At 37.4% G+C, this 288,358-nt stretch overlaps 1 protein-coding gene and 1 long non-coding RNA gene across 5 annotated transcripts; one reads left to right on the top strand and one right to left on the bottom strand.

Annotated features, from left to right (window-relative positions):
* Positions 1-54,827: 54,827 nt before the first annotated feature.
* Positions 54,828-275,732, bottom strand: LOC119777306 (protocadherin-1-like). Of its 4 annotated transcripts, none has more exons than XM_038276130.1 (5): positions 275,096-275,732; positions 260,274-261,096; positions 254,020-256,200; positions 162,421-162,640; positions 54,828-57,886 (listed from the first exon to the last, which is right to left on the bottom strand). In XM_038276130.1, the coding sequence occupies exons 1-5, from the start codon at positions 275,131-275,133 to the stop codon at positions 57,462-57,464; spliced, it is 3,687 nt and encodes a 1,228-aa protein (XP_038132058.1). In that variant the 5' UTR covers positions 275,134-275,732; the 3' UTR covers positions 54,828-57,461. The 4 variants fall into 4 exon arrangements, with proteins under 4 accessions (XP_038132058.1, XP_038132059.1, XP_038132061.1 ...); XM_038276131.1 differs by lacking the exon at positions 275,096-275,732 and adding an exon at positions 268,098-268,223; XM_038276133.1 differs by having other exon boundaries at positions 57,702-57,886; positions 162,411-162,640; positions 275,096-275,731.
* Positions 273,372-275,558, top strand: LOC119777308. Its single transcript, XR_005279906.1, has 2 exons — positions 273,372-274,238; positions 274,331-275,558. It is a non-coding gene; the product is annotated as an uncharacterized LOC119777308 (long non-coding RNA).
* Positions 275,733-288,358: the final 12,626 nt, after the last annotated feature.

Below are 288,358 nucleotides of genomic sequence, written 5' to 3'. Positions count from 1 at the left end.
TAACTTTAGATCTCTCCTCTATTGGTCCAAAGATTATTAATTCAGTTTTGTTTTTATTCAGTTGAAGAAAATTATGGCACATCCAGGCATTGATTTCTTCTAAGCATTTCCTCAGTGCTTGTAGTGGTTCATAGTCACCTGGAGACATGGTTATGTAAAGCTGTAGAGCTTGTATGCTCCTCCGAGCGACAAACTCTGCATTGTGCATACTGAGGACATTTACAACCACGTATGTAATGCCCCACATGTTGACCACTTTTTTTTTTTTTTTGTAACAGAGTGGTCTCTTTGTGTGCATAGAGAAGATGCACACAAATACAGAACTTTATCAAACATCTCTGCCATCTGATGAGGCGTTTTGACTACCGAACTGGAGGGAAAAGTTGGCTTGGGCGGACCTGCATTCAGAAAGGCTGTTGATTGTGGAGGAACATGCTGATATGGCTGCTGATACAAGGGAATTGAAGCTGGAGAACAATCACGTGCGAAAGCAGCTTAGGGATAACGGACAACAAATGGTGTTGCATCAGCTGGCAATGCAACACTGGGTGATTGAGCATTAAGCTGAGGAAGAAAGGTGAAAACAGGGCCTGCAGGCCTGCAGACGAAGCAACAGCCCTGTTTGAAGAGAACAACGGCCTCCTAAGGCTTGCAACATGGTTATCTGTATAATCAAGTACTGTAAAATTGATTTTCTCTTCCCAAAACAATAAAAAAAATTACAAAATTTAAAATATATGGTGTCATCCAGTTAGTTATTGACATGAACACCCAGGCATTTGAAACTCTCCACAGTTTATATGTCCTTCCCCTGGATGTTCACGGGTGGAGTGAGGTGGGGAGTTCTCTCATGAAGTCATTCACCATGGCTTTGGTCTTACTGGTGTTAAGAAACAGCTGGTTCTTCTAAAGCTAGTCCAGAAAGCAGACAAACACAGTTAAAACTGCAGATTGAAAACAAGTGCAGTGATTCACAGCTGGAGGAAAATCTTATGTTTTACAGCTGCAGGTCAAACAGCTGCGGACACCAGCAAGGTATAGTAAAAAGGTTTGTGTGTGGGTGTGTGAGTGAGCTCAGGTGGTTAACAATTAAAGCACTTATTTACTCAGCCGAGCATCATCTGTTTACAAGTCTCAGTACTTTGCCGCAATAAAGTTACCACTCATTGTTTATCACTTACAGCTGACATACAGTATTCACACAGTTGGATTTACTTGCCTTAGGACACCAATACCACATTGGGGATCGTGAGTGTTAACATGTATTTTTGTTTTTATTTAGTTGGTTGATATTTTGTGTGCGTTATAAAAGGTCAAAATTATTTTTTTTGCAAAGATTCTGTCACATGCTGCAACTATTTTAACTTTCTTTACAGTCAGTGCAGGATTCTATAATTAAAATGATAAAGAACCACTCACCTCATCAACATAAGGAGACAGAAATGCAGAACTAAATAAATGGTAAAATGTTAAAACAGAAATAAATGTAGAAATAAATAAATAAAAGTAGAACTAAATTAATACATAATAACACAAGATACATAAATATATACATTTATATACATATTTATTTATAAATTCATATTTGTATTTATTGATCCTGGGTCCTCCCACAAGATCTGAGGCAATACCCAGGAGTAGGTGCCCAAACACAAAATCTTTGTTCATCTAGCAAATCTTGTGCCACTTGTGCCACAGAGTTACAGCCATGCACATGGGCCATCAATTGTTACATATAGCAACAACTTTTTTCTTTTCTAGATGAGGGAAGAGGGCAAACCATTTTCATTCATACCCTCCTACCTTCAATCAAGATGCCCTCCACTGCTTCGAGTGTGACTTCATAGGGGGTGACACTGGATAGTGAGGGTGTAGTGCACAGGGAGTGGTTGGGGATTGGGTATCTAAGTCACCGGAACAGGAGGATAAGCAGACACCCACCTATAACTTCCTTAAATTTCTGTTTTTTCCACATGGTCTGGTCTGATCTTGCCTTCTCCAAGCCATACAGAAGTCAGTTCCAACAGTTGTGACATCAGCCAATCAAAACCCTTTCCGTTCCTTCCTACTTTGTATTAAAATATATATATTTTAATCTCTTTTGAATCATAGTCCTCCTCATTTGTCTTTTGGTTGTTTACAACCTGCAGCCTCTTCATGTCAGCTATATGTAGCAATTATTAGTTAAAACACCCAAGAAAAGACGGGGACTTGTTTAACCTCTTACACCCTAAGGGGGTATAAATAAATTTCTGCCTGACAAAAACACACAAAAGTAAATAACTTATAGCCTCAAAGCTATTAGATTTAAGAAGAAACTTTTGGTACGTCTGTAAAGGTAAGATGTCACAGAATGGTTTTCTGGTGTCAGCACCATTGTAGCTTTGGCCCTGCCTGAAATATTAGGGACAAAATACAAAATATTTTGCATTTTTTGAACCTCGCCAAAATTTTCTTTGAAATAAACGTTGCAAAACACTACCAAAATATTATTTATAGCACAAAAAAGTAGTACAGACTTTAAAATCTAAAAGTTGTGTAAAAATATAAAAAATGTGGACTCAATCAGATGAATCATATTTATTTTAGAATGGTATTAGTGAGAAATTTCTTAGGCGGAGAGGCCATTTTGGCACATTTATCCATAAATGTCACCAAACTGTGCCAAATATGTTTTTTACATCAATACTGGGGGTTTGGTAAAATTACGAGGTCATGTAGCAGCTGGACCCGCCGGTGGGTCCGTAGGGTTCAAGGGGTTAACAAAACAATAGCCTAGGTAATTGGTCAACATCGCAACACTAGATGAGTGTTGTGTGTTTTCTTATCGGCTACCAGCCAACATGGTATGTAGATTGACAGTTTTACCCAGCATTGACTAAACTTAACCATATTTGGCATGTGAACGGCGACCAATTTTAAGCCCCGGTCCTCAATCTGTGCTTTACCTGTCAACAATTCAGGAGTCTTATAGGGTTATACTTCATCAAGCCAGGGCTTGATGAAGGATGAAATAGAAGTATATTGAAAGAACACCTGGATTCTAACAGAGATAAATGGGGGGAATGTTTAGGTTTTATTTCAGGGTTCTTTGGTTCATTCTACTGAATTTAAACAAGTAAAGACAATGGTTGGTTTTGTTAAAAGTATTAAACAAAGTAATTATTTCACTAATTATTGCTCTAGTTGTTCATTATTCATGACAGGAGGCAATACTGCAACATTATGATTCATATTTCCTCTCCCTCCTGGTGATTGTGGTTAGGGTTTGGGATGTAGAGGTTATTCATTCCAGCTGTGCTGTTTCCATAACAACCCTCCTGTATCCAGCTGTGTGTTCTCTCAGTGCGTACTAATACATCAGCCTTTCTTTCCTTCCTAGTAATGATCATGTTAATAAATCATGAGCTTTGTCTTTGGCACTCATGATACAGAGTTGTCAAAGTGCGGCAAGAGATAAATAAGCATAAACTTCAAAGTAGGAAAGAATAAATCGGCAGCAGGACATCAAAGGAGAGACACAGCGGGTAAAAATAATATATTTGTAAAAATAATAGCATAAAGGACACCACATAAAAGCAACTGTGTAAAAATAGCTTTAAAGCGATTGACCGAACCATGTATCCCCTTTCTCTTTTTTTTCTAATATTTTTCAGTGTCTCTTTAACCTCTTTCTTGTCTTTCTTTCAATGAAGTAAAGAAGTTTTGCTCTTGTTTTATTTATGCAAATGAGATTGCAGGGCAGGACGTGGCGCACTTCATTGTTGCATCACCCAATCATGGATCATAGAGGAAGCAGAAAAGTTTAATGAATAAATAGAACACTGAAAACAAGGTGAATATATGGAGTCATGTTTGTCTCCTTTCAATAAAAATGTAATTAAATTTCTTTAGGACATTTTATAAACATTTTCAGCAAATGTCTGAAAATATATTTCATTCCCTAACTGAGTGAGGAAGAAAACAAAAATATTTTAGTCTTATGATTAAAGTACATCTTCATTTAAAAAAAATTGAAGATTTTTTAATTTGTTTGTTCTTGCCAAAAATGAATGGGAGCATTGGAGATTTAATTTTATTTTTAAAGGTAAAGCTACAGCTTCTAAATCATTTATTTCTTGATACATTGAATAATTGGGAAATAAAAGATAAAAAAAAAAACAATTTAAAAGTGATAATGGGTCATATTTGAACTACTGAACTTAACAATATAAATGTTATGTGGGTAATCCCCAACATACTGACAAAGGGAAAAGGCTGGTTCAGGGAACATTTGAAGAGTATTGTATAAAGAGCATTGGCTCCAGTTAATCCAATTATAAGTTTCACTACTGATAAATTCCATGGTTATTCATTACATGATGGCAATATTGAACAGAATCATAAATAACAAGTACAAATAGCTTGTAGTAAAAATGACAGACATGTCAGCTTTCTTTTAAAAGGAACCCCACCTCTTTATGTCACATCAGCCTTTTTTCCTGTAATTCTGATGCAAGGTAGAACTTGGGTTAACCAGAGTATAAACAATTAATTAGCTTAAATGCATTCCTTATCTTTACATAATAATCATGCCATATGCTTTATCACAAAAGGCACAAGCTTCAAGTAGCTGTCTGTCACAAGAGTCTACATGCCAGGCTTGGATTTGAAATAATATAAAATCTGAAGAAGCATCAGAAGTTAAAGGCTCCAAGGCAATATGAATATGATAAGCAGATATGCACTAGTATCATGTGAAAAAAGAGGGTGGGAGCAGCAACAGCATTACAGTCTGAATAAAAATTAGACCTCAGTTATGGCAGGAGAAAACACCTCACTCTGTAAAGCAGCTCTCACAAACTGTAATGGTTCTTCGTATTGATCAAAAGCACATCCAGTCTAAGAACATTGATTTGCACTGGATGCATATCAGCTACTCCTCAGTAAAACCTAATGTGGCTTTTATGTATCAGTTTAAAACACAGCTGAATAAAGAGTGTTTGAGTTCATTGCAGCAGCAGGTAATTACAACTCCCTCATTGATAACAATTTTAATAGACTTCCAAAAAGCTATTTACATTAAGGGGGTGGCCCTCTCTCCATACTGGCTATTATGGAATATAAGTGTGGCAGGCTACATTAAAATCAATACATCCATTTAAAGAGCAGTATCATTAAGAGGCAGCTGTATATTAAGTCTGTGTGTTTGTGAAAGCTGAAGAAGACAGCATTCTGCAGCAGTATAGTGCTTACCTTCATCCAGCATCATTTACTGCATGACTGCCCTGCATGGCTGCCACCCCCCCCCCCCCACCCCCCCCCCCCCCAAACACACACACACACACCTACAGTCTACTTTCTTCTTAGCACCCTAGTAGTTCACTATAAACTTGCTTTACAGGTCTCTTAGACCCGACTCTCTAAAAGAGAGCACAGTTTGCTGTGGCGTCAGGGGAAAAATGCAGATTCCAGGGTATTTATGTAACTCTGAGAAACTTTCAGTTATCATTTAACTGCTCGGTGGTTCTAAAAGGGAAGACCCTAGGGCCAAACAGAGCCAAAATGTTAAGATATCGCTTCAAACTGAAGTCTGTCTTTGGACTCACAGATGCCTTTGCTCTCTTGGTGTCTCCTTTTTGAAAATTTTGGTCTTCCAAAAAACACATTTTCCAATGGTTGTTCATGTTTATTTTCTTAAGTCTCTCTTGGACACTATCCCCTTAACCAGACATTCGATAGTAGTGATTGGGATAGTTAGGAGGTTGTTAGGAATGGCAAAGAATCAGAAAAAGCTTTTGATTCAGAATCTCTCCATCTTAATATTTTTTTTAAAGTGTTTCAGGTTTATGTATGGGTGTGATATATGTATGGGTGTAATGTCTTGTATATGAATAGGGGTGATGATTTAAATCTTTAAGGAGTATACACTCACCGGCCACTTTATTAGGTACACCTGTCCAACTGCTCGTTAACACTTAATTTCTAAGCAGCCAATCACATGGCGGCAACTCAGTGCATTTAGGCATGTAGACATGGTCAAGACAATCTCCTGCAGTTCAAACCGAGCATCAGTATGGGGAAGAAAGATGATTTGAGTGATTTTGAACGTGGCATGATTGTTGGTGCCCGAAGGGCTGGTCTGAGTATTTCAGAAACTGCTGATCTACTGGGATTTTCACGCACAACCATCTCTAGGGTTTACAGAGAATGGTCCGAAAAGAAAAAACATCCAGTGAACGGCAGTTCTGTGGGCGGAAATGCCTTGTTGATGCCATTCTCGGCCAGACTGGTTCGAGCTGATAGAAGGGCAACAGTGACTCAAATAACCACCCGTTACAACCAAGGTGGGCAGAAGAGCATCTCTGAACGCAGAGTACGTCGAACTTTGAGGCAGATGGGCTACAGCAGCAGAAGACCACACCGGGTGCCACTCCTTTCAGCTAAGAACAGGAAACTGAGGCTACACTTTGCACAAGCTCATCGAAATTGGACAATAGAAGATTGGAAAAACGTTGCCTGGTCTGATGAGTCTCGATTTCTGCTGCAACATTCGGATGGTAGGCTCAGAATTTGGCGTTTACAACATGAAAGCATGGATCCATCCTGCCTTGTATCAACGGTTCAGGCTGGTGGTGGTGGTGTCATGGTGTGGGGAATATTTTCTTGGCACTCTTTGGGCCCCTTGGTACCAATTGAGCATCGTTGCAATGCCACAGCCTACCTGAGTATTGTTGCTGACCATGTCCATCCCTTTATGACCACAATGTACCCAACTTCTGATGGCTACTTTCAGCAGGATAATGCGCCATGTCATAAAGCTGGAATCATCTCAGACTGGTTTCTTGAACATGACAATGAGTTCACTGTACTCAAAAGGCATCCACAGTCACCAGATCTCAATCCAATAGAGCATCTTTGGGATGTGGTGGAACGGGAGATTCGCATCATGGATGTGCAGCCGACAAATCTGGGGCAACTGTGTGATGCCATCATGTCAATATGGACCAAACTCCCTGAGGAATGCTTCCAGCACCTTGTTGAATCTATGCCACGAAGAATTGAGGCAGTTCTGAAGGCAAAAGGGGGTCCAACCCGTTACTAGCATGGGGTACCTAATAAAGTAGCCGGTGAGTGTATATCATCACGTGAAGTTGCTCATTGCTTATATAGCACAGTGTACTTGTTTATGTTACCTATTTAGGACTGTATTTGTCATATTTACTAACCCCCTGAGGACCAACAGGCCTTATGGGACTGTTGGCTGGTCCTACTGCGGTGGACCCTCATTTTTTACCTGTGAGAAACAGTTTAGATGTGTAGTGTGAAATAAAGTTTTGTTAAGGTTAGGGTTAGGAATATACTGATAATGGCTAGGGTTATGATACATGTGTCAGGAGCTCAGGACATTGGACCAAAAATTTAAGCACTACTTATCTACTGATCAGATTCAGAAACAAGCGTTTATTAAAAATGTGCGGTTGCTCATCAGCTGGGGTGGGCTCACTGGATACTCTGGTAAAGTTCAGTCTAAACCCAGAAGAGTGAAGTCCAAAGGAATGGTTACTCCGTAGCTTGTAACAGAGTCGATTCCAGAGATCCCAGAGAGAAGAGGAGCAGCGACCAACAGCAGCCATAGCATGCATGGGAACAGAAGGATCCAGATGAATAATCCAAGCCGGGTTCAGAAGGCAGGTACAAGGTTGATAATTGGATAGAAAAAGGGTAGACCCACAGAGCAGACAAAGGTCAGGATCAGGCAGACTAAACACAACAGGGTACGCTAGAATTAAACTCTCACAAGGCTCAAACAATCTGGCGCTGATGGCAGGACAACAGACAGCATAAATAGGATCTGGAAACAGGCGGATCAGATGAACGGTAATGAGCAACTGGGCAGAGCAGACAGGTGAATGGAATGAGCAATTAAGCCAGTCTTCAGCGCCAAGATCATGACAAAAGGTCAGGTTTAGACAAAAATGCATCAACTAAAATGAATTTAAAGTCTTAATCTGGAAGGAGAGAGATACTTCTGAATGAGTGGTTGTGCGTCGTTTTTTTATTGGTTGAAAATTTTATTTATTTAAATGGTTTCTATACATTTATTTATTTCGGTCAAGTTTTATAAAGGAGCACCCTTTAAAAAATGTATTTCGAAAGTCTGATTATTATGTTTTTTTAAACTACAAATAAACTATTAAAAAAAAATCAGATATTGTTTACTTTTCACAAAAACAGGTTTTCCAACACTAAATATCACAGCTTTGAGGTATTTTCTTATGTAAAATAAAATACCTGAAGACTTTAATTGATAAACATACCTATTTCGAACTAACTTTTCTGAACACTAAATTAACCATCTTCAATATGTTTTTTTTTTTTATTTCCTTTTTTTTCTGTCATGTCTGTGGAGTCTAAATTTCAAAACACATTTTTATAAATTCTGTTAAAACTTGAATTTTCTGCAATCAGCTATGATCACAACTAATACACTGTCAGCCTCTCCGTCTTCATCTTGCATCAGGTATTCCATCTACTTTGACTTCTCACTCTCCTCTTTAACCTACATAAGGAAATTAAAATCCTATAATTATCTTCAATTAACAGAAAGAGGGACATGCAGTGATTAAGGAAATCAAGTTCAGGGACTATTTTCATTATCTGAGTCCTCCTCCCCACCCTTCTCCCCCTCCTCCCTGAGCTTCCCCTCTCTCATATTTCCCCCTTTCTTTAACATTCACCTTTAAGCTCACTGCACTAATTTTAATTAACTTTTGTTTTTTTTTCCATCTGAGTTACTTTAAAATTCATGTCCTGTTTGCATGTCAATGCTTGGTAATGGTGACCAGTGGTTTGGGAAATAAAGACAAGCTACCTCTTTATTCTAACAATGATTTGTTGACACATTTTAAAATTTCCAAAGTGCATAAAATAATTTATATACACTAAACTATGTGACTTCCATCATAGAGGAAAACAAAAATGGATCCTTATAGCAGTCATTCATCAGATAAACTTGAGCACCTTCAGGAACCTGTAAATAACTCGAGATTTTTGAAAGTAGTGGGAGAACCTCAGATAGAGTTTTACTTAATGATATTGATCTATTCCAAAATTTACAAAAAATTACAAAACAAATGCTAACATTAATGTTTATTTGTTGAGTTAGATCACATTATGTAGCTTATCTAGTGTAGTCACTGAAAGCCAATGTTAGCACGTGTCAGTCATAGTTAAGTTAAAGCCTTAGAAACCAGTCCATTTAACATCTGCCCAAGTCCAAGCAACCAAATTGCTGTCTGGTTACTATTGTCAGCCCTCTAGACAGCTTGAGACTGTCCTGCTCTAGTTGCTCTGGTAAGCAGATTTCCAATTTGGTAGCAGTATTTTTTCTATATATTTTTTTTTCATTTGAGTCAGATTAAGCCATGCTCTAACTGATGCCGTTGTTAGTATTTATTTCTCACAGCGATTCGCTGGTCCTATCATGTAGCTGGAATTTACCAACAAACCACAGTGAAAGCTAAAGAAAAACAAGTAGTTTCCTTTAGTATAAATAACATGTTTGAAACCAAGGTATACATAAAAATCTAATATGATTACCCTGATCCCCATCTGATCAAACATTCAGGAGGGGTTAGTCAATTTAAGAACATCTCCTTAGCAAGATGCATGAGAAAAAAGTCAACAATTAAAAATAAAGATGAACTTTACGCCTCAACTTGCAAATAATATGTCAAATAAAATAAAAAAGAAAACATTTCTGAAACAACAAGAAAGGCTCCCTTCAGATGTCATCAGACGCTTTTACAGCAACTTCAGGGCAGTGCTTCATGTCACTCTTGTGTGTGACCAATTATAAAGGGTGGTCAAAGTCATTAAAAAACTATACCCTCACTGTTTTGTTTCAGTTTGATAAAAACAATTGATTTCTACAAAAGGCAAGTGATATTCATGTCTAATTAACCATTCTTCTTTGTCTTGAACTTACATTGATGTGCCTATAGTGTTCTATTGCTAACGTGACCTTTTGGGGGACATTTACAAAGGTATGCCTGAAAAGAAATTTCTTGGCTGTCACAGTATTCATTGTGGAACATTGTGATTAAAGTATCCCGCTTCTGCCAATTGGATCCGTATTTTTTTAAACTGGATACAATTTGTAGAAGTTCCAAATATCCTTTAATTCAAATTAATAAAGTACCTTCTTGGAAGCTGAAGAGGATTATATATTTTTTCAACAAAACTGTCAGTCCCAAGTAGGGATGGGAATCGAAAACCGGTTCCTGTTCAGAACCGGTTCCGTATTTTCCGATTCTATGGCATCGTTTGGCAGCTCGCTGAACGATTCTTTTTTCGATTCCCGCAGCGCCGGCTCTGGGGAGCACGACTTACGTCACGTTTTTTACGTAAGTTACGCAAGTTGGAAGAACTATTCGAGGAGGAAGACAACGAGCTGCGGTCACTTTGTGAATCAAAGCCCCGTCTTTCCTTAGCCCAGAGGGTAGATCAGGAAATCCAGCTCTATAAAAGCTTGCCCTCCATCCCCTGCAGGGATAGCGCCACACTGTGGTGGTGGAACAAGCAAGATACGCTGCCCTTGCTATCTGGACTGGCCTAAAAACTACCTCTGTGTGCAGGCTTCCTCCATCCCATCTGAGAGGGTGTTCTCCACGGCTGGAGACACCAAAAGCCCTGAAAGATCCCGTATCCTTCCAGAAAAAGCAGATATGCTCATCTTTCTGCAAAAGAACTGTTAATTTTCCCTACTACTGTTTTATAATTAGTATTTTTTGTTATTTAAAATAGGTTATTATCCCATCATTTGTTATTAGACATTGTTGGTTATTAATTAAGTTTGTTCTTGTATTCATTTTTCATTTAAACACAGATGTTACTCCAGTTTCACATTTCCTGTGGACATCTTGATCTTGTTGATTTTGTAAGATTGTGCAATAGTTAAGTAAACAAAGTTGATGCTGATAATCAAACTGTTTGTTCTCCTTTTTTCCCCAAATTGGAATCAAAAAAAGAATCGATAAAGAATAGAATCGTTTCATAGAATCGAAAAGGGAATCGGAATCGTGAAAATCTTTTCAATTCCCAACCCTAGTCCCAAGATATGTCCTTAATAACAATGGAGGAATTGAGTGAGATTAGGGGGTCAGATTGGCCTTGACACAATCCAAAACTAAATCTGATAGGCAACCAAAATTTAAACCTAGATTTGGATAGCTCAATTAGAACATCAGACTTTAGGTCCAGGATTCAAGTCCCTGTCCAAGTGGTTTCAGGTAGTGGTAGGCTAGTCTACCGATCTTCAACACCAGGGCTCAGTGTCCTAAACATTTTAAATATGCCTCTGCTTCAACACACCTTATTCAAATAATCAGGTCATAGCAGAGTTTTAGAGAAGTTGACTGAATACTGAGGAGGTAATTTAGCCATGTTTTTTTTTTTTTTTTTTTTTTTTTTTTTCAACTCTTTATTTAGTCTTTTTCATAATACAAAAACAAAAGAAAAAACAAGAAGAAAAAAACAAAAAACAAGCTGGGGGGAGCATCCGTTGCCATATTTACCAAAGTTTTTTTTTTTTTTTTTTTTTTCCTCTTATGGTTTGGTTTTGGCCTTGAACATTGACCACTTCTGCCATTTTTTCTCAAAGTCACCTTCTTTAAGGCTCAGACGAAAAGTCAAATTTTCCATGGTGTATAGTTCATCTACAATATTCAGCCATTGTCCATGCCCAGGTGGGTCACGTTTCAACCAATTCCTTGTCAATGCCTTTTTGGCAGCAATCAGTAATATTTTGCAGAGGTAAATGTCTTTTTTTCCAATGACTTCATATGGCATAAGTCCTAGGTATACAAAGCTCGGATTTCGGGGTATAGATAAGCATAAAATTTCCTCTACTGTCTGAATGACACTGTTCCAGAATAGCTGCAGTTCAATGCATGACCAAAAGATATGGGAGTGATTGGGATCTACATGTCCACACCCTCTCCAGCATTTCTGTTGTTGCCTAAGTTGTTTTGATTTTATATATGGGGTGATAAAAAAACGAATTAGATTTTTCCATCCAAATTCTCGCCATCTTCTTGAGCTGGTTGAAGATTGTTGTGTTTTACACATGGAGGACCAGTCACTCCCAGTTAATGTAATGTTGAATTCTTGTTCCCACTTTTCTTTAACATAGAATGAATTTCTGCCATCGCATTTTTGGAGACTATTATACAACTTTGATACAATTTTTGAGGGAGTTCCACCATATGCACGTGTCAAGATTATAATCACCTCACTAATTCCTTCTGATAGGTCCCTGTTAACCTCTTTGTCGTAAAAGTGACGCAATTGTAGGTAGCGATATAGGTCTCTGTTTTCAAGATTGAATTCTTCTTTAACTTTTTCAAATGATTTAAATATTTTCCCTTCAGTGAGTGTACATATTGCCGTAATTCCCCTCTCCATCCACCTGATAAATGTATCATCTGACCCACTGGGGCCAAAACTGGGCATTTGAGATGGCCATATTAATAATTTACTATCACCTTCAATTTTGTTTTTCTTAACGACCTCATACCATGTTTTCAAAGTTTCGCCCAGAATAGTTCCCTCCTCTTTACTATCTGTTAAAATTTTACACCCCAATTTTGCAGGGGGTGGTATTTTACCAAGATTGAATTCGATTTGCTTCCACTTTGCGCTATATGTTGGAGAACACCAATAAACAACGTATCTCAGTTGGGCCGCCCAGTAGTATTTTTTAAGGTCAGGTAAAGCAAGTCCTCCTTTTTCCTTTTCTAACTGGAGTGTTCTGAGTCTTACCCTAGGTTTAATACCCGCCCAGATAAATCTAGATAAGACCTTATTCCATGTAGAAAATTGGGTTTCTGGGATCCTTATGGGGAGGGAGAGGAAGACATATAATAATCTAGGCAGCAAATTCATTTTTATCACCTCTATTCTTGTGCTAAAATCTAAGGCCAACATTGACCAACGTGTTACATCTTTCTGAATTTGATCACTTAGAATACCATAGTTTGACTCATATAGGTCTTTTAGATGTTGGGTGATATTCACACCTAAGTATTTTATTGATTTTGTCTCCCATTTAAGTTTATAATTACTCCTCATATTACTGCTAGGTGTATAATTCAGACATAGTACCTGTGTCTTTTTAATATTGAGTTTATATCCTGACATCTCACCAAAATTTTCCATAATGGAAAAAAGTTTAGGGATTATTATGTTTGGGTTCTTTAAGTAAGTGATAATATCGTCAGCAAACAGGCTTATTCTATGTTCCTCTGTTGCTATGTTGATCCCCTCCAAATGATCATTTTGTCTAATATCCTGAGCCAATGGCTCAATGAATAATGCAAAGAGGGAAGGACTAAGACAACAGCCTTGTCTTGTACCTCTTTTAAGGTTAAAGCTACCAGACAATGAGCCATTAATCCGCAACCTGGCTGTAGGATCCCCATAAAGAGCTTTAATACAGCTAATAATTTGATCATTGAAGCCAAATGTCTCCAGCACTTTATAAAGAAAAGGCCAGCTAACTCTATCAAACGCCTTCTCTGCATCAAGGCTAAGCAACACTGCACTGAGCTTTTTTTTGTGTATTTGATCTATGACATGCAGTGTGCGTCTGATATTATCTTGGGTTTGCCTGCCCTTTATGAATCCAGTTTGGTCTTCATTTATTAGCTCAGGGAGGATATGCTCCAACCTTTTAGAGATTATTGATGTGAATATCTTGTAATCTACATTTAGTATGGAGATGGGGCGATATGATTCGCATAGTGTTTTATCTTTGTCTTCTTTTGGTATCACTGATATCACTGCTTCTTTCCATGACGGGGGTACTTTGGCGTATTTGAGAGTCCAATTCAGAGATTCAAGTAGAGTGGGCGTAAGGTCCTCCTTGAAGACCCTGTACCACTCATTTGGAAAGCCATCGCTCCCTGGGCACTTATTATTTTTCAAATTACTAATGGCTTTATCCAGTTCTTCCTTTGTAATCGGAGTGGTCAAAGACTCATTTTGGACCTGTCCAATGGAGGGAAGATCCAAGGATAATAAATATTTTTTGATCATCACTTCATCTACAGGGTCTGGATTAGAGTATAGTGTCATATAGTATTTTTTGAAGCAGTTTTCTATTTCTTCAGGTTTAAAAGTCAAATCTTTACTCAGTGGGTCCCTAATCTTCGATATACAATTTTTTGTTTGTTGTATTTTCAGGCGTCTTGCTAGAATCTTTGTTGCTTTCGGACCTGATTCATAAGTGGTTTGTTTAGCATATCTAAGTTTCCTTTCTAATTCATCTGACAGTGTTGCATCTATTTGTTTTCTGACATCCTTAGATTGTTCTGTTAGCCTCATATTATTAGCTGTTTGTTGTTGTTTTTCTAACTTTTTCAGTTCTTCCTGTAGTTTTTCATATTTTAATCTCTTTGCCTTAGTTATGTATGCCATCCGTGAAATCAAGTTCCCTCTCATAGTGGCTTTAACTGTGTCCCATAATATTGTTGGGTCAACCTCACTATTTATATTATCTTTAATACAATTTCTAATTTCCCCTTTAATTTCATCCATAGTTGTTTTGTTATTCAAAATCCCAATATTCATTCTCCACAGTGTGTTTTTACGAGCACTATCTAAGTGTATAGTTAAATAAACCGCATTATGGTCAGAGACATCAGAGGTTCCTATTGTACATTCTATCACCCTATGTCTGTCCCCCGCTTTCATCAGGAAATAATCTATTCTAGAATGAATCTGATGTGTAGCTGAAAAATGGGTAAAGTCTTTCTCTGAAGGGTGGAGATTCCTCCAGACATCAAACAGGTTATATTCTCTCAGTAAAACATTGAGGCATTTTGACATAGGCAGTTTATGCTGTTTTTTGCTTGTTGTGTCTAAGGAGTAGTCCAAGACTGTATTCCAGTCTCCTGCATAGACTATTATACCCTCACTGAATCCGACAATTTTTTCAAAGAGCTGTATAATAAAAATTTTTTCACATTCCGGAGGTACATAAACACAAGCAAATGTGATTAATATGTTATCAAGTCTTCCCTTAACTAAAATGTATCTGCCTTCCTTATCTCCTTCTTTCTTAATTAGGTCAAAATTCAGCGTGTTTGACATTAGAATAGCCACTCCCCTTTTTCTGCTATTTTTACAGGAGCTGTAAAAACAGTTTGAATATCCAAACCTCCTTAGCTTATTATGTTCTTTATTAGACATATGCGTCTCCTGAAGCATTACAACCTCTGATTTATTCTTTTTTAATTTTCCCAACACCTTGCTTCTCTTAATTGGATTTCTTAGGCCATTTACATTCAAGGATGTGATCTTTAAATTACCTGGCTTTGGCATATAAAAACTTCTAATGAAACATTGGTCTCCCCCAGAAAAGTATGTACTTTCACAAACACAATGAAATAACATAAATAAACACAACAGAACAGTGACTCCCAAGAGTGGAAGAGATCTAACTCTTCCAGGTGGACCCAGTTGGAGGGTCGAGGGTATAGTCTCTCCTCTAGAGAGGGCCCAATACTAGAGATGGTAATCAATTTTAACAAAAGAAATAACACCATCCTATAAGTCCAACTTAATCAAGCTACGATTGCTATCTCTCCCCCTGATCAAAAAATGAGGTCAAATGATTAATTAGTTAACAGGCGAAGTCCGACAAGGAAAAAGCTACCTCACCAGAATGTAGTAAATTTACAAGAGAGCCTCAGCTGTTCTCCTCTGCGTCATCTCTCTGAAACCCCTTCAGTTTCTCCCTCGCTCTCTGCGCCGTAGAGTTACTCCTCTCCTGACGATCTGATCTCCGCTCCCATCCGAGAAGCTCCGACAGTGCGGCGTCCAGCGCATGTTCGCTGTCCCTCACCCGTGGCGGGTCCACTGAGATACCTCGTTTCTGTAGCTCTTTCCTTGCTGCTTCTGCGCTGCTGTAGGTCTTAACTCCAGTGTCCCAGTGGATCCTTATGCTTGTGAAAGGCGTCTGAAAACGCACTCCTTTCTCCTTTAAAGCTTTCTTAACAGCGTTGAATTCTTTGCGCTTCTTAACAATCTCGGTCGCGTAGTCATGATCAAAGTAGAGAAGACGGTTGGCGTGCATTATTTTCCCCTTTTTCCAAGCCTCCCTCAGTATCAGCTCCTTGGTCATAAATTCCTGAAAATTAATAATAATTGGCCGTGGCGGATCTTCGGGGCGAGGTTTCTGCGCCAAGGAGCGATGTGCCCGTTGGATTTTCAGATCCACCTCTTTCAGGAGTGGCAGTTCACGTTTAAGTAGGGTCGTAATGAACTGGGAAACCGAGCTTTCCTCTTCTCCCTCTGTCAATCCAAACATCCGGATATTGTTTCTTCTAGATCGGGACTCCAGGTCCGTCACTTTGGCTTGGAGGGCCTTCTGTTGTTTAACTGAGGCAGAGATCACGGCATTTACCTCTGATGCCCAGTCTTCCATGCGCCCCACACGAGTTTCCACTTCATTAATCCGGCCAGACAAGCTTTGAATGTCTTTTGTCAGGTTGTCAAGTTTGCCGTTGAGTTCTTGGCCCATAAGGTTGATTTCTTGACGTAGGGAACCGTTGTCCTTTGTCAGTTCAGACTTCAGGTCTTTAATCGCTGCCATTAGGTCACTTGAGTTCACGTCAGTCCCAAGCGTCGGGGCGTCCTCTGAGTTGATAGCGTTAGCTTTTGCCGAACTGCCTTTTTCTTGACTTTTTGGCATATTTTCTTTCCTCTTTTTGCCTCTTGTGAGTCTCTTCCCACTCATCAAACATATAAGCCACACAATTTTCAGTTAACGAGTTTTTGGTGGGGAAAAATAAATTTCTAATGGGGGAGCGATCGTAAGCGCGTCTGTCTAGTCCATGGGTGGTAGCCATGTTTTTTTTAAGTGTGGAAGCAGAAACATACAGTATCTACAAGGTGCTATCGGACCGTGAGGACCTTAATTGGATGTAGCTACATTTGTTCAAAGTATCAGTTTAACACCATGCACGCATTGCATTGCTTTGTGGTGCATTATACAGGATATATCTCAAAATTTAAGTTTAAAAACCAAAAATAACTTCCAATGCACTTACTTTTGGTACATCACAAAAGCTGACCATGTTTTGGCAGTTCTTGGCGCCAATTATATGTTTGATTGCCCAGAATGATTAAAATTCTTGCCAAAATATGAAATACCCTTCACATATTCTTAAATAGGTATTATTTTGAAAAGGCTTTGAGACGTTTAACAGATGAAAAGTAGTAAAGGTTTTTCCAATATTCTTTACATTGAAATCAATAGTTTTTTTGGCAATAGAATTAGGTATCATTCTTTTACAGATTTTTCTTGCAAGAACTTCATCTTAATTATCACACTGCATGTTATTGTGGCTGTAGAGAAACTCTCACATTGTGGTGGTGTATTTTAGCACATAGGAGCTTTCAGAAGACGGAGCTGAAAGAACTGCACCTGTCTGATCTGACCTTGTAAAAACCGCACCATGTCCAAGTGCAGGATAAGTTGGACCGCCAAGGGCAATGCCTGGAGGCTTGCAGCGAGAGGAAGACTCGGTCTCTACAGATTACACAAAGACACACACTACTGCCTCACGCTGTGTTCCATGTTCTGTAGAGAGTTCACAAAAAAATTCCAACCATTTAGAAAAACAAATATTTACACACACTGTCACAGCATCAGATAGCTATTTGAAGTAGATCATGCAATAAACATTTAAACTGGAAAGAAAATGTATTTACTTGCAGTGAGACTTTTGCTCTTTTCGCTCCATGCTTGTAAATATTTTCTGTTGTTTCGACCTAGATTATCAATGGAATATACAACAGATTAAACATATTGTCATATGCAGGGCAACCCATCCAAGAGGCCTGGAGTTGAAAGTTGCATAGCCCTAAGTAAGCAGGTATAAACTAAGACCTATCTGAACATAGCTGAAGGGTATAGACATACCTTCTTCTCTTGAATGATTGTTAAAGTAAAACTCCATCTAAACTAAATTCCTTGCTGATGAAGATTCTCAGTCATCCAGGTCATAGTCATTCCGTAAAAGTTCATCCATTGGACTTGGTTTCCAAGATTTGAAGATGTTTCGCCACCTCTCCAGGAAGCTTTCTCAATTCAGATGTATCCATTTGAATTGAGAAAGCTTCCTGGAGAGTTGGCGAAACGTCTTCAAATCTTGGAAACCAAGTCCAGTGGATATTTTTTGAACTTTTACGGAATAAATGTTCCTTTGGGATTAATAAAGTATGATTGAATTTAATTGCATCAAATTAATGTGTGGGTTTCTATGCCACCATAGAAGATATTATTCTAGTATGATTTCTACAGTATGTGGGTCATAACAGGCCAAAACAAGTTTACAGGGCAACTGCCCATGCTTAACACATCATACCTCAAAGCATTGAACTGAGAGGGTTGTTTTTCACCAATTACAAGGAAGCTGGTCAGACTTTATTGGCAAATGGAGCTGACATTTGCCAATACAATTTAGGCATTTCCAATAAAATTCCTAAAAAATATATAATATCATAACAGGATAGACGCGCTAGGATGAACTGTTTTTGAAGGGTTCCCAAGTTCCGCTTTGGATATAGAATTACAGGCTTTATCATTTTGGGGATTAGTAGAGACAAATGTTTGCTTTTCTGATTCAAAATGAATCAACCAAGGTGGTTTGAGCAACTGGGAGCCTACCTTTAAAGAGCTTTCTGGGTACCGCACAGGGTGGAGGCCTTGCGACAAACCCAAATGTTTAAATAATTTTGGGTCAACCTTGACCATATTTTTATTCTTTGTATTTTAAAAAGATCCCTAGTTTATAGTATGTCACAATAATTATGAAGAAGGCGACACTTACTGCCTGAGTTAGGATCAGTTTTAGATATTGGTCATTTTTTTCTATTCTAATTTTCAAAGTCAATGTTTAGAGGGATTTGGCGTTTTGCTTAGAGTCACAATATCACCTGACTGAGCTGGTGAAATAAATCACCTTTAAGCCAGTCCACTGCTCTGTTTGGGTGTAAAAGCCTCAGTTTGTTTATGATTTGCATGAAGTGGTACTATGGGCCTGTGTGTGCCGACGTCCTGCAGCCCAGACGGTTTGACTTCAGCGTTTAATCTCTTTAATCCTTTGCTCTCCCCTCTCGTAGCTGTGGTTCCATCTTATCATCCCGCCTCATGATGTTTGTTTCGAAATCTCCAGTTTTCTGTTTCTGATTACTGCGGACACATGTGAGCGCCGCATGGACTCCACTCCAACAAATCCTCTTTTCTGCTGCTATCATAGAGGCAGATCTGATCCAGCCATCTTCCATTTGTAAAAGGGCCACCGTTTGATTATATTCATTCAGGTTTGTTTTCCATCTAACTGATGAGGAAAAAAATGTAACAAAATGACTAAAGCTGATAAATCCAGATAATCTCTTGAGTCCACAGATCTTCAGCCTGAACCTGCTGTGTTCTGTAAAAAAATAGTCTTTCTAAAGTAATCTGTTTACTTAATCTTTTCTTTTATGGTTATTAAAAAAAAAGAATTCTATTCCCTATTTGACGTGACTTAATATTCCAGGTTTAAAGCGTGTTTAGCAATATGTTTTTAAATAGATTTTTTTTCCAATTCTTTTAATAGATGTGTTCTTTATCTATGTGTTAATAACATAAACACATCATATTGTATTTACCATTAGGCAAAAATTAACTGTAAGAATTGCAATTTTGAGTTAACCTGGGGGCCTTTATTTCAAATTTGCAGCACAGACTTAGAAAATGCCAAATGTGAAGCCAGAATGCAAAGGAGAATGGATATGTAAGGAGACATTCGTACAATGTTTGGTAGGAATTTGTTCTATTTTACTTAAGCTTAAAGTTATAATTCTTAGCAAAAGTGTTGCACAATTTTATTTAAGGACTTAATAAAATAATAAGTAATTCCTTGGCAGTAAAGGGAATTTTCTGGGTGGTTTGGAGTATTTATAAGATACTGTAAGATGTGTTTAAACTGTGGCTTAGCCAAACTACCATAGCTTTTCTAAACATGTCACAATTTAGAGAGACCATTGCAAATATCCTTCCCTGTTATGTAATTTGCACAAGCACTATTTAAATGTGAGCACAATCTATTGCAGTGACTCTGTTTGCACTGATCAAAATCTCCTCATCTGCACTTCTTTAATTTGAAGTTGCTTAGTTTATTTAAGCCAACACATGGCCTTTAGGTTTGTTTACCAAATCATTATGACCTTTTACAAAAGAAATTTGATCAGCATTTCTTATTGATTCAATAAGATAGTGATATTAACACATTTAAATGAATAATTGAATGGAAGAAGACTAGCCAATAAAGATGCCTTATAATGAATTGGGAAAAAGCTGCAAAATGTGTTATATTAAACACAATACATCCCTCAAAACTTTAGAGTAAGACTGACCTGACTTTACCCCGATGCTTCAAGCTGTTTGTGCTGATCCTGTGATACATATTATGTATCACAGGATACAAAAACGTGAGCTATTTCACTGTGCATGCTAAAAAATGTACAAACTGATCTATCAACAGCGTGCTAAAAGGATTTGATCTTTAAAACGTGCTAAATAGCGCCTCTTATCCATTTAGTACTTTTTCTGCTATGAATATGCAATTTGGGGCGTTTACACGCAAAAGTGCGTCTTGTGGGAGGAGAACATGTAAATATATTAATTTAGCACTCGCAAAGTGATTTATCAAACCTGAAAGCAATTTTGCTAACGGTATCTGACTCTATATTTAACACGTTTCAAAAGAAGGTGCAAATGGTCTGTATGCGTAATTGCGCACACATGGCAGCGGTTATTGTCGCAAGAAGGAGACATCGAAATGAAGCAAGGAGACACAGAGAACGCATTTTTTCACTCCGTGTGAATATTTTTGGAATGAACGAGGAAACGATCATCAAAACATTTTGTTTATCCAGCATTGCCATTTTGGAGCTGCAATTCCAGTGATTTGCTCCTCACAGAGCGTCAGCTGTACTTGTTCCTCAATGCTGGTCAGAGGCATCTCATCTACTGTGCCCCCTCCTCTTTTGTTCGCAGATGTTTTGTTATATGCCAGTTTTTCTTTGGTTCGCCTTCTAATATCCTGGTATCTTCTTTTTACTTCATCCGTTCGCAAGGTTTCACCAACAGCGTTTACTTTATTACAGATTTGTTCACATATAGCGTTCCTCTGTGTGACAGGCCCACTTCTTTGCTGTAGCTCACTTAAATGTTTGTTGGCTTCATCCACCAATACCTCCATTTCCATGGGGTCAAATTTCCTGTTGCGCCTTCTGCTGTCCAAACTCGCCATGCCGCAAACCACAAAACGCGCAAAACCATCATTTAAATAGGGCGTCTCCAACAGTTTTGCACCTGTCACCAGTTACGCAATCGCTCTTGTTAAATCACCCGCAAACCATGGTTCAGCCCCTCGCGCAAAATTCCAGTTTGCGAGCGCAAATTACTGCACGCAAAATTGGATCTTGATAAATCCGGCCCATAGTGTAATAATATAGTATCATATTTCATAAAATTGGACTATGTCAAGTCACAAAAAAAAGAATAAATGTTAATGTGTAGTTGGACATGAGAATTTTTTTATGACAATAATGTTAATTAAACCAATATACTGTATGTTGGTTAGGTATATGAGGGTGTCATGGTAATCTGTGAGTACAAAGGAGCAAAAGGGTCAACTGATAATCAGATGCTTCAATATTTGTAATACTAAAAACCTTAGTAAAAGTTTGTTGTTTTTTTCCCATGTAGCTGCTCAAAAAATATTTGAAAGTCAAGATAAATACATTCCAAAATTTACTCAGATCAATGTATTATTAATGTTAAAGTCTGAGCTTAATGAAATAACCAGAAAGTCCATTACAATAGAATGTTGTTACCAAACTGAAATGTCTTCACAGTGTGACTCCTTCGTTATAATCACATGAAGCTCCTTTTGTCGTATCTTTTGTTTTGGACCTGTGCATAGTGAACATGCATTGGGGCAATGATTGCACATTCCAGTATGTTAATAAAGAAATGACTGCTGATTTAGCTGAGAGGCTCAGTGTGTACTGTTTAAAGCCGCGTCTGAATATTCATCACAGTCACACTCAGCTGAAGATGAAACAGCCTCATTGTTCATCAGCGGCAGTGGCACACTGCCTCGTTCATGTTATGCACATATTAATGACCAGGACAATTCACTTCGAGTGATTCCTAATCTGTTGACAAGAAATCTCTGCAGGCAGTTCAGTCACTTTGATGAAGATGATGAAGCCGTTTTTATCTGTGAGTCCCATAAGAGGAGGAAAAAATGTAACATTTTCTATAACAAATCCATCCCTGAAAGGGAAGTAATCAGCAATCTATGCCGTAAAAGATCTTCAGAGATAAAAAAAAAAAAATATATTCATGCAACAATCATGTTGATATCAGAATCTCTCAAAGCGAAACAAAATAGTTTTAAAATGATCAAAGTTTAAATAATTACCATCATATTTTATAGGACCTGCATAGTTTCAAATTTTCCATAATGAAGGAGGATTACTGGAAATATTTGAAGAACACAGTTTAAGCGTAGAAAACTGTTTTCCAAAAGTCTAATACATTGGTTGGCTGCTTCATTTGTAAAACAGTATACTAAGTTAACATTATGTAAATAAAAGAAATATCCACACTCTTCTATATGCAGCTGTTAGTTTCAAAGGGAGATGACTATTTGGCCTTTTGTCATACCAATTTTGCAACACTTCATACCCCTACCAGTGACATTTTATTCTCAGTCGAGGATCCAACTTTGTAGTGCTTTTTATACAGTATGGGGGCGACAACATGGTCTCACAAAAGGGTTCTGAGTTCAAGACCCGAGAGAACCAGAACCTTTCTGTGTGGAGTTGCATGTTATCCATGTGTCTGTGTGGGGTATCTCCAGATTCTCCGGCTTCCTCCCACAGTCCGGAACCCTGCATGTTAGGTTGATTGGACATTCCAGATTGCCCTTAGGAGTAAGTGTGCATGGTTGTTCGTCTTTGCGTGTCTCTGTGTCCAGGTTGTACCCTGCCTCTCGATAATAGAATACTGGGATTGGCCTGAGTCCCCCATGTGACCCCATTATATGAGACGGTACAGCTGCACTGATGGGGTAAACTGCCAGAAAAAAAAAAAAAAGCTATAATATTAGTGTAAAACTGAGCATGGATCATGTATAGCAAAGATTTAAGGAGACGTTGAGATGTTTCTGTACATTTAGGGCTGCATGGTGTTTGAATGGACTTACTTTTTAAAAGCAGAGAAGACCTTTGCAATTTGTCCCCGCTGAGTTCTGGCAAAGCTCAAAAATCAAGATTATTTCACTCAAAATAATCGCTTTTTGTAGTATTCGTTCAAGCTTATGATCGGTCGTCTACCTGGAACCCACCCCTTTATACATTCACAGGTTCATGATTAGACAAAGGTGGTTGGAGTTATTGAGATGATAACCAGCTTTGTGGTACCACTGTTCCTGATTGCCATCGTTGTGGTTGTTTAAATAAGCTGGGAATAATACCACACTTTAGCTCGGTTCCTTGCAAAGGCCTGTGGACCCCAGACCTGCAGACCCTTTATTGTTTTCTTTGTATAATCTAGAATCTTGGCAGCCACAGGTATCCTGAGGGATTAGGAGCACACACAAACAGTGGTGGGAATGTATGTTTATACCTCTCCCAGTCAGTTCAGAGAAACTTCATTTACTGTTAAACAGGACACCATGGTCATAGGTCCGGATGGTGTAGGCACAACTGCCAAGCAGTTGGAGCTGACATCCCAGTGTAGGTTGTAATAAAAAGGACAAAGAGCAGCAGCGAGACCAAAGACAGGTCCCATCTTGCTCTGATAGCTGAGGCTACATCAGAAGAGTATATCCTCAATGTCTCCTTTCTTTTCTTTTCAAAGCAATATGTTTACAAAAAAATGTCTTATCAGTTATATCAATATTTTAAATGTCTGGTTTTAGAATGAACCATAGTTCAGCAATTTCATTTCCTAGACTTTGAATAACATTAGATGTCATGAACGCCAGAACAAACCAGACTGCAAAATTCCATTAGACAAACTCAGACTTCAATCTATGGAATCAAGTGTTCATTTCATAAATCTCTAAATCAAAAGAAAGAAAGATTTTTATTGGAATTCAAAAATCAGTGTGTCTGAAGGGAATATCTCAGTTAAGACAGTTGTTTGTTACTCCTTAAATTAATCAGTCTATTTTTTTTCTTGACACTTCAGATAAGTTTGTTTTGAGTTCTCCACATGCAGAAAGTCACTTGGGGGTGTGAGAAGCATAGGGGAAGCTGTGATCCAGATCCGACCATTTCCACAACTATTTTTATCGCTTGCTAATTAGCAAGAATTTAATTTGTGATCTGTCCTCCAGATGGACCACGGGGGGTTTAACACTACAACCTTAAAACTTCCTGGTTCTGTCTTTGTGCCTCCTTTATCCTGCTACAGCTGCATATCTGTAAAGTCTCCACCTGAATTACGACAAAGTGCTTAAATTCATTCTGGTTAATACTTTCGTGGCAGATGAAGTTGCACAGTTTGATCAGGCAGTAACTCAGCTTTTAATTATTTAAAGAAAGGTGAAAACTTTGCCTATGCTTCAATAAGTATTGTTTTAAATAATTTGTGTCCTTTTCAATACATAGCTTGCTAGCATTTTCCTCAGTTGAATATAATTGAAGAGATATATTTTGGACCAAAGAAAAAGCATTTAAAAGTTAGCAAATAGCTTCAGTTACTACAGCTAGAAACTAACAATCAGACTGGAAATCTGGGTCTTGTGAGGGACTCAAACCTGATCCTTGAAAGACACATAAAGACAGTGACAAAGTTGGCCTTCTATCACATAAAGAACATCTCCCAGAGTAAACAACTAATTACAGGACCTTGACAAATTAATTAATTGGTTAATTCTTAGCAATTGATTGCTGGAATGACACCTTCACAGGTCTGCTTAAAAATTTGATAAGACAACTGCTCCTGATCCGGAATGCTGCTGCACACATCCTCACTAAAACTAAGAAAGTGGAGCACATCACATCAGTTCTAAAGTCCTTATATACTGCTCTGAAAAAATGCAACCTACAATTTATATAGTAATCATTTAGATGTATATATTGTAATGGGCTCAGAAATCTAAAGGTTAATTGAATGGAAGAAGGACAATGTTAATTAATGTACAGAACATTTTGTTGTGTTCAGTGCCTCAATTAACATTTTTCTTATTGAGCCCATTACAATATTTACATGTAAATGATTACTTTACAAATTGCAGGTTAGGCAAATGTTGTTTTTTGGGGGTTTGCCCAGGAAAGATGAGGAGAATAAATTTTGAAATAATTTTGTTGGTTTTAGCACCAAAAATATATTACAGACTTCTCAGTGCATCGTCCACCCAGATCTCTGAGGTCCTCTTATTTCAATCTATTCTGCATAACTAGTTCCACAATCAAACAAGGAGAAGAAGCTGTAACTTCTTATGCTACGCTAATGTGGAATAAAATCCACTAAAAATGTAAAAGCCATTGAAAACCTAAGTTGCTTTTTACCATTAATAGCTTAACTTTGTAGTCCAACTTTCTTTAATTCTTTATCAATGATTTTATGATTCTATTTTTATAGTTATCTTGCTATTTTAATTATTAATTTTATCCTTTTAATTATTTACACTCATACATTATTGATTATGTTTATGCTGCTCCATTGTATTTTTATCTATATGTTCTTGTCATGTTTTTTTTTGTTTGTTTTTTTAAGTACAGCCTACTGAATTGTCTTACTAGTGAACTGTGTTATATAGAAATATAGTGCCCTGCCTGGTTGTAAATAGAAAAGAACATTTCATTAGTTTAAATATTTTTAATACATTATCCTGTAATTATATAGCCATGTAATTATATAAAAAAAAAATAAAAATAAAAGCAAACAAAACAAGAAAAAAATAAAATAAAAACAGGTTTGAGTGAAGGATTTACATATGTTGCTGATGATGGCACTATTGGTACAACATTTCAATGCAAACATCAGCTTGGGAAGAACCAAACAAATAGATAAAGGAACTAAATAAGGGTGTTAACGTGTCTCCAATATTTTCAACAGTACGTAAAAAATAAAAAAAAGACAGCACTTTACTGAGGCAATGCAAATTACTTTCCCTATTGAAGGAAGCAAATTTTTCCTGGTAGAAGTTTTACTTTTGCTTTGATCATAATTTGCTATTTTGGATTTCAGCTGAATAAAAACATAATTAAATACAGTAGAGCAGTAAGATGACCTAGGATTCTGAACTATGGTCAAAGAAAGATTCCTCCAAAGCAGTCTGGATGGATTAAGGAATCCAAAGGTTCACCAGTGACGTCAAACTCCAACAAGCATCTCTGAAAGTCAATGTCGTATCTCCTTCCAGGAGTTCAAGTTGCTGACTCCCTCCTGGCCTGCGGCAGTTTTATATTCTAACAAACTATTTAAATGAGCAATTTATTCTTTAATTTTGCAAAATGTAGATGGTTCAATCTTTTTTTATATAATTTTAGTTCACATAACACGGCCATTGAAAAGTTATAATCTCAATGGGAAAAAAAGCAAATCTTTCTTGGAACTGATGTCCAGTCTCCAACTTCAAGTCGCTAGCTCCCACATACTGAAAAGAAAACACAGTCTTAAGTATTTTCTTCTCTTTTTCCTTCCCAGTTAGAAGAGTCACAGGCTTCAGCTGAATTCCTTGCAGAGAATTCATCCAATAACTGTTGGAGGGGGAAAGATGAGAAATTAGTTTTCTGCTCTCCGCTGATATGAAACAATATGAGCTGCCGTGTTTGGTGTGTGTGTGTGGGGGGGTGAGGGTGTGTGTGTTTGTGTCTGTCATCCAGGGCTCTTCATCTCTCTGCTGCTTATCAAAGATTTCAATGTTCCCGAAATTCACAAAGTTTTAACACAACTTTGAACTTCTGCAACCAATAAACACTAATTGTTTCCGAAAAAAAGATGAATTAAAATAAGATGTGAATGCCCTGCTGTAAATCGGTCTAAATTAGGTTTTTCTACCAAAATTTTGTGAAAAAAGTGTTTAGTTTTGCTAATCTGTTAGACGTAAAAAATGCCCAGGGTATGGTAATAGGGGGTTTGTGAAAACTGTCTTATGACCTAAGAGTGGCCCATTATTTGGCTTAAATATTTTAATTGCATCCCTCCACTATTAGATTTTTAAAATGATTATAGATTTGTTTTTCAGGTCAGATAATTAAGTAAATTTACTCTAACAGAAATGGAAAAAAAAGCATGTCTTCATATTCCAAGATTAGATTTGGTAACTTATTTCAGAAGAGAATCCAATATTTTAGAATCTTAGTTGGTTATCATATAGACATGGCTGATTTAGAGCTGTCACCACACAGAAATGTCACTGAAATGTCAGCACAGATGTCACAACTAAGTGAGGAAACAAGATCCCCACTTAGATCCACACAACAAACATGACGTGAAATCTGTTTTGGAAAAATGACCTAAACTTTTTTTCAATTTCTATTTTAATTTTTGTTTTAAAATGTAATTTTTAATTTTTCCAAAATATAAACTGAAACTCAAATAGTTTTTAACTTTTTGACCTAAAATTAGAGAAAACTGTGTATTTTAAAGGGGTCATAGAATGCAAAACCGAGTTTACATTGTCATAGATTAATAACGGTAGTTCAGTGGGTGAAATGGACGTACAAAGAAGTTCAAACCCCATCGACACCTCCTTTCTCTGGAAAACTTACAATTCTAAACTTCCACCATAAAACAGGCAAATTCAAACGAAGCCTAGATTTGACATAAACTCGGGGATGTTGCCTTATTTGGTTCTGGCTCATACTTTTGTCACCCCCGAAACTGACATACAGACCATCCCACTGGTTCACTGGCCCAAGAGCACATGAATAGAAGTAGATGTAAGACGCCAGTTTGTCTTTTTAGCCTACTGTTGGGTTTACTTCTACAAGAATTTAAAAGCAGGCAGTTTCTCTATTGAAAATGAGCCAGAACCACGGGCGTAAATGCAGTGTTCCAGGCTGCATGGTGAAAGGGGAATATTTTTGCAATCCTCTCACGGAGCCGAAGACTCGACAGGCATGGATTATTTTTGTCTATCAGAAGATCCCTGCAAAGTTTGACACTCAGCTATTCATTTGCTTCAAGCATTTTACCAAAGACAGCTTTCAAAATCTTGGACAGTTCATAGCAGGATCTTCTTGTACTTAAATGAGGGGCTACTTTGACCATGAAGTCATCACAAGCGCAATCTGTAAGTATGATTATGTCGCTAAGCTGTTTATAGTAATGCTAGCATACTTTTTTTTTTTTCGAACCATTGGGCATGTGAACCAAGATATCAGCTATGGGGCTGAAATGGACCCGGTGACGATATGCGGGTAAGGCAGGCAGGGGGAAGCACGGGGCTGCCGTTGTCCAGGCTACCATCACTAGGTCGGGTTTGGTCACTCCATCCCACTGGCTCCCTGCCCCCGTCTGCCGGGGTTCCTGTACCAGCTCAATAGCCTACGGCTCGGTCCTGCTGCACTGTACTCGACCAAACGATTTTGAAATTCCCCCAGGATATTTTTTACGGTATTAAAAGTAGGACATGTAAGGGAAGAAGAGGACGTCTGGTCACCCTACCATATCAACAATTTGATGTTTCAGTGAGAGATTGCTCGTTGCTATGATGTGTCTTTGCTCAGCAGTTTCATTCATTGTAAACCAAGCAATCAGTGCACAGCTCATCTAAATATTAACTAGCACACCATAAAATAAAGAAAACCTGTAGTTTCATTCTGGGGCTCTTAACCAGGCTTGCATTATTTCAGCCCGACCACTGTTACACACCCTATTCAGAGACCTTAAGGACCAGCACCAAATACCATATGTAATCATTCTATGACCCCTTTAGAGAAAATTACCTGTTGTTCTAAGTAGCCAGGGCATGAATTTTAACCCAGGTTATTCTCATCACCCACTCCTTTTTGAATAATAGCATGGTGTGTTGGCTTTTGCACCTAATGCGAAAGTAACGGGAAAAAACACTCTAATAACGTCTGCTGGCAGAGGAGAGCAGAAGCAATAATGGTGAACACATCAAGACAAAATGCTAACATGAGTAGCAAAGAGAATGGTGTCTGATGGAGTAATATTACAACCATTTGGCTAAAAGCCACAGCACTCGTTACATTAGCTTCACACAGACTCAGAGCAAACAGTCTGAATTAGCAGAGAGTTGGAGAGGCAAAAATAGGGTTGCTGGATTGTTTTAGGTAGATTAGGGTCAATTAAGAATGAAGGTATAGCTGAGATATCTCACAACAAATGATCTGTATTGATCTTACCAAGAGTATGCAACAACTAGACTTTGAAGCAATGTTTAAAACACAGAAGAATGTCTGGTTGAAATAAACTGGACTTATGTCAAATGACATACTTCTCTAAGAAGTGCTTAATGTTATCACTTAATCACTTGATCTTCACAAAAGAAAGTACTTCCTCTATAGTGTTACAGGTTTATAAAAACAAAATGACATATTTTATCATATTTGTCTTATTTCACAACAAAATTTACAGCTTCACATGTTTGCATAATCAACTATGCACGCACAAAATATATGAATCCAGATAATATGCTCCTTTAAAATGTAATATCTGCTGTCTATTAACATTCCATTAGATTGCACTCACTGTACCATATCAAAAGGCATAAACCGTAAAAGTAATGCACACAATTATGAAGAAAAATTGACTGTACATTTATGTCTTTACCAAACATATATGGGCAATATGTTGTGTCATTTTAGATTGTGGAAGTAAGGATGTTAAATGTGTGTGACAATGATGGTTACATACCAGTGTTTAACTGACAGTTGTTGTGGGCGGACAGAGAAATTGAGTCTTGTGCAAAACATGTAGGCTAGGTTTTGGCCGCCTGATGCTAATCTTAGGCGCTCAAAGAAATAATTTAATGTATGTGGTCATGCTATAGCAAAAAGAAAATTTAAGAGAAAAGGGAGATGATCAAACCTAGCAAGCCTGAAGTTCAGCTGCAGGTTATCTGAGCTCACTTTCATGCTCAAAACTCTTGTGAAACACAGAGAACCTTTAATACAATCACAGCAATATTTAGCAGAAGGTTCAAAGGAAAGCTCCCCCTGGAACAAAGATTTAACATGCACAAAACTTCTTTAAAGAAATTATTATCAACCCCAGGCAGTTAAGGTTTACTAAAAGTATCAAATAAAACAAAAACTGCTTTAACTTGGTGTTTCCAGGCTAAAGGTAAACACTGAATTTCAGCCTTCATGGGTGGTTCTAGTGAGGAAGCAGTTTGTCTTGGCTACAAAGAAACAGAATCAACCACAATCAGTCAACCTAAAGGAAAATCAAAAATGGATAAAATATACAATGAACAAAATACAACCAAAATAATTTCAATTACTAACCTAAAAATATTCGAAAATTTTAACTAAAACATAATTTTTTCTAATAAATAGCATGAGAAAAGAAAATTACTGAATATAAATGTCTTATGCATGAGAAACTATTAGTATTATTTCACTTAAAACTTTATTTTCTCAAAAATCCAGTTCAAATGCACAATGCAAAAGCTCTCTGCCAATTTTATTTGCAGAGCTAAAGTGTCCCTTCAATAATCCACAAAATAGTTTACACCTGTAAAGTACTTTTAGTAGAGTCGTATTAAGATAATATATTTGCATAATGGAGATTAAATGTCTTGTCAGAAGATGTGGTTGATGATCCACACTATATGCTTCTCGTGGGGGTAGCAGCTTCAGTAAGGAGGCCCAGACGTCCCTCTTCCCAGCCACTTGGGCCAGCTCCTCCGGGGGAATCCCAAGGCACTCCCAGTCCAGCTGAGAAACCTAGTCCCTCCAGCATGTCCTGGGTGTCCCCCTGGGCCTCCTCTCGGTGGGACGTGCCTGGAACACCACACCAGAGAGACGTCCAGGAGGCATCCTAACCAGATGCCCCAGCCACATCAACTGGCTCCTCTGAATGTGGAGGAGCAGCGGCTCTACTCTGAGTCCTCCCGGATGACTGAGCTCCTCACCCTATTTCTAAAGGAGAGCCAAGACACACTAAGGAAACTCATTTCAGCTGCTTGTATTCGGGATCCCGTTCTTTCGGTCATGACCCAAAGCTCATGACCATAGATGAGAGTAGGAACGTAGATCGACCGGTAAATCGACAGCTTTGCTTTTTGGCTCAGCTTATGGTTCCCGAAAAAGAAAAAGAAAAATCCATAAACTCTGGCCAATCCACTTTGCCTGTCAAAAGTGGATTGCCTACTTGTTTGTCAATCAAACATTTTGTGTATGTGTCGCCATGACGTTATTTACATAGGTTCCAAGCATAACTCATACTTTAGCTAGAAGTCCACCATTACGCTGAAGCACAGAGAAGTACAGTATAGAGAAGAACAAAGAAGTATACCTACCTACGCTTGTTTGCTGCTAAAGCGTTTTTTTTTTTTTTTTTTTAGCCATTTGTTCACTCTCACTTGTGTAGACTAGGGCATCAGTGGCAGAAAAGAATCCTTACAAACTGCAAATATTTGTCGAAGCTAGGGTAATTTGCAAGTTAGCATTAGCTATAAAGAAACGTTTCTGATGGTAAAAAACTGACTTTATGTGGCTAGTTCTCATCATGTAAAATTTTTATTACGAATATGACTACTTTTTATCTGTAGACCCTTACAGACTAATGGAAAATAAACAATCCCAGATTGGATTTATAATATGGCCTTAGGAGCGACTCAAGGATAGGAAGTTGAAGCTTTATGTTACAAATTCTGCTTTAGGAGGCTGCTATATTCTTATTAATTGTGTATTGTTGCTCATAGTGTCCATAAAAAGAACTTGGCGGTTGAATTTTGAAGAATCCAAGCTTTCTAAGGATGTATCGGTAAAAGTTAAACAGGTGTTATTTTCAAACATACTGCTGTGTTAAATGTAAATACACAAAATGGAGCACTGGTGTTTTGCCATGAAAATCTGCCTGCCATTCTCAGCAGGCAGGTTTTCTCTGCATTTATCTGTCTACCAAAATTCTCAATTTTAGAGCATCCATGCATGAGAAATATGATAACATTAAGAATATGTTTTAAACTTCCCTTTTTGTTCATATTTCAATGTTTTCTCTCATCAGTGTGGAAGAGGGGAGGTAATTTTCGGCAGACAGGTATTTCTTTGCATAGCGTGTTTCAAGAGTAGAAAAATTTTGAAAAGGAGGGGGAACTCACGCATGCGCACAATTAAAAAATAAACAAACAGCCGTTGGACATATCTTCTGCTACAGAATCCTCTGTCATGGCTTTAACCTCCTGGATCCATCACAAAGACAAACTCACTACAATATTATTCTCTTTTAATTTCATAATGTATGACACCTGTGAAAATTCTTCTTTATCTCAATAAAAAACTGTACTTTTGGCTTTTTTTTTGAGCTTCTGAAATGACAAATATCTGATAGCACACTGGAGGAGATATGCAAGCTGATCAAAAGATTTGGCGAAGCGCTGACTCGTATCGCTCATCAAAAAAAGCTTAAGTGGTGATTGACCTCAACGGAAAACACAAGACTCGCTCTGGCTGACGTTGGTCATTCTTAATTCCCAGCTGGAATACAGAAACAGCCACTAACAGTGCAGGTAAACCTTAATTCCACTGACACCTGTGACACATGATCACATTAGACAGATTGTATTGATTAGGCAGAAGTTGCCACTCCTTTTTCTATTACTGGCTATAACTTGAGCTTTTTTTATTCTACCCCTATTCATCTCTGATCCTACCTACTCCTGTACAGGGAGATATAAACAACAATAATAATGTCTTCACAGTGTCAATCACTCTAGTGTACATGCTTCTAACGGCCTTGACCAGCACAGCACATAAAGGTGTTGAAGCTAAAGATTACTTTTGTACTGCAGAAGCTCTGCTGATGGCGGAGAAACAACATGACATGACAGGTAAACTACCAATTTCTCCAGTGGAATGTGCTCAAAATCAAAAAGGGCAGGTAAATGGGGAAGGAGCTTTGGACGAAGGCAGTCACCCAGTAGAAAGAGTGAGGGATCTATAATGTGTAAGTTTTTGGTAATTGTTCAGTTTGTTTAGGGAAAGAGAGGGAGTGTTTTTCAAGTTTGTTTTTTGAGGAACTTCTGAATCTTTAAGGCAGGCTCTCAGTTCAGGAAGAGCTGGTCTTTGCAGGTTCAGAAAGAAAAAAGCTTGTACAGAGCTACATTAATTTGCATCTCTAACTCTGCAGGTAAATAAATAAACTGTACTGAATTTAATAAAAAACTCAACTACTTGTAGGCTGAATATCACTTTAATATTATAATTACAAATAATTCCTTTTGTAGCAGCAGTCACATTTTGTTGTTAAAATAGAAATAATTAAAATAGCTAACAGATGCTGTGGGTTTTGAAGAGTTGTTAGTTTTATCTTTTTAAGTGTAATACTGTATCTGTGCATACCTAGGTGCTATGACCCAAGGCATGTTTATGTAATGATTGAATTTAAATCAAGACATTTTTCTTGTAGTTTATGAATTTGTATTTAAGATTAATATATTTTGTTATTTACATTTAAGTGTTGTAAAACCTAAGGTGTAACTAAACAATGTAAAAGCAGGACCCTGCCCTTGTACATATTTAAAAAATGCTACCAACATAGGCTGTTCTGATCTCAGTGATTAATAAATGTGATATGATTGAATTATCTAATTACCTAAAATAAAATACTATTGTTGTACTATTGTTCAGAACAAAAGGACCCAGTATTTGTGGCACAAATACAGTTAGGTTTAACAAAATGTTTGTTTAAGACGGAACTGCAGAGAACAACGTCTAAGGCCGGAATCTCTGCAGGGGGAGAACTCAGGTTTGTGACCATGTATATCTGATGGAGGACGATAATGAATGTGTGACTAGCTAACTTGGTCTTTCAGTGGGTGCCCAGAGGTTGAAATTGGTTGCAGCCGGTTGGCTGCCAACAAGACGGGGTGGGTGCCAGCCAGAGAGTCCCAGAACTCTCGTGGTTGGAGAGTTGGCAGGACACGAAAATCTAGCAGATGAAGGAAGGCAGGATAGGCCAGAGGGTGAAGCCAAAGCCGGTGTCTAGGACAAGCTTTGGAGTCAGAGCCCTGACATCAGAGGTCCAAAGAGGCACCGAAGGGAAATCCAGAATGGTGTCGGGAAGCAGTTCCAGGCTCGGTACACAGACAGGCAGAAATCAATCAGGTGTCCAAAGACAGGTCAGGCAAACAGATCAGAATAGGGACTTGCAGGCTCAGAGGTACAGAGGCAGAACAGGTCAGGATCACACATACAGAAACCCTCAGGAAAGCTAAGAACTGACCAGAGGCTCAAATAATCTAGCCCTGATGACTGGTTTGTAGAGTTGTGTCCACAGTTAGAAAAAAGTTTACTTTATTAGTATTTGATACTAACTTTGATGGCAACCAAAAGAAGAAGTGGACTGCTCAGCCATAGTTAATATAAAAATCATAATTTTTCAATTTTTGCACCACACACTATAACCATACAATAAAATGCCAGGATAAGTAGAAGTACATATAATAGAACATATTTGATAACCAAAGTGCTATTAGAATCATTATAACTGCTAGCTATAATACATTAATGGATTTCTAAAATGTACATTTAAGTACAAAACAAGTATTGTAAATATGCGGACTTGTTTACTGATGTTTGGCTGATGCCATCCCATGGGGATTAATGTGACTATTACTCTTACTCTCAGGAATCCAGGTGTGCCATAGATATGACCATGCCATTTGAAATCCCTTAAATCCCCTTCCTTTCCCATTCTAATGCCTGGAATTTCAGCACTCTACCAGATGTATGGTATGCATCTACTTTGATTTAGATTTGCCACAGAGGTCAATAAGTAATTAAACAACTGCTCCTTTTTCGGTGACCACTGGATGTCACTGTAATGAGCTTGGCAAAGGTTTTGCCAATTTTTTCAAAGAGTGCTGGTGCCTATCTTCAGAAGTCTATTGGTGAAAGGCAGTGTACACCCTGGACAGGTCTCCAGTTCATGACAGGGAAACAGATAGTCATGTAACAATCAATACACTCTCACATCTAAACTGTAAACTATTTAAAGCAAGTTAAATACACTAATTCACCTTAACAGTCATGGTTTAGGACTATGAGAGGAAGCCAGAGTACCCAGAGAGACCCCACACATGCACAGGGAGAAAATGTAAACTCCATGCAGAAATCAGGACCTCCTTACAGCAAGGCAACAGTGCTACCCACTGACTACCACTGACTGTCACTGTGCAGCCCTTGAACTTTGTTTTAGAGTGATGTAATATGACAAGAAGCATGACTATGATGTAGTATATTGACATCTTGTTTCTGAGTTTATGAGATAAAATGATCAGGTTCAAAATCATAATGTGCTTAAAGATATATTTTTTCATTGCATGAATTACTTTCATAGTAAATGAAAAGAGCAAGCAGATGGAAACCAGAAGTTGGAGCATATTTCAACAATTTGGACGGTATCATCACCCTCCCCCTCAATGCCCATGCCGTTCTCAGCTCTCTCCATCACTGTCGGCCCCAGGGCCGGCCACTCAGAAGCCTGCTGAGGAGAGAAAACAGAGGAACGACACAGCACTGGAAGGAGGTAAGAATGGATGGATGGATGAATGGATGAAGGTAGGAGGTGGTTCTCCTCAGGGCCTTTGGAGGAAGTGCTTGTATCAATCACTCGACGGGAGGAGGATGTTATTCTGATGGATGATTTTGTGCCGTAGAATTCGTTTCTCTCTCCACTGCAGCTCTTCTGACCTCACAGGGCTAATTTTCATTTTTTTTATATCAGCTTTTTTCCATAATTTTTTTTTCAATTCAAGACTTCTTTTTCAAATCTATCCCTCCAATCTGATGTTATTTTATAATGTTTGTTTGGATCTTAGATGGATGAACAATTTCTGAACATCATCACAACCTAAATTACGTCACTCAGTTGTAACTGTCAATCGTCTTTATCCTGACCTCCGCAAGAGAAAATGTGAGAGGTGTTTGCCCAAACTGACCTTCCAGTTGCAGCAGGTGGTTGGAAGGATGCTCATTATATGCTTGCATGTTGTGATATACACCTAACCTTGGAAGGTGAGGTGGAAGGAGGCGGTTGTTTCTGATGCTCTGTGCTATTATTATCAATGATGTATTATTTTGTTTTATAAAATGTTGAAAACATTTATCCTCCCCAACCCCTCTTGATTAAGGTTTTTCTATTCCAACAACATAAAATTCACAATAATAACCCATGGAGGCTGGCCAATAGAAGGCGCTAAGGTGCTGCTCCACCCATCCAATAACCTTGATTAAGGCATAAAAAACAAATACAAATTTGATTATAAAATTAAAATATTTTGAAATATATTAATATGTTTTTTTAGATGTGCAAGATGAATATTTAATATTAAATGACAATGAAAGCTGTTTCAGATTGGTGACGTATTTCCGTCCTGGGTCGCAAAAGGTTTTGGCCATTGACTCCTGGAAAAACTTGAACATGCGCAGTAGCTTCAATGTGAAAGGATAGGAGATTCCAGGGCGCAGGAGAGTTCCTAAAATCCCTTAAAGCCTGCTTACGAAGAGAAGCTGAAAGAGAAATCGTTTGGACCTGATCAGCCGAACATCAAAATTAATCAGCAGTCCAAAAGACAGATGGAGACGGTACACTCGGTTTTTTCCAGGACCTGGTTTAGCTACAGGGCTTAGCTAACTGCATGCAGCGGGGCTAACACTTTATTCTGCAGTCCCTGCCTCCTGTTTCAAACGTCAGGATCTGACCCAGCATGGATAAAGACAGGTGGGACTAATTTAAACACTTAAAAGAAAAGGCAAAGAACAATGAACAATCTGCAACTCACATAGAAAATATAATGTATAGTGTATTTTATTTTTAGCTGTTTGTTAATTTGCATAGTTACTTTTTATATTTTAAAAATAAATAAAGCTGACTGATAGCGTCTCCATTATTAAACTGCTATATTAATTTTTCTAGGTCTGTGACACCATATTGGACCATGCAAAACACAGATATGCATTCATAAAGCCTCAGAAGAGCAACATTTATGTATAAAAAGTAAACCAGCACATGAAATGATGTGTTTATAATGTTTTTTGTTTTAGGCATTCATATACGTATAACTTAGTATACGTTTGATTGGTTTTTGGTATACATCTATTTTAAATCTATAGCCCAACACTCTAAAATAGGCCTTCCCAGGGAGTCTGAAAAGTGGGATCCCCTTATAGTTGGAACAAACTTTTTACAATTTTTAAGTGTGCCAGAAAAAAAACCTTGTTAATAAAGAACTTGTGAAGAGCCAACATCTGCCTTAGTTTTTCTTTCTTTGACATATTACATCCCATGCATTTTCCAAACCCCAAAAGCAGTTGTTGAAAGATTATTTTATTTAAATATATATTCAACATTACATTTACAATAACAGGGAACTATTAACATCATGTTTTTACAGATTTACCGTCATGTTTGAGCACATGAAGGTGAGGAGGATGCATTATGATAATCTCTGAAGTGGACTACTGTAAAACTGGATGTCATCATTCTTCAGTTTTTAAAGACAAGACCAAATAGATTTCTAGTGCTGTATAGCCTTGAGTTACAATTATCTATTTTTAATCATTTGCACTGTACACACCTGCTCTGCTCAGGGGGATCTCTTTTTTTTTTCCTCAAAGCTTGCTCTCTGCTGTAGTGGATGTAGAATGTTTACCTGCAGTGAGCAGATGACTGTTTTAACAGTGCAGGGCTCACATTTTCACACCGCTTCCCTGACAAGTGTGTTTAAAAACACAATTTCTGATGCCATTTTGCTGATTAAACGTAAGGTCATCAGTATAATAACCTTCCAATTGTAAAAGTTTCAGCCTAACCAATGTCCGTGTTACATTGAGCTGTTGAGAAAGCCCCAATGTCAGTCAAAGGGGTCTATCCTTTTTTCAGTTATTTAAAGAATGTCCTGTGGAAATACTGCTCCAATCTGCTGCAAAGTGTATAAATGAAGTTCATAACAAAACCTTTTCCCTGTGTAAGATTTTCTGTCATTTCTTGAACTTTGACAGTTTCATTTTGAATACACCCCACATTACATCACTGTACCCTTATAAGAATGATGACATAGGCTTGCACGAGCAGCGGCTGAGTTTTCCCACTTCACCATGTCTTCTCATTTTTCCACATTCTCTGTTCATACATCACTTACCACCTTCCCACTTTCCTGACAGACTGCCTACTACCAATTACACAAAACTCTAGATGTCTTTTTGCAAACTGATAAATTGTCTACCCTAATACAGAACAGTGGATTCTCGCTCCCCACCTTCTTGCTCATCAATGGCACAGGTATGATCATCATAAATAAAAACTAAAGATTATCCTTATATCAGCGGTCGGATTGAAGAAAATTGAAACTTTTATCATTAGCTTGATTGGCTTCATGCTTTGAAATCTTTATTTAATTCCCTGGTTTGTATCTAATCATTTCCTCTTTTTACCTTCCTTAAATTTTTTTTCATAATTTCCTTCCTTTAATATCAGGTTTAAATTACGAGGTCAGGAAATGAGCTTAGAGTCTCCCTACTTGTTTATTTGGCAGAGGCTGCTTTCATTTACCAGATATCATATTACTTGGTGTGAGTTAGCTGATTGTTTGTTCCTCTCTCTACACCCTTACCCTGCAAAAATATAGAAAACATAGCTATGCCAATTTTTTGCAATAGGTGCAAGTGGTATCAATAACAACAATAATCAATAACAACACTATAGCCACAGCACATCAGTTATTAACAACTTTAGTCAAGATGTGTTGAAGGTCTGAATGAAACTTTTAAAACAATGTTTTAAATAAGTGTGTTGCATAAAAGGCTTGTTTTTTTTACTTACTTTTTTACATCTTTTGTATTCAGAGGCTCAATCCATATACATCAAATTATAGCTCCTAGGTCCTTTTACCCACTTTTATTTCTTCATCTTTCATGAAGTCAACAGTAAAAACACTACATTGTATAGCAAAGGAACTCTGGAATGCCGGACTGAATCAATACAGCCTTTATTCTTAAGGACTCCACATACTTGCGCAGACTGTGCACATATTGTGAGCTGCTAAGAGTCTGCATTCACTTCTCAGTCTTCATACTCCAGCGTACTAATTCCTGGGTTTGACAAAAGCATCATTGGAGGAGTTTGCCTTTAAGCTTTACAAAGACAATAGGAAGGAAGTCTAGTTGGGTGCCTTGTGTTGTTTCCTCTTTCACAGCACACCTGTCAGTGAGATGGAGAGTGTGGCTGAGGCCCTGTGGGTCCTTGGGACTGGCTGCTCTGAGCAGTGTCACTGCCAGCTATCGACTTGGGATCATTGTCAGCTTGGCGTCACATTTAAAACAGATTGGTATGAATACTCATTCCTGTTTCTTTCTCCCAAGCACTGTAGTGAAATACGTACAATACATGAAATACATGGTTGTTTTTAGGGTATTGTTAGTTTTCTTTAGTGTGCTTTAGATATTAATTGTATTCTCTAATTATGAATCTCCATGCAGAACAGTGAATATACCTAACTTTGGGGAATTAGCATTGGCAGCCCCATCCTTTATTGAGAGTTATACAAAGGGTATAGAATTTCAAGTCAGATTAACAAGCAGTATCAAATAACACCAGAATAAATGTCTTTACATTTGTCACCTGTTGCACTTACAAACACATTTGCCAGGAGATCTGGATGCTCACTAAGTACAGTAAGTAAGTCACTAAGCTGCCTCTTGAGAGTAGATTCCAAGTCTTCCTCTGTCCTTTTCATTTCTGGAGAGTTGTGGTTATCAACCTTTTTATATCCTACTGTATGAACAGTCACACCTTTTTGACATGAATAAGCATTGAGCAGGGTTTGAGGCTAAATAACAGAAAAGCATGTGGTTACGACTTAGTAGGTAATGTTGACCAACCCACTCTCTCCCTCTCCTCCCAAAAAGCTGTTATTATCTTTCAAGTACCTAAGTAGAGCAGAGACTTCCATATATATATTTTTTACAGTGTGATGTCAGAAATCACCCTAAATACTGATTATTTATATGCAGTACATAACTGCACCATCCAAAAAAGTACAAAAAACAAAACAGTTAGAGGGATGTACCAAATGGAAAACTCTCCTTTAAAAATCAATGATTGTGTAAAATTTTGTACATTGACAAGTGTCACACGGAAAAACAATGTTTTTTTTTTCAATTCTGTGAGTTGTGGTGTACCGATTTGTCCCATCATGAAAACGATTGTGGCATTTTGTGTATTTCTTCAGTGCCAGATTGGAACATTGGGCCTCATGGAGAAATGTTTGTACAAACCAGTTTGTTCAATGATCGTTTGTAGGAGTGATTTAGGAGAAAATGTCGGATTTACTATTTTCTCCTATATCAAAGCTTCTTGCAGGTATGAACAAATTGTAGGATTGCTCCAGACGTAGGAGTCTTGAACAATCAGTCAGCTGTTTTTTATGCGCTGTTTTAAAGAGTGCAATGAAGAGATGTCAGACATGGTCTGGAGATGTACAGTGCAGTGTATGTGATAAAAGGAGATTTTGCAGAAGGGTTTATCGTGTTGGTTGATGGTGAGTTGATGCTAAGCATTGTGTTGCTCCTCCTTTTCTTCATCAGTAGTTTTATTATTCTTTTTTTCCTGTAACAGTGCGCTATGATCACTCCTCTGAAACAGTTTATTAATGCCTAAATTTACTTAAAATGCCAAAATCTGCTGGCAAAACAAGTTTTCTTTTATTATAATTTAATATTATAATATGATATAACCTGCAGTTAGGACTATGTACATGAAAACAAATGCTCCTTGCGGTTTGCAGCTGTGGCAAACCGCAAGGAGGCGACCGGGCCATAGGCTGCTGTTGGATAACATTCCTAATCAAAGTGCTTTGCCGGGTTACTGGGTCTGAGCGGCTCCGACAGAAATAATATTTGGAGTCAGGATGGTCATCTGACCGGATGAAATGACAGCACAGACCATGTTTTCAGGTGGATTTTCTCACTTCAAAATAGATTCAAACGACTTCTTACCCACTGATCACAGCAAATATAGCTGCCATGCTAGAGGAAAAAAAAGGATAAGGGAGCTCCCCATCCACCCAACGTTTATCAGACCCACTTTTTCCACCGCACTGCCAAAGCAGGATAGGTAATGGTAGCCTGGACAATGGCGGCCCCACGCTTCCCCCCGCCTGCCTTACCAGTCCTCAGCCCCCCTCCTCCGGCTGAGGACGGGCGGCTCATGGCTCTCTGCTAAGGTCTGGTCCAGTCAGTGTCCTCCTTTTCAGAAACCTAAATCTGGTCACTCTAGCAAAGATAGTTCAGTCGCCTATCAGAAGTAAATTTCTACAATCATAAAAAATTAAGCAGAACGCGCGTTTTTGCTGCTCTTGGTGTTTTAGGTGTGAACGTAATATAACAGTGGCGAGCTTCCAGCCATGGCGTCCTGCACGAGTAATTGTAAAATTGTAATTGTAAAAATTGTAAAAAATCGATCAGGAAAGATCTCCTACTGCACCTTTAAGAAGGAATAAATATAATTTGCGAGCTTTGTTTATATTGTAATGTGCAAAAGAGAACAGCCAGATAAAGTGGAAGAAACTGTGGAATGAATTGAATGATGATTTCAGAGATGGGAAATACTGTAACGAAGTACAAATACTTCGTTACTGTACTCAAGTAGATTTTTCTGATATTTTTACTTTACTTTACTGCTTATTTTTATGGCGACTTTTTACTTCTACTCCTTACATTTTTACACAAATATCTGTACTTTCTACTCCTTACATTTAAAAAAATTGGCTGGTTACTTTAGTTTTGAATCATTTCAGTGGAGTTACCGTTATTATTTTTCACGTCATCAATACCAAATTCAATCTAATTGGATGGGAATCTACGTTGCATTTGACGCACCACTACAAGATGAATCGACAGATTCGGCGGTATTCATTCGCGGCAAATCATTGCAGCTTGGTGGCGGTGGCGTTAGCATAGTAGTATGGACGACGAGATGATTGAAAATGAACACAACGGAGATCTAGTCCTATTGGCAGACATCCATTTAAAATGTAGGCAACAGCATGAAAAAAGTGGTTTCTAATTTTACTTTTATACTTTAAGTAAATTTACAACCCAGTACTTTGTTACTTTTACTTGAGTAAAGAAGTTTAATCAGTACTTCCACTTTTACCAGGATATTTTTTAACACAAGTATCTGTACTTTTACTCAAGTACGGAAAGTGAGTACTTTTGCCATCTCTGGATGATTTTAAGTTATGTCCTTTCTTGGTGAATTTCAAAAGAGCTTTAAAATGTTAAATGATAAAATCCTATGTTGTTATGTAGCTTTAAATATTTATATATGTACTGTGAATAAGGTTGTAAAGGTTGTGAGTATAAAAAAGGGTGGGCAAGTATAAGCTTTGCTTCTGCCTATTCCTTTTTTTTGGTAAATTGTTGCTTCTTTTACTGTTTCGTGTGCTTAATTTTGGATAATTTACAAAAAATAATTTGAAGAGTTAAGAGAAAAGCAGTTGGGGAAGAAGAAAGTAAAAAAAAAATTAATATTCAAATTAGCCTTTTGAAGTTAAAGAAACAAGGGTAATGGATGGAGAACCTCCAATGATTTGTTTAAAGTGGATATAACATGAAAATGAAAACTATTCAGAAGGGGTTAGAAACAAGAAGAAATGTTAAGAGGAGAAGAAAATCATAAAGTCAAAGAAATATTAGTCAAAAAGCAAAAGCAAGAAAAGCGATGATGCAAATTGCAGAAGAGATGGATAAAGACTAGAAAGTAGGCAAACTGTGAAACCAAGCACTGATGAAAGATGGTACGCAAGATAGAAAAAATAAGGTAGATTTTATGCTTTACTACTAAACCAAACTTTGAATAACACATAAAATTTGGGGAAAACTAAAGAAGTTCTACCAGATAATTAAATTTATCTCGTAGAATTTCTTTAGTTTTCTTCTTTAAATAGAAGAGAATAAAAAGGAACCAATTGAGGAGGAAGGGAAAGGCAAAGGGACAGAGACATGAAAAAGACAAAATCCTGTTTAAAAAAAAGAGAAGACCAGACAAACAAATGTAGATGAGGAAATAGTGTGAAGTGATGAAACCTTTAGGGAAAAGAGGAGACATACAACATACTGCCACTGTATCATCTGCTTCAAAACAAGCTGAGATAATATTTTCATTTGTTGCTCCCACAAATAGTGTGTGGCAATGAATATAATCATTTTACCCTGAATTTCAATTTACTGCTGTAATACGATGCAACAGTGCTATAAGCAGAGTGTCATAAATGCTCCAGCCACTTGCAGGGGTTTGTTTCCATTTAAATTTAATTGGATGACGCCTTGCTTCAGGGAAGAGGCTAAAAATTCATGTGGTCACTTTCCTGAATTGAAACCCAATAAACTGAAAAGGCCTAAAAGTGATCATTTCTAAAGAGAAGCAGTAAACAAAATAGCAAGAAACCATTCTGTCTCTTTGCAGGACTCTTTAGTGGTTCTCCTTAGCAGGAAATGTATGCATAATAATAATGGGACTGATCAGAGTTCAACAAAAAAAATTGGTTATGCATTGAAACAATTCAGGCAGTGATTTCTTGGATTTTTTCAAAGCTTTTGTTTGACTCGTCCTTAGGGTTCAGAACACCAGGAAGTAAGTTACTGTTTCAATTTACCAACAAATATAAAGCCACCACCGCCATTTTAAAGCTGTGGTCTCTAACTCAGCACTGCTTGGATAAGTCACTGCCACTCAATAAGTAAGTCTAGAAGAGGGCTTATATGGAAACTAAACCACAAATTAGGCCTACTTCTCAACAACTAAATTTTATTAAAATAAGGTTCACTATGGTTATGTCTACTGTTACAACAATTAATCATTTTACTGCAGTTACAGTTTCCATCGTCTAAACCCTTTACATGTTTATCTACTGCATCAACCAATACCACTACTGGCATAAAAAGTGTGAATATGTGGGAGTTAGATTATCAACTGAAGTGTATCACCTTCCAAGCCTTTCACCCAACATGCATTTTTTCTTACACATATTGTGAAGGTAAATTTGCGTAATATTATTTAGCCCTAATAAAGAAAATATGCAAATAAGCCAGCATATCATCTAATGTCACCACTGTTTTTTGTTACGTAGAAACAGACAATGGTATCAGCTGAGATGTGAGAATCTTGGATAAAATCAGTAATAAATAATTTCTACACTCGACAAACACTCTTAGAATCACAAGGAGTTGAATCAGAAAGTAAAACAAACAAATACATAAATAAACAGGGGACTGCAAATCTCCATCTCATCTGTTCACCAGGTACCTTCTGCACAGATAATTAGCACCTTTGCTATAAATGGAATATACCCAGAAGTTTTGTCACAATCTCCCCAGGATTTGCTCAATCAGCAGCAGAAGTCGAGAATTATCACCTGCAATTGAAAACCTTAAACAGACTTTCCTGCCCTGGTATTTTTCCCCCAAGCAAAAGGGCTTTGTGCAGTAAAATTCTTATTCTGTTAAAGTTTTATTTACAAAACCACAGTATCTTAACAATCATTTAAGGATATGTTTTTAACATCTCAAATGTTTTTGACAGCTAAGAGACACTCATAAATGCAAATGATGCTCAATTAAAATACTTTTTGTTAAGCCTTGTTTTAGAAATATAACAGGTAAATTTGACTGGGCAAAAAAATCAGGCTACTGCCACCATATTTGATTCATGCCAGCAATTTTATCCACTGAACGGAACATTCTGTGTAATCTATATTTTCAGGGTAATATATACAGTATGTGCAGTTACCTGTTTGACCATGATTTGAGCTCTATTCACGCTTGTTGTACTAGCATACACTCTGTGTGCAAAGAATGAGAATAAAAGTCGTCTAAGTCTCTAAATTAAATTTAGTACAGCTTTCCAGACAGTAAATGAACATTTCCATTCGATAAAGTGCAGCAGTGATCAAATGTAAACAATGTGGGAGAAAAAACATGTTGCCAAAAACGCATTGATATGGAAATTCAGAGCATTAACACTAGAACTCCCAAGCCCGTTATTAAGACAGTTTTGAGACTTTAAAAGGAAATAACTTTAATTAAATTAATCATATGTTGGTCATGTTAACTGATTTTTCCTGTTTCGATATTTGGTTAATTTTCACGAAGTTGTTTTATTAAAATAAAATTGTGAAAAATAAATATGATTAATTTTACCTCAATCTCCCACAGCCGTCAATTCTTTCTTTGGTTGAAGTTTGGTAACTTTGCCTAGCGACCAACATTCTACCAAGAACTCTTTGGCTAATAGGGGAAAAAAATATGGAAACCTAACAGTAAAACAGGCTATACAAATGCTTTAAAGTATTGATGATAGCAACTTGGGTGGAGAGGGAGAGACAGATAAGGATGACTGGTCAGTAGGAAGCGGCTCAGATTCTGACAGTGAGTCCAAGGATGATCATCCACCCACTGGAAAACGCAGATGTATCAGTGACCAATCAGACAATAGTGAAACTTTTGTTCAAATTTTGGATAGCACTGCCAACACCTCAGCCGGTACACTCAGCGAACCAAAAGCCAAACCAGAGCCTGTAGTCTACTATAACTACTCACAGTGTGGATGTGTTGCATCAGGGTTGGGACGGGTTGAATGTTGGGGGGAGACTGGAGTTGATGTGTTCTTTAACCAGCTTTTCAAAGCACTTCATCATTATGGGAGTCAGTGCAACAGGCCAGTGCACTGCAAAAACAATCTAGAAATAAGTAAACATTTCTTAATTTTAGTGTATTTACCCTTAATTTGAGTATGTAAATAAGATGAATTGCCAGTGGAATTATTATTTTTTTACTCTTAAAATATGATAATTATATAATATACACTTGAAGTAATACAATGCAATTGTTCTTATTTTAAATGTAATTTGTCTTCTTCCATTGGCAAAGTGTCTCACTAACCTCCTTACTTCAAGAACAAATGCACTTATATTAAGAAAAATGACTTATCTAGATTTCGATTTTTTCCAGTGTAGTCATTAAATGAGCTAACGTGAGGCTTCTTTGGGACCAGAATGATAGTGGCAGCCTTAAAGCATGCTGGCACTATGGATTGGTCCAGCAAGGTGTTAAAAATGTCTGTGAGGACACCAGCCAGCTGACCTGCACACTCCTTGTACACCCACCCAGGTATGTTAGGCCTGGGGGCTTTCTTGGGTTGACTCTTATAGATCTATATATAGATCTATATAGATCTATATATATATATATATATATATATATATATATATATATATATATATATATATATATATATATATATATATATATATATATATATATATATATATATATGGACAAATAATGTTTTTGGAACAGTAAAACAAAACAAAAACATTGATAAGCACCATTGAGGCTTCCAATTTTCATTTGAGAGAAAAAAAAGAGAGCCACTCATTTTCTTTGTTTAACTGAATAGATTTTATTGTAAAGCTATAAGGAAGGAGTAATTACAAGATATTTCTTTGATTTGCTCAGCAAAAATAAAATACAACATTTTTTTATTCAAACATGCTGATCGTAAGATAACAAACACATCACCAAACATCTTCCAGAGAAAATCAAAAGACAGCAAAAACAATGAAACAGTTTTGGAAAATTAACTATGTCCAGGAGAAAATGAGAAAATAAGAAGCAGGGGTGAATGATCGGAGTAGGAGGAACAATCATCCTCCGCTCTTTGTCTGACTCCTCTTTTCTACAATACAACAGATCCTACTTTACTTAAGACGATATATTCCTACAGCTTTAGGATTCCTTCACGGATATAGTTTTTCATCATCATTTGCGAACCTACACTTGCATGTACATAAAACTGTACAAAAAACAAGGCATCACTAGCAGTATTTTTCTATATAAATATAACCAACCAACATATAGGCTAAAAACTTGGACTTCCTGTAAAGACAAAAGAGAGTGAGCAGCTTTTTCCTGCAGTTTTATGTTTTCAAGTCAAACAATAAAAACAGTAAACTTTTTTCACTATACTGTAAAATTTCCATGCTAGTCTATTACAACAAAATTCAGACTCTCTCCATCCCAAACATTCTATGAAGCAACTTTGTACCAGTGTCTAATTTTATAAAGCCTTTTAAATGTTTAATAATGACGTATAAACACAGGGGCCTCACCCTGAACTCCAAAACACCTGCTTAAAATGACAACTGTGTTGTTTTTTTCTCAAATTTGCAAATCTTTAGGAATAGTACCAAGTATACAAAGTGCCTTGCAAAAGTAGTCATATTTCTTGAACTTTACATATTTCCAACTGTTACAAATAAAAATCTTAGTTGATTTTAATGGGATTTTAATATGATTGACCAACACAATGCTGTACACAATTGTAGAGTGCAAGATAAAGGACGGATGGTTTTCTTTTTTTTTTTTTTGTTTTACAAATAAAAAACCGAAAGCAAGTAATATACCATATAAATGACTCCCCGTAATTCTGACAGATCTCTAGAAAAAATAACTGCAAGGGTGTAGTTATGTGTTATGGGTTATACAGTATGTCGGGTTAAAGCACGGTTAGGGTATGAACATCTCAGGCTTTAAATATCTCACAGAGCCTGTTCAGTCCATTATCTAAAAATGAAGAGTATGACACAATGGGCATTCATCTACTGTAAAGTCACAGCCCAGAAAAGAAGAGCATTATTTGTAGAATATAAACTCTAGAGGCACTGCAGAGACCCTCAGCGCAGGTGGCAAATCTGAAGAACAATTAAATAAGTCCATTTTTTTTCTGAAGAGTGACCAAATGAGAGAAAAAGATACATTTATAACCCATATTGGAGGCACAACAAGTATGGAGGAGATAGTGATGTGGCCATATTAGAACCAAAAGTTAGCCTATACCATATATCCACAATGCCAGAAAACTAGCAATACTGTTTTTTTTAGTGTGAATTGTGGTTGAGAAGGTATCATGCCATGCAGATGCTTTGATGCAGCGGGGACAGTAAGAATGTTTAGAGTTATTGGGAAAATAGATGGAGTTAAATTCTAAAAGAATAGCTGTAAGGGATAAGAAAATGTTCCTTTAAAAGTACATTTACCTAATTAATTATGTGGCAAGAATTAAAAAGCATGTTTACAGAATCTCCATTCAATCTGATATGACTGGGTATTATGCAAGAAGGAATGGTCAAAAATGAAAGTTTCTTAAAGTTTTTAGGGCTATATACTAGTAGCCTGGCAAGCCAGACAGACTTACATGGTGTAAGTCAGTCTGGTAATGGTCAAAATACTCTACGGTCTGAAATAGATTTGACTGAATACGGGAGGCAGGTCCTTAATTCAACAGTGCTTTTCTGTAACCATAACAATTGAGTATGGAGATTCCACTTGCCGATGTTTTAATTATTCACTTTATTGCCTCCTAAAGGAGCTGTTTATAAGGTTCAGATTTTAGCAGTTGGCTGTTGTAAAAGCTTCTTGCTTTACATCAGCAGCTACCTGGTTCTAAACTGTTTTTGCTGACTGTTAGTCCCACCTTTGAAATCAAGCTTTACTCTCTCCTTTTTTAGACTACCGTAATATGCCGTATATATATGATGTGAGTTAGTCTGTCTAGCCATCCTAATATACAAGGATGCACATAGGTGTGAATGCATCATAAGTTGGTTTTAAAAATGTTAAAATAAAAGCAGTAAATTCAAACTAATGTCGCAGAATGATTTTTGTAATTTCTCAGAAATGACATAAAAAATTATTGTTGGTTTAAAATGTAACCAAATTTTAAAGCTAATCTGATTAAATTTCATTAATTCATAGTTTATGGAATTTTCTAGATTGCAATAAGGATCATATTAAAAATTAATATTTTTTCTCATATTATCTTAAATCCAGGTCTTCACTTCTGTTACAATTTAAAAAAAAAAAATAAATAAATGTGGCATGTTAGGCAGGATAAGGGCTAGGGTGGGAGGTGGTGAAGTTCACATTTCTATATCAGTTTACAAACAGTAATGGCATAACTTTCAGACTTAATGTCTATATCTGAGTGGATTCCTTCTTCAATATTAAAACAACAGTGACAACAACAAAGCATTGACCTCATTGACAGTGACAACAACAAAGCTTTTCCATTTCCTCATTCCTAGAGACTTCAGCTTTGGTATAATACAACTGTAAACTGCTGAAAACTTTATTCCATGATTTATATTGTGTAGACTGGCATTTTGAGTAATCACCAGACATTTGCACTCAGGAAATCGAACTGCAGATTAAACCTCACCATGCTGTAGATCTGATTAGACCTCTAACAAAAGTTGCTTTGAAATCTTGAAAATACTTTATAAAAAAAAAGGGAAAAAAAGAAAAAGAAATTACATCTAATCCAATTTTCTTCACTTTTTTAAAAGGTTAAAATAAGATTCAATGGATAATGTTGAGCAGAGCAAGCAAATGGTTTTTGGAGGAAAAGCAGCCTTATTACTTATTAAAAAATGCATTTTAATTACCTAAAAAGAAACTTTAATCTGCATTAAAAAGTATGTTAAAGCCAAAAATGAATTAATGTCTGAGTTTGTAAATTAAAGGAAGGAGACGTTACATCTTAGGCTTAGTTAATGGAACCATAGATTGTGTAATATTTGATTAAAGGCACTTTCCACCTTCTTAAAAAGTCATTCGTAGAAAATGGAGGCCACTCACAGTGAGCATAAATAAAAGAGGGTGACTGTGGTGAGTCACAAATTCAAATGACAGTGCACAAACTTAAATGATGTTAAGTTTAGCAATTTGTCTTATTTTTTGATACTATAAAGAAATGTATATTGTTAATTTCATCATAACAATAAACCAATGAAATATAAGAATTTCTTTATGAATGTTTAGTGAGAAAAAGGAAAGACACCTATTAATAACTGGATATAGTTCGACAAAAATTAGCAAAGTTTTATTTCTCTTGCTGCTCCATTGTTGTTTGGTTGTTTTATCCCTAAAATTCCATACTCTTCATACAACACAAAATATGCATTTCCATGTTTTTTTTTTTGTTTTTTATATCAAACCCAGATGCTTCTGATTGAAAATGAGAAGGGTATCTCTCAATTGAAGGTTAAACAATGTGTTAAAATAACTTTTAATTTATCTTCTATTAAATGCCAAGGGGAGAATAAATTACATACATCTTTATAACCAATTAAAACATCTTGAGTTTAATTGCTGCTTTCTGGATGTTTTCACTAATATTTTTAACAGCCTGAACTCTTTGAGGTTGGAGATCCTCATTGCAGTGTCTCTTATCTTTATCTCCTTCCATCAACTCTCTATTAGATTTAAGCAATAACTCTATCTGGACAACACCAAAATGTGATTATACTGCATTCAGCTATTACAAAAGAAAAGGTGTTAAACAAAGAGTGTCTTGTAAAATTTTGATCATCTGATAGAAATGCCAGTGACCCTAAGTTTTTATTTGTACCTGAGTCTAAAAATAAAAATGTATGGTTCTGGATAACTTACCGGCTTGTTTTGTTAATAATGCTTTTATGAAAAAAAAGGCAGTTTTTCCCGAATAAGTAATAATTATAATCGTCTTTCAATTGACCTGTATACAGTTTACAATACTTTAGTTCATCTATGACTGTATCTGATCTCAACAATCCAAACCCTAATATTTTTGCAAAACTACATTTCTGAAGTTTTTGTAAATAGATCAAGTACTACATATTCTTTCAATAATTTATTTGTGTCTTAATCATCCATAATACAACTTCAAACATAAAGAAAAACTCTTCATGTTTACCTCTGGGTATTTGGAAAATAAGAAAGGCAGAATATATTATGCCAAAACTTAGGATTTTATAATAAAATTATTATTAAGACAACATATGAAAGGCCTTTAGAGACCGAATTATTCCACATTGTCACTCATTCGCAAAACATTTCTTGTCACATGGGCATTAATATTTACCAGATACACTTTAACATATTTTGTCTAATCTTTTGAATCTTTAATTTTAAGCAGTTTAATCTCCAAGAGGCATCTCCATATTCAAATGTCCAGATAATCCCACTGCTGCTTAACCTGTTGCTCTTTGCATCGCATTTCCAAGATATTTGTTAATTCTCATGAAAATACTCTCTTAACAAAAAAACGTTTTTCTAAAATTATGTAAATGTTCAGACATTTTCCAGGATTCCTTCTCAGCTTTCTAAAGCAATTTAGTTATGTTATTCATGTTTTGTTCTGTGTTAATATAACAGGATTTGCAGTGCAAACATTGAATTATACAATGATGACCCAAAATATGATACAATTGATCAAAATTGCTTACAAACAAACTAACTGTGACTAAAAACTGAAAACAAAATCAATTTCATGTTACCGTTATACTGTTATCTTAAGGAATTAATTCTTTCTTACAAAAATCTGTACAATACAATACCTAAACCTTTTTTTTTTTTTCTTTTTTTTTTTTTTCAGTTTTTCTGAAATTTTGGATAAGAAAAAAGGCAGAATTTTGATAAGAGCTTTTAAAGGAAAAATACTTTTAGAATATATTTTTACAATTAACTCATAATTGTTGCAACCAATCACCAATATAATTCAAACAGTAAGGAATTAAGAGTCAATTATTTTAAAGTCAGAGTAACATTTAGAATTCAGAAGAAAAAGGTTTTGATTCTCAAGGAAAGTTCTGATCAGTTATAGTTATTGAAATAAAACTGAAAAAGTGAAAAAGTTGTATTTTTATGTTGTGCAAAGAGCTTAAAAAAAATCTCCCATTCAGTATAAATTGGTGCACATTCCAAGTCCAACTGAGTATATTGCCAATAGAATATATGAATTTCAATACATAGGAAATGTCAGAAATATCAATTTCTGTCACTGCAAAGTGAATTTAAAAGCCAATGTTCATGCGGAGTGACTAACTCCCATTCTTCCTGCACACACATACACACTCCCACACAGACTGTCAGAGTGTGTGACAGAAGGTCTCCCGGGGGCTGATGGGTAGGTCAGGAGTCTGGAGACGGTGTGTGTGTGTGTGGGTGTGTGCGTGTGTGTGTTTGGGGGGGTGCCTAGGTTATCCTCCAAGGAGCAGGTAGTGTTTACTGACACTTTGGATCCTTTGAATGGTAACAGGAATGCAGTACCAGTAAAGAGTTTTGACGACCTCTGGATATAAAGTATATTTCTATTAATCTTTGGATTCAGTGGTTTTTCTAACCTTGTTTTCAACAACTGCATGCCTGCCAAATATATAAATAAAGCACTATAAAACAAACACTACTATAACTTGAATACATTGAGGGATGTTTTATTTATTTATTTTTTCCAAATTAGCTGAAAGTCTATTCAGTCCAAATAAGAGCAAATAGAAGTATTTTGAGCACATAATATTCTTTTATGTCACCTAACAGTAATCTCATTGGTTCCATCAAATGTAAATTTCACTTCCTTTTACTTTTTCTTCCACTTTCATTATTTTTAATCTTTTTTTAAAAGTTATGGAGAGTTCTACATATATTATGCTGCTGTGTTTTCATCATGAACCTAATTGCCTTTTACACTGACCACTCTTTTCTGTATAGTTGGGGTACTTTTTTCACATTTCCACATACTTTATTAAACTTCAAAATAAATAGGCGTCTGTAATGTTATCACTGGCTGAGCTGAAAGTATGAAGATTTACAGTCTCCAAAAGATATTGTGTGATGCCTTGCTTTAACTAGGCATTTTCAATTAGAGCAAGATTGTTTTTCTATGAAAATCGAATATGTTGTATCAGCTCATATTTGTTTTTTTTGTTTGTTTTTTATTGGTCTTCTCCTCTTAAATTCAAACTGATCTTGAAAGGGATGTTAATCTAGCAGGAAGATTTATTAATATTATTATTATTTTTTTTTTTTAAATGTCATTCAGACTTACTGAGTTTTTTATAGTAAGTAACAAATGACAGGAAAGAGGGAAAATTAATTATCTGGTTCGATTTGTAAGAAGCAAAAGCAAATATTTGAACTAAGTAAGCTTATTGGGAAGAGTAAATTATATGTTTGATATGTCTTTCTTAACAAAAAAGTCAACTAATGTCACAGTGAGTATGCCAATAAACACCACTGTAGTATCTGCTCTTGTGCTAAAACTAATGTTGCAGGGTTCAGTAAAGATTGCCATAGGTTACCAGAGGTTAGCTGTCTTCCTCTCGGGTTAATCTTTGCAAAAGGCTGAGGCTAAACTGAAGCTTTACTCCCACAGGACCTTTTACTGTATCTTTACATTACACTTAGCACAACACACAGGCCGATTGGGAGTGTGATCACGCAGTACAGCAGCCAGTGGACATTGCAGAGAAGGAAAGCAGAGAGTGGAGGTGGACCTCCATGTTAGGCCTGTAAATAATCAATAAGACTGTTGAGTTTAGGCGTTAAATCACCGCAGGAGCATGCAGCACTCAGGAACTCTAAATCTTTTTTGCAGGCAAGGCTGAGCGGCGGCTGAATGATTGCTGATGTATGTGTATCGTTCTGTGTGCACATTTACTGAACGGGCAGGTATGTCGAGAATAAATCAAACTTTATTCAGAGACTGAATCAGGTGAATAACTGCACAATAGCCCGCATGTCAGGCCTCAACACAAGCTGAAACAAATGCAAAACATACTACAAAGCAATCACCTGTCTAGTGTGGAACGGATGATTGTACATCGAGTATAAGAGAAAAGCAGTGTAAGACTTGCCACGAAGAAGTCTGCCTAATAAAACAATCATGAACCCTCCCTGACCAAGATGATGTTTTCTTACAATTACTCTTTGTTTTTGTTGCCTTAGGGTTTACTTTGCAATCAGCTAATCCAATCTTCAGAATTAAAGAAGAAAAAAAGTGAGAAACACTCTCATTCACCTGAGAAGAGCATTGATGTAACTATGTGAATGCAACTAACAGATATGTTTTACCTAAATGGTACAAATGCATATGCATTTTTTTTCCCATTTTACATCAGCTATAATGTTTTACCTTAATAGCCCAGTGGACCTGACCAAAACCCGTGCAAATTATATTCGGCCTTCATTTCTGTGCAGCGATTGCACAGCAAGATCCCCTTCCCCAGACCATCCACCAACCCTCCCCCCACATGCACCTAACAGGTTCATTAAACACGCTTGCCAAACAGGGAAAGAGTCCACGTCACACATAGGATGGGAAAGAGGTGGGAACTAATGAGCAGCAACAATGACCCAAGGGTTCTTCCTTCGAGTTAAAAAAAAACAGCAGGGAGACTCTCTAAAGTCAAACACACAGAAGTGAGAACAGATGCAGAAGTCGGTATCGACGGGAAACAGCTGCTTCAGAAACAAACACAACAGTCGCCCTAAACACCATATTTAAAATGTTTGAGCCACAGGAGGTTCACAACTGATGTTGATACAACCATCTGAGACCAGCTGGACTTTCTGATAAATGCTCAGTTCTTAGTTTGCATTAATCCAACTGGAACATGACCACATGACTTGATCATAATTGAAGTTTCACTAAAAATTGTTACGCCGTCATGTTTTCTTTTTTTTGTGCGTTTACCAGGTCTGCTAGCTAAATGAATAAACTTCTATGAACTTAGATAAAAATGTATACCAAAAGACCGTTTCTGCTTTTACTTTTAATTATAAGGGATGATAAAATGGCAAGGATTTTGGACAAAAAAACATTCTTTGCAGATCTGTTATTAGAAAGTGTGGTTCAACCACAAATGGTTCCAGTTTCATCTGAGAAATTGGAAATAATTTTCTCTATAAAGAGTCAGCCTATCTACTGAGAACAGCACAGAATTGGTAAATTATGCTCAGTGCTCAGTTTTGTTTTCTCATTAGGACATAATAAAAATAATCTATTTCTTATTTCAGAAATTATTTAAAGGTAATCTCATGTCCAAAACCACTCAACTGATTCCATATTATTTTTGATATTTAAAAAAAAAATGAAGCCAAAATTGGAAAGAAAAAAACTCTCCATAAAAAGTGTTTGAAAAACCACCAACTCATATTAATCATTTTTCTGTCCAACTTTTAGCAGTTTCTCAAATCTTTTTAAGTAATTCTGCAGAATATTCTACCATATTGCTTCATTGCTGGCATGTTCAATCTTCAGATCCTTTTTTTAGTTGTCAGACAGATGGCATCATATTGGACTTTGGAATACTTTTTTTGTATGGAGAGTGGCTTGATATATCTATATTCTAATTTTTAATTCAGAACTAATAGGCTTGAGCTTCAATCCTTTTGAAAAACTGGAATATTTTCAGTCAAGTTTTGTATGCTTAATATTGTATCTATTACTGTAGTACTTTGAAGACTGATATGAATTTATCAATTGTTAAAAAAAACTAATCCAAATATCTTAATTGCTTTTAATGACCAAAGACCAATATTTTTCGCTGTCTTTGTAGTGGGATACATTTCAGATTTTTATGAAATCCTCTAATGACCCTTCAGCTATTTACCAGGGACCACTGATGTTGTCTTTCTACATTAGCATGATGTCAACACACATGAACATTTCACTGCAGTAAAATGTCCAAACTAAGAATGTATTTATCTAAACTTTGCCTGTGTAAATTCTGTCATTGGGGTCATGGCAACCAGAAAACAGTCTTTAATCAGAAACAACCAGATTTTCGCTAAGTTTTTCACTGGGTAAGTTTCTACTGTACACTTGCATCCCAACAAGAGGACATACCATTGATGACCATTAAGTTCACAAATTGGACAAAGAAGACAGATGGTTTGAAATAGGAGTGAAGGAAGCCATCTTTGTTACAAGATATGTTTTTTTTTTTTTTCCCCAAAAGTATCTCAATAGCAGCAGCCGGCTGCTACTTTCCTGATGTAATACAACGTATAGCTGTATCGATTCTAAATTTGACTTAATTTTATTTTTTTAACACAATAAAATCTATGTAGAGTCTGTTTTGTGAACCTAAAACCCTAGAATTTAATAAAGGTATAATTAGTTTTTTCTGTTCTTTATTTCTGCCTGTTCTTCCTTAACATGAACAGTGTTTCATGATTCCAACATAACTTAAAATTTACAAACCCTTTTATTGTCACATCTTAAAATGAAATGGGAAGGTAGTTTATGTGTTTGTGTTTATAATGAACTGTCAACCATGTTCATCTTTACAAATATCATATCATGGTCAGCTACTAAGATAAAAATGAAGTTATAAACCTTGAAATTTGATTTCTTCTGATTGAATAAAACCTGAACTAAAATAGATGTACTTCGCCACATAAACGCAGACCCAGCATGTTGCCACACTGCAGGGATAAAAAAGAAGAAGAAACACACAAACAAAAAAGTCTTGTGGTAGTAACTCGGCACCGTCGGTGATGCTCAAGAGTCCAGATTCCAGCAGCGTGACGCTAAACGCTGTGATGTCATTCCCCCATGCGTGTAGAGACTTTTAGTCCATCAAAGGGACATTGTGTGAAGATCTGCAGACAGCACAACAGCCACAGATCCACACTGAGAGACACAGCAGTTTCATCTGTCCCTGTTTGTAATATTTACAGCTCTGTACACTAAAAAAAAGGATTTGTTCACAGCCAAAAAACTAAGATACAACTCCAGTGACTGAAAAAATGTCTTTTCCTTTAGCTGTTTCTGTTGATTGAATCAACTTGACTAAAAAAAATCTGATACGTACGGCCTGCAGAGTAGACAAAGATAAAGTAAAGCAAAAAAAAAAAGTTGAGGATAGATAAGATTACACAGTATACTTAAGTAAAATTTACAAGAAGGTCTTCCCAATCCCCCCCCATGATGTTTTTGTTCTTTTTCTGTTCCAACACAGCAAATAAGCTTAATGCCACGCACAATAATTCAACTCAGCTAAATAGTTTCCCATGAAATTATCACAACGTAGTTTACATTCCTTCCACAGCTGCTATAACTGAGTTTCCTTCTGTTCTTGTTTCTATTTTTACACTTGATTGGTTTTTAGAGGAGGGTAACAGCGGCGACGGCGGCAGCAGGAGAGGTGGGGGTCTAAAGCCTTGTTCGGTGATGCAGTTGACAAAAGGAAAAAAGGGTGAGTCGTACTGCAGCACAGCGAGTTGTAGGCACAGGGGGTGGCTGTGTGGAGGTGGGAGGCGAAGAGGTGAGCGGCATTGTGGATCATTGGGGCTTTAAAGTTGAGAGAGCTTGGCCCTCACAGGTAGATCTCCCTCTTGGAGGTCTGGCCAGTTGGGGTGGTTGTGGAGTTGTACTCCGCTGCCTGGCTCAGTGGTATCTCCTCCAGGCCATAGTCTTTACCAGACGAGTCTCCAGTCCCCGGATAGGCACTGCTGTAAGGGGTCATAAACCTCATGCTAGCCACCTTGGAGCTGCTGCCGGCGCTGCCACCCGTCCCGCGTTCCTCGGTCACCATTGGCTTCGGGCTGCCATTGGCCATGGGGTGCTCCTGTCCGTCCATTTCCTGGTAAGGCACAAAGGTGGAGAGCTTGGGTGCACTCTTGGAAACCTTGCGGTTAGGGGAAGGCTGACCAGGCATCCAGCAGGAATCAGAGTGGCCAAACTCTGTGCACTCATGCGTGCAGTTACCGGTCATTGCTACGTCCGGGAGGGGCCTGAGATCTGCAGAAAGACACAAAAGAAGAGTAGGATAAGCTACCATGAAAATGCCTACAAAATTACAGTGGTTGAATAAGATGGCTAATTTTCATATAACAGACAAAAATAAATTGCTCCCAGAAATATTAATGTAAACATTTTTAAATCTTTTCTCAAAAAAACTGTCATATAGATTCTGGTTTGCATTTATTTGAAAAAGCCCACGGCCAACATCTAATCTACCTAGTCCACATTTAAGTAACATATTATCAGTGTAAATCCAGCTGTTTATAAGAAGGCTTCTAAGTTTGTTTAAAAAATCTGTGAAAGAACAGCATCATCAAAAACAAGGCATGCAACAGAATAGCCAGAAAAAAAATTGTGAAGAAGTCCAACAGAGGGGGAAGTTATAGAACGATATATATTACACATCAATGCATCAACATTGACAGAATAAGTAAAACTGAAAACATAAGGAGACATGGATTATCACCTAAATAAAAAGGCAAAACAATGGAAGATGGAGAACTGAATACATCTACCAGTTGTAAATAAAAAGAAAAAATGCCAATGTCAAAGAAACAATTACTTCTACTTCACAACTGAGCACTACTTTGTGTTGGTTTATTACTAAATACAACTTATTATATTTACTAACAATATTTTGAAGTTGTCATCAAAAAGGGATGAAATGGGAAAAACTTCATAATTTAATCCATTATTCCTTCTAAAGTAAGGGCTAAAGGAATGAGGAAAATCTAATTCCAAAAAGCTTTCTCACGCTGCTTATCATATCTATTGAAAAGTGGAGATCAGAGGCTTTGATTATTATACGTCTTCAAATCTGCTTGCATTGATTAGGATAAAAATAATGCTGCTTTGCAATGAAACATGATGTTTGGCAATTAGAGAGCACATAGTTTAAACAAATAGTGAAACAACTCCTGGATAGAAGGATAGAAAACCCAAAATACTGGTAATTTTGTTAAACAGATGTTTCGTTTTTAAAGAACTCACAAAATCAGGTGTTTAATAGTATTGTCTGGATTTGTTTTATTATCTTTTTTATTACTCTTGTTATTTTGTGCAATGATTTTGAGTGATACTGTGAAATTTCAACTGTATGTGAATTGTGAGGAATTTTGGCCTTTCTTGTTTTGCATATAGAAATACCCAATAAAGGTTGCCTAATTCATTATAGAATTATAGGGACACGTCAAACTTCAATAAGGATGAGACTGCTAATGGAAACCTTATCCTTTTATCCACACTGAGCAACCATTTCAAGGAAATCAATTAGATCAGTGTTATTTTTCAAGTCATTAATAGCTCACAAAATGACAGGATTTGTCTTCTAATTTGCTGCTGGAAGTCAGAGACCTCATGAAACTGAGTGCAGAGCGTGAAACAGGATCAGCTGCCTTAAAGAAGGCAAACAACCTCAGGTTCATTAAGATGTAAATAATGTTCCTCAGGAAATTAATTAAACCAAAAATAACAGTGCAAACACAGATTATGATTTGATCTGTTTATAGGGTATTGTGGGTTTATAGTCTGAATTTTCCATTCGGTTTCAGAGCTTTTGTCCTCGTTTAGTAGTCCCTAAGGCAGACAAAGAGTGACAGACAGCAGGGGTAAGTTTGCATAAAAAAAAAATATCACAGCTCAGAAGAGAAAAAGGTCAGAGATGGAAGCAGAAATATCAATGCGTATGCAGAGAGTAACCTTTCTTCTGTGCGTGACATTAGATCATTCTTTGATACTGCGGGCTACAGTCTTGCATGCTGTGGGGAGAGGCAGAGAAGAGGCAGGAGCTGGTCCGCTCGGGGAATGGTGCTGATTTCTCAAAATGCCCTCCGCTTCATGCATAATTGACATTCATTGCCTGTATTTGGCAAAAGTAGCTACAGTCGGCTTTTCTGTCTGTTTCCCGGTTGATGCATCTGTTCTTATACAGGGTAGTGCTGAGTGGCCAAGGTCTCCCTCCTTACGTTTTCTTGCCTGCCGCTGGCTCGGATTTGGGCTTTTAAACACTTCCCATGCAAAAGCCAGACGCTTGCAAAAACTGTTATGTCATGTGCAAGCAGCTGCAGAGTTTAGAGCGCTTGATTATTAAGTGCTCAGACTCTGAATGTCGCGTCAGCATAAGCCACATGGAACACGTGCTTCCATGAAATCGGAACAAGATCTAAATGAGACCCACCAACAGGTGGGGAGCCACATCCTGCAGGAAAACTCTTGTTCTGTAACTTTTAAACCTCTTTTATTGGTTATCTTATGCTTATTTGACACATATTTTACTTTGTTACACACATTTTGAGAATCCCTTCTACACATGTTTCCAACATAAAATCAAACATATATTGATCGTCTTCCTCAGCTCCTCTGCTTTGTGTGAACAAAACTGTGCAGGTATTGATATAATAGAGGTGGAACACTTGCACTGGTCTGATCATCCCTTCATTGACTTCCTGTTCATGTTTAGATTCACATTTATAACTTTTTATTGCTTATCTAAACGTTCTACATCATTAACACCAAAGGTGATGGTTCTTTAACAGTCATACAACAGATGTATGTACTATAAAGATAGAAAAAGAATATAAATTAAGAACAAATTAGTCAAAAAATAAAACTTAAAAAAAGAAATTAGTTCACCTAATTTGCTTTTAATTTCTGATACCCAATTATACTTGTTATTTGTCTTTTCTAGGCAGTGCAAGCCTGCCTTGCTATATTTTCCTACTGCATAAATAGATTGAGGAAAACTAACATGGGTAGGAAAGCAGAGCCTGAATCTCTTGGTTTCCCTCACAGAGCAAATACTAGATCTTAACTATTTATAGAGTAATGAAGCAAAAATATACACTAAACAATGCAGTTTTTAAGAGAATTGTAAAAAGATAGAATAAGAAGATTAAGCAAAAGATGCAAATAGAGGAAGTGCAACTTAACTCTAAATTCACTGGTTCGAAATGTGACATTATCATAGCATTGATCCTTCAGCACAGGAGTATACTGATTCAATCTAAGACTGGTCCAGTAGTGGTTATGTTTTTCTTAATTAAACACAAGAGCTAAACGATCACAGCCTCAGATAATGCTGATTGCAAAGCTTGATGGTGGGAAAGGTTTTTTTTTTTTTAAGCGTGGGGTGGAGTCACTATGAGAGATCATTACTGGTCCTTATGTACTATAGCACATTTAGAGGACATTTCTGCATCAGCTGCAGTAGATTTTGGATACTGATTAAATTCCCCTAATTCAACTGCTATCAGCTTACTATTACACCTTTATCACATCAGAATTAAATGTAGAACTTCCCTAAATAAGCTTGAGCTACCTTAATGTCTGTTATTCTGCCTTTGTGGATAAGCAGCTATTAATTTTTTTTTACACTAAGAGACACTGAGAAATCCCCATCATCTGCATGATAAATATGGAAGTATGCCACAGTTGGACAAGCCTTCACTGAAACGGCCAAAAAAGAATTTCAACACGGCACAAAAATCAAAGCTGGCCCTATTTTATATGGTAGAGGTCACTTGGGATAGTGGAGATTATCTTTGACCCTCACCAAAGCTAAATGTTCAGAATATGACAGTGTTCCTCTGAGGATGTGACGCCTTTTATATTCATAGTCTCATCCCCCTAGGAACACTTCAAATATTTTTTGGCTCTGCAACCCCTGGAGCTCTGAAAGTAGTCAAATTATCTCAGGGTTGTTCCTGCCAACAAACTAGTGCTGAACGTTCCAAATCCATGCCTGGCAAATATTTTGGTCTCTATTCAGCATAAAATAAATATAGAATATTGGGACCTCACAGATTGGTGTGAGATTATGGGACATCAGGAACAAAATTTAGGTCTCAGTTACATTTATTTCTGCTCTAAATGTTGCCAGAAAAGACAAATCAACAGTCATTAACAACCGGGCACAACATTTTCAACATGGTCCAACTGATCTAACACAGCAGGTCCAGATATCCAAACGTTTAGAGAGAGCATATTCTTATAGCATACAGTTTACTAAATTGTCTCTATTGACTTTTTGTTGATTCCAGCAAACTTCACTCATAATATTACAAAGAGTGCTATTGAACTACACCTTTATTTTTGCGTAATTTGTCTCTCTATTGTGATTGTCTTTTGTTTAACTAAGATTGGGTCATGAAGTCTAAAACAGTCTAAAATAATCCCTGGAATTACCTCTTTACCTCAAAGATTTTTTTTTTTATTTTGCTATTACTTCCATCCTGAGATGGACATGTTAAAATGTCCTTAATAAGTAAAATGCTCAATCGCCAATAGCTGAAAGCCAACTGTAAACGTATTGCAACATAAAAGAATCTACCCAGAGCTCTGCAAAGATTAATCAGAGATTAAAAGATTGTATAGCAAAATGAAATCCCTTTACGTCAAATTGAGATTAGGGCTAAAACTATTACTCTTTTGATTAACCGATTAATAATCAGAGAACAAAAGGATCCTTAAAAAATATTTTTTTTATACAAAATCAAACCAGGTGAAACTAAAACATTCCCATTGAGGAGTTCTGGATAGAAAATACTGACAGATGAAAACTTTATCTTAAAAGCAAAAAATATTTATATTTTTTACAAGTTTGATATAATTGCTGCTCTAGTTGGGTTGCTCTGTCAACTAAAGTAAAATTTTAAATCCCTTATTCTCCAGTTAAAGATGAATCAAATATTAAATTAGTTAAATTATGATTATTTCAATAATAGATAAATCACAATTAATCCAATGAATAGCTTCAGCCCTGATCTTCAACAAGCTTTGCATTAACGATGATTTCATGAATCAGGACTTACCGCACAGCTGTGAGGTTAACCAATAGATCTCTTGTGTATTTTCCATATCCCACTGTGTTGTGGCGACAAAATGTTCTTTAGAGAGTTTAAGAAAATCCAATAACGAGAACTGAAGTTGTTACTGACACAGTTTATAAACCTCCAAAAGCTTTCTCCCACAACAGATTAGAGGTCAGAATGGTTTTGCTCTACACTGTACTCATTTGGGTCTGTAGGCGTGATGATGACAACCGTGATTAACAATCCAAAATCCCAGGGGCGACAAACATCACAAAACACTTATCAGCTCAAACGCCTCCTCTAAAGGCGGCTATACCGATCCAGCCATACCAGGACCGGCAGCTTTCTTCTTTACATGCTGAGATTTTTAAAAAGTTCTGGGGTTATCCCTGCAGGAGAAGACATGCTATCTGTCCTACTCTCTGCAGCATCCACAGTAAAACTCACCAGTGATCCTTTCAAAGGAGCAGAAAGCTAAATTCAGCTTTGCCACTATTACTAAGGCCTTTTCAAAACGAAGTACCCCTCTCGATTTTTTTTTTTTTTACCCACCTTATCTGTACTGCTGAGCTACAGTTAACCCCGAGGACCCTCACTCACCCCACTGGCCTCTCTCTCTCTCTATGCATAATACACTCCACTACCTTGGTCACCATTTTACGGTCAAACTAATTAGATTTCAGAGTCCCCGCTTGGGAAGATGTCAGTGGTATGAAATGGAAATAATTTCCAGATGAGTATCTGACATTTTACGCTGTCGACTAGAGTAAAGAGCCAAGGCGGATTGGCTCTCTTCCCCTCCTCCTTCTACTCTTTTTCCTCCTCTTTTCCGCTCCATCACTTTATTCACAGAGATATGCTAAATCCTCAAGCTTCCCTTTTCGCCGCTCAATCCATGGTGATAAATGGAAGTGAGTGTACACAAAAGAGAGGCTCTTTTTTTCTCAGCTTCTGCTTGAAGTGTTAATGTGTTTAATTACTTTAAAGCTGGGTTTTCTGCCTATATGCGTATGTGCACGAGAGTGTGCAAGTTTGTGTTACACCAAGTTCTACAGGAAAACCTTCAATTAAAGCCTTTTCTCTGTCTATGACAATAGCTTCAATTTATCTTACAGGAACAATAGAGGACTGAGAGGAGGTGTAGCTCCTCTGAACGCTCAAAGACGTGCAGGAGAAAGACGCTCTACAGCTTCCTCTGCTGCAATCAGTGCCTACACAACTTAGTTTCAGAAGAGATTCTGTGTCTTAGACTTATCTCCTCAGGCTATAACTTTCAATATAGGGGCAAAACTAAATCTACATTAGGTGGAGTTTTATACAGTTTGTTTTTAATAATGCAAGTTACATAACTGTCATTTATGTATATATATATATATATATATATATATATATATATATATATATATATATATATATATATATATATATATATATAATATGATAGATATTAATTGTTTGTTTATGACATGTTAGACTTTTTTGTTTACTTATTATTTATTGCTGAGTTACTGCTTAAATATTTATATTTTATAGCTATAACAGCACTTTATTTCAAAAAAACAAACAAAAGCTTAGGCCTGCAAATCATATTTTTCAACAAAAAAAATAAATAAATACTGCTTTCATTTCTTACTTCAGATTAACATTATGTTCCATTTACCTCACACCCGGGAAATCAGCTAGTTGCTGTCTTCAGTGACCTGGCTTCTTTCATATAATACAAAATGATAATATAATTTCTAAACACAAGCAATATGTTGTTTTTTTTTTTTAATCAGAGGTTGCTAGGGTTTATATTTATTGAGCTTTAAATTGAACAAAAGTAAAAATTAACAACTTGTTACTGCAGCCTGGACCAATTCTCTATTTGCCAGGCAAACATGCAGGATTCTATATTTGGGGTTGGTGAAAAATGTCTACCTTCCCTAGATGAGGTATTTTTAGTGAGTGTTTGTATTTTACACCTTAAAACCTTTCATTTCTGACCTCTGAGTTCCAAAGAAATATGATAAGTGCTTACATGATTGGCCTTCATGATATTAGCAAAATAGGAAATTCTAACACTAATACTAAGTAGTACAATAATGTTTATGTTTTATCAGTTTTTTTATCAGGAAGTTCCAGCTGCTCTTCCTGGGCTTAAGCATTGTACCCATAAAGCAAGTGTAGGTTACTTATATTAATTTCCAGTATGTAAATAATACAAACATGACTTTTGAGATGTAATGTCTGCTAAAATGCTTCATTCAAGCAAATGCTTCATTCAAGCAGGTCTTTGCAAATGTGTTACTGGCCACATGCATTTTGCAATAAAATTTGAAAGTATTTCTCTGCTGCATTTCTATATACTTTCAGTTGCATTATTAAGAACAAAAACTAAGCTAAGTGATAATTTAGTATGGGCATTTAGCCAGGTTTTTGGTCCCATCATTATCAGGTGGAAAGTTAATTTGTGTGCATATGTTTTATTTCAACGAAATGTGAGACTCTTAGTGTTGTTTTCCTGAAATTTTACATTGAGTCTTATAGATTTTGTCTTTGTCCATAAGCACTGCTGGTACTGATACACTAAGTACTTACCATATGCTACTGGTCAAGGTAGGTATGCAACCTTTCTATAGGGGACTCAAGAAGAAACAAAAGAAAAAGAGTCTGTTTATAATGTGTGATGCATATACATATATATTTGGTGCACGTAGCATGACGCTTGCTACAGTACAATGCATTGTAACCAAATTGTTATTCTTGTGTGGATCAGAGGAGACATGAACCATTCATTCATTGTAATTCTTATAAACATTATCAATGCAATGCATCAGCATAAACCCTCATGAAAATTAAGATCCCGGAAGAACCCAACCAGTGGCAAATCGGTTTCCTTAGCAGCAGTGTTAAGACCACTGGCTGACTGTGAAAAAAAGCCAGAACCTGCACCAGAAGCAGGACCCACCATCTCATGCGCCGCCCACAGACTGTCCTGATAGGTAGCATGAAAGCAACTTTTCTCATGCTACAAGCCCAGTGTTAGATTCAGATGAGAATACTCCTGTAAGGCATTACTCATAGTATTTTTATGAAACAACAATAAAGCTCCTTTTAAAGATGTTCTGTGGGTTTTTATGTAAGAGACAGACTGCTGTAAACCTGAATCTGTATTCAGTGTCACACGCGCTGGCTCAGTTCACTGATGCCTGAACAACACATACACCAGCTCCTGTCTTTGGTGTTCTTTCCCCCAGCAGGTCTGTGTGATCCTGTCGTATCAGTGTGTTCAGCACTTCATGTTCCCATAAAGATTTTACAATCATCTGAATAAAAAGCATTTCTAGAACCATCTCACAACCCTTCCTCAAAAAGCTGTGATGACAGCAGCGACAGAGCCCCCCCCTCCCCATCATAATGGACACATTAGCTGACGCTGTGACAATAGCTGAAATGTTTCTCTCTGTGTCATTGCCATGATATTCTGTGCAGAATTGTGTTATACCCTGAATCTTCATCCAGTGCTGTTGGCAGGTCAAAGCCTGCTGAAACTGGACCAACTAAATTAATATATGCATATATTAGGCAAAATATCAACTTGCATCTGTTTGATGCACTAAACTTTATATCTAAATATCCACTGTGTTGTCTGGTCATATCATGTTATTAGTATAAATCACTTTTTTGCTGAAAATATAATATGTGTGCCCTTTAAGCATCTCACTGGGTGCTTTTTTTCCTGATTGTATTTTAGCCAGATTTATTTGGACTTTTCTGCTTGATAGAAAAGCTCTCTTCTTTGATCAAAAATAAATGAGAATAATTTGGGGCCTAAAAAGACAAGCCAGCAAAACCTTTAGGGTTTTTACAGAAGATGCCAAGTGGACACATAAATAATACAATCGTAATTGGGCGGATTGTCTGTTTTATAAATAGCCCCCCCCCCCCCCAAAAAAAAAATAAAATATATATATATGTATATATGCCAGTTTGTTTTTTCACTTATTGACATTGCTTGTTAATGGATTCCTTTGTAATTGTAATTATGTTACCTCAATTCTGCCTTAGGCTTCTGTGTTTCTCTGTTTGTGTTCTTTATCCAGTGTTTAAAGTTTATTGCTGTGAATTTCTGGTGCTTATCAATAAATATTATTTACCTCTCGGTTTGCCTTTCAGTCCTAATTCCAAGGGAACATAACAGAAAATACTTTAAACCATGTTGTAGAACCACTTCATATCCAAGTATTCTATTCAAAGTTTATAGAATTAAGAATAGTTATTAGATTTTTTTTATTACATTTATGTGATTTAATTTCATATTGTTTTGCAATTTTTTTTACAGGTTTCTAAAAGTTCCTGATTATGTAAAGAAATATGACGCATTTACCTGAGTGTTATATTGTGAATAAAAAAGCCCACTCAAAGACTTTGCAGCTAGATTAATTAAAAGTCTATGAGATGCTGGTTTTACAAGGTAACACTGTGTTCTAGCTGCTTGTCAATGATGAAGAGAGATCTGTTTCTGGTCTGCCACCTGCAGCTTACACTTTCATGTTGAAAAAAAGTTTTTGACGTATCTCATCAAATCTGTTCCATTCCTTGTAGCGCATTTCAAACAGTAATTTACCATCTTTATATTTTAATTTTCCTAATAATAATTATAATAATAATAATTGAACTTTATTGATCTCAGATTGGAAAAATTCACCTCTGCATTTAACCCATCCCCTTGGGGAGCAGTGAGCTGCCATCATGGGGCATCTGGGGATCAGTGTGGGGTTAAGGGTATTGCTCAGAAACCCAGAGTGGCAGTCTGTGGGAGTGGAGCTCAAACCCAGTTCCTGAGGATTCCAAGCTCTATGCCCTAACCACTAGGCCGCCACTGCGTATCAAGTAATAATATATACTTGTTGTTTATGAAAACAGCTCATTTGTTTAGGCAGCTGTGCTATCCCCTGTGTTAAAATGAAGGGCAGGGGGCGGAATGGACTCAATAAAATATTATTATTCCCAGTTTTTAGTAAATATTAATGAAGACACATTACCAGGTTGTCAGCAAAGTACAGAAAATGACTTCAAATGATTGGCTTTTATGGTAAATCAAAATCATTCAATATGCATTACTGCTGGGAATCTTCCTATACAGACCAGAAAGAAAAGACCCAAAAAATTTGGAAGAAGCTCTTGAACCAACATGAACTGTAAGAACTGCGTGAACCGCTTTGGTGGAAAACTAGCTGTTAGCAGTACGCTCTCTTCTTGTAAATTTTTCCTGCTTAATAGACGTGTGGTTGGAGTTCTATAGTTGCATGAACCAAAAGCTGTCATTTCATTAATCTTTAAGATCTGATCCATTCCCATATGCTTGGTGCCCCTGTCCCCTTCCCTCCCCCCCCTCCCTCCTTGTGGTTCAGTATCTCTTCTCTTTCTGACCCCCCAGTATGGCTCCATGCGGAAACCTTGCCGGCTCTAATTAAACTTTGGGCAGATTAGAACTTTGCCTTGTCAGTCTTTATTCATGCTTAAACAAGTTATTACTTTTTGAGAAATTAAATTAGCCGGCAATTAATTAATCGACACAGAGCTGGGAATGAGGACGAAGAGCGAGGGAGGGAGGGGGGTGATGGAGTGGTGGCTGGGAGGTGAGGGGAGATGAAAGTGGAGGAAAAAAGACATAAAAAAAACTGGGGGGAATGGAGGGGCTATTGGCAGAAAATGAAGGAAAGGGAGACACAGATTTATCTCAGAGATGGAGGAAAAGAAAAAGGAGGATATTAGATATTTAAATGTCATCCGTTCTTTCACTAATTAGCAGGAGAGAGCAGCAAAGATGAAAATCTTTTTTTTTTGTTCAAACATTAACATTTGATGCTTTTAGAAGCCCACCCTCCCTCCCATGTTGCATGCAGAAAGGTTATTAGACAACCAATACCCCCTCACACTTGTTTTCCAAATCCAAAATTAATTCACCCCTGACTCCCTCTGAATACAGAAGAGAAAACAAACAGGCTTAAAAGGGAAAGAAAAGATGCTCTGTTTCTCTTTGCTTTTTTGGGTCATCTTTTTATTTGCCTCAGCTCTGCTGGGTTTTCTCTTTATGTCCTTCTCTGTGACATCGAATTATTGACTGACATGTTTAAAATGAACCCCCCGCCCTGCCTGTCAAGTATATCTCTCTGCTTCCTACAAGGTAGAAATCCATTTCCTGGTTCAAACCTGCTGTGCCGAACACTTTGAGCAACAGAACTTAGCTGCTAGACAACAGTCAGAACATAAAGAAAGCTCTTCACTTCCTTCTCTATACAGCTGCCTCAAATAATCTGATACATACGCTTTTTACTGATCCCTAAAAATAATCAGTAACTAAAACACACAGTAAAGTATAACTCCACCTCATTTAGGATCTTAATGGTTTCCTCCAGCTCACTTTTTTGTTACTTAGTAAAATGCAAGCTATAGTTCAAATATCAAGCTTTTTATAATCATATTGTAGCCACAATTAAATGTTGCTGAGACACCTGATTTAAAAAATGGAAAAAAAAATAATGAGCATTTCTTAGAGAGTTTCAAAAATGGAAATAAAGGTGAATGTGGCATGCACAGTAGTATGTCCATAAAGTGTTCCTTGTGTTTCATAAAAGCAGAATGACCTGGACCAGGTCTGCATAGTGGCATGGTGGGTAGCACTGCTGCCTTGCTGCAAGAAGATTCTGGGTATGATTCTTGGGCTGAGGTGTTTCTGCATTGAGTCTGCATGTTCTCCCTATGCATGAGTGGGTTTTCTCCAGGTACCCCAGCTTCCTCCCACAGTCCAAAAAATGACTGTTGGGTTAGATGGCTTCTCTAAATTCTTCTTAGGTGTGAGTGTGCGGTTAAATGGTTGTTTGTCCTGTTTGTCTCTGTATAGCTTCTTCCCATAACAAATCAGATTCTTTCTCAAGGTTTATTCATAACATTTTACTGTTTAACCAAAGTGTTTGTTTGTTTTGACTCTAACTACTTTCCATTGTTGTAAGTAAGGGGGAACGAACGCTGCCCAGATCAGAACAGGGCAGAATGCTGTGCCATTAGGGCTGTATGATGAACTGTTCTCTCTTTGAAAAGATATGAATAAATGTGCCAACTGAGTGAAATCCATCGATCTCCGTTTATTTAACTAGGGTGAATAGTTGAACACTTTTTCCCCACAACACCCTGCAATGAATAAGCGACCGGCCCAGGATGTACCCCATCTCTTGCCTATTGACAGCTGCAGACAGGACTCAGCACCCGTTGTGACCCCAGCAGTGATAAGCTTGTTGGGAAATGGATGGATGGATGGATGGATGGATGGATGGATGGATGGATAGATGGATGGATGGATGGATGGATGGATGGATGGATGGATGGATGGATGGATGGATTAGTTGGTTCTATTAGTTTTTGATTTAATGTTCAAAACGCAGGTAAGTCGGATCTGTTTGAATATGTCACGCCATTTTCTAAACTTGAGCAGCTTAAACTAAGTCCAGATCTGCTAGACGACATCCCACAATCCTCCTTGCCGTCCTCATAACCAGTACTAAACCTTCTTGTGCTAAGATCTCAGGAGAGGTCAGGGGATATATGAATACCCAGGAACTTCATGCTTTCCACACATGAACCACCTCCCCATTTAATCAGATAGGAGTATGCTTAGTCTTCCTGGACCTCATCTGGTCCATTATGGTATTTCTGGTGTTTAGTCTTAGGTTGTTACTACTCTAACAACAGCAACACTGTCAGATTGTGGACGTCTGGTTGGGTTTCAACCGTAGTGGGTCTCATAATTGTTAGCTATGAGACCCACCCACAGTAGTGTCCACAGCCAACATAGAAACCATGCATGTGAGGTAGATAACACAGTTGTGCATAAATAGAGTATTGTAATTGAACACCCTTCAAAATTACTATAAAAGCTTTTAATGCATGGCCTTACAGATGTTTTTAACTTGATTAGATATATGATTTCCTTGCAAAGTAATTCAACCCGTCTTAGATTTTCTCAATTTCTATGATGCAATAACAAACTGAAAGGTGTTTTGGAGGATTTGAACTTCCATGGCAATACAGATCATCAGCGTGGAATGTAAAAGGAAAATTATGCCAGATTTTCACTTCATGTTTATTTTACCCTAGAAAAAAGCTCAAGGTCAGTCAGAATGGATGTATTTGTCCACATGTGCTTATGCTCTGATGTAAATCATCCCAATGGAGGGTCTTCTGCAGCTTCTAATACCGCCTTTTTTTTATTTCGACTTGTATTTGCTTTATCACCTCCAACCACTTCAAGGTTCCCTTTGACTAAGCACATACCCATACCACCATACTGATAAAAGTATATGTTTCTATGCTTATTGTGTGCTCAAGGTTTTGTGTAGGTACCATTTTGTCTGTATGAGAACATCTTTACATTTGTTATCATGCTATTAACAATTACTTTCCTCTGGCCAATCTTCACATTAGCGTACTTGTGCATCTCAGAGATGATTTGTTAATAGATTTCATAGCATTTACCATTGACTTCTCAGCAGCCTCTGTGTAATCTATTTAAATCAATTCCATTCTGTTTATTTACATAGCGCCAATTCACAACACATGTCATCTCAAGGGAATTTACAGTTCACCAGACCATACAGTCAAATAGATTTAAAGTTTTCTATCTAAGGAAAACCAGTTGATTACATCCCTCACATACAATCCCTCACACTAAGCATGCTTGTAGTGACAGTGGAGAGGAAAAACTCCCTTTTAAAAGGAAGAAATCTCCAGCAGAACCAGGCTCAGTGTAAGCCTGGGGTTCAAGGAAATATACTTGCCTTACTGTTGTGTTAAACTTGTTCTATTACCAAATGAAGAATTGAGCATTAAAGCTTCATTAGCTTCATTTTAATGTATCTATAACTTTTATCCATGAGCCAACAAGTGTGTTGTTAGGCTTATATACTTCTGTGTGTTCACAAAAAAAAAAAAAAGTGTGAGTCCAACAGCTGGATTCTTATTGAAATCCAATTAAACACGGGGGAAGTTTCTTGTAAAAATAGATTACCTCTTAAGGCAACTAGTTGTATTACATTTTAGATGAGTCAAGGTATGGCAGTTCAAAAGCAAATGCATCGCCCACTATTCGGTTAATTATTTATATAAAGGTACTGAGTTATTTTTCCTTTGTAACGATAGGTTTAAATCTTTTGATAACTGCTCATAACAGTAAACTTAATTGTTTGTTATTTAGAAAATCTTCAATTAAAACCTAATTTAATCGAAGAAAAGCCCTGAACATTACATCTCTGTGGGGAATTTGGTAAGCAAAGCTGAATTAAAATCACGTTTTAAGCATTGTTATTTTTTTTTTTTTTTTTGTTAATTAACATACTTCCGAAATATCTCTGTTTGTAAATCGTGTTAAAACAATCTTTAGGGTGAGTTTTTTACAGAAGTAACCAGTGCCTTGATTTGCAGCACTTTGTGTTTTGAAAACGACGGCAGTAAAAGAAGAGAAAGCAAATGCAATGGAAAGCGCCCAGAGCTAAATCAAGTACAATAACACAGCAGCTTCTGCCGGCCATAAATATTTGACCACTTTACCCAGCTGAGAGCAAAAAGAGAGGGAGGATCTGTGAGTGAAGCAAAGAGAAAGGTCATTAAAGATGCAGCGGAACATGGTTTGTGTTTGCTTTGAATGCACAAACTGACCTGAATACCCAAACTTTGTCCAGGCCGCATTACATCTGCATCTGTTTAAAGGGAAAACCCCTGCTTGCCTTTCCTATGCTAAATGGGTCTCACTTTAATCATTTTATGCTGTAGGCTCTCTGCTGGAAACTAACTGTTTTAAAACTCTCATATCTGATTGGTTGAGGTTTTCTTTCTCTTATTTTCTAAGATAAACTACCGACCTTTCTCAAACTTGGACAAGATTTTTCTTTTCAAATATATCTTTATACATATAGACAGGCTACTCAAGCCAGAATTAAGTGAGTGCTGATGTTATTTTGTTTCATCTGAGCATAGATCTCTCTGTATCCAGGAAGACATGATGGGGTCGATAGGTTTTTCTTTTATGGATGAGAATAAAGGTGAAAACTACTGGAGGTAAAAATGTGCAAACAGAGCTGTTTTTCAGGGTTTGCAGAAGTTAAATAAGAATCATTATAAAAACATAAAGGATTCTGAAATCAATTTGGGAGGTTTGTATTGACACAATACCAAGGTAAAAAGATATGAACAATGACCTTTAAGAAGCAATTGTGACGGCACATCAATGCCAGAATGGTTTTAAGGCCATTTCAAACCAATGTGAATTCTTTTATTTCACTGTAGGAATGTTTTTTTTTACAAGTTAAAAATATTTAAGATAGTTTTAAATGCTCTATGATTTCTTGAACAAATGGCTATGAGACATAAAAGACTAAAGTGCAGTGTCTTTTGTAACCTACAACAGCATGATGAGTGGAAAAAAAACACCTTAAAAGCACTCAAGCTTTACTTGAGTGCTTTTAAGGTGTTTCACAGCCATGATTGACAATAACGTCCAAGCCATGCTAAAGGTTTTGGTAAATTTATGTAAGAAACATCCAACATATCTACAACAGAATAGTTACAGAAATCATATAACTGTTATGAAAATAAACTTTACTCTTTTCTGAAATCTCAGATGTGTCTGTTGGAAGATTTTATGGCTTTATGAAAATACAACTAACCATGTTCATTATAGAAAATTTAACATTTCGGAAATCATAAGTAAATATTGTCCTAACCACTACTATTCTAAACTGAAATCTGCTCTTTTTCTTTATAAAAAAAGGGTGCTATTTAAACAGATACAGTATATATTTTGATTCTGGATTGGTTTGTGCAAACTTCCTAACTAGATAAAAAAAAATCTACATTTTTGAGCTGTTCTATAATTTAAAAAATAAAAACATAATCAATAAATCACTGTTATCTTTGCATTCAACATGTTAAATAACTACATAATCAGAAATAATTACATAATAAGTACTAATCCACATCTAATCAGATAGAAATGCATGATTATTTAGCTTAAAATTCATCAAACATCCATCTGTAGAGAGAGCTCTCGTTGTGAACCTGTGAAATGCGATCATATCTGATGGGAATGATGCACAAAACAGTAATAAGCCCACAATTGTTTAAAAGAAAACCACTTTTATGTTCCTGCCGAGACTAAGAGACGTGACTCTCGTGTGAATCAGCTGTCAAACTGGACTTCCAGAGCTGTCAGCGCTGTTTCCCATGCATCAAACGACTCCTTATGTTGTAGGTTTAAAGTGTTCTTGTTTACGCCTGTCTCTTGAAGTTAACTCACACAGTCGCTCATCACTCAGCAAAGCTAAGACAGTAAACCAAACCGAGTGACCCGCCCCCGTAAATAACATCAACCAACCGGGAAATAAAGAGAGGAAAAAAAATAAAAAATCTTGAAGATCACATCTGAGAGAGGACCAAATTAGCGACGAGGTGAAATGAATCTACACGAACAGAGAAACCAGTCAATTATTAATAGTCTACTGAAAAAAAAAAAAGAAAAAAAAAATCAGCACACGCACTCACACTTCCACCCCTGTGGAATCAGCCCACTATGAAGGAAAAATTCAATTATCCTACAAAAGTGAATAAATTTACTGCATCGTAGCCCCCCGGCTGTAGCTGGGGCTGCCTTTTCCCAGGATGCACTGTGGAGGTGTGGGGAAGTGGGGGTGAAGCTTATTAACAGGACCTCACAGCTTTTAAAGTAACCTTTTACATTGAGAGTCATCATGTATACAGCTAATCAGGTTTAATGTAAAGCGGTTGGATTTCCAAAGACAGCCGACGGACACAAACTACACACCTTTAAAATATTTCCAATAAGTAAAACATGTTTCTTTAAAATATTGAAGAAAATGTTTTAATACATGCATTGCCCTCCTTACACAGCAGTAGTTTTTATGCATTTCATGTGCAAATTACTACTCTGCAACTCATGATATTATTAACTTATACTCTGCATGTAATATGCGCATGAGTTTCTCTATATATTCCTGACATAGAGGCATCAGCGCTGCTGTAGGTTGAAGAAGAAGATTTTTTGAAGGAGAGATGTAAAATGTAGAAATGTTTTGTGTTTGCTGGATAAGTGATCTTGAGAATCTGAATTGGAATTGAAAGGGTCATACCTTGAAATTCTTAAAGAGATTATAAAAGAAAAGCAAAATTAAAGTTCCAAACAGAGTATATAGAATAAAAAAGAACATATATAGTTTGTTTGGAAGAAACCAAGCAAAAACCCTGTTCTCTTTAATATTTATACAGCAACACAACTTTACACAGCTTCATCTAAATAAACAAAAGACTTAAGACCTAAGATTTATGACTAGCACCATGATTCCCTCTGTAGGCCATGTTTGAAGAAAACCAAATCAACAATACTAGCACAAGTATTTTCATAATTTTCCTTTTTTGGGGGTGGGTTGGGGAGTAGGGCAGGAGTGTTAAACAATTCTGAATGACATAAAAATAATATCCAATTATAAAAATATGTATTATACTTGTTTAAATCTCTCTAGAATAAAATTAGACTAAAATTGTGTCAAAATTTTATACCTGCCAGACAGGAAGTCTAGTAAGGCTACAGGAAAAACAACTGGTTATATGATATGGCAGGTCTGGATGGAAATCAAGCTTAAGTTGAAATATAAGTTTGTTTAAAGTGCAAATTCAACTCTTTCCCTCACAACCATAAGGGCATATGAGCAGAAGACTTTAAAGAAACTCTGGAATGAATACTTTCAGATAAGGATATTTAAGTCTATATTAGGCCTTCATTTAAACTTGGAGGTAAGTCCTACCAAAGTTTGGTCTACATTTGCTTCTATTACATTACATGGCTTTTTGTTCTAGGTTTTTAAAAAAATTATGTGATTTTTGACACAGTGATTATTTGTTTGAATTATTATTTTTGATATTTTTTGATGATTTTTTGTTTATTAATTTAGATCTCAAAGAGTCTTTGGACAAAACACATAACTCCCCATATGTCATAATCTTGACGCTGATTGCTGGCTTGATTGCTTATTTCATTCACCTGTCCAGCTCTGCCCTGTTTCTCATCATTGCTCCTCTGATCCATCTGTTCCTGCTTCTATTTAAACTCCTTGTTCCCAGCCATCAGTGTCAGATTATTTTTGAGCTGTGTGTGAGAGTTCTCTAGCATACCCAGTTGTGTTTTTGATTATCCAACCTTCCTTTGTCTGCTTGGAACTGACAGTTCTGCAGCCTTCTGGGCTTCAGCATCTGAAACTCTCTGGCAGCGTCTGTTGGAATCATCCTTGTTCTCTGGGTGGGGAATGAACTTTCAAACCAGGTTAGTGACTCACGCATTCGTAATTATCCTCCGTCAGTTTATCGTGATCACTAACCTCTGTCTGTCTCCTATAGACGCTGATGCTGTCTTTTTTGTCTGAATTCTGGGTTCCTCTGTAATGAGTCATTACGCCATGACAATAACCTACCACATTTTGAGTAAATGTGTTTGACCTAGGAAAACCCAGGAGGAGAAAAGTCAAGGAGACAAAACATACGATATGTCAAACCTCCAGAAAAACTTTTTAAATTACAGGTTCAAAGAAGGGTAATCAAAAGTCTGCCATCGTTAGGCAAGAGGAGATCCAGAGGAAGCCAAGATCTTGTAAGGCTTTCAGAAACAGAAAAAATAAAGAGAGGTTCACCTAGACCTGCTGATGAATACAATTTTCAAAGCAAGTTTGAAATTGTTGCCGGAATATTTGCTTGTCTGAACAGCAAAGGTCCCCTGTCCTTTTTAGCTAGCATCCTTTTTCTCTGTTACACCCTCCATTAGTTACCAGACTGCAAGTAAACATTTCATCTTGGTTGTATAGATTCCTGAGCAAAGTTTCAACACCTCTTCACAGAAACATCCATCAGCTTTCAGAGAGGCTGTTTTGTTTCTCCTTCTTTGTCAGTGGCAGGTTTTCATGTTTCCTCACAGATCGTTTCTGTCTTTCCGAGCTGATTGCACGCTGGGCGTGACGACTGTCAGCGGTTCCGCTCCAATCCGCTTCCTGTTTGATCCGACAGGAAGAGTTTACCTGCAGCTGATTGATGCTTTTCTCGTGGCTTAGTGATGTTGCCAGCAGATTGATGCTGACACGTATGACTAGCCGCAAGGAACAACATGTGGCAGGCTCGCTGACAAACACTGTGTTGTGTTTAGGTACATCAGCTCGGCCCCATCTCAGGGGAAATTTGAGCTTATTTGAGTTACAAGAAGAGCCAATTTCATTCTGCTGAAGATTGAGTGGACAGGATTGGTTATTAGCACTCATTTATTTGCTTCCTGTATGTTACCTTTCCATAAATATGATGTAACAAAGCTAGAAAAGGGACTTGGGGGTGGCGAGAACATTCTTCATTTTCAAAGTAGAGAAAAATGAGGAACATAGATTTATATTTCTTGCATAAATAAGGACATAAATAAGAATTCTATTTACTGAGGCCGAAAAATAGCTTAGAGTATTTTATGCAAAGGGATCCAACAATTTAAATGGAATATAGATTTTATATATATATATATATATATATATATATATATATATATATATATATATATATAAATCTGCCTGTTTTGTCAGATTTGATGCATTTTTTTCAGTTTGAACATTAATCTTCTGTCCTCAGAAAGAAAGAAAATGAAGTGTGGCAGATTTTTCTTTCTGCTCTTCCTCCCTGGAAATCTGTAAGAGAAAAGTCCTCAAACACAAGTCGAGTCCGTCACTGCGAATCCAGGCTGCAGCTCACTGATGTTCTCTGGAGGAAAACTGCCTGAACAGCTCGACTTCATGGGGAAAAAGTGGTTCAGCGTTGCAGCTGGTGGAAGAAGGAGCAACTCTGCAGCTGCCAGACACAAAGCTGGGTAACCGAGTTATGAATCCTTCCTTGGAACGAGACCTTCACTGAGCTGACATGACAAAGTGCTTTAGAATGAAACACAAAGGAAAGAAAAAATGCACAGAGAGAAACTGAAAATGCATAAAACAGATTTATAGATGTGCTTAAAGTAGGTCTTGGGCTAGTTTTTAAAGTTTACCCATGTTTTTGATGATTGTCTCTAGAGTTTACCATTGCTTTATAAGGAGCATTTTAATTATGCCGATTTACATGTGTTTATTTTACTGTGACTTCAACCATAGTATTGTTATTCACTTGAAGTTTTATTCTGAAGATATAGTAGAAATTTACTTTCACTAACCAAGTTCTGGAATGGTACCATTTCGATGTAAGAAGTTCCTCATTGAGACTATAAATGGTTATCTAATTAATGTCTAGAACAGCCGTTAGAAGCCATAATTGGTGGCCTAGTGAATGGAGCACAAATTTTGCCAAATGGTCATGTCATGCATGTCATGCAAAGTATACCTAGTAAACAAAACAATTTAAATATATCAACATTACTGGTCTGCAAATGCACTTCAGCTTGAACTATTGTTTTTTTTTTTTTTTTTTTTTTTTTTTATCAGTTTAAAACAAATTATGTGACTTGGTGCATTTTTTTAAAGATTAAATCTTAATCTGATTTCCTCCTATAAATTACTTCAAGTAGTTCAGAGTCCAATTAAAAGACAAATAAAAAACAGCTCCTCCTTTTCAAACCAAGTAACAGTCCAAACAAAGACAGAAATGGAAGGAAGCCAAAGGATCCATCATCATAGCTCTTCCTCATGTCCCAGTTTCCCCAAAATGATGGAGCTCCTCACCTCATCTGAAAGGCTAAGCTTGGCCACCACATGGAAGAAGCTCAAATTAGACGCTTGCATCCACTGTGGCTTACACATAATCTATATTGAATCATCTTTAATGAGCTTTTGCAGCAAATGATTACATATAGATGTCAATACAGTAAATGTAATACTGTAAAATTTGCCAACTCTTCAGTTGAAGATAATATGTCAGAATTATGAGGAAAAAAACTTGCAGCTGTACGAAACACAAAGACAATAAGATAACATAAAAATGTTGTTGTGTATTAATGCAAATGAATCTCTATATGTTGAGGTTCAGCAGAGACCAGGAAAAGATTTCTGGGAAATGGCCCAAAAGATCCTTTTTCTAACCTTAAAGGACAGCTACGTGAAGCAAAAGTGATGAACAAAGTGTTTTTCCACCCTTTTTCTAACTTTTTTCTTTCCAATCATTTTCATATTCCTTTTTTCTCTTGCCCTTCGTCTTTCATCTTTTGCCTTTCCAAATTTTTTCTCACCTCTACCTGCATCATTCTGAGTCTGAGCTTTTCCTTCTGTCCATCAGTCTTTGTTCTTTCTCTCGGCAGCTACTTCACGCAACGGGAGGGATGAGGGACCAGACCTGCTGACATCAAAGTTCACTTTTTTTTTCTCTGTCTGCATGTGTTGTATAAAATAATAAGTTGAAAAAAGTGGGTCTGAGAGAGGCATGTCTGCAGGTCAAGATTGGAGGCAGGTCCTCTGTGCAATAATGTAAAAGCTACAAACAGCATTATAAAAAAAATGAAGTAGAAGTACTATGTAAGCTAAGAACAAAACATATGAAAGAATCCCTACAATTGAGATTCTAAGTTTGAAATCCGACAGGAATGAGAGGAAATTTAAGAAAGAAAAGCATCCACATTTGTGGAAAGTCAGAGAGAGTTTTGACTTTGTAGACAACTTACTCAGAGTTTCTATTTTTCCTTCTCTTATTTTCCCCATACTGTTTTATCAGAGATATTTTCTCTGAAACTTCTGCAAATATATAATGAATAATTGAAAAAGCATCCTAAACATCTCAAATAGAGCTTACATCAACTTTATCCCTTAGACCGATGCTTACATACATTAAAGTCAAATATAAAGTCCTGCAGTATAAAAAGCCTTACATGTAAAAATTCCTTTCTTAATAAACTGAAAACTGCCTAAAAAATAAAACTGAGCAAAACCAAGAGATAAAATCTAAGTTTGGATGGAGAAGATATGCCCTATGATAAGAAAAGGAAGAGTGAAGAAGGGAAATGAATGAGAATTGGTGAGAAATGCAGAGACTCCAGAGAGGTGACAGGGATTCTCTGCTTCAGGCTGCAGCTGACCTCCACACACACAAACACAGATAGAAGGAAAGCTTTCTTCTAGCTTTCCCCAAAGTGTCTCTGAGTTTTCACAATGAGGTTAAATGTCAGCAGAAGGCCCAGGGCCATACATGAGCTGAATCCTGCAGCTGTGGGAGTCTCTCAGCGTTTCATCGTTGAAATCCAGGTGAGTCTGAGTGATCAACTGCATGTCAGAAACTACTGAATATTATTATAGCTCAAGTAAATCAAGACACAAATCAAACAATTAAGTTTCTAAAGTAGTTGTATAAAAGCAGGATAATTCATGTTTATTCCTCAAAACATATTGAAGTAAATATATATTTTAGCAGAGCTGTTTTCAATTTGCCACGTTTTCATTCTGTAACCCAACAATAGACATTGTCCAGACATGCGAGTGATGATGCTATTGTATCATCTTTATTCCTTAATTCTCCAGGTCAGGACTGCTGACAGAGCGCCCTACTCTTTATGTAACCTAGGTTATTATCTGTTCATATAATCTTTAAGAAGGTAGATATGTTTTTATACGCATTCAACAATTCAGAAACATATCTAGCTTCATACATTTCTTAGCTCACCCGAATGCTTCATCGCTAAAATTAAACTATAGTGAAAGATTTTCATGAATTTTGAAAAGACCTACCCTCTGGACTTTAAAAAAAATGCACATGCACAACCCTGTAGCCGCTCCCGAGAGGGGAATTCCTATTAAACGTGTGGTAGAGCATGCATGAACCCATTTCTCCTCATGAACACTCTGTTTAAAAGTTCCTGTTTGCATCGCTCATACAAGCTTACTTTCCAAAAGACGATTTTCAATTTTTCCACTATGTCAGACTCACTACCAGTAAGGGAAAATGGGGACAAGCACGATTGGCAATTAGAAGGACCACTCATTTTTGATGATCCACATGTAAAAAGAAAATCCTCCAATACACCTTTACTTTTATAGTATATTTCAATACCTATAAGTTACGTAAACATATCACCAGAATGGTTGACAATTACTCGTACTCATCGTCTCCCGCTTTATCCGGAACCGGGTCGCGGGGGCAGCAGACTAAGCAGAGACTCCCAGACTTCCCTCTCCGCAGACACCTCCTCCAGCTCTGCTGGGGGAAGCCCTAGGCGCTCCCAGGCCAGCCGAGAGACGTAGTCTCTCCAGCGTGTCCTGGGTCGTCCCCTGGGCCTCCTCCAAGTGGGACGTGCCTGGAACACCTCCCGAGGGAAGCGTCCAGGGGACATCCGAAGAAGATGTCCGAGCCACCTCAACTGACTCCTCTCGATGTGGAGGAGAACCGGCTCCACACTGAGCCTCTCCCGAATGACCGAGCTCCTCACCCTATCTCTAAGGGAGAGCCCAGCCACCCTGCGGAGGAAGCTCATTTCAGCCGCTTGTATCCGGGATCTCGTTCTTTCGGTCATGATCCAAATTTCATGACCATAGGTGAGGGTAGGAACGTAGACCGAACGGTAAATTGAGAGCTTTGCCTTTTCGCTCAGCTCTCTCTTCACCACGACAGACCGGTGCAGCTTCCGCATTATTGCAGCAGCAATTAGGACCACTTATTTTAATGATCCATCTGGAAAAAGAACATCCTCCACTATACCTTTAAGTCTGATAAGGCTCAAAATTAAAGGGACACTTAAACACATCACAAGTACTTCTATATAAGATAGATTATCCCAGTTTGCTGTATCCTGATGTGTGGGGAAAAAAAGAAATGGTTATAACTTTCAAATACAATCGGTTACTGAACAGAACATAAGCATGTTGGCTGTATTGTGTACCTCTAAAGGGATAGAGACATGTTGGTGGTGCAGTGACAAACATAGAGGCACATCAGACGTCTACTGATGGCCATTGATGCCTGTGGGCTGCTTGAGAAGAAACACCAAGCAGACAATAGCAGTGGTTCATTTGATGCTAATCTCTGGTGAATTTTAACCCTAAGATATCTCTGAGGGTGTGAGTGGAAAACGTTTCAAAAGGTAAGTGTGTTTTTTTTAATATATATATATATATATATATATATATATATATATATATATATATATATATATATATATATATATATATTCCACTTATTAGGTATATTCTGTCATGTGAAATATTTTAATAGGGTGAGTAGTTAGCACCTGGTGCAGCTACAGTAGTGGTGAGCCATCCAGGAGCTTATTCTGCAGACCTGTCTGTTAATGTTTAAGATAAATGCATACATCTTAGCCTCTGTGCAATTGGATTGAGTTGATTTAATGGAAGAGGGAACATGGAAATGTATTTTCAAGAGAATAGTGATGTTATTTAGTGAATTATTTAGTTTTAGTGATAAAACAATTACAAAAATATTGCAAACATTCTAATGCTAAGGGACGTTTGTATATCAGTGCTACACATTTGTGTGCAAACTTTGCTTTTGGGTTACTGTTACACAGAAGTGTTTTCATTGATAGCGATCTAGGAGCTGCCTTTCCCTGAACTGATATCATTGGTTGGTTTTTCCTTATCTGGATACTGGCTCTACAGGATGTGTTCTGCCAAAGGATGTGGTAGAAACACATTTAAGGAACTTTGATCATTACAACCTTTTTTCCAAGCTTGTTGCCTTATATTTTCTACCTAATTGCACTTCTTGTGTGAAGAAATGCCTTTACTGATGGAACTGAAAAGACACTAAAAATCAGCAATGCAGTTATATTGTTATTAGACTTTTAACGAATACTGTAAAATATAATCTGAATTTTAAAGACTTGTTGTTTGTTGAAGTACCTATGAAAGCATCTTCAATAATCCATTTATATTATTTTCCTCACAGGTTGTAAGATGTTTCTTGTGGGTTGGAGGTTTCTAAAGCTCTTCAAAAGAGCAGCTACTATACAAATCTCACCAGAACCAAGTGATTGTTAACATGTAGACAAGAAGGAATATTTATAAAAACACCTGCTATCTTTTTCAATTGTCTGATTCGCTGGAGCTGTTAACTGGACTCTGATAGAAATAAAGTAAGGTCTAGCAGATCAGGTACTAGAACAAAGTAAATGCTACACGGGTTACATGTAAATTTGTTTTCCCCACTCAGACCTATAAACTGGTTTGGGGTCAACTATTTCGGGATGCATCTTTTATCAGTTCAGAGCAGTGTGGATTAGTTGCCATGCAAACAGTGTGGGTATGTGTTTGTGTGTCTGTATATATGTCAATGAGGATTGCAAGATCAATAGCCACCACAAGTCCTATTGACTTATTGGAAAGCTATGCGGCCCACCACTGCTGTGTGCTGTGATAACATACACATGGATTTCTATTTGTAGTGTTGTTTGTATGTGTTTCTAGGGGTATAGGTTAAATATAAAGACATACATTAGCTGCTAGTGTGAATGGGTGTGTGCCTGAGCTCATTTAGATGCAAAGACTAGAATCAGCTGATGCAGACAAGTGTACAAAAATCTTTGGCAGTGCTTTGTTTTTATTTCAGCTGAAAATATATATTTTAAATGATCTTGTATTAATCTAAAGATCTGTATAAAGATTAAGCAGACTGCAACTGTAATTTGAAAGTGCCTAATTAAATTATTAAATAAATTTGTGTACAGTAATTCGCCACCATGTCCATATATGAGTTTTTTTTTCAGATGTTTAGTTTTTTTTAAATTCCATACAGTCAAAAAGAAAGAAATGACAGGATTGTGATATATTGAAATCGTTTTACCACAGGCTTTGATATTAAATTTGAACATTGGTGGAGCAAAATACTTTGCTCTGCTCCTCAAAGTAAGGCAGGTTGGAGTTTGCAGCAATGTGAAATACTTATGTAAAGTGCACTATAAATAATAATAATTATTGTTATTATTTCCTAAAAATGATCATAACCTCTATTTCCATGAGTTAAAACTTTCTTTTACAGCTAAACTATTTTTTTTTGCCCACACACTTTAGTGCTCCTCATTTGGAAATGTTTTTAATATCTATCCCTCTGGATCTGTTTTCTACATCTTGAAAGAAAATAATTGTGCTTTTTTTTTAGATTAAATTGCAAGAGATAAGCAGATTCCTTGATGTCTATTTGAAAGTCATACATTGGTGAACAAATTTAAATCATTCAGAATCCTAAACATTCCTCAAGAAAACTTCAGAAAACCACTGTTTTTGCTTTTTCTTTCTTTTTATTTAAACTCTAATCCTTGAGTTACTTAAGTGACAATATTGAACAATGAGTTAGTCCATTTTTTATTTCTTCAATTACAATCAAAATTTTTATCTCAAAATTTCAGGGGTTTTCCTCTACATTTTCTCCTTCACATATCTTTTTATCTACTCATTTATTTATCACCTTCTGAAAATATTTTGCCATGTATAATGTAATACCAGCAGTCCCCACTGCTGGTGATTAGTACAGTACCCTGAAACTGAGCTCCATCAGAACAGTGCATATTATCTCAACTTGTTTCAGCAGAAACCCCTATCAAGTCATCTGGCTGGACTGAAAATGATCAGTTAGCCCCGCGATGGACTGGCGACCTGTCCAGGGTGTAACCCGCCTCTCGCCCGCAGACAGCTGGAGGCGCCAGCACCCCTCGCGATAAGCGTTATGGAAAATGGATGATCAGTTAATTGCTTTAAAAAGCTGAACAAAGATACATGTGTAGCCAAACATATTCAAATAGATGCAAGTATTTCAATCAGCACCCTGAGGGGATGTGTCTAATCTCTAGAAGCCAGGTTGGTAGATTAGAATCACCACTCTGAGATTATTCGGGTGTGTCAACACTTTCCTCTCCTGTTGATGAAGATTAAACTTTGAGCCCAACTTTCTGAGGTTGTGTGTCTGTATACTGTGCGGAAGAAATTAATTCACACTCTGATATATTTACATGTTTGAATGTTTCTTAATCATTTTAATAAATGGACTGTGAAATGAACGATCTTCATCAGCTTCTGCAGCCTTCAGACGCCGTGAAAGATGGTTGGCGGGGGGATGGAAACATATGTGTGATTTGTCAAAAGTGGTCGAGTAAAGAAAAGGGAAGCGGGAAATGTTTCATGTGAAGCAATCGAATTCAGCAGAAGGCTCAAACGAGACCAAAAGGAGGAAAAGGCGATACTGTCACAGAGCTTCACAGAACTCTGTCACGTCCACATCAGATGTGAGGAGAGGAATTGGCATGAAAATAGAAAACAGAAGGACCCTCAGTAAGAAAACGAAATGTCGCTCTCTTAGAAAGATGCTCAGGATGGGAAGCTGACAGCAGGCTGGATGCAGAGGCAGTGCTCATTATTGTCTTTAGCTTTATATAATAAAAAGAAAATGCAATATAGGCTGTAAGGAAATATCTGAACCCGTGGCTGTAAAAGCTTCACATCAGTTTGAAAAAAAATTAAAAATCTAACTGCAAGATCTGCAATCTTTATACAATTATATTTTACTTACATAATAGAGAATAGAATTTTTTTTTTTCTGAGCTAAAGGAATTTAAAGATAGTGGCTAAAAAAGCATTTCTTCTATTTTTCTTTCAGTAAAGAGCAGTTGCATCTTCAAGTTTTGATGTTCAGCAATGGAATATTTCAACAGCAGGTGCATTTCAGGTGAACTATGTTATTTCTAGGGTTTGTTTCCATTTTAGAACTTAAACCTCAACCCAGAACTTTACATGTGTCAAGTTTGTTCACACTTTCATATGCAGCATTTCAACTTCAGTCAACTGAGGACGAAATGATTTTAATGGTATTCAATATAGAGAAGATACACCTTTTAAACCCATTGATGGTACTACTAGCTAAGTGTTTTCTGTTCTCCTTTCTTCGAGATAAAGAGCAGATTTTGAAGATGCCGCACCTTTTAACTGTGTTTCATCTGTATTTTTTTCCCTACCAAACAGAAAAGCACCACTACTTCTCTCATTTTCAGATAACAGCAAACGCTGCCTATGTTTGACACTTTTTGCATAACTGAGATGCCTAAAGTAAAGGTACTGTAGATGATGCAGAGATATGTAGGAAATAATTTATTAATAGATCAATATCTTTCTACATAAGGTGACAATCTGGTCACTCAGCAAACATGAAGGGCAAAGGATATAAAGCAAGTGCTTTGTTTTATCCTTTTTTCTTCTCTCCAGGCTTTTTATGTCCTGGAAAATGCCAAATTGTATACATTTTTTTTCACTAATATAAGATGCTAATTATAAAAAATGATCTTGTGAACCTCTTTTACACACACAAAATCACATGAAACTGCTTCTAAATTACATGAATAATGACCAGAATAGCAAAAAGAAACCAAGAAATGTATGAAATTCTGGTCAGTAAAGCTCTGAAAGAGAAATCCTAGTCTGTAAAAGTCTATAGATATTGTCTACCTATTTTAAATTGCATTTAATTCTATCCGTAAATTGTCTTTTTGCGCAAATAAAAGCAAAATGCATTTATTTAGAAAAAAATTTCTTCAATCAGATCTCAGTTTTGAAGTGTTACAGCGGTGATTCTATTTAAAATGTGCCCCTCTAAGATGCATTTTTAAAACAGAGGAAATCTCTGTACACCCACCATAAAATGCTGCATTCTTTTTCGACAATGTAGTCTTTTTAACTGGAGGCGTTTTGGAGTTTCTGATTCAGTAAACAGTAAAATCTGGATTTTTGTCCGAGCATCATTACCTCAAGATGAATACAAATGACGGCAGTGAATGGCTGGTGGTTTTGGCACTGCTGGCTGATTTTAAAGGGTTTAAATTCTTCAGATTCTGCAATGCTACCTGTGAGTCAATTTCTTTAACTCCTCTTGTGTTCGTATTTTTCACTCTGTCAGGATGCAGCAAAAGTTTTCTTTTAAAATTTAAGCCTCATTCCCTGATGTACAAGTTTTCCGCAGCAGCCTGACAGAAACGTTGATGCTACCAAACCATCTGAAACCATGACTCAAGATACAGCAGAATTGCTCGGGGGGTCACATAGTGGTCCATTCTCACCTGGTGTAACATCAGTACAAGTCAGCGACCATTGCTGCATCTCTCAGTGAATAGGAGTGATGCAGAAACTGTGATTTAATTTTTCTTCTCTGTAAACATCCCTTCACAAATCCAGATGAAGCAACTTACTGTGTTAAGAATCTTTACACCTAAATGATTAAGCAGCAATCCTATAAACTGACCAGTCTGAGACCATTTCATGCTTTTTAGTTTGTCCTTATAGGAAATGAAAACACTTCAGATTTAAAGATGCGGTTTGTCTTCACACCTCATTTCCACTCAACCACTGATTTTGTTAAATCTTCGATGAGATAAGCAGGATAAGGAATCTCTTATCAAAATGCTGAGTAGATGAGATGATGAAATGAAACTGTGTGCTTGGATAAGGATGACACTGGCTGATTCCACAATCTCCCAGATGTAGGTCCAAGTGAGGATGCAGTGTGACAGACGGGCGAACAAAATCAAAACACCATGAAGTAAAATGAATCAGGAAGCTTGGATCAATGTTGAAGAAAAAGAGGAAACTTTGACCTGATCATTTTGTTTTTCATTTTCTCACAGTTTACGAGGTGGTTGTTTTCCTGGTAAAACACAAACCGAAACCAGTTCTACGCAGTCAATGTGGTTGCAACCTTATTCTCCTTAACTGAAAATCAAAAAGAATCAACTAGAATGAAAAGTGTGAATGTTGTGTAGCTTCCTAAAGATCAGCTACATAAAAACTGAATAAATAATAGTAACACTCAACAAGAGATGATTGATCCCAAGACTGCAAAGGAAAAAACAAACAGGAAAACACTCGCTGCACTCTTTTGGTCCATTTCGAAACAGCAAATCATCCTACAGTGCAACAAGGCGATGGAAAGTTACATCATTCCTGCATCATCTTCTGAGCTCTAATCCTAGTTTTTTTTTTTTTTTTAACCGTCACATCCATCTTGGGACATTTTTCATGATGAAATTCGTGTGGCAGCCTTCGATATAAACAGACATTCTGTAGAATATGATGAATTCTCACTAAATCAGAAAATATTTAATAAAAACAGTCTTTGAATTTTTTTCTTGTTTGCTTTTTCATCTATAAATATATTTTTTTATTAGTTACGAGCAAACTTTTTTTCCTATTGAAAAAAGGATAGCTTACATATTAATTCGATTTTCATGTCTGATAAAAATGTTTTATTGTTTTGATTATAATGATTATTCATTATTCAAGTATTTGATGAGATAAAAAAATGAGTGCGGATTGTGGTCTAATTAAATGAACCCAATTTAGTGAAGACATTTTTATTACTTTTAAAACAACTTCTCTATCCTGGCAAATCTGGGCAAAGTTATCTCTGGGAAAATGACTATAGCTTTGTTAATCTAAGTATAAATTGCAAATCTATTGTCTCAGCTCATAACTGCACGGCAGGTAAAGGATATATGTTTCATGCTTTTTGACCCGTTTCAACAAATGTATATCTGCAGCTTGTCATTCACAGAGATGCTGTGCTTCTGCTCTGGTGTTCTAGATTGTTCCATCAGGTTAATTTGGATATTTGGATCCAGGGTGAAATGTTCAGCAGGATGCCAACAGCCAGCCACAATCACAGTGGAACAGGTGATGTAGGTTAAACTGGCTGGAGGCGGGGCTTTAAATAAGTTGAGGAGTTTGGGCAAAACAGGAAGTGGGCCCGCAAAAATAAAAGTCTTGATTGATTGACTAATTGCGAGTTACGTAATTCAGGACTGCACTTTGAATTTTGCTTACTGGATTACCCCACTGAAGTCTCTTCCTCCATCTGTCTACCAGTGTTCAATATTGGACCGCATCTTGTTCCTTTCCCTTGTGTTATCAGGAGAGTAACTTCTGCTACCTTTAGCAGCCCTACCCTCAAGTCTCTGGTGGACTCAAACAAGGTTAGTGGCCCTAAAGATTTACGTTTTTTCCTCCTGGATGAGTATTCCTCCACTAAACTGTTCCTGTTTTTTACAGAGCTGTCTGATCAGTCTTAAAGTTTCTCATTACGGCTGCACATGTTCATACAATAAACTCTCCCAACATTAACTCTGTGTAAATTATTGGGTCCTACACCAGTTATCCTTACACAGCTAATTTAAAAAAGAGAAAACCTTGGTTCTCATGCAAATTTCCACAGACTGTCTGGAGCTATGCATGTGGCAATAGCCAGAACCAACCAGGGGTCTGAACCATCTGCTAAGATGCCAGAGGAAATATATTTTCTACTTGTTTTGCTAAATGAAGGTCAACAATTTAAGGCGTGGCTTAAAGATGCTACAAACATCAGCACGAAAGAGGAGATGGGTTTGTTTTTCATGTCGGTTTTATGGATCTGAAAAAAATTCTGCACCTGTTGACAGTTATTAGTTATGTTGGTTCACAGTTCATATGCAAAAGTACTTCAATTTTTCTGGGAGAGCTTCCTTTTAACAGAACTTCAAAAACAATATCTTATTTTACTAAAATATCATTTCCAGGTTTTTCTTATTTCTATTACTAATAGTGGGACTTTATCGTGTTCTTAATGGGAGGGTATGTAAACTTTCAAGCACAACTTTTTACACACACACACATATACATATATATATAATATTTATATGTGTAAATTTCCCTTCACCATCAATCTATTTGTCTATGTGGTGCATATCTACTGCTTCTAAACATATAAATTATAGATCAGTGTGTAACAGTAAAGGTGCAAATACTTCATACAGCAGTGCATTGCAGCTGATAGTCGGGGAATTACTAGAGCTCTACGTTACCTTTAACCAGATTCGAAGGGTTTTCTTTGAGCTACTTTGTACCTGCAACCGCTGTGTCACTTCTTGTAACAGTTCAAGTACACACTAAGAGCGTCTAATAGACTTGTCACCATGGTCAGCAGAACAGCAGGCAGACTATGACCAGATGTTCAGAGAGGAGAAGCAACTGTGAAGACACACTGCATGTTTGTCTTCCTTGACCACTTTAATTGGCTTGCTCATCCAGGTTGTTTGGGTCACCTCTAAGCTCATTAGAAATGGAAATTTATAATAGGCAGAGAAAAAGGGGAGGGAAATTACTTTTATTTAATTTATTTTTTTTCTTCTTCTTTAACCTTTATACTGTCAGGCTCTTTTGGGAGTAAAATCTCTTACTGGAACTAATATATTGCTGCAAGTAGAGTTATATAAATAGACAAAAATAATTTAAATGTAATTGTAGAAATGTCTGAATTTGTCATGTGTTAGGTTTTTAGACTTTTTCTTTAATTTATTGCTTATTAAATTTCATTTTGCCTATTTCATTTTAACTGTGATGATATTGTTAGTGAAACCCATTGATTTACTGATTATTATAACCCAATTCTATAAAGAAAGAATATTGGACATTTTTTCTTCTGGAGGATTTTGACATATTCTCAAAAAGGAAAGATAACAATGATGATCTTAAAGAGTAATAATGCTGCCAATCAACGTAATGTAAGGTCAGCTAACTATTTACACCCCAAACGGAGAACATATTTTTAGAAATAATAATAAAAAAAAGAAGTTGCCAATGTTCCCACTTAATTAAACCAAAATGATTGATGTTTGTCTATAATCCATTCCTGGTGAGAACTTTATCAGGCACAAGACCGAAGCGCCTTGCTTTCCCTAATGTACTCAAAATATCAAAGCATTCACTTTTCAAATGTGATGTAATTTGTCTATTAGCTGAAGCTGGACTAAAACTGGTTCATCACTTTAATTATTCGCCACAAAACACAAGGAAATCTACAACAGGCAAACAGTATTTTATAATTCTATGGATTATTTGTTATCGTCAAAGATAAAAAGCTTCCTCTGCCTTAAATAAAATGGCAGCAAGGCTTAGTTTTACGCTTTTGAACACTGTCCTTTATAATATGAGGAGGAAAATGTTTGGTCAAAGATGTTATTAAATGAAAAAAACTGCTTACTCTTTAACATTAATTAAATTAGCCGCACCAAAACATCCATATGCATCTAAATTGAATTGGGAGCTTCCTTTGTCAACCCTGAGTGTTTCTACATGCACGGAGATGATCAGAAATGACAATCAAATTTCCCCTGTGGCATTTCTTTATTTGGTGGGGAAACAATTTTGCAAAAAAAAAAGAAAAAAAAAAAAAATGAATTTAATAATGACTTTGAGAGCATCCAGCCTTTCTGTAAACCTGTTACCCATTGTGAAATACAAAATACATGCAGTATTCTTTCACTCACACTGACACTCATAACATGTTTTTCAACACGGGGAAGCTCTATAGTAACGAGTTCACTCAAGAAAACTGAATTATAGCCCGCTGTGACACTGGATCAGAATGGAGAAATCAACAAACTTGTTATGAAGACTAAAGGAAGTCAATAAGTTTATTCACTTTAGTAGTAAAAAAGATTTTATTAAAAAATATATAAACTTGTATATTGGTCAGTATCAAGATTTCATTTTGAAATGAGAAATTTAAAATATCCATTCCTTTGAAAATAAAAAAACATGACTTGGGTTCTATGTAAATATTTCTTCCAGCACCTAAAACCTAGTTGCTTCCTTAATATGATCTGGACAGGCTGTTGAAAAGGAAGCAAACTTTATTACTGGAGACTGTTCTGGGCTCATTTATAAAAAGCCTGGAGCTGTGATTCAGGTCATTATTTCGTTCAAGGATGAAGAAGTGATCTATGAGAAACAGACTAGGATATATGCTACCTAAAAATGTTGTCTTACCTAAAACATGCACTTTATGCAAGTCATTAACTCAGCCTCCAGCTAAACAATCTCAGATCATTACATTCCGATGTAATGATACCATTCGCTTTGAAAGTGTACCTGGACATTTTGTGAAGAAAGTCACATTTTAACCATATAAAATGTTTTTTATTCATTCTAAAATTAGAGATTTTTCGAGAATATTTTATTGGGATATCACGACTTGAATAGTTTCATCCAGAAAAGTTTTTTTAGGGATGTTCTGCATGAGTGTTGGTGAAACATAGATGAATGGAAGAATTTTAATGTTGCCATGTTTTTGTTGTAGAGAAGTCAGAGGTGAGTTGGAAGGTAAGACTTTCCATTTAGCAGCCAATATATAAAATCCCTTTCTAATGGTACTTATTGTTGAGTACTGACTGAAGAAATCCGTTCCTGATTATGAGTTGAGTAATGGTTCAAATTTTCAATTAGTATGTATTATTGTGATATGAAAATATTGCCCAATTGTTTCCAAGTTTGGCCTGTAGAGTTGCTCCTTTAAGGTAAAACACATTTGAAGGTAGTCCTTCTACTTTCTTACCAACTTTACACATTGATTTAGTAGATACAGTACTGCATTGAAATAGCCAAATGCCACAGAAATGCATGACAGCTGATACAACGATTACACCCATGAAAGCACTGGATTATTAATATTTTTTAAAAGGATTTTAGTATAAATGTTGCAGCCGATGCACATCTTTACACGCTTGAAAAAGAAAGGCTCAGATAAATGATTAAAAGTCTCAAGAACATTCATGCAAATAAGAAATGTCGAGTGCCGCGATACCAGTTCTAAATGCAAAGAATTCTCCTGTTTTTGTGTCGCTGTTCCACATTAGTAAATATTTAGATCATCAATAAAAACTGTAATATCAGAAAAAGAAAACCCAAGGTTAACAAAGGTACATGTTTTTAATTGAGGGTTTTGTTTAAGAAAAAAAACATTGAATTAAACTAAAGTATATTGGGGGAAGATGAATTCAACTTCATTAACCTAACCTGGGGCTAAGCTTAAAACCTGTGTAAAAACAAACAAAAGGTTTTTCGTTCTTTAAAGATCAAGCCCATAAGCCCATTTAATCTTAGACCTTTATATATATATTGCTATTGCTAGAGTTGGAGCTTATCAAAGAGCTTAAATACTATGTAAAATTGAGCAAAAATAAAAACGTCAAATTCCTCCAAGACCAACGCCACAACAGCTGCTCCCTACTAAATTTAAACCAGACCAGCCTGTCAAGTGTTGTGGTTCTGTGGTATTTCTGGCATCTCACCATGATCTGTGATTTAACTCATCAGAAAAACACAAGTTTTTGCCTAATCATATGTTATTCCACTAATCAGATTTTTAAAAAAGGCTTCACAGTCAGCAGAAGTGTTGATTGCAATGGCCAGCAGATGGTAAGTGGTGCAAGTAGCCCAGTTCAGGCAAAGTTTGGCAAACATCTTTCAAATTCAGCATTGAAACTCAAAGCTTGCTTTTCTATTTTAATTCCCTGTCTGTGTTTTCATTTAATATCTATGTTATAAATTCCCTGATTATGCCAGAAAGAAAAGTTCTTAGCTAAATATCGTACAAACTAACTGATTATTCAGAATATAGTCCTTAGGAGGACGCCTTAATTTCATGTTGAAATTCTTTCAGACTAAGTGGTATCTGTAATCAACTCTGTGAAAGACTGGCAGCCTCCTACCTTCTATATGATGGGTTAGGAGGCATAATAAAGATAGTATAAAGGATAGATTGATGAATCTTTTGAATGCAAATTTAATTAATCACTTTATATAATGCTTCTAAATGCATGAATTACATAATCGATTCTAATAAAGAGCTGAAAAGTCTATAATTACCTCCCTGCTCTGTCCTCTTGCCCATATTAACACAACTTTATGGGGCTCCACGTGAAGCCTTAGCTCAGTGAGGTGACAGGTTGTAATTTGACATCAGTGACATGAGTGAATGTGAAGAGAGACACAACGCAGGCTGTTAAAGTCAAAGCCCCACTGTCATGTGAGGTAAAATGATGGGGCGGGATAATGAAGGGAGTTTTATGCAAAGCTGAGGGTGTCACGGCGCAAGGCCTGCACTCGCCTGCTCCTCTATGCAAAGCTATAATGATGCATGAAGGACCCCTTCATGTTTATGACATGATTGTGAGTGATTTATTGGCACCCCATGGTAATTAACATCAGATTATCTTCGGGGGAAGCTGTGAAATCTCACGTTGCGTTTGCTGCCATGGCTTCAAGTTCACTGCTGGCAGTTAACAATACAGACAGGAGCGTCTTGAGGGCTCCATTAGCACCTCAGCATATGTTAAACTGCAGGAGCTTTAGGCCTTATCTTCTTTAACCGCTATTAACCATTTTTCAACCAGGCAGGCACTATAAAATTTCCAGTTTTACAGTGAAAAATCTGCTATGGAGCATGTCAGTTTGAGAGAGAAAAAAGACTCTCCCTCACTGGGTGGGATTTGTTTTTATCATCCTTCAACTCATAATGATAATCATCCTCTAAAGTCCTGATCTGTTTGAACTAGGATGACTATGTTGCTTAATCTTCTATAGGAACAGTGTTCAATGCATGACATTGACGCTTAAGTAAATTGTATTTGGTGTTCAAACACCAAGAAACTCGCAAGGAATTTTTGTTTAAAGTGTTTAATCTGAAGAAGCCAGGTGTTTCCAAAACTTTGGCTAGTGTCCGATAGAAAGATGTTTTTGATTATCATACCTTGATTATCACACGCACATCTTTGAAACAAAACATTATGCAATGTAATCACTAACGAACTTCCCTCTAACAGAGATTAAGAAATCATATTTTTGTTAAAAAAGTTAGGCAATAAAAAGTCTTTATTTTCAGTTAAGCCTGATTTGCATTATTTGAAGCCCAGACCTTATAGTGATTAGTCCCTGAGCATTGTGTGTAACCTCATTACAGCAGTAACTATTGAAAGGCAATGGCCCAAACAATGTACTTGTCCAACTCGTGATAGTAGTGGTTGGTTGTTATTTTCCACTAGTGTATCCTCCTGGTTAAGCTTAAGAAACAAACCGAACTTCTACTTACATGACTGGTTCGGTATTGTAACTGCCTTGTAAACAGAAGAAATATGAATCTAGCAGTGGGAAATAGATTTACTATAGCACTATTCATTACAATATAACATTAACTCTGATAAAGTCATGCTTTAAATGAAATATATCATTCTCACAGGGTTTGTATCACATTTTATAGAATAAATTTTAAAATGGGCAATTTTTTTATATAAATGGTTCCTTAATTGAGTTTAAAGCAGAATCTAAGTCATTGTAAAATCTAATACTTGAAGTTTGATGTATTGATTCTGCCAAAGAAGATGGCAGTAATCAATTTCCCGCCATTTTGAAACACTTTGTGTGACATTTGCAGTCTTTCAGGTTGGTGACTTTTGATCATGTTGTGAGATGAAAGATGCTTTCTTGGCATTCATCACAGGCTTTTAGATGTTAATCAACTTGTAGTTAACAGTTCCAGATGCACCCCTGAGCAAGCATGGAGTCAATCAGGAAACCAGAAACCAACAGAATAAAGGGATCTTTACAACCAATGTTTCTACGAAAGTTCCTACTTCTAAGTTTTCCCTGGGATGAGCATTGGGCTGAGAGGCAGTCATCTCAATATTTAAGGTGAAGTATAGGAAATGTAAAAGGCTTTGTAGTGTGTTTGATTCATTATTCAGCTCTCGCCTATTTTCTCCCTCTCTTTCTTGTGCTGTGTGCAGGAGATAACGCCTCGGCTCCACGCTTTAATTCTTTTGCATCGCAGATTAGAACTGGCAAAAAAATTTTGAAAAAAAATCCTGGAGAATATAACATGCATTAGCATTTCTTTTCCTAACCCTCTCTCTTTTTTGCTTCTTCATCTCGACTGATAAAAACAAAAGCACTCTTGGCTCTTCCACATCATGTTGTTGTTCTGCTCGCTCTGGTTTTGGGCAAGTTTTCCTTGACATTTACAGTAAAATCAAGAAAGCAAAGCGGATGGTAAGTTATCGCCCTGAAGCTTCTTCTCTCTGAAATGGGCCCCAAGCCGAGTGCAAGAGGAGCAGGCAGCAGATGAAAGGCTGCTGCTTTGATCGCAACAAAAATGAGACGTGAAGGAGGAGTGATAACGGCAGAATCAGCCCGGTTCGGTTCGACTACTCCTCAGCTGATCTTTTCTCTCATTTTTTTATGTGAGGGAAATGGAAGAGTGAACTGAAGAAACTAAATGACATGTAAAGAAATGTTTCTCTCGCAATCTAGTGCATAATTGGCTTCCTGGACTGACTTCAAGCGTTGGGGGAGATCTTTGACAAAACCATACATAAATAAATCCATTTCCCTGTGCTTCCTGGGTCTCTAGCTGCCTCCAGAAAAGGCCTCGTTATATATGGAAATAAGATTCTCTTCCTTACTCTCCCAGTCGGCCCCCTTCTCCCTGCCAAATGCCTTATTGGCTCCCGCCCATGCAAATGCAGGCCGAGGCCGGGGATCCATTTACAAAGGCTACACTATGAGAGAGAGAAGGAGCAAGCAGCCAAGAAAGCGACTGAAGGGAAGAATCAGAGTCAAATCTCTGTGAGGAGCGATAAGCGTGAGAGTGTGCATAGGGTGGAGGGGTTGGTTTTGTTTTTAGTGACAGCAGAGGGCAAGAGAGGCTGCGTCATGGTCAAAGGAGGGAGTCTTTTAAGGCTGAGCACATACTGAACCCATTTCCATATGGTCTGTGGACATTACATACAGTTTCTCCAGGGTCCTTAATTAATTTGTTAGGTTTTACAAAGCAGTAAAAACCTGGTCTAATAGAAGCAGAGACATTTATATTTAAACTGAAGTATTACAAGGAGAGAACTTTGTCAAAGACATTTCTAGTTGTATTGATCTGACATCTTTGTGTTGGATCTCCCAGAAAATGTAAGATTTTTTATGAAAAAAAGCATTAAAAAAAAATGAAGTTTAAAAAGTTGAAGAAAAAAGGCAGATGGAACAACATTATTTTCACAATCAGGAGAAAAACATTTAGGGTCCGGAATTAGAGAACGCAATTCTTGTGCAATGGAAACATGAACTGATTGGGATTTTTTGAAAATATCTGAAGAATCACTTTAAAACCTATGCTTGCTGAATGTGGTTTAAAAACTAGTTAAGAGGAAATTGATATCCCATATATATAGATAGATAGATAGATAGATAGATAGATAGATAGATAGATAGATAGATAGATAGATAGATAGATAGATAGATAGATAGATAGATAGATAGATAGATAGATAGATAGATAGATAGATAGATAGATAGATAGATAGATAGATAGATAGATAGATAGATAGATAGATAGATAGATAGATAGATAGATAGATAGATAGATAGATAGATAGATAGATAGATAGATAGATAGATAGATAGATAGATAGATAGATAGATAGATAGATAGATAGATAGATAGATAGATAGAAGGACGTCTTTTCCAAAGTGTTGGAAACATGTATAAAATTACCCCAGCTGAACTGAACCTAGCAAAGCCAAACTGAAAATCTTCCCATCACTAGAAGAGGGAAGTCAGCAATGTTTTACAAAGAGGGAACCAGCACCTTCATACTGTTTGCCTAATTAGCAGTGACGCTGCTTGAGGGCATTGAAGGTAAGCATTCCGGTGGGTCCCCTGCATGTGGGCTTTGAGATGAGGACACCAATCAGAAGCCCCTTAGAGACTACCGCCACTGAGCCTTGGAGCAGGCGGACACACAGTCCTTGTTAAGGTTACTGACTCTGCTAGTGACAAACGGATGACAAGGTCAGTTTATCGCATGGCTGTGTCTCCTTTTCTTTAAGCAAACACACACACATACGCATGCACATACATACTGTATAAATTAAGTTGAATAGGGAAAGATGAAACTTTATGCTCCCTGTGGGAAAATTAGCGGGTCGCAGAGGCAGAGAAAAGAAGCATATACAAAAGAAAGAAATTAACCACAGACCAGCTGGGAAATGGATAGCTGGGATATTGCACGCCCTGAAATTGTGTGTGCCCCAAAGAGGTGAGCGGTGTGGGAAATGTGCACAGTCAGAAAAATCCATACTGTCCTTACTTTTTTTTTCAACTAACTCTTATAGTCTGTAAAGGTCGGTAAAGTCTAGGTAAGTTTTACTTTTTTTAATTTTCAAGACCTTCATGGACTCTAAGCTGACACATTACAGATGCTACATTTAGAAGGATAGCAAATGTTTTATAACCTGACATTTAAACAGGATCTCCTGCTATGCAAGCAAAACGAGTTAATAAAAAGGAAAAAAAAAAGTTTTGTTTGATAGAGGAATAAATATTGCAAAAAAGAAACATGGGTCAAAGAAGTTCACCTCTGAAAAAATGCCACTCTCTGTTAAACCCCTCAAACCCTAACAATGTCAGTACATCCCTTCAACTCCTATATCTGATTAACTCCATGACCTTTAAGAGAATCTCACCAAGCCCCAAGCGGCTATGGTGATGCTGGAAGAACAGATAGATGGGAATGTCTCCAGGAAGTTGCTTCCAACTGCAGTTTTATGTGCTGATTCATTCATTCTCTCCACACTCATCCGTTTGGACCTTTTAAATCTAAAGTTTTACAATAAACCATTTCTTACTCTCCTCATTTTAGTGTACATTATTATTCATGAACTCGTCATTTGAGAAATCATCTTCAGAACTGAATACATGATCATTTGACAGAGTACTTCTTTATATTACAGAAATCATAACATATATCAGTAAATTGCATCCATACACACCTTAGGTTTGCTCGGAAAAAATAACTCATACATTTAAAACCTGTAAAAAAATCATACCCTTGTAGACAAACCTTGTCCAGTTTAATTTTTTATAATAGGATCACCTGGCCTTCACCAGGAAACTTACAGTATAACATGATTGCCTGACAGTATTGTTTCTTATTTTTCTCCAAGGACAAAAAATTAATAATAATAATTTTAGTCTGGCATACAGCAATAAATAAAACTGTAACTATAGCAGAAGTGTTGGAGTTAAAGGACCAAAAATACTAAATCACATCACATGCACAGGCAGTTACAATTTTCTTGTCAAAAATAAAGGAAATATTTTTTCTGGAAATGCTTTGTGCCGAAGTAAAAAGATTTAAATATCCCTCAGGACCTGAACTCAACCAGCGGGGTTAGAGGTCATCAGCAAATGCACAGGAAGTAGACCGTTTCTGGCCAGGCTGGTGTGTGACCGCACTAACTGGAGCAGAAGAAGATCTACCCCCTGGACAGCACTTCCCTCCATGCAGTATAAACACTACATGCAGTCATGTCCCTAAATCCTTCCTTTTGTTTTGCTTTTTATGAAATAAAAAAAGTCGTACAAGACCATTGCCACATTTACAGTTGCGTACACATGTCCTCAAAACATCCCAAATATACACATACACCCCAGCCATGGATTGATGTGATGTGATATGATAGCTGGTCTGACTGTGTGCTGTTTGCAGGCCATCTGACACATTCTCTCCCTGAATTCCTGCACCCTCCCCATCCTTTTCAACATATCAAATGTTTCAAATTATTGAAAGTTAACGCTTCCCTAAAACCTAACCATAAGCCAGGGCGTTGACACTTGTGATCCGTCATGCATAACTGTTTCGAAGTGAGCGGGAAGTTCGTGGAACCTTCTGCTTGGCTCATGATATTGCATGTCTGCTCGGTCCTTGTTGAGCCTTGTCCTTTAACTTGGAGTGTGTTTGTTGTGCATTTGTGCTCTGCATTAGAAGCAGGGGTTGCACCACTGACCCATGTTTCCCTCTGCTTGTGTTTTCATCTCTAGCTGTGTGACCCGAATTGTAAACACGGCATCCGCTTGCTGAGTTGTGGGTTTTGTTTTGGGTGTGTGACTCTTCCCGTGTGTGTTATGAATTATGAGCAGCAGCCTCTCTCTGACCTGATACGTGCCAGGCCTTTATCTTGCATATCCATGCATTAGTTTTCCTTCCTTTTTAGATATGTATGTTCTACAGTTTTTCTGCCATGCAAAGAGGTTAATTGAGGGGAGGGATCTTTAAGCAATCAATGCGGGAAATATTCACCGACTCAGCACCTCACTGGTTATGAGCTCTGAACAAATAAACGGATGGTGAACACTCTCAAAGAGCTTCAGGACAGAAGGCTGAGATAAGGAGAGACCCTCAGTTAGATGCTGCATCCGATGATGAAGGCTCCTCGCAGGGACCTTATCCTCAACACTCTTCCCACCCCCACCCTCCTCTGACCTGCTAGAGCTCAAACAACAAGCTAATCCTTACAGCACACAGAGGATCTGCTAATAGGAGAGGATTAAACTGACAAATACACCCACTCCCTTGGCTGCTCCTCCTCTACTCTTTGTCTTCCTCCTCCTCTCCTTTTTGTGACTTGACTTCCCTAATCTCCTCGATCCGTCCTCCCAAAGGTTCCTTCTCCTCATTCCTGCAACATCTCAGGCATGCTGCAAATCTTTTGTTGTCTGTTGTCGTAGATTCTCCTCATCCATGTTTCCTTACTTTTATCTCTTCTGTTCCCATTTTTATTTATATATTATCTTACCCTTAAGGTGACCGTGGAGTTGATATGAGGCCTGCAAGTCAACGTGCTGCACAGAGCTTCAAATTGTGTGTATGTGTGTGAGAGCAGTATTTGTGTTGTGGAGAGGATTATCCAGGTTCCAGGACTCGATGTTCACTCGCAGCCGTGCGGAAAGCTTTAATGAGAAGTCACTGTTTACTGTGGACACAGTGGGACATACACACAGACACACACAGGCAGACCTATACGTATCCACGGACTCACTGAAAATAAACCCACAGTAATCACACAGCTCGGCAAACTCACAATGATACGCACAAACTCCACAAACACACACTAACCAGCGCAATAATGGGATTTAGAGTTTTTTCCTCTGAAAACCGGTCTGTCCTCAGTCTCCTCATTAGAGTACAGATCACACGCACACAAAACACAGACCTGCACACATGCATTTCTGGCTGCACCGGGCTGCTGACTTCTGGCTTCAGTAATCATTTGGATTCTCTCTATCTCTGTCTTTCTGTCTGGGTGTCTGAATGTGCACACATACACAAGGCTCTTACATGTTATTTATGTGCAGTTCTGATTTGTTTTGTTTTGTACACTGAAAGGCCAAGTAAATAAGTAAATCTCATCAGTAGCAGGTTGGACAACGTATTGTCTTTATAACCAGTATTGTATAGTAAAGTTGGAGTTTGCCCTGGAGTTTGTAGGAGTTCGAAGGGTTGACGGTTCAAGCCCAGACTCTGACTTTCATTGTCGTTGTGTCCTTGGGCAAGACACTTCACCTGCATTGTCTACTGATGGCGGTAAGAGGGCCCGGTGGCGCCAGTGTACGGCAGCATTGCTTCTGTCAGTGAGCCCCAGGGCAGCTGTTGCTACAACCATCAGTGTGTGAGTGTGTGCGTGAATGGGTGAATGAATGTAGTGTAAAGCGCTTTGGTCAAGTCTCCTAACTTGAATAAAGGCGCTATATAAGTACATGCCATTTACCATTTAAAATTACTTCACTATTGTACTTTAGTATATTTTAGAGTACAATATACTTTCCTTGAGTATAAAATTTTTTGATAAATTTAACTTCTGCATCACTTTATTTCCAAAATTGCATACTTTTACTCCGATAAATTTTCAATGTTCGGTTTAGTTACTCATTACAAAAAAAGCTAGAGAGAGGGAAACATAAGTGTTTTGACTCCACCTACTGATTGACTGCAACAAAGTTGAGCCTTTCCTGGGCTTGTTCATCACCACCAATAGGGTACACCTTTTTCACTTCTCCTATTAAACAAAAAACCAGTCTCGCAATCAACAGCAGCCATTTGGTGGAGGAGACGGAGACAACGACGGTGACTGCAACGTTGTACTCCGCTACAGGGGAACCACCAGTGGGTGATGAAAAGCCTGCTTGAAGAAGGAAAACTGAAGGCTTGCAAAAAAGTTGCATTTGCTTTCTAAATTTGACCTAAATTTCTCCTGCACTTGGTTGTGTGTATTATTTTACATGAATTTGACCTTCAAAGTTTACCAAAATATAAAAAGCAAATGTCATTCAAACAGCATTTGCCTTGTTTTACTTTTTACTTATACTTTTCATGACATTACTTGAGCACATCTATTTTTACAGTAATGTTCATACTTAAGCACAAGACATTACAGATACTTTAAGACTTTAACTGAAGTTACATTTCAGTCAGTGACTTGGACTTGTACCAAAAGTCCTGTTTTGGGAAGGTACCTATACTTTTAATAGACTGAGATTTCAGTACTTTATACAACACCGTATAGAACTCTTTTGAAGGTGTCAAATACATTCCTTTAATATGTTTCTCCATAACAACACAACAGCAACATGTCAGTATTCTTTCTTCTCTTGTAAACCGTTTCTCTCACTCTTTCTTATGAAATTTTCCAATAAAACAATAAAAGTACTAAACATTATTTTTAAATTTCCTGTTCCATCACATGCCGAAGATGTTAGATGTTAAAAAACAATTATATATGTTTCCATCTTTTGGATACCCTGATGTAATGCCTGGCTGTAATAAAGAGGAGGTGAAGGTAGCAACCACGAATTAACCACATATCAGTAATGGACCATGGTTTCGCAGATGGGCAAGTTGTACTGGCAGCACATGGCAGCTAGTCTTAGAGATGCTACATGCCACTCAGACATGTCAAGAGAGTGCAACTCTACTGAACTAATGCAGAAGCAGCAGCAACAACCGATCCATCATTTGTGGGAAAAATTTTCTATGTTGGAACTTGCATGAAGGTGTTCCCGTATGCTTTTTAGTGCATTTAATCTATTTAAAAAAAAAAAGGTTAAAAACCAAAGAAGAAACTCACACAATTGAACTACTGCATTACTTGCAGCTGTTGATGAAAGGCAGAAGGAATCAGTGCTTTTAAGTCTTTTACACTAGATTCCAACACTACCTCAGACTCTTCAGACCCGGACCTTTTCCACACTGTTATTCTCAAAGCTGGTCTATTCCAGTGCTGTATCCTGTGCTGTCAAAACCTGTCCATTCAGATATGCTGTTCTGCATATTATGGTTATGACCAATGATTACTTAAGCTACTGTAGATTTAGTGTTTTCCTTAATCATTCTACCTATTCTCCACTGACATCAGCATCTAACCGGATAGTTTATATTTTTGAACAGGGACTTTTGATAGAGTCGAGGGTAAAACCACCTCCTACCAGGGTGAAATAATTGTCTTAACAGAGCAGGGAACTAGAGTTCTGTGTATCCCTACCTCCATTTCAAGTCTCACCACACATCGCTCTCTAGGCAGCCATCTCTCTTCATGGCACACTCTGAGTCAGAGAGCAGGAGTGTGCTTAATAAACTCTTTGATGCATCGTGAAAGCAGCAGCGCAGAGCTCAAGTGTTCATTTCCATCCACGACAATCACCAGTAAACACAGAGATTATTATCATATTATGCTGAAAGCATTCAGTGTTATTCAACACATACATGCACTCAAAATCAATCACCACTGACTGATTTTAAGACACTGAGCAAACATTTAAGATTTCTGAATAGGCAAAGTTCCATTCAACTCCTTAAAACTAGTCTTTAAATATATACGAGTCTCATTCTATTTTATAATTTTTCTAAAGGTCACCTGAAAATGTATGTATTTTTATTGGCCTCTAAATTTCCATTTTACAACTAATATGACAAAAGCTCAGATTTACCAAAGATATGACCATAACTCTAACTTATATTATAGTTCTGGGGCATGAAAGACAAAGTTCCTTAAGTTGATATAATATATTTAATATCTATTTTGAATGATATAGACTAGCAGGGAATATTGCAAATGAAAACTTTATATAAATACTACTGCTTGTTGCAATAAGTCAAATTATTTGTATTCATTACTATTCATTTCTGTTACGTCTCTCTCACAAGGAATCCAATCTTTGAGCAATACCAGGGATTTACGGCTAGTTTTCGGGGTTTTAACTACTTAGTTATTACTCAACAAGAGCCAGTCAAATAACAAGAATTAATGACTGGTGGTAAAAACTACCAAAAATCTAAGCAGTTTACCTCTCTTTTTAGTGTCAGAATGAAGGTGTTACAGAAACACAGGTCTTTAAAAAATTTAATACTGTATTGATCCACTGGAATAAAGCAGTAATCTGGGGATTGTATCTGCATTGCATGATGTTATGCTAACTTTGCATGTAATAAACCCACTTTTACTCACTTCTTATCGCCTCTGCATGTTCAGACATGAATGCACTTATCTACAGTGGTCTCTAATACCCCCTTCCAAACTCCTCATCCCTCCATCCTCTGCTGTCCAGAGAGTTGGATGGTGATTAGCGTTGGGATTCTGGGACTCCGGCCTCAGTTTTCATTAACAGCCATAAACACAGTTCTGCTACACCACAGAGACCAACCACATTCTTCACACAAATTTGAAACTGTGGGTGTGTGTGGTTGTGTGTGAGTGTGATGGATTTTTCTCTTAGTTCCTTTTTTTTTTTCTTTTTTAAGTGTGCATGTGTGTATAAGCAACTGATTGAGGTTTGTAGGTGCTTTGATGACAATGAAGGAGAGGGGTGTTGTTTATCATAGCAGTAATTAAGCTCACAGTTTGGCTTTAATCAGTAAATAAGAGCAGTATTGAAGATGGACTGGTTTGCGCTTAAACTTTTTCAGGCTTTTATTTACTGCATAAAATGCAGTGCGATGACCTAAATACTGCATTCTTGGAGGGTGAGCAGAGATTGAAGCCGTAAACACACAGGCTTTGCCTTACATCATGTTTAACAGCATCTCCAAGTTTCCCTATCATCTACAGCACTAGTTAATGTCAGACCAAGGAAAAATTGGTAATGACATTAAAAATCTGAGTGAAAGTGAGTGGAAAGTTGGGCTGGAGTTTATAGAGCAAGCTTTTTTATTGATCACGATTCCCAAAAAACGAACTACATTTTAAAACCAGCTCCCAGAATGGCAACGTTGATAGCCGCTGCAAGCGGTATCTCCATTATAATGCGTCTATATGCACAAAGCCTGGTTTATGCTTGATGCATTAAGCCACAAGACAAAAGGTTTGGGCCAATTATGCAATTGTATTGTCCTTGCACGCTATAGCAGAGCTTGGTCACACACCTCCAATTTTTTTTAACTTGGCATGGACCCCCTGTGCACTGCTCCATTAAACATAAACAAGATGGTTACCTAAAGTTAGATTAAACGCATTATCTAGAGTCCGAAAATGTAAAGTTTTATAACTTTTCAAAAGAGATCAAAGAAGGTTGCCTCTTAATGGTCTTAACATGAGTCTAAAAATCTGCAAGAAACAGAATTCATTTGAGAAGAAATTTTTATTTTGATAGGGAACAAAGTTATCGATTAAAGCTGAAGTCTGTAAGTTTTTAAAAATCACTTTTTTGTCATATTGGCTAAAACTGTCCCTATGCCCAGACAGCAGTACATGTGATATGTAACCTGTGAAAAAAACTGCTTCAATTGGTCCCGCATACTGCCTGTATTTCAATCTGGAAAGAATAATTCGGGACGAGTCAAAACAACCAATCACAGCCAGAGGAGCGTCTGATGGAGTGTCAATCACAGCTCCCCCCCCCTCACCGCTTAACCTGCCGCAGCGCCCGGCAGCAGCAGTCAGGAGGACGCGCGTGGAAGTCATGGCGGAGCGACAGCCACCAGCGAAAGAGAAACTGCCCTTACTGCCCCTGCCGACAACTGCTTACACAGCAAACTTCGGTATAACCAGCATCTTATATCTAGCTGCTTGGAGGTGAGTGTTATCGCTCTTACCGGTTCACACTCCATGCCGCGTACGCTGCTTGGACGCTTGTGGTCGCATGCGGTAGCCGCGCAGGTCCTGTGAGAGGGGTGGAGCTTGGAGGTAGGCCATGAGTGAAGCAGAGAGGGTGGGGGAGTGACGGGAAACCTGTTTTTCTTCAAATTTTCAGTCGAAGTCTGCTCTCTTCTCAATGTTACAGACTGCAGCTTTAACAAATGAACTGATTGAACTTATTAATAGACTGATGATTAATTGGAAAGTGGATATTGTCCTAAAAATCTGTTATTTTTTTTCTATCTTACTAAAATCTATATTTTTATTTACAATATGTTGAATCAAAGAAAATAGTACATAAATATATTCTAAATATATATTCAATGTGCCAGCTCTGTTCAATACTGACTGAAATAAATGAAAGATGTTTTCCTTCATAATATTCATTATTAATCTTATAGGGTATAACAAAACATGAACCTATTGAATAAAAAAAAAATAATTGGATTTCCAATATGCAGAGATGCAACACTGTCGCTCTAAAGCTCTTGGCTTTATAAAGTGCTTTAACTTACAAAAGCTTTACCTTCTGCTATGCTTGTTTTGCAACAAGCAAAGCAGAATGTCGTTTCCATCATTTTATAAATGTACATGTTACAAATAAAGTTATGTTTCTGTCTTGCTGCACAGCTATATGGGTGCTGTTTAGATGACATGGGCTTATGGGCTGTTTATATTTGCAAACAGCACTGCATAGTGTATTCTGCATCCTTGTTGCCATTAAACAGCGTAACTAACCCCAGAACAGGCTCTGAATTAATTCATGTTTCTGCTCTTGCATAGCTCCCCGTTTCCATCCACTGGGTGGCAATAACAATACACCATCCATCCATCCATCCATCCATCCATCCATCCATCCATCCATCCATCCATCCATCCATCCATCCATCCATCCATCCATCCATCCATCCATCCATCCATCCATCCATCCATCCATCCATCCATCCATCCATCCATCCATAAAGTGAAAGATTTGCCTTCTTCATTCTAACGTTGGTCATCTTTAAAATCATAAAATTATGATGAATAAAAAAGATTAAGGAAAAAATTCTCCTAATTAGTCCACAGATGGGCTGCTGATTATGACATTATGGCGAAGTGACATAAAACCCTTGCAGCTTCATTCAAGAAAGGTAAGAGATCCCAGGAGAAATATGCATGACTTAAAAGAGCTGCTGGTGCTTAAAAGCACACCTGGTTAACTACAGTCCAACACTATGGCATTCAGAGCCCTCAAAAGAATAAATCTGCCACTGCAGCTATACTGCTTTTGAAAAAAAAAGAAGCTATTTAACTGGACCCAGTTTTAAATCTGTTATATAAAAATTGTTGTACGAAATACGGATCTATGAAGGATTAAAAGATTGTTTTTTCTTTTTTTCTGAGACTGTGAAGCTATGACCTCCGTTTTTATACTTTAATAAAAAAAAAAAACCTAGCTAAAGTTCAACAGAGAACAAATATTAAGGAATCATTAAATTCTGTTTCCCCTTTTATTTTTCTTTGTAACTCTTCTAATCTAAAATAGTTTATAGAAATAAGGTAATGAAGGCTTGGGTTTAACTGTTTCTTTAAAAGTTCTTGAAAAAAGGACCCTTTAAAGAAGATAAGGTAGGATATTAAAGGATAAGGTAGGATATTTTAGATTCCATTTATGGTAGTATTTAAACTGAAAATAGGCAATCTGTAAACGGGATAATATTGGTTATATGGCTGAATGAGTGTAGATTTATTTCCCCTTATTTAAAATCAACCTTTCAGCTTCATAACAGATCTAAGCCTTAAAGAAAAGCTGTCAGGTGAGCTGAACAGGCCCGCAGGACAATCGATGATGTAGAGTGACCAATGATCAAAGAGAAAACATTACTTTTGATTCAAGTTAAAGCTAGAATTTCTCAAGAGGAAGGAAAAGGAAGAATTCATAGAAGGTTTTGCCATCCATCATTATCAGATGAAAAATAACTTTATTTCAACCTGTCCCCACATCTTTTTTTTTTCAAACTTAGATAGTCCTGTCAACAAATAATGGCCTGATCTTCAGAGATTCTAAATAAGGAGAACTACACTGCACATACAAGACAACGTGGCATCTGCTGTATTGCATATGGAAACCATTGCACATTTCTGAAAGATTTGCTCTGCTAGTGCAAACAAGTTTGCAAATTTTTTATACAATCAACAAAAATAGAGCCTCAACACTTTTGGTTTTGCTCCCATTATTTATGTAAGTAAAATATGTGATCATAACTGGTGTTTCCATTAAGAAAATAACAGAAAACTGCAAAGAAGCAGAACCTGAAACACATAATCATCAGTGACAGCACTTGTTTATTGTAATAAAAACCTCTGGATACAAAGTACATTCACAGGAACGGCAGCAGGAGACCAGGCTGCTCGGTTTGATTCCTACAGCAAACCAGTAATAACTACAAATATTCAAACTCACACACTGTTTCACCGTTTTACAGCTCTATATCTCATAAATATACTGGTATAATTCAAACTGAACGCACTGTTGAACTTACAAATACCAAACCTTTGATCAATGACCAATTGTCTGTTACTATGTGAGTCAAACCAACCAAGTCCTACACATTAATTCACTGCAACAAAAAGTAAAAGATTAGAGCTGAATAACAGCTTGGAGTTTAGGGGTTTCATGAGCAGTCAAAAATAATTAAAATTGTCTGGCTTGTTGAAGCATTTAAATTGTATATGTAAATTGTTAATAAAGGTTATCAGAGAAAAGGGAAGTGGAGATTTCTGGCTTAATATATGCTATAACAGCAGAATTTAGAAGGAGGGGAGTATTGATGACTGTACACCATTGTTACAAAAAAAAATTATTCAAGAAGAAAACATAATTCATAAATTGCCAAGTTGCCTGTGAAAATGTTCAGTAATTCGGCCCTCGGCAACCACCGAACAAAAAGCAACATGGCTGGTTCTTTCAAATCTTTTGACACCCCGGAGTCATGGTTAGTTCTGTCAGCTTGCACCAGAGCAATCTCTGGAGTATTGGTGTTTTTACACACCTTGAAGCCTATCCCCCTCAGTACATTTAGAGTAAGAGTTAAAACAAAGACCATGTGTTGTTCTCCTGGGTCATTAGAGGCTGTTACTTTGTTTAGGTTTAGTCTTTGGCCATTTCAATCATGATAAACATGCTTAGAAACTAAAACTGCAACTACAGGTTGCTCTAGTGTGAACACACTGAAATGACAAAGACTCCTAGGTAGGTGTCGAAACTAGAAAAACTGAGCAAATGTGTGGTTGCCTCCAATTAAGCCTGTTTTGAAATTGCCAAGTTGTTTTAAAATGATTAATTTTGTTCACATCTTTGTTTAATCAAAAGAAACACATAATTGGAAAGCAGTGTCCAAAGCTAGATGAATCATAAACCAACTGAATAAATAAAAATAAAATACCAAATGAAATCAATTTGTTTGGCAATTATTTTGAATATAATTGTTCAAATATGCATATGCACAGCTAATGTGTTGGAGTCCCAGCCAGATAAACTATTTAATATTTATCTGATTATTATTAAATTTGTCTCCTTTGCTTATATATTTTATATGATTTTATATATATATATATATATATATATATATATATATATATATATATATATATATATATATATATATATATATATATATATATATATATATATATATATATATATATATATATATATATATATATATATATATATATATATATATATATATTTTTTTTTTTTATTTAAGTCAGGTTCAGAATAAAAAATAAATACCCAAGAGGCAATATAGCTGCAATTTAACTTATGTGTTTGTTTGAAACGTTTTGCAGCTCTTATGTTTTTCCCCAAAAGAAAACACATTTAAAAGCAACAGTTGTGTTTGGGTGCTCTTTAAGTATCAAATCAGATTTCTGTATTTATAAACATTATAAAAACAACTTTCATATATTGTGTCATAAGAGCCATTAATGGGTGAAAGGGGTTGTAAACTATAAGAGCTCAGTTTTTTTTTTTTTTTTTTGGGGGGGGGGGGGTTGTGACCAATATTCTCTATTTTAAATGAACACAGTGTCTTTTCAAACAAAACAGTAAGGATATGGGGCAATGAGATCATATCACTTTTTACTCAAGTTAAAGCTCAGGAGTTTTGTCATTAATAAGGCAGACAGAAAAGTAACTCAGGAGTTTTAATTAGTTTTTGGTCTATAAGGGGTTCATTTCATGACCCAAATGAAAATATTCTTTTTTCTCTGTCATTGCAAAGTGATGATGCTCTGATAGAGGTGTTTCATAGTGTAACAACAAAGCCACCTTTTACACTAGTCTGGTAAAAAAAATAAAAAAAAGAAGAAAACTTTGTACTATTGAGTTAAGAGAGACTTCGATAGAACAGTTGAAAACATCTGTTATAGTAGTTTGTTTGTATTGGAAAATCTACACAACAACTTCTGACCTTTACAAATGATGCAGCACCTTTGCAAAGGAGAATTCTGATTTATTCAAACTTTTTTCTAACTCCACAGCTTCCAATGTTTCTGTAAAGCCTGGTACAATACACACTTTTTCTACCTCTATATCAAATACACAGTGAGAACTGATTTCCATTGTTTTTTTAAACAGCTGTAAGAGTCTGAAAGTGTTCCTTTGACTATGCCTAAATGTCCAATGGCAGTAGTGTCAATGGAGGCCAGAAGAAATCAAGTTTCTGAAACAATTCCTGCCAGAGTTTCAACTGGACTGTGTGAGAAGGCGTGTTGGCTGATTATCTGCCAGTCACCCTGTCCTCCGAATCCTGACTGTCATTTAACATACAACAGGCACCTGGGCAGCAAAAATCTGAAAAACAAAGTTAAAAAAAAAGTGGCTCTGAACAAAATGATGCAAAAGTACAGCTCACAGAGAAAAAGTAGCTGCAGAAATAACAAGAAAATGAGCAACAAAGGCCTGTAGGAGAATATTTTCTGTTTAATCCACTGTGATCTCTCCTCTTAGGCTTCAGTATCATCCACAAAGAGAAAAAAGTAGCAAAAAATAAAACAAAAAAAATCAACTCCGCTTAAAAAAATGACCTATCAAGGACATGCCTCAAAACCAAAGATAATTAGTTTCTTGTTATTCAGGTCATTTTCTCTTTAAAAAAAAAAGTGTCTTTCATCTTTTTTTTTTTCCAATGTCTTTCTCCTCCTCGTGAATTTTTGCCAAAAAAAGTGAAACGTGGAATAAAAAAGTAGTTCACAACCACAGGCGAGGAGGAAGATGCAAAAAAAATAGAAACATTAAGACAGAGAAAAAAGCTTGAGTACTTGTTTTCATTTTGTAATCTGGAGGAGGGAAAAAATGGAAGCTTAAGATGCTCTTTGTGTCTTTAGTTTTGTCTTAAGGCAGTCTGATTTGTGTAGCCCCCCTCTCCGGTCTGGTGCTCGACGACGCTCCACCTATAAGAGGATAGATACGAACGTCTTACACCTCTGGTAACGGAACGTTGCACACATTTCCATGCAAAACTTCTCACCATTGAGGAAAAAAAAAATTATCAAAAAGAAAGATTTATAAAACGTGTTTGTTTAAAAAAAAAATGCTGTTTTCAATTCTGCAGCAGCTTGCAGAGCCACAATAATACTTATTAAACTCAGAGACCATTGAAGACATGTACAAATACAGCACTAATATCACACTATCCTAAATCAACATAGTGAATGTAGTAAAACAAAATAAGAAAAAGTTTGTCTGGAGTTTTTTTTACCCCATTACATTAGTGGGGGAGCATAAAATGGTGAAAATAGGCTCAAAACCTAAAAGATTTGAAAATGAAACTAAATAAAATAGTTAACCTACTTCTACGCCTTTGTTATTGTTAAAGTAGGCAGGATGTTGCTCTTTGGTTTTGGTAATGTTTTGCTATATACAAACATCAACAACAGAGGACAAAAACAAACCCTAAAAGCTCTAAACTGCACAGAAAATTGCAAATAAATTTGTAAATGGCAGACAACAATGTTTTGCTTTTAGAAGCTCCATATTACTTTCTAAGTAGTTTCAGAAATAACTCAGGCAAGACAGCCTTATCATAATCATTATAGTTATTATTGCATAATTCTATTTTTCTTTTTGCGAAGGTATCAATAACTTCCAGAAAATAACTAGTTTGTAACCTTAATCTAAAACATTTCTTGTAAATTTTGAGAAAAAAATATGTTAAGTTAATAAAATATCAATGTAACAAAGTACATTACAGTAAGATGATCTTTTAAAGGTAACTTGTTAAGTTTTGGGAATGAGGGCTGTATATTCTTTGAGAAAATACATTTTCAGATGGCAGCATCCTGTAAGTTATCTGAAAAGGACATTTAAAATCTTACATAACATAATCTGTAACTTTCTGTAACCTGTAAAATATGGGAAGACAAACCTTAAGCTTTGCAAAGTAACATTTGAATTGAATGAATATGTGATTTTTTTTTTTACAGTGACCCGTGCTTTTTTAGTACGGTAATCTGCAAAGTATCAGAAAAATTAGAAATCAACACACAATGTAAAATGTTTTAGATGTGCGGTGGATTTGCTTTAGTGATAAGGTAGAAAACATACACCTTTCAGAAATAAATTTGGAAACATATTATTTGAAATAAGCAGATACTCTGAGAGTATAATAAAATAGTGTTACCCTTTATAGGGCAAAAGCTCAATCGCCAATATTAATATATACCAAAACAATGATATGAAATTAAATGAAGGAGGAAATAAACAGGAAAGTGCCAGAAACTCAGGCTTTCTTATTGCTTTTGTAGCAGAAGATTTTGGTCCTGATGGTCTACTGAGGGGAAATAATGTTACAGTAGGCTAAATGTAGTGGTATATTCCAAAAAGGTATCAGTAACTCTAGTAATGTAACCCATCCATCTGTTAAATTTATCTGAGAGCTTTTTTAAGGAGTAAAATTTGATTGATATTAAATATTTAATTGTGCATCTAATCAAGCGTGCAACGAGTTGTTGACATAGAGAGATAAAAGTAATGCTCTAACACAATTGAATGTAATGTTAAGATTAAGCACAGCGGAGGGGACTTCAGCAAAGGTACCGTCTACTTAGGCTCTGACAAGTGTAGGAAGATATATAATATTTTAAAGATAAAGATACACTTCAGTACATATGAAGGTATATGTTATGGAACATGTGTCCATTATTACACAGACCTATTTATTCATACGCACACACTCTCCTGCCTAAATCCCCACATGTGTATTCATTGGATATTTTCTCTAGTTTTACTTCTTTTGAGTGTAATTTTCTGTCAAAGAAAAAACTAAACTGCATAAACAAAATAGAGTCCTTGCTTCTATAAGGGTTAGTCACCAAACTGCTCAGTCTTTTTCATCAGAAAGCTCCATTGTTTCTTGGAAGTTATTTCAATTCTGTCGGTGTTTTGTTACCTTCAGCTTATGACCCGGGTTACATTAAAGACACGAAGAAATACACACTCATACTTACAGGAAATCAGCAGGGGTTGTAGCTGTTGTGACCATGCATTACTTTACGCATGCGAGTGAGGCCGCATTTTAGGGAGGGATGTGAAATTCGCAAAACCCAGATCTGACACTTTACTCTTCAAGGCTACAACCGTCATGTAATCCATTGCTTCCATCTTTTATAACTTATTTCTCCTCTTGCATTTCAATCTCTCCCCTCTTGAGAATTGCTGCCTCACCCTCCCGCCTCCTTCCCTCTCCCATTGCTCCAGCATCTGTTAAGAAAGAAAACCAGCGGTTGGACGTTGTCCTCATTTACCACCTCCTCCACACTACCTGCTCCAGAGGTTACCTCCCACTAAGCATGTTTGTAAAACCTTCCATCTCTCCACCACCCCACTCCCCTCTTTCCTTTTCTTCCACCTCCACATGTCATTGATCCTGGGAAGTGGGTCACAACAGAGTTGAATCAGAGCCAGGTTGCACAGAGCTCCCAGGCACATGCTGTGTGCAATTTTAGCGTAGACTAATATTTACAGGGAGAATAAGAAATGAGACTGCTGATGTTTGGCCGGCAGTTAAAGGTTCTGATGGGCTACAGGATTCAGATCAGACACGTGTTAAATGTGCACAACATAAGTGTCTTCGATCTTTCATTAGGACTCATTTTAAATGGCAAAACAAATTTGTTCCAGGAGATCTTATAGCAAAGGAAATTTTTATTAAGCTTATTTGATGTAAGAAAATATGAGTAAAAGTAAATAATTCAATTGTAGGATTAAGAATTGCTATTTCCCAGCAATAGTCAATAGTTACTTAAACAAGAGAAAACCCTGTGCAGTCCTGCAGGGAAATCCATGTCATATTGACTTTGACATATGTCAATTTATTGATTATTTCTTTCTGCTTGTTTAACACAAGACATAGAACTGGAGAACTGTTTTATCAGATTTAGAAGAGCTGTATTTTTTAGGCTCCTGCACATTTAGCTACAAACTGCACAATAACATGCAGATTTCTTTGGCCTCAAGATGGCAACAGAACCATATCATCCCCAAACAGGATCTATGACAAACCACATTCCTGACTGACTTCAACTCACTTGAAACAAGTTGGACTTATATGTCTAGAGTCTGAAAAAGTGAGGTCACCAGCAACATTAGAAGTATTAAAAACAACCCTTTTAGAGGAGCCAATGCATTTTTAACTTTTGGCTTTTATCAATGTGACTCTTCTGGAGTCTTTATAGTCTAACACCTCATTACTCCAGATCATTAGAAAATATCTAGACTGGACAGCTGAACAACATATCAGGAGTGAATATATGCCTCTCTGTTCCTCTTTGACATATCAGTACACTTTTACAAATAACAAGCTTTTTTTTTAAAGATTCCTCGAAGTTGCTTAATGTTCATTTACTTCAATTGTGTTATACTATTGCAAGCGCTGTCAAGATTGATATTCTGCTCCACAGAAGGAAAAAAGGCAACGGCTTTGATTTTTTCATTGTGCCTACAACAACACAGCATGAGAAATCCACAAAATATCTGAAAAACGTATAAGGTTTACTCGTCTCTAAGTTCAAAAATCTTTATTCAATATGTTTTGCTTTAAATGCTACATAAAGTTCTTAAGCCAAGAACAAGCTGAGTTTGAATAAAATACCTGTGTTTTTTTTCCCCACAGTTCAAAAACATATATATTGGGTTAATTGATGTATCATTAAGTTTGAGTGTGTGTGATTTTACGTGTATGTGTTCCCCTTTGATGGACTGGTTGCATGTTGGTATACTGCTAGATATAGGCCGTAATAGCATTGATCCTGATGGACAGGTGTTAGAAGATAGACGGATGGATAAAAACATGTATGCTGTGTATTGTTTTCTCATTAAATGAACAAAAAGCTTAGACGACTTAGAGTGATAATCATTTTTTTTTCGGTACAAAGAGCAAATAAACAGAAAAATATTTAAAACTCAGGCTGGCAGTTGAAAAAGGAAACATTTTAATCAGGGGAGACCTGTCAATTTATCTTATTCCACAAAAGCAGGTCCAAAATGACTTAAAATCCTTGAATAGTAAAGAGAAATCTAGCATCAGACAGGGTAAAGACAAAGGTCAAATCTTTTCCTTGTAAACAAAAATATGCAAGCAGTTTGGCGTTTTTGTAGATTATGAGAGGAAAATTTCTTATCAGACACGCATCTGTCTAGTGCCTCTACTCTTTCCTTTCTCCTCACAAAATACATAAAACATTTTCTAAATGCAATACCATGCTTTAATAAGAGCTGTTAAAAACGATGAATATGTGTTCCTCCTTCAAGGACGCTTTACAATTATGCTGTACCCTGAACTGATTTGTATGCTGCCAGTATTGAAGCTGTCTGCTCTTTTGTTTGGTGTTCGTTTAAAGATTATGAATTTCATCAGACGTGATAATGGTAAATGTTGACAAGGAAATATTTCAAACAGGAGGTCAAAAAGTAGCAATCCACATCAAAACAAAAGAAACATTAACAATAAATGTATTCATTAGATTTAAATCAGGATTTTAAAGTTGTCATCATTTATCCTTAAGACGATAAAAGCAGGTTTGGTGCCGTCCGTCCATCTGTCCATCGTCTTGGACTTTTCTAAGATTAGGTTGCCTAGGAAATAGATTGGATACTGAAATCATACTTCAGTTTAAAAAAAGCAACAATCTGCAGGTCCTCATTAAGGGTAGAAACTGTTCTCGGGCCATAAAGAAAGGATTTATGGCACTTCCCATAACTACTAAATCAGCAAATTTCAAATTGGCTCAACACACTTTTTAGGCTATTACATTAGGAAAAGTTACATGGAACAACCACTATTTTAGTAACTGTTTATATGTGACTTCAGCCTTGTGCTTATATCATAGATTGATGATGGGACCGCCTTACTGTAAAGTCTCCGTCCACATTGCAGCTGTAATTAATTGCAATGGAAAACCAGCCATATAGAGAATCGTTAAGACAAACCTAAAAGAGGTGAATAATTGATACCAATGGAAAAAGGCCATTTGAGTGTCTATCGAGAGCTCCCTGGGCCTATCCTTGCTAGCCTGACTGACTTACAGTGGGGACTGGTTGGAAATGGACGGTTTCCTGCGTGATTCCTGTGTGATTCCCACGTGAATCACGTTGTATTTCCTGAGGCCAGTTTTTTTATTTCAAAAAGAACTGCAATGTACCCGGACAACCACCAGGTGGCGCTTGGGACCTCTGCCGTGCTGAGGGTGACGTTTGTGGGCCTACAGTCAACTGAAAAGCAGGTTTATTGGGGATCTTGGTGTGATACTGTGCTATTTTATTTTGTTTTTGATTAAAATAAAGTTAATGAATTAATTTAACATAAGATTATGCAGTCAAGTGACTGCATAATCTTATTTTATGAAAATGGTTGCGTAGTTATAGATACACCTCCGATCTTATCTGAGAACTGTTATTTCTATTTATCTGCATCGCTATTATTTAATGAAAAATAAAATTAATTAAGTTGGAGCCGGGGATACGGACTGTAGCGCAACCAGAGAAAGGCGACAGAGACAGTGCTGCGGCTGGTGATGTTGAAATTAAAATCATATCCAAAGTTGATTCCTCATTAAGATAAGCCAAAGTTATTCAAAAGGGTATGTAAGAAAATATATTTTCTTTAGTTTTGTAAAATATAAGTGCCGTTGAAAGCTTTGTTTTTGTGTGCTACTTTCTTGCCGTGCAATACGTGACACCCCTCCCAGTCTGGTGAAGTAGCAGACTGGGAGGGATGCCACGTGTTGCGAACTTATAGCGCAGTGGTTAAGCTGAGTGGTGTGTAGACTAACAGCTAGTGGGTTCAATCCCAACTGTGGCCGAGTTGCCTTAAATGTTTTTTTTATTTTTTTTTTTATAAAGCATCTTAATGCACCTTTTTCCTCCCTGTTTGCACCTCCAGTAACTTCTATGCCAATATGTGACGAGTGAATTTCTCCGCTGTGAGATCAATAAAGCTCATCTAATCACATCTACTCCAATCTAAATAAATAAATAAATATACACATGTTCAATAAATAAATAAGCATTCAATTAATTACCCCCAATAAATGGTGAAATGATATGTTCTCATAATAAATCATTTATTTAAAAAATGCTGTTATGTTCCTTTTTTTTAAAATTCCTTTTAAAATGCTTAACTATTTTTATTCTTTTATTTTCTTTCAAAAAATCACTAGATTTTAAAAACACTCATAGGTTTTGAAAGGTATTATATATATATAGAAACTAAAACGCTCGGATCTTTCTGTCATTTTGTGTGCGTGTGAAGCATCTGCAATGTTTTCGTTAAATATTCAAATAAATAAGATGGACTTTAAACTAGCAGACACGTTTGGATTTTTGCCATTTAATTTTTTTATTTAATTTTAAAAACGAAAGAAATGGAAATGGGGTTTGACGAAAACCAGAAATATGGTCTGCCTGCATTCATGAACAACTTATGTTTGTGAGACCCCCTTCCCCTCAGGACCCCCGCCTAATCAGTGCAAAAAATAACGACAAATGGCTTTAGCAGGTTATTCAGAGTTGACGCGGTACTTTGCAGACAACTTACTCTCTTGTTCTCTGACAATAGAATTCAACCACCACCATTTACAGAGACCCCCTCCCCCTCACAGCTCAACTTTGTGGTTTCAACACTGCAGCGAAAGTTTCCTGATATGGGGAAGAGTGACTTGAAGGACTGCATTGATAAGATCAACGAATTTCTCCGTACAACACGCAAATCATCCCAACGACTCTCAATGTAAACCTGTTCAGTATTCATCACAATAAACACATTTTCTCTCATGCTCTTTTCCCACTTTGTGTTGTTTTAAAATCTAATCTGAAATATAGAAATAGAAATTATAGAAACAAAATGTTTCACAGCAGTTTTTTCAGGAACAGAATCAGGTTTATTGACATTGTCAGAGAAGGAGTTCACAAACTAGGGATTTTTTTATGGTACAATCGTGCAAGATGACACATATAAGGGTAAATAGAATTATAAAAATATCTAAACACTGTGGCAATATATAAGCAATATCTATACCGTATATCCAGGTCTGGGACGGATTTTAGCAGGGGCTTACCGGGGCTGCAGCCCGGGGCCCCGGCATTCCCGTAGGATTTATATTTTTGTGAATGGATAGTGTTAGAATTTACCGTATTTTCACGACTATAAGCGCACATAAACGTCTTTTTATCCCTTGAAATGTGCGATGCTCCCTTTGGTAAGGAGACCAGGTGGGGGTTTTTTCCACTCATCAACATCGCTGTTGATGCAGAAGCAGCGAGTTTACATGCAAAGTCAGCTCCTCTTTTTATACAGGCTCATGCGTGAATGTCCAACGAATAACTCCAATTGTTGTTTCAAAAATAGAAAACCTGGTTACATTCTAACTTTCATTACTTTATAAAAAAAACTGTTGATGCAGAGGCAGCGAGTTCTGCGGTTCTAATCTGATTGTTTGCGTCCCATAAGCGCCAGGTTATTTGTGTGTTTTGGTGAGACGTTTCCTAGCTTTCTTTAGTCTGTCTGCTTCCCTGATTATGACCAGTTTTTTGTCCTGTGGATCAGGAGTCAACTGAAAAGCAGGTTTATTGGGGATCTTGGTGTGATATTGTTCAATTTTATTAATTTTATTTTTAAACTCGCTGCTTCTGCGGTAAGCCCCTGCTAAAATCCGTCCCAGACCTGGATATACGGTATAGATATTGCTTATATATTGCCACAGTGTTTAGATATTTTTATAATTCTATTTACCCTTATATGTGTCATCTTGCACGATTGTACCATAAAAAAATCCCTAGTTTGTGAACTCCTTCTCTGACAATGTCAATAAACCTGATTCTGTTCCTGAAAAAACTGCTGTGAAACATTTTGTTTCTATAATTTCTATTTCTATATTTCAGATTAGATTTTAAAACAACACAAAGTGGGAAAAGAGCATGAGAGAAAATGTGTTTATTGTGATGAATACTGAACAGGTTTACATTGAGAGTCGTTGGGATGATTTGCGTGTTGTACGGAGAAATTCGTTGATCTTATCAATGCAGTCCTTCAAGTCACTCTTCCCCATATCAGGAAACTTTCGCTGCAGTGTTGAAACCACAAAGTTGAGCTGTGAGGGGGAGGGGGTCTCTGTAAATGGTGGTGGTTGAATTCTATTGTCAGAGAACAAGAGAGTAAGTTGTCTGCAAAGTACCGCGTCAACTCTGAATAACCTGCTAAAGCCATTTGTCGTTATTTTTTGCACTGATTAGGCGGGGGTCCTGAGGGGTAGGGGGTCTCACAAACATAAGTTGTTCATGAATGCAGGCAGACCATATTTCTGGTTTTCGTCAAACCCCATTTCCATTTCTTTCGTTTTTAAAATTAAATAAAAAAATTAAATGGCAAAAATCCAAACGTGTCTGCTAGTTTAAAGTCCATCTTATTTATTTGAATATTTAACGAAAACATTGCAGATGCTTCACACGCACACAAAATGACAGAAAGATCCGAGCGTTTTAGTTTCTATATATATATAATACCTTTCAAAACCTATGAGTGTTTTTAAAATCTAGTGATTTTTTGAAAGAAAATAAAAGAATAAAAATAGTTAAGCATTTTAAAAGGAATTTAAAAAAAAAGGAACATAACAGCATTTTTTAAATAAATGATTTATTATGAGAACATATCATTTCACCATTTATTGGGGGTAATTAATTGAATGCTTATTTATTTATTGAACATGTGTATATATTTATTTATTTAGATTGGAGTAGATGTGATAAGATGAGCTTTATTGATCTCACAGCGGAGAAATTCACTCGTCACATATTGGCATAGAAGTTACTGGAGGTGCAAACAGGGAGGAAAAAGCTGCATTAAGATGCTTTATAAAAAAAAAAAAAAAAAACACATTTAAGGCAACTCGGCCACAGTTGGGATTGAACCCACAAGCTGCTAGTCTACACACCACTCAGCTTAACCACTGCGCTATAAGTTTGCAACACATGACATCCCTCCCATTGCACGACAAGAAAGTAGCACACAAAAACAAAGCTTTCAACGGCACTTATATTTTACAAAACTAAAGAAAATATATTTTCTTACATACCCTTTTGAATAACTTTGGCTTATCTTAATGAGGAATCAACTTTGGATATGATTTTTATTTCAACATCACCAGCCGCAGCACTGTCTCTGTCGCCTTTCTCTGGTTGCGCTACAGTCCGTATCCCCGGCTCCAACTTAATTAATTTTATTTTTCATTAAATAATAGCGATGCAGATAAATAGAAATAACAGTTCTCAGATAAGATCGGAGGTGTATCTATAACTACTATCAATCTATCTATAAATATTTTCATGAAATAAGATTATGCAGTCCCAATGTTAAATTAATTCATTAACTTTATTTTAATCAAAAACAAAATAAAATAGAACAATATCACACCAAGATCCCCAATAAACCTGCTTTTCAGTTGACTGCAGGCCCACAAACGTAAAGACACGGTGTCTCTGACTAAAGGAGCTGGTCAGCTCCTCTTTTTATACAGGCTCATGCGTGAATGTCCAACGAATAACTCCAATTGTTGTTTCAAAAATAGAAAACCTAGTTTCATTACTTTACATTCTAACTTTCATTACTTTATAAAAAAAGCGATAATAATTATATTAAAAAAAAAACAAAAACATTTAAGGCAACTCGGCCACAGCTGGGATTGAACCCACAGTCTATTGAACCAAAGACCACTCAGCTTAACCTCTGCGCTATAAACTTGCAACCCGTGACACCCCTTCCAGTCTGCTACTCGACCTATGTAATTCTGACTCATGGGACGCCGAAATGGAGTCAGACTGCCACCTAGTGGCTATAGTAGTCACATGTTTTTCACACAATACGTGAAACACGCGGAGCGTGAGTGAAGTGTCCATTTCCAATCAGCGCCCACTGTAAGGCTGGTATACTATTATACTCAGAAACCAGGTCGTCTGCATTTGTGTCACAGTTTACGCAGATACGCCCCGCCCCTTCCGCAGATAGTCTGCTGCACCTCTCCAAAATAGTAGGTGACCGCAGACAGTGCCCACAGAAAAGGAGGCCTCTGATTGGTCAAATCTACATCCGCTCTACTCTATGCATATTTCCTCTTTGGTCCCTTACCGGCTTGTTTTGTTTATATGACCAAAAGCGTCTCATGAAGCGCGAGGTGCGCGAAAAGGCTGGGACCCTTTTTCCACCTGGATCCCCACCTTTTTTACCCTCATGTCCCTCCGTTGTCGCAAAAACTTGTACCTTGCGTTTTTTCACTTCCTCACCGCCTCGGCCGTATTTAGACCCACTGCTAGTTTGTGATTGTCCCTCTTGCATTGTGGCATGGAGTAACATAGCACAGACCGTGCTTCAAACTTTGACATAAAACAAAAATAGCTGCATCATACCTGAGACAAGCTCTCTGCAACACCCTGCTGCAGGAGTATAACCAGCCCTTTAGACCATGTAAACAGCACCTTATTCTGGAAAGGAGCAGGTAGAGCTTACTGGTAGAGTTTACTGAAACTCTGTTCCAGGGGCTTAAATGTTGTGCTTTGTTATTTTAGTCATGTTTTAATTTATATAAAATTAGATTTATCATAGGTAATTGTTGTAATATAGGTGTATCAATTAATCGATTGGATACATTCTTTTTGTCAGAAAATATCCCTAATCATTTTACTGGCATGCCAAACCTTACATGAGCGTGTCATTCAAATAACAGAACATTTGTGTGAACAAACTAAATCAAATGACTATGAAGAACTGATTCAGTACTTTCTCAGTTCAGTTCAAATCAGTATGAGCTGGCCTGCAGGCACCTTCTATGTTCTCTCACTGACACAACAGCATCTGTAACTTCAAGCTACTATCTTCATATACCGATGAACCAAAAGGGGACATAGTATAGAGGGTAGTGAATTGTGTTATTTTTTTGTGGTTTAAATCTGGAAATTGGGATGTTCAATGAGTAACTTTTTTTTGTTTTTTTTTATCTAAAAGTCACTATAGTGTTGTAATGTGTTATTTTCTTTTTTTTTTTTTTTTTTTTTTTACCTGAGCTGACTGACTTTTGGTTGCAGAACTTCAAAATAAGGTAAGGAATTTTGCTGTTAGGGAACTTAAAAGGCTGTTAAAGGTCTATGATTATCACATTTAATGTCATTACAGCTTTGATTATTGCTTATGCAATTTCATTAAATATCTGTAATTAGTACATTATCCAAATTTACTGTAATTAGCCATTTTTTTCTTTAAAACGAAACTGCACTTGCTTAAACTGAATGACTTTTTGAAAAATTTTGAAAAAAATAGTGTATATTGAAGTGATTTAGGTTACCCATAAAATGTGGTTTTCTCCTTTTGTGTTTTGTAGTTGATACAATAGGTTGTATTCTTATCAGGAAAAGGAAATTGTACGTATTTCAAAGAGTTTTTTTCTGTTAACTGTTGTGGAAAAAAGTTCTGTTTGCCATTTTTTAAATAATTAGTAGTGACGGTGGAATGTTTATAACTTTGCAGATAGAGCACTCTCCACCTGAAGTGTTAAGGACAATTGTTATGATGTTATCTACTTTTTCATTGTGAGCTCCTTACACACTGTCTTCATATCGAGCAAAATGCTTTGACAACATTTTTTTTCTCACCCAGTGGGTTTACATCTTTCTCTTTCAAGCTAGCCTTGGTTTAAAGTGGTTCTTAAAGAATTTCCAGAGTCTTTGCTTAAAGTTATGTATTGTGAGTTCTGTATGTCACCTGTGGGAGTTGAACTCCATGGACCACAAAAACAGAAATGTAAAGAAATGTGGAGTGAAGTGAATAAGAAATGAAAAGACAGTTATGTTACATTGATTTTATATGGCCTAACCAAGACCAAGTCCCTTACCCTAATCTAAACTGAATTCACACCTATGCCTAACCCAAGCTTAAAGAAGAGAACTTTAGCGTATGGAGACCAGTTATGGATGGATGGATGGATGGATGGATGGATGGATGGATGGATGGATGGATGGATGGATGGATGGATAACATAAACCTACATTTAGACATACAATTTGATCATAGGATTTTCCTACAATAACCTCTTTTTTCCCTCCATCTGCATCCTTACTTTTGCTGGTCTACTTAGTAAAGTGTGTTACATTATGAAAAATTATTAGCTTATTATCTCCATAAAGCCATTCATTCCAACTATAATAACTCATCACTAAATTAACGCAACATTATCTAACTCTGGTGCTCAGTGTTGGTGTTTGTAGCACTGCAGCCTTGCAGCAAGAAGGTTCCGGGTTTGATTCCTGGGGTCTTTCTGCAGAGAGTTTGTATGTTCTCCCTGTGCATGCATGGGTTCTCTCTGGGTACTCCGGTTTCCTCTCACAGTCCAAAAAATGTTAGGTTAATTGGCTTCTCTAAATTCTCCTTAGGTGTGAGTGTGTGCCAATAATTGTTTGTCCTGTGTGTGTGTGTTTCTCTGTGTTGCCCTGCGATAGACTGGCGACCTATCCAGGGTGTGCCCCGCCTCTTGCCGGTAGACAGCTGGAGATAGGCACCAGCACTCCTCGCTATTCTACTCCATATGAGTAGAATCCTCATTTTCAGCTTGTGACGGTCAATCATACGTGGGGAAGTAAGTGGGAGATGCCTCTGGAATTGGGTTAAGACAAGCCTCCTTTTCTGTACAGTAAGGTCTGAAGTGATGTTTATGACTATAAATTGTGGTTTGCTAAATGTTTCCCAGGAGCAGTTTTTGATTACCTGTTCCTGATAAAGTGCTACATGATGGTGGGTAAGAGACCACTGACTCAGACTAATTACCTGAAATTTCGCCAGATTCCTTTATGTTTTGTAGAGCAAAGCTTGTCCACTGCAGAAGCAAATTAAGTCACCAAATTTTGACTCGACAGGTTGAGCAGAGATAAATAATAAAAAAAAAAAATAAAAACAAAGATTATTTAAGATTTTATTCTGGAGTTAAAAAAATGAAAAGTTTACTTTGTGAATGGGCTGAATAATAAAAGAGATACATTTATATGCCGCCTTTCTAATTATACTTTTTTTTTTGCCAGCTCTGTTGTGGACTGCTTCGAGCCACTCCCTTGCCAAGGTGACAGATCTATACCATCAATGCCTGGTGAGACATTTTCTGCATGTACTGATTTCTCTTGGTGGGGTTTTTCGTAACTTCTAGTGGGTTAGAAAAATGCTGAATTGTGCTTAGTTTCTCAATTTAGATATTAGGCCCAAAGCTTTACCATTTCTGAATCCCTGAGTGAATTACAAATTAATCTACTTTAGAATATATCTGACTGATATATCTGACTGCGAAACATTTCTTGAAAATATTATTGTAAGTCATTTCAGGCAATAAAGATTATTGTGGGCTATTGATTAAAATTTTGAAAATCCATTCTATTGCAGAGATCCTCTGGTCATGTGTGGATAAAAAGGCTCATGTGGATTATGCTTATGAAAACATACTATATCATTATTACTGCAGCCTTTCAAAAGCTATTCAGAGTAAGTGTGCAATATCTATATTAGAGGCATAAACATTTTAGAAATGATTTTGAATGTAGAGGTAAACATCATTGTTAAGAATGCTCCAGAAGGCGTATAATAGCAGGCTTTTATTGTGACATATATGAAGACCATCTCTCTGTGTTGCATCATGGGTTGAGATTAGCTCATTACCCTGTATCTGACAACCCTGCTTTCTTTATGAGGTTCTAGCCTGTTTGTTGTGCTGTTTGACACAACTCATCCTTTGAATTTATGTCATCTTTATGTGGTGCTGTTAAACAGATTTACTACGGAAGAGGCTGAGAAGAGAGTCTCAATTGTGACAGCTGGGAAAAAAAGCCGCTCAGACTGACAGAGAGACTCCATTTTGGAGAATTAAATCAGTTAAATGGCTGTGGGAGAGAGGAGCAGGAGGCTGGATGTGTCCACCGGGCTGAAGAGCTCTCAGGAAACTGCCTCGGTTTCCCTTGCCAAGGCTGAATCTTTTATCTTTCTTTTCACTTTATTGCTGAAGCTCTGACCCAGTGCTCCATCGTTCTCATTTTTCAAAGTCGATTTTCCTCTCTTAAGTGTTTTGCTCTCTCAGTTCTCCACTTTTTCTTCTTTCTCATTTTTTGACCCAATCACTTTCAATTGCTCACTACCCATTTTAAATTATTTCCCCTTTTCTAAGTCACTCAGTAGTCAGACAGACAGAGAGACATTACAGATGGAAAGCGGGGGGAAAAAACTGGAAGATGATTTAAGGTTTATTTTATTATCCCCTGTGGTAATCACAGAAGGAATGAAGTCATTATCAGACCATGTTTGAGGAGTTTAACATACAGAATGAAGCCTTCCTTATATAATCTTTCTGTTCTGAATCACACTGGCAGCAGAGTTCATTATAACACATCCCTGCAGAGTGGGTGGGCTCCTTGAAAGCAGGTGGGGTTGTGAGAGCGAGACTTAAAACAGAAGACACCAAAGCTAAGACTGCTCAGACTACCCGTCCTCTTTTAATGACAGAAGCTGCATCTTCTGTGGATTTTTTTTTCTGTTATAGTAAGGTTGCTTTGGGGTTTTCCTAATGTTTATGCTGACTTAAAAAAAGAATAATAAAAATGTAGAGGAAAAGATGAACAACAAGTATGCCTTAAACTAGAAAGCCCTGAGCTATTATCTTAGGCCTGAAAATATCTTTTTTTTTTTTTTTTTGCATTTAAAGTAGCACTGAGCTGTGTTACAACTTTGAAATTTACATTAGTAAAAAGTAAAAAAAAAAAACGTACGGATAGAGTGTGATATGGTTAAAGAGGGACAAACTATAATTGATTATTCTTTATCATAAGCCTTCTAAGTGTCTGTTTCTTCTGTCATTGTCATCTAGCATGTTGGGCAAACTGCATTTAAATTGTTGCTAGAAGATTGACAGCTCTGACTTTAATCTGGAGGAACTTCTTAACCAGCAACTAACTAATACTGTGAATATGATTATGAAGTAGCTCATAAACTTGTAAGATGTTATAGTACTTTATACATTAAGATACTGTGTAACGTTCTATAAGCTAAACTAGGAGGACCATCGATAGAATAATAATGCTGAATAAAAAGCAAACCAAGCATGAAGGTTTGATGAACCCCACATTTTGCTCATTTTTATAATGACACAAAATAGCCTCTGTCTCCCTTCAAATCTTTACATATGGCTGTGATTCAAAGATAATGACCTAAGAAATGAAATCCTGGATATGACATCTAATTTGCTATCCAGAATGACCCAGCGGCTCCTCTACATCAAAAAGGGGTCAACACTGACGTGGATCAGGCAGCTTTTCAAGATGTCCTCTTGGCACATCTGTTACACTGGTCTAATAGCTAAACAGAAAACCCCCCAAACTCCAGACGTCATTTAGATGTTAGATGTTAGGCTAAATCTGGTTGGTCTCTTACAGTCTTGATTTAGTCCAGAACTATTAGTTGAAATTTGGGCAGTGTTAGGTTGGTCTGATTTTTTCCCACTTTAGTCCAATAATAGACCTTTTACTTGTAAACCAAATGTTGGGATGTAAATCATGTCATCTTTACAATGTCGTTTTAACCAATTTTTGCTTTTTTGGGTAAAAAACGTAAATTATCGACTTTTTGGTGGTTAATCATGAAATGTTGCAGAAATTTGTAATATATATTCATCAGTACTGTTGGGGTCATTATTTGCACACACTCAGGGTTAGACCTACAGCTGCTTCTGCCTGATGCGTCTCGTTCTTCTCCAGCCCCAGAGTCAAATGAGCAGAAATGGACCACAGGACGTTCATTAAGCAGCTTCTTCTCATATGTGAGTGACCATTATTACAAGATGCAGGCCCCACACAACACCGCTCCTGGCTTCAGTGTCTATGAATGTGCGCTGAGGCAAAACCACCAAGACGAGGGAAGCCAGACACCGGGCTGAGCCGTGGGACTCCATTCAAAGACAGACAGCAGGTCTGGGTGGTGGGGCTGCAGCTCACACCTTTCTGTCTGATCTCTTTGAGCTTTTTCAGCTCTACCAGTTTTTAAAGTGGAAACATAAAAAAGAAAAAAAAAGTATTTTTGTGTTCTGCAAAGAAGAGGAGATGGAAACGAATTGCGAGGGCTGTCTTCACAAAGGTCTCCATGCCAACCCCTGCCAGCCTGGTCTTTTTAGTCTGAACACCTCCTCTTCAGCTTCCACTGTTAGCCAAAGTGCGGAGGCCAGGCGATATCCTGCTGTGTGTGTCGGTGGTTTGTGTAATGACTCATGCTTTAGGCTGAAAACTTGAGAGAAATAGTGACTGAGTCAGAGTTTTATTGATTAACGTTCATGGAGGTGAGCAAGCTTCAGAAGCATTCGGTTATAATGTCAGGCGACCGGTTAAGGATGATAACTTTATTGATTTTGTCTCTAATGACAGTCAAACTGAAAATGCAGGTTACACTTGTGTGCAAAACTCCTGCTGCATTTTTCATTTTTTCCATTTTTTTTTTCTTTAGATGAGAATTATTTTCTTAGAAGCTTTAGTATGGTCTTGATCAATAGTGGTCCATGCTTTCTAAAGGCCTTTCAGACGTTTCCTTAGAAATCTGGCTGGATTTACAAACGTTTTGTGCTCAGTTGCTGACAGATTTCAGAATTTTTCTTTTTTTTCAATTTGGCCCTTATCTCTGATTCAAAAAAGAATTCAAGTACCGGTATATAAAGGCTTCTAAGTGATGAAACAGGGCTCTGTGGAAGCATAACAGGAAATCTAACAAAATTGTCCGTTACTAGCAAACTGTCACACAATTCCTTGTGTTTGTATTGGAATTAGAAAAACAGTGTGGGGTTAAGGAGCTCAGATTGTAGGATGTGGTGATCGAACAGGGTACTTGCAACGTTTTCAGATCACACGCACACTACTCTAAATCACTAGGCCAACACTCCCCATATAGACCACCTTTAATCACTTCTTCCAGGGAGAGATGAATCCTCCCACTTTTAGACTTACAGGTTTTTTTTTTGCATTACTACAAAACCTCAAGAGCAAATATTTCACACGTGATTCAACTCTTAAGATACAAGTTCCAATTAGGATTCAAAGATAAGTTAATAAGTTAACATGGTAATGTTAGTTACCATAAAGGACATAAAAGACTTGTCACAGTAAAACAATGCACCATAAATACATAGGATCTCCTGTATATTTTTTTAACAATATATATGATGTAAAAAAAAAACACAAAACAAAAAGAAGGTAAAAGAAAACTTCCAAGTTCATCGCATTTTATTAAATTCAAGATTTACATTATTTCCTGGTAAAGTGGGAAGTTTGACATTTAAGGATCACTGACATTCATACACTGTTAGGCCATCTATGTTTTATTAACTGTATGACCTATTCATTTTCAAAAAATTGTGATCCTCTCCATGTTTGTGTCTCTTCCAATTAATCTGTCAATCACAGCCTGGTCGGCTGGGCACCTCCTGCATACACTGGTGGTACAAAGAGATAAAAGGTGATTTGTTCCTCAAAAACTGAGATTAGACTTTGAAATTACTTAAAGAAGAAAGTTGTCTAAGCTAAGAATGAAGATAATCATGTCTTTTTTTAACCCTAGGGATGTCTAGTTGTCTTCTGCAGGGTAAAACGAGTTACAGTATCTAATATCCCTTTACAAATAAACAACGTCGGGTTTAACATTGTGTCTCACAAAATATTAACCTACTTTGAATATAATATAGAACAGGCATGTAAATTATGGGGAAGATTTATTTTTATATTAAAGAATCTAAAGCTCTAAATAAATAAAATAACAAAGAATTTCCGAGTAAATGGCAAAAGTGATCCAAACTGTTATTTCGTGATCTATGTGCCGAAAAAAAAAACTTTATATTCAATATAAGGAAGGGAAAATTCCTGTTTTGTGTCAAAAATCATCCTTTTAATTACAAATATATTATTTTTATGTCAAAGTGCATTCTTGCATATGGCCCAATAGTTTTGTGCTGTAATGAGCTCTACACAGATATTAGCTTTGAGGGCTACGAAAACAAACTCAGCAGTCGGTCGAAAGAGCCCACAATTAGGTCAAACTCTAAGGAGAGAGGAGCTGCTGCATCACTGCCAAATCCATTCCTCCTCCGGATAAAAACAGAGCCACGACGCACGCAAAGAGGGCTAGTAAATACAATAATGCCTTTTCTTCAGATGCTCTAATGACAATGATGAATGGCAAAGGTTGCAGCTTCTATCGACAGAGAAAAAAAAGGCTCTTTTCTCTCTTTTCTGGGGATAGATTTTCAATACCAGAGTAACAGTAAGCTCATGCATTAACATATACACAGAGACAGTGAAGAAAACAAAAAGATATAGATTTCTGGATATCAGTTCAAAAAGAAAGAGTCATAACGAGGCCTTAAGCAACTAATCTATACTCAGTAAAGACAATATAACCTCTTATATAAAGGTTCTGATTTCTTTCAGTAAGGACAAATGAATACAACTTGGACTAAACCCGAGCAGGACAAACTGCAAAAAGGAAAATGACTCACTGTCAGAATGTAAACATACTTGAGGAGCAAAACTGCACACAAGCAAACTGAACATGAATCCTGACACAAACCAGGGGCTCACACTGAATGTGGCTGGGGTGCGGTCTCTGCAAGGACCCCCCAAATCATTAAAATCAATGTCTGCGCTGACATCAGCCAAGATGCATTTTAGGCCATGGGGTTCAATCGAATGATTCCACAACAAGAAGGACGTTTTATAAGAAAGTTAATAAAACAATCCACTAGACTTTGTTTCAAAGTTTGAAGAAGTTGCGCTTTCCCTCCAGGAATCATTTTCAATTCAAAATGTCGAAAAAGCTTCCTGGATAAATAAACCTTGAATAAACTTGGAAACAAAGTCCATTGGATTGTTTTTTTTTTTTTTACTTTTTCGGAAAGACTATGACCTGGATGACTGAGAATCGTCACCAGCGAGAAGGATGTTTGGCCGGACGCCTCAGCGGTCCTGAGTCAGGCGCCAGGAAAACAGAAGCCAAATAGAAAAAGTCAGGCAGCCGACAGAAAAGGGTTCATTAAATTTTAAAATAAAATCAACCCACCAACTTACACTAACCCGCTAGTGAAAACAAAAAGGCAAAGCAGAAACCCAAGAAAACAGAGGGGCCATCAGAGAATGAAAAAGGTTATTTATGCGCATGGATAATGAGTTTTCCCCTAGAACGCATGTGAACCTAATTTCTCACCAGCGCCTTTTCTGCACCTGGAGCCTTAGCTGGGCCGGGCTGGCAGCAGCCTTCAGTGAAAGTGATTTTTTTGCAACACCACAGCCACAATGTAGGCAGTGCAAGCCTAACACACACTTAGACATAACCAGTTACACACGCACACACTCTAATGGACCACAGTACTATATTTGCATCTAGCTTTACTCAAACATGGTCTTTAGATGATTAGGATTAATAGAAAAAATACAACTAATACTCTCTGATAAACGGATAAAGATAAATGCAAAAAGATTCTTTTGAGCTTGACAGAGGCGGCATCATGCCACTACAAACACCAGACCAACTGGCTGCAGAGAGACACTATGGACGCACATCTGGCAGGACAGCTGTGGTCCTCTGCTGTCTTGGTCTCCAGAGATGGAGGAACACCCGCTGAAGCTAACAAGCTTAACAAGCTTCGCAGGAGGCAGCAGGGAAGGAGAGAAAAGAAGTAGAGGAACCATAGAGAAAGGTTGTTGAGTTGTGACTTTGCTGTTCTCTAGAGGAGTAAAGACTGTTCTGCTGCAGGGGAGGTGACCATCACACCGCTGTGAGCCTGAGGTGTGTGTGTGTTACTTCTGGCCTTACATCCCAGGATGATGAATGTGCATGCAGAAAAGCATTAATGATACTCATGTGTTAGTATCCACATGCAACCTATGTCATATCTATATATGGAAAAATACCCCCTCTACTGAAAAAAATATGCTCCAAAAGGTTAAAGCTTTGTAACCATGATGCCCAATGATCTTTTCTATGTAGGTTTTAAAATAGGGTTTGAGAAAACTGAATAGGGTAGTGAGTATATAATTTTTGAAGGGGTGGAACTAAACAGCAAAAATTAAACACCTCTGTAGAAAATGAAAAGATGAAATAAAATCATGCGTGATTTTATCTTCAACAGAAAATTGTACGTTTTTACTGAAATGTATGTTCAAAACAGCCTTTTTATTTGACCTTTTATGACTAAAACATTGTTTGATGAGGACAGTCACACCTCAGTAGTTTAGGACTACAGTAGCTTTTTTTTCCCTCACTGTACTTTGGGTCAAAAGTTTTGCACTGTTCTTTGAATGTGGTGTGAAGAGCATTCATGTTAAATGGGTCAAATCTAGCAAAGAATCAATGTGTTATATTAAAGATGGATTTAGTGAATACTCAGAAGTGACCATCATCCAGCTCAACTCAGACACCAAATGGAACTACATGTAAGGTGATAAAAGTAAAACAAAATAAATAAAAAATACAAACACTGTCAAGTATGAACAGTAGCTATAAGAATAAATAGAAGATTGCAGTTCTATGTTTTGGCCACAGGTGGCAGTATTATTAGAAAATGCATCTTTAGGTCAGACTGATTACGCCAACAGTACTTTCATCACCTGAAACGCTGATTTGACAGTTGATCCAGACTACTGCTGCTCAGGTCCTCAGAAAATGTACAAATGTAGAGTACATCAGCCTACTTCTAATATCCTTACATGCAAAGAATACAATTTAAAATACTTCTGTTAATCTATAAATCCCCGAATGGCTGAGCACCAAAACACATTATGAAAATACAGACTTTTGGCTCAAGTATTCTCTACATGCCCCAGACCATAAATGGGGAAACATCATTGATTTTTTGTGCTACACTGATTTGAGGTAAAAGTACTGAGAATCTAAGTTCTTTTAAATCCAGGTTAAAAATCTTCTTTTTTTTGCTATGTTTGACAGTGCAATCTAAACAGTTAACTGAAATATAATTTTCTTTTTATTACTTTTTGTCATCCATCCATCCATCCATCCATCCATCCATCCATCCATCCATCCATCCATCCATCCATCCATCCATCCATCCATCCATCCATCCATCCATCCTGTTGCAGGTAAAGTAGAAATCACCCACTCATTTGAATGGTTATGTCAGCAGACTCACATCTAGCTCTACAGGCAGATGGCGCCATAGAGGAGCATGGCTGGATAGAGGGCCTTGATCAGCTGATGAATCCCATCAGCTTGTTGATATTAGTAACCTGTGAAAGACCTCCATGCATGCTGACACACAGGGGTGAATAGACAGGGGTCATATGTCCATGTGTTGCTGCAAATGAACAGCAGAGGAGGTCCAAAGTATGTGTGTGTGTGTGTGTGTGCGTGTGTGTGTGTAGGTGGGGGGGTGGGCGTGATGGTGTTTTACTGTTTGGGTCAGCTGCCAAATGTGTAACAGATGGTGTAATGAAGGATGAGTCTAGTGCCCCCTGCTGGCAGAATAGCTTATCCTCTCGACTCATCTGCCACTTCCCTTGCTTTACTCTGCTCCTTGTATTGCCCTTCCTCATGTTCAGCTCACTTTCATGACCTTATATCCTCATGCTTGTCATCCTTACTCAATCTCTCCTATTCCTAGCCTTTTTTCTTTTTTCCCCCTCATTTTCCACCTTTATTGCAGAACTACACACCCTCCTCATCCTATTCCTTCTCTCCAGCCAATCTCCCTTTCTCTTCTTTCTTCATCTTACCTCTGTCCATTTGTCTTTCCCTCCACCGTCTTCATACTTATCCTCCTCTCACCCACTGGGACCTGCTGTACCTGAAGCTCTCCACTGGTTCAGGGGGATTTTCTGGAGCTGAGGCCACGAAAGTGGAGGCCTTCAGCTGAAGGCTCACAGAGCACGCTCAGAATCACCAAACACCACTCTGTTGTAGCTGTAGAGAATAGTAACATGCAGCCTCCCTGTATAAGCTGCTGTTTTCTTCAGAAACTGGACAAGTCACACATTGTGTGATCCTCAAACCACAAGAGAGACACCTGAGTTTGTCTCTAAAATATGTATTTATATGTATAGATATAGATGTATATTTGTGCAACTTTTTTCAGCCTCTTCTTTCCCTCACTGAAATGCAGTAGAGAGCATTTCTTGCTTGTTGAACGGAGGCAGGCATCATGAAATGTGCAGTAGGTCATGTTTAGGATGTCCATTCCATAGTTAGCAGCTCGCCAGCAGGAGGTAAGCATAGACCTAATCACATCAATACTGTGGAAATAATTCACTCTAGAAACACTGTAAAGACTGCAGCATGGAATGCAATATTCAGGGCTCTATAGCTGTTCTACAGTGAGAAAGAAACCACACAGTGACTCATGGTACAACTTGCATTCAACTTATAGCTGAGCATCCTGAGGCTAATAAACTTTTAATCAAAATATATGAAAAAAAAAATTACAATAGAAACACAGTAACATTTGTAAAAACTCACAGAGCATGGGGTTTTAACCAGAGAGCATGAAGCTAAAATCAGCAGCATGCAGGAACCATTACTGGAGTCATTCCGAAACAAGTTAAAGAGATAATGTAAAAGCTATAGAGACTTTAAATGTTCATACTAATCAAACATTTTTAAGTATTTCGAAAAACCTGATCTGTATCTAAGCCAGTGTTTGTAATTTGTATAAAAACAGGAACCCATCTGGATTGTATTTGTCGATGAGTAGTTAGATAATCGTAAGAGCAACAATAATCATATTAATACTAATAATAATAACAATTCTTATTATGGAATTATATATACTGGTATATATATATATATATATATTTTTTTTTTTTTACCATGCACTATACATCTGGTTATATGTCTAAATTAGAATGACATTGTTTAATAAGAAGTAATTGAAACAAAGTTAAGTTTAAAAAATTACTTGAACAGTAGCCTCTTATTTTTATCACAAGTTGTCTTTTGGAATATAAATGCTCACATTCAGACAAATATTCGCCAATAGGAGAAATTTATGACAAATAGAATAAAAAAAGAGGTAACTATTAAAGATGATAATAACGTCAAAAGAGCTCTAGTAGTACTAATATCTGCAGATATCAGTGGTAGGGTTTTAAACAGGAGTGAAAACAATCTGGATCTGTTCATTCAGTTTTCTGTGCCAAGACTGAATGATAGCAAGATTATCGTTTAAAAGGGGACCTTTCTAAGGGAAAGCAATCTCCATCTTCATGACATTGTCCTTCTTTTCAGTTGCAATGAATGAACTATATTATTAACTAGCTGGATGTAAAGAAGTTATTACACAAAGTTTGTTTTGGAAATAGAGCTCCACATCAGTATTCATATGGCATCATTTTTCTTTCTTTGCTCTGTTGTGAGCAGAAAACTGTGAAAAATAAGTTGTGGTTTTCAAGTGTTAAAAAAAATTATAGATTTGTTCTAATAATTCTACATAAACACTGACTCTTAGAAGTTGTATTGATACTTAGAGGACTTCCCTATTTCATGTTCAGTATGTCAGAAATTTGTTAAAATAATATTAGTTAAAAAAAAAGCCATGACAGAAATGGGGAAACAACAGACTTTAAAGTTAGCTGTTAGAATATAATATCTTAGGTACCAAATAGTAAGTCTCAGGACTCTTCTAAAGACAGCTGTAACTGGTAAACTCTAGAAACCTAACATCAGTGGAGGAGTTCAACAAGAAAGTAATGTTAAAAGGAAACCATGAGAGATCCAGTTTGTTGTTTGCATACGTCTGTGTAAGGGTGGGGAGAAGTATGTGGTAAATTTTGCCCTGGTATATTGAAAATAGCATTCAGTTTTTATAGCCTACATGTAAAATCCTATGCATCCGGAATTGTGAGAACATCACTTCCAGTTTGAAACTAAGTCTTCAAAGATCTACCCAATATCCCATCATCATAACTCTCTTAGAATAAGTGAAAGGTAACCTCAAAACTTTTTCATGTCAACTGTATGCTTGTCCATTAGCAGTGCCTCATCACCAAACAAAACTCTGCATACTTGCCAGCAAAGACTTTTCTAAATCTGATTTCCAAAGAGCCAAGATTAGAAGGAACCCCTAAAGGTCCTTGGTACTGATCAAAGTGCTGCAGCAGAATGGCCGTGCAAACCACCTGGCTGACCCTGTCTGTGTTAATGAAAGACATGTGGGGAAGGGTATAATACCATTGTCTCTCAAAGCTGCTTATACTAGGGAGGGAAGTGGAAGGCTGTTGTGTGGGCGGACGGGTGGATCGGATCATCTGCTGCGGATGATGGCTTAATCCAATCATAGCGAGCGGATCACAGGAAGCTGATTCAACATATAGCTGCCGGCCGGTTGGTCGGCCATTCGGCTTCTTCGGATAAACCTGAATCCCTTACTGTGCATCTGTCGGAGCTCCCTGCTGCCGAAAAATCGACGGGACATCTCATCAGCGCGGCTCTTTGTGCTTATTTATGGCTGACTGTGATGATGACGGACGATCTGAGAGCATTTCACGCTCCAGCAAGCATCCATTAAAGGAAGATTACAGCCTTCCACTCCTCGTTTAAAACAATTCTGGTCACTTTAATGTTATTTCTGACGGTTCCCACATGATTAAAGATATTAATACATCTCTTCAGCTCAACCTCTCAGGCTCATTCCATCCAAATCTGAAGAATCAAATCAGTTTCAAGCAGCAAAGGAGACAAGTAGCCTTTCAGTTTTTCTTTTTTTTGTTGTTGCTGAAAACAGAACTGATGATGTTTTAAATTACTCTTGGGGAGCAATGCCAATGTCAATAACAAGCTTTTCAGAACCTTTTTCGCTCAGTTTTTGGCAGTGAACGCTTCATTTCTACTGAAGGCAGAATATCACTTCAATGACAATGCAACATTAGTTGTGTTCTTTTGTTAAAAAGTAAGTTAGTTTAGTTAGTTAATCTTCATTTTTTCACAGCAGTGCAGAGCTATAATATTTGATACAGCATCTTATTTTATTATGAATACAGCATTACCTCCAGACACCACCACCTCCATAAGCTTTTAGTTCTGGGCCACAAAGAGGAAATCTGGTGAATAAGTAAAAGAAAAAGCAGCTAAATGTATTCAGAAAAAAAAAGAAAAGAAAAACAAAACAAAAAAACTATGGAGTTGAGGCCGTGTAAGCTGCTTGCTCTGTGGAGTAAGCAGAAATCAATATAACACAGAAACATTTCAGAATCCAATATCCAACCGACTCAAAGAAGAGAGGGGGAGGGGGGAAACAGGGAAGTGAAGAAACGGATAAAGATGAATAAACAGCAACTTGTTTGTTTTTCTTTACCAGGAGCACAAAAATATCTGTGCACTTTAGTGCAAGACTTGATGGATTACCAAAAAACGAAAGCAACCCTCTGCATGCTTCAAATATAAATGGACTGCAACACGCTTTAATTACACACACACATACACACTCACACATATATATATATATATATATATATATATATATATACACATACATATATATATATATATATATATATATATATATATATATATATATATATATGTGTGTGTGTGTGTGTGTGTGTATGTATTTGAATGCTTCCTATTTCTACAGTACAAAGAAATGGGTTCTCTTAACAAATTAACCTCTGATGTCTCTGTGTTGGATTCCACCTGATCCACTTAATTGCTGGAGCCACACACAATATGGAGTTTATTAATGTTTATTCAGGTTCATTTTGTTGCATTTAAAAAGCCAAACTGAGTCTAGAAGAGTTTGAGCTGCAACATCAGATTTTTGCAGTGTGATTTACAGAACAATGCTTAACAATCATTACTTTTTTTCTAGCTGTCAGATTACCAATGTGATGGGAAACCTGAAACGTTTATGAGCCTGACTTAGTCCTGTTATAAACATTGCATGGTAATTAAAGGTGAGTTGAGCTTCATTTTTACTTACCATGCAATTTATCAGATGTGCATTATATAGAAAATGGGCCATTTTATTTGTAATTTTGGGATGTATCAGTTAGAGCATAGGATTATGTGCCAGGATTCAGATTGTATATATGAGTTTGTGGAGTTAAAAAAAAATGAAAATCCAGATATGTTGGAGAATTATTTGTTCATACAAACCCAAAATACAGTAATGTTTGTTCTAAAAAAATCTTGGTGAACCTGATTGTTATATGATGCTAAATAGTTTTTATTACACATCCAAAATTAGAAAGAGTTTTTCTTTATATCTTCCAAGTAGAGGATTTTTAAAACCAGTAATAATATTTTGTAATGCCTAAAAAAAGATATTACACAACTTGCAGAAACTTTGTGTAATAATATATTTGAGATGGTTTTTTGTTGCTTTGGTGGATTATTGTGATGCTTACATTTTAACATCTTTTTTCATGGCACAAATTATTATACCCCTCCCCCACTGGCCAAAAAACCCGCCAGTGGGGATGGCTGATTGACCAGTGTTTACCTGGTTTAAATGACTCGGCAAGCTATTCGCGTTAAAATGGCCTCCGATCGGCTTTCTGTGGGAACACCAGACCCAGGTCAACTCGGCAATTCACATAATCGCAATGAGCGTAACAAATAGACGTTAACATAACCCGCTTGTCGCATTCTATCCAATATTCAATAAACATCTGGAACTAGTAAGAGGGATTTGGACCAATACCAAAAATAAAGAACACTTTCTACATTCTGGCTTCACTCCATATTGCTCTTCATCGTTTACTTTCCTGATTTCTGTTGCACTGGAAAAATTAATGCTAACTCAGCTCAATGGTGTCAGAAGAAACTCAGCAGTGGGGTGACAGAGGCCATGCAGTTTGCCAGTGGGGGATTAGACCTGCCTTTTTTTTGCAAATGCATTTTGACAATGCGGACTGTTAACAGTTTAACCCATGTTTGAAAAACCCACTAATTTCAGTGGGAAAGAGGCTTTATGTATTCCAAAACTATGGCTAACTAAGGGTGTGATTTGTAAATTCCTATATGAAAAATCTAGACAACATAAAGGTTATAGGTGAACATGCAGAAGGTTCAACAAGGGCTTTTTTGGGCTCAATCTTCAACTCTATGGTTGTAGTTGCGGCCTTTGTTGTGTCTGGTTAACAATATGGTCTACATTTCCGTTGGTGTATTTTTTTCAGGGCTTCCTAATGCAACCATAGGGACAGTCCCCACTTTCTTGCTACTCTTTTTGTAATGAAGCAATTTGCCAATGCAGCCTGTGCGGTATTGTTATTCCGCAGAATAAACCTTCACTTCCATTCATGCATTTCCAGTGACCTTCTATCATTGTTTGCTGGTATAATTCTTTCAGTTACTTGATTAAAGGTTTCTTCATGTAACCGAACAAATACCTTTTAACAAGGCAAAAGTTTACATGCCCATATCTACTTAATACAAGCTAAAGCAGAGTTATGATCCACAGTTTATAATTTTGCAAACATATGTATAAATTATGTTACTGTCATGTCAAGCTGATTTTGTGAAAGATTTGACTGAAGGGAAGGTGTCTGCCAAAATAAGTTCACATTATTATAATTCCACCACCACAATGATTGAAAGAAACATTCAATTGCTTATCTTGATGGGATATTATGTATCAAAATAATATATTACAATCAAATCATAAAGTAGGCTATTATAGTAAAATTTTGACCAAAAAGTTGAAATGTTTTAATATAAATAAGATATAGTAAAAAATATACCTTTGGTCTTATAAACAATTCAAAGTAAATGTGACCTCATAGTTCAAAAACCTCTTTACTGTCTAGAGCTGTCAAGATAATGGTATACATCAGACTAAGTTAATTTTCTTGATTCCATTCAGACGTCTGGAAACAGTCACATTTAATGGACAGCACTGTGTTAAAAAGGACATTTGGCTTTCCTGTTTCAGACAGATTCTGTTCTTTTCCGTGCTCCTACTTTTAGTGCACCAAGCCGTAAGCTGCTTGTAGCACAAATCACATTTTAATTAGCTCCATTCCGGCTAACGACCTCCTCCTCTGGGATTACCCGCCAGCATCCGTCTAATCCCCCGTTCTCCGTCTCCTCTCCCCTATTTCTAACCTTTCCCTCCCTTCCTCTCTTCCATCCACCTTCTTCCATGCTTTGCTTCGTTCGCCACCTTCCTCATCCTCCAAGTAAAACCAAGAGGGGGTGGGGGCGGTTAAAACTCTGATACTTCATATTCTGTATACATCCAGACATTTTCAGTGTTTTCACACTCCACAGATTTCATATCTATTCTACGTTTCCCTACTGCACGCGGGTTTACTTCCATTTGCCCGGCTGTTGCGTTTGTCACATAAATAAAGCAGTCGTGCATTTTTCCCCATTTCCTTTCTTCAGACTTTTTCGTTCACACATTTACATAAAACGTATCAAAGTAAAATTGTCAGCTAGCTATTTTCCTCCACCTTAAGTCGTTTTGCTTCTATATCTCATCATGTTTTCTGCTGAAAAGTGGCACCTGCTGACTTGTGTGGATGCAAAAATATCTGAGTAAGTTTGAGAGAGGAGGTAGGTTTGCATCGATTAACTTTAACACCCTGTGTCTACATTTTCCGGTCATTTTGATAACATCCCTCTCAACCAGAGTACAAAACAATTACATATTGCGATTTTCTGCATCACTTGTACAAAATGTCATCAACGTGGTAGTGAATATTTCAAATGCAAAAACAGAAAAAAAATCTACGTCAGCAAACAGTACGTTACTGAAGTAAATTAATTGTGGAGGTAAAAATTATACTTTATTTAGAAACAGGAGTTAAAAACATTTTAGACTGGATCTTAATTTACATTTGCTTTACAATTTCAACTAACCTCCTTAAGATGAGTGAAAACAGCCTCTCCTGTTAAGATCATAAAGAAACTGTAGCTTATTTTATGTATTAGACCAAAAAAAAAAAATGAGCCAATTCAACCAAAGGAGCTTTTGAAACCTGAACTTAACTTTGTGTGTTACTTTCAAGATTATTTCTGACTTTTAGGAAAACTTTTTTTTTGTTTTGTTTTTTTCTCCAGAATCAAACTTTTTAAACTTCTGATGAAGGTTTGCAGCCCTTACTACCACATACATGTTGAACTTGTTGTTCGAGTTAGCTTCTCAAACAAGGGGAATTAATTAGTTGTTTTTTGCTTCTGCCCACCATCCTGCTGAGAGAGAGGGAGTATGGAGGAAAAACGTATTAACTTAGGACGGATCATCATGGTATTACCTGCCAAATAAGGGGATTAAAAGAGGGTCAGTGTGGATTAGCCATTGTCTTTTTTTTTTTTTTTTTGTACAATCTTAAAGTCACAATATAATCTAGGAGAATCTTTAAAACATTGATCCAGAACCTCAGGAGGTCCAGACATCATCCTGCTGTGCATTTCTTAGAGTAGCAGCCTGTATTTACTGCAGATTTTCTCTCTGATCCACATACCTTCATTGTCATCTCAGCCATGACTTCTTTAAAATCTTGCTCCATGGTCCCAAAGAGAGGGTCAGACATTTCTTTTATCTTACTTTTAATTGGATGAAGATTAAGTCACCTTGCAGCAAGCCCCATTCTAGTACCAACTGATGTAGTCTGGTTCATTCCAGAAGTCTTAAGATATAGGATGTCCTTTTTTTTTTTTTAGGGACCAGATCTCAAGACTTAAGGAAACATAAAATAGGCCTAGTTTTAGAACACAGTAAAGAAATCCATTTGCAAGTTAAAAAGTACAACAAAAACAAAAATAAGTGGAAGGTGAATTATGGAATTCTTTAACCTTATCTGGAGGATTTATACGAATTTTTGAGAAGACCCACCCTTTACACTTAATATCAATAAGATAGTGTATACTTGCATTTCCCTGGTACATGCTTAGTCAAAGACAACAGTATTTTGCTCTTTAGGCTTATAGTCTAACCCAGGGGTCACCAACATGGTGCCAGCGGGCACCAAGGGGCCCTCAATGACCACAAGGGGTGCCCTTAGAGTCTTCTGAAAATAGAACAACTCAACAGTGAGCTACATTTGAAATTTCACTGTATTCTGTTGCTCTTCTTTTTTTAATAGGGTTATAGAACGTTTCATCATTTAATCATATATGGCATTTAAGCATTTATAGAGATTTCAAAATGAAAATGTCTAAAAGAAAATTTGAAATTTAAAGAAACGATAAAGATATGTTTATAATGTATGAAGTTTAGGTGAACGTTGACCCTTGCCATAGGTCAGTATTGGTAGCCCTTCCTGTGACTCAGTGCCCCTGAATTAGCCCTCAACTGTAAAAAGGTTGTTGACTGGTCTAACCAATATAAACATATCCCCCCTACAGCCAACATAAGTGGACTTTAAAGGTAAACAGTAAATTCCACATTGTTAAATATGTAGTGTCAAAGTTCAGTGACTCTTTTAGAGTTATTACAACAAAAACCGGAGTAAGATATACACTATGTAGAAAGTTAATTAAAGTGTTATTTTAACACTGCAAAATTAACTGTGTATTAATTTAGGATTTTTGCAATTTTTTTAAAAGACCCACACTCTGAACTTAAAAAAAATGCACATGCACAACCCTGCACCTGCTCCTGAAATGAAAAGCCTTTTTCAGTTCATGCGAGTTCATGCACGAGGAGAAATTGACTCTGTTTAAAAGTTGCTGTTTGCATCACTCATGCAAGCTTACTTTCCAAAAGAAGATTTGTAATTTTTCCACTATGTCAGACTCACCACCTGTAAGTGAAAATGGGGATGAGCTTGTAGGACGGCCTTACATAAACATATCACTAGAATGACGGTCAATTAGCGGGACCGTTTATTTTGAAATGTTTTTGAAACAACATTTCAAAAAAAAGATGGACCACCAGAGAGATCTGTTGCTCTGTGTTTTTATTAAACTAGATTTAGAGTAAAAACTAGAGGTTACTTTATATGTCAGGATATTTAAACCCCTAAAATTGAAATATAGGGTGCACTTATCGTGACTGTGTAATGACATCCCAGTAAAAAGCCTTCGGCCAGTCAGCATCATGGGGTCAAAATCTATATTTACACGTCAGTCAGTGAGCGGATTACGCTCTGCTTTAAAGTACAGTGTCATAAATAACATTTGTGCTGAGGACAGTTGTTAAGCCCTGATTTATTTGACAGCAGTGGCTCAAGTCTATTAAAAACTGATGATGTCCAGTGAGAAGAGTTTTATGAACCTCTTTAACCTCGTAGCCTTCCCCAGAGTCACCTTAAGCATAAATGCACGATATAGACAAGCAATATTCAAACTTTTATTTAAACTCAGATGGTGCAGCAGCATAAAGCCTGGAGATGAGTGTATAAAGTTAAAATATTTTTAGATTTCTAAGTAATTTTGGTTAGAGCAGTGTTGCAATTATTTGTTTGGACTGAAGACTGTAATATTAATTAGAAACATCATTTTCATCAAAAGTATAGAGATATTAATCACCTCTCTGTCCATAAAGTCTTTGAAAGATGTTTTCTTTTGTTTTCTGTGGATTTTCAATCAACATTGATCTCATCATGTATGTATATATATAGCAAATATGCTTTTAACATTTATTTTGAAGGACAAATTCTTAGTTTCTACCCCAACCTTTTTCATTTAGCTTAAGTAGTTTAAGTCAGACTGAGCAGCACCATTCATCAATCAAGAAAAATGTTGAGCGACGGCTTGGAAACTGCTCCAGCATGTTCCTTGTTCCTCCGTTAATAGGACACAATATGGAGAGCCGGTTCAGTGTGTGATTTGCCTCTAAGCTGCTCATTAATTACGGAGAGCATTAATATGAGGAACCTAATAGGTGATCGGGGGGCTGTAACACTCACCTTCAGCTCTATGTGCTCAGCACCCACGTCTACCTGCCCGATACCGATTGAGATGTTTTTACTTAGGCGGCTAATGGACTGAACCCCATCACAGAGATGTGGGCTGGAACGTAGCGGTGAACATCTACTTTAATGTGGCGATTAAATTTGTGTTTGAACTGGGCACGTTAAACCTGCTGCTACTACTTACTTGGTGGATTTTTTTTTTTTTTTTTAGTGACTGAACATTATGCTTTCCTTGCTGTTTTTCTTTCATTGGTGCTAGATCAGAAGATAACTGGTCTTTCTCTTTTGGTAACCAGAGATTCTACACCACTAATCTAAACGATTAACATTGTGCTGAAGTAAGGCTGTTCAGTGTTCATGCAAGTCTAGGTGTTGAGCCACTCGGAGGTAAGTAGAAGTCATAAGATAATCAATTCTTGATGCAAAAACAAACCTTTCAATGGTAAGAATGAGAATTACAGTGCAAACAGCATGTTAGTCTATGTTCTTTAAACTTTTACCAGTTTTTTTCTCCCTTTGACCAAATATACTGAAACAAACTATGTGTAATATTCTGGTTTAAGTTTTAAAGGCAAACAAACACCTGTTCCCAATTCACACTGTTGTAACATAAAACATCCTGCTTTCTTGTTTTTTCAAAAGGCTTCTTCAGTTCTTATCATGGGCTGGAAGTAAGTTTGTATTTTTTTTATCCTTTTTTAAAAGGTTCCTTTATATTCGGTTCTGTTTCTTACCTTGAAATTAACATTGAATTATGAACGTCTATTCATGTTCTGGCTTGTGGTTTTTTGTGAACATTCTTGTCTAGAATCATCAGTCGACGATTTGCTGCCAATAACTTGCTGTTTTCAGTTTTTTTTCCTCAGTAGAAACTACTATTGACCCAATGGCTATGTTTAAATGTTTCTTTTATTATGACAGAGCCACTGAAGGAGCTGTAATTCATTTTTAGCACTTTCTTTAAATCTATGGAAAAGTTTACATGATCAGGTCCTTCTTTTCTATATAGAGCCACTGATGAGGCACTTGCTGAAATCAATACTGGTTTATTCTCATAGAAAATATTCCTGTTGTAGTGATTCTGTGTTTAAACCTCTGTTTACTGGAACATGTGAGGAATGACTGCAGTCTACTATGTTCAACCTTTCCAACCTTAATCTTGTCAGAGACACTTCCAAACTGCATCCTTTCTTTGATTTGATATCTTCCTGCTTGGTTTAAAGTATTTCATCACATTTATTTCAAGCCTCAGAACTGAAAGAAGGGGAGATGAAATAGAAAAACAGCTTTTATGCACCGAAAAGCGTCTTACTTTCTATTAAAGTTGTTTTTTTATGAGATTTCTGTGATACAGAATAGAACCTAAAATCAAAACTTTTTCCTAAAGTCTTTATATTGTTCACGTTGAGTCTTTCAGTCCCAATGCTTCCCCCTATATGATCCACTTTGTGTTTGCTGACACAAACACCTGCTGACGTTTGATTCTGAGAAGGTAATTTGAAAAGTTTATTACTGTTGTGTCTGCTTGATGCAACAATAACAATGTGTGTATAAAGCAGAGAAGGGATGGCCGGCTCAACGCACCAGTGCCTGTCTCCCAGTTGCCATGGTGATTCATCCCTGCAGAGGGTCTCAGCAGGACATCAGGAAAATACAGTGAGACACACCGGGGAGCCTGCACAGTGTGTGCACCTGTTTACCTGACGCACTCTGCTCCATTAGCCCTCTGACATCCCCTCACCACACAAACACACTTGTACACACCTCCAACCAGCCTCTCCTCATTAGTTCCCATGATGCAACACTAACCTGGCAACCAGACTTTTGGCTACCTCCCCTGCTGCTTCTACGTCCTCATTGGATAAGTTCCCGGGGGTCACGGCCCATGGCTGCCCAATCACCCCCCCTGCTGACCCACCATCTGTCCTGGAGCTGCAGGCACGGAGCGGCCGCAGCCCACCGGGAACAGCTGCTAGCCCTAACGGAGGTGGCCAACCGGAGCCAGGAAACGGCAGGAGGTGGCTTTAGCAAGAACCGCTTTTAGCTCAAAACTGAAGCAGGCGGTAGCTTCCTGTTCAGAGCTGACAGTCGAGCAGAGACTTTGATCTCTGAGATAATCTGATACAAGTCATCATGATTTAATTAAATTCAGGGGCACTCTGACCATCATTTAGAAATTACATAAAATTATGGAAAAGGATTGATCTTTCATTTTTCTCATGTTAAAATTAAACGTATCTTTTTTATTGAAGCTTTTTGTTATAAACTAACATAGTAAAACAAATCTGTAAAATGAAAGAAAAAACTAAATTACATTAAGAATACAATAACAAGAAAAACTATAGTTATAGTATTTATATAGTTAAAAAATGCTTAAAATCATAAATCTAAAAAGTGTGGCCTTCATCAGTTTTAAGCACCCCTGAAATATCATCTTGCAAAACCAATTGTTACAAGGCTTAAGCTTTCAATCTTGCACATAAAATATATATGTGTTTTTGTTTATCTCTGCAAATTGATTCAAATCATACATTCTCTGAAACATCACTTTCAAGTCTTCTAAATAATCTCAAATGGATTTACGTCTCTACAGTGACTGAGTCATTTTGACACATAAATAAGTTCATATCTGTACCACTGGCGTCAAATACCTTGGAAATATGAGAAGCTTTCAGATGTTTAAAGCATGCTGAATGTTTGGAAAAGTGTATTTTCAAGATAATCAGAAAAAAACTGAGTAATATAGAAGAAATTCCCTTACAAATCCTTAAATCTTAAAAAAATTAAAATTCCTATCACAAATGGTCTCCTTCTCAGGTCCAACCCATATGCTGGGTTCTTTTTGTTGTTGCTCAATAACAAAGGTCAATTTTAAATTTAGGTGTAAAGAATCTTATGTAAAGGTTTCTCAAAAATTGCAGTAGCGGTCCCTCTAATACACAGATACTACTATGATTACATGCAGTGGAGTTTTATAAAGAATTCATTGAGAAATTATATCTATAATTTTCCACTTTATCATTATGACATACCTTAAAAAAAAAAAAAAAAAAAAAAAAAAAAAAAAAACAGAATCAGAGATTCTTGGATGTTATTTGTCAGGTTAAAAAACTTTCTGAAAACTGTATTTTTTTATAGGTTTGAGGTTTTTGTTTTTCAAAACCTCAGTTAATATGTTGCATTTCAGAGAAACTACTTTCTGAGGGCAACCTTTAACACCTGGAGAAGTGAGTCCATGACTCTGTGGGATTTTTCCCTCTTTCAGTCAGCAGGGAGCTGTTTTAGATTTCAAGTGCTTTTATATTTCATGCCAATAACGAAAACTGGAGCTGACAGAGAGGACAGTTTGACAGTTTATTCCAGCAGCAGTTTAAGAGCAGAGAAGCCCAACTCTAAAGAGAATACTGAACAGCCTGCAGCACTGAATATTCATGAAGATAGTAATGCATGTGGCCTCTATTAAAGATATAAAGCTTACATGTCTGGAAATAAACTAATAACAAAGCGGCACTTTTAAAAAGTTCACCTTTAGAAAACATATGTCTAATATTGAGAGTCTCTGTTTAATGTTGTTCAAGTGATTCAGACAGTTATGGTGCACTTAATAAACAAAAAAGGAAATAGAAAACAAACTGTTTTTTATTGGCAGTATTCAGACTGTTGTACTCACAATAAAACCTAAATGAATGTCTCTCTCTAATCAAATCACATTTATTCACACCAATCATTTTCTGCTGTTGCCGCTTATCCACCAGGGTCATGTCTATGAGCAAAAGGACCTGGACAGTCCATTGCAGGCCAACACATAGACGTACAACCACCCATAAAGCAGAAACACACATCTAAGTCATATTAAAGGACACCAGTTAACCTGAAAGTTATGGTTTTGGGCTGTGGGAGGAAGCAGGAGTACCCAGAACAGATCCTCAGAAAGTCAAGCGCTAATGTCTCTTTATTTTTCTTTAACTGATGTGATTATAATGTCTATTTTCAATTTTTGAAATCTTAAACCTGCTGCTCTATGAAGAGGGAAATAATTGATCAAAAAAAAAAGGTAAAAAAAGGGATGGATGGATTGATGCGGGGTTCATCCACTTTAATGAGACTAATGTTACAGTCTGTTTTTGTAGAGGAAGCCAAGGTGCCTCATTTTATCAGAAGAAATGACATGACCAAAAATATTTGTCAACACTACAAGGTATTTACACTTTAAACTGTGTTAGCAAGCCAGAGTTAAGGAATTCCAACCCAGGTCCTTCGTACTGCAAGGCATCAGTTCTACCAAACTAAGCACAAAGGTTTTGGGGGGGACCTGATCAGGTTTGCTTATGCTTCAGTATTTTTAGGTCTCCAGGAATCAACAGGAGTAAATGGAGGGTGCATGTGCAGTCTTAGGATCCCCCTGCAAAACGGCAATCCTTCGCACTCCCCCACCCAAAAGTGAGTTAAAAGAAAAAGAGGTTAAAAAAAAATACATATTTGGACACACGGCTCCATGACTGTACAACTACATGCCGGCAGAGGCACTCTGGCAGCCCAGGAATGTTGACCTGCCTTGTTCATTAACCAAATAGGACTACAGGGTACACAGCTCATTTCAGAACAGCTGCTGAGCCAAACAGAGAGTGGAGCCTGGTGAGTATGGGGCACAGGGACTGGTAGAAGGACCATGACCCAGACTGAAGTTAGCAGTAAAACCTGAACACTGACCCAAACCCAGAATAGTCTGATCGTAAGTTAGTTATTTATTGATCGACCCTGTAGGAACAACAAGATGAAGGTTTACTTGAACAAACATCACTAGAGTCATCATGAGGAGCTGAAAGTAGGGAGACTTGCAACTATGCTCAAAATAAAAAAAAAAAAAACAAGCTTAGCTAAACAAATCAGCCCTTTGGATCAGCAGATTGTTTGTCATTCCTGCAGCCGTCCCAATTCTACATGTTGACAGAAAATTATTTTTGAATACATTTTCTGGTCTCAGTAAGTAATCTCTTCCATATATGATGTGCTAAATCTAAATGTATAGGATTTTGGTTTTTAAAAGGTGCAGTATTAAAAAGAAAAGAACCAAAGCAATTAATCTCTAATATATAATTAATAAATTAACATTTTTTTATGTTTCAGAACAAGATGTGTTACTGTATATATAATATTATGTAATCTAAACTGGTTAAACAAAGCTACAGTTTTACAAAAAAATAAAATACAGGTATACTATTTGATGTATAAAACAATAATAACTGAATTAATAATACAAAGAGAAAAAGATGAAAATATTGAGAAACAATGTGATTGGTGCCCTGCTATATTTTCCACTCCTGAAAAGAGATTTCCTCTGGGTTTTTTTTCATCTTAGTTTTTGCTTATTGTTTCATAGTTTATGAATAATAAAAAAAAATGTAATTGGTATGCTATGCACATGTACAATAAGGATTTAGCAAGACACATTTCACAGTATTTAGCCATTATAGCCTGGGATGTTATATTGAATTGGGGGCCACACGGTGGCACAGTTTGTAGCACTGTTTCCTTGCAGCAAGAAGGATCTGGGTTCTATTCCCGGCCTGGGACCTTTCTGCAAGTTCTCCCCTAAAATGTGTGGGTTCTACAGCTCCCTCCCACATTCCAAAAACATGACTCTTATGTTAACTGGCACCTCTAAAATGTCCTTAGTTGTGTGTGTGTACATGGTTAAAAGTGTCTGTTTGTATCTTTGTGTTGCACTGCAACATAATGGTGACCTGTCCTGGGTTTACCCCACGCATGACCCTGACATAATAAGCGAGAGAAGATGAATGGATATCACATTTGAGTTCCTAAAATAACACATCACCCTCATGGTGCCCCTACAGGTACCACAACTGATTCCATTTGAAAGAGAGAGACATATATTCCAATGATGGCTGTATAAAAGTGATGCACCAATCAGAAAGTGAGTAAAGCTATTGAAATTAAGTCTTTAGACTTCTAGAACCCAGTTTGGGATGCAACCGACTGTCCGGTATTGCTATGTGCTCAACCAGGAGGAGTGAGGTCTGCAAAGTCAATAACGAGATTCCATTGGCTGGATTCCCTTAAATAAAAAGCCTTATCTAAAGGTCTGATTGAATTGGTGATATAATAAGAAAGCTGATTTGATTTGTTCATAAGGTAGCTCAAACTAAAATATCGAGATTAATAAAACCTGTTTATAAACTGAGAAGCACTTCACTGCATTTTATGCTGACATCAATAAAGATCCAGTTAAGATCATTTATAGATGCTCTGATGTAGGAAGGATTTGCTACAACAAATCAAAGAACTTTTAGTAGGCTTTTGATTTTTTCCTACATTTAAAAAGGTCACATTTAAAATTCTTTGATAAGTAAGGTTTACATAAATTAGTTTGAATAAGTTTTACTCCTTGCTAAGCAATTCAGGTTGCTTGGTCCAACCTGAAAGACTACAGTAAATCAGTATCAGGAAGACAGAAAATTATTACTTTTATGGATGGCCGTAAATTTTTTTTTCAAAAGTTTCTAAAAGATGGTCTTATGAAACAAAAAACACCTGGAAAAGAAGACATTTCTAGCTATATTTGCAGATTTGCAACCTTGTCAACTTTGTAGCTTCTCAAACCCAAGAAAAACTCTGGCACCTTCAAATTTGACAACGAAATCCTACATTTAACTTAGAGTACCTTTCACCCACAAATACATGCATGCCCACACTCTCACTATCTATATCTCAGTGCAACAAAATAATCCAATCATGGACCCACAACAGCATCTGTGCGCTGCAGCGCTCAGCTCCAATGCCACTGTACATCAGTCGAATCCTGGCCGAGTTTCGATTTACAGCTACTGCCAAACACACAAAGCACACACGCATACACAAAGACACACACACCTTCTGTTGTGTGCAGCGGCCACCATAGATAAGCTCAAATAAACAACAGAGCTCAAAAAATAAATCCACCTCCCTTCTCTCTTTCTGTCTCCCAGCGGATGGGAGAGGGCATCCAAAGAACACAGCCTGTTACTATAAAGCTTCTTGACATCACATTCACTGACACACACACACACACACAAACACCGATACAAATAGGAAACAGAGAGGGAGGTATGGTTCCACGGGGACGAATCACCTCTTCTATCTTTCTACAAACTCCTTTTATCTGCTGGTTAATGAGGAGCACACGCACAAACACACACCAACCCGTACTTAAGAAGTCGCCGGCATGCACACACCTCCTCAGGACCGAGGATTCAATAGAGCGTCTCTCAGCGAGTGTCCCACTTCTAAAAGGACCACTGCTTACATCGTTATGTAATATTTTGGTTAAGTGTAGTGCACGTGTGTAAGTTTGTGTATGTGCGTTATGCTCAAAAAGCCTTTGAACACTCAGCCTCTTTCCACAGCATGAAGTGTTGTAACACTACAGGCTCTAATGAGTATGTTCATGTAGAGAAGTTGTATATGTGTGTCCAACAGCATCTCTATTATTAGTTAGTAAAGACAGATTTTTTCTGCAAAGCAAGCAGTTACTAGAAAAGTGGATGAGCTGAATCCAATGAAGGTGCAGAGAACTTTTTGCTTGTTTACACAGAGCTTTAGCATTACCTGAAAATGAAAAATAATATATATAGTAATAGTAATAATATAGTAATATATAGTTATTATCATTAATAGAGACATATCTGTTAATGTATGAATAAGTCTACCCTTACAACAAAAGAGAATTTATAAGCAAAGACTGTATACTCTACTCATTCTCCTTGTGTCAAAGGGTAAAAATCTACAAAATCTAAAAATAATTTGTTGTACACTAAAAAAACAAGAATGCCACCATTTATGGTATTTACTTAATCATATTTTGTTAACTATTTTATGGCTAGATTAAGTAAATCTCAAAAACTGTGGCATTTTTTTTTTCAATCTGTTGATGACTTTTAACCACTAAAACTGTCCAATCGAGAGAAAAAAAAAACTTTTTTCAAATAATTCTTTATTTATTTTAAGTCTCTACACTGACTGAGCCTTTTTGACACATTCATAATTTCATATCTGAACTTTGGAAATAAGAATAAGAAGCCTTCAGATGTTTAAAGCAGAGATCAGCTATTGGCTCAATTTAGCCCCACTATAAGCCTCCTTTAACTACCCTACCTTAACATTCTTCTTGCCCTAATGATTAGGGGTCATATCTGCAAGAGAAATGTATTTGCAGAGCAGGAGTCACCAAACAGATTAAAAGCTCAGAACTTCTCCTTCACCCCCTTTGTATTGAGGAAGTCCTTTAGGTTAAGAACGAAATTCTTTCAACTACAAAACTGAAGTCTAGTTGTTTTTGTTATGAACCTTTTTTGAATTCACAATGTCTTGAATGGCTGAGAATTTTCACAGGCATAAATTCTGGGTCTCGTTCAGTGTTTCTTCCAAGAAGCATCATATGCTTGAATCACCTTATCTGCAGAGGAGGGCTGATTTTATTCAGAGCTCCCTACGCATTTTTCAAAGGACTGCCTAGCTGCCCCACAGTGTGAGCTCAATTCTGATCCTTCTACCCAGAATTTGTTCTTTCAGTCATTACACACGGAATATTCAGCTTGAGGCAGAGAGACATTTCTAATCAAAATGGGATATTTCTACAAGAACATACTAAATTTCCTAATTAAACAATAAAAGAAAATGGTTGAAATGCGTTAACTGAAGCCACATTCCCTTGGAGGTTGGACATCTGATCAGAAACACCTACAATCTATATATACAAAACTTCCCTTAAACACTAAAATACTTACTATTAATGAAGTGTACAAGCATGACTATACTTAATAAAGAGAACCCTTTCCTGCAGAAATGCAGCATTTCACCTTGGAATTACATTAAACCTTTCTTTTAAAGGGTCTTTACCATTCCTTCCAAAGATTAATTAATAGTTCCTAATGATTCACAAAGATCCCCTGAATTAATTCTCAACAATATAAACCCAAACAAGCCCTAACTTTACAAGAAACCTTCTGAGAAATACTATTTATTGAGCATATTATTACACAAAATTAACTATAACTGATCAAACATTCATTGAGAAAAACAAAAAAACTTCTGTGAACCCCCTTAACGTAAATCCTAAACCACACGAAGACTGTGCTGAGAGCCAATCTCAAACTGCCTAAAATCACCCTTGAACTCCCTACACATTCCCAAGACTTTATTCTTCACGCACGTACAACCTCATCTTACAACCTCATCCTCCACTGGAACACTAATAGATTTATCAAACCCAGGCTCTACATTTACAAAAGAAAACCTTTTATTTTCATCGTACAACTTTCAAGGACCGTCTGTCTTTCTTTTGAATTCTTTTTTGATACTGTGGGATCTATTAGGATATTTACAGTATTCTCTGGGCTTCATAAATATTTGACATAACAACCATATATCTGTTGGATACAGCACCTGCTGGGAGATGCTGTCTGCTCAGTGCAGTTGGAATTTTCTTCTATTTTGAAAAAAAAAAAAGACTTAACAAATGTGGGAAAAAGCTAAAAGTAGCATTCTATTTTCAGTATAAAATGAGTCTGTCCTGGGAGTTTCTAAAAGGATGGAGAAGAACTGTTGACCTCCTATTATTACCCAGTGGAGAGAGGGTAGTAGAAGAACAGCAAAAAAAAGAGAAGGCAAATAGAAAAAGCATGGAATGGGAATCTCAGAGGAAGAATGAGAACAACCAAACCCCCACTTTACAGATGTTAGAGGGAGATGGAGACAGTGGGAGGCGATCTGGCTCACTGGGAAGAATGTTTGACCTCTTGAACCCTTTTCTTGTCCTATTACATTTACAAAGTTTAGAGGGATTGGGGTGTTCTTAGGACTTCATACAGTGTTCTTAAGATAATTCATTTTCCGTCTTTTTTGTATGTTTTGCTATGTGTTTTTTCGGAACATCATTGTGGTGGGAATTCTTATCTTTTCAACGTTTAAATATAAGAAAGAAAAACTTCCGTCTTGGGTCAGTTTAATATACATTTTAACTGCCATATACAGGTGCTGGTCATAAAATTAGAATATCATGAAAAAGTAGATTGATTTCAGTAATTCCATTTAAAAAGTGAAACTTGTATATTATATTCATACATTACATACAAACTCATATATTTCAGATGTTTATTTTGTTTAATTTTGATGATTACAAATGACAACAAATGAAAATCTCAAATTCATCATATCAGAAAATTAGAATATTACTGAAGACCAATAAAAACAAAGGATTTATAGAAATGTTGGCCAACTGAAAAGTATGAACATGAAAAGTATGAGCATGTACAGCACTCAGTATTTAGTTGGGCCTCCTTTGGCCTGTATTACTGCAGCAATGCGGCGTGGCATGGAGTCGATCAGTCTGTGGCACTGCTCAGGTGTTATGATAGCCCAGGTTGCTCTAATAGTGGCTTTTAGCTCTTCTGAATTGTTGGGTCTGGTGTATTGCATCTTCTTCTTCACAATACCCCATAGATTTTCTATAGGGTTAAGGTCAGGAGAGTTTGCTGGCCAATTAAGAACAGGGATACCATGGTCCTTCAACCAGGTACTGGTAGCTCTGGCACTGTGTGCAGGTGCCAAGTCCTGTTGGAAAATGAAATCTGCATCTCCAAAAAGTTGGTCAGCTGCAGGAAGCATGAAGTGCTCTAAAACTTCCTGGTATGTGGCTGCGTTGACCCTGGACCTCAGAAAACACAATGGACCAACACCAGCAGATGACATGGCACCCCAAACCATCACTGACTGTGGAAACGTTACACTGGACTTCAAGCAACGTGGATGAAGTGCCTCTCTTCTTTTCCTCCAGACTCTGGGACCTTGATTTCCAAAGGAAATGCAAAATTTACTTTCATCAGAGAACATGACTTTGGACCACTCACCAGCAGTCCAGTCCTGTTTCTCTTTAGCCCAGGCAAGACGCTTCTGACGCTGTCTGTGGTTCAAGAGTGGCTCGACACAAGGAATGCGACAGCAGAAACCCATGTCTTTCATACGTCTGTGTGTGGTGGTTCTTGAAGCACTCACTCCAGCTGCAGTCCACTCTTTGTGAATCTCCCCCACATTTTTGAATGGGTTTTGTTTCACAATCCTCTCCAGGGTGCGGTTATCTCTCTTGCTTGTACACTTTTTTCGACCACATCTTTTCCTTCCCTTCGCCTCTCTATTAATGTGCTTGGACACTGAGCTCTGTGAACAGCCAGCCTCTTTAGCGATGACCTTTTGTGTCTTGCCCTCCTTGTGCAAGGTGTCGATGGTCGTCTTTTGGACAACTGTCAAGTCAGCAGTCTTCCCCATGATTGTGTAGCCTATAGAACTAGACTGAAAGACCATTTAAAGGCTTTTGCAGGTGGTTTGAGTTAATTAGCTGATTAGAGTGTGGCACCAGGGGCCATCAATTTTGAACCTTTTCACAATATTCTAATTTTCTGATATGATGAATTTGAGATTTTCATTTGTTGTCATTTGTAATCATCAAAATTAAACAAAATAAACATCTGAAATATATGAGTTTGTATGTAATGTATGAATATAATATACAAGTTTCACTTTTTAAATGGAATTACTGAAATCAATCTACTTTTTCATGATATTCTAATTTTATGACCAGCACCTGTACTCCATGAGAACAGAAAAACTTATGATGTTTAAGTGGCAAGAACAAGAACATTTTATTTTCCCTGAAAGTAATTATAATTTAGCAAGAACAGTTGCTGAAGTTGTGGAATCTTTTTCCCGTTAGAGAGGAAAAAGAAGTTCTGCCCAGCCAAGGTGTAAAGAACAGGCAGTGAGACTGCGAGAATAAAATTTTCATCATTTTGTTCTTGGAGGGAGCACCACAAAAAAGCTACTCTTATATTATGTAGTGGCCTTTATTTCCATTTAAAACATCTTTGAACTTCCGTATTTAATCCTATAGTAAACAACCAGTCATATGTTTGGACAAACCTTCTAATTTAATGGGTTCTTTGTTGTTAGAAGGCCAAGAGAATGCACAGCAGTGATCAAAGCTAGGGTTTATTTTGGACAATATAAAGTAAAATTTGACATTTAACATTTTTAACTCTTTAACATTTTTTTCTCAGAATTCCTTATATTTCTCTTCATAGATCTGATGTTTACAGTTTGTATTTACAATATAGAAGTGTGTGAAGAAAAGCAAAAGGTGCATTCTGTGCTATGATAGTTGCTATAAGTTATTAGTTACATTATATGCAATGAAAGCCCAAATTATTTGTAAATTTAGTTCCGTCTCTATGTCCACTCTAAAGCTTTGAGCCTGCATGGTCCTGCAGATTTTCAAGGCCTCCAAATAATGGTTCTTCTTTAGACTTAATTTATTAGTTTTATCAAAACCTAAACAGTTCTCTATTAACATTTAGATGTTGGTCTAAATTTTGAGCCTGAAAAACCAAAGTTTGCCGTGCCGGATAAAACTACAAGCTCTTTGCTCTTTAGGCTTATAGTCTAACCAATATAAACATGTTCTGCTACAACCAATTTAATTGGACTTTAATCTACCTTTAACAATTACTAGATGTTCTCAAACATCGCCTCATTAGTAAATGCACTTGGAGAAAATGTGTTAAAATTCAACATGTATTTTTTCTTAAGAAATTGGTGCATGGATATGGAATTGAAAAATACATGATCTGTTGGAAGTATTCATGAGGGCTCTGCATTATGTAAGGTTTAAAGATCAAGCCACACAAAAAAAATACTTCTGCCAAAGTCCTAGACTGAAAACTATCTGACATGTTCCCATTGTCCACATTGTTCCCTAACTTTTTGTCATCAGGAGATCGAATGGTTTTACATTTAAAGCAATCCCTCCCTGTCAACAATCCCTCCCTCCTTGTCTAACTTGCAACACGTGTCAACAGAAGAGAAGCTGGAGCGGCTGACGTCACCCTGCAGGCTGCTCTCATGGCTTTATCAGGAAACCAAACTGGGGGCTGATTAAGAGCTAAGATAGAAAACCTTACTGATGTTCTGTGTCTCTCATTTGAGTGTGCTCGGCTGAGTTTGCAGCGGTTTCCACAGCTCTCAGTCTGATGCAATCAGCAGATAAAAAGCCTACATGTGTGTGTGCAAGTGAATGTAACTGCACACACATTTCATAAGGCGGCTTGTTATAGAGCAGCTTCTCCTCCCTTTTCGGATCCTTCAATTCTGAATCTATCCACATTCTTTTTTATCTTTTCCTCCAATTTCTGAGGAAAAAAAAAAGACACACATGCAATCAAATCCCACACACCTCCCCATTTTTTCCTCCCTCGCATTTTGTTTTTTCTCCTTTTCCCATCTGTCTATCCCTGACAGGAAGTGGGTGCATTAGCAGAGCAAAACTGGCTGATGGAATTAACTTCCATTATCTGACCATTTGCAGAATGGAGAGTAGGATAAATAAGGGATGCAATAGGAGGTCTGGAGCGATAGTGATCTATCACCTCTGCAGAACAAACCACTAAATGTATTTTTTCCTGTTTGAGCTGAGTTTTTTGGTGTCACTGCGGCCGATTTGGTCAGACACTAAAATCTTCTGCATCTGCTCCTGTTCTATTCCTTGAAGTCTCGAATCCTTTTTGAGACAACAAATCTCATTTAAAGACCTAAACCTGTCGGTCGGTACTTTACAACACTGGCTGTTGCTGTCAGCTCTGAGCCGTACGGTTCTTGCTGAAGATGTAAAACTTTCAAAGAAAAAAAGGAAGGCTCAGTGATTTTTTTTTGAAACAGCTGAACACTGTGGTTTTTAATCAGGCTTAAGGGCTGCGGATTGATTCTGGAGAGAATAAAAAAAAAGGATTACTACAAATGTGAATGTGGAACAGGGTCAAAATTAGTACGATTATCATTTTAACATTTTTAAAAGGTAATACAATGCAATGTGACAAGCATACAAGGATAAACATTTTATTTAGAGGAACATTTTCACATTATTAGTCTCTATCAGGCTTAAGGAGAAAGAACATTTACATAACAGTTTCTGCTTCTAATTTATTCCACTGTTACATTAAGAGATGCAAAATATTTGCATCTATCTATCCATCCATTCTTTAGACATGCAAACTGCCCATCCACTACTTATCCCAACTCTTGTAAGCTTTGTCGTTTAAATTCTGGTCTGAATATGGGGGAAAGAATGGCCAAGATCCAAAGTGATGGATTAAAGATGCTGCTTATGTATTGATCAACTCCTTTTTGGTGTCATACACTTTTATGTCCCATTGGTTCAGTATAAACTTGTGTATCCATGTTTTCCTTCATTAGCCTATTTCTCTCAGACCTTTATCCTTAAGCCATCATCTGATCACATTTAATCAAAATTTACCCTTTTCAACCTGGTTGTCTTGTCTTTGCTGTGTACCTGCTGTCCAAATTAGCATCACAAGATTAACAAAGCTAGTAACAGACAATTGGCAGGTATTTTTTTAGACTGAATTGCGCCAAAAGGTCTGATTTTAAAGGATGACTTTATACCAGGCTGCACAGCGGACCAGTGGTTCTTGGTTCGATCCCCGGCCCAGGTTCTTTCTACATGGAGTTTGCATGTTCTCCCTATGCTTGAGTGGGTTCTCTCTGGGTACTCCAGCTTCCCACAGTCCAAAAACATGACTGTAATGTTAATTGGGCTCTCTAAATTCTCCTTAGGCGTTAGTGTGCGTGTGAATAGATATTTTTCCTGTTTGTCCTGCAATGGACTGGCGACCTGTCCAGGGTGTACCTCGCCTCTCGCCCGTAGACAGCTACAGATAGAAACCAGCACCCCTCGCGACCCCAGCCGGGATAAGCATGACAGAAAGTGGATGTATGGATGGATTTTATACCAACCTGTGTAGCCTCTTACTGTCATCCAACTCAAGCATGTCAGTATTGCAACCTGGCAAGCTGAACACTTACACTTCAAAAAATGTTTCTGCACATACTTTATAAAAAGAAATGAAAACCTTATCATGTATTATAATACTTATAAAGTATTATCATGTATTATGATGTTCCTTGATTTTTTCAGCCAGCGAGGGACGGGGTAAAACATATAACATATCACATATGACATAGTCCACCTGTGTGTTATGCCTATAAACACGACCTGGGGAGTTAGAATCGATCTGCTCCAGAGAAAGTCCAAGTGACCGTGATGGGCAAACATCCAGGAATCCATAGACCCTATTTAATGCACAGAGATGAGTTTTAGGCTTGGATATTCCAGTGGAACGCTTGTGACACTGCTTGTGCGTCAGAATTAAGGGTGTATAAGTAACAATGAATAAAAAGGTTCCTACTCGGAACTTTTGTACTGTACATTTAAAAAAATGCTATTAAGAAAAGGTTAAGACTGTGTTTGGAAAGCATTGAAGAGTGTATAACTAGACAGTACAAGATATGCATAGAAGAGCAAGGCCTTGTAAATGGAGAGAATTCTCCATTTGAAAGGTCATGTGACGATTTAGAGCCAAGTTACCTGTTTTAGGTGTGAGTTTCAGAACATATGATGAAAAAGCGAAAAGGTTAAGATAGCACTTAGAATAACTGTTGGACAGAATAAGATTTTCCAAGACTTCTGTGCTGAGCAGGAGGACATTTAGGATAGTAGCAGTTGCTAGGGTGGAGAGGAATCATCTGATGGCATTCTGATGACACTCAATTGGGTATCAGATTCGCTCTTCCAAGGTTATAAGGAACTCTAAAGTTGTGCAACAAACTTGCCAGTTGAACTCTGTTTCCTTGGCACATCAAACATCCGTGTAAAATTACATGGCTAAATGGTTAAAACCTCATTCCGCAACTTTGTGGTTTTTAATAGATTATTCCAACAAACACCCAGTAAGGATCTTAATAATCCTAGCTCCAATAATGAGCCACACTTCTGCGGAGAGCCTCTTTACTTTCTTCAGATTGGACATTCTTTGCTGCACTGAACTGCATACACTGAAGTAAAGCACTGATTTGAATCAATGTTTTTTTTTTTCTTTCTTTTTTTGTTGCCTATTCTGGATAACTGAGGATCCTCATCAGCATATTGGGATGTGGTCAATCAGTAATCAGTCACAAAAACGGATATTTACTAAAGTCTGCAACTGACGAGAACTTGGAGCCACAACAAACCTGACATCCAGAAAATATACATATAAATTAAGGCTGCATAAACCCAACTATCCTGTAGCTATTTTATCGGAGTTTTAAATTCCTTGGAACAAACTGTTTTTACTTTAGATTCTAGAAAACCAAAGATGTTCTTAGGGTTTACGGGCTGTGATTCACCTGATACAAGACTATTAGAATGTAAATATAATCAGTATTATTATCAGAAATTATTCTTGTTCATTAAATTTACATAATGATTGATTGCAAGCTAAATAAAGTGTAGTCAATATACGCATTAAGTTGCAACAAAGAGAAATAGGAATATGGGAAATAGTCTGCAAATGGCATCATGAGGAAGTTGGAGTGATAGTGAGTAAAGTGTATCAGTGGCACTGCGTTAATCCTCGGAATACAGGCTGTAATCTGTTGACCTCTCTGCTCGTAAACTAGACACACACTTCCTTTGGAAGAAAAAAACACCTCAAGCCGAAACATGTTAAACCATCAAAGCGCAAGACAGAAACAACATCATCCACTCCAAAGCTGACCTTAATCCACTGCTTATGAGGAGCCAGCCTCTTCTTCTGCTCCCATAACTGTCCCCCTCCAACCCCACCCCATACACACACAAACAAATGGAGGGTGGCGTTAGCCTGTGGGTGTGCAAGCAGCTGTGAATAATTGTGTTTACAGATGGTATATGTGCGACCTGTGGGTTCAGAGACACTTCTCACCCCCTCGAAAAAAGACAGGAGACAGCTGTGACATTTAAAGTGAATGGCTCTCCTCCTCTCCCTCCTTCCCTCACCCTCTAACCCACCTTCTTTTATTCCTCCGCCCGCTTCAACTTGTTCACCTCACTTAGTTTAATTGGCATAAGTGTTAACGAGGCATTATGAGCCAAAGCAGAACAATAAATAGTGACATAAGTAAGAAAAGATGGGCGAATTGCTACTTAGAAGTTTAATTTGGCTTCATGATGTAGGTAAATTAGCTGCTTTATTTATACTTCAGGGAATCTTGTTGCTGGCACTAAAAGCCACCTGTTAGTGGGCATAATTATCAAAATGTAAAGTTATGCTGCAGAACATACAAGTAGCTCTTCTTGCCTTGTTCTGATTCATCCACCTGCATTACGCTGGTTATTCAGATTCAATTCATGCACAAGATCTTACGTGCTTTAAGGATTTAAATGAGACTCATCCAATATGCAGCAGAGATGAATGGCTCTGGATTGATCAATCATTAGCATCTCTGAAAGGTTTTATATTTGTGCAGCAGTTGCTGGAAAATGTTGTCAAAAAGATTTGACACAAAAACTGAACAGAGTGAATTTTTAAGCACACAGTTCATTTGTTTTTAACTGATCTCGATTGATTTGCTGCCGATTTCGAGCAATCATGTTTCATTGCAACCTTACATGCTGCATGGTTGGCTCATAAGTATAAGATAAAGGAATTCTGATTCAAGGCATGCAGTGAAGCAATGTTATTTCCCATTAGCTGATATGCAAAAGAGTAAGAAAACAGAATGCTCCGGTGAAACATAAATTATATACCAGTCAATCAGTGAAGCTCTACTGTAAATCATTTTGAAGCAGAAAAGAGTCATGCAAAGTGCTTTACACTGCTAAATGAAACGAGAAAGAAAATCTTAGGATGCATCAAAATGCTATTGCCTATTTGAAACCATCTTCAAATCTTTCTTTAAATATCTTTATGAAGATGGAGTCATATTTCTTTCTTTCTGATGATTTGGTAAAATCATTTATTCCTAAAAACACATCGATGAAATGTATATGTGTTGACAATTTACCAGAATTTGATATTAGGCTCAATATACTATGTCATTGCCTTTTCACCTCAGCTTCCTAGCGCTTCTGCAATTCAGATTTTCAGCAAACCTTCCCTAATTCTGTAAAGATTTTATTCTGAGGGAGTTGGACTTTAATATTTAAAAGTGAAATTCTCAAAGTATAATTTTATTCTTTTGATTCTTCTGATGTTTCTGTTATTCATCCTTTCAGTCAGTATTAAGATTAATCGTCAAGATGGATTGACCAGACATTTCACTACTGTTGCTTCTTTGGACCAGATTTGACTGATACTGACCGCTGCAGACTGGGAACACTCCAGAAGAGCTGCATTTTTAATGTTGTTTAACGTGGACAAATTCTAAACTAGGAATGTTGGGATGTCTCAGTACCTTTTTGAATACATATATATATATATATATATATATATATATATATATATATTGGAGTAGAATAAAAGGGAATTTAGTAGGAAAGAAATGGGTCCAAACTTACATGGTGTACTTAATAGGGTGGGTGGTGAGTGTACTTTAAAAAGAAAATTTATAAGGCAAATTGGGCCAAACCAAAAAAGTTGCAATTTCTAGGACCACAATGACAAAAAAGAAGCTAAGTATAAGGTTAGCACCATCGTCAAAGGAAAAAGACTGCTATTATAAATTTTCATTGGATAACATAACATTTGGAATCACATACTCAATGGATGGGATACTATGTTCCTTAAAATAATCAGATTTCATAGTGCTATACTAGGAGACACTCACAAGGGGCAGCATTTCTGCTGTATGGACCTCTTGTGATAAATATGTGACGTAAAAAACAAGTAGAATTTGGTGAAATCAGGTGGAAAAGCCTTGTTATCTAATTCATTTTGCATCTTAACATTATAATCAAAATGTAAGCTAACAAAAGTTGCTGAAAATAAAGCAATTTGTTAAGAAAAAGTAAGGAAAACCAATTGTTATCACGTGTATAATGAGTTCTTTTTTCTCAAATGTGTTTTTTTTTCCCGTTTTCTGATTTAAAAGCCTAAAAACTTATTTGTACTGTACCTGCTCACATGCAGCATCATAGAACTTTTAAATGTATCAGTAAACTGTATAAGATTGATACCTTCTCAGTCTGTTAGCTGCATAAACACATTCCCACTTGTGTTCCCAGGTAGGATGATGACAGGCCGAGGAAGTGCTTACCCATAAAATGCAGGAGCCATAAGGGTTGTTTTAGCATGTTTCACGTTAGCCACCCTCTATGGCTCTGTAAGTGGAACTGATGGAGGGTTGAACTAAGTATGATTTACATAATTGGGATGTTAATTAGTTAAGCCGTGGGAGCTGATTATGTTGCATATTGATTGTGTCATGCTGCTGTGAGGTCGCACACCTCTTTACCGAAGGTATACAGTGTGCAGCAAAGGGAATTGTGGGAATTTGATTACATGTACAGTGTTAGTTTCCTGCTGACAAGGTGAGTGTGTGATAAAAAGCATGTAAACGCATGCTAATGCCTTTCTAAACCCTTTGATGTGTGTCTGCTCCCCTCATGGCTAATAGATGGATAAAAGAGGTAAGAAGAGGCAAAGACGGAGGGGAAAATCCACCTGGTCTTACCGTTCTCCGGGTGTTCCATCTCACCGATGCTGCCATCAGGAGTGGTCCTCTCGTAGTGGTCTTCTGGCAGAGCAAGTGGTCCAATCCGAGGGCCAGATGATGACTTGGAGCTTGGGGTCTCTGACTCCTCCAGGCCGCTGTCGTAGTAGCTGTGCTGAGATACATCCTGCAGATCCTGGGCCTGATTGGAGGTGGAGAAGGTGACTCGGCGGTGGGGCAGCTAAAATAAGCAGAAAAAGGAAAAAAAAAAAACAAAGAGGCATCAGTGCATTGTGAAATATCTGTTGTGTTCTGTTTCTTTTTTTAATCATGGCATGCTCTTGTATCTAACAGACTGATTCAGGTTGGGTTTGGTTCTGCAGCTCAGAGCAGTCACATTTCATCATGATGCATCCATCTCAAGCTAAGTAGGGGTTACTAATGGACAGCTGAGTAATTGATTGTTTTATTCCATCTCAGCGTTTTGATTTACAAACCAGTCTACTAGAAGCATTGACCTCTGCAACAGATGCTCAGCAACCAGTAAAACTGGACAACTGATAGACTTTTAAACAACTCAAACTATAATTTGCTTCATCCAGACACACAATAATGGTAAGTTAGCTACATAATATTATTTGAAGTCCTTAAGTGGTTGCTTTTAATCATGTAAACAACTTTAGGGATCTGTTTGTACAAGCATTTATAATAATGTTCTATTTGAAATATCTGTAACTGCAGTTTATTGAAAGTTTTTTTTTGCCAAAAAATTTACTTGTGAATAATTTGGCTTTGGGCTAATTAAAATCCCCTGGTAAATGTGCGTGTATGACTTTTTCCACACGAACTCAAAGTACAGTAAATGGGTCTTTTTTTATGATTGCAAAAGTGCAATCGTAAAAATGATCTCTTGGGTTTACAGAGAACTGTCCAAGGGAGAGAACATATCGAGAGAGCGGGAGGGTGTGGATAAACGGCTCTTAGATGTAAAAGGTCAGAGGAGAAAGGTCTGAAGGCAAGAGCAATTGCTTGTTACAACTACAGTACGCAGAATACCATCTCTAAATGCATGACTTAAATCCTCACAGGCTGGTGTCTTGAATTTGGTTTTTCCTCCACTGTATCTCATGATTTCCACCAGGCATCTACCAAAACATCTTTAGGAAGGATTGGAAAGGTTTACTATTGTTTTGAATGTGCACAAGACAGATTTACAGACATTGCATGATTTTGTCATCTTAGGAAAGAACAAAGTCTAAATATAATGTGACATTTTACAGTGAACTATGATGCCGAAACATTTTTACAGTATAGAATCTACTTGCACAAAATTCCTTAGAATATTATTGGATATCTTTTGTGGTCTTAAATGAAATACAAGAAGAACCTGTAATGTATCATTGGGTGATTGTCACCTTGGAGATATATATATATATATATATATATATATATATATATATATATATATATGTGTGTGTGTATAGTCTAGGTCTGCATGTTGAAAGAACAAAGTATTGTCCCAACTTGTTGTTCTTGCTGTGACAGAAAATTGTAATCTCTAGTCTTTGTTGCTGGGTTTACCACCAAATGCAGGACATTCATGTTATTCATGTTGTTATTGTTTAAGAAATTTCTTAACCTAAAATGTCAAAATGTCATTTTTTGAAAACTGTAAAGTCGTTGCAGCATGCAATCTTCCTAAAGCCAGCCACTGATTTGAAACAAGATAAACTGGCACTGGTGAGTGAGGTGCTGGTAGGCTGTAAAAGAATCCCATCTTCTTTTTTCAAAATCAACCACCCAGTGGAGCAGCTACTGGCTCGGCAAAAGACAACAAGTTTGGAAGCTGCTCACTGATAAGTCAGCCAATGCTCACATCCTTAAGCCAGTTTCATCTGTTTACCAAAAAGGCCAAATAAAGCTTGACCATTAAGGGTGGTTTTACTATTTTTTAAAGATGTAAAGCAAGTACTTGTAGCTATATGCTACAGCTAATCTAGTGCAGTGACAGATAGAGAAGTCAATAATCTTCCTAATGCCCCATCTACCTATAGACTACTTTAGTTGTCGAAGATATCTGAAGATTAAAGTGTTCAATGAGTCACTCACTCAAATGTTCACAACATTTTAACAGTTGGGTTAAGCATTTGACTGTTTAGTCCCTACTGTTCCTAGCTATGCTAAATGGCATGGATGAAAATCACCTGCATACACAGGCATATAGCCATATGAATTGTGTTGAACATTTTTTTAAATATTATGGAATATACTATTTGGCACCCATTAGAAGTATGTCCACATATACAAATATGGACTACATTTCAATCTATTTTGTTTTGTTTTATAAAATATTCAGTTGTTTTGTACCGGTTCAGTACCTGGTTTGATCCCCACAGCCTAAATTATGGGTTCCTGAGCAAAACCCATAACCCTATACTGCTACGCCACACAATGGCAACCCACTGCTCCCCAAGGGGATGGGTAAAATGCAAATAATTCATTTAGGTATTTTGTACTTGTGACAGAGTAATGAAAATAGTTGAATTCTATTCTATTCATATTTATTAGATGAAGTTATTTAAATTTGTTCCTTTTGGCCATCCGAACATCTCCGTGGTCACTTGAAAAAACTCTGAAAATCGACTTGTCTGAAGTACGTGTCTGAAGAACCATCAGAGGGTTCTAACCATAAAATCTGGAAACCCTCCTATACACGACCAGCACTGGCTCTCTATTGTACAGCTATACAACCAAAACAGTCATTATGTTCTTGCAGCAATGGTTTAGCAGTTCTTTCAGCTTGTTCTTATGCTTTGTTGAAAATGCTTGACTTGCATTCTGTCCCAGAAAAGTAAAGTGGTTGTGCTGCTCTGGGAGAAGCATATAAATTCTTCCCAGGAGGTCTGTATTTTAGTTCTAGTGAAATATGAGATGTCTTGGCCAGCGAGAACTATGCACCCACAGCCTTGAGTCAAATCATTTGTTCCTTAGTTCTTGCTGAGCATTTATCTGCCTTTAGACTGATACTTTTAATTGTCTTTTGTGTTTTTTCTTTTTAATGTATCAATCTTTTATAGTTCTGTTTCTGTACTATTTAACACATCTCTAATGCAATGTAAAGGATAATTCTTAGGTAGGAAAGTTTGATATTCGAAAATCCACAAATGCAACTTTTATAGAAGCAAGGTAATACCGGTAGTAGTGTTAGCATGTCAACATTGGCATCTCTTTTTTTTTGTCTGGGCCACAGAATGCAAAAAAAAAAAAAAAAAAAAAAAAAAAAGATATATAATAATAATAATAATAATAATAATAATAATAATAATAATAATAATAATAAAACTTTATTGATCTCATGTTGGATAAATTTACCTCAGCATTTAACCCATCCCCTTGGGGAGCAGTGGGCTGCCATTGTGTGACACCCAAGGAGCATCTGGGGGTTAATGGTCCTGCTCAAGAACCCAGAGTTGAGACAGTGGGGATCTTGCAACCTTCTCAGAGCACAAGTGCACTGCTCTAAAGCACTAGGCCAACACTACCCTGTATGCGTGGTAGATTTTATTTGTTATTTTACAAATAAAATCTGTAAAGCTATTTTATCAATTTAAAGATCCAGGCTATGGACCAAATGTGTCTACTTTAAAGTAGTCAGTCAGGTTATTCTGTCAGTTTTTAACACCCAAACACCAGACATTATTAAGATCCTGGTTTTTAGGCTAAACCTGGTCGGTATGTCATAGGCTTGATTTTGTCCAGAAATAGTCATTGAAAATTAGGCTGTGTTTGGACGGTCACACTTTAGTCCAATAACAGACGTTGTTAAAAACATTAAAAACCCAGTTTTCAATGTATATATATATATATATTTCAACAACAAAATATTGTTATATGCAGACCAGTGCAAACAGATATTCTAAATACAGGTGGCCCCATAGTGGGTTTAAAGCATCAACCAAAAAAATATCCCCTCTTGTTCATAAGATTGCACCAAATCTTTCTTGTTCAGTCCAACACAGATTAAACAAAATGATACACATTAGAAGTAGCGACATGCTTTGTAACTTTAAATACATCTAATTTAAGCCTGATTTTAAAGTAATCCACAATGTTTTTTTGTTCACAAAGTGTCTTTTAAGGGTTAAACGCACAATTTCTTTCACTTGTGTGTCTTTCTGTGGGTGGAAGTTAACTGTTTGACTTGTGTGTCTGATGATTTTTTAAATTAAAATACAATTAGCCTCCCTCTACCACAGCAGGGATGCTCGACACCACTCACGCATGTACACGCACACATTGTGCAAAGACAAAGAGGGCTGCCAAGCAAAGTGTCCTAATTCAAAGTCACACAATGCACGGTCAAATCTTTCAGAAGCCCAAAAACACACACACACACACATACTGTAGGACAGATCCGGACTACTGAAAAGCCACTTCACTCGATCGATCTCTATGGCAACTGGACAGTGTCAGTACCAGTGAAACAACACAGATGCTTTCATAGCATGAAAATATATAACTTTTTTGCTTTATCATTAGTTTTTTTTTTTAATTATTATTATTCAAGCTGCATCTCAGTAAACCAGTGTTAATAGGAAATTCTTTATTTTTTGACTAAGAAATTGTAATGTCTAGGAAACTCAGGGGCTCCTAAGGCTTTATCACCAGCATTTCAGTGTAGACATTTCTGCTGGACCTGGAAGGATTTATAAATACCTGTTTTTCCACAGAATGCAGGGAAAGTGCAATATTAGTGTCAAAGTGATGGAAAATGTCTAAAACTAAATCCACAATGGAGCTCCCCTCCATAACCCATACAGACACATTGTGCTGTCAAAGCATCAAAGGCCCAGATCCCCGATGCTTCAGGCGACAGGCGTCTTCTCCAGGTGAACAGGTTCAAACACTCAGAAATAACTGGACTTGGAGCACTCTCACTTCCTGTCTTCCCTCCCAGAAGAATGTAGCAGAGCTCAGAGAGGTCAGTTTGTATTTCTGTACTGGCTCAGAACTAGGTGTGTTACGTAAAGGATGGGGTTCGCTCCACTTTTTCTCAAACTTTGTCTAATAGAAGAGTAACAGGAAGCTGAGGTCTTGTTCTGGATTTCCAGTCTGTTTGACAATGCCATGGTATTTGCTTTGGGTCACATATCGTCCATATTGCATTCATTCATGCGCATATAACTAATATTTCTAGTCAATCAATATTTTTTTTTTAATCAAATTATTTTTCAAATATGGTCAGCTATTTTTCTTTTATTTGTATTTCTCAAAGGGTGGTACCAGAATATCTCACTAGAGGGCATCCCACAAACTCAAACAATTTACTTATATTAGAAAAAATATGTTCATCTCAAAATGTTTATGTCATACTCTGAAACTGATCATTTTGGATGAGTTGGATGATGATATAAAATGAACAAAAAGCATAGATTTCAGTTTCCAAATATTGGGCCGGGATTCACACCTGGAATCATTAGATTTTTTTTTTTTTTTCTCGATCAGGTGTGTTTAGAAAAAAAAAAGTGTGCCAGGGTAGGTTATTAATAACTGGTAGCTGCTTCTAGCTTTCTCCATTCTGTTTGCTGAATGAGCATTAAACAGAGAAGGAAATAAATCACTTCTCTATTTATGGAGCAAGGTGTCTGGATCTCTCTCCCACCCTTCTGTCACCTCCAGTGAGCCCAAATACAACTGGCAACCTCCCACCCTTTCTCATTCTTTGCCCTTTTTGTACTTATTGCATTCGTGTGTTTGTTTGCTGAAAATAGAAGTGCCATCTCAGCATGTTATACTACGAGAAAGTGGAGCAGATCAGAGGGGAGGGAAGAAAAAACTAACCAACAATGGAAGCAACCTCTACCTCAGCCTCCAGCCTACTGCTACCCTTTAACCGAACATCATGTCTTCATCATCCATATGGCCATCTAGTGGATGATAAAATAGTCACTGTATCGCTTACCAGCTTTACACTTCGTTGGTGCCCTACTTTGTGTCTAAAGTCACAAATGCAAGGGAAGATCCTTTTAAGTGGTAGAATAAATTAATCAGCACTGGTTATTTTTATGACTTTTGATGTGAACTCATTAACAATAAAGGGATCCAAAACAGAAAGACACCATATAATGACAACTTGAAGACATTTCTATTCACTTTATTTAAAAAACTCTTATAGTACAAAGGGAGACATTCAACCAGAGTAACTCTGATACTATAAGTATCTAGCAGTGTAACCAAAAATAAGCAAATTATTGTTTTAGCATAGGTTGAAGGAAAAGCTGACCTTATGAGTGAAAATACTCCATTTGACTCATTAAAGAAAATGCAACAAACAACATTTATCATTATACAAAGCCTTTGTGCACTTACTATTGCATCTCTCTTCTTAAAGCTGTCGTATAGGAGTATAGTGAAAATTCGTAGTTTCACTAGACTCCTATTTTCTTTGTAAATTGGGTAAAACTATATAGACTGCCGTGTGTAAACTTTTCATAAAAAGCTAGAAAGAATTCGCTGTAATGGTGATGAATGTCCGTAATTACGAATTTGTTCCCTTTTAGCCCCCCTTCGTCTGTAGAAAATCCTTGATGCTGCAATTTGTTGGAAGTTTTGCATCCACAGCTTGTCCACTGATGGGTTCTAAGCCATATACAGGAAAAAACGCACATGGGCACTTATGTAAAACAAGAGATGCATGATGAGCCATTTTTCCTTGAATCTGTAATAACTGACCTTGATTACAATCCTGCGCAGAGGCAACAACAAGGCCATGGATATATCCTTAAATCCATCATGCAGAGAGGAAGAATTAAAAAAGATAAGAAGGATAAGAGGGGAGGAACAGGAGCAGCAGGGGTAAGAGGAAGCTGGAGGAGCAGGATGAAGGTGGGTTGAAGCTGATAAGAAGTCCAGGTGCATTTAGTTGGCCACATTGTTCAGAGATGATTAAAAACCAGTGAGAGGAGGAACGCAGAACGCCTCGCTGGGTGTTTGTCAGCCAAGACACGGAGAGGAAGATAACCAAGTGTGTGCATGTGTGTGTGTGAGAGATCCTCATTACCTCCCTCTGTGGGAGATAAGAGTGTGTGAGGCTGCATTGTACATGCTTATAAAAGTCTGTCCTTATCAAGTATGCATGCACACACACTCCTAGACTTACACACACTTATTAACGTATGTTAACACACTTACACTCCCACACACTCGGTCCACAAGATGAACGATTCCCAGCAATAATTCCACACAAGTGTGTAGAATTCGAGCAAAGAATGAATGGGCAGCCGAAAAAAGGGACAGAGTGGATATAGGAGAGCCACAACAAAGGAGGAAGAGGAGTTGTGCATATCAACATGTAAGAAACATTCCGATGTGTTGAACCTATAGGTTGTTTCGGTGGTTTCTTTAAAGTATTGCTGGTCAGAAAAAGACAGTGATGGAGGCTGAGAAGCATCTTTAAGAAGAGAGGTGACTCTCTCCCTTAAAAACATCACGCCGATGTTATAAATTATTCAACACTTTGTCCAAATCCATCTCAAGTGTCGGATTAACCCCCTGAGGTACAAACTTGTTGTTGAGCCTCCACTCTTCCTCACAATATGTGTCATTTTTTATTATATCCCTCCGGCAGCAATGGACCAACCACTGCTTGACAGTGACTCATCACGGATGAATCCAAATTTCCATGTATCGGGTAATATTGTGATTATGCGACAGTAAATCGAATGCTGAGGGGCATTTCAAATGTTAATCGGGCAAACAAAATGCATTTACATCAGTTCAGTTAAGCCTCAGGAAAAAAAAGTGTCAGAATAAAGCTGCCTCTCAGGAAGAAGTTTACTGATTCTACATGGGTGATTTTACATACTTCAGCTTAATCTCATAGCTGAAAGGAAGACCAAAATAAATATGGATTACAAATGTTTGTCAACATAAATTTGACTTCATTCGTCTAACCTTCCATCCTTCTTATCTTTTCTACTAAGGTTGGGTCACAGAGACTCTCCATCTCTTCCTGAGGGATCTTTCAAAGTGTTCTCTTAAAGAGATTCAGTAAGGTCCATCCTGAAATCTCTGGGTCTTTCTCTTGACCTCCTTCAAGTGGGGAGTGCCCTAAAAGCCTCTACAAAGTGGTTTCCTTAAGAGCTGCCCTATTCATCTTCACTGGTTCCTTTTTAATAAAGTGGCAGTGACTTTACAAAAGCCTGTGGTGCAAAAAAAAAAAAATCTGGCTCTAACATTATTCTTTGGTTTTTGATCCATATCCCATGAGTAAAGGTGAGGTGAGGAACAATAATCCATCTATTCGACTGCCCAAGGTTGGGTAACAGGCTAAGAGGAAGAACCAGATGTTCTAGAGAAAATCTCCAGTTTATCAAAATACAAATCCTAAAGAAATACTAGGGCAAAACAGGATTGACCTTGTAGCCTGGGCTTTTAGGATAACAGACCCAGAAGATAAACCATAACATCTCTTCCCAGAAACACCACCCGGGTCCTTCTATTGGATTCAAAGCCATCTTCAGGCCAGGTGACATATAGTCCCAAATGTTGGTTATGGCTTTGCCATTTGAAAAGTTTTAAAGTAACTTAAAATTGCCGCTGTCCACATAAGGGATTAACACCTCTAGTATATGCTTTCATTGGATTGCTGAGCCTCTTATATTATTCTAAGATGTGCTCTCACCAAAGGAAATTATGCACCAGCTGCAAGTATACTACATGAAATCCTTATGTAGAGGTGCTTTCATGATTGAAGTGATGTGAAGGACATGTTTAGGTGTGATAAGGGGGAACAGATTTCGCTAAAGTTTAAAAAAACTGAACTTCTCTGATTAATGGAGAAAAATTGATTGTGATCTAGCTGTAGCTCCTGGACTCAGGAAATGGAAGAATCTCTTGAGGGTCTGGTGGACCATGAGATGTCGGTGGCCTTTTTGTTGGTGGTTTTACACATTAAATATATAGGCCTACTGGCTTGTTAAAATACAGGTCTGTCATGTTGTGTTGAAAATACAGCAGGTCAGGGGATAGAAGCTTCTATTTGATGACGCAGTGAAATATTGTCCCCATTGGCTACATTAGTGCTGGTAAAATGCCAGGCAAGCAGGAGAATAAAAGTAAAAAGACGTATAAATCAAGGGCACCTGATTCCTTTCCGAAATCAAAAACAGAACCACAGCTTCTGCATGGAGTGAAGCAACAGATGACCGGAGATTCCAAACAAAACATCCTTATCTTCATAACTACACCATCACATTTTGCCCATAAACACAACATGCAGGTCGGGGGACCACTACCAGCCCCAATTTGGTTCAAGCTGCCATTTTGCTAACATTTTCCAATCCATAATTTGTCATAGTAATTAAAATCATTGATCAGTTGACTCAAAAACTCATTTGAATGTATTAATATTTTTACTAAAAGCATTTGAAACTGAATTAATTATTAAAAAGTCAGAGACCAAATTACTTTTTTTGATAACTATGATTATAAAAATGTCAGTAAAACTAAGAAAAAGTCAAAATATTTTTACTGGTGTTCCAATATATTTCTCCTCTGAAGTATAAAAGGTTTTAGCAGCATGCTCATTGTTGTAAAAGAGAGTCATTGTCACAATTCTGCCCTTTCTGTGCTTTTTGGTTCGGTTTAACCATGGGAATGAAGGAATGAAGAGAATCCAGCAACCAGTGACTGCAGAGGATGAGTATAAATACCAAACAGAACAAGGAATTGAGTAATCAACTGATTGATGACCTAGAAGGGAGCTAGGGAAAGGAGACTGGTACAAGGGGACAACAGAGAATAAACAAGAAATACATAACAACTGAAATAGAACCAGAAAACAGCTAGAATGACACAAAATGGAAATAAAATGAATTAGCTATCAAACACTCAAACACAGAATGACATAAATCAAAGTGTAACTGAAAACTTAAATGGATATATATATATATATATATATATATATATATATATATATATATATATATATATATATATATATATATATATATATATATATATATATATATATATATATATATATATATATATATATATATATATATATATATATATATATATATATATATAATGTAATGTAATAGAATTATTTCTGTGATTTTTAGCTTGCTCTCCATATTAACTAGAATGCACAATCCTTACTTTGAAACACAGAGTTGGCAGCATCATACTGTGAGTATGCCTTTTTCTGGACCTGGATTATCCACCTCTGCGATTGTCTTTAAGGAATGGGGGGATGTGATATTTGCTTGTAAAGCTGCCAGAATGATGCATGATTCTTTAATATGAAGCAAATAAAAAGCTTCGTTTTTTCTATAGACTTCAAGAGAAAAACTTCATCAGTGTTTGAATTAAAATAAAACTCTGGTATGCAGGTGTGAAATATGAACTTTTGTGCAATATGTCTGCCTCTCTTCAAATCAAAATTTCATGATCTTTACTACGATTGAGTTACTGGAGGATTAGTAAAGCTTAGAATTATTTTGTTTGCATATGATGCACTTTATTTTCAGTTGAATGTTCTGTCATGTTTCCTGTCCACTAACAAATATTCCTGATAATTCACTTGGCATTTTATCACCAAGTATCACCAATCTAGGAACTCTTTAGAGCAGAGAGAAAATGTCTCCCTCCACTCTTTAAAACTCTCAACAACTGACAAATCAACTTAACCTTCTCCAGTACTTCGTGGCTGAACAGGAACACTGATCCCATCACATGCACAGCTGACTGTTTATGATTCTGCTGAAAACCTTATGAGCATTTATAAAACTCAAATGAACACCTCCTCGGGCAGTTTATCACCCCGATAAAATGCTAAAGGCCCGGTCTGATCGAGTCCGATTGCTGATAATGACCATTGATCGCAGAGCTGCAGAGGCGGCGGAGCAGCGCACAAACAGCAGCTTTGTGTTTCCATGAAATGTTCCCACATGAATCCAAATGAAGGCACTGCAGCAGGAAAATTAGTTTCCACCACAGCTCCAGCAGGATGAACCTATGCAAAATAGTGTCTGGATGGTATGTGTGTGGTTGGGAGGAGGAGGGAGTGTGTGTGTTTAGTTATAGATAAGCTTAGAGTTTCACCTCAGAGTTTTCACAACAGCAATGAAAGAAATCATTTGTTTCCACAGCAGCTTTTTCTATTCATTTTTTTTCTTTGGTTGACTGGGTTCCAGAAACAAAACTCAACTCAGAGCACAAACACACTTCAATGAGCCACATTGTTGCTCCTAAAGAGTTCCATTATCATCACAGGGACAAACATTTTGGTTTTTAGTCTTTGTTTGGTTCAACACCTCATCACCATGCTGCTGCTTCCCAACATTACCAATCCACCAGAAGGAAAGTCTGCAGAAAGTGTTTTTTTATAGGACCAAATTTCTTGTGAAACAACAGAAATTCTACAAAAATAATAAATGTTTGTAAAACACTGAGAAAACTCACCTAACCGTTGTCGTAGCATTTTTAGACATTGATTTCAAACTGTTTTCCTTTTTTAAGAGTTTTGCTTCTGAATCAACGTCAGCTATTCAAATGTGCCACAGATTATAGCTAATCTAGGTTTACAGAGCCAAATAAAGAGCAAGCTTGATTATAGTCAAAAAAGCATGCAAGATATGTAAAAAAAAAGAAAGAAAAAAAACAGTGCTATTCAAACTAACACTAAGATTTTACTCAGTTTGTCTCAAACTCTAAATTTTAGTCTGCAAGACATTCTAAATAAAGCATAGGATATATCACGCTAATGTCAATTTAACAGCTTTTCTGATAAAAAATAAGCTTTATTTATTGAAACAGGAATTAAGAAGTTACATTTTCTGAAGGGTACTGCAGCCTGAAATGTAGGAATGAATGGACACAAATAAAGTTAAATTTAATGACCTTACAGAATAGCTTTATTATGTGCTGTAGAGTAACACTGTCAATGGAAATAATGAGTCCAATACTAATCTAAAAAACTCACCTGAGGGACATTAAAAACACTTGCCTCATATTTTGTATTTATTCTGAAACAAAGAAGTAATAAAATAAGAAAGGCAAAAACAAATGTCTCTTTCTAGGTCTGCTGCTGCCTTTTCAAATTTCATATAGTAACTGTATAGACAACATTTACTTGTTCTGTGTCTTTGTGCAACAGAAACAAGCTGTATTGCTGCATCTGTCACCCAGCATCAGTGTGCCTCACATCAACATGCTCAAAGCAGGTCAGCTTACTGTCACTCATGTGGTTCTAAGACTTTATCCGCACGCTTGCTTTCCTCCTGCTAAAAGGTTTTATATGTGTATGTAGAGCTCCACATGAAGCCATGATGCTGGAGCATCATCACCGTTATCATAACAAGCAAGTCACAGTCTTTGGTAAACTGCTTTTGGTATTGGATCTACACACACAAAGAGCAAACCTCTTCATATGTGTGTTTGATATATATTTATTTAAAGCTGACACTGACAGAAACCCAGCGCCTCGAGATGCTCAGCAAAGAGAAATGAACTTCAATAAATCTGCCGCTGCTGGCAGTTTTCACTCTGACGACTCGTTGATCCACCGGGGGTTCCTCAAACTCTCCAAGATCAGTGAACGCAGATTCTACGAGTGACAAAACGGACAGCGAAAACCCCTAACACACCCAGTGACACCCACTCGCTCTTTAACTGACCACAGTGTTTGCAGATTTTTTCTGTGTGTGTGTGCATTTTCTGCTTGCTGATGTGTTTGATCTGCCACTCAAACATTTTGGCTTGCATATACAAATTTAAAGGGCTTTTCATAAATGGCTTCTAAGAGGGTTTTAGCACCATTAAAAAGTGGAATTCCTACAAAGTGTTCCCAACTTTTATTTCAGGAAGAATTTGAGCATAATGAAAATAATCTCTTCAAAACTTTTAGGAATATAATTTAGCTGATATAGTAATTTAGCTTTATTGAATTTACACAAAAAACATATTTAAAAACTAATTTAAGTTCTCCCTTCCAAAGAAAGAGAAAATGTATTCCAAGAAAAATATTTGAAAGATTTCCTGGTCTGCACAGGAGCTGTCATCCCTTAAATCCAGACCAAGGTCACATCATGTAATGCTCAGAGAAAGCTCAAGAGCTCTGTATAACACCCTATATGTCTTTGTAAGCACTGTAAATATTAGAGCTGATGATAGGGTACTTGGAAAGAGACTTAAGAATCATTGTCTAGTTGGAAGGTGGAAGCAGTAAGCCAGGTGAAAGAGAAGAGCAGCATGTCAGTATGCAAAGATGCATCTAAACAATGCATCTAACTTCTCCTGGAACAATGTCCTGTGGACAGAAAGGATCGAAGCAGAAATATTTATCCCTAATACGCAATCGCATATTTGGCAAAAACTAAACACCACAAATCAGCAGAAAATCTCAAGCATAGTGGTTAAGAAACAACAATTTCAGCATTATTTTCAACCACAGGACATGTGCACCTAGCCTTGTGAGACCATTCTGATCTCGCAAGCTTTCAAGATTTCACTCGCTAATCAGTCTGGAGAATCTCCGTGGAAGAAAATTTGGAGCCATTCACCAAACGAACGTCCAGTCAGTGTTGGCTTTGAGGCGGGTTGAGGTGTGACGCAACGAGAAGCGCGACAGTTCAGTCTAAAGAACACGATGGCTTCAGCCGATGAAACTATCGTTAGCGTGGCTATCGAGCAAGTTTTATCGGAATTACAGAGTATTTCTTCACTGAAAGAAGAGCAAAACACTGCTCTGGAGGCTTTTCTCAGAGGAAAATATGTTTTTGCTCTTCTCCCGACTGGTTTCTGCAAGAGTAGCGTGGCTGTTAGTACGTCATATGCTTTGTTGATCTGATTGGTTTATTTGGCCAGTCTATCACCAACATAGGCCAATCAGCTAACCAGTATTTTCGTCCCTTCCCAATTACTTCAACCGAAGGTTTCCAGATGGATATGCGGAGCAAATCCATCTGGCGGAGTCAGGTTAATGTGCACCTTGAGTCAGGAGCTGTATACTACTGGAAAATCCCAAGATATTGTTTCTGGATATTGCAATGATAACATAATTTGCGGTAGGTCCACATCTCTCTTACTTGTCTCTTTCTCATCTCAGTCAGAATGATCTGCAAAAGCAGCAACCCTACAGCAGAATGGCTGAGGAAGAAATAATCGGGTTTCAAGACCTTGACTGTTAAGAAATACATTGTTTGACTTCACAGGAGCACTGCAGAAATGCATCCCTTCAAACCTTAGAGAACAAAGCCATGTTGGAATGAAGAGTTTGCCACCACTTTTAATATCTGATACAACTCTGATGCTACTTTTAGTAACTCAACTTCTGTGAGAGACAGGTAGTAAAAACAAGCAAATATGTAAATAATTAGCCCAACAGAGATAAACCTCACAGGCTTTTAAAATACTGTGCTGTTTTAAAAATGCCACGGTTCCATTTATAAGAACATTTACTATCTCTTACATTGGAGCTTATATATAACAATGATACTGTATCTAACAAAAACTAGATGTACGGTACTGTTGGTGACAAATGAGATAGTTTTATTCATCTTAGACGAGAGCATCAGCGTGCAGCATAAATCCACACAATGTCTGTATTTGTTCTGTATAGGCAGAACATACATTTTGAATGTGTGTAGATGGATCTTTGAAAAGCTTCCTCTCTGTTTGCATATGTTTACATAATCATTACTCCATGTGTTCCCCTCACACTGCTGTGTTTGTGTTCGGGTGTAGTGTTATTTACCAGGACTTTCAAAAAAGGTAGGAAAACTTTAGAGATAGATAGAAGTGATGGAGAGGTATCCAGCTGACAGCTCTAGTATGTTAATCCCTAACAACATCCCCCCTACCTCCTCTTCTGGCTTTCAGGAACACTACAGCAGGTTATAATTGGCTCCAGGACAGAGAGAGGGAGGATGAGAGAATGAGGAAGGTGGAGTGATAAAAAAGGCGAAGAGGGAAAGATGAGCGTGTGAGAAATGTGGTTTTGATTCGCTCGGCAAACGTCCAGCTTCAACACAATGAAAAGCAGACAAAAAACTATGCTTTCTAAGTGAAGCATTGGCATCTACCTCAGAAATCCATCTCACTTTTCTCCAAACCTCAGTTCAGAATAATAAACTCTAACTACAGGTTTGATAAAATAATAAAAGAGGCATCTCATGAAGTCGACCAACTCGGGGGGAAAAAAAAGTGTGCAACCTTGTACGAAATATCCACAAGCCTCTTTAAACATCTGGATCTGAAAACATAAAAGGTTCTGCCATCACACGAACATTGGAAAAGGTTTGGTTTTTAGTTATCTTTGTATCCAGATGACATTTTAAACATAATAGATTTTCAGATGAGCAATGATTGCAAATAAGCTCTAAATCATATTTCGGTTAAAGTCTAAGATCAAGGTCTGATGAAAAGTCATATTTTTCACGTTTGAATAAATTAAGGTCTTTAAAAGGTTACATTTTGTGCAAAAGAATTCCTGCTTTGGATTAGGGAAATTTATTCTAGCATCCAATTTAACTTTGAATTTCTAACTTGCCAATTTTATTGCCATTTACAGATCAAACTTTTTACTTCCCACACAAACATTTTCACAAATTGAGTTGATTGCAATATTGTTTTATGACCTCCCTATGTGCTCTTTACTAGGGTTAAAAAATAAAAAAAGGGTAAAGATTGGTGAGAGTTCAATAAAAAGGTATAAATATGGTTAAAGAAACTTTATCCCTTCCATTATCCAAGCTGATGTCAATGATTATACCTTGAAGTTGAAGGCAGAAAACCTACACATAGTGTAGTTTACCCTTTGACCTCATACTTTTTGAAGATATTCTTTCTGGTTTTGCCTTGTCTTTTATAGTCTATCTATGGTCAGAGTGTAATATTGGTGGATTTCACACACGCTGTAAAATCTAAGTGGGATTACCAGGACCATGTGGATAAAAGGAATGTTTTTTTTTTTGTGGTTTTCTTCAATTCTTCTCCCTCCTCCTGGAAATGACAGCATGCAGAAAAAGAAAGGCTTAAAACACACATTCATCCTTTAAGTTAAAGTTTGCCCTTCCATCTTACAGCACCATACTATTTGGCTCAGTCCCTTTATCTCCATCTCCATACGTGAGGGTCATAAATCACATCGGCTCAGACGTCGGCTGTCTGCACCTCGGCTGTTCTAAGGGTATCTCTAACAGCTCCATGTGTTCACAGGTACGCTGGAGAAGGAGAGAGCCTTTATTCATGTGTGTTACTATATATGACTTTTCGAGAGCAGTAAAAATAGTTAAATGCTGGAGGGGGTCAGGTTGATTGTCTAGAAACAATAGAGGGAAGCTGATGGAGCACTGCAGCACGCAGAGTTTACTGAACAAGAGGAGCTTCCGCTGTGGGAATAAATTACATCTAAACAAAGATGAACGGAATTTGACTGATAAAGGAAGGAAAACCTGTTGCAAACAGAGCGACACAGAAAAGCCATTCTATCTGCGGCAACGAGTAGAAAGAAGTTTAACTGTACAGAGAGAAGTTTCCAAAGAGTAAAGTTTTATTAAAATTCAATGCTTTTCCCCTGACATGTTTTGCCATTTCTAGTTTGGTTACTAAAAGCCTTCAGAGAGACAGTCTGAGAAAACACAAGTTCAAAACAAACAAAATAATTCTTTAGACTTGTTATATGAAAATATGCCATACAGCAATTAGTCAACTGAATGACTATTTATCTTCATGTTAACTCAGTCTGGAAAACCCTAACTATAGCAATAGACTTTGTTGCATTGCATCCACCCACCTCCATCTTCAAAAAAACAAAAACAAAGATTGATCCGGATTAAAAACTTAATAAGAACCCAACTATTAACAAAAGCAGATAAAAGTTGAGCTTTATGTTGAGTTAAAGCCAAATTAGTTGACACAATCATGTGAGCTGATGGTGTACTGATGGTATTTATGCCAACGGAAACTCTTATCTAAATTGTAAGTGGGTGTAATTCATCATGATAGCCAACCCGCTCTATTAATTAATTGGTTCAATTAATCTTGAAGGTCCCTTACTGCTTGGATGTTTTCACATTTTGCTTGAAATACGGCCTAAGTAGTGTTTGGTTTCAACTTGGCATTTGATTGATTATCAGCCAATCAATTAAGTATCAACTAGATCTGTCGTTACTTAAATGACTGTTACAATAACCCTTAGCAGGACAACTTTAAAACCAATTATTTTGATGCATTATGCTAATAACATCAATGTTTGTTATTGTTAATTGAAGCTCTTTAAAGAATATTAGTTTCGTAGTCCCTCTTTTGTAGTTTTTTTTTTTTTTTTTCACACATTTGTCCACAAAAAGAAACAAAAGAATTTAGTTATCAGATATCTCGGTAGCTTATTTCCACCATTCTGTCTTTCTTCCTGCCTCTTCATCTGTGTTGGCCTGTTAGCCACTGGGCTCTATAGCAACAGACATCTCTACAGGAACGGGGTGGAAACTGGCCAGAGTTCATTAGCATCCAGTCTGTATTAGCCTCTAGCCTGCCAAGACTGCTCAAGCTAGCCAAAATAGACAACAGGCCCATAGGGAATGAGTGGACAGGCTAATGCTAATGCTAAGGGCAAGTCCAATCAGCACCGGGCAAGAGCAGAGACTGAGAGCTGGCTGCTTCCTCTGAATCCCAATGAGGAGGCAGAAACCCTTCTTCATAAAGTCAATAAATGCTGCCTAGTGAAGCCAGCATTGGTTGAAACCAACAACAGAAAATGATGCAACCATGACTTAAAATATTTTATATTTACACACAAAAAAATAGTTTTTCTGGAAGCTAAATGCTAATGTGAATTACTGAGAGTGGTTCCAATGTGTTTCAGAAACTCCGCTTTCTATTTGACTGTCTGAACCACAGGGATATTTAGAGATTCATCAAGGGTTTGAGTAATTTGCCTTATTAAAGTATAGAAGTTAGCCTTTGACATAAAAGAACTCAGTTTAATTAAACCCATTAAGACCAAGAAAGCCTCTTTAAAAGGGAAACTAATTAATGTTTGAAAGGTAGTCTGAAAAACTTTGGTATTAAGTTCAACTTTTAGATTTCAGTCTCTGAGAAAGTAAATAAGATCGAAAAGAAAAGTGGCTTTTTTCAAATGTTCTAATTTAAACTGGAATGAAATTAGTTTATTTATATTTACCAAGATTAAAAGAAGCGCAGATCACATTAAGCATTAAAAGAAAAGTACAAACACAACTATGAATCACAGGAAGTTCTGTAGTTATTAGTTAAAATGTATTTATTGACTTAAAGGATCACAATTGCTGATATGCAAATAACAGTTCCTTAAATCTTACAAACATAGCTCAAGGAAATACAAATGGAATCAAAAAGGTTTTTTGTAAGTTCTAGAATGTACGCTGACAAGAACAGAAAGGACAATTGGAGCTCCTGAAAATAACTTGTTGAATACAGAAAGTACTCAGTAATCTCTAAAGTTAACTCTAAATTCCAGATAGTTCTCTGAAATGACTGAAAGGAAACCTCACATTTTCTTAAAGGGAGCTATGTTTTTAATCTTAAACAGCAAATTTAAAATAACCTATAGTTCCTTCATTGATTTACAAGTTACGTTTTTAGGTCTAAAAACATTGACAGGACAAAAGGATGACCTCTAACTCAATGCAGGTAAGTTTTAGGAATGTATGTTTTTTTTGTGTGTGTGTGTGTTAGTGTATCGGTACCATTTGCATAACAGTTAATTAATGGTAAAAGTAAAAAAAAAAACTGCAGATGGAGAGGGGTGGTATAATAATTAGCATTCTGGTCTCCATCTGTCCAGACATTTGCTCTTCTGAAAGATTCCAAGACCTGAAAACAACATAACCTCAGAAAGTTCACAGGATCTTAAGTTGCTTTTCCTGATGCCTCATTGCTGTCTCTTTATCAGTGAATGAGACTCCCAGTACAGCTAGTTATGAAGTTTAATTTACAGCAAAAGTTTTGCAAAAATGTAATTGCAGCTTATGTAACTGTCATCAGAGATTAAGCTTTAAAGAAGACATGAAAGCATCATTTTCTTATAATTCATTTTCCTACGTTGGAAGAGTTTTAATGTCCTATTATTATTTCTACAAATAAGGACACGGGAGAAAACTTAAGGGTTGACAGGAGAATTTTTTAACATCCACCCTTTGTGTAAATAAAATAGTTTTTGTTTTATAAAGTTTAATCTTTAGTGAAGAAATATGCATTTCAGTGGAGCAACTGTCTCTGATCTCCAGGCACTGTGTGTGCTACAGTGACTGTGGGTGGTAGGTTTAACAGAGAGCCGATTATGTGCAGCAAATGATTTACTTTGGCTGGCTGCACCTTTGTCATTCACACAGGAAATAAATCATTTGTTAAGAGTTCCTCAGCTCCCTCCTAAATACAAGATAATCTTTTTCTAAACTTGCACCTAATGAGCACTGTTCTATCGGCTGCACCGAGCAAATGATTTGTTTAAACTACATTAAAAGAGCTTTTTGCAGGAAAGAACTGAGAGCTACAAAGCAGAAAATGATTCTGAAATTAGTGCGGAAATTAAGAGAGCTGCATAATAAAGTGTCTTCCAAGTAAAATGTGAAAATGTTTGAACAGCAGCATAGAAGGCAGGGGGATCTGTGGCTTTAAACTGATTCCGTGGGTTTAATTAAAGTCGAAGGTGCAGAGCCACAGATCCTCCTCCTTCATTAATTTGCCACAGTCTTGGGCAGGAACATGTTTACAGCTCGGAATCAAAAAGCTGTCTTTTTGTTAGTAGCAGAATGATTTAATAAGCTTGCTGGTTTTTTCAGGTCAGAAGAAGACTAAGATCTCACAGAATGTTGCTTTTAAAAGCTAAGGTGCTCTAACATGTTTTACAGACCAAATGATTATCATTGATATAATTGATTAGGGTTAATTGAATTTTACTAAATGTTTGTCACTAGGCTAATCGACAAAACTGTTTGTGTAAACAAACAAACAAACAAAAAAAGCATTTCATCTGGACCACCTTAGAATTGAACAAACATATAAAACACATATGTGGACTAATCAATTTTAGAGCCAAATATTCAGCACTGATTGTTTTCTTGGGAACCCATCTTGTTGGCTTAATGTATTCTATTTGTGATCTAATCTATTTGTATCATCTTACCATTACTTCATCTGTATCCTCCAAAAGCAAACAATTAATAAGCATGGTGCTGCTAATGTTCATCAGTTCATAAAAGCATTTGCAATGCATCTCTTCAACTCTTCTTAAATTTGATGGCAGCAGCGTCAGTCTCCTTAGTTTTCCAGGGTTACAGGGCATGTAAGTAGTTAAACTCTAACTTTTAATCTAGAATGATAAATGAAAATCCAAGCACAAGACAGGGTCTGTAGCCAGAGGGTTCATAGATGCCACCAGCCGCCTTGACGTCCGCTATTTCTGCACGTCACCATTAATTACAGAAAGAGGACACATCACAGTGCATGTGACAGCTCCATGATTAGTCTTGAGACCATGAATAACTCCTACTGACAATAAAACTTTGAGGAATAACAATTCCAGACAAATTTGGATTTTATTTAAAGACTGAAGGAGAAATGTAGATTTCTGACATTTGATAAGGATCAAAATACTTCATTTGCTTTGGTGTTTTAAAAATGAAGCTTTGAATTAGCAAAGGTATAAAAAGCACACAAAGCACATAATGTGTAGGGGGCTGATGTGAATCTAAACACAGCACATTGATGGGAAACTTAAGCTAATTTTTGGATCATAAAAATGGTAAGCCCACAGAGACCAGAGGGATTTAGTCTTGTTAGAGGTGTTTATAATGTTACAGATGCTGCTATTTATCATCATTATTGCTTTATGTTTCTCTGAATTTAGGGATCAGTGAGTGAGTTAATAATGAGGCAACAGAGAGGGTGGAGAAGCTCCACATGATCAACAGAAACAAATTAGATGACTGAGAAAGATGGAGCGTCTTCGAACTGAATATTCAATTAGCTCTTATCTGTTTGTGTTGGAGTGAGGCGAAACAGGTCATGATAAGAGCAGTTAAATTTTTGGGAGAACACCAGCTTTGGATGTAAGACAGATTAATTTATGTTGCTTTTAAAAAGCATTCAGGTGCCTTGGATGTTTTTACAACATGCTTTGATAAAAAATAAATAAATATTTGATTGCAGTTGTATGTTATCCTGTTGGAAATATAACAACTGCCCTAAGTCTTTGGCAGCCTCCAATGGGTTCACTTCCAGGAATTCTATGTATTTAGGTTTATCCATTTTCCTATCAATTCTGAACATCTTGACACCTCTCAAAAATACATCCTAAAAAACATGCAGCCAACATGATTGTCTCAGATAAGACGCAGTGCTATTTTAAAAAGTAACAATAGCATTTTTAAGATTCTCTAAAGCTCATCTAAGGTTTAATAAGGTTAAGCAATGTATCAGTGTCTGTCCACTGTTTTGCACCACCCTTTGGAGGTGCAAAGCTTCCACTTCAGATGACTGGCACAAATATTCTTCTTACTATATATACCTAAGGACTAACAGTTTCCCCTTGCCTTTAGTGTTTATGCTCTGATAAAGTGTAAAGGATGTTGATCCTGATTTCCAGTTTTCTTCTACCTTCCCAAGAGGTCAAACTGAGTGAAAGTGTCAGCCAGAACAGACTTTCAGTGATGCCAAAGACAAGAACAACAACAGAGTCTTGTAAGGACACTTCCACCATTACTCAGTACATGCTCTCTCTGCGTGTGTCGGTGTATTAATATTCAGACGGTACAGTAACAGTGTTTATACAGAGAAAGAGAATGAGACATTGATGGAGGATGGCTTGCCGGCCCTGGTCCTCTCTCAGCCTCTCAATTACCTCCGACTGTGATTAATACATCACACTGCATTACCCTTTCTGTCTTCATTCTTCCTCTTCTGCTCAATCCACTCTTTCTCTTATTTCTCAGTGATGAAAACTCATTATATAAATTTTGTGAGTATGTGTGCTGCTCTAGTTTGTGGGGAAAGTAGTTTTGGGTGGAGTCATGAGAAAGACATGGTTTTAAACCGTGTGGCGGCATTCATGGGAGACGCCGGTAATGATAGAGAGCTGCACAGAAAGTCTGAGCCACAGTTGGGAACTCTCAAACTGGTGAGAGGCATAATGTTTCCTGGCGTGTGAAATGTTTTCTGACCTCTGGAATGCTTTCAGGGTTGTTTGACTTTGCTATGGACACTTCTGTTAGATATAATTTGAGATTCTTTCAGAACTGGGATGCTTGTGGGGTAGGATAGAAGCAGGAAGAAAGCTAAAATACCAGAGAAAAATAAATAAATACTATTGCCATATACAGTAAAATGCATGGAATATCCATTTTAAATTCTGACATTTAAAAGAAAGAAATGTTTGAAATGAAACCAGGTCAACTTTAAGATGGCAGCAATCAGACAACACACACTGATTATTTCAAACGACTTGTTTCTTTGTGGCTGCATGGTTGGACATGTGGTAACACCTTTGACATTTAAGCACAAAGGTCCTGGGTTTAGATCCCAGTCTACAAGCTCTGTTTCTCACCAGGTGCAAATACATGACTGTTTGATTAGCCCCCCTCTCTCTATGCTACTTGGGAAGTTTTGTTTCTGTGACTGTTGTGTCCTTGCAACAGACTTTCAAACTGTACAGCCTATACCTCGCCCCTTCTGAATGTATTCTGGAGATAGGCACCACTGCCACCAAGACCAAGCAAAGGCAACTGGTATAGAAATGGACAGATGGATGTTGTTCGTTTCATGATCCATGTCTTCTAATCATAATAGGGATTCATACAGCCCAACTACATCTTTACAATTACTGTACATACCAGAGTACCATTGTCACTGCTGCTAGTAAAGGCCTGAAAACTTCTATCCATATCTTGTTCAATTCCGTGATAATGTCTAAAGGCTGGTTTGTTTGATGCAGCTACATCCTGCCCAGAAATGATGCACATACAACGTTACAGACACTGTTTGCAGCATTTTATACTCTGTGTGTTTTTTCCTGTTATGCTACTATTCTGGTCGACTCTAGGTGAGAGTGTAGGATGCAGACCACATGCTGACAACACCACACTACATGTATAAGAAGAAAGCACAACTGTTTCTGAGTTTTTCATACCTTTTCATGTCACTCGAAATGTAGCTCTAAATCTGTTGGTTGTCCTGATATTTATGGGTTATTACATACACGTTTATATTTGCAAACCCATCATGTTTTTTTTTTTCTCCAGATGGAACTGTCCTTCTAGTTACAAATTCTTGTAGGTGCAGGGTGTAGCAGGGTGTCATGTCACATGGCTTCCACAAGAAGACTGAATGAGTTTATATGGCACATTTTGGAGGTGAGGTGCCGTGCAGACATCGTAGAACATCAAGCAAAAAAAAAACAGTTGTTAGAAGACACCAAAAGTCTTGTTCTAATTAGGGCCTAGGAAATCTAAGGACTGTATATGAAATGAGTGCCAAAAGGAGAGTGAAATGGAGCCTTCAGGTATTCAATTCTATTCAGTTTATTTATGTAGCCCCAATTCACAACACATGTCATCCCAAGGCACTTTACAAATCACCAGATCATACAGTCAAATTGATTCAAAGTTTTCTATTTAAGGAAAACAAGTTGATTGCATTGACTCATTAACTCAAATGCAATCCCTCGCACTAAGCATGCTTGTAGCAACAGTGGAGAGGAAAAACTCCCTTTTAACAGGAAGAAACCTCCAGCAGAACCAGGCTCAGTGTGAGCGGTCACCTGCCGAGGCCGACTGGGGTTCAAGGAGACAGAGGCAGAGATACAAAAAGCAACTGTAAAAGGCGGCCCCGTCCAGGAAAAGCATAGCCAGGCAGACGAGCTCCAAGCCAACTCCCATGTCTAGGATGAAGAAAGCACATCCAGCCAGTCACAGTCAGAGAAACAGGACTACACTAGAAAAACAGGCAAAATCTCGAACATCTATAAACAAAGGTGTTGGTGGCAGCAGCACAGCTGATATTACTCTCCAGGATGGAGAAGGATTCCAATGTTTGTGAGTCAATATGGTTAACATATTAATTAGGCCAGTGTGAGAGCATCATCCTAGTTCAGGCTGGAATAAAATTTGCTCTTCTGTGACAATGATCGAAGGATATAGCCTAATGGATAATAAGTGGCTTGATCTAACCAAACTGTCTTTTATAAATACATTTACATACATTTACATACAACCGCAAAGCTTTCCTCAGCAAACAACCTCAGGCAGGGAAGGGAGGATATGGAGGACAAAAGGAAGGATTGAAGGAAAGGAAAAGTAAAGCGTGCTTTTCTTCCATCCTTCTTACTCTGAATGAACAGCAGCTCTTTGAAGAGGACGAATGGCAGCAAAGGCAGAATTAGGATTCAACTGTGGTGGTCGGGCAGAGCGAGTGCTGACTTAGATAAATCACCTGCATATACAATGTGCACACACAGACACATTTTACTGAAGCAACGCTGACACAAGAACACAAACACACACATGCAGAGCTCAGGCTGGATGTCACAGCAAGAACTGAGGACTTGCTGAAAGCCAAAACGTGTCTGTCAACACGTGAAACATCAGGCGAGTCAGATGAACAATGTGGATGTGTGTGAAAGTATGTAGCTTCAGAGATGAGGTTGTTGGGGGGGGGGGGGTGTTAGCAGATTATTTAAAAGCTGGTCATAATCCTTTATAATCATGAAAAATTTAACAGTTTTGTTTATTTTAGTTATTTTAGTGTCAGCTAAAATTGGTGTGTATTTGCAAATATTTGAAACCTCTTTTAACACCTCTTAACACATTTTTAGCACAAAATGTATGAATATTAGAAATTTTAGGTCTTATATTAAAACTTCAGGCAAATATATGTCTGTCTAGACAGCGTTATAAAATTTGGGATCTAAATAAATCAAAGCAAAACCTAAAGAACCTGTTATGGAAGAATGAACAAAAGTGTCAGAAACAGTTTAACTCAAATTCTCAAATAACAAAGAAACATTAATAGAAAGAAGAAACAAATAAACACTCTGTTGTGTTGGTGACAATGTGCAGAACTATTACATAATTTAGAGCTAGACTGGTATTTGAACTGACATTTTCATATTTTACAAGATGTGACATAAAGGGGTTTAATAAATTTTATTCCTCTGGTTTAATATCTTTCAATTTTATTGTAGAGGAAAGTCATAAAGACTCTTTCCCACTGAAATTAGCAGGTTAGCACAGGTTTATCAAACATAGCTCGACCCACCAAGAATCAGCATTTGGCTCCCTGGCATTTGGCATAGGCTGGTTCTGACTGCCTGTTGGCAAGCTGCATGGCTGGTGACCCCATCAAGCTGGCAGAAATCAGGAAAGTAAACAATGGAGGGCAACATGGAATGAAGCCAGGGCTTAGTTAGTGTGCTTTATTGTTTCACTCTTTTGGTCAGTCTGAATCTCTTTCATCAGTGCTACACCATGTTAATAGAATGTAAACAGAGTTGTTTTGGCTTGTTAGATCAGACACGTGTGGCAAGGTGTTTTGACATCCAATCAGCATCATATAAATTAGCAAGCTGACCTGGGTCTGGTGTTCTCACAGCATGGGGAGATGAGCTGAGCCATTTAAAGAACATTTTAATGTGGTCACTTGCCAAGTTGCCAATTCTACACGGGTCAGGGAGCTGTTACAACTGCCACTAAAAGCCGATTGTTCCCTGGTTTAAACAGGTTTTTTTGGCCAGTGGGAAAGTTGGGGACCTCAAAAGATATTTAACGTTTTATTTTTTATTTTTAAGTTTCTTAAAGAGTGTAACAGTAAATAGTTCAGGATACTTTATTTTATCAACTAGTGTTCTATCTTATTTGTAGTTTATTAATACACTGCTGGTCAAAGGTTGTTATTTTTTATAATCAAAGTAAAAGAAAGAAAATATCAATTTCCTGACTTTTTTGTAAACTGGTCTGATGTTTAAAAAAATGTTTAATTGTTCTATACTCAGGTAAACATAAACTCATACTATCAACCCTATTAAAATGTTTTTGTTTTAACCAGTTTACAGAGATCATATTATTCACAGGCTGGACACGTTTAAGACAGATTCTTCCAAGTAGTTGTCATACTAGCTAGTAACCAAGCAGTAAATTGTGCAATGCTCAAAATAGCAAAGAACACACAAGTTCCATTTGGGCCCTAAATGCTTAAATTAAATGTTAAAATATTGCAATGAAAAAAAAAAGTTTTATTTAGTATTTTTGCCATATAAAAAAAAAAAAATAATTGGAGCGGAACAACCTGATTTAGAGTAGGGATTGGCAAGATCAGAATAGAAATGGCTGGTCTGTAAATCTCCATTTCACAGCACATCAGAATAATGAACACTACATACCAGTGTTCAAGGACAATAGGAAAGGGCTGATGATCTAGAGTCCTTTCTGCTTCCCCATGGCCTGGGGGACCTTGCAGTTATTGAAATGACCATGAACCTTTTTGTGTACAGATGTATGTCTGATAGGCAACACTTGATCAAACCCTGGTCATCACCAAAGGAATGATCTCAAATAAAGCAATTGGTATGCATTAGAATAGCAGAAACAGAAAAAAATCAAGGTTCTAGTTTGGCCAAGACAAAGTCCACTCTTTGTTCACAAACAGAAAAAGAGCTGTTTTAACCAGTTTACAAGGAAAGTAAATGCACTAAAACAATGCCTGTACAAATGAGTTGAACAGGAACTGTGTAAGCTACAGTTTGAATCATTCCCTTGGGATGATCAATCCCCTCCCCCAAATATCTAAACATTCACTAAGGAAGGAACAAGACAAGAATGGATCAGCCACAGCAACAAGCTTACAAAGAGGAAAAAACAAACGCTCCTCCTGCAGGGGGAATCTCTTCCCCTCTCTGAATGTTAAAGTTGGAAAGTTAAAGTAGTGATGTCCACAGCAGAGGGGGCAGCATGCAGTCCGGGTGGAATTAACTGATTAAATCTGCACCTTTTTCAATTGTCTGACACACAGACACACACACACACGCACACAAAAAAAAGTATTCAAATCCGAAAATATCGGCTTGTTGTTTCAGGATGTTTGCCGTAAACTGAGCTTTCAGAGAAAGAGATGACCTTCTCCAGCTCAGTGAGAGTCAGCAGCAGCAGCTGTGAGACTGTGAAAAAACATCCTTTGGTCTATCTGATGGCTCATTTTAAACGCCAGTTCAGCTGAAAACTCCACAGAGCCATGCTGTGCTTGTCAGGGAACGTCAGTGTGGTGAAGGGAGAATTTTTCTAGTAGCACAGCAGTTTTTGTACAATGGTCTGTTATTAAATCAGAACCCTTCAGCTGTCTGACAAAACGAGTGTTAATCAGAAGTCTGATCAGCAGAAGAGAGAAGTTTGGAGCTTTAGATAACCGTGACCTTTTTAATCTGAAGCTAATAGCTTTGGTGGAAGTGAATTAGTTTCTAAATTTATTGAGCATTTTATTTGTAATAATCAATGGTTTCGCATTAGGATTGGCACAAATGTAAAGTCTCAGATCAGTATCCTCTTGCTCATTTTTTCAGAAATGGGTTTTTCAGATGGACCAGTGTTCTCTAAAAGATGTCCAAACAGTTAAAATAGAGGGAAAGCTGATGACAAGACATTTTTTGGAAAGCTTCTATCTGAAACGGTTGTCCTGTAATCCTCCACATGGATATGAATCGGAGCTCACAGCCACCCTCTGTTTACCGACAATAGTTCCTGGAGCATAGACGTGTCTAATAAAGACAAAAATACTATCACCAGAACTTCTGTTTATTTGAGGTTGAATTCAGGAGGATCCTGAAGCATTTTAAGACCAGAAGGATCATTTAGTTCTTTAGGAGTTCTTGCCCAAGGTCCCCTCCTGGTGCAAGACTGAAACAAATCAGATTCAGAAAGAATTCTTAGTAGATGAGTCACAGCAGGAATAGAGTCCTTTTGATGTTGAAGAACAATGGCTCTGGTCCTAAAGCTCTTCATAATGAGAGAGTTCATAATGTTTCTGAGTATTCTCAAAACAACAAAAAGCAAACAAAAAAACAAAGCAGACTTATTTCTAGAATGGCATAAAGCCCTGTAACTATAGTTGTGTTCAATATTTAGGTATTACAGCTTTTAACAATAATTCATGGCTTTTCTGCACTTTTTTGCCATCCTTTTACACCTTGGACAGACACTAGAACATTAAACTTGTTGATGGATGCTTGTAGAATCTATTAAGCTGAGTTGAATATCCAGGAGGAAAGGGTTGAAAACTTCTCACAAACCCGGACCAACAGAAAACTTGTAAATGTTTAAAAGGGAAAGGTGCAGGTTATGCCAGTTTGATGTAGTATTTTGATTTGCTTCAGCCAATCAGACTGAGGTGCTTTTCTGTTTTCGGTTAGTGCCTCCAGCTCCATGTTTACAAAACAAACAGAAGATTGCTGCCTGTCTGCTCATTCAGTCTCAACAAAAAAAAAAAAAAAAAAATCGTGCATGTAGTGACAAAATAGGATTCGTTGTTTCAGATCCTTCACAACAACAGAAACAGTCCCTCTGCTCTGCTTCTATAATTTGGGAAATTAAAACATTATAAATGTATGGCAGCCATCCAAGCTGACTTCATTAAGATGGTAAACAGGACGAATGAAAGTCAGACTTTATTTTTAACATTAAAGAGATGTAAGAAAAAATAAATTAGAGAAGAAAAAAGCTGGCAACGGAAGTTCCCTTCGAGCCAAACATCCCATCACAAGATTCCTTAAAGCAGCAAAATCCATCGACTGAAGTTGGTTTCTGACCTCAGCTGGCTCTGTGTGTACGTGAGGCTATTAGGGAGGGGGACATTAACATGTTACATAAAGATGGAAGGAAGGAGTTTATTGTGGGTAGTTTGTCTCTGTTAAGTGAATGTTAGTGGGTTGTTTACTTCAGACCAAACAAAAACAGAGGTCACAGAATTTATCTTAGTGTGTTTGGAGCTGCAATGATGGAGCATGATGAAGAACAAAAACACAACTGTACTCTAGTGGTACTCTCCTTCCTTGTGGGGATTTTACACAGATTCTAGATCATTTTCTAATCTAATTAGGCTCCAATGCCACTCACATGGGGAACATAATTCATCAGGAAATTTTTAGCGACATTTGGAGAACTGTATTAGCCTTGGTTATTAAATGTCTTATGCTTATAAGAGTTCAGGTCAGGTATAGATCCAGAGGGTCTCTAAAAACAACCCTCTAGCTCCTTCTGGGTCCAAATGTATTCCAATATCAGCAGGTTGGAGGTGTACATACACATTTCACCACAATTGTTATCTTCATTTCTGGTTTTCAATGATACATCTGAATTGTTTATGATAATAATATGACACATAATGCCTCAATACAACCAGAACATGTTTGATCTATTGCACATTTTCTCTTTTTCAGATCAGGTGGTGAAATATCCCATTTACAAGATTCTGGTATAATCCTGGCTGCATATTTAACAGCTCTTTGTCTGGCAAAACTCTAAAATCTCATTTTAATGCATGGTAGTTTAGCAGCACAGTCTTGGCTTAAAAAAAGCATTAGTGTAAGAAGTTTTTTTTTTTTGTATAAAAAAAAATTAATACAAGTCTAAAATTATGCCGCCACCAACATTACAGGCAGTTGGTATGCTGTACTCTTTTTGTATTTGGCCAACCTATGCAAGCTATGTAGCACTCTGGTTTAGTTCTACACATTATTAATATTGGACCCCTCTTTTTGAATCTGTTCAGGGAAAGGAGTAACATTCAAAGAACCTTCCAAGCTGATTTGGTGAAACAGCACCTAGTGCCTGTCTACCAAACTTTGGTTTAAACAAGTCAAGAAATGACAGCAAATGCCATAAGAAACCATATCAAGTTATGCCCTACCTCCACTTAAGTTGAAAGCGTGGATTCTGTACATACAGATATGATAGCAGCAGGATTGCATACGTCCTCCTGCATTGCAAGTTAATTTTGGTTCGCATTTGGGCTCCCTGGGAAAAAGTTATGTCACAGCGATATGTCCCATCCTAAACCATATCAATGCAACCTGATTGGTCAACCTGTGTCGGACCCGATTCAGGTCTCTCAATGCACAAACACTGCTAGAATTCAGCTCGCAGCCAGGGTTAATATAAACAAGCTTCACCTTGACTCCTCAAAACATAAGTCTTAAATCAGGTAGTCTTCCATCAACTTCCACTACTATAAGTTTTTAAAGGACATTTGGATTGTCAAAGTGGGCTACAGCCCTAAAGCTCTATGATCAAAGGAACTACTTCAATAGTTTCACTAGTGTGAAGAGGCAGCAGCTCAACTCTAATCTCTTATAACCATAAAAAGTGAGCGCTTGAAAACAGATGGACCAGTATATGCAGCACCTTGTATTTGCACTGATTACTGCACCATTACAGAGCCTTTCATCATCTCCCTCTCCGTCCTTCTGTCTCTTAATAGCGAAATATTATACTTAAAATGCATTCAACGGAATCCATGCAACAGAAATTACATTTATTAAAGATATTCAAAACAAAAAATTTCAACTAAAAGCTTAAAGAATGTGTTGCAAAGATTAAGATGTTGTCTTCTGGATGGGATTAGATTGAGCGACCAATTTAAGTTACTTTTGGTGCTGACAAAGAAATGAACAATTCCTTATTGATACTAAATCTGTTAAGGGGAAATATGCATTAATATAAACTGCTTTGATTTCCACAAGATGTGGTGGATTAATTTAAGCAAAACCTACATATCTAAAAACGAGAGACCTTTAGACATTCAGATTTTGTTCTTTCCAACAATTTATATATTATTTGTATCCAGCTGCTTCAGTACTTCTGAAATAATTTTCATATATACTGTGTTCATTTGTCTTGCCTAAATAATCAATAAATGAAATTAAAACATCTAGATAATCAGTTGTTCAACCCAGGTCTAGTAGCTACAATGAAACCTCATTCTTTAAAACATGCTGCAGAATCACACAAAAAGTACCAAAAATTTCAAATAAAGAGCTCAGTCAAAAAAAAAAAAAAAGTTGCTCTGAAAGGGATGTGATCCCGATCATCAGTTAACCAACATGTTGTCCGGCTTCAGAGCTTACTGTGTCTCTGCGCAAGGATAATCTGTCAGATTGACAGTTTCTTCTCTGTTAGTCAGCGTCATCAATCTCCAATCTGTCAGTCTTATTGATGAGCCCACAGAGGTGCTGCCAGCTGGGAGCAGCGGGGGAAGACGGACAGACAGAGTCATAGAGACGGATGGATTGATGGTGAGAGTGATAAATAAGGCTGCTGAGCTCCTCCCACCAGGTAGAAGACATTAAAAGTCCCGTCTGATGCAAGTTTTATGACTTTGATCAGGGTAATGTTCTCCCTGATGTGCCTGTCTCAATTGTTATTTATTTACCCTCTTGATGTGCATGCCATTTTTCTGCTGAATCTGTTACTGAGGAGAGAAACTGGTTACTGAGCTAATTCAAAGGCAAACATAAAGTCTATGCCAGCTGTCAGATTTTAAAAAGGTGACCATCTGTTTCAGTAGAAAATCTAAGCAAAAACAAGTTGAACTTGAAAGATTTAGAGTACTTCCTTTATTTAGTTTATAGAATAAAATAGAATAGAATCAAAAATCCATTTATTGTCCCAAAATGGGAAAATTCTGGTATCACAGAAGCAAAAGGATTATAGAAAAATGGTCACACAAATGTGGACCTTAGAAAGGTGTATAAGAATAACATAATAGTGAAGAGTTGAAAAATAAAATACTGTACTTTAAATTGTTTGAACAATATAAATACTCAGCACCTCGAGAATGAATAGCAAATATACAGATATGGACATTTTTTAAGTAATGTCTATAATTCAACATTTAACAACAGTTTGAATGGTATAAAAGTGGGGAGAAAATGACCATGGGTCAGGATTTGAAGGTAGAAGAAATAATACAACCCGAACAACAAAATACTCCACTTGAGGCAAAGACTGATCCCAACCTGAAAGGAACACTAAACATTATTGCTGTTGAGGACCATGTCCTCAGATATGGATGACTTACACTCATCTTTAAGGCTGAACCATCTGAGAACTACTCGTAAGATTCTCCAAGGTTTTGTCCTGAGGATAGAATCTAAATCACATTTTCTGCAAACCCGATGATGACATTTTAAGGTCCTCTTACCAGATTCTCATCAACCCAGGAGAAGCTAACACAATTAAAAGCAATGCAAATTAGCGCCTCTTGGAATCCCCCTTTGTTGCAGTTTTAGCTCCAAGTTTTTGGGGGGTGTCTTTACGAGTGCTATACAGGGATCATCTGTCTGGGAAAAGTCACAGTCAGTTGGATTTATGCTAGATTTGGCTACTCCAACGTGAATATGCTTATCTATATCCTTCCATTGTAGCTCTGACTTTATGTTTAAAGTTGTCCTACGGAAAAGCAGCTTTCAGAGTACAGAACACTGGATTTGTTACCTGTGCCCATCTCATTTTGACTCTATGGAGGATACCACAGACTCCAGCTTTCAAAACATGGAGAGAGAGAATGACTGAAAATACAGCCTGTGAGAAAATGCTTGGAAGACTGAACAACTACTCTGAGGCTGTAACAGAAGAATGGGACAGTTTTAGTGCCTATGTTTCTACTACATTGCAACAGCTTGGAACTTGGAACAACATTTAGGTTGCATTCGCATTTACACATAAACATATTAAATTAAGGAGTACCAAATTCTGATCTGAACCTGGACAAGACCAGGATCGGTCAAGCTAAACGGACTTAATTAGGTGTCCAGTCTGTATTTAATTGGATGGAAACCAGGACAATGTGTGATGGATGTGAATGCGGCCTTACAATCAACAATGTTTACCTGACTGGTTTTGGTTTTTGTTTGTTGTTTTTGTTATATGTTCATAAAACAAAATAAAAACTTTAATTACAAAAAAAAAGTTGTCCTACGGAGAGCAGAATATTTTCCGCTTAAGTGTTTACTGGCTCTAGCAGATATATTGTAGACTTGCATACAGTATGTTTAGCTTCATTCATCTGAGTATTAACTATAACAACCTTCTCGACCCTGTTAAAAGAAAGCATACCCATAATATGATGCAGTCACCAACATGAGTCATCTTAAGGAAGGTGTTCTCAGGCTGATATGCATTTCATCACATACTCTATAGTCTGTTGCATGAACTTTGAATTTTTAAACGTGTTTTCATCTGATGGGAAAACATTTTCAGACATAATAGTTGCTTGCAATAACTGCTTGCATTTTATTTAGCTCTAAGAAAACAAAGGAAGTTGAATACCAATTCTAACTGGATTATCAAATCTCATTTATTTTAACAATAAAATTGTTTTATAGTATTTTTATTCTACTACCTAGTTATGTCCAACTTTTTGTTGGTTCATGATACAATATTAACAAAAATACTTTGGCATGGCATTATAGTAACATGTAAATACTTAAGAAAACAGGGTAATCTATTTAATGTTCATAATATTAAAAAAAGACTAATTGATCTGATTGGATTTTGTTGGCTTTGATATCTACCTTTGAAATATTTTAGTTTTCCAACAAAAAGGCAAAAAGAAACTTGTCTCTATCATTGGTGTGAGCTTGCAAAAAGAAGAGGGAGGGGATGAGAAGTTAACTCTGCTTGGGCATGGTTCGGTGGCGACCACATGCGCTCCAAACAGTCAGTCCTAAGGCGCTGTGGATTCACAATGGTGCTCTGACAACTAGAGGAATACAGGAAATAAAAGGAGACAACATATTTGAATCTGCTGCATTCTCTGGTAAGATATTCCGACTCTGGTAAATGTTGATGTTGAAGTGATGCAGAGTGAGTGGAACTGCAGAAGAAGCTGCACAGCCTGTTTAAACGCTCCGAAAGTCACACTTTCTCCTCCTTCGAGTGTCTGTATCAGTTTCCTCCTTGCTGAGGATTTCTTGGATGGAGTCAGATAACAGATGAGCAGAATTTCAATCACCGTCACTGAGCTGTGAATGACACCTTCATCTCTGTCACTTTAACATTCAAACATCTCTCTACATGCAGGAAATTAATCCAACACGAACAGGAGACAAAAAAACGTGGCAGTTTTTCCCTCTCTTCCTCCTCCTCTCATTATGACATTTGTCTCTGCAGTTGGGCCTAGGTCAAAGGTCATGGTGTGCAAACATGCTAATATTTACACAGCACTGTGTATAGGTGTGTGGAATGACTGCAAGCTGAAACCTACTCATCGTCACTGCAGGTCAGGCTTGGTTAACAAACACCCACCAGTCAGATTCTAATGGAGCGGAGAGAGAGAAGGTTACATCTCATCTTACAGGAGGTGCAGAAGGAGATGCTTCCTTCTCAGCTCCTCTTACCTCAGAGTTTAAACACCATAGACACTGAGACACACTGTGAGGAGGAGGGGTGGAGAGGAGAGTTCCTGCCAGCAGCCAGACATGATAGGAATAGATTAACACTGGCCTCATCAATAGAAGCTACAGCCCCTCTTAAATGTTCAGCAAATTGCCAACAGTGTGTTTTAGAAGAGATTCAGAGTCACATTACAGCCAAGCAGTGAATCACATCAAGGTTAAAGAAAGGCTTATTTCATGTTTCTTTAAAGTAGAAATAATTGGAAACCTTTACTGTTGTAGAAAACTTCATGAAGTTGAAACTTCATTAAGTTGAATCTGGTTCATTTGAACTGAATAAAAATCAAGATGTAGTTAAATTGTTCATAGATTGTAGTTTCACTGTAAACATTTTTAGCTGTACGCTTTTTTCCTATAGAAAAGCATATACAGTTAAGTCCAAAGATTGTAGATGCACCTTTAGCATCAGTGTCTCAGTAGTTCTATGGCTTTATTAGTCATTTTTATGGAGGATTGTTTGACCAGTCTTTATTACAGTGTTACATCAGTTAGTTTCCTTTCTGACATCAGTGTCTCGACAGCTTTGTTGTCCTGGACGACATTCCATGTCTGCTCCATCATTCAAAAATAGGTTGAAAAGACATTGTAAAGACAACTTGATTTACGTCCAATCAACGTCTACATTTGGTTGAAAAGTGAAAGCTGAAAAGCAGTAATTTTCAGATTATTCAAAAGACGTAATCTCGGTTTACAACGTCTATTCAACGTCTGTCATTGGACTAAATTGGGACAAAATCAGACCAACCAAGCACAGCCCCATTTGCAACAATAATTTTTGGACTAAATCAAGACTATGACAGACCGACCAGATTTAGCCTAAAAACCAATGTCTAAACGACGTCTGGTGTTTGGAGGGTTGTGTGGCATTTCTACACTGGATCCATTCATGGATTTTGGGTGACTACCCTGTTATTTATGTATTTAGTTTATTTAGTTATGTACAAATAAAGGAGAGTTTTAAGGTGACTTATATAAATAGTATCTTATATATAATAAAGTGGTTGCAGTTAAAATGTGGTTTCTAGTTTGTTAAATAGATAAATAGTATAAGTTATTGCAGTGTTATTATACTTGGTTATTGAGCAGTAGCATTGAAATTTCCATCAAATTACTGCATAGCTCTGACTAAAAGAGACCAGGGGCCTGACTATGACGAACTAAGCAAGCATGCAGTTCAATGAGATAATGTAGTAGAGGCAACTTTATTTTCTGTTTTTATCAGACCCTAAATTGTGTCCAGTGTGTTCCAGCACAGCAATTAAGTCTGGGTTGAGCCTGTAATTGGACTGGGCTATTGATTATTTTCCTTAGGTCTTTGCATTGCTGTGGTTGAGGGGACTTGTAAACTGGTAAAGACCCCGTTTACAGGTTCAAGCCTCAGCTGACTCTAGAAAATTCTGGTTTACAGAAACTCATGACTGACTCCCTGCAAGTTGTCTAAGTCCTGTGGCTGAGCAACCCACTCAAATAATCAACCAGCAACCACTATGCTGAAGAGTATTTCTCCTGCTGCTTTTTAAATATTGGAATGGATGATGATAAATGTCAAACCTGAAATAACACAATCAGGGATTTTATAATGATTATTTAGAATGTTTCTTTACTGCCTAACTCCTGGAAGCTGATCTTAGGATGATGAGTCCATCCCATAATTTTTTAACTGATATTCACATTAAATTAAAAGTAATTTCCTCTCATTTATAAACATTTATGTGGGCCAGTGATTTGAACTACCAAGAAATGTTTTTTAACAACCAAATAAGATCAAATTGGAGATAATTTCATATCCTCGGGAAGTAATCTGCAACAGCTTTTCTTCCTGTAATAATATGATGAGATAGACAGTTGAACTCAGGAAAAAAGTTCAAATGGACTGAACTCTGCAGCTGTGGATTACAGCTACAGAAAGAATGGCTGTGCTTTACTGCACCTAAGATGTTAGGGTGATCAGGGTTTCTCTGACAGGCTTTTAAGGTTTATAAAAGCCAGTTGGAGGGTTAAGCAGCTGAACAGTCAGGTCAGACTGGGCTGATTGGTCTGAGCAAACTTTATTACCCACACTAGTATGAAGGCTGGAGCTCAGCAGCTGAACTAGCTTCAGAACAGTTGGGATTAATCTCCAAACCTTCTGCTAATGTTCTCATCGACTGTTTCACGTCCTTCATTAAAACTGTCTACACTAACCACTACAATCATGGGTCAGCTGGAGGGTAATAATGTCCTTCAGTCTCAGGAGTCTCTCCTGCTCATCACACAGTAATAAATGATTATCAAAGACATTGTTCTTGTGATGATGCTAATGCTTTAAATAGATTCTCAAGGCTTTAATGTTTCTCTTGTAATTAATTCAAACTGTTCTCCATTCATTCAAATCAAATCCCTTGGTGATTCATAAATGTGTCCCTCTGGGATCAATATTGGGCCAACCTCTATTTCTGTTTTATTACAACTCTAATGACAATGTTTAGTCTTCATTTTGATCAGACCCACAGATAATAAGGCTTTATTCAATTTTCAGACTATGCTGACTGATCTATAAGGCTTAGCAAAAAATCTTTTAAATACAAAGCAAATCTTATTTCACATGATGAGGGAAGAGTTAGAATCAACACAGTCAGCAGACATTGTTGCTGGTGCCTTGATGAGCATTTAACTTGTTAAAATTGTGTTTTAAAAACTTTTCTTGTCCAAAGGTTTTTTAGCTATGCAATGTTTGCCTTAAAACAATCTTAGTGCTGCCCCAGGTGGTTGAATAATGGTTTTGCAGTTTAATTTTCCTATTGGTTCAACTAGTACCTGCTGGTATATGTGCGTGTCATTTGTAAAGGCTAGATACTGTATATATACATAAAATTTTATACATCATTTCTACAGATGCAAGGTGAGTCTTTTTTAATTGTGTTCTCTCAAAGTATGTTAAATTTGATGCTCAGCTACATTCATACATTATATTTTCTTTGTTCTACCTAAGCACAATGTCTGAAAAAATTCACATTAATCAGAAGTTTAAAAAAAAAACATTATTTACTTGTTTATTTTATTTATTTTGCCAGCAATTGAAGAATAGAAGAATGTTATTTTGTCTTGCTGTGAATGAATGAATCAAGAATGGTCTTTTCTCAGCATAATCTTTGAGTTTTGACATTTAAGAAAAAAATAATCTAGTAAATTTAAATGAATAGTTAAATACATGAAAGTAATCAAAACTGCTTTCCTCCAAAAACACTAATATGAAAATGTTGAGTGTGTAACAGCCCGATTGAAGGCATCTCACCATGACAGTATAAACCTTGTCACTGTCATACTAGCATAAATATGGTTATTGACAGCTACTATGCATAGTATAAGAAAAAGTCGTAAAAAAGTCAGGCATAGAAATATAATGAAAAATTTGCAGTTATCAGGGTTTTACCATTCTTTTCTAACAACTACTTTCATACAATAACATCAAGTATTAATATGTCTATCTAGATGTAACATAAAACTATGGTAATGGACTCTTTACCACACCAATCTTGTATGCACAATCACTGAATGAGTATTTACACAAGTTTTTATCTGTATCAAAACAAAGTGAGACATTGAAAAGGTCAACTGTTCTGCCCACTGTTGATACAGCCATCAGTCAACCCTTCACAAAGGTGAGATGCCATGAGATTCTCAGCCTAACCAAACATTACCACATCTTCAGGATGCAGAGTGTCTGGGTTAGGTATGATGATGTTGCATGCTGCAACGTGTTCTGCAATCACATTTCTCTTTTTAAAAAAGTTCAATTAAAACCTTTAGCCGTTTACTTTTCCACCTCTACTTTGTTCAGTAACTTGATTAATGAGCTAGTACATAACATCTATTCTAAAATCTAAGACATCACTGATTTTATTTCTCCCAGGTGAAGTTTGTCTCTGATTAGAAAAGAAATCTCCATGGAGAACTTTGCCACAAATAAAAAATAAATAAAAGGGACTTCTGGAGAGTGGAAGTTGGCCAAACACTGGACTCATGATTGACTGTGACATCTATGCCAAGAGACTATGTAGATATAACAGCAACTGTAAAGGCAAAATAATTTTCTTCTGAATTCATCAACACAAACATAAATAATGCAATACTGTTGCCTAATTTGCCATGGTGGACAGGTTAACAAACCCTCATGTGTCTACTCCATTCTTTATTTGTCAATGTTGGTTGAGGACCCAAATTCAGAGATGAGGGAGGCAGAGATTAGTTCTTGCAGGTTTAATGAAATCAAAAAGGCAACAGAAACAACATCCAAGAGCAAAATACAAGAAAGAAAAAAACAGGAAACAGCAGGGGAAAACACACATTGGGATCCAAGTAACAACACAAAAAGCAATGATGAACTGCACAGGAAGTCGATATATGGGGGACAGAACAAAAAATTGGCTAATCAGCTGATATGGAGCAGGTGTGGATAGAAGTAACCAGAAGGGAGCTAGGGGAAAGGAGACTGGCACAAGGCACAACTCAAAAAATGCAGCACAGCTTAAATATAACACAAGATGGGAATGAAAACAATGACCAACAAAACAGAATGACATAAATAACTGAAAACTAAAAAAGAAACTCTAAAAGAAGTCCAAAAGGGGGAGAAACATGACACTGTTCTTCTCTACTAAGAGAAGTCAGGACATTAGAAGGGTAGTCTATACATCAACACTCATATGCACAGTATTGTTGAGTAAGAACAGCCTGAGAGCAGATTTTATAGATTTTTCTTTTTTTTTAATATGGCTGTATTTTCATATACAATGAGGAACTGCTGCTTCTTGGTTTGCTGAGTTGCAGTTTGCCATCCTGTCAGGCTAGTGTTACAGCTGTCAGAAAAAAAAACAACAAAAAAAAAATGCTAAAAGAGCAATTTTCTCAAGCTTTTATATTTAGGGACAGATTTTTTCCCCCGTTTAGCTTCTATTCATTTGGTTCACATGTCTCTGTGTCTGTCTTTTCCATCCCGAAAGAGCATCATCTTGTTTCACTCTCTCCCGCATCTTTCCGTACTCTATGATACTCATGGATGGAGGAGGAGGAGCGGAAGGAAAGCTGGAGCAGAAGCACAGATTAATACAACTAAAGGAAGGGGGAAAGAAGGGCAAATGAAAGGAGAGAAGGACAGATATGAGGCAGGTGTATAATGAGTAGGGAAATGAACAGGGGAAAAAGAAGCAAATGTGACTCTTTTAACTTTGTGGTAGCATTGGATGCTTCTGACCCCGTTTCAGCTCTCCGTGTCTTTGCACCCGTCAGCAAATACTCCATCATGCCAAGGGAGCCAGCTGATCCAAACAGCTGCCTTTAATGAGCAGAGCAGCACCTTTTGTCAGCATGCTACTTCTGTTCTACAACACTGAGATGTTCACACCTAACATGAACACATGTTTCGTTGTTTTTCTCAAAGGTAAGCAGATGTCTCTGACTCTGTGTGTAGATAATCATGTAACCTACATAACCTGAACACATTGGCGCTGCGAACCATGTGCTTAGGAGCACCTTGTTGTCAGCGGAGACAGAGAAACTGATCACATACGAATATGGGTGGAGATAATAAATGGAAATTCTATGAGAAAGAGAAAAAGACCTGAGCCTGTGGTGGAGAATAACTTTACAGCAACCATAAACATATAGTGAGGTCTACAATGGAGAGGTTTGGATTAAAGTGTATTAATGGAAAAATGGAGCTGTCACAGTAAATAACATACAATACTATTATGGGATGTGGTGTAGTTATTTTCAATGTATGAAGTTTCATGAATATCAACATGATCTATAGACAGAAACAAATAATTATCAGAAAGAATTAGTGAAATAGACACATTACTGAGACATGAGCATCTCTTCTTTATGCATTAATCTAATAAATGTTTTCAGATTTCCATACGAAAGGAACTTTAAACTCCAATTTCAAATGTAGAAGGAGAGGAATGAGAAAAAAATACATGAGAGGAAAATACAGGTTCTCTGTTTCCTGAAATATGAACCAAGGTCAGCTTCCAGTAGCAGTCACTTTCCAGCTTAGCTTCCCTGATGCACAGGAAGCTCAACGGCTGAAAATTCACTGGTCAAAACCTGATCCGTCACCCGATAAACCTGGAGGGGGTCATGTGACACGCACAGACACATCCATACCCACACTCACACACATATTCAGTCTCTTGAGCTCTGATTAACTGAAACAGCCAATTGTCTTTTTCATACCTCAACGAGTTTCTGATGGTCTCTGCTTTCACTGTACCTTCATCAGGGACAGAGACGTTAAGCAGATTGTCTCTGCTGTCACATTTCATTCCAGCACAACTATTTATCTCACTTTTCGTTATCTATCCATCACTAACACATAGTTAAACTCTTTGACCTGTGTTGAGTCACTGGAAAAATATGAAAATACACACGAAAACACCGAGATCAACCAGGTTAACCTGCTCTTTCATCTTTTCGTGGGAACTCACTCAAAGTGTTCATATCTTCCCATTCACCAGGCCAGATTATTTCAGTTCTTTCATCATTTGCAGCTTGTAGAAATATGCAGGTGCTCATCTTTGAACAGGAGCAAGGAAACAGCATATTATATTGACTCCTATGGGTTTCTATTGGTGAAAAGATGTAGAAATTTCTCTAAATATGTTGGTGGTTGCTCATGTTAAGCTTTAAACACGAAACAGAAACATAGTGCATACATAAGTCATACAAAACCATAACTGTTTTGCTTAACCTACCCTATGGGTTTCACCAAAAATCTTTTATAGTAATTAGCATTATTTTACATCAGTAATATAAACACTTTTTTTCCCAATGAACAAGAAGTTAATTAGATGTTGTCCCTTTCTCTTTGTTTTCTTTTTATTGCAATGCTTTATGTTTAACCTTTATTTTTATTTTTTTTGCAACAGCTTTGTCCTTGTGCTTCCAGCTAAGTCTGTTTTCGTCAAACAGATAGAACAAAGAAATGATCCACAATGTGAGTGGCAGCTGCAATATGAGCTGTTTAAATTATTTAAATGTGATGGAAAGGAGCTTTAATTCTGTTTTCATTTGCATTGGAAATGCAGGACCTTAAAGAAAAAGGGACCATCTTAAAACTTAACTCTCTGCAGCAGAATTTAAACCAACTTTTGCATTTTTTCATTATAAAAGTTTGGAGATGTGTGACAAAATTTTTGCTAAATCAATTTCAGTTCTGTAGCCCATTCAGCTGGCTTCTCGTTTAAAAGCAGTGAAATAATTCTCATTTAAACTAATTGAATTTTGGCAAAACAAGTGATAGAAAGCAACTCTATTTGGATCCATAAGTTATTAAATCCTTATAGTAAAAACAATGTCTATCGCTTAATCAGGTCACAGAAATACCGCTGACAGGATTATAAGTTTCAAGTTGTTTTAGGTTAGACTGAAAAATGTTTAACTTAGGTACGTTCATATATACACATAGATCATTACCTAACTATGTTTATTTTTTATCTATATATATCTTTTCAACCCCTCATAAAGGTATTAGTCTCAGTATAGAGAAATTATTTGCTTAATGGGAAAATATTGTTTCTATGCCTGCTTATTTTTGACTTATTTTTTAATTTTCACTGTTTGATATTCTTTCTGGACAAGATGAGGATGAAGTGAATTCTCCTAATACCCCATTTTATTAGTGTTGAATTTTCTTCATGGATTTCCTCCGTAGCACTGTAATGTTTTATTACTTTTGTGCAAAAGTTTAGAAGCCAGATTTCTTCAGATCTGGGACTTTAAAGCATCAGATCTTCAGAGACTTTGTCCTGTTTTTTCATAACTTTATCTCCTCAGATGCTTTGAAGAACCTCTCAAATCTGAATTCAAAGTTTCCCCCTCTCAGAAGTATTAAAACGTCTTAAATGCAATGCATGTGGGGATTAGGTTTGTGTGTTTGCAGGAGTAGTGGAGCCTGAGGCATTATTTTTTATTTGAAAAGAAAAGCCGACAGCACACCTTGTTTCCATACCAACAGAGGTGACTTCAGCTCACCTGTTACTTTTCTGTGTCTGTTCTTTTGTTTGCTCAAAATGCCACAAAACAATTGCACTTTTTAAAAGAAAAAAAGTCCCCTGACGGCAATGTATTCGTTTAACCTCCTACAAACTCTGATTTTCACTTGAAGTTTCACATCAGGCCGCTTCAAAGACAAAATGATTTTGGTCTTGATGCCTAACAAAACCGCCCATACTGTCAACATGATTTTGTAGTTCAATGCATATTTCTATGGTTTAACATTTTTATTTCGGAGGAGGTTCTGAGATAGTTGTTTCTAAATCTAGACATATTTAGTCCTGATGTAAAAAAAAAACAAGATATTTCAATGTAAATCATGATTTCCATTATTGGTATTTTTTATATTGGTATTTTCGTTGCCCTGTGATGGACTGGCGACCTGTCCAGGGTGTACAAGGAGATAGGAACCAGCACCCCTTGCAACCCCTGCAGGGATGAAGCATGACAGAAAATGGATCCATGGATATTGGTATTTTCACCAACCCAATTTGATGTTTTTGCAGCTCTTCAAACTTGAAATCTTTGTTAAAACTGTCAAACTGAGGATTCACTAAGTACAAAATAGCCGAAGGGTAACAAGCGGTTTTAAATTGCAATTGTACACAGACTGGAAGCCTCACATGTCTTTGGACACCAAAGTGCATTCTGGAGTTTTCTGTGTCATGCCAACGTAAAAAGCAGAGCTGCAGTTTGCGACACACAGAAACCCTAACACATGATCTGGAAAGAGGTGAAGCAGGAGGGCGTCATGTCATGCTTTGACTGAGGCTTTCAAGTAGTAACCATGACAACCTCTCTCATCTCTGCTCGCTGACAGGACGGGAACACGCCGCAGAGAGAAAAAACAAATGGTGTCAGACTGATCTCCAGTTGGACCTGCTCAACCAGTTTGTGAGAAGCTAGACTTTGTGTAAGTGTGTTAAATAAACACATTCTTGCAGGAGTGTGTGAGTTGGAGAGTGAGTGGGTAAGTGGTAAGTGTAATTGTAAAATTAGGGATTTGTCCTTCCATTTTTATTGCTCAAGTCAGTGTTTCACTGTTTTAAATATTCATTCCTTTCCCAGTGAGGCTGGCATTGCATTAAAATTCCCTTTACAGCGCTGAAGGCTATCAGCGCGCCAGGCATCGAGAGGGATAAGCAAGGAGAGGCAGGAAAAGGGAGAGAGAAAGAGAGGAGAGGAAGAGGAAAACAGGACAAGACAACCAGGAATTAAATACATTTGTTTTCTCACGTACCAAATTAGTATTGACGGCAGCTACCTTCCTGCACAGGCACACACAGGCACACATTCACACACACAGCTTAAAGCCAGCCAAGTTGAAAATTAATTACTCAAGTATATGTGTGGGGATTCTACACACACAGTAATAGACATATACTCTGAACAACTGAAGGTGGCAGGGATAGGTCTGCCCAGCTGTGCTGCTGTGCACCAACGCCTAAATGAATTGCCCTGCATGTGCACACATAAATGCCACACGTAATGCGTACAGATGCATCAGCCGTATTGGCAGACTCATTTTACTGGAGAACCTGACCTCGAGCATGCTCTTTGTGATCAAGTCAAATTTCAACAAAACATGACAATTAAGCAGTGCACCACCTGTGAATAGACTTGACATGTTTTAAAAGTTCCAACTGTTGGCAATATAGGGAAGATATGAAAAATGCTATATTATATAAAATCAGAACATTTAAGAAGTGATGTGTTCAACTATAAATGTGAATATAATTTAAAAGGAACATCATGGATGGATGGATGGATGGATGGATGGATGGATGGATGGATGGATGGATGGATGGATGGATGGATGGATGGATGGATGGATGGATGGATGGATGGATGGATGGATGGATGGATGGATGGATGGATGGATGGATGGATGGATGATGGATAGATAGATAGATAGATAGATAGATAGATAGATAGATAGATAGATAGATAGATAGATAGATAGATAGATAGATAGATAGATAGATAGATAGATAGATAGATAGATAGATAGATAGATAGATAGATAGATAGATAGATAGATAGATAGATAGATAGATAGATAGATAGATAGATAGATAGATAGATAGATAGATAGATAGATAGATAGATAGATAGATAGGTAGATAGATTATGCCAACCCATTTAGTTTCTTAACTGGATCAGCACAAAACCATAATTCCTGCATACATTTTATATATCCCGAGGCACTGAAGTGATTTAAGTACCTTACATCCACAAAAAGTTCAATAAAGTATTCACACATAAAATGATTAAGTATAAAAATTAAACAGCATGAAGCCAACAAAGCAGTAAAAGGCGTTTATAATACTTATGTCATGCTGGTGGGTGGTGCACTAGGGCTGTTGTACAGGTAATACATGTAGAAGAAAGAAGGGAGAAGTAAGATGTAATAATAATGAATGAAATAATAAAGAAGAGGGAAAAAGGGCGTTTGTGTGGGTTGAGGATGAAGGCGCTTGAAGTAGTGAGTGTAAAATCCACAATAATTTCATTAGCATGTTCATGGTGGTGGAGTCTGAGTCGGCTCGTATGCTCAAACACACCAGTGTGTAGTCAGTTACGCATATAAAGGTATCGTGACAGAGACACCATGGGGGGCAGCTTTAGACTTATCCACCCTTGGAGCTGGTTCCACATGTAATAAGTTTCACTGATGCTTCACTGTGATTGGGCCGACAAAGAAGCTTGTCGTACAGTTACACTCAAACCCAGCTTTGTCTGGACAGGGCCTTAATGATTCGGCTAAATGACCAAAAATAAATGAAAATAATATTATATATACTAAATTCTGGGTAACGAAGATGTTTTCTGTTTTATGAAGATGGATAAAACCAAAAACAAATAGATAGATCAACAAATAAAATTATGAATGTTTCAATGGAGTTCACTACTAGTTAACAAAACCAAAACATCTACAAAATGGAGCAAAGAAGATGTTATGGGGTCATTAATAGCCCACATTTACATTTTTTCTAAGCACCGACAACTGATATTTCAACTTTTACTTTGTTGGTTCATCTTATAAGAAGCAACGTTTCACATGATTTTTACATATTTTCAGCAGTGGGTTAGCCTGGGTGCCAGTCAGAACTTAGTCCCGCCCACAAGGTTTGAGTTCGGGTAAGTTCGGTCTGGCTCTGCTCCATAGTAGCGCGAGTATTATGGCCCACTGTCAGGCGATCCAATCAAATTGTCAGGGCGGACTTTATACGATGATGGACAGATGATCAACAGTAACGTTATCAACCACGTGACCAAAGCGCGCTTGGGTGACAGCAATAATGGCTGCCGCTGGAGAGTTTGGGTGAGTAGATTCTGCTATTAGGTCTGTTCTAGAAGATATCGACAGCAAATTAATTTTAAAAGAGGAACAGAGAAACGCGATCAAGTCTCATCTTCTTATTCTAGGCGTGAAACTGCACGCTTTGATTTTTGTTGACAACAACTATGCCTGGCTTAACATACGTCACGCACTCCGTTGCTCTTATTGGTTGTAGGTCTATCCAATTGAGTGCAGAGGCATTTTTTTCCTGGTTCGTTCAAAACACGCCCCATAATCACAGCTCTATGGAGCAGTATCAGACTCATATTCTGACTAGAATTGAGTCGGACTACGTCAGGCTAGCAGTGGGTAACAACATCATTTGAACTATAGACATACCTGGGTGTTATGGCACCCATTATAGTATTTTCCAGTCCAAATGTGATCATGCTAACTTTATTATGGTTTCCCTATGAAGATGTTATCATAAGGCTGAAAGAGTGAGATTAATTTAAACAATAACAAAACCACCTGAATAAGGCTTTGCTGCTGTACTCAGGACATAATCAAACACAAGACAAGTACAAACCAATGAGACTCAGCAGAATTGAGCCCAAAGTTGATAAATGCTATTTCCTGAATGAAGACACAAAGAGCGGCAGTTGAAATAGACCACATATGAAAAAGCATCAGAGAGTAAATTGTGTGGAAAAAGCAGTGAAACAAAGTCTTTAAAGAAGGGTGTGCGTCCAGCTTTCATCCGGAAAACAATTCACTGCACACCGTCTTGATCCTGTGCATTGTGTGAAGCCATTCTACTGTGTTAAAGCTTTTTGTTTCTTTAGTAAAAACCAGCTGCAGGAAGTTTAACATCTTGTTTGGTTTGTTTTTTGTTAGGGTTGGCCCTTTTTAAACTCTCAACAGTTCAAGAAAAAACACATTCATCTATAACCAACAATCCAAATATCAAAATCTGAAAGAGATTACACCGCTGTATTTTCTGTCATCCATGTTATTGTTTTTCTGAACATTCATAGTTAACATGTTATGTCATCATCTAAATTCTCATCTGACTGGGCTTTAGCCGAGTCCCTGTGGAGGTAAATTAAACTAAAAGTGACCAAAAGAAAATGGAGCTGGTGAGATTTAGCTGGGCTTTACGAGGCTTGAAAGGAAAAATTCTTAAAAGTCCAGTGTCTTATAGGATTACAGTCAAATCTACGCTAGACCATTTGATATTTTCTCTCAGGGAGAAGTTGAGAACAAAAACATTAGTAGACCAGCAAACATGAATTTAAAATACTGCTGCTAATATGGTTCATGGTTTTATCATATAAGAGAGAACTGTCAAATAAGACAATAGCTTAATTTTACATTTAACATTTTTAGCTTTATTATATTTTTCCTGTTTCACTAACTGTTTGGTTATGCAAATCCAATTAAGGATATTTTAGAACACCATAAAATAGCAAATAAAGCTGTAAGAAAATAAAGGGCTCAGAACTTATGATTCTGTTTTCCTGTAAGCAGCTTGTCTATGCCATACGGTTCCCCAGGTGTGATAACAGAGATTACAGATCAGATATTTCTCCTCTCAGCAATACTTTCCATCTCATTTAAAGAATTCATCAGGCAGAATACAGATTTAGTTTCTCCAGCAAATTCTTGGTCTGTTCAGGTGATATTCCCACCGAGATGCCCAAAGAAAAGGCAACCCACCAACAGACACACTGATCCGGGGAACCACAGTAGCTTACTTTTAGTAAAGTTGTGAAGTAACAGCTCTACTCTAAGCTCTCCCAGAGTTGGAGAAAGTGATTAATGATATAGTGGAAGTAGCAGTGAGGTGGTGTAAGGATCGTAATCTGGAAAACCTTAAAGAGGAAATCATCCGAAGGGCTAGAGCGATGTCTAGTCTTTGCGGACAGAAATCTTCTTGTGTTAATTAAGGGCAACAGGAGTAGGAAATGCTCCTAACCGCTTCCTGCTGGACAATAGCTGGAGGGGAGTGTGCGGTGGGGTTGGTGGTAGATCAGGTTCAGACATGATGTCCACTAGCGAACGGCTGATTGTATCGACTGCTCGACAAGCTGAGGGCCATTGAATATCCACTATATATAGATGAAGGACAGCAGGGCGATCAGTGAATGTTCTCAGACGGGTAACAAATACAATAATGTGTGTGTAGGTGTGGGTGCTGCAACAGTGACAACACTCGCAGTAATGCAGACATTTTCAGAGTGTGCTGCTTTCTGTGCTGCAGAGAGGGATAGACCTCTGCTCCCTGAGCCCCACTATATGAGAACTTAAAAGTAAATTTAATGCAGTAATGAGTGAGTTGCTCTTCCTTGAAGAAACAAAGACTGAAATGCTTGAACACAGGAAAAATGTGTGCAAGAGATTTAGTACGGACACCAGTGCTCCTTTTCCTCAGGGTCAGGCGGCATAATTCTCTTTTCTGTTGGTTACTTTTCTTTTTAGGTCGGGTTAGTTCAATTTTATTCTACAGTGATTCATTTTATTATTTATTTATTAGCAATATGGCCATATTGTCCAATGTGGTGTGATTTGCAGGGACAGAATAACAATAGTGTTATCTGTTTATGGCTGATGCCAGACTCAGAGTATAAGAGTAGCAAGAAAGGCAGTGGGCAGCAAGAAGAAGCAACCTGGACATGTACAGGAGAAAGAGAATGATCAGAGAGAAGGATATGAGCTTCAGTACACGTGAAGGTGAGCTAATGTTGACTACTGCTTACTTTCTATAACATTGCTTGTATACACAACAAACCCAGCTTGAAATGACCTAATGATGGAAAATAATACTTATTAAAATAAGCAACGACTGGTGACACTGCCACCTAACCAATTGATAACCTCTTACCTTGGATTTTTAGTGAGACTTTGAACAGTAGACCTTTAACTGTAGTGCGGCTCCAAATGTTAAAATAATCCATCATTTAATCTTTCAGTTAGTACAGTTGCTTTCACACTAGCTTTTTGTCAGTCTGGAACAAATGCTGCTGTACTTGGAGAATGTCATGTTTTCATACTAACCCAAACGGGACCAAATTTAGATCGACCTAAAGCTGCAGGTGTTAAAACACACTAAGAATAGTAACTGATAGACAACATAGTTCATGGAAGAGAATAAAAGATTGATGATTGATGAAAAGATGATTGACTCATAGGGAATTGCTCTAAGTCAGAATTCTCATCACTGTCCTTCTTCAACTTCCATCTGAGGAGGTAGTGCAACAAGCAGAGATGAGTGGGGCTTAAATGTGATCTGAAAGACTGCTGTGCACTGATTGGCCATTGGATGAGGAAAAACAGGGGTTTCATTGAGGAAGTGCAGCAGAATTCTAAACTGAAAAGTGACAACACTGATATTAGGGAGCAGTATAAATGGATAGCTCAAAGAAATGTATCATTTTACTATTTACAGTCCATATACCATGGCTCAAGGGAAAAAAGGAGAAAAGAAAAATAATGTACACTTTCGTAATGAGACACAGGCAGCACATTGTATTTAATAACCTATTAAATAACCTAATCTGCTAAATAGGATCATTAATCTGCTCCACCGATTCAACCAATCTTTCTCCCATTTAATCAACAGTTGGCCAGTTTCTTCCTTCTCCTGCACACGGATGCCATGACCCATAGATCAGATAAAACAAAATCTATAAGCAATCTTGTACACGATCAGCGATTAGTTTTGTATCACTTTAAGGTCCTAATCCATGTTCCTGCCATGACTGATGCTAAAATTTCGCATAAAGCCCTAAATGTTTTACTCCAGGTGAGCCTGATGTGTCTCACCTCTCTCAGTTTTCTTCACAACAGTCAGACAGAAGCTCTCCTTTGTTTGATTTTATTGATTCAGGCTGACGTGGGATTTAGATATTTATCCTAGAGAATAATTTTATTATAACAAATACAGAATTGAGGCCTTCTTGCAAATAAAACAATACAAACATTGTTTGTATTTTCTATTTATTTATTTACTAAGGCATTTTATTTTATTTTTTACTGTTTCATACAGAATCCATTTATGTGTTAATGTTGCTATTAAGTTTAAAAGTTTGGAGCTGGGAGCAGTACTGAAGCTATGGCTCTCAGTGGAACCATGGAAACTTAACCGGTTATGTGTGAATAGAGAGACCTAGCAGAGCAGCGCATGGAGGATCTGCAATTTTCAGTAGAAAAGGGCAGTAGGACCCATTTCCAGAGACATTGTAAGCTCTTTTTTTTCTTTTTGCCTTGGAACCCCTTGGGAAGAGATGCAGTTTTTGGAGTTCTGGACCTTTAGCAAGTTCTGGGTACATGCCAAGATAACTTCCTAAGAAAGTGTGCAGAAGGGAACCTGATCTAATAACCCATATCACTGGACTTCTTTTCCTGTGAAGGAGAAGCAGCTGTAATAAAAACTCTTGCAGCCAAGATCATACTCCTCCAAGTTAACATTTAAGGCAGCAGCGGAAGCTTCTGATTTTCTATGATCTCTTTCCTTGCCCATGACAATATAAGGGTCAGAATACAGATGAAAAAATATTACAAAATATTGCCTTTAAGGTTAACTTTTGATGCCTCTCCATTTCAGGAGCAACTTATACAAAATTTGGAGGAATCATTCTCCTTTTTCTTGTTTAGAACCATGGCTTTTTACCTAAAATTGCTAAACAGGATGTTTGTGGCCGGAGGACCAATATAAAAAAAGGTTTGCATTGATAGGAATAGGAACAATACTGAAGTTTCCAAAGCAGAGAAACTTATTTTCATGACATCATCATCCATGAATATCGCATGCCAAATGGAGCAAAACTAGTCCTTCCTGCAGGAACCTAATCAGAAGGAAATAAGGTATGTAGCACTTGTGGCAATTCATCTTTGACTCTGCATACCATGAGGATTAATCTGGAAAATAATGAAACATTTATCTATTTTAAAAACTAGCTTTATTTGTGGTGGTTCCTATCTCCAGCAAACAATGGCCAAGAAACAGTGTTCATCCTTGACAGGTCACCAGTCCATCACAATTAAAGTAAAATTTTCAACACCATTAACAACACCTTTTTTGTAATAAAGGTGTCTTAACAATTAGTAAGTGCATCATGTTGAATTGCACACCTTCAAATGTCCCAGTTTCCAATTTCCCCCTTCGTATCAGCATGATAACAAGCTGTTGTTCCGAACGGCAAGCAAATCATCACCAGGTTACAGCTCAACTTTTTAAACCCTGATAGCAGTTCCTACTGCATCTGTGTCCATGCGATGTACACGCTTGGGTGACTGCAGCACAGTCAGGGATTATTTCAATATGTTTCACCGTGAATACAACAGCAGAGCCAACATGTAAATGAGGCTGAAAGGAAGACAGGGTGGACAAAACCCAATAGAAATAAAGCAGGATCTTCGCGGCTGACTGCTCCTCCTGCTAGCAAGCACTGTGAGGCGTGATCCCTGCACACAACCTCTGACCTCCTTGGCAGAATCCGTCAAATGATGGCTTCCTCTGACTTTGTTGAATTTAAAATGAGACAAATCATCCTTACAGCACCATTCAGTTCAGAAGAGCAAATAAAGTTCCGCTCTTTATATTTTCATTGAATCTAAAACTTCCTTGTTTCACTGACTTTATTTACTGTAGATCATTTACCTCCTACTTCTTTGCATACACTGCTTGCTTTGAGTTTCATTTTTGTTTTTAATGCATGACGAGTTAACTAAACAAATGATCATGTAAAATAGGGAAAACGAGGGTTCTATTTCTCACCCCCAGCATCTTATTGAATAACTAACCGGTTTTGAGCACCAAAGAAAACCAATTAGAAGACAAAAAACAGCAAGAAAGATATGCAGGTATGCTGGAGAGGTATTTATTGGTTAAGAGGAATGAGTGGGTAAAAATCCAGGAAGTAGATGTTGTTGGTCAGGGGTGGGGTTGGATGTATAGATGCATGAGTAAACTGAGAACTTAACCTTTTAATCCTGCTTCATCACCACATGCAAATAAACAAGGTAACAGTATTGTTGCTACATTATCAATCTAACCATCAACTGTTTAAATTGCAGCCATCACTAAGGGTAGAGAGACTAAAGTACTTAAGCTATATCCCTTGAGGTAAATACTCCCTACTGATCAAAATGAAACATTCCACCAGTAAAGACTTGGAATGTCCATGGATTAAGAGGGCTTAAACAGATCTCCTTTAAGAGTTAGACAACACCTTAAGATCCCAATGATCCACAACACACACAGTGACACCATGTGTGTTGTGGATCAATATCCAAGTTTTGTATTAATCATATAGATAATTCTGCTGGTTTTCTTAGAAACTCAAGTATTACTTAAAAAAAACTATACTTTTCTTATATCTGTTTTAAATTGGTGTTAGAGTACATCTTTATGGTGTGCATTATAATTTGGAATTGTACCCCAAATGTTTCTGTTCTGCATGCTTCTTTTCTGCACATTTTGAGTACTTATAAAGACTAAAAACTAGACAAAGAACTTGAAAAATAAAATAAAAAAAAAACAGTTAGAAAGCAAAAACAGTTGGCTATTGACGCAAATGTGGCCAAATTATAGCTCTGTAGAGTACTTTGAAGCTTTATGGTTGACTTATAAAATGAGCTTTACTATCTGGAGCTCTTCTTTCAGAGTTGCAGCTCAGACTGCTCTTTTGTCACCACGTCCCCGCCGGCTTCACACATTCTGTTCAGCTGCCATGTTCTGACATTCAGATCCACTTGTCAGGACGCTCCGAACTACAACCTAATCTGTTGTGTGAAGAGATTGTGACCAAAAAGGAAGCATCCCATTTGGCTTCCTGCAGTGAGAGCTGGCAGCAGAGAATGTTGTCTGAGTCATGGTTGCCCACCCCGCAAGTCAACAAGCTCCACCCTCCAGCGTGCACGTCGCTTGCTGAGGGCACCGCTCATTCAATGGTGCCTGTAAGAAAAATAGCTAAGCGTTTGCTCAAGGCGGTGGGGGACATAGAGGAAGTGCTGAGTCAGATGAGACATAAAGCAGCAGCAAACATCCTCTGACTGACAGCTTGATGCTGCTGTAAGCACTGTCACTGTTGTCTCTTTTTTACAGTCTTGCTGAGGTGGATCCAGACTTTTACAGGGACCGAATGCTCAGATTGCTTTTATCATCTCTTAGAGCTTAAAAAGATGCGTCAATTGATTATTGAACTGTCCTCTGACACAGGCTTTGGCCTGTATTTCTGACTTACTTGTAATAATTTAAGGCTTTAGTGAATGAGATATTTACAATTTGATCCAAACAGAGTTACATTGTGATAGGCTTGTTTGTGAAGTGTGTGAAAGAAAATTATTGAAATTTCTATTTGCTGTTTAATAAAAACATACTTGATTAATGCTGCTTTCATTATGTCTGTAGATTAGTTCTTGCTCAGAATATTACAAATTTGTTAACTAGAGTTTAGTATCTAGATGTACAAAATATGGGCTGCATGGTGGAGAACTGGGTAGCACTGTTGCCTTATAGCACAAAGGTTCCAGGTTCGATTCCTGACGTGGGGTATTTCTGCATGGAGTATGCATATTCTCCTTGTGCATGCGTGGATTCTCTCTGGGCACTCCAGCTTCCTCGCACAGTCCAGAAACATGACTGTTAATGAGGTTGAATAGCTTCTCTAAATTGTCCTTAGGTGTAAGTATGTGCGTGAATGGTTGTTTGTCGTGTTTGTCTCTGTGTTTCCCTGCGATAGATCAGCAACCTGTCCAGGATGTACCCCGTGGGACATGGATGAATGGATGGACAAAATACTACAGATATACCCCCAAAAAGACATGCAGCTGTAATTCCAGCAGAAGGAGGTTCTGCAAATTATTAACACTGAAAGGTTGCAATTTGTAAAATGTTGTAATTATTCAGTACCTATTTTTGGTATGTCACATGAAATTAAAAAAAGACTCCCTCAGTTTTGCAGGGTGTATAAAATCCAAAGAAATTTCAAAATGGGTTTAAAAAACTGAATGAAGACAAGTCTAAATCAGGGCTACAAATACCTTCAAACTGTCAGCGCTGTTTGAATCCTGCTGCTGATTCTTTGCTCCACCTCCAAACCCCATCTGGCTTTGGCCTGCTGACCTCAGACTCAGTGGCTCAGACAGGAACCCATCGCCGTCCGTCGACCACTGAGCCAAAGCTCAACCTTTCACCTCTGTCCCCTTCCTTCCTCTGGCTCATTAGACTCTTTGTTATAGAGATGTGATGGGATGGCCTCTGTCTGTCTGTGTGTGCATGTGTTTTGAGACAACTGTCAGAAAAAGAACATCAGTAGGTCAGGAGTCAAAGGCTCCAGCAAACACATTTAGTTAGTGAACCTCTACATGGATGGTACCCCTAAATGAGACAAAAGCACAGCTTGTTGTCAAATTTATTCTCATTAGGTCTTTTTTATACCACAGTTGACCGGTTTTGTTTCCCTTTCATTTACTTTTTAGCTCCTGGCAGTCTAAAAGTTTTTATATCCAAACAGGATTTTATTTCTGCCAATTAACAGAATTAATTAGGAGGAAGTCTCCAACAATTAGTTGCATTATATCATTCAAGGGGTTTACGATTTCTGCTGCAATGTTTTAATTTGGATAATTAACAAGCCTCTCGTTTATTTTCACACATCCCACACAAACGCCTAAGCAGCTTCTCGTTTACCTGCCAGGGGTAATTACTCCTGTTCTACTGGGAAGGATGGCGGTCCTGATAATCATCAGGACCCCACCTGTATCTTCCTTCTTACCTTTCCTGCTGAGCTGCTGGCTGGAGGTGTAGTAACAAGTCAAAATATTCTGGTTTGTCAAGACAAGAAAGTTTGGAAGAAAACAGACCTGTTATAGTTTAGGTAATAAACTTTTGCAACACTAAATACTAAGCGTGAAGTTAAAGACATAAAGTGTGGTTTCTGTCAAAAAGGAACATGCACAAGAAATAGTTAAATTAGCAGTTTTGTATAATACACATACGTAGTTCGATCCTCAAAGTGGCAAAACTACATGAGCGTACAGAAACGGGTCTGAACGGGAGAAAAACTACAGCCACATGGTAGGCAAACCATGGTAACGCACTCATTGAGGTGATAGATGTTTAAAATGCACATTGAGAGAAGTTTATGTTTGTGCATCACATAAGTATAAATATTTATTGTGCATGTGTCCCTTGTTCTTTGGCAGAATTCTATTTGATAAAGATCAAACTATTATTCACATCTAGCAATGCTTTGCTTAGGATTAAATTATTTTCTTAGAAAACCTAATTCTTTTATCTAAAGCACTCATTTTGATAACCATATATCCAGAGTGTTACTAAGACACTTAACTCCAAAATCTCCAACTTTCTGGTGTGCATTGTCCTATGGCACACCAGCATATTCTGAAGCAAAGCAAAATACATGGTTTTATCAATACACTAGATCCCCTTTGTCCTGAAGCAGCCAAGCAGCTCCTGTCCATCACACTACCACCAGTCCCCTTCACTGCTGACATTATTCTTTTATGTCAAATCAGGCCGAACAAACACTGACAATAAAGGGTTATTTTTGACTTAAACTTAAAAGAATAGAATATAAACGAATTCCAAAGGAAATTTGTTTTCCACAAAAAAAAAACAACAACCCAAAAACAAAAAAAAAACACATTTTTAGCTTAGTTCCTTCCCATTGTTACCACTTTTCCTGCAGTCTATTTCATATTGATGATATACTGTAATGATCAAGCACTGACCTGAACTAAGTAAAGTGAGGCCTGTGGTAATTTCTTTTGACCTGCTGGATCAGTCTTCAGTGTATTTTTTTGGCTAATTCCGCTAGACACACCCTGCTTGGATTACTCCCCATTGTCCTATTGTTTGTCCATTGGTGGTTGGTAGCTCTAGCTATGGTCACTGGAGTCTAAAAATATCTTAGAAACATTTTTCCATGATTTTCTAGACCAATAGATACCAGAAAAATTGTTGTCTTTTCAGGTCTTCCAGTACTACATGTTGACATACAGCTACTTTCAAGAGTTTTTATAATTTTTGGCTGTAATAAAGCCTGGGTGTGGCTAGCAACATTTAACTAATTAGTGAAATTTTTATTAAGTTTAACCAAAAAATTTGGTGAATCGCGGTTTAACAAGATGGAGCAAGTGTTGTTTGGAATACTCAGCAAATCAAGCAATCTGCATTTTGTATTTTTAAAAGAATCACTATCTACTAAGGAAAGAGGCAAATACTTTTCACAGCACAGTAAATCTGACTGGGAACTCTGGTTTCAGGAGTAGTTTCCTTGTTAGAATTTACTTTTTCATGTTAAAAGAAACCCTTTCTTAAATTTGGCTGAAGAGGCCCTGGTCCCAGATCAGAGAAACAAGAAGATACAGCTCAGAACTTCTGTGAGCTTTAGAGTTCACAGAAACTCTTCATCATGCTGATCCTGAGAAGCGCTTCTTTTTCTGGTCACACCAGGTCAGTCCTAAAAAAAATATATTCATCTGAATTCCTCCCCCTCATCCTGAGCCAGCACGCGGGGAAAACAGCAGGACGCAAAGAACAGAGAAGATGAAAGAGTCTTATTATGGAGAGCGATGCTCAGCTTGTTACCCAGCATGCTGCAGGGGTTGGAGAGGTCAGCGGGTGTGGGTGGTCACTTCCTGACCATTAGCAGGAGATGGATAGAAAAGACCATCATCAATCACCAAACACCTGGTGGAGGGGGACAGTGATAACCAGGAGGTAACTGGTACCATGTGCAGGAGCGTAACACCAGCAGTACCCCAGACTCACCCCTGACCTAACGGAGAAAACCTGGACTTTAACTGAGAGTGATGGTGGAAACACAACAGACTGGTAACAGCTCTTTCTATGGGATCTCAGCTTTAATATATACCTAAAAGCAGATTTAAACAAATCAGACATGAATAAAAACACATTTGGTGCATATAAATTATCAAAAAATGCTTTTAAAGCAAAGTAGTCCAAAGAAAAGAGCAAATGGGATGTTTTCTAGCAGGATGAAATCCTGGAACAACAATACAAATAGGAAGACCATGAGAAAATAGCGAGAAAGCTTGTTTCATTACAAAGTATCACCTCAGCAGCTACATCCTTCCTTTGTTTATTGTTCTGAGCTGACAGAAACATTACCATATGTCTACTTTTCCTACATTACTTTGGAAAAAGTTACCCAGCAATTACTGGATCAAACATGGACTCTTTTGTGTCCCAAGGTCTTCTACAGTTATCAAGCTTGAACCAAACTTAGTCGTAGGCAGAAGAATAATTCTAAAACTCAGGAAGAAACTTGTTTTGGTTTGTTTTTTGTTTTTCTTTTTTGTTTTTGTTTTTTTATGTTGTTGTTTTTTTTTGCAGTCTCGAACTGTATCCTTCTAAGGATAAAGTTTTAAATATGATTTTTTTTCTCTTCCTCTGACCTGTTGTGATCCCTTTATTTGCAAAATAAGAATCAGATTTTTTGCCAAGTAGGTTTGCACTTACAAGGAATTTGACTTGGTGTTGATGGTGCAGACAAATCAGATATATATACAAAAAAAAAAGTGTTTTATAGTTTTTCTTACTATAATGTCAGCGCCTTTTATAGCAGCAAGGCCTTGGACACCATTTCCCCCCATGTCTGTATATTGTCTGTGTGTTTTGTCTTTTCTAAGACTGGGTGACAAAAACAAAAATCTTGAATCTTATGTAATTTGGTTGAAGTTATTAGAGTGCTTTATACTGTATGGTATAATATATATATATATATATTCTAAAATCAATTTTATATATACTTAAGACTTAAACTTTGTGCTGTACTGTAGCACTTATACTATTTAAACTGCTATGTTTATGCTACCCATATCAAAACACTTTTTGTCTAAATATGAATAACTTCTGGGTTTGTTTATAAAGATCTGTTCCCTCAAATTCTTTCATGCTTTGTAGCAAAAGAACACATTAATAAACTTTGAAAGAACTTTAGAAAAAAAAAACCTGGCAGTGAAATATAAGAATCATCAAAGGAAGGGCACCTTGGTAAAAGAAAACATCAAAGGAATCAAAGGGGGAAAAAAACAAATTGAGCGCAAATATGCGGAGTGAAGGTAAACAAAGGAATGGCAATGTCTTGGTGAAAACAAGCATGGCTTTTGTAACAAGGAAGCAGTGATACGGCTGTTAACACTCTGTCACACTCAGTCTACACTGACTCAGTTTGTACAGACCTGAAAGACAGCCATGAGTGCCGCAAAGTCAACACAATTCACAAGCTTACGTCAAACATTTTATGTTTTTTCATGTTGAATTACAAGTGTTCACAACAGGCAACTGCACAACATGTAATCCTTAGACATACATTATCAACAAATTACTTAAACTTTTGCTTTCTTATATTTTACTGAGTTTTTGCATTTTAAATAAACAGTTTTTCAGTTTATAGTTTAATAATCCATATATTCTGAGTTAAGTATTTTTCCTTTACTCTTAAATTGATTGCTTTACTTATATGGACTTTAGGCTAAGGTTTAATGTCAGGCTGATTTCACAAGCAAACTCTAAAAACAGATTTGCAGTGTGTTTGTGTTATTCTCAGGGTAAAACATCAAATTATTAAAAAGTCTTAAACATCTGACCCAAATTGTTACAAGAAAGGATTTTTTTCCCCACAGGCTGGGGTTCAAACCTGCCATTACCTAGAAACTTTTGTATAACCTTTTGGAGGAGTGGTGGCCTAGTGGTTAGGGCATCCCAGAGGATCTGAGTTCAAGCCGCACTTCCACGGACTGCCACTCTGGGTCCCTGAGCAAGACCCTTAATCCCCACACTGCTCCTAAGGCCCTGCAAAGTGGCAGCTCACTGCTCCCCAAAGAGATGGGTTAAATGCAGAGATTGTACTTATAACAATGTTAAGCCAATAAATTTAATTCTAAACTATTAGACCATCATGGTAACTCACCACAGCGTGGCCAGTGTTATTTATCCATGGACAGAGGGTGCTAACCAATGACACCAATACCCTTGAGCTTAAAATTTACAGTTCCAAATGGTTATATCAAGTTTCTTCAGGAGAAAGGCAACGAGAAAAATTTGCTTTTTTAGCTACAGTAACAAGAAACACATCTCAAAATGCCAAAGAGAGGCTTTGAAGCCTGTGAAATTCTATACAAAACTGTCAGTAGTTGGGAAATTGGTGAGAACAGTGCTTGTAAAGCTGGTTCATGCCTTTTGCATGACCCCCTTATACCCACTACCTTCACCAAATGCTCTATGCCTATTTTCACACTAAACACCAAATAATCTAAAGAATTCTTCCAAGAAGAGTAGCCAAATAATTACCCTGAATTATGCCAGAAGCTTAACAACGATACTCAGGAATCAGTAGTACTTTTAAAATCAAAGTTGAATGCTTAAAAATTGATTGCTCCAAAGAAGTGATCGTATAAAGTACTGAAATGCCTAAATGAATATGGCATTAATGCCCATGATAAGTGGTTAACCTCTCTAAACAATTATCCAAAAGCTGAACATTTATCACACAATCTAAATTGTCCTTCTGAGCATGCTCAGTGTCTCCTGGCAGTTCCAGTGAAATCAAAGTTTGATCAGACCCTTGCTCAAACACCAGTTATAACCTGGTGTGTGTGTTTGTGAGAGAGAGGGCAGTGGCAAAACACTCTGCTGTTAAATACACACTTCCCTCCATTAATCTGTCGATGATTTGCTATCTCCCCTCTCTGTCATTCATCACGGATGGATAGTTGTTCCGGGCTGGTCGATGTTTGGATCCTCCCCAAGAGGCTCCAAAACATGTGTCACTCATCCTGTGTGTTGTTCTGATGCATACCCACTGACCCAGAAACGCTGCTCCTCAGTGTTTGTCCTGGTTTAAGCGCTAACCCAGTTATTTGTCCCTGATCAATAACATCCGCAGTTTAGGTGTTCGATCCCACAATGAAACCACCAACTGCTGGTTAATACACATACTGTTATGAAGTAAAGAAGATATCTTTCTCTGGAAATAAATTTGTTGGTTCCTGATGATTTACTCTCAACTAAACGCTCCCAATCGGTAGAATTATTAGACATCATGGAATTATTTACCACTGTTATGCTGATGATACTCAGCTATATCTGTCTATAAATCTTGATAAAACTAACCCTTTACATAAACTACAGGCATATCCTGAAAACATAAAAACCTGAATACTCAATCTTCTGCTTCTGTATGCAGATAAAACACAAGTTATTGTCTTAGCTGGTTAGTCAGTCACTTGATTCGGATGTGTTTCAATTGATCTCAGATAATAAAGTGGATCAGGACCTGTCATTTAAATCCCACATCAAAGAGATTAATATAATTTATTTCTTTCATCTTGGAATTATTGCAAAATTAGAAATATCTTATACTGGGGTGATGCTGAGAAACTAGTCAATGCATTTATTACTTCAAGGCTGGACTATTGTAATTCTTTACTATCAGGAAGTCCACAAACTGTAGTTAAAAGCCTTCAGCTGATCCAAAATGCTGCAGCCAGAGTTTTGATGAAAATTTAAAGAGAGATCATATCATTCCTATCCTAGCTGCTTTTCTTTGGCTTCCTGTTAAATCCAGAATTGAATTTAAAATCCTCCTTCTGATTGTATGGTCAGAATCACCTAGAGCTTAATCCACTCAAGACTGCAAGTACAGCTCTCTAGACTATTTCATTTCAGACTAGTTTCCCTTCACCATCCTCAACAATGTTCTGCATCACTTCCGGTTCCTTAAAACCCCCCTTTCTTGGGACCAAAGCTAATCCTCACACAAATACAATATTTGCAGGAAGCCTAAGCAAAGACAGTACCTCATCAACTTCCTCAAACCCTCTACAGGAGATGCCTGTCATCTACTATACAGCCATTATTAAGTCTTATTTAGCTCATCACCAAAACAGGAAATGTCCATCTTGCAATTAACATAAGGTCTGCAGAGAGGATCCTTAGACCATCCCTGCACCAAGAACTTGTATAGTTCATTGTCAGTAAAGGTGTTGTTTAAAAACTCTGTTGACCACACATCCTGAACATAAAGTTTATTGACTTTTACCTCCAGTTCAGCACTACAGGGTGCATTTTTCAAAAATAAAAACAGTCAATAGAGAGTCAGTTTCTTCCCACAGGCAGTCTCTAGGATGAATACTAACATTTGAAGTGCCTAGTTTGATAGCATGCTTGTGTGCAACCTCATCTTTCTCGTGTAATAAACAGGATAAGATAATATGATATATATATTTAGTACCGTATTTTCACGACCATAAGGCGCACCGGACTAAAAGGTGCACTCTCAGTTATGTGTCCCATTTCTGTATTTAACACACACATAAGGCGCACCGGACTATAGGGCGCGTTTTTTATATACAGGTACATGTCCTCTACTACCTTTAAATACCTCTACTGCGTATTTAAAAATACAGCGGGGGCAAAACTGAGTATGACTGTGCTTTATTCATGTATTTATTACAAAGTATTAATCAAACCTGGCAGCTGGCCGTGAGACAGACACATGCAGATGACACAGCGCTGTGATTACTCCTAAATTAACTTAAAATCCTGAAACCTGCCGACAGAATATGTTCGCTTTTATTACCGGTATCCTGATGCCTGCAGCTAAAATTATTTAGATGAAAAACACCTGCCAGCAGCCGCGGTGAACAAAAGGATTTCTCCTGTCGGTGCACCGCTGGTATGTGGGGGTCTGAGCGCCTCCGACAGAAATAGATAATCTGGATGAACTGACTGCAATTATTAAGTTTTCAGGTGGCCTTTCTCACTTAAAAACATATTAAAACTACTTTATTCCCACTGATCACAGCAAATATAGCTGCAAGATTTAGATTATTTAGATGAAAAAACACGTGCCAGCCGCCGCGGTGAAGAGGAGGAGGAGACCAGAGGCTGCTGTTGAATTAAGCTTTCAGGTAGAAAAATAGAGTGGGAGCAAACCTGAGTATGATTGTGCTTTATTCGTGTATTTATTACAAAGTATTAATCAAACCCATCGAAGTCATCATCCTCTGTTTCTGAATTAAACAGCTGCGCTAAATCAGACATGCCAGTTTCCCCTTCTTCGCTGTCAGTCACTTTCCCTGCAGCGCGGCTCCTCAGAAATAATGCCGGCTTTTGCGAAAGCTTGAACAACAGAGCCAGCAGACACTTTAGTCCAAGCATCTACAATCCATCCGCAAACGGTATGTATTTATTACAAAGTATTAATCAAACCCATCAAAGTCATCATCCTCTGTTATCCTCAGCATTCCTCTGAATTAAACAGCTGCGCTAAATCAGACATGCCAGTTTCCCCTTCTTGGCTGTCAGTCACTTTCCGTGCAGCGCGGCTCCTCAGAAATAATGCCGGCTTTTGCGAAAGCTTGAACAACAGAGCCAGCAGACACAGTCCATCTACAATCCATCCGCAAACGGTGGCGTAACTTGCCCGGCGCTGCCTTCCATTTATCATGAAACTGTGGTCTCAGTCTGTCATCCATCGCTCCCACGCCGCTCGCAGCCTTACTGTGAACGGCTGCTTCAAACCGATGTCGAGCGGTGGAAGTTCCTTTGTCAGACCCCCGGGATAACGGCGAGCACAGCGTTCATTTGATTCATCTTTTTTTCACATCGGCTGTGAGATGGGCACGCAGCGATGGTGATGCGTGGAAAAAACCACCTAGTCTTCTCACATACACCTGTCTCAGCCACGCATCCACCCAGCCTTTTCATTTGCGTTAATATCATCAGAGCGCTGTGTCTGTCTCGCTGTAAGCTTCCAGATCAGCTTCTCTGATTGGTTGATGCGGCGCGTCCAGCAGCAAAACTTCAATTTTTCCATCTGAGCTGCAGCAGCGCGTTGGCGGTGCGTCAGATGCTTAAACGCTCCCGACGTGCTGCACCAAAACGCGCTGCGGGACCTTTTGCTGTGGCTATACGCGCGTCAACCATTGACTTTGCATGTAAACTCGCTGCTTCTGCTGCACCTGCTGGGTCCGGTTCACACCGATGTCGAGCGGTTGAACAGCGAGCACAGTTAATTTGTTTCCCCATGTTTTTCACATCAGCTGTGAGATGGGCACGCATGGAGTTACATATTAACAGCGATGGTGAGGGGTGGAAAAAAAACACCTGGTCTCCTTACATTCAGCCACTCTTTCATCATCTCCTCAATGAGGTGGTCTCAAAAGTCGCAGTTACAACACACATAAGGCGCACCGCACCATAGGGCGCACCGCACATTTTGAGGGAAAAAAAAGACGTTTAAGTGCGCCTTATAGTCGTGAAAATACGGTAGGTGTTTTTACAAAAGAGGAAGACCGTGCCATTTCCAAAGAATAAAATTAATTTCCTTTATTTCAGAGCAAAAAAAGGAACCAAAAGTAAATGGCCACGGTTTTGTGTTCAAGCTTGGTGAAGCTGATTCTGATTCTCAATGCCACATCCAGCATCATAAATCACAGTTGACTGAATATAACAATTAAGCATACTTGTATGCATGTCTGCAGGTTTTTATGTGTAGGATCTAAATCTTATCCACCTGTCTTTCCTCCTTGGTTAGCATGTAGAACCTAACAGAAATGAGAGCAGAGTGTGGTAAAGTCATATTGGACTTGGAAAAAGATTGGCACCAGGTTGTAGCTTTATTATAATGGTGCATTCCCGTGAACAATATTCCAGTGACAGTAGGGAAAGATATGGATGTTATCCTCATGTAGAGTTGCATTGAGGGGTCGAAAAATGGAACCCGATGGAGACCGGACACATTTTTAGCAAAGTGAATGCCACTATTAAGGCATTTACTTTGATACAATAACTTTGATTAAATGAATTTTATAAATTATGTCCACATAAGATGAAGTATAGAATCTTTAGAGGATTGTGGGTAGGTTTTAAAAACCGTGATTTTGATTTAGCCCTTACTAAGACTAAAATCAATCATTACTGGTCCTGCTGTTGTAGCTCCACAGCCGTTTCGGCCACCCACCTCCTCGAACTGGTTGTAGTGCACTCTGTGTGTGGAGTCTTGCTCAGATATACCGCTGTTCTCCTTCAATCTCCAACTCCAGAGCTGACCCAAGGCACCTGCCGACTTTGAATCAAAAAGAGTGGAGCTCGTCGCCTGCCATGTGAATGATGACATGTAAAGCATTGGTGCATGACACAACATTATCTTCTATTGTAGCGCTGAATAACCCTCACTTATTGGAGGGCTTACAGTGATTTTAATTTCCCCTTTAGCCCCAAGACTCTGCAAACAACAATTTCTCGCAGGTTTTTTAACATCTCCACTTGCACTTTAAATAATATATGCCAAAATGAAATAAGTATGCATGATCAGTTTTCTTTCATCTCTTTGAAAATCCTATTAGAATTAACAGTTACCCTGTTGGTTGTGCATGGATAAGCATCTTGGATTATGTAGGAAGATAAATCGGCAACTCATCCCTGCTTCTATGGATCATTGCTCCTTTTCCGACACAAACCCTTGCAGTCATCTTGACAGACTCAACCAGGACAACAGTGACAGGACTCATTCATACCTGTCTGTGTTTGTGTCTGTGAGAGGAAATAAAGACAATGTGTGACACTTTGGGGGAATCGACATGTCAAAGCTAAAAAAATGGTGATATGAGCAATGGAGGCCAGGAAACAACACAAAGTGCAGCACTAATTTTCTCCAAAAAGTAAATTAAAATTATATTTTTTCTTTTGGATCTGAATATTGCTTGTTTCTACAGGACTAGAGAAAATGCTAAATATTTATCATGAAAGTTTGTAATTTAAAAATACCTTAATGAGCTCATGAAATATTTATGTTCTGTTTATTTAATTTGACTTTTGCTCAAGGTACTTAACCTGTTTGTCCTCTGCTGTGACTGCATATAATAAAATACATTGCTAAGAATTAAAACTGCTGAGCAGTGCTGCTGCTGAGCATTTTATTGGTTTAGGAATCACGCACTCAGAAGGTGCACTGCCTCCCTCCAGGCCAACATTAGCAATGCAAATGATGCGGTCAGCTGCTGAACAGATATAGATGTTTAAAATAATTTAACGGAAGGTAATAATGAAAATAAAGGTGATACAAGGGCATCTACAGCAAGGTAATGTGACTATGGCGGACAGAAAAAAAAAAGAAATCCCACCCCATGTGACACTCATTGGACTACCCGAACGGACAAATCGATTCTGCCGTTTGTTCAACGCAGAACGGGGGTTTACTGAACACTGCACTGTTCAGTGTGTCAGTTTACTAAAGAGATTTGAAGTTAAACAGACAGCAACCAAATAAAACTGCATTGCTGTCTAAATTAAACAAATGTTATTCTTTGTGGAGAAATGTACTGTACTTCATTATCAAGCATTTATTTTTGAGGTCATTCAAAATTAAAGAGGATTTTCCTCAGTTAAATCAACACCAATGACCCTGACTCAGAGACGACATGGAAACTAACAGACAGAGGAGCTAAGTGATTGCATCAGAACCTCTGGGTCTCATACCAGGTTCTCTTCGGAAATTCCATCCCTTCTAAGACTGAAATTTAAGCCTACTTGCATGCCTTTCAGCAAACTAACCCTCTCAGATGGATTATCTTTCATTCCAATCCCACAGAATCGGATCAGAATATTCTGTTCTTCCTGCCGGTTGCTTATGTCAGTACTGTGTTACGAAAATGACATTTCCTCACAACATTGGATGATATCCCTGCGACTGACTTAAGAGAATAAGACACATAGATATAACCGTTTGTGATTAGCACTTCTCAGGTTTTGTAAAAATGGATGAACAAACACAACAGCACTAAAGCATCTAAAGCTAAAAAAAAACTTAAAAAGTTTCAACAAAAGTGCAATTTGTGAAATCTTGTCGGCATTAATCCTCTCTTTGGGTTCCACCCACCTGCATTGCCTGTTTTCCTTCATTAATATTTTTCCACTGTTGTTTTTTTTTTGTCTGTCCAAATATATTTACATGCATAGACTCTCTGCATCATCTGGATATATAACAATAACTCCTTTGTCGCAGCAATGACCATAGATATTATATATAAGTTCATACCTGACTTTCAGAAGCAGTAGAAAAGGCACAAAAACTTCAGCAGAAGGTTGAATCTCAGATTTAGAAAATCACTTTCTATTGTAAATGTTTACATTTGCATATCTTCTAACCATGTATTTAGAAATTAAAATATGATATGCAAATTGATGAAGACACCTGTTCTAAGACGTGCACACCTTCTGGAGATCAGGCCTTAAGCATTTTAGCTAGAGGTGATAAAATGATTAGAAGTGCTATGATATGACCCTCTGAAGTAACCAATCAGGAAACGATCACAGTGTTCATGAAACCAATCAAATTTCGTCCATCATCCTTTCTTTTTAACACTGCAACCCAAAAGCTGCTAAATGACTAAAGCAGGAAAAAATGATTTAAAGTGATTAACTCTTTTGTTGCCCTTATGTTGTTGTAATGTTGCCCCAGCTGGGTTACTCTTCTGTTCCACTGGATGTGGAAAATTGAATAAACGCCAGTTGTGTCGTGCTTTCTGCCAGGCACCTTTTTAAGAACGGGGCAACTCCATGCGGCTACGGTGCGACTAGGGTGCCTGCTTTTTATCTAACCACTTTGTCTTATTTTCTTTGGAACTGATCTACAATCTGCAGATACATAATTTTTTATTTGTACACTCTACCGGGATCGAGATTGCTTTTCATTAGGTGACTTCCTGCTTTAGCGACCAGCTTTACTCTAGTCTCAGGAATAGTTGGTGCAGCAAATAGCAAAAACAGAATAGTCACGAATTTTAGAGAAGCGGTGAGCGTTGGTGTATTTTGGTCACTTCAAATTGCTCTGAGGCGCACCTGGTGACACCATTCTGACTGACTAGAGCTGCTGTGGTCAACTGTGATGCCACGGTACACCTGCACCGCAGTGCTTGTGCACTTCTTCCACATCTGGTGGAATCGAGGGTTACATTGTACTTCTGCTTGATTAATAAACACCACACAGGACCTACTTCCTTTTTCTAATTTCAGTAAAACTAGGAAAGTAAAAATATTGTGAAGCAAAAACAAAAAATATGAGATTTATCAACCTTCATCTGATGTTGGTAATGAAAGGTAATGCAATGCAACTCTGCTGATGCCACTATATGCTAACTTCTTAAGAATTTATTGTTCAAACCCTAGAACAGTCATGACTTCTAGTAAAGGTGCTGAACTGAATGTCTAAAATTTCCCAGATTTATTTAAAACTCAAGGAAATAATTCAAACAATGGGTTTTAATGCAGTCAACCTGCTATTTACTTATTTCCATTAATTTATTCAAGATCTAATTTTCTTGCACTAAAGTCAATAGAATGACAGCATTTTTGAAAGTGTAATTTATTCAAAAGTATCGTTACTTGTCTCCTTGAGGAGATGTTAGAAGCTTTGCTCTACTTTTTAAAAAATAAAACTCCTTCACTTTGATGAGTTTAACTAGTGTGGCTCCCTCTTTAATCTTGCCTGCTAAGTTCTGATTTACTTTGAGGTTTTTGCCAACTTGTGTTTCACAACGTCAATTTTTTATTGTGTACAAAGGAGGACGTGCTTGGCGTCCGGTTGTATGTTGTTACAGCTCTTTGATAACCTTTTTTTTCATGCATTTTGAAATGCATGTTTTCATTAAAGTTATATGGATTCCAGCAAGAGATCAAACAACAAGAGAAATGTAAGGTGAAAAAAAATGTGGGGATTATTTTACATTCCAGACATTTCTGTGATTCTTTTATCTAGAAAAAAAAAAAGCTCCACTTAGCTTCAGCTCAGCCACAGTCTAGGGGTCAAAGGTCCACTGCACAATGGGTGAACAAACACTTTAGACACTGACAGCGTTGGTGGTGGTGTTGATGCTGCTGCTGCTCATGGAGCAGAGGAGCTGAACATGAGTTGCCCTGAAACCAAAGCTCATCTAAAGTTAATCAGCCTCTTATTTAAATTTTAAGGCAATGCTCTTCCTCTTCTTTTGGCTTCATTTCATCACCCAGACCAGCCCCACAGACCAAAAAAACTTTATACTTTCGGATTACTGTCTCCAAATCAGGAGGATTACAGAGGTAGACAGAATTGACATAACTACTCAAAATTCAGTACGTGACAAGGAAATATTTCCACAGCCAGACAGAGATCTAATTGAGCCAAAGATTGGATCAGATTTAGTTAGATAACTTTGCACAGAAGACTTCATTATAAAAAAATCTAAAGACTCATTGAAAAATAGATTTGCATAGAGAAGCACATATAGTTGTACCCAAAATTTCTTTCTGGCTAAATTGAGACCTCATTTGGCGCAGATTAGGGACACTTTAAAATGTTGCTACAAGATAAAGCAGTGCGTTCTGGGGTGCCATTAGGTACCAACTAGCCTTAGGTTTTTAAGGAATAGCCTGGCATGACCATCCACCCAGTCGCATGCTAACTAAAATTAATTGACCATTAAAGTCCTGTCTAACACTGGGCTCAGAGCTAAATACTGCTGCAGAAAGTCCCTCACATTGAATGCCGTGACCAGGCTGGTCATGCTGCTGCCCCAAAAACTGCACTTGAGGGAGAAGAAATACACACTCTTTTTTAGAGGTTCTAGCACAAAAATCCCTACCCTCCTGCATAAACATAAATTTTCATCTTCCAGAAGCCCCTCTCATTCTTTTTTGCCTATTGGCTTTCAATAGTAAAATTAGCATAATGGGGGTGGGTTCATTTCATTCTATTTTACCTGGACTTCTTTACTGTCTGGCACCTATAGAAAGGAAAACGTGTTGTATAACTCCACCATGCCACTGGTTGGTGATATGACATCATATCATGGAGTCAGCACCAAAGTAAGTGGTCGACATTTTCCCATTGCTACTCTTCTTATTTTGTTCTTCTGTTGGTCTTCAGCTTGGTGGTAGTGGTTATATGTGCACATGCATATTGGCTTAAAATATGTTTTGTCATGGTTTGCATGTTCCCTGATTCTTCTTTTCCTGTCTGCACAAGAAAATTATTATCTATTAAACCCTTTCTTCATTATACAAGTATACTCTAAAAGATCACTATAAAAACAAATGAAAACAACACAGCCTTTTGTTTTTGACAAGTGATATCAGATTAATGAAGGATTTGTCCTTAAATGTTTCAAACACTGCTCTGACATGCTGCAGTTCGATCAAATTGAATACAGTCTTTTTTCAGGTTCTTTATCTAGAAAACTAAACTGATTTTGGAAATGTCCTACTTTACCCAACAAAACCAAAAAATGTAAATATAATTTTGATGCAAAAAGCACTCCGTGGTTTTAATTTAAACCAGCTTTTACTCATATCTACATCAACAAATAAAACTTTAATATATAAGCATGTTATATTTATGAACTGACAACATGGCAGAATACAAAAATATTAGAATGATTGCATCAATTTTGGATGCGATGCAAACTAAACCAACCCAAAAGAAACCTAAGGAGTGTTTTTAACCTTTAATCACTCTAAGGCAATATAGAGGTCAAGCGGCAGCAGCTCAGGTAGGACTGCGGTGTGGAAAGCACTCAATAGATTCTTTGGTGCGTCGGGCCGCAGATCATTACCGCACATAATGAGACGATCCAGCTCCATACAGCTCACCTCTAAAGCAAACATTCACACACTTTCCCTGACATACACTTATAATAACAGAGGCGTCTGAGCAGCAGTCAAGGCAGTTAAGTGTTTCTCTGCGGCGTTTAGGGACTTTCTGCCTCTTACAGCTGTCAGAACCAAAACTGAATGACGGACGCTGATTTGCCGTGACTATGCACACGCTAATACACACTCACACACACCCCAACAAAAGCTACTCCCTCACATACACATGTATATTATCATAAGTGTGTGTGCTTCGGATGAAATATTCAGAGTTGCTTTGGCTTAAGGCAGCTCATCTGCCTCAAGACATTTACACCTCATTTTCCCAATTTAGTGTGGCATCCTTCCTCCAGCCTTTAACACACACACACACTTTACACAAAGACACAGAGAGTGGAAAGTAAAGCCACTTAATGTTTGCCTCAGTGTACTTCTGATGTGCTAAATCCATTTTTTATTTTTATTTTATAGCAGTACTTATTCTTGCAGTGATAATTGCCAAACTAAATATTACTTATGTGCTATGTATTTTATGTGTATGCTTGGAAAAAGAAAGGAAACCCCACGTTTTAACTGGATTAATGTAAGCAGCTGAGAAATCTTAAAAATTTACCAATGTATTGTTGTGTGTCACGTTGTTGCTGTTTCACCTGAATTTTCTCAGTGTGGGTTAATAAATGATATTTCTACTTTATTTCCATTCAATTTCTCATCAGATCTCTCTGTCCTGATCACTTATGTTCTGGCATCTACAATTTGATTAATAGTTTAAACTTTGGATGACTTATAAGCAAACAAAGTCTAGCCATGAATTTATGACCTACTGCATTTATGTGAATTTCAGCTGATACAGAATAGAATAGAATAGAATGGTTTATCATCCATCTTGTGTAAACTTGGATGTGACAGAGGCGAAACCAGGCAGATGTAAGACAACAGACACCCTAGATTAAATGATATGACAAAAAAGCTCAATAAAGCACAAGATATAAATGGGAAGAGATATAACTTATTTGAAGAAGAAATAAACATATATAATTTATATTAAGGTGTATCAGGTAGATTCAATTCAATTCAATTCAGTTTATTTATATAGCGCCAAATTCACAACACATGTCATCTCAAGGCACTTTACAGTTCAACCAGATCATACAGTCAAATTGATACAAAGTTTTCTATCTAAGGAAAACCAGTTGATTGCATTGACTCATTGACTCAAATACAATCCCCCACACTAAGCATGCTTGTAGCGACAGTGGAGAGGAAAAACTCCCTTTTAACAGGAAGAAACCTCCAGCAGAACCAGGCTCAGTGTGAGCGGCCATCTGCCGAGGCCGACTGGGGTTCAAGGAGACAGAAGCAGAGATACAAAAAGCAGCTGTAAAAGGCGGCCCCGTCCAGGAAACACACAGCCAGGCAGACGAGCTCCAAGGCAGCTCCCATGCCAGAGGACGAAGAGAGCACATCCACTCAGTCACGGCCAGAGAAACAGGACCACACTGGAAAACATCTATAAACAAGGGTGTTGATGGAAGCAGCACAGCTGATGCATTGTTCTAGTTAAACGGAAGAATAATAAATAATATATACAGTTAAAAGAAATAATTTATATGCATTCCATAGAAAATGTTGTGAAAATTCTTATTTCCTTCTTATTGGTTAGTCACAACACACTTTCAAGCTGTTTGACTTTAACTTGTTTGACAATTTAGGTATGATCCATAGACTCCTCACGGTAGATTGCTGAATGTGTGTTCAATTCCTCCCTGCAGAACTGGTGTATATGAGACAGGTTTGGCAGGTGGCAGGTCATTTTTGACAGTGGTACTGAATTTAAGGCTTTTAAGTTGCTTCTTAGAACTATTGAATTTTTTTTTTATTGCATTTTTCCCTCCAACAGCAAAAAGTTTTTGCAATATGATTCTCCCTAACCTGTGCATAAGAGAGAGAGGTGCTAATCCTAGGCATGAAGGTGTCCCTCTTACTCATGACATGACATATGGCCGATAAAATTAGATTTTAGCATTTAGAAAATAAGATTATGATCCAGAGTTTTTATGTCATTTTTGAAATGATGCCTCTTAATCGTCAAGTGGTAGTTCCACCTATATCTTTTATGACTCATCCACATGTTTTATTTCCAGCTCAAACCAGTGTTTGTATTTTTGCTTTATGCAAGACCACACAACAAAACCCCTTCTTTGGTAAAAGCCTATAAGTGCATTTCAGACAGCGACATAAGCTTGTTCTACCTTCCAAAGGTTCTCCTAATCTATCAGATTGTGTGGAATCTTAGTGAGCAACAGATTTTTAGGATTTTAAAACTTTGTCCAAACAGGAACTCCTGAATTCACTCTGATGCTTAAAATCGAAATCCTTCTTCGTCTTCAGCTTTCTTCACATTTGATTTGTGTCACAGGTGACCGCTGCTCAAAGCCCATAAAGCAGTTCTGTGTGAAGAAAGACATTCCTAGAGGATAATTCTGCCGTCACCGTTTTATAGTCTGCACATGACCTTTCTTTTCTGTCCTCAACAAACCTTTTAGAATCGTGGTGTAAGTTTCAGGTGGTTCCATAAGTCCAAGACACATTTTTTATGTTTGTTAGTTTGTCTTTCAATCCGTCCTAGTTTAGACATATAAACAACAGAGGACAACCCAACCAGCTCCTCTTCAAAGCCTCCTGACCACTTTACTGATTAATTTATGTCAAGTCCTTTTTTTAAACAGATTTCAGTAATGTCAGTGCTTTCTTCTATTACTGACAACGGCCATCTTATAGATAACACTGTCAAACCTTTTTTTTTTACCCTTTTCCTTACTAGTAATTTTGTAAAGTAATATCAATTTGATTGCTATGGCCCTAAAACTGTTGCTTTAGCTGTAGGAACCAAAATTGACTTGTCTACAGAATATTAAACAAGATGATTTATATTTTATATTAATTAAAGTCAATATAATTCAGAGGAGATATGGTCCCAGGAGGACTGAATGCTGAAATTGATTTTCAGCTTCATTCCAAGTTATATGTGGAAGATGATTTATCATGGCCTTTTTCATCACAAAAACCATGATAGAGCTACACTTTGAGGGCTTCTCCTTAACTGCTCTTAGCAGGTCTTTCTTTAGGGCAAAAATGATTGCCAGCAATGTGCTAAGTTATTTTTTCAGCTTTAAAAACTTGCAATATTTCAGTAACCCTTCAAAATGCTCACCTGTTCTGACAAAATTTTCAAAAATTGCGAAATAGTTTCAGAAAAAACTTGACCAGATCTGATTTCCCTGCTCCATGCATTATTGCTATTGGGAGACTGTGATTTCAGGCAGACAAATGAACACACTGTGAAGATCAGCGGTCGATCTGTGCAGCAGATCAGTCAGACCAAGCTACCCAGCAGACCTTGCAGCAGACCCTGCAGCAGCCCGCTGATGCTCCATGTGTTTATTTATTAGTTTTGGGGATCGCTCCATCTGCTGCTCTGCCACCCATAACATCATATCAGGAGCCAGTGAGAAGGGAGGGAGAGGGGAAAAAAACGACTGGGAGGAGAACATGTAAAAGAGTCCACAGAGGGCAACGTAGTGATTTTACCTGTCGCACACGCATAGGTTGTCAGGGAGACACAAATTCACTAAATGACCTCAGGCTGTATGCAAAGCTGAATGCAAACACATCTCAAAGAGCTGCGTGTTTATATCCTGGCTTGCCCAAACATGCTTCCTCTCCCAGAGAGAATATTCAACCCCACCAACCCTTCCTGTCACTGCTGCCGCCGACTGAGGTGACAGACAATTTAAGAGTTGTTTGAGTTTCCAGCATGGTTTCCAGGTGTGTCATCACTTGGTTCATCTCGGTGTCATCACCATTTGTCTTTTAGTTCAACAATACCCGCTCTCATCAGACCTCTTTCCCAGGGAATGCCAGGAAGGGCAGATACAGCAAACAGAGAGACAGAGGAGTGAAACTCAGACTCTGCATTTACTCTGCCTCAGTTCTCCTGATGCTTCTGCAGATTAAGATTTGATCAATAAAGGCTGCTTTAGTCAAAAAAGTTTAGTCCAAAACACTAAAACAGGACATAAAGAAATATATGTTCTCACTATCTATGCAAGAATAATTAAAATAATCAAGCTATTGAGTTTCCAAAGAATCACAAAGGTTAGCAATCACATTTATAGGACTATACCTTTTAATTTAAATTTTCATTTGATTATTAATTTTCTCAATATAGGACATTTTAATCGACTATTAGGAGGCAAATTCCCAGTATTTGCTGGATATAATTTCTACAAATGGTCACTGTACTCTCCTTTATTTCACATACCATTGCTGACATTTTCCCCTGTGATGAGTTTTTACCTTTATTCTCTTAATAAAGTGGTGTCTGTTAGAGCATTGAGCAGCTGCAGTGTAGGTCCAGACAAGTCTGCTACTCTTTCACACACTACAGTGTTTGACTGTTTTGAACCACACTTCCTTTTGTTACTCAGTCACAAATGACCTCATTACAAATAAAGGAAGTTTCAAAACTTCCTTGATCAACCCTTGGGGCATGCTGACATGTATTCATTTCAGTATTTGATGAACATCACCTCAGTAGGAATCACAAAACATAAGTGGGAGCTTTAGTGATTTGGGAAAACACTTAAAACCATTCATTATCACTAACATGTAGGAGAGGAAACTTGTCCTTGCTAAAAACCTGTGAATAAGAGAAAGAAATTTCTTAAGACAAATTGTTGTGCGTTTGCTGAACTAGCCTCCAGACTCCTGCTGCCTGTAGTGCAAGTTAAGATAAGATAAGATAAGATAATCCTTTATTTGTCCCACAGTGGGGAAATTGCAAGTTATAAAATAATCTTTCAGAAAGCCTAAAACTGCAAGTTTGGAGGGTTATTTAGCAGGATGTGGTGGTCCAAACCGCCTTTCCTGTCAGTTATCATTTGATCCAAGAGTTTTCAGTTTTTCAAAGCATATTACCCACCACATCACACCAGAGCATGATATAACAATGCTGTTTGCAAGAGTAAAGTCTGTCTGAAGCAATCTTCCACGGCAGTCATCACGGTTCCACTACAAATCAATATTGATCATTTCTCATATTGATGATGCGGTTTGTTTGTGTTTTCAGTTGTCCGTGTGTTTCAGAGCAGATAAACTGCCTGCTGGATTTATTTTCCTCCCGCCCCATTTTCCTTTTGATTTCTGACTCAACGGGAGCGCTGCTCTCCGACAAACAGATCCGATTTATTTGTTCCCACTGCAGCTGTATCGGGAATCACACAAAACCTTTAGGGAAATATTCTGTTCTTTCCCTTAAACCAAATCAAGAAAAAGAAAGATTAAAAAGAAAAAATGTCACAGATGTTGAGCTCCGTGTTAACATCCGACCTCAATCCTCTAATTTAACCTCGAGAGATTAGGAGCACTAATCCAGAAACAGCCAAAAGAAGAGATACAGGAAGCAGAACAATGAGGATTTGTTTTGTATTAGTTATTTTTGCCTTCTTATTCAAATGCATATTTTTTTGAGAAGTGAAGTCGTCTGTTTCTACCATCAGAACAGGATGAGGTGAAATTAAAATAAAGATGAGATGAAATGGAGGACAAGTAGCTGAGGTCAGCGAGGGGATTAAAGGAGTGAAACAGCTGTTTGCCAAGCACACAAACAAACAGCCAAAAGCCGACTAAAGTGCTGTATTTGAAGATTGAACTCCCCTTAAATGCTTCAAGCACGAACTGAACTACATGCTGAACTCGCACATCCAACGCATGAAACATTCATGATGAAAAAATACATCCGTAATATTTCAAACTGCTGCAAAGGAGTGCATCACTTGGGCAGAGAAACAGCGCTTTGCCTTGCAGAAGACTGTTTCAGCCCTTCTGCAGAGATGGGTTTTAACCTGGAAAATCAGCATGGTCTCATAGAAGCTCCTATAAACTTTGAAATGAAGCAAATCAGACAGGATTGCATCTACATCTGGAATTCAAGACAGTAGTCAGTTCTGACTGTTCAAGACTGAACAGGACTGATGCTTTTAAATTGCATCATCCTATGGAATATACCATCCATGTATTTAAATAAAATCATTAATATTTAATTTCTATTAAATTTTTAAATAGTGCCTTAAATACCAGTGGGGCAGTTTTAACCACTAAGTGATTTTAAGTGCTTTGGAACAGGAAATTGTGGAATTACCATCTATAGGGATGACCCAAGGAAATGCCACTGAATACAACTTTCATATCATTTCACAAAACATAATATTTTTTGACTTGTTTAGCATCTGACTCCATGAATGCATCTGAATTTATTTACTTTCCTGTTTTGCACCTACACCTAAGTACACCTGCAATCAATCCAAATAGTGTAAGTCACTAAAGACACTTGGTGTCACACTTACTCTCGCTCAGCCCTAATTGCAAAATTGCTATAAATGCATCATTTGCATCCTTTTGCTTCTGAACCCACCTGTACAGAAGGATAACATGTAATCATTTATTGCATCATTCACATTTTTGTCACTCATTCATCTTTCATTACTTTGTTAGTTTGTTCCAGAAATTGTCCAACTCTTATTTGACTGACAGGAACTGAGGGAAGATCTCTAATAAATCTACATTTTGCACATCAAATCCTTCGCTATTATTGTGTTTTGTTCACTCTCTACTTATATTAGGCAGGTATCCTTAGAAATCCCTTTTTTGGCCCATTCTGTTTAGAAATGGCCTGCAACTTATCTGTCAGATTTGCTTTTATTACATTGACTCTGCAGAGACACGATGATAAAACCCGAAGTTAGAAGTAAAATCCACAGTGAGGCGTCTGTTATTACAGCCTAGGCCTCCATCTGAATCGAACCTTATCTCACATTTATTAAACTGCATTGGCTTTATTGTACCTTAGGTTTGGATTATGAATAAAGGAACACATTATAGGAGAGAGTTTAGTATCTTTATGTTTCTTTTTCATGTTAACAGTAGATGTATATGTATTTGTTTCTTAGGTTTTCTCTAGCAGGTGTTCTTCCAATATTGGCCCATTTACGTCCATATTGTCCATATTTCCAGAAAATCAGGTCCTTCTTTTCTTATTGCCCAAAGCCTTCCCATGGCATAATTCTGCTGCAACTATGTTTTTTTGTTTTGTTTTTCTGTGTTTTTTTTTTTTTTTTTCCCACTATACGCAGTTTTATAAGTAGGTTTGTCAACTGAATTCTGGTTGCCTAAGAATAAAAATCTTCTTTGATGGGTTTGATGTGTCACATACACAAAATGAAACATGTTATAGTTTTCTCTCAACCATTGCTTAAATTTGTTTGGGGTACTAAAGTAAATAGGACTGATCTATTCAAATGTTATATTTTTCAGAAGATTACAAGAACAAATGTTGAGGGTTACAAAACATCAGAAGAGAGTGCTATTCTTTTCTTAACACAGGCACAACAATGACCTTCTTCCCTCTGATAAAGCACAGCGATGAATAAAATTCTCAACCTTGGTCACATGTTGGTTTTACTGTCAGAAAAGGTCGTATTTTCTCAGGTTATGCCACTGTTTTCCCCCCAAATGTACCTATTGCTTTCCATATCTCAGTTTTCTGTCTAGAGTCTACTAAGTTTAGAAGATTTAAAAGTGAAAAAAATAAAATAGTTCACCAAGTTCTTATTATCCTGCTTATTCAAGCAAGAAGAGTAAGAAGAAATGAAAGAAATAAGAGGATATGAGGAGAAAGGTGGGTCGTGGAGATGATGGATGGAGATAGAAAGGAAGAAACAGGAGAGAGGAGACAAGTGCTTCCCATCCGAATGGACACTTTGGATAATACAGGGGAGAAAACACAGAAGAAGAGGAACGACAACATCTCCCTGCCTGCGTCCAGCGCTCTTATCTGCTCTCCACACTAAGCGGAGGAAGGGGAGGTGACTCAAGGTGAACTACGAGGAAGACATAATAAAAAAAAAGCAGAGGGAGGAGATGGCAGGAGCATGAATAACAGAGAGAGAGAGGGAAGGAATGAGGGAACACAAGAGAAAAAAGGGTAAAAGGGATGAAGAATGACAGGAAAGCGGAATAAATAAAGGTAACAAATTAAAACACACTGCAAGAAAGAAAAAAAAAATATTGGAGTTAACAAGAGAAGTGGGAGAAAGAAGAAAGAATATAGAGAACTAAAGAGAGCATGGATGAAAACTGAAAGAAATAAGTCAGGTATGAAAAATGTGAGGTGCTACCCAAAAAAATGGAGAGAGGAAGTCCCCGTCTTAGTCCATAAAACCTTTCTGAGCTCAGCCGACCGCTGCGTCATTTTCTGCCTCAGCGATGGAGAAGTTAACACACACATATCCCCACACACACTCAGTGGGATGCCCTCTGCCCTCGTCACGCTCTGTCCTGCAGGGTCCGGGGATTTTATGACTGGCAAGGATGTTAGTGTGTGCCTCTACAGCTCTATATGTGTATGTGTGTGTATGGGTGTGAGTGAGTGTGTAAGGCAGACAAATATAAAGTAGCAGCCTGAAGGTAAAAAACAGACTTTTATGGCCTGAGTCTGCAGAGTGTGAAATGTTGCCGAAGAGACAAGAAAAGATTTAAACCACGGGGGCGCTCAAAGATGAGATGAAATGAATATATGCACAGGACAAGACGAAAGCAAACTTTAACATTTGTTCCAGTTTTTTATTTTAAGTATGAAACTAAATGTATATTTTCTGGATCTACATTCCGGTTCTCTGACTCCATCTGTTTTTTTTTTTACCACTAGAGAATTTTTTTTACTACTAGTTAATCAGAGTTATTTTGTTTCTTCAACAGTAATGAGCACTTTTCTATCTGTTGGAGAACCAGCAAAAAATATGCTAATTAGTTCAGTTTATGAACAAAAGAAAAAGGAACTGAAGCATCTTTCAAAAAAGTCCAAAGAAACTGACTTGCAGTTGGATACTTGGTAATAGCATTTTTCTTTGCACTTTTTTTAAACTACAATCCCCGAAACAAACATTGGTTTAGATAATTTTTGCACTATTACACTAAACAATTGCACATGAAAGAATAATCCCAACATATTAAAGCTAATTCCTGACCATATTTCCTTTACATTCAGATAGGAACAATGAATATGCTGCTTAATCATTTTCCATTTTTTTTATTAATCAGGTGAACTGTCTAGAACTTCTTCCTGCCAGATGCTCTCTAAGCATCATAAAGGGACTCCTGAAAACAACCAACTTTGTATAAACACAAACAGGAAGCTGTGTGCTGCAGGTGATTATGTTCTTTATGTTCCTCTTCCTAAATGATTGAGTCATGTTTGCCTCTCACTCTCTTTCCGGTAGCTGTCACTTCGCTCGCCATCACCTGTCAGTCAGGAAGGAGATGGAGGCGGTTGCCGCGGTGACTGCCAGTGACTGTACACTTGGCAGAAGGTCCTCAAACACACTCCGTCTCCAAGACTCTCCAGAGACTCTGTGCTGACAGGCCCCACTGTCACTTAGCATCTGCTGCGAATTACTGCGCTCTGTTCCTGAAAACGCTGAGCTGCACTGATACTGATGCTGCTGCATCTGGAACTATAACCAGTAGTGTTTCTATACAGGGAGTGCAGAGTTATTTGGGAAATAAACATTATGAAACTATCTGTGTTGTTATGAATACTTTCAGCTGTAATCTTATATTTGGGATGAAGAGCATCATCAACAGACTTTTTCTTCATTTGGACATATTTACATCTTTTTGTGAATATTTAAGTCTATTTAAGGTCCAAAATAGAATATGCTTAACATGATGTAGAAACAAACAAAAAAAATCTAGACTTTTTGGGCCCAAGTGCTTTTAACAGAAAGAAGCAGAAAATAATTCTTTCTTCTTGATGATCCCAAGGATTTTTCTGACCCAGTTCATTGAAAATTCTTGGTCTGGGTGTCCATTTAGTCAGATTTACTCAGAGAAATGCTAATGGGAGACATGAATGAGTCCGGATGTTGGAGCTCTGTAAGGCAGAGCCCTGCTATCCAATAGATGAAGGTATTCAGGTTCTTCTATTAAAGATCTCATTCGTTCAGTCATTATTCACATACATAGCATGGCCACAGATTAGTGTTAAAATATAGATGAGGAAGTAGTTTTGCTTTTTGTTTGAGTTCCTTCCTTACCAAAGCAAACCAGAGCAACACCCACCTTAATGCAGTCAAAGCTCTCATCTATCTATTCATCTCCGGCTCTCCATTGCCATCGCTCAGGAATAGCATACCATACTGCAACTCATCCAGTTCGAACTGCAGTACTAATTTTAAGCTATGGAAACACAAGTTTAAAGAAGTTCAGAACATTTTTGCAGATAAATACTGAAAACTATACATGGGTGTTCGTTTGTCATCATTGAACTTTTTTCTATTGGTTATATTACCGTAATTCCTCACCTGCAGCCTCTTCTGCTTCATTATTACAATGTGAGATTTGGGAGTACCAAGACAAGCCTTCCACCCTCTGTTATTTCTTTTGATTCAGCTGGAGTAAAATCAGACAACACCCTGAACATCAGCAATCTCAGTCAACATCTTACCCTTTTGATAAATCCCCTGTCAGCCAAGCGAAAGGAACCAAATCAGCAGGCATAAATCTGTGTAGCACCCACTAAAATATCAGCATATTTTTAGATCTCACTGCAGCTTTGCTCTGGGATTCTTATATTATCTTTTATCATATTTTTATGTCTTCACAAGGGCCAGACTTGGAGGCCTTTTTTTTTTCTTCCTCATCTCCCCTTACAAAGGAAAGCAGAATCTTAGTATTTTAAAATGAATCTCATTCCAATTACATTTCATTAATAATATATATATATATATATATATATATATATATATATATATATATATATATATATATATATATATATATATATATATATATATATATATATATATACATAAAACAATGGCTGATCTTTTGCCAAGTGTTCAACTTTAAAATTCTTTTGAATATATCAAATACTTAACAGCTTTTTATGTGTAATGTTCATGAATATCATTTCTAAAAACATTGATTCATCGCTAAAAGAGCTATTTATTAATTTCCTTCTGTTTATATTAAGCTTGCCACACTGTTCCCCCCTAGGAAGGAGGTTTTACCATATACTTATTCTGGAATAACAATAAAGCAAATCAGTTTAATCTAACGGGAACTAGAATAAACTAAAGAAGATTGATTCAGTTAGCTAAATTCATTTTAAATGAATTTCTTTGATTTGAACTTAACTAAATCAAATTGAATTGTAATGGATTGATATACAGTTCATACAGCTTAAGTCAGTTCTTATGAGGGTTATTTCTGAATGAACAGATGGGCTGTGTTAAATCACATGTGTGTCGTGTAATTTAATGTCAGTACTATAAAAGATGGGAGCTTTAATTAGATCATGTTATCATCCATCCACAGAACCATAATCATGCTACACATCACCTGAGATTTAGGGACTGAGTGAACTTTTTGAACTCAGCTTCCTCTTCTTTTCCTTACCAACTCAAAAAGTGTCACAGTGAGAACATTGATGGCTGATCAGCACCTGAACTGATAACCTGTCATCTTAGAGCCTGTCTGTGTTTTCCTGTACAGTGATGGAGTTCAGCAGCTTCCTGTACAGAACAGCTGTACAACGCATGACCTCTGACCCTGCCTACAGGTATGTAAGTATGTGGGGGGCTGCAGTCTCCTGCTCTCTGCAGTTACACCACCTGCTCTCATGCACGACCAACATTCATGATAATAAGCTCTCTTGTTCATCATCTCCCCTTTGTTTCGTACTCTTTTCTGAACCCCGTCTCCATGTGTATGCTGTCGACTGGGTTGTTCATCCCTCTGTGTTGCAGCCTGGGGCGGCTTTCCGTTCCAGTTCACTCATGTTTTTTGGAACAGGTGGCATTACAACAAAGACATGAAGAAATATATACACTGAGCACAATCAACCACAAAAAAAAAATCTGATTTCTTGATTTTTTTTTGTTTGCTTTGCTCTGTATGACACACACAGAAATGAGTTGATGGCCTCGTTGAATATTTTTCGCGGCTCAAAGGCACCCGGCGCCTCGGGGGAACAAGACAATAGACAGACGGGCGAGTGGAAGAAAAGGCTAGGATTCAGCTCCTTCAGGAAAATAGGCTCAAATAAACCCAAGATTATTCTCCTTCTTGACTTCTTCTCCCTTGCATGGTCTTTCTAGTACCACATATATGTTTTGAGGATGCACGTTAGAGAGCTGGGCCAGGAAGTGTTTATGGCCCCTTATTGCGTCAGCGACTGCAGTTAAATCAAACAAACACTTACTCCGCATCTCAGCTCGGCGGATTTTAAGCCTGTAAAATGAAGTGCGTCTATTCTTAGAATCTGTTGTTGGATTAGGAAGTAAGCCCCTTTTCACAAAGCTAGAAAAGCAGAGTAGTTACAAAATTATGTTGCATTACTGCCATCAATTATTCAATTTAGTGGGGCTTTAAATTCAGCTTGTAGGAATTTAATATTTATTTATAACAAAGAGATTTTGATTGCTTTTCTCTGTGGTGCTTTGTTGTGATATTTTAGACTATTGCTGTTTGTTCATAAAATGATTAGTTAGCCTAATTTTATCTGCTATGAGAGAGAAATTGACATTTTCTCAAATGTTCCCTCCTTTCTTTGAACTTCCTTTGCCCATTGGACACAAAACAGCTCTTCAATGCTAGATAAACTAGTAGCGGTTATCAAAGTATTCATTTTGCACCATAAATTCCCAATTTTATCCTTCATCCTTTCTGTCGAAAAACACAACAAAACTAACACATATCCATCCAATAAGCTCATTTGTGTTTTTAAAGATTAATCACATGAGTGATTATATTATCAATGTTATATTACTCTATTTAATTGCATCATTATTTATTAAGTTAAAGATTTCCATGAAACAATACACATCAGTATTCTTTTATTTTATTTATTTTACTAATCTCGGTGTGATTGATTAAGTATTTGTTTTTGCTTTTTTAAGCAAATGTGAAGTATTAAAATCCTTTATTTTTAAAAAAGGGGGATTTTTGAAACCTATGATTTTCACCAGAAATTTAGATTTCTTACCAGCATTCATAACTGGTTAAATATTTTATTAAGATTGCCATATTTAAATTGAGCAATTATAAGGCTGGAAAAGATATAATACTCTGAAAAAAAGAAACAGCCCCCAAATTAAAAATGTTAAGTAATCAGTATATCAAAATTACTGCAAATAGATTATTCTTTTACTCAAAACTCCTTTAAATGGAAACCAAACATAGACCAACGGCGAATTAAAGTTGATCATACTGAGTGCCTTTTGTTATAAAGTAAATGAGGCACTTACTCTTTAACAAAAGTGTGAATTTACTTCTTGCAGACATGTGGGAGGTATCCCACAATCAAAACACATGTCAACAGGAAGGCTGATTTATCATTTCTGACTGACAGTACATTAACAAAAGTAACATGGAACTCAAATGTCTTCAGCTGTCAAAATTACATTTCAGAGGTTTGTTTGTGGCCTCTGCAGCTGACAGCATCCCTGCCTCAGATGTCTCAACAACAGCGCTGCTCAACCTGCTCCTGCTAAACTAAAAGAGGTGAAGCAGCTGAGCTCATGTGAACTAAGTTTTAAAGTAACAGCTGGATTCATGCATTTACGTGTGTTTCATCTAAGTCTCCAGTGGAGGTGCTTCTCCAACTGTCAGACGTACATCAACTGTTCTTTTATATGAGCACAAACACACAGTCAGGGTTGAGAAGATCACATTGTGTTGAGTGATGGCCGGGTTTAGGAACATGTGTGATATAGGGAACATTATGTGGGTCTCTGATGGTGTGTGTGTGTCACAAAGGCTTCTTTGTTGTTTTCCACCCTCTCCCAATCTCCTTCATCACTGTGTGCACTCTGAGATGTATGTCCATCTTTTACCTGTTCTAACATGTGGAGAAAGTTGACATTCCTGAGTTGAAATTTTTATGAGGTTACATCCAACCAAGGCTGCTTCCAAACCTCTAATGACAATCCATTACTTTGTTAAAAATGTTTGTTCTTTGAAATGGTTTGAGTGGATCAAGGCTGACAAAATGACGTTGGCTAAAAGCTCTCTGGTTTTACATTTATTAGTCTAAAATGGGTCACAAAGGAATTTCTTCGGCTTTGGAATTCCATCAAACACATGAGAGCCATTATCCACAAATGGAGAAAACATGTGACAGTGCGAGCCTCGCCAGGAGTTACCAGACAAACTAACTGCAGGAGTGCAACAATGACTTAACTTGCCTCGGTTTATGTTGATGTCACATATTTTTTTTTTTTTTTACTTTGGTGATCCCTGAAATACAAAGTTTAATAACACGGGACATCTTTAAATAGATATGAAAATAACAAACTGCCTTACGCCTTACATTTCCAAGAAAGTAAATAGTTCATTTCAAATGTATTGATTTCTTTAAAATCTGCGATGGTGTGCAGGTTTGGAGACGTCAACCTGAGCAGTATATACTGTAACTGGATTTAGTAAACCTGATCTTTCATTAAAGTTATTTATTCAGAGGTTATGTGTAAAATTAGACTAGAATGGAACCATGAAATGCAGCATCCAGTTCATCTAAAACTCAGCTCTCATTATCTCATTTAAAATAATTGTTGCAGATATGTTTTGAAAACATATCTGCATGGTCAGTTTTCACAAAGGAGTGGTCTTTTAACCGCAAAGCCAGTAAAATAGAGTTATACCCATTACATGTATGTAACTCCAAACAATCAGAATATAGAATGACAAATGCAGGACATGCAATCTTAAGCACTTCTACTAAAGCCCAATGAACTCTTTGCTACAGGGTAAAATAAGGAAACTATTGCGGATGAAGCTGGTGGGAGAGACTTTGGCGGCATGGTGGTTTGGCTAACATAGCAGTGTCGCAGTGATTTAGAACATGGGTGGGGAGATCCATGTAAGCTTTATTTCATTATGTATTTCAAAAGCTGTTGATTATTCTACTATTTTATTTTGCTCTTGATTGAGTGTCTGGAGATCTCCGCTTTCAGCAGATTTACTGGTTGGTTGTTTTTTCGAGCCACCTATGAGAGAGAGATTTGTAGTTTTGGGATCTTTTGGGGTGGGAGTGGGGGGGTTGTGTCTGTGGTTTCTTAACTTATGAATTCAAGTTCTTGTAAATTTGACTGTGCTTGAATGAAGAAAGATTTAGCCAAGACTTTGGCATTTCTGTTGAAAGTACATTGGGTATGTTTAAAAAAGTGATCTTACAGTAATGAACTTAGAAATAGAAAAGTCAAACTTGACAAAAATGTGTTTTATGAGTTTGCACCCTATTTAAAAAGTAAATTATACTTAATGTATTTCACAGTGGGATGTCTCTGATACATGCCTAAACATGAATAATGTGACATTATCTATCTTTTTTTTCTTTTACCATTTCCTTTCTGTCACGACTGATGATAACTGGTAGCAGTCTATTCTTACTGCTGCTGTTAAATTACAGTAATTTTCTCAGAGGGGTAGGGGGCAGAGCTGCAAGTTGTCCGCCTGATGGGTGCCATTTCCAGTCCATATTCTGACAAAAGGCTGTGCAGCAAAGACAAACAGGAAGTCTCTGTCTGTCAAACTGCAGGGACACATGTTAATCATTAAAATTACTCTTTTAAAATCAGCTATCCACTAGTGTATTATAACTGCAATTTAACCAGCAAATTATAAAGTATTTAGGGTTGCAACAACTCATCAATCACAATGAAAACCAGATTTCCATCTGGTTTTTAAGGGTGTGTCAGGATCGTCATAATTGAAGCTGACTGGATCTACAGATTGAGGAAGGGGAGGGTTCTGTGGTTTTTGGAGGTTTTTTTTCTCTCTCTCTCTTTTGTCTACATGTCTCAAGGATAGGTATTATTTTTAAGCCGTTGGCCAGCCAATGTGTCCCTGATTTTTTTGGGTTTGGCTCCTTTCAGACATTAGCTGCTGTTCACATTAATTTACCATCCAAAGAATGTTTTCACCCACCAGGCATCTATATGTGTAGAAGTTACCAAAATTCTTGGCATGATTTATGAAAATCTTTACCAAGGAACCCAGACGGAAATATTTGCTTTATGGCAAACACTGAGTTTAGCTCTGCGCCTCTGAACCAATGGCGTGAGAAAAAATCTTTAGTGGTTGTGGTGTTAAATTGAAGGCAGCTGTTGTAGCGACTATGCAGATGAGCAATAAAAACAGTTCAGGAAGTTTGGTCTCTTAACAGATTTGGTGGATTCAACTATTCATCCGAAGTAACTTTAGCTTTGCGAGTCACTTCAGAAGTACATAAAGCTGCAGAAAACTAAATGCTGCATGCACATTTTGTCACATCACAGTCACAATCATAAATGCACTTTATTGGATTTGTATGTGTCTGACATTAAGGTTGTGCATACTTATATGCTGGAATGAAAAGGTCACTCTGACTGATATCAGTTTCCATCTTCCCTCCACCTCCCACATGAAAAGTACTGAAAGTGTAATGTTAAATGTATGATGCTCAGTGTGGTGCTGAATACAGAGCATCTTGAAATGCTAAGATGAAGTCGTACATATATGCAGATATAGTACCAACAATGGAAAATCTGTAGTTTTGCTTTACATTTCTGTCTGTATTTACCTGCTCCATTGGCCCATCAGCTGAAATGTATTCCTAAGGCAACATGCTGCCATCACCATGCTTTAAAGTAGGAATTTCCTGAGCCAGTTGTTTACTCAAAGTGTTTTTGAAATAGCACAGAATTTTAATGTGGACCTGATCTGCCTTCACTTCTTCAACATGCTTTGGTCTCTCCTATATTGGTCATTGAAAATTCCAGAGATGACATCTGGGTGACTTGTTTCAAGTGTTGAAAAGCATTTCTACTAAACAGATTCTGATACCTGAGCTCTGTAATGTTAAGATCTTGACTTCTTTACCTGTTAATCCTTTCTTTATCTAGTCTGTTAGTTTAAGTGGAATGCCAGTTTCGCTGTAATTGTATGCCATATTCTTTTTTATTTTTGGATTATGGATTATAATGATTTAAGGCAGATGTTCGAATCTGAACAGCATGACTGCTGTCATACTATGTTTCTTGGTCTTCATGTTGTCTAATTAACATCTGGGAAATTCACCAGACAGCTGGATTTAAACTGAGGATCATCTGTTCTAATGACATTTATTTAACAGTACTTAGTTAAACAGATATTTTACTTTGGAAAAGGTTTTAAGAGCTGTGCATCATTCATGTGGGGAATGTTGGACAAGTGGTTAGAGCAGTACGTTTATGCTCTGAGAAGGTTGCAAGTACTCGATCCCCAAAGCCTGCACTCTTAGTTCCTGAGCAAGACCCTTAATCCCGCACAGCTCTCCGGGCACCACAAAATGGCAGCCAACTGCTCCCCATCATTTTTTTTTACATAACAAAGACTATACTCAAAGTCCTCAAATCACATACTAATGCCACCCTTTAACCCGCCTGGTTTTGGTGAAAAATTATCTCGCTCAGCAAGTTTTCCATTAAACAACTGATAAGAACGCAGATCTGGAAAAAAATTATTAGAAACAGCCGGAAGTCTCCTGTCCTTCTCCAAGCAGCCGATTGTGGCCATGATACTAGAGATATGCTGGTTATACAAGAAAAGCAGATACTGGTTTCAAAGAGTGTCCTATGTCTTGATGAAGATGTTTACAGATACTTATCATGTTTTAACTTTTCATGTTCTGAAGTGTTTGTTATCTGCAGCCTCGACTGAGAATGTCTCTGTGAGGTTCATTTCGATCCCCAACTTTAGAACCTGATATACCTACTCTATAAAAAAAAGGCATGTGCTGCATTGTATTGAATGCATTAATACAATGCAGAGTAAATGTAGAGAGTAAATGTAGAGAGTAAAACAAATCCCAAGCTTAGAGTTAATATTAACTGAATGACAGGCAACAAACACACTCACACACACTCTTTTCGTCCAAAGGGCAGAGCTTACCATTGAAGCAGGTATTGTGTTAGATTGAGAGGAAAAAAGCAGCAGATGAACGGGAGTGAGGTCAGTCAGCGCACACACACTGGCCATGTTGCCATAGAGACGGACAAATTGCAAAGTGTAAAAAGCAAGAATGACGCTGTCTGACTGTTAATGTGAAGTTCAGACTGAGGGAGGGGACGTGGAGTGTGTTATTAACCTTTGACCTTCTCAATCCTGGCTGCTAAATAGCTCTTCTTGAGTGATATTTGACCCCAGTGACCTCCACCAGCAGGTCCGGCACCTGCTTGGGGGATGTTTTCATCTCAGATCGGTTTAAAGCCAAGCGAGGGCCTGGCGTTTAGAGTCTGAAGAGACAGCATGTGTGCCGGCAACATACCAGCAGGTAGGCAGGTGTGGGTTTACAGTGACAAACACAAAGGATTAACTGTGTGTCAATGGAGAGAAAACATACTTAACTGGTTTCAGGCAGTTTGTCAAAGATCAGTTGGTTGGCTTGCTTCTATCAACTGGCCATAGGGTCCAGTTTCGTCACGTCTCTCGGTCTTTTTTGTTTGCTTACCAGTTTACCTTGAACTGCTGTTACCTGAACAATAAATACTTTCTCACACAGTAAGACTGAATCGATATTGATGGGAATGTGTGAGATAATAAACTGATAAATGTGGGAGTTTGCATTCTGATCTGCTCATAACTCTGAGAAAACAAACATAAGATCCACAATTGAAAGAGCTGTTTTGTTAGGAATGGGTAGAAAAACAGCAAAAGGTTTGGGAGAAACTTGAAACTATCTCAACAGTTTGTTTAATGTTTCTAGATATTAATGGATTTATTTGAGAGTGTCTAAGAAATGACCAAATGTTGTGATTGTTTATTGAAATACATTGAGCTATGGCTTCCTATGCTTCCTTAATTGTTTATAAAGGAAGGTGATTTTCTATCTTTCCATATCAAGGCGTGAAGCATGAAACAGAAAGAATATAAACCAGATTACGGCCTAGCTGATTATCTCCCCGATCTCAGCCTATATCTTGGATCTACCTCTGTCACAACAACCCCTTGGATCCTTAAACTATGCATTGCGTAAATATACTTCTATTTATCCCAAAAGAGAAGTGGTTAATGATATTATGTCAAAAACATAATCATCATCTTATGCTTATTTTACCAAGGGGAATATTCAACAATGATCTCATTGTTTTGAGATACCAATATCCTAGTCTTGTTTCTTTAGCACAAATCTCATTTATGCAACTTTTTGACTGGTTGGCTTTGCCAAGATAATAGATCAAAGGCATATCTATGATATATCTATATCTGAGACATATCCAACTAGTAATATTTGAAGTTGTATTACTTATTTTTTCAATTAAAATTTTTACATGATGATCTATTTCAGAAATGTTACCTAATGGCTAAGTAAAGCCATTGTGAAAATGATTCCAGTTGTGGGAACAAGCAGGCTTTTTCAGTCGATACCAGATTTATTTTCTAAAACACTATATTATATAAAAACAAGTCATTTTTAAATAGAGGTAGAGGTTTTAACATACACGAATCAACACATATTTTTCATAGTCTTTGTCATATTATTTCTCAAAAATTTCCTGCAAACCAAAAAGAAAGACTAATGAAAATTCTATCATTTAGCAACTTATTTTTAGTGCAAGCTAAAATAAAAAAATTAATGTAACAGATATCCATCAAATATATTTTCTCTCCATGTCTGAAGGATGGAGTGGAAAATGGGATACTGTACCTTTTTCAACCGTTTGGTCCCTGTTTCAACCAGCCCACATCAAAAACCCAGTGAATGCACAAAGAGCGTCATAATAGGGTTTTAGCAACATTTTTATTGAAATAAAATCTGCTTTTATCTGTAAAAAACATCATAAAACACTGTACAAAATTTGTAAAACTGCCAACACTGACCAACCAATAAACAGATCCGTGGCGTCGGCTTCATATATACTGAACTTGACTGTGAAATGGCAATGAAAATGAAAACGTGCCTATGGGTGTGTGTACACGTGAGTCTTTGGTTTTGGGCTTCACACGGTGAACAGAACTTTTTAAAAAAGCAGGGATGAACAATGACATGCCCTGGTTAGGCTCACACACATCACACAGTAATGATGCAACGAAAAACAAACAACAGATGGAAAACCACAAATAAAATAAAAATTGAAACAAACAATTTGACACATCTTTCACATGTATGTACAGGCTGAACATGACTACGACAACATAATGAGATTGTCTCTGTGGGTTTTAAACAGTGCATGTCACAGTTTAGCATTCACAGCAGCCAAGTCCATCAAAGTAAAGTCACGTGACAGCAGTTTGTTACGAGTGCTTGTCACAGTCACGCAATTAGTGACCACCACTTCAGCCCTCGTTTTTTTTTTCTTTTTTCTTTCTTACATTAAATAGAAAGGAGCAAGGCACTCTGGGTAAAAAAAAAAAAAGGCAAGAGCTCCCAGATAATTACCTGTCATTAATCTGTGCAAACAATTGGCTTTTCCCCCCCAGTGATTGGGAACGCAGCAAAATTAAAAGTAGTATTTCAGCCAACTTGACAGGAAGTGCAAAGATTATGATACGGTTGCATTTAGTCTTAGTGTACCTCCTTCATACTGTAGGGGCTTTTTACAGCCCTGCATCTCTATTCCTTTTCTTCTTGCTACCTTTTCTTTTTCTACCTGGCTCCCTGACAAAGCTAGAATTAACTTAAATTGGTCTAAACTGGATGGAAACACTCTGAAGTGCTCCTTAGCCAGTGAGGTTCCTGGCCAAAGAAAGCCTAGAAACAATTATAACCCCCCCCCCCCAAAAAAATGATAGAATTCACTTTCTCTCTTTGTCACACTTCAACAAGCTGATCTGGTGATAAAGAGCAGCTTTATACCTTGAGAGTTTAACCATTAAGAGTAAACTCTCCAGAAATAAAAGGAAACGGAACAAAAATCAGACCTAATGAGGTTGTCAGTGTGAAGAAGCCTACAACAGCCACAGGAAGAACTCAAGATTTAAAATACAACAAATCAAGAAAAACAGGCAACTTCCTTCATTTAACCATTTGCACAAAAAAAAAGAGAGATGCCAAACACAAGACAAAATAAATTAAAACAAAAAGTATCCCAGCGTAAACCTGCATGGGATTTTCACAAATGAATACCTTTGATCTATTCTTAGATGTTAAAGTAAGATGTCAGGCCCCAACTACATTACTCTAGATATTTGTTTCAATCATAATTTTCCTCCTCCGTTTTTTTCCTGTGGCAATAACACTTGCATTACCTACAATACATTCAAACAGAGATTCTATTAGCTTAAACAATGCTCTGCTAAATATATATAAAAAAAACTCCATGTTTTTAAATGATGTATTTTATTTGCTCATTCACATGCTCTACTTGCTTAATATGTTCCGAAGTTTGAAGAAAAAACACCTAGCAATAAGAGAAACAGGAGTGAAAAAGAAAACACATTTGGTTTTAATGCTGTTTAAATGTGTAAAGGGAGTTTTTTCATCAAGGCTCTAACAAAGATTTGGATATTAAGTTCGCACTATTTTCTTCTTACATATCTGATCTTTGGAAATTTCTGGTTATATAACCAAAGTTTAGCATGCATGAAGAAAAGCATAATTGGAGGAGAAACCTTTGAGCAATATATCCAATGTAGTATTGTAAGGGGCCTGAGACTAACAAATGTGGACTGCTTTCCTCATTTTAACATCTGTTTAAGAAAAAAAAGAAAACAAATACAAAAAAGAAACAACTTAAAAATCCTGTTTTATGTTCACTCTACAAATGTTTGGTCACCAGATTCCGAAACCCATATTTGGTCAATCCTTAACGTGTTCCTTCATATTTTTGCACTGTCCATACTGAACAAAAAAGCATAATGGAACAAAATGGACATAGTGAACAGAACAAACTTAAAATAACATGAAGAAAGCCATTTAAAAGAGGGATGCTCTGCAAGCGAATCAGTGAGGCTTTGGTGGAATAACACAGTGCCATGTAAGTCCAAGCATGTCTAACACAACTGGCTGGTCCAATAGATGTTTTCCCTGTGGTACATTGTCATGTTTGCATATTCTCCTACCTGTTTGTTGTTGTATTTGGGTGGGTTGCCCTTGTAGCTGTAATCCGAATATTGATCCGATCCTGTGGAGTTGTTGTCGCCTGTCCCAACGAAGGTGTTGGTTGCAGGGAGGTCCTGAACAGCTTGGTGTTTCTTGGAGGCAGAGGGTGATTGTGGTTGTAGCTGAATAGATGGCAAAGGAGAGTTGGACCTGTAGTGACGGCCCAGGTCAGGGCTTCCAGGTGGGTAGTTAAGAGGCAGATGAATTCTGGGGCTGTCGGTGACTTCATCAATAAGGTTAAACTTTAGACCTTTCTGCAGACTGGCCTCCTCATCCTCTTCCAATGGTTTGGTGGGTTTTGGAGCTTTTGGCTTTTTGCTCTTTTTTCCCTTCCCATTTTTTGGACCCTGCTTGGGCGTATAAAGATCCTTACTCTCCTTCTTGCCAGCTTGGTAACCACTCTTAGTATCTTTCTGCAGGTGGTGTCTAATGAACACCACTGCTACAATGACCAGAATTACGACAGCAACACCTGCAAGAATGCCATACATTATATTGGTATGCTGACTGTAGGCGTAGTTCGGGTCTCCTGCAATGTCTCTGTCCAGGGGTGTGTAAAGACTGTGACCAACCAGTGCCTCAATGAGAGACACATTGGATTTGGTTTCATTCACAAACACATGGACTAATGCTGTTGTGTGGCGAGGAGGTTTGCCGCGATCACTGACCCTCACAACAAGTCGGTGAAGCCCATTGTGCTTGCCAGAGAATTCCTTTGCCAGTGTGATCTCACCACTTGTGGGTGAGATTTGGAAAAGGCCGTAAGGGTTTCCTCCCGTGATGGAATAGTACAGCTCAGCATTAGGTCCAGCATCAATGTCCTCTGCTTCAACCACTTCCACGCGTGTTTCTGGAGGTGTGACAGGTGTCAGGTAGGTGTAGGATGAGTTGGATGGTTTGGTAACATAGGGGGCATTGTCATTCTCATCCAGAACATTAATAGTCACTCCAACGTAGGAGTACCGTGGTGGTTCTCCACCGTCCACAGCCTTTAAACGAAAACTGTAGGTGCTTTCTTTTTCACGGTCAAATGAAATGCTTGAGAGGATAGTTCCTGTGCCATTTTGGATCACAAATTTGCCATTATCTGGATCTACAAACAGTGTCACTCTGGAATTCTCTCCTTTATCGGCATCAGTAACAGTCACTACACCAACAGGATTTAGTGGAAGCATGTTCTCAATGACAGAAAAGCTATAGCCATTAAGCATGAATTTGGGTTCATTGTCATTGCGGTCTAAAACATTTACTACCACTGTTGCAGTTCCAGTTTTACTTGGAAGGCCCTTATCAGCAGCTGCAATGTGGAACTCATACCGCTCAACCTCCTCTCGATCCAGTGTATTTTTCACACGGACCTCCCCAGAGTGGGCATCAACTTCAAAAAGCCGGGTAGCTGAGGGCTCAATTATGCTATAAATCATCTCTGCATTGATACCACTATCTGCATCAGTGGCCACAACATCTAGCACCTTGTCCCCTGGCTGGTTACCCTCTGCAAAGTCAACTTCAAGCAATGGCGGTGAAAATGTTGGGGTGTTGTCATTCACGTCTGTGACCTGAACTTTAAGAGAATTGGTGCTTGACAGAGCTGGGTTACCAGAATCCACAGCAACTATTTCAATTCTGTAATCCTTAATACGTTCATAATCCAGGAGAGTAGTTGTTTTCAGGAAGTATTTTCTCTTCCGATCATTGGCTGACTCACTAGCAGGTTGGAGTTCGAATGGGACATCACCAGCAACCACACATGTCACCACAGCATTTTCCCCCTCGTCACTGTCTGACACCTGCACCAGTGCTACTGGCGTACCAACTGGCATGTCTTCTGAGATATTAGCCACACTGTCCTGGTGAATTAGCAACCCAATACCCCGGATCTCTATTGCTGGCGCATTGTCATTTTGGTCCTTGAAAATGATAGTCACTAAGACTTTGGAACTCTTGGGATTAGGTCCACGATCTCTGGCAACAACAAAGAACTTGAGAAAGCTAGTGTCTTCTCTGTCCACCATTCCTTTGACGTAAATGATACCAGTTGAGCGGTCGATTCGCAGAAGCCTCTGGACAGTCTCAGATACTTGATAGAAGCTGTAGTCTATCTCTCCATTTGTTCCAGTGTCAGCATCATTGGCTCTGACCTGCAAACACAAAAAAGTATATTTTTCACCAAAACAAATCAAACATCTTCAGATTAAAAAAATAAATAAATTTAAACTGAAAATAAACATTAATACAATGAAAAAAAAATAATTCTTTGCCGTATGTTGGGTCTATTTGGCGTGACATGTCACTATGACCCTTAACACCCTGCATTCTTAATACTAGCTCAGTTATAGTTTTATGAATATTTGGCTTGACTTACAAAGAATCAAAACCATTAGCCATGTACAAAGCCCAGTGTTGAGGGGGCGGAAGTTTCTGCTGTGTGGAACCATAATACATTATCAAAGCTGAGTGCACACACCCACACAAAAACATCTAACGCTTGTGTAGCAGGTCACTGGAATCTAATGAGCAGATGAGTGAATGTTAATGTTTCTCTCATTATGAGAAAAGCCCCGTCTCCTCTGGGCCAATCAGGAGAACAGGGTGAACATACCAACATCAGCCACAACCCTGCTTCCCATATCCAAACCTAAGGTAAATTGAGGTAATTAGTCAATTAGAGCGTGGGAGTAGTCAGCAAAATATCACTTAGGTTAAGTTTGTTAGGAAGGCTCTCTGACAACACATCTAATGCTGTTTAATTGTATGTGTTCAATTCCATGGCTGCTATTAAGGGATGTAGCTTGTTGTTATGTCAAATACATCAGACAAGTTTTATAAACATCTAAGGGAATGCTAACTCAGCAGTCCTTCAGCCTTTACCTGGAACCTACAGTGATGTAATTAAGATTTTAAAATCCTTAGATCAATTAATTACTTTAAAGCATTGGTGAATATGAGCCAAAGTTGCACTCACCTAAAATAATCTTTTAAAAAGTCCTTAAAAGGAAAAGAAATGTGCCAATGGGATAGGATTATTTGAGGATTGTAACATTGATAATAAAATTCGAATTTGGGCCAAGGACACAAAAATCAATTTATAATTCCAACAGCAAGAGGAACATTTTCATGGGCCTTTCAGTTTGAGACGAAACCACTGCCTTATCTAAAGGATAATCACAACTTTGAATTTAGAAGATTAATAAAGACGGGAAGGCAGGCTTTGGGCAAGGTTATTAGAATCCTTCCATCATCTCCAACTTTGTTTATAAGAAAAAAAACATATTTTTTTCCAGTTCAAATCATACTAAATAAAAAGTTCTTCTTCATGGATGTTGATCTGCCTTAATTAATAATTTATGAGTAGAAATCTAAACATAAAAAATATATTTAAATTTATGTTCATGTTGTGACCTGATTTTTTAGATGTTGGTATAAAACTAAACTGTAAAAGTATTTTCTTATAAAAGTAATTTACATTGTGATCGGGTGAGTACTTCTTTATTAAGTGAATCAGCTAATATATGTATTACAATTTTTCTAAACTTTGACATTTTTCATTGTGTTCCTCATTCATACATGAAAGTCTTGATTTTATGTACTGGAATGGTATTATGATTTAAGTTAAACTATCTGAAAAAGTTTGAGTAGAACTCATGAATTGCTAAACTATTTTTGCAACAGCTTGCCACATAAAAAATATAACTTTCCTGTTCAATAGTATCAAACACTAGGATATTATCAGCTGACATTGAGCGACAATGAAAGCTCCCAATCCAAGTAAAGGTAGGTAATTTAAGGTAAAAGAAAGCCTAAAACTTAAATCATAATTTTGCCTGCTGATGTTTTTTTTTTTCCACCACCAGTGTGCCTTTAAACAGCAGATATCGCCAAACATCAATAAATTATTGACAGCTTTTGAGAGTTGTGTATTTAACGGGGGCGTTGGAAGAGAACAGGGTCTCTCTGATGAAGCAAGAGTCCTTTTGGCTGCTCTCCAAGGCCACTCTGTCCAAGCACACCGCAAGTATAAACACTCTTTATGTCTCGGTTAACAATTATCCAGCAAGGTTAACTGATGTGCTTAAATAAGCCAACCACAATCTCTGCACGTTTTAGGAGATTAGTAATTATCAATAGTATGCTGTTTTTGAAATTAAACTGTCTTAGACCGGTGGCTCTCATACCGGGAAACAATCTAAAGATAATCCTTCAAAGTTCACATTCTATCTGTTTCATTGTTGAGTAAATAACACTATAATTACATGGAAAATCAATACAGACTCTTTAAATTGTTCTGGCTTGCATTCTCTACATTATTAATCAGCACATTCCTAAAGTAATACAGTTGTTTATTGGTCCTTCATGGGAATTCAACTTTTAAACATTAGATATCTTTGTCAATATACTCAGGAGGATTTGGTCCTTAATAAGATCAAGATTTGCACTCTTGATTCTAAGGAGGGAGTGTTTAAGCTAGTTAATTATAAGTGTTAGGACTTGACAAATCAATTTTGAAAATCTTGAATGCCTCCTGTTTAATTTTTGCCTTTTTATTACACTTCTTTAATTAGTTTAAAGTATGTGAGGCATTGTCAATGAACGTAATAAGTTTAAACATGATAATCAGGTAATAGTGCAAAGTTCGATTTAAAAAGAGGCTCTGGTACCACAACTGACCTGATATGGCATTTAAGGTGATCTTTTTTAGATTTATTAATAAGTTAATTGACTGAAATACCCATTTTCTTAGTTTCACATTAAAGAAACCATGTTAAAAGTTGGCTCAACCTATGCTATGCTCATTTTGAAGACTGAGACGAAGCTTGGGATATGTATGTCCGCATAGCCGGTGGACATTTTGAGCAGGTCAGGGTCGTCTATCATCATTGTCCCGCTGCCTCTATAGACCATCACTTCTCAAATGCACACTAAGTGAAATGAATTCTGGGGCTCTCTGAAATGCAATGAGCCACATCCAGAGCAATAATACCAATAAGCCCCGTGGATAATCTCATGACTGACTCAGATTAAGTCATGCACATCGAGCTGGATGGCTGGCTGGTCGGCCTGTGCTGCAGTCACATGGAAACAGGGAGAGCGCAGGATGACACGGTGAGCTGGGTTTGTCAGGTTTTGTGGAGTTGCCCAACCGGACAGCGGCTTCCTGTTCTGCCAACTGACGCCAACATTACTGACCAGCGCCAGGCCCAGGGCTCAAAGGTGAAGTTGAATCGGTGGTTAATATGTGACTACACACACGATCCCACGCCCTGTTTCACCTCCACTCCGCCATCTGTCTGTACGGATAATTGAGCAGGATATTATGTGCAGTCAGTGTGCCGAGTTGTCCTGCAGCTTTCAGACTTTATCACCAACAAGGCCAAAGGTTTAACTGAAATGTTTGGTGACTGTAGGGAATGCTGGATTGCTGGGCAACAGCAGTAATGCATAGTCACAACTTTACTTAGTATGAAAAAGTCTGCTAAAGTTTGGTTAAATATAATTCCTGGATATTGGTATTTCAGTTTTAAAAAAACACTACTTCCTCAACTATTTTGTCCCACAGTTATTAAATTGTTTCTATGATGAAAAAAAAAAAAAACTAAAAAAAATTTTAATCCAATTATCTGAACCACTGACCTGGAGGAGAAATCCCAGCTGATCCGGGAGCTACAGTATTTACACCAACAGACATCAGGGCCATGATTTATTATTAACAATGTATAAAAAGATGACATATTGGGGAGGTGTTTGAGTCAGTGTGGTGTCTTGAATATTTCAAGCTTTAGACAGTAAGGGAATTCAGGACAGTGTTACCCAAACATATCCATGTTTTCTCTCCCTTTCCACTTTTTGTAAAACTAAGGAAATAGAACCTTCCAAATTAGATTTTTGTTGTATACAACTCGGTCTCAATATTTTTTTTTTTTTTTCTGTGACTATAATTTAATATGACTTATTTTACTGTTATACATCAATTGACACAGTCACATATTTCAGGTATTTATGTACAAAATGCTTGGTGATTATGGCCAACAGCTAATGTGATGTACAAAAAAAAAAATTCCAGAGAAGGTAGTCTGTATGTACCAGTAGTTGGATTCATTTTTGAACAGACCAGAAACAAGTTATCTAAGAGTTTTGTAAGTTGTGCCTTGTAATATCTTTCTGAAATTCTCAATTAACAGAAAGGAGATGTCTAAAATAATTTTCATTCACTGACCTGCAACACAGAATGTCCCAGTGGGCTGTTCTCCGGAAGTTCAGCCTCATAGTGATTTCTCTCAAACTTTGGGACATTGTCATTCTGATCAGTCACTGTGATTCGCAGTAGAGCACTGCTCGCCCTGGGTGGCTTCCCTCCATCCACGACACGAATATTCAGATCATACGAGTCCTTTTTCTCACGATCAAGGTTCCCTAGGACCACCAGCTGTGGCTGCTTTTCCTCCGGGTCAACTTGAAGGTTGAAGAGCCGATCAGCATCCGGTCCATGTGTCAGGGAGTATTCGGCCACCCCGTTTGAACCAGAGTCCTTGTCTGTTGCCATTGGGATGGGAAAGTAAGCGCCAGCGTAGGTGTTCTCTGGAATAGCCAGGGTAAGGATGGGAGAGGAGAACTGTGGTGTGTTGTCATTGATATCCAGGACCTCAATTAGACCTTCGATCAGCCGCGGTCCAGAGCCGATCCCTTTCACCATGTCAGTGATCGACACCTCAAACTCCAGGAAGCATTTTTCACCAAACAGGTTTTGGCATTCTCTCAGGTGCTCACGGTCGATAGGGACTTCAGTGGTGTAGATTTCCCCGGTTTTGCCGTCCACTCTCAGATATGGGGCACCCACCTCCAGCTTGTATAGATGTCCAGTGTCAGGAAGGCCTTTATCTGCTGCCAGGCTGCCGATCAACGTGTTAGGCGGCTGCTCCTCAGGAACCCGATACAGAACATCGGTAGGCACAGCAATGCAGGAGACCATCAGCATGGAGGCCAGGAGCCACAGAACTTCCCACTTGAGGATCATCATTTCTCTGCCAGACAGCATCACTCTGAAAAAGATCAAGAAAGTAAAAACATCTGTCATCAAAAAATATCAGATAAAATAAATGCAGCAAAATAAGGTTTTTATTTAAAAGGGATCGTAGGAGTTCTCTATGGAGTTGAGCAGAATAAAAAATATTGTGACCTTGTTTATAACAAATGATAAGAGAAAACTTTTCTTAGACTTAGACTCCTGAGAACCTGCGTCCACTCCCAGCATCCTCTAATAGCAACATGACAATACTACACTCATTTGAATGAAAGCAAGATGGCGGGGATCCAAGTAAAAAGCTTCTACAACAACTCTATTAAGAAAAAAGGCCAAGTAAAAATCCTAATAATGTTTATGCATCTTAAGCTTCAAAAGAAAAACATTTTTGCAAAACACAATGTCGGTAAACATAAATTACACATTTGTGGACATCAGGGCTATATTTCGCTATTGATTGTGTCATGTGGTTGGATAAATGTGGGAATATTTAGAAGTTTACAGATATAAATGTTTATTTTAAGTTATATTTGATCAGATCTTTTGATAAGATGAATATAGAAATATTTAAAACTATTCACAAGTGTAAATTGTACTTGCAAGAGGTACATTTTTCAACCAAAAATTTGCTTGCAAGGTACATTAGCCACCTAGATGTGGTATAGATTTAAATCTGAATTTATTAATAATTTTATAATTATAGGGAGCATTTGCTGATGGGAATTTTAGACAACTCTAAGGTTGAATATTTATCAGATGGAGATGAAAACGATCCAATTGTGGATGAAAATACTATTGATATGGACCTCTTACATTTGGAACAACCATTGGAAGATTCTGAAGATTAATATTTTCATCCACATTCACCTGAGGAGGATTCTGATGATTATTCACTGCCTGATGCAGCAATGATAATACCGTCAGTGGGAATAGGGGTGAACTACCACAATCAGAAGTATGTTAACACAGGCGTAAACAAAGACATGGTGAGCCAGAACCTAAGCCCAGTGAAGAACTTTGAAGAGCTAAACGTGATTATCACTGGAAGTCTGCTTCTTTGGCCCCTAGCCTAGCTCAGTTTCACGGTACAGATGATGACCTGAAAGATGAGCAAGTAGATTGGTGCCACAGGATTATGTGGAGCTGTACATAGACTTGAGGCTGATTAAACTACTTGCCGACTAAAGAAACACAATGTCACTGGCTAAGACTGGGAGATCTCTCAATACGATTAATGAAGGACTTTTATAGATTTAAAGATCAATCTGAAGTTCTTCACCAGTTTGAAACACTAGCAGGTAAAATTAACTGTAAATGAATGGGTAATTTACCACACTAAGATGAAGGAATAAAAAGAAGAACTATGACTAAAATAATATGAAATAAACAATAAGAATCTATTCCTTTGAGTCTGTTTTTGATGCTTTCCTCTCATGTAATAAATGCACAACAAAAAATTTAATGTGACCACGATTTTTATGATGCAATCCTATTGCAGATCTCAATATTACTTGAAATTAGTTTGATATGGTAATATCAATATTAACTCTGGAGCAGTGGAAAACCACACTTACCACACAATTTAAACTATTGGGAAAAATCTCCATCAAATGTGAAATATGCCAAGAAGATGCTCTGTCCCCCCTGCTGTTCAGCATAGGCCTGAAGCCCACAGCCAAATAATCAAGAAGACTGGCTATGGATACTGTCTCAGGGCAGTAAGCCCCCACACTGGAGAAGTGGCTCTGATAGATACACAGAGTCCAGAAATGGAGAAAAAGGTACTGAGCTCCTTTAGTTGATATGTTCCATTACGGGCTACGGCTACTTTTCTTTATTTCTCACTCTTTAACTTTTTCCTGTCATGGTAAACTTGTAGGAGCAATTAAATCTCTGAACAATTTAATCTCTTGCAGAAATGTAAGATCTCCTACTCAACTTTGTTTCATTAGAACTGTGTGTGACAAGCTCAAGCCTTAAAATAATAAGGTTTTATTTACAGTCAATTTTAGACTGTCTGACCTAGAAGGTCTGTCAGAAAGAAGCAGTCTGAGCCGCTAAATGCAAATGTTTTTGCTTAGAAGTTGACTTCCTCACCCAATGTTCAGTCTGCTACATCTATGCCAGACACTTTTTGATATGAGCTTTCTTCCTCTACTTCATCTCTGCACCTTTTTTTTTTCTTGGCAGTAAATCATCAGAGACTTTTTCACAGTGGGAGTATCTTGGCGACGGAGGTTAAGCTTTATTTTTAAAAGTTTTTTATCACTATGTCCTTGATTTGGAAACAGACACATAAATGTTGAGTGCAGAACAGAAATTCACCAACTAATGCCAACAGGTGGTGTCTACGTGGGAAGGAGGGCTTGTGTTTTTCTCTTTGCATTAAGGCTCCTATTGGCAGACTGACATTAAGAGAAGATGTGTTTGTGTGAAGTCATTTTGTGATTACATAAATAAATCAACTCAGTGTTTCAACCAATTCCTTTTTGCAAAAACATAACCGCAAAACTAAAACATTAGAGCCTTTCCCAACAAACATCCAACATGACAAGAAATATGTAGATAAGGCCACACGCCATGAATATGTAGAAACCTGAGTAGGTCGCAGTGTAATAAATAAAATAACAAAGTGACCTAAACCAGCATGTAAAAAAATATGGAAATTAGTTTGGAATGAAAAACTTTTATTATATAAAGACCAGCATATCTTAAAATTCTAGCACCACATTTTTGAATTCAACACACCACATATGAACACATGTGGAGCTCTGTGTGTGCCTCTCTGAGGCGAATACATAGACAAAACTTTAATAAACTGAATAAAAAGCTGACTAACCATGGCCCATCCTTTTTCCATACTACGATATAGACTCCTATGAAGATTTAGCAGCTTCTGAAAAATATCAAACACTTAAAATAAAAGGATTTACAAATAAATCACACAATGTAGTCGAAACGCTTGGTTCTAATTTTACAAAAGTGATACTGCTCCTTGTTGATTGCTTTATATTTTGACAAAGAGCCTAAATGTTATTCTTTATAATCATGTTTTTAATAAGATAGCTCTGCCATTCATTAAACACGGCTAGATAAGTTAAAAAATTTTGGATTTTATTTGATCTTATGAGTAATGCTTTTTTTTTTTACTTCAACTTCTCAGTTATAGACAAGATGTGGGCATCATAACGTTTTTTTTTTTGTGTGTATAATCTGATTTTTGTCTGGGGTTCTGTTTTTCAACTGAGCCTGTGGACAGACGCCAACATTGACAATTTGTTTACACATCAAACAAGGCGCTTACTCACTAAAAAACTATGACACAGACTGTTAGTAATATCTACATCGAGCTACAAGTGTGTTCAGTTTGAATCTTGTTTCATGTTAATGCAAACCTGAAACGTTAGACATTGGGGCATAATAAGTGTAAAACCAGCCTTTGGCAAACGGAGAGAAAGATCATGTTAAAAAGGCTTTGTGCATACAAACAGTCACAAAAGGTAATAAAACATTAGCTGTGAAGCTGAAAGCGACAAATGTTCGGGGCGTTGTTCCTGTGGGTCCAGCTCAATTGATGCCCAGCTCACTGCTGTGACACACAGATGCCTAATTACCCCTGAAAGACTGTAAATGTGAGTGTGTAAATGTGAGCTTTACAGAGCGAAGTATGTGTGTTTGTTTTCTCACATTTTCCTCCAGAGCTGCAAAAATACCAGAAACCAATGACCCCCCCAACCCTTGACCCTGCGGCATTTTACATGTTGCTGTGGAAACGATGCCGAAACAACCGCATGCACTACCATAGAGCTTATTTGCTGTAATTCATATGCAATAGATTTCTTTGAATTTCTACATGAAAGAACAACCTGCTGCTTATTCTCCAAGGCAGTTTATTTAAAGATGACCTCATGTTTTGCCAGCATGTGCATATAAACCAGGATCAGAAGTAGTGAAGATGTGCTAAAGAAAAACAAATCATGAAATTCAACTTTCAGGAGAGACACCTTTACCGGTATCTGTTATGATTCAGATGACTTTTTTTTTTCCGTATGGTGTCACATGTTCTCAATATTTATTTTTTCTACAGGTTAAGCCTGGGAAAACCAAAATATGTTTCACATCTTAGAAACCTCTCATAAACCTGAGGAGTAGCTAACACTCGGGATTTCGTAATAAGGACTGGTTTAACTGATTTTAGCTGTTCTGGTTTCAAAACCAGACGTGTTGCAACACACACCTTCTTCTCTTGATTTGGGAGGCAGATGCTAAATATGGCAGTGTTGTCCGACTGGAAAAAACAGTTTAACTCTGTTAAAAAAATGTTCAGTCACCTTTAACTGAAAAGAGAGAAAATGCATTTTAAAAATGACACGCAAGAAAAAGTCTTTAAATTAAAGACTAAATTTATTGGACTCAATTAGAATTTAAATTTTGATTTTATTTTATCTTTTGCTATTGTTGACCAGAAGAAATGGATATAATGGTTAAGAAAGTTGGCCAAGGCAGATTTTAAATAAGCCTAGTAAAATTAATTATATTGCGCAAATCTATAATTATATCAATGAATTTCAGTTTATTAATATCAAGGCCGGCAAACTCGTTCAAATCCATGAGAGAGATTGGAAAGCGACAAGATCTAGATTTAAAAAGTAGTTAACTCAAATCCTCAAGTAAAAACACTGATAAATCAGTCGACTGCCCAGAAGAAACAAAAAGATTTCAACTTTTATGTAGGAATAACTTTTTAATTTATATTTTCTCATAAAACCCTGCTTTTCAGCTGTATCTTACCATACACTCAGAATCTAAGTCCACTATTATAAATCCTACATGTTAGTATTTAATCAAGCACTTATTGAAGAAGGTACCGGTAAATATTTTAATTATATAGATTTAAGTATATAGATACCTAACCAAATGCTGATGGTAAAGTCTGACTGACATCAACAGCTGAACGTGTAAACAGAAAAACCCAGAGCTGCTGCTATTGTTCATCACCTTCAAAGAAAGCTAAAAAAAACTAAAAAAAGAAACTTAACCTGTAAAAGTAAAAAAAACTAGAATAAAATAGGCCAAAAACAGCAACTTTAAAGCTTAAGAAAGACAGGCTATATGTTATAATGCACTTCTGCTATAACCATCAGCTTTCTGAATCATTGTTTATTTTTTGACCCCGAGTCGACTGTTTTCATATTCAGCTGCTCTGAAAATGCAAGGCTGTAAACTACAAACACCAGATTCAGTCTGCGGAATTTCAGAACTGTTGCGCGCTCCTGTGAAGTTTTATACATATTTAGAAAGCTGTGTTTCTACACCTTCTCCTGTGCAGGCTGACTCTAGACACGTTTCGGTAGCATCTAAATTAAGGTTTTTGTCCAGCCAATGTCCCAGAGGGCTTTCGTAGAAAGCAAATATTACTTTGGGGCATGAGAAAATCTTTTGGTTGAAATGTCAAGAGAATTGGAAGCAAGTTCCTGTTTACGCGTAGAATTTCATGTTAACATGTTTGTTCAAATGTTGTAAAGGCAGACTTCTCCTCAGGGGACAGGACAGGGGTTAGTCAGGGATCATCCAGCTTGTCTTTTTCCCACAGAAAAAGTCAGAAAGCCGCCTCCATGTGTGTTTTTGTATAAGTGGGAGGCCCCCCCGTTTAGATGTTGGGAGTAACATTACCATAAATGAGGACTGTTTGACTCTCGCAGTTGTTTTATCTGCTGCCGAACCCAGTGGAGAGACAAAGACTAACAATAGAAGAGCCAGGGGGACAGAGAGAGGAAAAGGGTGTGTCAGGACGGCAATCATCTGTACATTACAAAGCAGTCAAACGACCCTGATGGCCCCCAGTGGAGTGTGGATCTACAAGTCTAAGACCCACCTGATGACACCACTGATGCAGAATTTATCTACGTTTACTCCTAAAGCATGCTTTAAAATTACAATGTAACATATCTATGATTATATCCAAAGTTTATTTAAACTAAAACAAACAAAAGCTACCAGTTCATGCCAAAATGTGTACTAAATAGAGCTTTTAATTCATTTTAAACACTACTTTAATGTTATAATACCTATATCAACTGATCGGTTCATCCTCAATTAAGTCATTCATTTGTAAATAACTCAGTGAAGTGATTTATTTACAAATATTTTGAAACTTCAGCAACTTCAGATGCCAAAGTAACGTCATGGTTACAACTCCCAGACTCAGCATGGTTTATCCAGACCCTGGAGAGGTTTGGTAGCTTCTCAGTATATGAAAATGAGTCTGATGAGAAACTCATTTGAGTAGAAGAAATGGAAAACAAATTAAGAGTACAAAATCTAAGACGAAACTATTTAAAAATGTTTTGTGGTGCTACATGGAGTAGAGGAGGGGGTCAAAACCTCAACGTAGTAGCAGTGCTTTTCTTGATCAGCGCAGACAGATTCAACACTCCACGTAAAACAACCAGTTGCTTAATGTCGCATTTGAACCGATCTAAAAAAAAACTCGCAACAGAAAACCAGGTGAGCCGAAGATGTGAACTTCCCCGCTGTTACTGTTCCTGGGACCGACCCCTGAACCAGACCGGCAGTGTAAATACAGCCTTCATCTAGTCATTTTTAACATAATCCAGAAGGCTAAAGAGACTCAGGTAGCATTTCAAAACAAGAGCATGAAATCTATAAATAAAAACAGAAACCAAAACTTTTACGATAAAAATACTCTAAATCACTTTAAATTCTGTATATTGATAAAACTGAATAGCAGCTCATTTTCATTAGCAAGTGCAAAAACTTAGAGAGGATTCAATAAAAGATCATGTAAGGAACAACAATACCAATGTTAAGTCATCCAGGAAATCTCTGTTAATCAACCTGATCAAGTAAATTCTACTGATAAAGGTATAACAAAAATATTTAACCTCAGTACATAGAATTGTAAAACAGTTGCTTCTTCCAGTCAATCCATACTGCTATGCATGCAGCAATTGTCTAAATAAAGATAAAAACAGAGGGAAAAAAAAAACTCTACAACACCTGATGCTCAGCTAGTGAATCAGCCAGCGTTCCTTCTGGATTGTTCTCCAGTTCTGGATGGTTGACAGAAATCTTCTAACACAAACTGGTTAACTCTACAGCCCAAACTGGATCTGCAACAATCTCAGTGAGTACAAACTAAAGAATCCATCCTGTAATTGTCCCGCCTGTAGGACCGTCCCATTAAGCCAAACCTACCTCATCTACATAACAAGAAATCCCACAATTGACTTTAAACATGCCCCACGGCATGCAAAAGCTTTGAACAACTTTTTCTTCCAAAGAAAGCCAAAGAGGAGGTTTCAGCATTAGATCTTTCTTTGGAATAAATGAAAAATAACTTGTTTTAAATGTTAACGTCCTTGGAGGAAAAAAAATCTGCTTTACGTGAAATTAACTAGCTGAAAAAGCTATAAATAAATCCCATCCTTTTTCATATAGGGTTATAAGTTAGTTTCTGTTTATTTTAGCTAATTAATGAAGCATTTTTTTTCCTGCAGAAAATCACTTTAAAGTGAAGCTGCGTGAGCGTGACAGAAAGTCATCTGTGTTACACAAAAGCCTGAATAATCCCCGGTGTCGCTTTTAATTGCACTAATGTGCTCGGCAACGCTGTGAGACCAATTACACACCATGAAACTGTGACAACTATTATGGAAGACAATCTGTCACCTCGGAGCAGGTGGCCCCCGGCCAAACTGGAAACCAGTTTTGAAAAAAAAATAAAAAAAATCTCAATGGTGAGTGTTTTAAAACCAGGTTATGAACGTCTGTCTCTTTGTGCTGCCAACCTGGATTAAACATCTCTCTTTCACACACACACACACACACATGTGGATAATCAAAAGATTCTTTGATGTTTTCAGATCTCAAATGGACAGAATAAGCACTGCGGATGAGATGAGTGTGTGTGGTCCCCTCGCTGTTCAACACAAAGGGTTTCACTCTAATGACTCCATTCAAGACCATTGTTTGATCCAGATTAACACGCGCACACAGGGACGGGGCTGCTGGTGTCTTTCTGACCAAATTTAATTCATCAGGGGTGGAAATCTTTGGAAATGTCACGCTTTGATTTCTAAATTATTCCTGATTCAATGAAAAGGAGTAGAGGCATGAGGAAAAAATCTGTTACTTTTTTCTCCTATACGAAACAATAGAACTAGACTTTAATTACTATAAACAGGTTGCTATGGGGTAATGCAAAGTAATAACATGTATTTATCTTCTGCATTTGAAAGCCTTAATTTGTTGACAAAACCTTCAGATTTGATTAAATGACAAAACCCATAAATCTAAGCAGCATTAAACAGCTTTTGCCGAGGAAAGTTTACATATAACCTTACCTTAAGAGGGTGTCAAATAGTTGGAATATTTAAATAATTGTTTTGGAGCTTAGTATATAAAGACTGCGGTTAGATATATTATAGATATGTAAACTGAAGTTATATTTATCAGATGTAACAATAGTGAGTGTTGTGCTGCAGACAGAAAGCAAAAAAAAAACACTAAAATAATAGTAATAACAGAGTTCAGCTTTACAGTTAGATAGCGATCTCGTTCATTAGTCACACTTGTTCACGCCTTTAATCCGGATGTAAAGAGGTAAAGAATGCGAGCAATAAAGGCATTGAGTGTCCTCCTGCCATCGCATGACGCCTGTGTCACCGTCTGCAGGAAATTAACACGCTCTGACTCACTGGTTTTAATTGGTTGAATGGTTTCGGTGTTTTATTGTCCTCTATCTGTCTAGCTGAAAGTCCTGCTCCAGGGCGCGGCAGCACAAACGACTTGTAACAGGATCAAATGTGCGTCTCTTTACTGACAGGAGGTTTTAGCCATTGGTCTAACACAACCAGAGCATATAACACACATATGGAACAAAGTGCAGAAAATGTTTTCATGTTAAGTGTTTCAACCTGGATATCATTTGGAGTCCTAATTCCACCTGTTTCCATAACATATTAATGAACTAGAGTGTCTAAGATAATTAGAATGGAAATGAAACACAGAGCCATAACGCTAGGCTCATACTAAACACAGAATAAATTATTCAAAGGTGGTTTCAACCATGATGTAACGTATATAATATTGTATGTAGACTTTCAAAATATGATAAAACATGTTAAACACTATTCGATATATATGACAGAATAAACAGTTTGAGTCTACATTTATGAACCAAGCAAAATCTAGTTTTCAAAACCCTCTGATGTCGCATAACAGCAGCTATAGTTAATAAAAACATTTGTTGTTTCCAAACACTGATCTTAAGAGTAAGCACAAATAGTTGCGCAAATTGATTGATTATGGAAACGGTACAATAGAACACTAAACCAGGGAGAGGTTCTATTATTCGGTTAAAAGCTCATTTTATTTTTCTCAAAACTTGACATGACTACTTTACATGATTGAGAAATAATTCAAAATGTTTATTGACGTGTAGTAAGGAAGTAGCTCTCCATTTTTCAAAATAAAAGCAAAGTTAAAATTCTTCTTCTAAATAGACAACTCTGTGAGAACTCATTTCAAAATCTAACAAAGCTAATATTTAACACCAACAAAACATGGTGAAAACCCAAAATATTCTTCAAGGTGTACAGATTGACTGGGATAGGGTACCAAATATACTTTGGTTCCTGTACTTACTGGTTTTAGGGGAAGACTTGAAAGCAAAGAGAAAATAACTCTTTTGAAGTTAAGAGTCTTTGACAAATTGTCTGTTATGCACTTAGTTTTTTTTTTTGGTATGCTGTCTAAGAACTGATTTTATGCTGTCAACAAATTGTAGGAAAAAAAAAATCCTGTTTTGGATGTAATCGAGGAAATGAGTACAAGCCTGAACCTGCTAATAAACCTGAAGATTCAATGAGTGCCATTAAAACATTATTTTATATGTAACTGTATTAATAATCTTGACAAATAATTGCATACAATAATAAAAATTGTATGTATTTTAAAGAAAGAGATTATTACTAAGGAAGATGTGAGTTTTTCTTTGTTTCTTATGGGATTTTCTCTACTTTTTACCTACAGCATACACTATGCTGGCGAAGCTAGGACTGGAAAAACATGAAAAGTAAGTTAGAGTAAGAACAGTCAAAGAGCTTTGAATTGAATTAGAATTCAATTAGTAAAAACAAAACTTTTTCTAATTATTTTTTTTAACTTAACTAAGGAGGACACTGGTCCTTATCCTTTCTCACATGTTTTTCTTCTACATGCGTCAATGATTCATACTGCAGCTGAGTCATGTAATATAAACATGCAGTGATGTGTGACAGTGGGAAATGACACCTGGTGCTCAGTGCGCGAGCAGGCCCTGGGTTTGCACTGCCTTTAACCAAGAGGAAAAAATAATCAATCGAGCCTCAACGGCCAGGCTTTCAGCTCCATTTGCAGCCGGAAGCTCAGACGTGTGTCCATCAGTTCAACGGCGAAGCATCTCTGCAGGAGGGGGTTGCATCAGATCAGTAGCATGTTTACCATTCCCTCCAGAGTATTCCTGCTTCTAACAAGAGCAACAGCAATGATGACATCCGATTTTACAAATGTGCCTGATTATGTGTTTGCACATGGAGAGGAGAAAACAAATTGTTGGATGGAGTTTTTCTAGCCCCACCATCAGGTAACATTCCCACTGCGACTCTCTGCTTTATTTCAGAGGAAACGGAGGAGGTGCAGCGTATTTCAGGGCTGACATAAAACCTTAGTGACGTGAACCCACAGCGTTTTTACCCACTGATGCGAGCTGGAAGGGTTGCAGCGGGAGTAATGTGCAGACTGTGGCAGGGGGGCATATCTGCGATTTTTATAATAAAAACACACCGAGAAAAACCCAAATGGAGCTGTCGCCTCCACACTCTTCATCCTAATGGACTCAAAATGAAGCTGAATATGAAGAGTCTCATATGAAACGAGCATCTTTACAGCCACAGCGGAGGCAGTTTTCTCTCAGGAGGAAGCGACGATAAGGCTGCATTTTAAGGCATTTCACGCTCTGGTTGCGGCTTTCGGCTTTGTCTTTCCCAATGACTCCTGAACAGCTCAGTTATTTGCTGCTTTAAGGGAGAAAGTATGGATAGTTTAGACGGCTTCTGACTCTGCTTTTTGATTTGTCTGAACTTTGAATGCGTTTGATAAAAAAAAAAAAAAAAAAAAACAGAACATGACAATTATAATAGAAGATGAAAAAGTATTAAAATTTCAATCAATATCCAGAAATAGGCCTCAAATGGTGAAAGTTTGCAAAAGGGGTTAACATATTTTTCATCAAAGGATTTGATAGTAGGTGCTGGAAAACACTAAATATCTGCCAATCATTTGGCTAAACTGTAAGCCAGAGTGGATGGAGAGACGATAATGAATATATGTATATGATTTCAGGTCTGGCACGAGATAGCAGCAAGAAACTGATGCTTGAGATTATTCAGAAGTGCTTTAGTCAAAAGAAAAGAAAATATTTCTAGATTTGCAGACAGTATTTCTTCACATAGAGTAAGATTTATGCTTTTCAATTATATTCTCCATCAGCAGCAGGAGTTTGCATACTTTAAAGCAGGATGTTTTTTCTTTCTTATGTCTAAACATTGATCTGAAATGTAAGAGTTTCGGTTGAAAAACGGACCAGATGCTTTTCCTCACTCCGTCCATTTCAAATGAAATTCACTCATTGTTATGAGATATTTCCCCAAATATCTTCTCTAACTGGATTTTGAGATGCCAGAAATATTACTCATGGTTTACACATCCTCTGTCGACACCAGACCAGTCCAACCGGTTGTTTCGGTTAAATGTAACCCGAACAGAACAACTTCTGTTTTCTGAGATTGATTTTATTTAGAGTTTTCTTGTTTTGTTTTTTTCCCCCCGAACCGGAAAAAAGGCAAACCTGCCGTGACATCTCTGTAATCTAAAGCGTGATAGCTTCTATTTGCTGTCAACCAGAAAAAAAGGGTGTGTGCGTGTGTTTTTTTTTTTTTTTTCCCAGAGCTTTTATCTGACAGACCAAGCCAATTTCCACACATCAAGCTCCCAGTTTAATGGCACCCATTAACCACAAGGCTCCCTTAAATCTACGATTTTCATGCAAACACGTAGAGAACGGACTGCTCAACCTGTTTCTGCATTACTCTTTCTCCTCGATGCAACTTGCAGAGCCAAAGGAATCAGCATGACGCTGTTTAAGTGGACAGAATAGGAACGGCCCACCTCCAAATCAGAGCTTGCTATCCTAACCTTAAACCTCACCCTGCCACAAGACAGTGGCGCGTCGGGAGGAGCTCAAATGATGGCAGGACCATCGTCCAAAACAGCCGCAAACCTCACTGAGAGTATCTTCACATTCACCACGGCTCCAAAGGATTAAATATCAGTTTGCAGCGGCGAATATGGGAAACACAACACAAAGATTGCGGCTTTTTCTGAACCTCAGAGGTTTGTGTGGACCTTCTGTCTCTGTTTAGACAGTTTGCTGGAGGCTGCTAAGGCTGTATGCATAACTAAAAACATCACTAAGATGTCCAGATGAGACACTCTGTGTTCAATACTTTAAGAAAAAGCCATCAGATGTTTATTTCTTTAACAGAACAGCTACAAAAGATGTCAAATAACAATAGCCCTGTGCAATATGGCACACCGTTACATTTTTAACTGCAGTGCATTCACTTGATGCAGGAGTTAATACCCACGCCTAATACAGAATTTAGTTGCCGAGATGGGGATGATGATGGAGAGAAGAAGAAGAGCGGGGAAAATGTGATGCAATCACAATAATGGACAAAATGATTGCAATTTTCTTTTTCTAAATAGTTCCTGATTGAGGAACCCCCACCCCTTCAGCAGCTCCACACTCCCCTGATCTTCATGCACACAGCCCTGCTGGACCAGCTCTACCCCTGCCTGGCCTTGGAGCTGAATCTGAGGATGTTTAAGGATGTGGAGAGAAGCGCCGGAAGCCTGTGTGAAAGATGAAAAAAGGGGGGGCGAGATGAAGGAGGAAACGGGGTCAAAGGTCATGCACAGGAAGGCATAACATCCATGTGAAGGGGTGGGTACCTGGGCAATTTCAAAGGCACCGCAGCTGACGGTAGAGTTCGCTGCCTCTGCTCTCTGTGTGTGCCAGGCAGATGCGCTTTGCATGTAAATATACGACCCCCCCCCCTCTCTCTCTCTTTCTCTCTCTATCAGCAATACATACGCCCACCCTCTTTCTTTCTCTCCCTCTAACACAGCAGAGGAGGGGAAAAAAAGGTAGAAGAGACTGAAAACTGGACGCGCAGGATGGACCAGATTCCCAGCAAATGACACACAGCATGTTTCATTGCTTCTCCTCCTCGTCGGTGAAACTGGCCGCCTCTCTTTGCAGAGCAGTAATACAGGTTGTGATGTGACGCCACAGGTGCTCTGGGGGGCCCCTTCGGATTTCACAGAGATATGAGGTTGGAGTTTATGAGCACCTCTGGCTCTATGGATTATTCAGTTGCATTAAATGAAAAACATAAAACTCCACAGACACAAATACTTGATTTAAAAAAAAAAAGAAAACAAAAAAAAACTATTTTTTCTCATTTTTCTTTCTTTTCACTATAGATTTCCTCCAGTTTGAGAAACGTTAAAGCTTGAGGAAGTTGTGCTTTATTACTGAGAGACATGGAGGTAATCCTCAGGACGCAGATCGATACGGATCAATGAGCTCTGTAGTGTAACACACGTAAAGTAGCCATCAGAGGAAATTACACGGAGAACATTGAGGCTTTTTTTTTTCTTTTTTAACAACAAGTGTTTGGGGGGAAAAAATAAAAACAGATCCGTTCCCTGCTGAGTGTCAGTTCTTTAATTAAGGCACAAGTGCGCATTCGGGGCTAAATGGAACAGAAAGTGAGAGCGCGCGGAGCGGTGCTGGTAAGTAACGCGTCTTGGACGCACGAGTTGTATTTAGAGAGGTTTATTTGAACCAGGGAACAGGTGAATTATTCACACTGTAGAGAAGTTCCTACCTGGAAGTGTTACAGCCCCCAGCTCTGAGCGCTCCCATGTCGGAAACAAACGCGCTCTTCCGCTGTATCCAGACGCAGACGCTCCAGGAAAGAGAAAAAATGCTTCATAAAAATAAAAAAAAATCCACGAGGTTGTAATAAAACAACAAAATAACTTTTAAAAGGTGGAGGAAACAACCATGACAGACAAGCGATATAAAAGGAAAAGATTCAGATGTGAATCAAAGAATCCAATAGTTATTCCTCCAGTTTCTCTCAGTTTGTGTCAGTCGTGACCAGCGCTCCTCTGAGGCGCAGCCGGACTCACTGACTGACCCCTGAAGGCTGCATCCTCCGCTCACTGAGGGATGATGGACCGGGAGGTTTTGGATGTGGACGCACCACCGGGACGGGAGAAGAATCCCACCCGTTTCTCTCTTCCAAACACTTCAAAAAAAGTGTAAAGAAAAAAAAAAAAAAAAAAGGTCCGAGTTGATGGTGCGTGTAGCGCAGGTTCGGTCCGGTTCCCTCAGGTCTGGTTCGGGTCCTCACGCGGTCCAGCAAGGTGCGGGTCGCGCGGCTGCACCGTGAGTGATGAGAGAGTGGAGTGAATCCAAAGCAGTGCGCTCGCGCTTCTCTCCCTCTCCTCTCTCTCTCTAACGCTCTTACTCCCCCCCCTCCCTCACCCATACACTCATTATACACTCCCCCCATCACAGTGGAGGAGGCGGAGCGTGCATCCTCTTCATCAACTTCATGGATTTCCCAAAAAAATTTTCTTTTTTTTCCCCCTTTCTTTTTTATCATGTATGATTTGAGGTATATTACGTTCAACTTTACAGCTTATAAACTTTGATAGTGAACACACGCGCTGCCTCAGAGATGGTACCGGACCATCACCTGCCCTGCAACCGCTTTGCCTACATCTCTGTCCGACTGCAGAGAGGAAAGCGAGCCACCGACTCCTTCGCTCTGAGCGCCACCTACAGGCGAGAAGTGGCAGAGTTTCCTCCTCCGCTGATGCTCCTGTAGCTTTCAGACGGAGGAGAGAGAGAGAGAGACAGCAAGATAGAGTGTAAAAAAGCATAATCTGGATATTCTGATGATCGTACCATGAGGCGCAAAGAGGCTGCGCACCAAAGCTGCTTTACTGTGCCGTTGATATCACAAACAACACATATAGATTAATTTTTTTTTTTTTTTTTCATATGCGCGGGGCCACAGCGCATCTGCTCACAGACTTAATCCAAATGGAGCTTTCAGCTGGAATAAAAACCATTCTACCTTTATGGCCTCTCTGACATATTTGCCACTCTCAGGGAATCCCAATAATACAGATTAGAAAATATTTAAAACTAGAACACATGGGTAGTTTTATCCAAATGTAAATAAATTAACTAATTGTTCTGAGGTGAAATAAATGTGTCACTCTTTCTGTTTCTGATATATGAAAAAAGCAAGGTGTGCTAAGATTTGCTCCTACATCCAATTTAGTTTTTTTTTTCTGACAGGGACACTACCACCTGGAAATGAGTCTTTCATGTTACAATGAAATACGTTTGGGCTCTTCTATAAATGTTTTTATTCAGCCAAATTGGGTTTAAGCAGTCTGTCTAAGACCATACCATTACATCTTCAACTCTGCATATTCACTAAGCCACATGTTCTTTTTTAATGGGGTTGTTTAATATTGTATGCACTCTGTGGTTTAGTGAACACGGCTGCTGCGTAACCACAGCAAACCTGAAATAAGTTTATGAAGAGATAGCTGAATATTTTGCTAAATGTCATGGGAATGATCAAGATGTTTGTTTGCAAATGTAAAACTATTATCAGTTTGCCCCCGGTCCCCAGTGGTTTCTAGCCCTCCATGGATGTCTTTTTTTCCCCCAGACTCTGTCTTAGTGTTAAATAATGACCACTGTCTTAAATAAGTTATAATAATAATAATAGATTTTATTTGTAACGCACCTTACATTTCAAAGAAATCTCAAAGTGCTACAGAGACCAAAAGAAGAAGAAAAAAAACAAAGACAAAAATAATAACAATAGTAATAATAAAAACAAAGAACAAACTGTAGGGCTTACAGCAATACATCCTACACCGAGCGGCACCAAAAACCAACAATTGAAACCAACAATTAAAACTACAATTTAATCTCAAAGTGCTACAGAGATTAAAAAAAAAAAAAAAAAAAAAAAAAAAAGATAAAAATAATAATAATAGTAATAATAAAAAATAAAGAATAAATTGTAGGGCCCACAGCAACACATCTCGCACCAAGTGGTACCAAAACCAACAATTGAAACCAACAATTAAAACCACAATTTAAAACAAAACTTACAGTTCTAAAAGGCCTGTTTAAAAAGGTGAGTCTTAAGACCTTTTTTAAAGGCCTCCACACCTTGTGGGGCTCTCAGGGACTCTGGAAGGGCATTCCAGAGCCGTGGAGCTACTGCCTGAAAAGCCCTATCCCCCATAGTGGCAAGTTTGGTCTTAGGTTGATGCAGGCAGTAAAAGGAGGTGGAGGAACGAAGCCTTCGAGAAGTAGCGTGCGATGAGAGGAGTTCACTGAGATAGGCAGGAGCAACTCCATGGATGCATTGATAGGTAAGCAGACAGAGTTTATAATGTATTCTATGTTTGATCGGTAGCCAATGAAGTGAATTAAGAACAGAAGTGATATGGTCGTATTTGCGCCTCCTCATCAGGACCCGGGCAGCACAGTTCTGAATGTACTGGAGCTTTTGCAGGTTTTTACCAGAGGTCCCAAAGAGGAGGGCATTACAGTAGTCCAACCTTGATGAGATAAAGACATGGATCAACCTTTCAGCATCCGGTTGGGAGAGGGAGGGGCGGAGTCTGGCAATTTTTTTGAGATGGAGGAAGGAGACTTTAGAAAGATGACGGATGTGGGAGTTGAAGTTAAGTTAGCATAACATTGCTTTACCAACCTGTGGTTCTAGAGTTCACATAATGAATATGCTGGTTGATGTCCAAGTCTTTGATGTCTTTATGTGTAATAGCTATTGAAACTCCAACTGCAGTCCACGTGAATTTCTTAAACAAAATAAGGTTGGATTTTTATTCTTATAACTTCTGAGACAGAGTTATCCCTTTTACTTGTGAAACTTTATTTCCCCTAACCATCCATTATTTTAAGTACTATGTTAAGTCAATGATTGGGGCTGTAGAAATAACATTTATAAGCTATTAAAAGTTGTTGATTCTACAAAAGATGATAATTTGGAAAATCAGTTCTTTCCATTCAATTTTACCTTAATACGCTTATATGAAGTTCCCTATTTTATCAGTTAGCTTTTTACACAGCAAAGATGGGTAAAGATACAATAATTTTTTCTTACATACAGCTAAATATGGGGGAAAAAAAACTGATGCTAAATGTTGAAAAACCAACCTCTTAATCATGTCACATTCTCTGCATCAAACTGACCATATCAATGCTATTTTGTGCACCAATGTTTTTTTTTCTCCCCATGTTTACATTTGATCACTGTTGCACTTTAAGACATTGGAAATGTCATGAGACCTGTACAAAATTAAAGTTTGTCTAAGTTAATTAAGTAGCACTACTTTAACATATTTCTAGACAAGTAAAAAAAAGTAACCATCTAAGAGATTTCGCTTGGTAAGGTTAACAAGTATTTTTTAAAAAGCTACTGTGTTTTACTATTTAAAATTATGTAAGCAGAACAATTATATAAAAGGTATTTTTCACATTTATTTTGTTTTAAAGACTAAAGGGAAGTGATACAAATTTGAAACATGACCCCAGGCCAAAATAAAAACTTTTTCCAATCATTTTTTATATAAAACATATCAAACCATTTATTACAGTTTCTCATTGATTTATGATATAACAGGGTGAACAACATTTTTTTACTGTATATTACATTGAACTCACATGTGTGATAGAAGTCTTATCAGATCAAATTAACATTCAAACAAAAAAGATTATGTACAGCAAAAATAAAATAAAAAATCTAACTCTAGTGAGACTTGAGCTGTCTGTGTCTGCTGCATTTTAGGGTAAAATATTTTTATTCTTTATCCTGTACAGGTACTCAGTGATATTTTATAGTAATATTACCAAAGTAAAAGTAAAAAGCACTAACAGGAGAATAAAAGTAAAATAAAACAAATAAAAGTACATTTTAGTCAAGAAAAATATTAGACAAATGCAGCTGAGTAAATGTAGCTAATTACTACTTTTCAGGTTGAGGGGAGGTTTTGGAGGACCCTAATGCAGAGAAGACTAATACTATAAATCGTCGGCGCATATTGTTCCAACTTAGTGCTCTGCCAGCTCTCTTCCCATCAGCACATTTCACCACTCAGCGCTTCTTCAGCGCAACTCTTTTGCAATCGTCACCTGAGCCTCTTTTGAGAGAAGACTACTCTATTCCTCCCCTCAGGTATTTGTCAGTCTCATCTTCTGTGCTGTCACAGTCTCTCCATCAGTAAGGTCACCACAACATCTCCATCATCAGTTCAGTCTTTATTCATCGGTCAGCTTAATCACACTCAAACATTTATCTTCACTGTCGCCAACCTTTTAATCCTTAGCATCAGAGTCTTCTGCCAGGGCCCCAGCACCACTGAACTTATTTAATTCATGTCAATATATGAGACTGGTTCCACTTGAGATTCCTTTCTGTCCACTGTTGCTGCATGCATGCTTGGTATGAGGGACTGCAGAGTCAATGAGTTCCTGCAATCAACTGGTTTTCCTCAGATAAAAAACTTTTGACCAGTCCAACTATGAACCACTTGGGCGTTCTGTGTGGAGTGCCTTGGGGTGGCACTTGTTGTGGATTGCCAATGAATAAATTAACTGAATTGTATAAAATGTTTAAATAAAAAACAACATGTGATGAATTAAAATCAGAAAATATCACTCATTCTGAGAAGAATGCAAAATTAAACAAGAGACAAAACAAAGCCTTTTTTTATTTTTTTGTATTTTATTCACTGCATACTCAGTGTGCCATCATTATCTTAACCTTTTGCCCAAGAAGTCTACGGGTAATCATTAAATTATGTTTTGAAGTGTGTCTGTGTCTCTATGTTAAGCATTTTTACCTTCTGAATAGTCCAGAGCTCGCATATAGTCACCCACCCCTCATTCAACCACAGCCCTTGTTTGTTAATTCCAAAACAGAAACAGCCTTGAAGTGGCATTGAGATTCTGCAGCTGCCTCTTATTATTTAATTTCATGCAAACTTTTCTGAAAATTGTAGTTTCTTCAGTTCTGTTCTTTAAAATGTTCTTTTCTATTGCTCATTCTGTAAAGGTCTATTGTGTAATGTATTTCTGTGTCACCCTTTTTACTGCAGGAAACTTTTCTTTTAAATTATTTGATTCGGCTTTTCTATTTTCTAAAGCTTTCCAATAACTCCGTCAACTCCCTTTTTTTATGTTAATAGATCTTTACTATTTAATAAAAGTAATGAAACATATTTTATTATAAAGAACTATTCAGTCTCAAATACACCTACACTTAAGTCGGATGCAATTACAGGAGAGAGTTCCTAGAATTAGAAAATCAAGGTACTCTGAAAAAATAAACCCACAGATTCCAATTTAAAGACAGTGGTCTGAAGGCCCTATGAAAAATAAAAGCTAAAGAAAACAATAACATGCGAAACAAATTGCCATTAAATTAATTAAACAATTAATAAGGTCAAAGGCTCACAAATTGAAACAGCTGGCTTTTAAATATTTATTTACAAATGAGAAACCAAGTGGGTAGATTCTCTGGAAGCCTTGTTTGCATTAATTACAGTAAGAGAACATCATAAAATATATGTTTGTCTCAAAATTACAATACTGATACTTTAAATGAAAACTAGATGAATAAAGTGTAGCTGTCAGGTTGTGTGGAGGTTTCTAGAGGACCCAAATGCAGAGATGGAAGATCCAAAGGAAACAGAATCCAAGTCAAAAACAGAATACAGAAAAAACAAAAACAAGGAGATGTCAGGGAAAACACTTTTGATGTTATAAGATGAGGGGAGGCATTGAGACATGTGTCGAGTAGTGGAGGGGGCGTTTCTGCGATGGGTGTATCAAGTGTGGCCTCATTTAGGGGAGGAGCCAAAATCGATGACAGCCGAAGCCTCAAACCCCCCCATATCACGTCACCACTTCAGTTCAGCTCGCTCAAGGACTTTGACAGGCACCTAAACAGCCTCAGTATTCAGTCAAGATGTGGGAGTTTGTAGGAGAGTTGCGGACAGTTGAATAGAGTTGGATATATATTAAAAATAGATTGGTTGGAAAAACAACTAATCTAGTTGGTTAAAACTATTTTGGTTAGATTAACCAATTCAATTATCAAAATCTGAACAAGGCCCTGGTTACAGCTGTAACATTACTATTAAGTAGTAGGGCTTTCTACAGTACAGTTATCGTTGCTAGTGGTGTCAGCTCTAAGACTTAGACTCACAACCCTTAGGTAGTTGTTTCGTCACTCAGCTTACTCTTTTGAAAGTCACTATAATACTTTACAAGTATTCTGTCCAATAGAATAGAGTTTAACTTTATTGTCATTACATTGTCAAAAGTAAAAAGCAATGAAATTCACTTCTGCATTTAACCCATCCCTTTTGGGAGCAGTGGGCTGCCATTGTGCGGAGCCCAGGGAGCAGTGTGGGGGTTAAGGGTCTTGCTCAGGGAGCCAGAGTGGCAGACCGTGGGAGTGGGGCTTGAACAATTCCCTAACCACTAGGCCACCACTCCACCAGCCACTACTCCAATGTGACCTATTTGTATTGGTTTTTCCTTGTACAAATATAGATTGAGTGGGTTTTGCCAAACTGCCAAAAAAGATTGGTTGGTTTTGCCAAAAGATTGGTTGAACACATAACTTCCAACCTGATTAAAACCAAAAACTGAAAAAAAAACACGATTATTTTTGTATAAAAATGAATAACACCTTTCATTTTGCTCATCATTACCCAATTTGCACAAGCTCTTTCACTGTCTGCTTGAGCTTATGTCATTAAAATGGCAGGGTAACATAATGATTTTTCTCTTCTAAGACATTTTACACAGAAAAAAAAACTTACAAAAGATTTCATTATACACACCAATCATTACCAATTTCAAAATAACTTAAATGGGAAGAAAAAACAAGAAAACAATTGGGAAAAAAAATCACAGATTATATTGCTAACTGTTGTTATGCAAATGCCAAAGAACCAGCAAGCAGTAACTGAAGAGGAGGAGCATAAATGGGAGACTGAACAAAGACTAGGGTAATCAGCAGATTGGGAGCAGGTGTGGACAGAAGAATCAAGAAGGGAGCTAAGAAAAGGAGAGTGACACAGGAGAGCAAAAGAGGGTAAACAAGCATTACATAAGAACACAACAAAAAACAACTAGAAATAACACAAAATGGAAATAAAACCAATAAAAAGTCAAAAAGAAAACCAGAATCAAAACCATGGCAGTAGCTCTTTCCATGTAGAATCAATGTTTTACTTATATATCCACTAATCCAGGTGGGGTCACAGGAGTGTATCCAACAGTTCATAAACTCTGCACACACAATCTAATACTTAATGGAAATTTATAGACACAAATGAAACCAATGTTCATGTTTATAGGAGCAAGCAAAGGTGTCCCATTTAGAAGTCACGATTATATGGTACTGCAAATAATTACCTAAAGACACCAAATGTACACAGTGAGTGAGTGAGTGAGCATTTGGGAAATAACCTTCAGCTGTTGGCTTACACGCTACCGTCTCTGTTGTTGCCACTACCCACACAGTTATTCAGCTGGAAAGAAAAACCTCAGAATTATCTTTTGTCTCCCGACACCCTGGGTTCCTCACCTGAACTTAGAACTTGAATGTACTCAACCATCTTGGGCTGTGTTTTGAATAATCTTTACGTGGCACACATAGATTTTACTGCTCTTAATTACATTTAGGAGAAAATTGAGTTCCGAAACCAATGTTGATACAATGTCACAGGCTGAAGTTTCAGTCTAATTGAGAACCCCAAAGTGTTTTCATTAAGAAGAGAACATGTCATAGGCTTTCTAAGTTCTCAACACGCAGTACTTTACCAGTATTAGAAATGTTTTGCCATGCTTAACAAAAGTTTTTTTCTTATACAGCAGCAGTTTGTTGTCAAAAGGGGCAGCATTAAAACTAAGGGGGGTGAACAAGCAACGAAAAGTGTAGTTATATGTAAACTGAGTTTTAAAACCCTATTGTTACTCAGCTCATTTATCACTGATTCTTGGGAATTTGGATAAAACAGGTTTTAATTTTGAAAATAAAAAGTTAGTTGGATTACAAAATCTGAAGGTATATTGTTATAGACCAAGGTCTTGGCTGTTCAGCAGTGTACAGGTGCAACCTCCTCATTTTGTATTTCTTTCATAAAATAGGCATTTTTCCAGTTATTACTTTGTTTTTGTCAACACCATCAGACACAATAAAAAGCTAATTATTTTTTATTTATTTGGTCTAATAAGTATTTAGAGTTTTTAAATCTTTATCTGGCATTGTTAGCACACATTTATGCTGTTAAATGTTGAATAATCATTTTTGTTAATTTTTTTTAACTGTATCATGTGTAGTCCTTTAAAATATCTAACATCAGATAACGTTTACTTTAAGCCTAAATAGAAAAAGTCATGTTTTTTTATTTAACAAACATATTTTTGTATTAAAAGAGACCATTACTTTAATGAGAGAACAGCACTGAAGAAACATATTGCAAGCATATTAATTTAAAACGAATAAAAAGCCCTCTGACGGTGGTGACTTTAGAACTGACGGTGGTGACAGTGGCCTCATTTCAACATACAATTCCAAACTGTATACAATTCAAGTCAATGGTTTCTTGCTTATTAACTTTATTTAACTATTTGGTCCAAAAAATAACAATCATGAGCACTGTGACAAATATTTTTCAAGGAATATAAGGTACAATTAAGAAATATCATTATCAGTCAGAATCATTCTCTGATGCTTTATTTTCTTGCGTGTGATTGTGTCCTGTTTGTCAGTTGTCATTCGTGCTGCATTATGGTAGAAATTTTGAACCTTCTGAGTAATTGCTTGAATATATGTAGGTTTTTTGTCAGTAGGCCTTCACACTTCTTTTGATATTCCCTGTTTCTTTTCCTTCTTTCCTTCACAGATAGCTGCTTCCTAGCCATAACTTCCTAAAATACATAAAGTCAAAGTTGAGTGTAATGACTATGAAATTGGGGGGAATTACAGTAAATGTTAGATTTGGTTAAATGTTGCCCTGCCATAGCTTACAAGGAATATTGTATACTATGTGCTATGTAGGTAGGTAGTAGGTGCACTATGTGCATCCCAAATGATGTAAACCAAATGAACATGGCATAATAGTGAATTGAGAGACAGGGAAGGCACACCCCATCCCCTAGGGTTATACAATATGTAAGAAATCTAGGCGGAATTACATAAATAAAAATATAAAAGAGGTTAATGAAACATTACAGATCAACAATTATTTTCTAGCCTCCATTGAGAACCATTTGTAGTTTTTTGTCACCACCGTCAGACTGTGCGTCACCACCGTCAGACAGAAAATCTGACGGTGGTGACGTCTGACGGTGGTGACAAAATCCTACTCTTTCACATGATATGCATGAGTTGTTCACATTAGCCATCTTGTTTCCCCTCTGTTGCTAGCTACTTTAGACCTCTTCTTAAAAAGTAAACATTTATGTCATAATCTAATCTAATATTTTTTATACAAAAGAGACGGTGTTGACATGTTATGGTTGTGACATTAGCAGTGTCCAAAAAATATGAACAAGTTTAAGAGAAAATAGCAAACCTACAGGAGCTTGAGTGACCTTAAGGCATCCAGTAGAGCTGAAGATTTGAAAATGGGGTCCTCAGGCATGTAGTTGACCTTTTAGTTGCCTGATTTTATTGCTTTTTATAAATATCTGACGGTGGTGACAAATATGTGGGACACATTTTGAACAATCACAAAATAATGGTTATTATTGTTCAAAACTCACTGTTTGTAGTTTTAAATACATATTAAAATGTACCCTTTCATTTGGTAAAGATATTATTCAATTCAATTATTACTTTTTGTTTTTTTAATCAAGTTGAAATGATTATCTCCTATCCAAGGACAACTGATTTTATAGGCAATGGGCCAGCATATAATCATTAAATTAACAATAAAATAAAAACACTTTAAAAGAACCTTGCATTTGTGCAAAGGACCCCCTGATTATAACCTTGATTGTTTTTATTCATGAAAATTTTATTTCTTTCCAACAGAATTAGCACTTTTCTTAGTGGGACATGTTTTTGCCAAAGTTTCAAGAATCAGTGTTATGTAAAATCAATGGCAAGTTGACACCCCTGCTTGTGGCTCAAATATAAAGTCTTGTTTAAGCGCTTTGTGGGTGATTGTAAAATATTTTTACCTGCTCCATGAAGTTAAAAGCTTTTGGGTGGGAGGCAACATACAAAACCTCACTTCCAGGAAAAAACAAAACAAAAATAAAAACAAAACCCAAAACTGGTCTCAGTTTAAGGTTTAGAAATAAACAGACATGTGGGATGATGAGTTGTTTCAAATCAGTTTAAAATGATGATAAAATTTGATTGCAAAGATCTTGGCCAGCATGATGCATTGTACTATATTGATATGTAAACATCAGCTCTTTGAGGCTGCTTAGTACTTAACATTCACATTAACTCAAATCAGCTAACATCTCTTTAATTATGAGCCTGTGTTAAAAAAATCTAAAATATATCTAGGCAGAAGAAAACAGGGAACTAGAATTAACAAAGCAGCAGTACCACATATGACACAAAACAATAACAAAGCATTTGTTTCCTCCAGTCTCCTTCCTCAGTTTGTTTTCCCTCCTAAACTTTAGACATTCGTCTCTGGAGGAGTTTAAATCTCAGCGGTCAACTCCGTTTCCCAGCATCCATGTCAGAAATTAACCCAGCAGCCTATGTGGAGCCCACCTGATCAGCTGTAATATGACATCAGTATTCTGTGTTCCTCCTCTGTTGCGCTCAAACTAATCATACTCATGGAGTTAGTTAACAGAGTGGAAAGTTCACTTTGTTCAGCTGCAGAAATGATTTCAGGTTACTCTGAAATTGCTGTTGTTGTTTTTTTTTTTTCTTTTCCAATTGGCGTAATAAAAGATACAGCAAAATTAAAATGATCAAAAAGTGTTTTTTGTATTTTCAACATGCTTATGTAGTGGATATTGGATTATTTATATTTTAGCTTTTTCTATTTTTTTTAAATCATATATCAAAAAAGAAAAAACATTTTAAAACAGTCCATAATTTCCCCATTGTGGGACAGTAAAAAAATTTCTATTCTATTCAAAAAGAGAAAAAAGTAAGACTTTTAGAAATATTTGTTTTATTTTATTCTCTGTTTTGTTTTTGAAAGGACACTTTTAGGGTTACCTTTAAAATCCAACCAAAGATATTTTATGCATTGAACCTAAACAAGCAAAAAACTGCTGGAAGATTCCAGTATTAGCCCAGCTATTGTTTAAATAGAAATAGACAGTTTAGTTGAGATATGATTTAAATAGTGACTACCTGGTATTTTTTTTAATTTTTAGATTCTCTTCATGCATGTCTTTTTTTATAAGCAGTATTTTATTTATATATAAACTCTCTGTATTGTCGACGCATTTCAGCAGTTTTATCAACTACAGTATACATAGATAGAAAGTGAAGGTTTTGTGTTCATTGAATTACACATCCAAACATTCTGTTTCCACATCATCATAGCAGTGAACTAACAGTAATATAATGACAAAAACTAAGAAAGAACTAAAAGCATGGATGAAAAAATAGAACATTTTCTTTTTATTATATATTTCTTTGCCACCTTATTTCTTATAGTTGTTGATCAATAGCAGTCTTAAAAAATCTGATGAAATAATAGTTCAGTCAGGTTATCAGTACAGTAAATGTCCTGTTATTAGCTGTTTACATCAAAGGTGGACACACTGATTGTTGTGACATGATATTGCATTGCATCACTGTCAGCAAAAGCTGCTTAAGCTGTTTTGTAAAGGAAGCACATTTCTAAAATATTAACTATATTTCCTAAATGAAAGTAGGAAAAAAAGGGTAATTACTTTCCTTCTGCCATACACATCTTCTGCCGTCAGATTGCAGCTAAAGCTTGAATAAGACATCATAGAAAGACGGAGATCATAGAAAGTTGTTCGATATATGGTCATATGTCCTAATCAAAATTAGTATATTATAATGTAGGCCAATTTGATGACATCTAGATTATGTGACTGACTAAACTTGCTTGCACATCGCTCTTCAATGTTATTCAGTTGTGGGGCATAAAGAATGAACTCAAATATTTTATTATCCACATACTGCATCATTCCTTTGTTTCCTTTAAAAAAAAAACAGGAAGTGCTATGCAGTTTAATTCCTTTTAGTTCCAGTTTATTTCATGTTTTGTTGCAATTAAAAAGAGAACAGACAGACAGGCAGACACCCTGTGAATGGTGTATAAATCGTCTCTGTTAAATGCACTCACCAGCTTCCTTTAAACAGGGGCTGTGGGAAAAGTTGATTCCAGGCCTACTGAAGGACACGTGATCAGAAAACCCACAGACAGGCTTACACTGTTTAGGAAATGGATTTAATTATTCTGGCAGAAGAACAACAAGATTCATTATAACCCCACAGTCCTCTGCAGATAATCATCATTAATCATCAAAGTAAGAGAAACTGCACTGTAAAAAAAGTTTCTGCTTCACTGATTTTTAAGAAGTCAACTATGAGGCCCTGAGAGAACTGATGTTAGAAACCTCCAATCAGAGTTTCAGCAAAGTTGAACTGCATTAATCCAAGAGTTTCAAAGTGGGGGTATCAGGGGGGCATGGACAATTGGAAAGCAGCTGATAAGGATATTAATTATTAAACTGAATTGTTCAATTATTATTTCTCAACAATGGATGGAGTAGTTCAATGGTACAATATACAAAAGCTAGGCACCAAAATAGGCGACCCCGAATGAGAAATTTAAGAAATGATTTGTAATTTCAGCTCACAAATGAGTCATTTGACGGCACAACTATTAAAAGTTTCCCTCCGGACGTCGGCAGGCCTAACGGTTTAACCATTCAAATGTGTACTCTTGACCCATTTCAGTGCACAATGGACTTCCTAATAGTTCAATCATTTATCATATAACTTTTCCATCAGTACAAAGTCACTCTGGAAAGAAAAACT

This window comes from Cyprinodon tularosa, unplaced genomic scaffold (genome assembly GCF_016077235.1).
Source record: "Cyprinodon tularosa strain WSP-4 unplaced genomic scaffold, ASM1607723v1 ctg122, whole genome shotgun sequence".
Lineage (NCBI taxonomy): Eukaryota > Metazoa > Chordata > Actinopteri > Cyprinodontiformes > Cyprinodontidae > Cyprinodon > Cyprinodon tularosa.
The sequence above is the reverse complement of the archived record's forward strand: the minus strand, read 5'-3'. Positions and strand labels throughout refer to the sequence as shown.

What these genes read in the sequence shown, in the direction of transcription:
- LOC119777306 (XM_038276130.1), bottom strand. Translation starts at nt 275,133, where the DNA reads ATGGGAGCGCTCAGAGCTGGGGGCTGTAACACTTCCAG. An exon ending in GGGGGCTGTAACACTTCCAG is followed by an intron (nt 261,097 to 275,095) that starts GTAGGAACTTCT and finishes GATCTTTTTCAG; the next exon opens with AGTGATGCTGTCTGGCAGAG. An exon ending in CCAAATACAACAACAAACAG is followed by an intron (nt 162,641 to 254,019) that starts GTAGGAGAATAT and finishes TGCTTATTTTAG; the next exon opens with CTGCCCCACCGCCGAGTCAC.